A 288358-nucleotide genomic window follows, 5' to 3' on the forward strand; every position below is an offset into this window, starting at 1 on the left:
GATCTTTTTGGGGCCATCGTAGGCGTGGATTCGGCTTCTGACTTGCCTTTGTGGTCTACGAAATGACTTGCCTCGGAATGCAGCCTCCAGATCTTGCCCTTCTTCCTCATACGTACAAGATCCTTTTTGTAAGTACGGATCCTTGAAAAAGGAAATACCGGCTTGTGGGATTTGGCTTATGGAAGGCCTTTAGGGATTGGAACTCGGGCTTTTTGCAGAAGAGCTGTGGAAAAAAATGAAACTTAATAAATGCTTGCGAAAATTGGGGCTTTCTCGAGCAAGCTTGTGGGAAATTAAGCTTGTTATGGGAAGGAGCTCTTGCGAATGGGCCTTGCAAGAATGGGGCTTTAGAGATCTTCTTCTCCTTCCCAAAAATCCTAGGCCCAGCCCTGTGGGTGATTGGTGGGAAGGCCTTATAGGCTTCCTCTTCGAAACTCGAGGGGAAAAATTGGGCTTTTGGAGGATCTAGTGGGACGGGGCTTTAAATCCGAGCCTAGAAGGCTTATGGGTGATCGGTGAGAAGGAACTTGTGTTGGGAATCCTCGAGAAGGGGGGGAACTTACACCGGCTAATATGGGTTGTGTGGGAATACAATGGGAAAGGGGGATTGAATCCCGGGGTAAAAATGGGCTTATAAAGGGACTCCCACGGGAAGGGGGCTTAGAGAAGCCCCCTTAGAAGCTTCCTAGAGAAGCTTCTAAGAGCTTCTGGCAGCACGTGGCCACGTCAAGGGAGGATCCAATGATCGTGGGAGGGAAGGGTGTGGTCGAGGCGAGGACGGCGGCGGCCTGGTGGTTTCCAGCGAGGTGGCGGCTCCCTGTCGGCGGCTCCCCAGCGGCCAGCGGCTCCCCACACAGTGGCCTCTCCTCCACGGCGACCTCCCTCCACATGGCGACCTTCTCTCCCCTTCACACGGCCCGTCCCCTCCTTCTCACAGCCCGTCCACCTCCCTCACGTCCGGCAACTCCCCCACGTCCGACACCTCCCTCACGGCATTCTTTCCTCTCATGGCGACGGCCTTCACACGACATCCTTCTGCCCCTTTGTTCCCCCTCTTCCCCCCCCCAAGAGGGGGTTCTTATAGGCCTTGGGAAAGGAGGCCTCCACACACGTGGAGGACTCCTCCTCATGCATATCCATCCTTCTCCTTCCTTGGCCATTCCTCCCCACACTCCCTCTCCTCCAGCCATGCATCGGCTGGGGGAAGGGATAATAATTAAAAAAATTTGCCTTGATTTATCCAAATTGACCCTTAAAAAAAAGGTGTTCCCTTGCGGCTTTTCCGGTTTTCAATCTCAGCCTCGTATTTACAATGTGGCGGCCTTATTTTTGAGTATACACGGTATGGATAATGCTACCAATAATACGATGTAGGTGATACCCTTGCACAGGATTTACACGGCGTGCGGGAAGTCAATATTTACGGCACGCAGTGTGCGGAGATATTACAATTCAAGTCACAACCATAGGCCTACTTTGTCCTTAGGCTACCTTGCAGACTTCCATTCTCTTGCAGTAATTCCTTCACTCACTTTTAAATCTTTTTGTGCAAGTGCTCTCGTAGTTGAGCTTTGTGTTCTTAGTCTTACAAGCCGGTGTCCACACACTCCCATGTCTTAAAAATCCAATTCATCATCATGGCTTCGTATGGGATCCCATAAGGAAGAAATAGCCGTGAGATAAAAGATAGGGAGGAAGTAGAGGGAGTGAAGGAGTAAGAGTGGGGAAAAGGTAAGAGAAAAGGAAGGAGAAGATGGTGGAATTCCAAGAAAAGGAAGGAGAAGATGGTGGAATTTCAAGAAAAGGTAAGGCTATCTCACATTCGAACTACGATGCCGCCGAAGAAAGTCCAAGGTGTAGCTGCGGGAGGGTCATCTCACGGTATCCATGTGGATATCTCACCTCAAAGCCAGGTTTTTCTTCTTGGTGTTAATTCGGTTTTAAGTCGATCATGCAAAGAAAAATTGTTAAGGACAGGATATATTTGTTCCAGTTATTTTTTTTAACAAAGGAGTTAGCTTATGAATGACAATGTATACAAATTAGCTTTCTTCAAATTGCGTCAAGCATTATAAAATTATAGGTAAGATTAAACATTTACTATAAGTGTAGAAATCATATCTTGCACCATTAGTCTTATTCTTTTCGCAACGAATCATGGTAAAATGACTAAATTCATGAAAAGTTTCTTTCGATGCTTAAAATTACTAGGGAGTTATCTTTGCTAGTTGCACATCTTAGCAAGACAACTGTTGTTATTTGGCACGAGCTCATCTTTAAAGAAAACGGAGGTTAAATGTTAGGAATTAACAAGTATAAAAATTAGATATACGAACTCATTTGGAAATAAAATGTAATGGGGAATTGCTGGATGACACTCTATTAACACTTTTCCCCTGCTATTTGAGGACTTGGGACTAATAAAGTGTGTATACACTAATTTCTCAGCTAGGCCTTTTGTCCCAAGGAGTATTGTCGCCTTTGTATCATATTGGCATTATGCTATATGCCAAATTAAACTGTATTGATTGGGAAAGTTAATGTTCACAAGGATAGTAAAACCGTGACAAGACAAGTAAGATTACCTTCCACAAGCTAACCGAACCAATCTAAACATAGAAACATTCATACCCTAACACTTGACTACTTTCCTTACCGTAAAGACAATAATTTCATAAAGATAAGAAACTAGGGTTTGTCCCTAAATGAAGAAACCCTAGGCCTGACATACGTCAACTTAAAGAATCTAAACAGATTATTCCATCGTAGGACTTGCGCAACATGTATGAAATCATTTTGTGATTGATTCACAAGGAAAAAAAGGAAAGAACACTTCCTTAGCAGTTTGCCATACAACTAGGTTGATTAATGGAAATGTTTGTGCTTGCTAGAGATTTTTAGGGCTTTGTTTGAATTATGAATTACAAATTTTTTTTAAAAACCTATACTTCAGGATAAAGGCCTGAAGGGAGAGGCAGCTTCAGTTACCCCCGACTACCTGCCTAACCCTAACCAAGGGGGTTGTTGACCGCACTGGGAATGTGGACCGAACCCGCCGCGAGAGGTTTTTCCATTAAGCTCTACTTGGAGTAGGAGGACACTTGGGTGCCAGGGGGGGCTCTGGCCATAAATCCCTTGCCTTCCGGGTCCTACACAAGAGGCTAACGTGACCTGGGATTGGATCTGGAGGCCCGCATACTAGTTGACGGGCGGAAGCTTGGAATAGTGATCCCTGGAGATTACTGGTTAGCCTTCGGGCAGATTATGGACAAGCCTACGGGCAGAACTTCTTGTAATTCAGAGATAAAATGATGAGATGTTAAAAGAACTTGCTTGATATTGTTTTTATATGTCACGTGATAAGATTACGTGAAGGAACCAGTGCTTAACGAGATTAATTAAAGAAGATGATTGTTATATGTCAAATTAATGTGTTAGATAATTACATAACTAAAACAAACCAAGGAAAGTGCAGAGGATGGGCCATGGGTCTGTCCTACGGTGTAAATTGTGCAAGGAATTCTTTTTGTCTAGGGTGCATATATTTTTCTTTAGCTTGAAGTTCATTCACCCAAATTAGATAAGATTTACTACTTTTACGTATTGCACGTTTAGCTTGAGTATGAGTAAGTAGTGAAAATTTATTAGATGCGTGCATACCATACAATGTAATATGTTTTCCTTGAAAATGAATTTTAATTGAATGCGTAGAATAATCTATGTCAGGATTATGCTGATGATGCCAAGGCATACCTAGGATAATATCACTGGACTGTAAATGTACAATTAGAAAATTCCTTTTTTCAGTGTATTTACCAATTTGAATTTCTAAATCACGCACCTCTTGTGTTCCATTATACCTTGTGCCTAAGAATGTTGCTTTAATGCGATAATGCGTAGGAACAGTTTGTAATTTCAATTCTTTCACTTACTTTGCAGAAATAAAATCATGTGTACTACCATCATCATGCAAAATAATCTTTTCTTTTCCATGCACTAAACATTTCATTATCAACAAAGAATGTGGAGTTGGCATACATGGTAAAGTATCCAAAGGAGTAGTAATGTCATCCTCATCTTCTGTAAAGTCAGGCATTTCCACATGTTCTTCATCTTCCATTGCTCCAAGATAATTGATATGGACAGGTGGCTTCTTCAATTGGCAATTGGATACTAAGTGTCCAGGTTGATGGCATTTGTAACAGACTATAGGTTTGGCTTTAGACACATTGTTGGCAATGGCAGGAAATCTAGGAATATTAGGATTTGGATGTGAGGATGGCTTAGGGTTTTGATTGATATTTGATGGCAAAGCAGGTGGTTTTGTCCAAGAATTACAGAAAGATGATGAAGGAAATCAACTTTGATTGAATCTTCTAAAATTTGAATTGAATTCCTTAGAACCATAGTTACCATTTGCTTGAAATTGTTGTGGACGCTTGTCTCTTCCTCGAATCTTGTCTTCAATATCATAAGCCAAATAAATTGCATCTTCAAGGATTGCAGGCTTGAACATATTGACTTCAGCGTAGTAATGCCCAAGTAATCCAGGCATAAACTTGCACTTTGTGAGTCGCTTCAAGTACATCTTCAAGCATGCATAGTTGTAGTAAGGCATTCCAAAAGCGTTCGGTGTAGTGGAAAATAGGCTCACGATCTCTTTGCTGAAGAAGATCCCATTGCTTTATGGCTGTTTCATGGAATTGTGGAGAAAGGAAATTCTGCATAAACTTCTTTTTGAAACTCTCCCAGGTAGTGGGACAATCTATGCTCTTACGAACCACGGTCCACCAGAGAGATGCTTGATCGACTAAGTGATTAGTGACACATTTAATTTTATATTTTTCAGCGTATGTCTCTTCATGAAAGTAATCATCAAACTAACTGATGAATGCAAGAACAATCTTTCCATTTCTAGTTCCATTGAAAATACGGAATTTGAAATTTCTTTTACTTATCTTTGTTTCTTTGCGGATGGATTGAGCTTCGAGAGTCGTATCTATGGTATGTCGGATAAGATCTTCGGGTTGTGGACCATCTTTGTCGGTAGTCGATCGTTGTAAATTGGCCAATTGAACTTGCAAAGCTTGTGGGGCTCTTCGTTCTTCATCAAGCTACATCATAATTAGCCATTAAATCGTTCATATTTTGTTCCGTCATCCTGTAAAAATCCAAAAGACCTCACACTCTCAAAATCCAATTAGCGGGATGAGCATAGCTCAAAGTCAGGTATACAGGGCTTATAAATTTTTGTTTAGCTTTCACGGTCTTCAACTTTTGCAGTTGCGGGATTTGAAGTCTTCATAAAATCTGCGTATGACCTTCTGCATGTGTTGAAATTGGTTCAACAAGTCTACGTATGCGAACAAAGTCTTCCAGGGAACAACTTTGCAGTTCTGTGCTTCTGCGCAGGAACATACCTTATGGGACTTTTTGGAATAAGTCAGTTTTGACTTCTGGAAACTTGATTGACCTTCGTGACTTGCAAAGTGATAAAACTTGCAGGATTTAAGTGATTGAGCCGGAAGGTTCCCAAGAACAAAAGAACTCTACTTTTTGCACAAAACTCAAGGTAGAAAGCATGCATGACATGAACAAGAAACCAATTGGGTGTAGTCTCCCCCCATGCCTTGTGTGAGCACTCCACAAAGCATGTATTTTATGTATTAATCATCTTCAAGCTCAAATAATAGCCCAAATTACAAAATAGCACACTTTTGGCTTTTGAGTTTGCTTTAGTGCCAAATAGAAATAAAGCTAATGGGTGGGCGCCCAAAGAGTCAAGCATACCCAATACAATGTCCAAATACAAATATCATAATCGTGCGCCCATGCGCATACAAAATAATAAATAAATATCCAACGCCTTAATAAATAGGCCCGACAAAATATAGGCACCATGCCTAAGGTATGTGCCCATCAAAATATAAGTGATAACTCAAATACACGCTGTCGTAGAGTTGGTGCAAGAGTTGCAAAACACGGGGTTCAAGTTGTAGCAAGGGAAGAGCTAACAAGAAGATTTCAAATTTTTGATGCCAAAGTTCACTATATTGCTTGTCAAGTAAATTACAAGAGGTCCATGTTCAGAAAAATCTGTAGTATCTCATAACTTGCTTCGCATTCAGGTGTTCGAGGACAGCTCTGCCATTGGCTCATAGGCTTGATGAGTTCTCCTGAATAGAAAGAAAGGGCCAGCTTTCTAGGTTTGGGACATATGTCTTCACCATCTCAAGCATCAGCCTGAAAACCTGATCTAATCATCTCTGACCTATTGTCTTTTGTAGTGAAAGCAGCAATGTGCTACACAAAACTTAGGTTTCTCATGCAAGTATCCGGCTTGACAGTATTGTGTCACCCAACAAAGGGATCTATACAACACTTGGACTTATTGAATGTATCATATTCACAAGTTCAGCAGCAACCGCTCTACCAGTCTGTTCTTAAAAAGTGCCTCATTCAGACAAATTATAACTATTAATTGAGGCTTAACGTCCACCGAGGAGTACTGATGGATCTGCAGAGAGCTTGATTGCCTTTTCTTGAATGACAAAACTCACACCTCATCTCCAAGGACTATATTACTCCATAATTCTCACACGGTTTTCAAGATCTACTCTTCTAACAAAGTACTCCATACTACCTAATGGTAGAGACGGAAGCCAATCCGTCGAGAGGGAGCGAAAAATGGTGTTGTTGTCGTCATCTTCTTCTTCTTGTTCATTTGTTGCAGCAGCAGGCATTGAACTCCTTCTACCTCAGTCACATCCGGTGGATTAGCTGACATTTTCTTCTCTCCATCGATTCAGAGGTCATAATAAGATCCAGCTTGGGGAGCTAAAAGAGCAGCAATCTTAAACTTCCTCGGAAGAAATTGAGTCCCATATATTGGCTCAAGCAAACCCTCAAAATTTGTGCCATGAGAATTATCATTATGAGCCTCAATCACTTTTGTCAACTATTTTTTTTTCTTCGGCATCCTCGGAATGTCAATCTTTTCATCGGTGAGTGAAAGCCGCTTGAAGTTCATGACTCCACGCACCATGTCTGGGGTGTCAACTAGAGCCGTGTTCTGGTCGATGACATTAACAATGACCACCAGCTTTCCATAGCATGGACCCTAATTCCATAGCAATGCGCCCCAATCTCAACATAGCGTCGGAAAGGCTGTATTGAGGATGCAAAGCTTTGATCTTTTCCTCCAACTTACTGCTTGGTGGATCTCAATGTTGGAACAATTTTATGTTCCTTTGGGCAGTTTTTCGTAACAAGAAGCCTACCCCAAAGCAATCTGGTTCAAATCCTTTTGTCACTACACCAAAGCAATCGAAAAGCTTATTTGATAGCAGACCATTGCAACCTGGTTTTGGTTCTTCTCTAAAAGATGAGGAGTTTGTTATGTCCCAAAGCAAAAAAGGCGAACGAGCGAGAAAAAACTCCCCCTTTGACCAGAATAGGCTAGCCTCCCAAAAAGGCCCAACAAATTTAGTTGCTCCTATTAGCAAGGACTAAAACCTCAGTTGGTAACTTCTCCGACAACCTTCTCTAAAGCATCCAGTATCTCTGAGTGACCACGTGGAGGAGCCCCTATGGCTATTAGACCAACCCTGCAAATGACATCTTTGTAACAACAGCATCATTTATCTTGCCTTTGACTTAAACTTTCAATTTTGTGCCATTCTTATGATTCCTTAAACTTACATAACCCATGGCTATGTTCTTCTTCAAGAATGCTTTATCCCGCATGTCACATTGGCCTTGTTCATGTGCAACCTTTATCTTCATAGGTTAAATGTAAGCTTCCTTTGATTCCACGGTATCCTGCACTTTTCTTGGAGTTCATCATTGAAATTAATAGCTTGATAATATTCTTTGACATCAATTTTTTATATTTTTCTGACACACACACAACATGCACACAAATAAAAACACACACAAACACAAACACACAAGTGGAGTATGTACATTGGATGCGGGTACTGAAAAGGACAGAAAGATAATGCAGCAATGAAACACAATGAAACACACGCGAAAAGATAACACAGATGCACAATAAAAATGGAGGTGTTTATGGCTCGGATGCGTAGCAACATGACATCCACACCCTCTAAACGTGCGTATCCTCCGGATGAGCCAACTATCCAGGATCATCCAAGTCCACAAACAGGTCCAGTCCTTCATCAATTTCCAGTAGAGCTATTTCTCCATCAGCTTCATCATCCATATTCTCTGCTTCTTCTGCTAGAATTTCTTCTGATTGCTCTTCTTCTGCCAATGCTTCAAGTGTATACTCTTCATCTTCTCTTCTCTTGAAAATCTTGATTCGTTTTCCAGCAATGGGCACCCTCAATACCGTCCCATCCAATTCAGCTAACTCATAGGTAGCATTGTCAAAAACCTGTTTCACCTCATATGGTCTAAACCATCTTTGAACCATTTTTCTCATGCTACTATGCTGATTCTCTAGGCTACTGTTGTAGACTAGAACCTAATCTCCCTCTTTTATGGCTCTAGGCCGCAAGCAATGCCTCAAATCAAACCTGTCCTTGTTTCTGAGTCGGGCTGCCTTCAAACGGTCAACTGCTAGCTGCACATCTTCTGTCCTTCTCTCTAGTTGACAAATCCGAAGAGCTAGAAGCTCCTCCCTTGATAAATTATCTTGCCATGGAAGAGCACTCCACGTGAGAGCACAGATTTCAGTAGGCATAACAGGTTTTTGCCCATACATCAACTCTATAGGCATATATCCAATAGTCACGCTATGTGTAGAGCGGTCTGCCCACAATGCAAAAGGTAGTAATCTTGGCCAATCTCCAATCCGACCTCTACAAGCTTTTGCCAATGCCTTAACTATCGGCAGATGTCCTCTTTTGCTCTTGCCATTCCCCTCTGGATTATAGGTAGTAGTAAGAGCCAACTTAATCCCAAGCCGTGAGAAAAATTCTCTAGCTTCGTCTACATCTAGCTCTCCACGATTAGCTGTAATTTTGCCTATACATCCATATCTGCAAAATATTTCTTCCAACAAGAATTTACATACTGTAGTGGTGGTCTTCGTCCGCAAAGATCTGCCTTCAACATGTTTATACGATCCTCCTTGGCCAAGACAAGATATCTCATTTGCCAAAGTCCCACTAGCAAAGTAACCAAGTCAACCACCCATTTATAATGCATACATAGCGGATAGGTCGGATGCAACTCATCACGATGCCGCACTAAAGAGTAAAGCTGACATTCCCTGCAAGTCTCCACAAAGTGGAAAATATCCTTATACATCCCTTTCCACCAATATCTTTCTTTGATTTTCTCATAGGTAGCCCACACATCTCTATGTCTAGCCCAAGAACTCTCATGAAACTCTCACATAATCTATATCTGCATCAGTGCCTCACAAACTACTCTCAAGAGTAGACCACTTCTCTTCTTTGGGTGCTTTCAAAGAAAACCATCTTTTAAGAAATACCCATAAGCCTTTCTTCTGATTTTCTTGAATATATCATCTGTCCAATCAGCTCTTCGAGTCAATGAACTTAGATATTGACCAATTTGTAGCCACTCGCCAACATAGAGTTCTTTAGTAAAGGCTTCAACAGTAGATACATGACAATCATGAACAAGGACAGAAGCTACAAACTCTATCTCATCATCTTCTATAAGCATTAACTCCTCATCCTCATATCTCGATCTAGATAGCATGTCAGCAATTGGATTATCTTTTCCTGCTATGTGTCGAAATTCTGGATTCAATGATTTGATGTAGGCAATCCACCGAAGAATCGCTATATCTGGAGTCGAACAACTAGTAATCATGCCAAGCAAAGGCAAACAATCTGTTTCCACAACAACTGAAGCACCAATAAAATACCCTTTATCACACTTTAGTGTAGTGACTACTCCCCACAACTCTCTTTTAATCTGCGGATATCTCCTCTGTCGCTCATTAAGAACTTTAGCTCCAAAGCGGATTGCATATGTGTTTCCATCAGCATCATCTTGTCCCACTGCTCATCCGATGCCAATAGGGCTGGTATCAACTGTCAACATGATTGGCCGTCCACACTGATAATCCACCTTGCGAAGAGTAGAAGCTGACTGCAACAGCTTCTTGAGTTTACGCATGGCTTTCGAATGCTTCTCATCCCAATGAAATTTATGCCCCTTTCGAAGCAGTTGATAGAGAACATCTGCTATGTGAGCAAAATGAGGAATCCTAATAATGTAAAATACACAAGCTCCCACAAATCTCCGCACCTCTGAAGTAGTCAAGCAATACTCTGCAATCTTGCTTATGGCATCCACCTTTGCAGGTGAAGGCTTCCTGCCATAATAACCAACCATATGCCCAACTATGATGACTTCATTAACACCAAAGAGAGATTTCAGCCCTGAAAGAGTCAAATGTACCTCCTCTAATCGTGTCAATATTTGCTCACAAGCAACCAAGTGTTCAGCCACAAACTGTCTACATCCTCGCAAATCAAGACTCTCATTCTTTTCTTCTTCTACACAACCCTTAATAGGCACATCATGTAAGAAAGGCATGGTATATTGCGGAATATAGTCTCGCAGAACTCTATGCATAGCATTCATCATATGAGCAACTGAGTTGGTGGCACCTTGAGGCAAGGTACAGATCCTGACAAGACCAATAGGTATCCGCATAGTGGTAATATCCTTGCTTTCTAAGGCAAGCTGAAACTGGTCATAACAAGAATACAAGTCACCTAGGGAATAGATGGCTTGTCCTGCAAAAGCCTCGGCAAATTCATCCACAACTGGACCTGTTCGCACATTCCTGATTGTCACTTTATTCAAGGGCTGCATATCCTAAATAAATCTCAAGGTTCCAAAATCCCCATCTTAATCTTCTCATTCAGTAACTCTATCAGCTTTGGCAAGTGTGCTCTAGGCACAGGTATAGGACGTATATTCCATGGCACATGAGGAACAATGAAGATGACCATAGGCACAACCCATTCGGGACTAATGCAGCCAATTTCATGAGGAAAGAAAGCAAATGCCTTACCATGTCGTCCAAGCATCTCTCTAAAACATTCTTTTTCCACTGGAAGCAAGAAATCATCATTTCCAATCTTCAATTCTGCAAGAGTTTCAGCTATAAATTTATGTCCAATATTTGCAGGATCTCTCAACATAGGCTGCTTCATAGCTTTCTCTATCTGCTCATCACTATCAGGAGGAAGCTGCCCTGCAACCGGTTTAACCTTGTTATCAACTATTTTATACTTCGTGTCAACCTTGGCATCAGTTAGGCACTCTTTTCTTTACTACAATTTCTGCAATTTCTCAGCAACTCTCAACTCTGTTGGCTGAAAGATTTCAACCCTTTTCTCTATGGACTGCATGGGTGCAGCCTGAAACTCTATATGCTGAAAATTTTCAGCATTAAACTCTGTTGGCTGAATGGTTTCAATCCTTTGCTGTGTGGACTGCCATGATGCAGCCTCATACTCTATATGCTAAATTTTTCCAGCATTTAACTCTTCTGGCTGAAAGGTTTTAGCCCTCTACAACTCTGAAAGCTGATCAAGTTCAGCAATAGATTCGATTTGCTGAGTTTTCTCAACCTCTAACTCTGTTTTCAGCATAAAATCAGAAATTTCTTGATACATATCCAAGGTTTGCATAGGTATGATCCTTGAACCCTTAAATACATAAGTTTTCAGCATATTTTCCATCTCTGACAATGTATCTGCATAAGACATTCCTTCATATAGCCCATCCACATGCTCTTCTGCTTGCAAAATACCTGCAGTCTTCAACTCTTTCTCGTTACGACCAATGTACTGCGTGGCAGCTCTAGACAAATTTGAAATTTTTTGATAACTCACTGAACTATTTGAAGAAAAACCAACAAAATTAGTGGAGAAAGACTGGCTGCGAGGAGGCGAGATCTCCTCTTTTCTCCACTCCGTACCACTGGCGTCTCACAAGACAGCGGTACCTAATGAAAATCCAACTCCTTCGTAGGTAGTGGTGCCTCACGCAAGGAATCCCTGTTTCTCGGATGATTTACTCCATCAGTCATAAACTGAACAGTTCGCATACCATCCTTACTGCGTATCCGTGCATAGGCTAAGCCATCATCCATCACTTTTGTCTCCATTCTTGCTTTTGTAATGAAAGGCTGTCCAAGAGTAATCGGATAAGAGCAAGAATCCTAAACAAAGCAATGATAATCCTCTTCAACATTACCAATAGAAATTCTGATGCTCGGACAAGCAGCATACATATCACCAGAAGTATTATTGGCTGCTCTCATGCGCCAGCCATGCTCTACATCCATAGGCCACTTGCCACTCTCATAAACACCTCGAGCCATAATATTAATCTTAGAACCATGATCAACTAAAGCAACCAAAGGAATTTGTTTCTCTCCAATCCTTACCACCGTCTCAGTGGTTGCTTTAGCCCAATGACTACGTGAAAAATGAATGCAAAGGAATGAGGATAGGGGTATCTTCATACTGCATAGGCTAAACTATTTTCTCCAACTGTGGATTGATAGAAGCATTCTCAACCATCACTGCATCATCATGCTCTTCCCCAAAAGCTCCATGCCATAACCCCTGTAAAGCAGGTCCTTCCATTGCATGTCGTTTCCTCCGCAAAAGATCCTGGATCTGATCGTGTATTTCTCTTCTAGAAATCCCAAGAGCTTCTCCAACAGTAAAAGTGACTTCACTATTTAAAATTCTTTCATGAAAAATCTTACTCATATCTGTCTGCATATCAAGGTCTGATAAGAGCTTGAATCCTGGCTCCTTTCTTGGTTGTCTCTTTTATTTCATCTGCTTGTCTACCATAGGTTGTTGAGGACCTAATTGAGCTGGAGAACTCGTCATAGGTGGAGCTGTAACAGGTGGTGAGACAAATTCATCCCCTCTAGTCTTTTTGGAGGTGCTTAGACCCACCTCATCTCTTCTTCTCTTTTCCTCAACCATGGCTTCTAAACCCTGTGTTTTCGCCATAGAAGCAAAAATTGAATACTGTCAACAGGAGAATCCCATCCTGTTTCTCCTCGGATGCTGGAGCCCACACAAGTCATAGTGGATGTCTGAACTTTCCCTCTTCTCGCTATCTCCAAGGCAGAGGACCATAAGACAGAGTCTCCATCTGATTTCTGCTCAAGCTGGACTCCATAAGCTGAAGCATCTCCTCTAACACTCACATAAGCTGATTGCGCAGCCATATCATCAACAAGCTTCTTCATGCCTCCCTTACCAAAGTTCGTGTCAAGAGGAGCACCAGTTTCTATCAGCCATATCTTCCCATCTTGTCCCCAAAACACTACATTCTTCTTACACGCTTCCTGAAAAGCATCACAATCTCTGCAATGTTGGTGCTCTGTACTATCGCACCAAATACATCGTCTCCCTTTTCTTTGGCCAGCTGGAAAAGCAGTCACTGGAGCAGGTGCTATAGCAGGTATTGACATAAGTTGCTCTTTTAACTTCCCAACTTCAGCTTTGACTGCCTCTATCGTCAAATCTGTCAAGCCTTTAATAACATCATCTACTGATAAGGGCACTAGAGCAGCAAGAACTGGTGGATTTACAACAGGAGGAGTAGGCTAAGGCATAGAACTTGCAACAGGGGTAGAAGTAAAGGTCTCCAAGGATTTTTCAGAAGCTGATCTTGTATTACGATGCAATCGTACCCTTCTGCGCTGCTTCTTAACAAGCGCATTCACATCATCAATGACATGTCTCCACTCTGTCTTTAAACATGAATTGGTAGCTTGATCTTCCAAAAGATCATCCAACTTTTCCTATAAATCAGCATCAACAACTTGTAAAAATAATTCCACTTTCTGCATCTCCAAAGCTTGTTGCTCAGTTCCATCCAACTGATCATAGCGGCTCTCAAACTCTCGCAGAAGGGCGCTAATTGAAAGTCCAAAAGGAACATAGGCATAGAAACCCATGCTAAGAAATTCCTGCGGTTCATAAGACCTGTATCCTCTAGGAAATATTCATCTTTTAATGCCTTCTTAAACTCTATCCAACCAGCATGTGTTCCTTGAATTTCTGAAATTCGAACTTCAAGCTCGCAAACCACGATCCGCAAGAAGTAGCAGCTCCAAACGTCTTGAGAAACCCCAAAAAACTTCATCTTTTCTTCATACAAATGTAGGTAAGTTGAAACTTGTTGACTGTTGAACTGCTTCATCTCCTATTGGATAGCTTTCAAGGCATCCATGGCATCACTATCGCGTTCCGCGTGTGCTTCCTGCTGCATAAAGGATGTAAATGACTGAAACAGATGCTTCATGACATTCTCGTCCATCATCTCTTCTTGCGAGTCTCCCATCTTGCTGAAAATGGATGCAGCACTTTCACGTTGGGTTCACCAGAAATGTCATAGAGTTCGTGCAAGAGCTGCAGAACACGGGGTTCAAGTTGTAGCAAGGGAAGAGCTAACAAGAAGAACTCAAAATTTTTATTCCAAAGTTCACTATATTGCTTGTCAAGTAAATTACAAGAGGTCCATGTTCAGAAAAATCTGTAGTATCTCATAACCAGCTTCGCATTCAGGTGTTCGAGGACAGCTCTGCCATTGGCTCATAGGCTTGATGAGTTCTACTGAATAGAAAGAAAGGGCCAGCTTTCTAGGTTTGGGACATATGACTTCACCATCTCAAGCATCAGCTTGAAACCCTGATCTAATCATCTCTGATCTATTGTATTTCGTAGTGAAAGCAGCAATGTGCTGCACCAAACTCAGGTTTCTCACGCAAGTATCCAACTTGACACTATTGTGTCACCCAACAAAGGGATCTATACAAGACTTGGACTTATTGAATGTATCATATTCAAAAGTTCAGCGACAACCGCTCTACCAGTCTGTTCTTAAAAAGCGCCTCATTCGAACAAATTACAACTATTAATCAAGGCTTAACGTCCACCGAGGAGTACCGATGGATCTGCAGAGAGCTTGATTGCCTTTTCTTGAATGACAAAACTCACACCTCATCTCCAAGGACTATATTACTCCATAATTCTCACACAGTTTTCAAGATCTGCTCTTCTAACAAAGTACTCCATACTACCTAATGGTAGAGACGGAAGCCGATCCGTCGAGAGGGAGTGAAAAATGGCGTTGTTGTCATCGTCTTCTTCTTTTTGTTTGTCTGTTGCAGTAGCAGGCATCGAACTCCTTTTGCCTCAGTCACATCCGGTGGATCAGCTGACATTATCTTCTCTCCATTGACTCAGAGGTCATAGTAAGATCCAGCTTGGGGAGCTCAAAGAGCAGCAATCTTGAACTTCCTCGGAAGAAATTGAGTCCCATATATTGGCTCAGGCAAACCCTCAAAATTTGTGCCATGAGAATTATCATTACGAGCCTCAATCACTTCTGTCAACTTTTTTTTTTTCTTCGGCATCCTCGGAATGTCAATCTTCTCATCGGTGAGAGTGAAAGCCGCTTGAAGTTCATGACTCCACGCATCATGTTTGGGGTGTCAACTAGAGCCCTGTTTTGGTCGATGACATCAACAATGACCACCAGCTTTCCATAGCTTGGACCCTAATTCCATAGCAATGCGCCCCAATCTCAACATAGTGTCGGAAAGGCTATATTGAGGATGCGAAGCTTTGATCTTTTCCTCCAACTTACTGCCTGCTGGATCTCAATGTTGGAACAATTTTATGTTCCTTAGGGCAGTTTTTCAAAACACGAAGCCTACCCCAAAGGAATCTGGCTCACATCCTATTGTCACTACACCAAAGCAATAGAAAAGCTTATCTGATAGCAAACTATTGCAACATGGTTCTGGTTCTTCTCTAAAAGATGAGGAGCTTGTTATGTCACAAAGAAAAAAAGGCGAACGAGCGAGAAAAAACTCCCCCTTTGACCAGAATAGGCTAGCCTCCCAAAAAGGCCCAACAAATTTAGTTGCTCCTATTAGCAAGGACTAAAACCTCCGCTGGTAACTTCTCCGACAACCTTCTCTGAAGCATCCAGTATCTCTGAGTGACCACGTGGAGGAGCCCCTGTGGCTATTAGACCAACCTTGCAAATGACATCTTTGTAACAACAGCATTATTTATCTTGCCTCTGACTGAAACTTTCAATTTTGTGCCATTCTTATGATTCCCTGAACTTACATAACCCATGGCTATGTTCTTCTTCAAGAATGCTTTATCCGGCATGTTACGTTGGCCTTGTTCACGTGCAACCCTTATCTTCATAGCTTAAATGTAAGCTTCCTTTGATTCCATGGTATTCTGCACTTTTCTTGGAGTTCATCATTGAAATTAACAGCTTGATAATATTCTTTGACATCAGTTTTTCATATTTTTTTGACACACACACAACATGCACACAAACAAAAACACACACAAACACAAACACACAAGTGGAGTATGTACATTGGATGCGGGTACTGATAAGGACGGAAAGATAATGCAGCAATCAAACACAATGAAACACACACGAAAAAATAACATAGATGCACAACAAAAATGGAGGTGTTTACGGCTCGGATGCGCAGTAGCACGACAACGCTATCCTCCAATGCTTTCCTCCAGCACTGCTACTATCTCTACACATCAACTAAAGCATTCACAATCGTTAGTAAAATAATACAATTAAACCAACAAAAGTGAATACCTAACAGTCTTCAGCTACATAAATAAATCAATTCGTTAGAAATCAATCCTAGCCTTAATTTATCACGAGTGTGCACTCTAAACTCATAAATGTTTATTAATTTAATATGTATTTTGTGGAATCACCCGCTATGGAATCACCCATGTACACACTAAATTAACAAAATGATCGAAAAGAATAGGCGTCCCCATCGACTTCTCGCACAAAGAATCCACTTTGTGTATGAGCCCCGCTCAACAAAGTTTACGGAATCCACCGTAAAACCTCACGGAATCCACCATGGCACGGAATCCACCGTGAAATATGCCTCCTGGCATCAAAACCGGTCCATGAAATATTTCCATCCAGTGATTTCTTGGCTTTCTTAAGAGGTTGTTCCCACCGTCTTCTTTATTTCAAACCTCCAAATGTACAAAAAATCAACAAAATGTTAGACAAATATTTTTTTGTGATTTTCTCGGATCACTTGCCACTTACTCCTGATCCATAAGGAGATCCAAATTCATGACACCATACTCAAACCAAGGATCCACCATCTAGATCTTCTATGGTAAGCTCAAACTTATCATCTCTTGGTGGATTGAGCTCCCTCAACTTCTTGCGATCTCACATTGGGCTAGCCAACTTTCACGTGTAGAATTTAAAAGCAACGTGCTCTTGAGCTTATTTATAGCTTCCTTTGGGTTATCAACTAGATTGTGCATAGCTTTATCGCTTGCTTTCAAGCCTGAAACTTCTACAGTATCACTCAAGTCCTTACATATCCACTTTGTGGGCCGATCCTCATCCCCAATCTTGTCTATTATGATTGAATCCCTCCTTATAGTGATAAATTTGACATTTTCTACAAGCCAACATTCTTCGTGTATTGGGTTTAGTGCACAACATCCACTTTTTTCATATTCATCTTCAATCATAAATTTAAGCAAACCATAAATAAGCCCATCTTGTATTATCTCTTGTTGTATTGCACCATATGTGGAATCAGCAACTCGAACATATCCCAAAAGCACTTTCTCACTAGATTTATGTTAAAAAACTTTCATGCAAGTCTTTGAAGCCATGAGTTGTCGGTCTTGTATCTAGGTACATGATAGAGAAAGAGTTGATGTTAATTAATATCTTCTTAGGGGTAGGAAACATGCACTCACATCAAGGTAAAAGTTCACAAATGACTATATTATATAAAAGCAGGTGTATAACAAGTAATTGTACCATGTAACGTAGATATGATTTGCGGTTCCACTACTTGGTACAAGCACTACTTCTTACTCGATGTAACAAATATACTTTATTTTTTAATGTTACATTTACAATAGACATCCAAGGATAAATGCATATGTTATCCAGAAAAAAGATACAATTCACCATATTGAAGCCATGTGAAAACAATACATGCCTCTATGCAAGACATTCCATTGTTCAATAGAAAAAACAACAATAGAAAAGAGATACCCTAAGATAGTGTGAAGTGAGTGATTAACTAGTTTTTTATCATGATTTACATGGTGCCACAAATTATTCACATGGAAGTTGGCTCCATTTCCTCAAAGGGATGCATAGCCAACTCCCCATTCATGCTAGGATGTTTGCAAACAAGCTCGTTCATCTCTTCAAAGGAAACCCTTCACCAACAAAATCCAAAACAATATTTCTTAGATGCAAATCTATGTTCATCCACCTCGCTTTCTGTAGCTGACACATTTCCAAAATTAAAGCATGCATAATAGACAAGAAAAATTTGCAAAATATAATGATTCATCCTATTTGATCACTTGTTAATTGAGTATCTTCATCATGCCTTCTCTTGCCAATGCATGGGTGAAAAAATATTGTGAATCATCCACGCGATGAAGGCAGTTGGGTCATGAAGTTCCCAAGGCTACCTCCATTAAAGTACAGTGTAACCATAGGGGCTCTTTAGCAGTGGGGCTACAATGACACGCACCAGTACTTGGTGTCTAATTTGCATTATGATCTCCCTTCGTTGCTATGCTTGCCTTCTATAATTCTTCCCTTTATAACACTTTCCACTATAAATTCTATTGGGATCAAACCCAACTACACCTATAATTTTCACTTTGAATATTGTATCATATGTACCTTTTCCTGATTCTTTGTTGATAAATGACTAATGATGTATGCTCTAGGAAGAGATGTCCTAAATCCCACATGCATAGTGAGGAGACTGGAGAAAGGTCAGAGACTATATAGTGATGTACATAGTTCACTTTTCAATGCATATTACTTTTTCCCTTCAATCAAGTATCTATGTTATTATCTTACACACGAGATTGTGTTTATGAGTCCAAGTCTCAATCTTGGAACCTAATTCACTTGTGTGACAGTTGATCTTCTGTGTGTCTATGTCTACATGAGTCCTACCTACATCTTCCATCCTCCATAACTCATGCCATGCTCTAGATCCATGACTTTTGACATTCTTCTCTGTGGACTATCTCATTTTTACTCAGATTTGTGGTTATATATACATTGGGCATATGAGCATAAAGAATATGGAGATCTTGTGCTTTAGATCCAGTCTTTGGAATGGATAGGAGAGTTTGCACATTTTCGGAGGGGTTTTAATAGGAAGGCTAGATGTTGACATCCATGGAGGGTGAATCTTCTCTCTTCAAATCTTGGGTTTTCTATTAAAAAAATGGGTAGTGGGGGATTAAAAAAGGGAGAATGAATAGTACACAAAATTTGAGTTTCTCTCGCCTCGTATTTTTTCCCTTGTTTTAGAGAATTTTCAATTTCCATTTTTTTTGCTCTCACGAGATCAGTTTGACCCAAAAGTTGAGCAACATATCACTTTCCCTCTCTTCTCTATACTCGTGAATTTTTGTCTCCATTCAACCTCCCTGCTGAGACTAATTAAGGTATTGAGCGTTTTGCTTACCTTTGCACTTTCTTCTCCACGTAGCTCCAGATTTTGGGCAAAACACAGGTGCCCATCTCTCTTTGCATTTTCTCTTGTTTGCTATTTTTTCAATAGGGTTTGATATCATTTCTTACTGTTGTTGTTGTTTTATTGCAGAGGTTGTTTGGGGCAGGAGACAGAGGTGCTCGTCTCTCTCTCCTTTCTTTCCCCCCTCTCTGTATGTGTTGTTTCTCTTTTATATTGTGTTTTGAATAGAATTTGATATTGGTTCTAATTTTTGTTTTCTTGCAGAGTTTATTTGGAGCAGAGGCAAAGGTGTTAATCTCTCTCTCTCTATTTGTTTTTTTTTTTTGCTGATATCTTTTCAATACAACATAATGTTAGTTCTAACCCTTGTTGTTGTTTTGTTGCAAAGATCATTTTGGGTGACATTGCATAAGTGCTTATCTCTCTCTCCCTCTCTCTTTCTCAGTCTACGTTTTCTCTTTTCTACTGTTTTTTCAGTATACCTTCATGTAAATAGTAACTCTTATAAAATTGTCTTTTGCAGAGATCAATTTGGGCAAGATTGCCTAGGTTCTCATTTTTTAATCTCTCCAGCATACTCACACAAAATCTCTCTTTCTTCCTCTCTGCATTATCCTTTTTCTACTATCTTTACAATAGGGTTTGATGCTAGCTCTAACTTAAGGATCAATTGTTGTTGTAGCACTTAACACAAGGTAGAGCAGAGATTCTGTAGCTCAATTTATAGGTAAATCTACCATATTTTGTGGTGTCAAAATTTATTCATTTAATTAGTGACTTTTATATTTGATGGGATTGATGTTTTCTTATGTCCATCATTTGCAATGGGTTTTGATTAGCAATGATTCAATCTTATCTTCAGCAAATCAACTTATAGGTAAATTGGCCCTATTTTGTATTGCTTCTATTCATGTAGTTCTCTAGATATTTTTTGCTAAAAGGGATTCGTGCAAGTATTTTTGTTAAAAGGGATTCATGCAAGTGTTTTTTTGTACATGCAGGTATTGTACAAGGTTTAGGTAAAGCATATAATTCTCCATCAACTATTTTGATGTGGTGAGTGATTCCTTTGTGTTGGATGATATGGATCTGCTGAAAGTCGATGGTTCAAAAATCCTCTGCTTTATTGGTCGTATGTGTCCATTTGGATCTCCATGCCAATTGGCAATGATCCATGAAACTCTTGTATCATATCATCCATATAACACACAATGTGTTGAGTCTTAGAATATCTCAGGTGTCAATTCAATGTGCCTATTAAGATTTGCATGCTATAACAACTTGTCTATAATACCCACATTTCATACAATGTATTGAGTCAAATCAAACTCCTCTTCATTATAATAAAATTTATTTTGAAAGAATTCTCTGAGTATTCTTGTGCTATTCTTTTCATTATATTTCATGTAAATGGTATGATTAAAGTGATGTCTTGAAATTAAATCTATACTTTGAGTTGATGTATATATCCACATGCATTTCGATATCGATGTTTATGTATGTTTACAAAAGTGTAAATATCTCTTAATGCCATGTTGAATTGTATGGCATATTGGTGATTACTGGACATACTTAAAATGCTTATTATTTAGGGGTTAATACATACTTCTCGATAGAAGTACGTAACAGAAAAGATGAAGAAGGGAATTGGATCACTAATACGTATCATTGCTCGTCTTGGGTATATATGCGTCCAAGTATGAAGGGAGCTTTCAGGGTGAAAGCATTTGCAATTGTAGATGTATCAAAGCACTGGAAGGGTAACATTTTAGCTCTCAGACAAAGGAATGTTGATTCTCACCTTGCAACAGAGGCGTTTATACAACATGTATTCATGCAAAAACAAATACACATTGCGTCCACTATGCCCTTTCAACGAAACATTGCAAACAGTAAGTATTTGCAACTCATTGAGAATGAGAACTCTCATTATATCTATGTAACAACTTGTCTTGTATTTATAGAAGTATACCCTCTGGATTGTTGTGAGTGGCAAAATGTTGAGAGTTTCATTGGTTCTTTTAAGTGTTACCACCTCAAAATTGGTAGATTGCTCTTTGAGGGGCGTACAGCTAAGCAACTCTCAGAGGACCTTGTTTTTTTCTATGACTCCAAGTACATATTACCCAAGGGGATTTGAGAATATGGAACCCTTGAGTATATGCACATATCGAATCTCAATAACATAGAATGGCCATTGTGTAGTAGCGACATTTTTCACATGTATAGCACAAAAATTTTAACAGACATATTGAATTCTATGAAGCCAAGCACTGGCTCAAAGAATGTACATCTAAGCTAGTTCATACCGATTGTAATTTTTGCACACATGTTCAAGGAATGTAAGGGTTTAAGACGTACCAAAAGCACGTACGTCATAAAAAATACATCAAAGGATTATGTAACAAGGATTCTAGGCAAAACTTGGACATAAAAAATAACTTATAGTCTTGACACAATGGAGTGTTGAGTCACAACAAGGGACATGGCTTTCAGGTAAAAATTTTCTCTCTTAGTTCACTTTTATCTTACTTTGGGATGAATCGGCTAACTTTTTTTTCCAATTATAGGTACTTTGTCACATGACAAACTTTAGGCCTAGTGTTCAAGTATCGTAGATGGAGGATACTCAAGGGTAAATGGTTGTGCCTTGATTAAGACATACTTGAAAGTGCAACTGTGGATGTTAGTGTCATTTGTGAGGGCCGCGAGCCCCAAGTATTACAAATGGAGGATGATTGGCCCTTGAGTATAATGCGCCAGGAAATTACAATGTTAATGCAGAATCCACATGTTAGCTTCTATTTTAAACTAGATGGTAGGAAAATTTGAAGCCGAGTTGAGGATACTGTTACCAGCGGAAAGTGTGTGGCTCCACATATTTTAGACATTGTAGAGTCTCCCTAAAAATCCCAACACCACAAGTTGTAATATCCAACACTTATAAAATTTTGGATTTTTTTGGCCAATAGAATATTGTTGCTTACAAATTTGCAATATTAAAAAATTATAGTATTTATGAAAAATCATATACTTGTTATACACTTTTCACATCAACACATTTACATATGCATGTAAACTTTACAAAGATGTAAGTAAAGCCATAACTAAATATCGTATGTGAACAACCCTCAATGGTTTAAAACTTAAGGCTTTCAAGGTAGAACTAGTTTAGTTCTTATTTCATTGTTTCATTTCACACTTTCTCTCTTCATCTCTTTATATCCACCACATCCCTCCTACCTACTACGATGGATGCTCGTGCACACTTTGATGAATGGATCCACGAGACTATCTTTGCCAACCAGGGTGAAGAGATATTCTAGGTTTTCTCTAAGAACTTCAACCTTAAAAGTGTACTCTCATCGCTAGATCCCCCCCTTCACGTTTTGGAAGACTTTGTGAGACCTATTGCTACATGCATATACTCCATCAAGGGAACTGACATGACTTGGGTGCCTGTGGAATAGCTCATGGTATTTCAAGCATGAAAGAATCACCAAAAAGTAGTGAGTAGGTGTCTGGTCCATGTGGATCCTTCGCATAGAGTATGCACTTTTCCCATGGGAAGTCCACCAGGTACATTACCTTTGGATCTCGTGGAGTATGATTGTGCATTGGCAATTTACCTCCTTGCATTGGATACGCCCCTAGAGGAGGAGAGCAATGAAGATACAACTCCATAGGTTGTTTCTATCATATACACGGGAGAAGAACCGATTGAAGAGCTCATAAATGTTGAAGAGCAACATCGAGTGGTGACAGAGCAAGGGTTGGCTCTCATGGTGCCATCTTCTTTAGAATAGCCACAAGTTGACAAACCCAACCTTGCCTCCTTGACACCCATTGAAGTAGATGGTGTACAATAATTACTTCTAGCAGATGTAGTGTAATACTTGGAAATGAAGGAAGAAGAGTTGTTTTCTATCCTAGTCAGGGATTCAATGGAAGACCTGATCGATTATGATTACATGGATGTGCATCCAACAATGGTAGAGATTAGAAGATATGATGGCACAAGCTTGGATACTATAAGTGTGATCATAGCAGCACATGAGTATATAATCTCAGTTGAAGAAGATTACATTGTGCTTCATGTTGAATTTGAAGCACTATAGCATGATTTGTTTGGACCAAGGCCCGAGCTTCCTACCAAGGAGTTTGTAGATCCCTCTGTCCAAAGAGGTGCTTCCTTGACACACGAGGAAATGAAGATACAAGATGATCTGGAGAAGGTGAGATTTCTAGCTACAATATATTTTTATGCAATAAAACTTGATGGTAGGGTGCATCGGGTCCCCTAGAGTCCACCAATGAAATCTTGGCAAAAAATGATGCCTACAACTGCCTCGTCCGAAGTCTGGCATCATCTGGGACCACTTTCTGGCCCAAAAAGCAGCCCTAGAAGCCAGACTTCAGACAGGGCAGTTACAGGCTTGTCTGGTGTCTAGAAGTGGCCCCAGACGCCAAACTTTGGATAGTGTAGCTGCAGGCATCATTTTTTGCCAAGATTTCACCGGTGGACTCTGGGGGACCCGACACACCCTACCATCAAGTTTTATCACTTTTTTATAACTCTAGGTTAGTTGCTAAATATATTATTTGATTTGACTTTGTCATTCAAGACATACTATATATAGATGACTTTTCATCAAGGCAAGGAGGAGCTGGACATGTGGATCGATGCAAGGATTCAGCTCTTAAAGAGTATATCGGTAACCTTGTTACAAATTTAGTGGTCTTCCATAAGAAGTGCTCACCAGGAGGGCAAGAAATAATTATGAAAATTTGAGCTTTGACCAAGTTTCGAGTGATACCTACCTGTGACATATAGCTTAGAGAAGGTGGTGCTAATCAAGCGGTCAAAGCTTCTTTATTTGTTTGATCAAACGCGGGGTGGAGCTATGTGTGTGCTTGCAACATTAGGCGACCTCGCTAAAGTATCGGATCTGCTTCTCCTAGAGAAAGAGCTGAAGGGGGAGCGCATCATTTTTGAAGCAAAGAATGAACTTATATTTTCATCGGAAGCTGGCCCCTCCTCTCCACTGAAGAAAAAGCCAAGGAACATTTGAGAGTTCTTGTTGGCTATCGGCTTTTTGTATCTACCATCACTAACAACCATCACATGTATTTTTCTTGATGAATATAAGATACTTTACTTTGTCCCTACAAATAAATATTTATTAAATAAATATGTAGTTCATATAAGTGTGATGATAATGTGTGGTACGTGAATGAGGCATTCGCATACGTTAACATAATTCAATGCGTAGTACTACACTTGTGATTGTGTAAGTGCGACGATAATGTGTGTTACATGAATGACGCATCTGCATATATTAACATGATTCAACACTTAGTACTGTACTTGTGATTGTGCATAAGCAATAACGTAACTTGTATCCATACTTATTACTAATTTTGATGTGTTCGTAAGTTAAACAAAAATTGAGAGTCATGCGTTTCAAGAAACAAAACAAAACATTCTTACTCAATTATTATAATTCAGTACACATCGCACGAGATACTATGTATATATAAATAAATATTACAATGTGGCAGAGTAAAAAAAAAATTGGGCTTCCAAGATGTTATGGTGCTGTAACACTTATTACAAACCTTGCACCACAATAGAAACGAGGCATAGATGTGCATGTTACGCGCGCAAAGTTGGGCGCGTCTATCATTGCGTCTATATGTTCGTGTAAAAGAGCGTGTAAATAGACGCGGATTTTGTGTCTATATATCCGCGCATATAGATGCAAATATAGATGCATAATTATTTAACCACCTAAAATTGGACTTAATATAATTAAAAAAACCAGAGTTAATAATTATTTTTGCATTGCTCTCTAATGAATGGCAGTTCCTCTAGTTGACAAGCCTGATATAAGTAATTAGCGGCAAGCGACACAAACCTTATTATACAATTAGTAGCAAGAATTGCATGTATCTCCTAATTTCTCTACTTGAAGATGATAAAAAATACTTTCTTTTTATTATGGAAAATTCAATTTAGCTTTGAACTTGACTATTAATTCTTGAGTATGCACATGTGCGCATTATATTTTCCATAGAATTAAGAATACACATTGAATCATTAAGCGAATTAAGTATGTTACAGTGAATGATCCATCTCATCTTCAATGAGATCAGCCCTTGCTAAACTATCTACTTCTAGGTCTATGTTACCAAGAGGTAACAAAAAAAATAAGTCTATCCCACTATCAGATGTGTTGCTATATTGCTCAATAACTTCATCATCATCAACCACATTATTGTCCTCTTCTGTGTTTCCTTGAACATCCTCGCGAGGTTCATCTTGTACTATATCACGCATATCATCCATTATGGTGTCATCATGTACATCATCATTAATTGTTGGATTGTCATCTGCTATCTCTATGTCGGTAATATTACCATATATTGATTTTGAACGATTAGATATAGGGATGACATACCACCATCGGTTATTGTTTACCATTGGATGATACACAACCTGTATTTGAAAAACAAAAGCAAGAAACTTAAATACTTATTATATTGTGTATATATATCACATGTATACATACAAAAAAAATAACTTTTATATATATACCTGCTTGCATTGTTGAGGTAGTACTAATGTGTCATTCTTGTTTTGGTGAAATTTTGTAGAGTCAATGATTATAAAACCACTTGGATGACATCTGATTGTGCAATGCTCACCATTTGTTACCACTTCTTTAAACCACTTCACATCTAGTACCTATATAAAGACTCGTCTGAAGTCAAGCTTCAGAATATCTTGGATCAAGCCACAATAACCTTCCATGGTACCATTGGCATCCTCAAAGTGAGCAAGGACCCCATAATCTTGGGTATTTATCTTTTCATCTATTTGTTGAGTTCGTAGATGTTTATCCTCACACCAAATAGCATTGAATAATGTACACTAGTAGTAAAAGATTAAGATCAAACATATCAATTTATTATATAAAATATAACTATAAACAAATTAATTGATAGTATGTCTCACCTTTGATAAGCAACCTCGTGTATATTCCCACTCTTCTTGAGATATATTAATTTCCTCCTCTTTTTCCATTCTCTCCATTTTCTCATGTAACCAATCTATATCAATATGACGTGAGAGTGCATTTAGATGATCTAGAAATGAGACATTATGTCCATATCTGGTGTAAAATGCTTGTCTTTTACTTTTTCTTCTTGCTCTTGCTTCATTATATAGTGTCACCCATTTGCTCATTACATCACTATTGAGCACACAAAAACTATTTAACTTACGAAGTGCTTCTTTTGTTAGCATTTCACTCATTCCTTTTCCTTGAGATATTATAGAGGTCATCCTCAAGTCTTCATCGTCTTTTCATAGTCGTGGTTAAGAGGGGTCCACCTCAGCAAGATATTCAAAGATATAAATAAGGGATGATTGCACTAACCAACCCTCAGCCATACTTCCCTCAGGCTGTGCTTTTTGCCTCACAAAATCTTTCAAGGTTTTCATGAAGTGCTCAAGAAAAAACATCCACCTTGCATGAACTGCCCCACAAAGTGCGATCTCATTAATCAAATGTACGAGTAAATGTAAGTGAGTAGTCAAAATGAATTGAGAAAAAATTTCCTCCACCAAACAAACCACCTCAACAGATAATACTTGAGCATCTTGCAATGTGTTTGGATCAATTTCCTTCGAGCTCACGTATCTGTCAGGATGTATTTGACAATTGTTTATTTTTGTGTAGAAATTTAAATATATATAATGAAAAAATACAATATATACACACCTCACAAGCTCTCCCATCTTGTAAATGATATCATGTACATCTTTGGATACACAATGGGATATGCTAGTAGGAAGTACGAACTGAATGTAAATAATATTCATAGATCAAATGATTAGTTGAAAAAAAAGTCATCATACCCTAAAGTTTACACATAGTTACTCCACTAATTACTATATTCATGGTTAGAGATACCCTTACTTGAATCATTTTTTAATATGTAGATGGGGTCCAACAAGTGATTGATCTTGAGTTCAGTCCAATACGAAAGATAAAAAATATAGAGAACCTAACAAACAAACAATTTATTATGTAAACAATTCAGCATGCTAAATACTTTAAAGTCAATTGAGAGAAATATACTTCTTACCGACTCATGCCGCGACTCATGCCGAGTGGAGGGTGGTTGTCGGTATTAATCCATCTCTCCTTCAAATCTTGAATGGTTAGAGATTGTGGAGTCATTCCATTAGTAGGGAGAACATATTTGGGATGGTCAATAGGAAGAAATCGATGATGATTGTCATAGATAACCTTCTTCAAACGTGCTAGCCTAGAGGAAACTAGAGAAGGACCACAAATAGGGCATGCATGATATCGTGATGTGGTTAAACCTGAACAAACAAGTGAATTAATAACATGCAATTGATTCAAGTTTTGAATTTCAAATATAGAGTTATATACATATACCTAAACACTCTCCATATCTTGGAAAGTCATGCATGGTCCACAACAACATGGCTTTCAACGTGAAATCTCTAGAGGATGTAGATGCGCTTGTATCTTGTACCTCAATACCTTTCCATAATATATCTAACTCTTTAATCAAAGGCTCTAAGTAAATGTCCATGTTTTTTACCTTGTGCTTTCTAGGAATCAGAAGGGGCAACATTACATGTTCCTTTTTAATTGCTATGGATGGAGGAATATTATAGTTCGCCAATACCATTGGCCATACACTGTATGATGTGCTTTTGATGCCAAATGGATTGATTCCATCCATACCTAAACCAAATCTCAAATTTCTTGGTTCTCCTTTGAAAATGGGCCACAAATTGTCTATATGTTGCCATGCCGGTGTGTTTGCAAGGATCCTCTGTTTTCCATCACTTGAACGATGACTAGCATGCCATGACATGAGCTTTCCAATAGACTTACACTTGAATATAAGTTGAATACGTGGAACAATCGAAAAATGTCGCAAAACCTTACGAGGCACGTCCATTGACTTCATCTCCACTTCGTATCTTGATTCGCCACAAACACGACACTCTCGTGCAAACTCATGAATCCCACAAAATAAGACACAATCATTGACACATGTATGGATCTTGACATAATCGAGGCCTCCCAGATATGTCAAGTAATGTCTTGCTTGCTCTCTCTTAGTTGGCAATTTGTTTCCTTTTGGAAGAATTTGTGATAATAACCTAAATATATTTTTAAAAGTGAGTTAGAAAACCACCAACATATATTTGTGTCTGATTTCAAAATAGAACAATTACTATTATGATTCATAAGCCAAACTGAATTGATACCTGCTTCAATAACGTATTCAAACTGACATTACTCCATCCATAAATTGTTTGCAAGTTATCTTGAGGGACGCACGAAGAACGGAGTACGTACAACCTTTATACAATGGAGTAGATGACGCTACGTATAGTGGGTCATCTGGCTTCGCAGAGTGACCTTCTCCCCGAACAAGTTGCGAAAATAGATTGTGTACCATATTGTCCAAAATCTCATCCTCTACAACTTGATGGGGCATTTCATGAGGGCTACTATCATGGTCGTCAGTCTCCACTCTTCTTGAAGACTCTGCCTCCTCACATCGACGTTTTGCAGCCTCTCGACGCCCGGGAGGGAGCATCTGAGGATGTGGCACTACATCCTGCTCAACCACAAAAGGGAGTTTCATGTACGTTGATATATATTGAGTAACATAGAATAGCAATCTTAGTGTTAAAAACAATGAATATCGGTGATTTTTCTCGGTCGATGGCAGTTGTTGGATTAAAAGCAGCCGACTGAGCGTGTTTGAGAGCACGTGTAGATTTCAGTACAGATGTAGACATAGACGCGCAGCTATGTTTACTGTCATCGCGTCTGCAGTCGCATCTCCCAGCGCATGTATTCAGAGTCACCAGCACAGAAGCTTTGACTTCAGAGTCGCGTCTCGAGGCATGTGTATTCTGCATCTTAGATGCAAGAATACATGCACTCTACCTAGAAGCTTTGACTTCAGAATCGCGTCTCCAGGCGTGTGTATTCTGCATTCTAGACCCGAGAATACACGTGCTTTGCCCAGAAGCTTTGACTTTAGAGACACATCTGAGAGCACATCTATGCTGCATCTCAGATGCAAATATACACGCGCTCTGACCAGGGGGTTTGAGCTTAGGGAAGCGTCTAAGAGTGCGTCTATTTAGCATCTCAGACACGATTATACATGCGACAGCTCTGATAAAAAATAATTTTTTATTTCTAAAATTGTACAAATTTATCTTATTCCTGTGTTTTGTTTGCAGATATCGCATCCTGGTTCATCTAGCAATGACCCAGATTTGGATCGCATGAATGATACATTGGGCTGGTTCGACAGAGGGGTCAATGCTTTTTTTGGAGGTTTTCCTAGTAAGGAAGACGTCATGGGAGAGATGACTAGACACCTTGGCCACTCTCCCACAGCAGACGAGGTGTTCAGCGTCATGTCTAGAACGCCTTTGACATCTTTACATGGCACTACTTCCCAAACACCAAATGTCCAAACTCCAATTGTAGATACTCCACATGCAGCACCTGTACATGCATCGGCTGAAGCACAAGCGTCAGCTGACGCACATGCATTTACAGAAGTGCATCTAACGAGGCAGAGGGTAGTCGACAGGGAGGGAGAAGGGAGAGTTGAGGGGGAGGATGAGGCTTGTGTGGAGGTTGCCTAGGAGGTGGTGAGCGATCACCCTCACCAGAAGATCATGTAGAGAAGCCAGTACGCCAGTACTATAGAGTTACAGATACTAGTGGCATCTTCCATGATGATGAAGAAAGGGATGTAATGGCATACATGAGGAGCGTCAAGCATACAACATATAAAGATTGTTTCATTTACTTCATGAATCAAAAAAGCGGCTTGTGGCAGGAGGTGTTGAGGGCAGTCCCTAGGAGGTACCCAAATCTTGAGGGTCAACGATTCTCAGATGATTGGGGATGCACAAAAGTGAGGGATTTGCTTCACAACAAAAGATCTCACCTCATGACACGCACTAGGGAGTCACTGCGGAGATAGGAGGAGGGGTCTGGAGCCTATAGCCAACCACCTATGTGCCACCGCATAGAGTGGAAAAAAGGCAAGAAGAAAGCAACAGAGAAAGTGAAGAGTTGTCAGCACGTAGAGGCACGACGCATCCAAATGGAAACCATGGGATCGTCGCATTACGGACCGGGCGGCAAAGAGTCGTGAGAGGCAGAGCTTGTAAGTATATTTTGATTTCTAGTTTTTTAAAAATTATATTTCTTTCAATTATTTATATAATTTGTTCTAATACATTGTGTCTCATAATTGTTTGTATATATCATAATTGTTTTGCAGACTACTATCGTTGGTAGGATACCTACTCCTAGAGAGGTAGGTTACCATCGAGGACATAATTGCGTAGCCACATGGCTTCACTTCTATGAGGAGGGTCTCATCACTGAGGAGCAATACAACCGGGTTATGAGGATTCGACAACAAAAGGAGGTATGTTTTTCTTACTTTCCTATTAAAAGTATAGCTAATTATAACTTTTTCGTTGCAATTGTACGTAAGCAACCTTGATCTTTTGTGTGTGTAGGTAAACCCTGATGTGGAGCATAGCAAGGAGGGGGATAGCGATGCTAATAGCCATGGTGGTGCTAGCGAAGTAACCACATGCTCTCTGGTTTTTTTTTCCAGTTCTAAATTGCTGAAAACGTGCGTCTATACTCACGTCTAAAATGCAGGGTACATGTGCTCATACATGCGCTATATAATTCAAATTAATAAAAAGAAATTAAATATCTTTTTTAAAAAAAGAAGATTTTTGGTTTTGCGTTCGTGTCTAATTGGCACTTGTAAAAGCGCATCTATGAACGTGTCTATATGCCCATCTAATTTTCTTGTAGACGCGCTTGTAGATGCACAAAAGAAATTAAATAAACAACAATTCTGGTTTTTGTATGCGCTTGTATTCATGCGTGTATATGTGCCTCTACAACGCGTCTATTGGTGCGTGTAAATTTCTTCATACATGCGACTATAGACGCGCAAATAGACGGGCTGGTAGACGCACCCGTAAGATTTTCTCTCAATTCAAAAATCACGTCTAAAAGTGCATCTAAGAGGCCTTTTTGTTATAGTGTTGCATCATTAATCTAGTAAACTATGGTGGGGTCCCCTTGCCGTGTCGAAGCCAAATGATAAAGTTTATGTCTTTGTCTGTGATTGTAACATGCTTTGCATGGATGGCTGCAAGCTGTGTATCATCGAACAAGCTGATGAGAAACCTCTCTATAGTGGTTTGTAGAGCCTCCATGCCTGCAGCAATCCACCTTCCTACTGGTGGGCCATCCCGCACTCGTGTCCAAAATCTTCCCATCCCTTCTCAAACAACTTTATGAAAAGAAATTTTTGGGATGAGAAGCTCGTATCCGTGTTGGATTCTCCTTATCTCTCGAAGAGCGATAGTGTCTGGTTTCCATCTCCTCTTCTTCTGTGGTGGTCCTTGTGCTCTACGGGGAGCACCTATTGTTGCACTAGAGGAGGCTCCACCTTGTGCTCTAGGTGGCGGGCCTTGGCGTGATGTCCTCACAGGGCCAAAATGGTGACATGCTTGCTTGATCCGTGCCATGCAAGGAGGGCAAGACGGAGAATAGACAGAGGTTAATGGGGATGTGAAAATGGAGGAAGTAAAGAGATCAAGATGTGAAAACAAGAAGAAGAATGAACTTTTAACCCATTTAAATCCCAAAATCGGGTTAATGGAGGTTCATATGCACTGTCCATCATGTGATCGTAAATCCATAACCTTGTATCGAAATGTGACAAAATTTCACACGCCAGACTTCGGACAAGGGGTCTATAGGCACTTTTTTTCAAAAAAAAATTGGACTCTTGGCCACCCAATGAGTGTGCGTGTGAAGTTTTGTCACATTCCGATACAATTTAGTATTTTAAAATTTATCCCATAACAAAATTATGGATGGATTGATAATTGAGAAAACAGCACCGCGACTACTTGCCCTTAGAAACTTTGCACTACATAAAGTATACAGAGGCATTAGGAGTAAAGTCTACAATAGATCTCTATCAAGGAGTAGAATCAAAAGTTACAAGCTAAGTATCAGGAATTTTCCATTGATAATGGACTTGTCTACTACAGAACAAGGCTGTGTATACCAACAAGCCAATCACTTAAGCAGAAGATAATGTGGGAAGCTCATGATTCTGCTTTCGTAGGACATCCTAGCTATGCTAAGACTCTTAATGCAATTAGGAAGAGCTACCATTAGGAGAGGCTCAAAGGTGACATTCTCAAATATGTCACTGAGTGTTTGTCTTGCCAACGTATCAAAGCCGAACATGTCATGATGCCAAGGAAACTGCAACCGCTTGACATCCCCCAAATGAAATGGGAATTCATCGGTATGGATTTTGTTGTAGGCCTACCCCAAGTCCAAGGAGGATACAACTCCATCATGGTTGTGGTTGACATGCTTACTAAGGTTGTACACCTTATTCCAGTAAAGACAAACTATAAAGCCTCAGACATTGCAAGATTGTTTATCAAGGAGATATTCAAGCTACATGGTTTACCCAGAAGAATCATTAGTGATCGTGATTCTCTCTTCACATCACACTTTTGGAGAGCTATCTTTGAAGCTATTGGGACTCAACATTGTTTTAGCACCGCTTACCATCCCCAAATGGATGGCCAAACAGAATGAGTAAATCAAGTCATCGAGGATATGCTTAGGGCATACTGCTGTCGAGAGCCAAAGAGGTGGATTCAATACTTACCTTTGGTAGAATTTTCATACAATGCTTCTTACCAGCAGAGAATTCAGATGACTCCTTTCCAATCATTGTATGGTCATGACTGTCGGAGTTCCCTAAACTTTTCTGATCCAACCTTAAGGGTTGAAGCTTCAAGACAGATGTTGGAAGAGATGGATGACCAAATAAAGTCAATAATATAGGACATTCAAGCGGCCAAGGATAGACAGAAGGCATACGCGGATTTGAAGCGTCAAGAAAGGGTCTTCGAAGAAGGAGACATGGTCTTCATTCGCGTATGCCCTAAAAAAAATTCTCTATCCTTAGGAGATTGCAAGAAGCTAAGTCCAAGGTATTGTGGACCATACAAAATCCTCAAATACCTAGGACCTAATTCTTATAAACTGCAACTTCCTGAGAACCTAAAGGTTCACAATGTATTATTCCATATCAGGCTATTAAAGAAATATGTACCTAATCCTAACCATGTACTTAACGATCAACAAGTTGTAATGCCTAGTCAAAGAGTTGTTAAACTAAGGCCTAATAGAATCTTAGATGTTAGGGAGAGACAATTAAGATCCACAACCCTGAGAGAATGCCTCGTCCAATGGAAATATTACCCCGAAGAGGATGCCACCTGGATAGAGGAAGGCACACTCAACCATCAATATCCCCAGTTTATCTCGAGATGAGGACATCTCGATTCCTTTAAGGGGAAGAGAATGTGACAGCCCCGTAGTAGAAATAAGCATTTCACATGAAAAACCTCTTAGTAGGGATAATATTTTTCTTTTAAATTAGGAAATTATTATTATTATTATTCCCTCCTTCCCCCAGCGGACTGTCATGTTGGGGGAGAGGGAGGGAATGGTGGATGACTGAGCATCCTTGTTGGATGCTTTGGAGGGTGGAGGACCATGCGCAGTGACATGTTAGGGGAGGGAGGATCCCCCTTGCCTCCCCTATTTAAACAGAGGACGACGCTGTGATTGGGGAGGTGGGACGGCTCTTTGTAAGCATCATGAGGTAAGAGATGGGGGGTATTCTCAAATACAGCGCTATGAGAAGGGAAGGCCTTGAGAGGGGGAAAGATGTCCGCGAGCTACTGCAGGTGAACCAGCCGCCTGACTCTGCTGGTCCTCCCAGCACGCCGCCGAGTTGCATCATGGCCACCATTTGGCCCTGGACGCCAGTAGGCCACCGTCAAAATTATCCTCCCTCTCCTCCACGTGTGATAAATCCACTTACAGAAGCTTCCAAGAAGCTTCTTGGAAGCTTCTAAGGGGAGGGATCTAAGTCCCCCCTTCCTATACCTTTTATTAACCTTTCACCTCCTGGGTTAAATCCTTTTTAAGGGCCTTCTTAGCCCCCTTTTCCCCTTGTTCAAATCCACCTTAAACCCCCCCCCCCCCACCCCGCGTGTTTAATCTATAAACCCCTTGTGTTATCCTTCATCTTTCCCCCCCTTGGGTTTGAAACCCCTAAGTCCTTTCACTCCCGTGTCCAAAGATCTCCCAAGGCCCCCTTCATATGCTTTTGGAACCACACACGTACACACACCTTTTTTTTTCTATGTATATACCCCTATAGGGCTTTTTTTAAAGGTTTTGTAGACCTTTCCCTCCCAAAGAAACTAAGACCTTAAAGGTCTTATTACCCCTCTTCGTGGATAAACCCTTATTTGTTCCTTGCCTTTCCAAAATACCCTTTGGACTTGATTTTTCCCCTACTCGGAAAAAGAGAAGAAGAGTATTGACGTGCAAGGGAGCGATGGTGGAATTCCAAAAAGGAGTGTCAAGATGCTTCCACGTTCGAAGGACTACAACTGCGATGTCGCCTAAGAAAGTCCAAGGAGTAGCTGCGGGAGGGTCATCTCCTGGTATCCATGTGGATATCTCACCCCAAACCCAAGTTTTTCCTTCTTAATTTTATATCGGTTTTAATTCAATCGTGCAAGATGAATTGTTAAGGATAAGATATATTTTGTCCTAGTTATTTATGACAAAGGAACTTAGTTTAATTAAACATGCAAAATAAATAAAGTATAAGCATAGTTTTCCTTCAAAAATCATTATGCATTGAAACGAATTATGAGCAAGATTATTTACCCACTAAAGCATTATACTTCAATTAAGTCTAGAAGGTATAAAACTGCATCTTGCACTATTAACCCCTATTCTTTTTACAACGAATCATCATGGAAGGTGCGAATCATGAAAGGTTTCTTACGATGCTTAAACTCTAGGAAGTTATCATTGCTAACTGCATAACTTAGCAAGGGAAAGATTGCTTATTTGGCATGAGTTTTGTTTGCAAGGAAAAAGGAAGATTAATTGAATTTACCTAGCCTCATATCAATAAAGTTTAGGATTGAAAAAAATCAATTGACACATAGATAACAAATTGTGCGGAGGTGATCTTGATATTACCTTCTAAAAGTTAACCAAATTAATATAAACTTAGAAATACCTATGCTGTGAAATATTCATTGGGAATGAATTAAAATCCAAGAAACATTTATACCTTAAATATTTGCCCACATTCCTTGATTGTAGGATCAGTAAATTGTAAACGTAAAAGAACTAGGGTTTGTCCCTGAGTTTCTTAAAAGAAAATAATAAAGCTAGGAAACCCTAGGTCTAACAAACGTCAGCTTAAAAAAACTGAAACAAATTGTTTCGTAACTCCATTATCACATAGTACGACGCAGGACTTGCGCGGCAAGTACGAAATCATATGGTCTTGTGATTGATTCACAAGAAGAAAGGCTAAATTCCCGCAACAAGGATGGCGGATCCTTATGCAAGTTATCTTGCAAGAGAATGTATACTTTGATATCCTTCTAAGTAAAGAAGATTAAAAATCAGAAACTAAAGTATCTAATGAACTTTAGGGTTTGACCAAGTTGGGTTAATAGGGTACGCCCTAACCTAGAATATAAGGGATCTTGCCAAGTTGCAAGACACCCCGGATCGAGTGATGGATGCATTCGAAAGGAAAGATTCCTTCCTTAGCAGTTTGCCAACAACAAAAATCGATCAATGGAAATGTTTGTTCTTACTAGAGATTTTAGAGCACTTTTTCACTTGTTTGACCAATGAATTACAAAGTAAAAAAGTATCTATACTTCAGGTTGAAGGCCTGAAGGGAGTGGCAGCTTTAGTTACCCCCGACTACCTGCCTAACCCTAACCAATAGGGTTGTTGACCGCGCGGGGAACGTGGACCAAACCCGCCGCGAGAGGTCTCTCGGTTGAGTGCTACTTGGAGCAGGAGGACGCTTCGGTGCCAGGGGGTTTCTAGCCGTAAATCCCTTGCCTTTTGGGTCTTGCACAAGAGGCTAACGTGACTCGGGATTGGATCTCGAGGCCCGCATACTAGTCTACGAGCAGAAACTTGGAGTAATGATCCATGTGGATTGCTGGATAGCCTTCGAGCGGATTATGGACAAGCCTACGGGCGGAAATCCTTGTATTTCAAAGATAAATATGATGATATGTTACTAAAGAACTTGTTTGATATTGTTTTTCTATGTCACGTGATAAGATTACGTGAAGGAACCAGTGCTTAACGGATTAATTAAAGAAGCTGATTGTTACATGTCCAATTAATGTGTTAGATAATTACATAACTAAAACAAACCGAGGAAAGTGCGAAGGATGGGCCATGGGTCCGTCCTACGGTTGGGTGGTCCCGGTTGGTCGGGAACTTTTCTCAAATCTTGAAGAACAGTGGGATGATCATCAAAAGACACGAACAACGAAAGCGTTGACCTAGAGTTATGTCTTACCCGATTTACGTCGTTTTAGGGGAACAGAATGGGACTATGCCTTATGGCAAAGAGGTTGATCTTTGCATCCCTCTCATTTCCCATTCTCCTTGAACCAAGTGCAGCGTGAATCCACTTCAAACCTGGCGTTTCTGCGTAAAGTAGTTTGCTTGGGTCCGATGCTAGTTGCTGTTAGGAAATGACCAATCAAGAAAACCCTAATTCCGGCCGATCCTAAGTGGGAACGGCCAGAATACTTCCGCTACATGGCAGACACGAAAAGCCCTAGATCGCAAATCCTGTAACATTCCATGGGAGTGATGGGTGGAGCTTTCTAGACATTCTTTCCGATGGACTGCTAAGACGTATCCTGGATGATACTAGTGGACACGTTACAAAAGGCACATATCACACATGAGTAAAACTATGCTCAATAGTTTATACAATTCATAAAATTTTAAAATATAAACTTAGTACGCACCATATAATGTGTGATAGAGCTTTTGCCCCATGCTTCCACCATGTTTTCGTAGAAGCTATGCACAACATTGATAAATTCTTGCTCATCTTCATTGTTAAACACCATCTTACGAAGTAAGGGAGCCAATTTGTTAAGACTTATCCAAACCTTATCTTTGGCCAATCTTGTTCTTCCTCCATTACTTCGATCAAGAACTGCAAAATGTAACTTTTTCCACCCATCGTAGTCCTGTGGCCTACGAAACATGGCATTTCCTTCCTCATTGATGGGTACTGAGAGAAACTTCCTAGCCTTTGCTCCTCCAAAGCAAGGCTTTTTTGGCAAGTTACCAGATTTTCCTCATCTCTTCTTATCTTTTTCACTCGTCAATTGATATGTAACGTGTCCACCTGTTCACTTGTAGGACACGTCTTAGTAGCCCATCGGAAAGAGAGTCTAGAAAGCGCCACCCGATACTCCCACGGAATGTCACTGTGTTTGCGATCTAGGTCTTTCCAACTCTGCCACGAAGCAGAAGCATTCCGTCCGTTCCCACGTAGGACCAACATGAATCAGGGTTTTCCTAATGGTCAAATTCCTAGAATGATAGCTAGCGTCGAACCCCAGGTGAACTACTTTACGCAGAAACGTCAGAGTCGAAGTGGATCCATGCTGCACTTGGTTCAAAGAGAATGGGAAACGAGAGGGATGCAAAGCTCGACCTCTCTGCCCATAAGGCATAGTCCCATTCCGTTCCCCTAAAATAGCATAAATCGGGCTTCTAGTTTCCTAGATTCTAGGTCATCGTTCCTTGCTATCATCTCCATTGAGAAAAGTTCCCGGCCAATCGGGACCACCCATCCGTAGGACGGACCCATGGCCACATCCACCGCACTTTCCTCAAGGTTTCTTTAGTTTTCTAATTACCTACCACATTTTTTTTGACACGCAAATACAACTTCCTTAATTAGCAAACCGATTTCTTCATGTAACTTAGCACTGACATAGAAAAACAATGTCAAGCAAGTTCCTTTTCAACAATTGATCTTATTTATCTTTGGAATACATAATCTAATCCAGCTTGAAGGCAATCCATAATCCGCCCAAAGGCAATCCAGCAATCCTTAGGGATTACTAATCCAAGTTTTCGCCCGTAGACTAGTATGCGGGCCTCGAGATCCAATCTCGAGTCACGTTGGCCTCTTGTGTAGGATCTGGAGGCCAGGGATTTATGGGCAGAGCCCCCCTTGCACCCAAGCGTCCTCCTGCTCCAAGTAGCACCCACGGAGGGACCTTTCGTGGTGCGTTCGGTCCACGTTTTGGGTGCGGCTAACAACCCCCTTGGTTAGGGTGAGGCAAACAATCGGGGTAACTGATGCTGCCTCTCCCTCCAAGACTTCAAACTGAAGCATTAATTATTTTTCCATGTTTAATTCTTTGAGCAAAGCAATACAAACAGTGCTCCTAAACTGTACAAACACAATCAATCCAGTGGTCGGTTGTTTGGCCAACTGCTAATAAGGAGTGAATCCTTCTCTCCAAATGCATCCAACATTCGATCCGGCATCAATTGCGACTTGCCAAGATCCTCAAGGGTTTGTTTTTTTACCATTTTATCCTTGGGTTAGGGTTTATACCCTATCAACTCAAATTAGTAAACATCTTAGGTTCCTTAACTAAGACAGTAAATCCTGGCGACTTTGTCATTGCTCATTACCCTAATTTGGCAACTCAGTAGTAGCAGGATGACTACTCATCCTCTTGCAATTTAATCTTGTACTTGGAACCTGCCAACCTTGTTTCAAGGAGTGGCAAATCTATCTTGTGATTTAAACACAAAGCAATGCGACATTGCAACTTGTTACACATGTGTCGCACCTAACTCATGGGATCATTTCTCCCATAACGGTTGATTAATATTTCAGGCAAAAATATTACATTTTCTCCCCCTTAGAGGAATCGAGATGCCCTCATCTTGAGAAGAAGTGGGGGTACTATTGGTTGAGAGTACTTTCATTCATCCAAGTGGCATCCTCTTCAGGATAATCTTTCCACTGGACGAGACATTCTCTCAAGGTTCTAGATCTCAAATGCCTCTCCCTAACATCTAAGATCCTGTCGGGCCATAGCTCAAGGGCTCCTTGGCTAGGTATTACAACTTGTTGATCATCAAGCACATGACTAGGGTTAGGTACATACTTCTTTAGTAGATTGATATGGAATTATGAACTTTCAGCTTCTTAGGGAGTTGTGACCTCTAAGCATTAGGCCATAGGCACTTTACAATCTTGTAAGGTCCACAATATCTTGGACTTAGCATAGGGAAATCTTCTTGGGATGTACATGAATGAAGACCATATCTCCTTCAGTGAAGGATCTATCTTGACGTTTTAGGTCCGCGTAAGCCTTCTCTCTATCCTTGGTGGCTTTGATGTCCTGTCTTATTGACTTGATTTGGTCATCCATATCTTCCAGCATCTGCTTTGAAGCTTCAACCCTTAAGGTTGGATCCGAAAAGTTTAAGGGACTTCGACAATCGTGCCCATACAATGCTTGAAAAGGGGTCATCTGAATGTTTTGTTGGTAGGAAGCATTATAGGCAAACTTAACCAATGGTAAATATTGAATCCACTTCTTGGGTTTGCGACAACAATGTGCCCTTAGCATATCCTCAATAACTTGGTTGACTCACTCTGTTTGGCCATCAGTTTGGGGATGGTAAGCTGTACTGAAACAGAGTTGAGTCCCAATGGCTTTGAAGATAGCCCTCCAGAAGTGTGATGTGAAGAGAGAGTCACAATCACTAATGATTCTTCTGGGTAACCCATGTAGTTTGAATATCTCCTTGATGAATAACCTTGCGATGTCTAAGGCGTTATAGTTTGTCTTAAGAGGAATAAGATGTGCAACCTTGGTGAGCATATCCACCACAACCATAATGGATTTGTATCCTCCTTGAACTTGGGACAGTGGGACAGGCTAACAAGAAAATTCATACTGATGAATTCCCATTTCATTTGGGGAATGTCAAGTGGTTGCAATTTCCCTAGCATTTTGACATGTTCGATCTTAATAATGCATTGACAAGACAAATATTCAGTGACATATTTGAGAACATCACCTTTAAGCCTCTCCCAATAATAACTCTTCCTAAGTGCATTGAGGGTCTTGGCATAGCCAAGATGTCCTGAAAAAGGGGAGTCATGAGCCTCCCAAAGTATCTTCTACTTGAGTGACTGGCTCGCCGGTATACATAATCTCGTTCTATAGTAGAGAAGTCCATTATTGATAGAGAATTCTAGACACTTTGCCTGTAGCTTCGGGTCTTGATCCTTGATAGGGATTTCCCTTACATCTTTTGATAGGTTGGATCATGGCATGCCTCTTATTTAGCTAGCTCAAGTATTGGGTTGTTTGACATGGATACCTTTGTGGTTAGAGATCTGGCTGTTGATGGTTCTTGCAAGATTAGAGAATTTAGAAAAGCCTTGCGATTGAGTGTATCAGTAACTACATTCTCCTTTCCAGGCTAGTATTTGATTTTAAAATCATACTTCTCTAGCAGTGTAATCCATCGACGTTGCCTCATATTGAGCTCATTTTGGGTAAAAATCCATTTGAGAGTTTTATGATCCGTCACTAAGGTAAACTTATTACCCAGCAAGTAGTGTCTCCAAAGCTTGAGAGCTTGGATGACAACTAATAGCTCCAGATCGTGAGTAGCATAGTTTCTCTCATAGCTCTTCAGTTTCCTCGAAACGTATGCTACAGGATGACCTTCTTGCATAAGCACACATCCTAAGGCAAGTGTGCTAGCATCAGTTATTACTTCAAACTCCTCACTAAGGTTCGAAAGTTTTAGGATAGGTGCTAATACCAAGCTTTGCTTTAATTTGTCAAAACTAGATTGTTCCAATAGGTGACCATACAATTGATGTTTGCTTCTTTAGTGGATCCATCAGAGGCGCTGCAATCAGAGCAAAGTTTTTTATAAAGACCCTGTACCACCCTGTCAATCCAAGAAAAATATGTATTTCTTTGACAGTTGTAGGTGTTGGCCATTCTAGAACGTCTCTGACCTTGGCCGGATCTACTAAAATTCCTTCAGCTAAAACAATGAATCCTAGATATTCAATCTGTTGCTTGAAGAATACACACTTCTTCTTTTTGGCATAAAGCTTGTGTATCCTCATTGTTTCAAGAACAATGCGAAGCTGGGGTTCATGATCTTCTTCCTGTTTGGAGTAAACTAAGGTATCGTCGAAGAAGACGGGTACGAAGTCATCAAGATATGGTCTAAAGATATCCTACATTGACCTATTCAAGGTGGCATGTGCATTTGTCAGCCGGAATGACATGACCAGGAACTCAAAATACCCATATATTGTACTGAATGCTGTCTTTGGGATATCCTCTTTCTTGATCCTTATCTGATAGTATCCAGACCTGAGATCCATCTTGGAGAAGATCTTCGCACCTTGAAGACGGTCAAGAAGTTCATCTATTCTTGGAATAGGATATTTGTTCTTAATGGTTGATTGATTCAACCCTCTATAATCAATACATAGCCCAACCGTTTCATCCTTCTTCTTATGGAACAGCACTGGAGCTCCCCATGGAAAATTGCTAGGATGAATGTAGCCTTGATCTAACAGTTGCTTGAGTTGCTCCTTTAGCTCAATCTCTTCTGAAATGGACATTCTATATGGTCTCTTTGCAATTAGCACAGCTCCTGGAACTAGCTTGATTTCATGATCAACTTCCCTTTAAGGCGGAAGTTTTGTCAATTCTTTAGGAAATACGTCTATGTACTCCTTTAGCCATGAAGATTCTTCACTAGACTCCTAATTCTGATCTAGCTTATTAAGCTTAATCAAATTGACAGGTAGCCCCTTTCTAACTCCTTTTATTATCCGAGATGCTTTGGCTAATTGAATTTTTAGCTTCCCAGCCTCTCCTTGTTGAGTTGTGATCAATTCCCTTTCAGAAATTTGAAAGGAGACTCGGCCCTTTCCACAATGAATGTGGGCATCATTAGGTTTAAGTCAATACATTCCAAGCAAACACTCATGGATAGCTAGGTTCATAACCCTAAATCTTGACTAAAGTCGACTTTCCACCTAGCAAGAATTCCACCTTAGTAGTTTGGCTGGTGCAACTGACCTCATGACCATTTGCTAATTCCACAAGTAAGGTAGGTGCATCTATTGTGGCTATTCCTAGTCTTCTTGCATAAGCTAGTGAAATAAAGAAATGCATACTGCCACAATCAATCAAGGTTTTGAAGCATTTACCTTGATAATCCAATGGTGTCTGAATGCTCGAAGGTTGGGTGTGGTTGAAAAGGTGGCCATCACACCTTATAAAATATATGTTGCCGAGGATGGACACACCAAGGCAAGAACAATCACTGGTGAGCAAATTCTCCGTATAGCAAAGTTGGTGGGTTCCAAAAAGAAACACTCTCGGAAAAATCCTTCATAATTCCAGAAAGTGCATTTCCTCTACTCCCTTAAGTAGTCTCCACTCATGAATAATAATAATGGCCCAAATTTCTACACCTTCCACTCTGTACAAAACATCCGAGTTAATGTATGCATCAATAGGAAGATCTTCTTCTAGCAGCGTCTTGTCATATACTTTGGGGCTGAAAGATTAAGGGAGATTCTTGTATCACCAGAATCTATAATCTTCCCAATGCTAGACTACAATGCATCCTTCAATGTACATGTATTTATCCTATTATAATAGTTTCTCATGAATTAGAACGAGTTGTATGGACCTATCCGTCCAATGCTATGCAAACTGTGCATACTGTAGCTAGCACAAAGCTTAAATTTCAAGGCATTATTAGAAGCATACTAGGGTCTAGACGTTTTGCTGAAATCAATGCATCTGTGAATCCATTCATCCTTCCCCTTATAAAATACAACTTAAGTCTAGACGTTTTCATCTTCATACTCTACTAAGGCAACATGGCATTTCCAAGATTTTTTGGGCACAAAGGGGAGAAAGCTCTAGACTTTTTGGATGACTTAGAAATGGCCTTCCTAGTCACAGGCCGGGATGATGAAGCAACCAAAGTACGGGCCTTATCTTTAGTTCTAAAGGGTGATGCTCGAGTGTGGTATCAAGCTCTCCCGGAGGCTACAAGGGGTAATTGGGAGGATCTCAAGACCGCATTCATGCACAAGTACCAAGATATAGAGCCATCTGAAGATATTTGGAGACAACTCTTAGATCTTCGCCAAACCTTACCAGGGGAGTACCAAGCATATGAAGGCATGTTTATAAAATTGTAGGATAAATGGATAGCCTCTTTAGCCGAGGGAGAAAGAGTACCTGATTGCCTTAAGAAAGATTGTTTTCTAGCTGGACTCCATCCTCTACTAAGGGAGAAGGTCAAAGGAAAGTTTTCCACATCCTATGAAGAATCAGTCACTTATGCGAGGGAGAAAGATAGAAAATTGAAGTATCAAGCCCAGTTGAAGGGGGGAGTTGAGCGCATGTAGGTTTTACCAACCATGCCAAGGCCTAGAGAAATAGCAGAGGCCCCACTTAAACCGGAGATACCACAGCAAGAGCTCCAACGCATTACTAAAATCAACTTGAAAGCCTTTCGTTAAATTTGGTGCAAGGAGTACGACCTCCTCCCCTCATAAATGAAGGCAATCGAGGTCCAGGAAGAGAAGAAAGAGAGTATGTTTGCTATAATTGTGGGGAGATTGGCCATGGTATGTACTTTTTCCCTCATCCCAGGTGTTTTCTAGGAAATGGGTTCCAACCAAGAAGGAGGGGACAACAAGTGACACCACCTAGGGAAAGGTTTGTTCCACCGAATCCAGGGCCTCCACCACCAGTTCAAGTTCTCCAGGATCCTCGACCACTTGCAGAGGTGCCGCCCTTGCCTGTCCAACCGCCAGAGAATAATGATGTTAGGATAATTAGTTTAGATGAGAGTGATGTCAAAGGGAAGGCCAAAGTAGTAGCGGTTGATCTCAGGTCAGGTTGATCTTCTTCTTCAAGATTGATCTCAGGTGAGGTTACTATCAAATAAGGATCAAGGAAGAAGATATCCCAAAGAAGGCCTTCAATACAAGATATGGGCACTTTGAGTTCCTGATTATGTCATTCGGGCTTACGAATGCACTTGCCACCTTCAACAGGTTAATGCAAGATATCTTTAGGCCATACCTTGATGATTTCGTGCTTGTCTTCTTTGACAACACTTTAGTCTTTTCTAAACATGAAGAAGATCATGAATCCCATTGTCCTAGAGACAATGAGGTCGCATAAGATGTATGCTAAGATGAAGAAGTGTGCATTCTTCAAATGCCAAATCGAATATCTGGGATTCATAGTATCAACAGAAGGAATCTCAGTGGACCCAACCAAGGTCAGGGATGTGCTTGAATGGCCAATACCAACATCTGTCAAGGAAATACGTAGCTTTCTTGGATTGATAGGGTGGTATAGGGTCTTCATAAAAAACTATGCCTTGATTGCAGCACCTCTGACGGACTTAATAAAGAAGAAAAATTCCATTGCATGGCCAACTCTCGAACAAAATAGCTTTGACAGATTGAAGCAAAGTTTGGTATCAGCACCTATTCTAAAACTTCTAGACCTCAATAAGGAGTTCGAGGTAGTAACTGATGCTAGCATACTTGCCTTGGGGTGTATACTCATGCAGGAAGGCCATCCTGTAGCCTACTCTTCAAGGAAATTGAAGAGTCATGAGAAGAATTATGCTACGCATGATCTAGAATTTCTACCTATTGATCCGGGGTTTTTACAACCCGGGATTATTACCACAAAATTTGGCCAAAGCCCTTATCAAGAGCTTACCATATCACTTTGGGTTTACTCTTTAAGCACTAGGTATGCTACATTGCATCTCGATTATGATAACTCTAGCAAATGGGGGAAACAAGTTCTTAGGAGGCATGTCAATGTAAAGGGTAAAAGGGATGGTTATCTTAGTGAAGATGGAAATGGATTACATCTAGGAGTTGAGTGAATGCATAGATTTTTCAAAGAACTAGCCTCCAACTACACATGGGACCCATCTGCATCACTAAGATTTGGCATCTGTCACCATCATTAGAGGACACCTCACCCTAGCACACAAGTCAATATCCACATCATGGTGTCGTTTGGATCTTGCACAAAAGCTTACAAGCATGGACCCCTTTTTTCACATGCTTATATGTATTTATATACATATGGGGGACTAAAGTCAAAGCAGCTTTTAGAAGCCATTTTTTATAATCTCAATAACTCCCAAGAAAAAGAGAATTTCAAGAAAATTCTTGCGATGCCCGATCGATTTCGACCTGGTCTACAAAGTTGCAGAAGAAACTTTTTTCAAATTCGTCACAGATTTGAAGTTACGAAAACGCAGACTGCTGGCTACATGCAATTTTCTTCTCTCTTTCACCACGCCAACTTTCCACTCTGTCCTTCTTGTAAATATATTATAATAATATGCTTTGGGCACCCACCTCTTGTAATCTAGCTCTATTTTCTCTATTTTGTCTACCACCACCGTTGGCTTCTTGCATGATGACCAAGGTGGGGACTTGTCCCATCCACTATGCTCCATATTTTCAAAGATTCCATACATCATCTAGGATTATGTTAATTAAGAAGATTAGCTTAATCTAATCCCTCATGGAGGCTATATAAAGAGCCCATGGAGAATGAAGAAGGGGGAGGAAGGACAATGACAAGCCCACGAGAGCACTCTAGAATATCCTCATCACTTTGAGGTAAGCTATGAGTGAGTTCTTTTATTATGTAGCATAATGGCAAGCTTCCTCTACCTCTTCTCCTATTATCTCCCTCTCCTCTCATCTTCTCATTCCATGTAGTATAATGGCAAGCTTCCTCTACCTCTTCTTCTATTATCTCCCTCTCCTCTCATCTTCTCATTCCATGTAGCATAATGGCAAGCTTCTTCTACCTCTTCTCCTCTTCTCTCCCTCTCCTCTCATCTCTCTCTCTTATATTCCAATATGGTGTCTAGTACATATATTCTCTCTTGTAAATTTGTGTCTTGGTTCTCTTGATTCTCTTTGAGAAAAGGGGGAGGAAGGAGACTGACAAGTCCATGAGAGCACTCTAGATATCCTCATCTCTTTGAGGTAAGCTATGAGTGAGTTCTTTTTTTTATGTAGCATAATGGCAAGCTTCCTCTACCTCTTCTCCTATTATCTCCCTCTCTTCTCATCTTCTCATTCCATGTAGCATAATGGCAAGCTTCTTCTACCTCTTCTTCTCTTCTCTCCCTCTCCTCTCATCTCTCTCTCTTATATTCCAATATGGTGTCTAGTATATATATTCTCTCTTGTAAATTTGTGTCTTGGTTCTCTTGATTCTCTTTGAGAAAAGGGGGAGGAAGGACAATGACAAGCCCGTGAGAGCACTCTAGAATACCCTCATCTCTTTCAGGTGAGCTATGAGTGAGTTCTTTTATTATGTAGCATAATGGCAAGCTTCCTCTACCTCTTCTTCTATTATCTCCCTCTCTGTAATATTCCCACCCGTGAATATTGACTTCCCGCACACTGCGTAAACCTTGTACAAAGGTTATCCCACATATTGGATTTACCGGCAGTATAATGTGTAACCTGCACGTGAGAAATCGAGACCATTCGCATTGGCAAAAGCAAGCCGAGGTTCAAAAATCGAAATTCCCGCGTAAACACCCTCTTGGGAGGGGCAAAATAGTTATTATTAAAGCAATTTTTTTTTCTTTTATCCCTTTTCCCCAGCCGATGCATGGCTGGAGAAGAGGGAGTGTGGGGGGGATGGGATATGAAAGTCGTGGCCTGTATGGGAGGGGGGGGGAACCCATGCAAGGGGGCCACGTGGTGGAGGCCTTCTCCCCCCCCCCCCATGCCTATATAAACACCCCCTAGGAAGAGGCTAGGAAGGAGGTCACCGTGCTGAGAGGAGGTCGCCGTGCTGAGAGGAGGTCGCCGTGCTGAGGGGAAGCCGCCGCGCTGACGAAACGCCGCCAAGGGCTGCCGTGGCCACCGTCTGCTGCCGCGACCAGGAACGCCGCCCACCCTCGCCGTGACTACGACCCCCCCCCCCCCGACGTGGCTGTTGTTGCCCAGAAGCTTCTTTAAAGAAGCTTCTAAGGTTAAGGCCATAGGCCTTGATCCTATGCGGGCTTCTCAGTTCTAAAAACCGGGTTCGGGAAGCTCCTATTCCTACGTGAGGAGAAGGTATCGACCTCCTAGCCGTCTCAAAAAGCAAGAGTAAAGGATAGAGGGAATCTGCGGAGTCCGTAACCACGACTACAATGGCTCCCAAAAAGTTGCAAGGCGCGCCTGCGGGAGGTTCATCTCCAAGCATTCAAGTGGATATCTCCCCGAGCCCACAGACCCAGGTTTTTATGATTTTGATTCTACGCAAAAATAATGCATTAGGTATGATAACTCTCACGGGATAGGAAGCACCTATGCATGTTCAAATTTACCAAGCCAAATTAAAAGGAAATGGAAGAAAATTTGTCTATTCGATTGATTACTAGAATTATCTCATGACATGAAATGGAGTTATTAACATGATGAACGTGAGTTGTCTATCCATCTTACGACCTTAGTATTATGTTGTCTTATCATGCATTTTAAAGTGACGAGCCTAGAACACCTACCGCCTATCATTATAAGGCTGAAGTTATTAAGCGTATTGTTGACTAGACATGGAAAGAATAAGCTTATGTCGCAATTTAGGAAAAATCTTTATTGTAATGGTTCATGGGAAAAAGTTGTTAACACCCGTAGGAGGTTATCCGAAAAGTAATGATGGCGTATCAAAAATTGAATCTAGAGATTGGCATGTGGCATGTGCTTGCAAGAAAGAATATACCAACACTAACTCTACAATAATCTCATTTAACTACGTTGTAGTTATGTAAGGGTTGCATGTTGCACTTTCATCATGCATAAAAATTCATTCATCAAGTGTTGCCGTTAGGAAAGGTTGCAAGATTTAAACAAGCATGAGATTCTAAAGTGAAGATAACAAGGTAGTAGACATGATTGTTTGAAGTAAGGCCTAGTAGGTCCTAAGAAAGTTGGTATCCAACTTATCATGTATTTTTACTTACCAATAAAAGATAGAGTGAGTCACATGTTTACATGTATTGTGGTAGTCGAAGCCATTTTTCTTCTTTAGATCTAGTTTATTATCTCTAGGAAGGATTCATCCTTGTCGCGAGACAAGCATAGTGAATTACCCAAATCACCTAGCCGCAAAGGATTCGTATGGGCATGGTTCAGTCAATACGATAGATACCCCAAACACTAACTAGGGATTAGCGCGTTAAGGATTCGGCCAAGTTTTCCAATTGTCGCTAAGTCGAAACCTTCAAGCCCAATAGTTCTAACCACATTCCCAAAATGTTGAGTTAATTGGATGCTCATGTAAACAATAATCTAGGATTCCTACCTTAAGGACCAAGCGTTCAAAATGATGAAACTCGAATTGAGTTGGAACCCTAGGACTAAACGTTGTCGATTTAGTGAAATTAGGGATGGGTTGGGTAAAAAGACACCCTAAACCCTGCTTCTCGTCTGAAGTTAATTTCGTGACCAGAATACGCCATTCATTAGGTGAAATGATCTCTTGGAATGGAGGCGACGCTTGTGCAACTAGTTGCAACCTCCCCTAGCCTTGTGGTTGGATCGTAAGAAAGTTTTGCCATTCCTTGGAATGAGGTTGGCAGGTTCTTGCGCAAGTTTAACTTGAAAAGGGATGGGTAGTCATCCTGTTACATCGCTCTCAATAGGAAAAAATTTGCCAAGTTAAGGGAGGTTAAGTAATTGTTCGGCGCAAATGATTAGTCAATAAATTAAAGCGACATGGTTGCCGGAATCTATTATTAATAAAACCTAACGTATTGGTTAAGTTGGGTATGATCCTAACCCAAGGACGATAGGAATCTTGCCAAGTTGCAATTGATTCCGGATCGAATGCGAGACGCATTCGGAGAGAAGGAGTCACTCCTTAACAGTTGGCCAACTAAACGTCCACTGGAATTGATTGTGCTTGTAACAGTTTAGAAAGCACTGTTTGCATTGTTTGTTCAAGGAACTAAAGGATGAAGATATATAAATGCTTCAGGTTGAATGCCTGAAGGGAGTGGCAGCTCAGTTACCCCCGACTGCCTGCCTGACCCTAACCAAGGGGGTTGTTGACCGCGCCGGGAACGTGGACCGAACCCGCCGCGTGAGATCTTTCCGTTGAGATCTACTTGGAGCAGGAGGACGCTTGGGTGCCAGGGGGGGCTCTGGCCATAAATCCCTCGCCTTCCGGGTCCTGCACAAGAGGCTAACGTGACTCGGGATTGGATCTCGAGGCCCGCATACTAGTCTACGGGCAGAAGCTTGGAATAGTGATCCCTGGTGGATTACTGGATAGCCTTCCGGCGGATTATGAACAAGCCTACGAGCGGAACTCCTTGTATTTCAAAGATAAAAGGATAAAATGATAATAAAGAAGTTGTTTGACATTGTTTTTCTCTATGTCCTGTGATAAGATTACGTGAAGGAACCAGTGCTTAATAGGGTTAATCAAAGAAGCTGTTTGTTATATGTCAAATTAATGTGGTAGGTAATTACATAACTAAAATAAACCGAGGAAAGTGCGGAGGATGGACCATGGGTCTGTCCTATGGATGGGTGGTTCCGGTTAGCCGGGAACTTTTCTCAAAAATCCTCGACGAACAGAGGGATGATCATCATCACCAAAACAAATAACGAGAACGATGACTTAGAATTACTTGTTACCTGATTCACGCTGTTTTAGGGGAACAGAATGGGACTATGCCTTATGGCAGAGAGGTTGAGCCTTGCATCCCTCTCGTTTCCCATTCTCCTTGAACCAAGTGCAGCGTGAATCCGATTCGGACCTGGCGTTTCTGCGTAAAGTAGTTCGCTCGGGTCTGATGCTAGTTGCTGCTAGTTAATGACCAAACAGGAAAAACCTTAATTCCGCTCGATCCTAAGTGGGAAACGGCCAGGACACTTTCGCTACGTGGCAGACGCGGGGAGACCTAGATTGCAAAACCCGTAACATTCCATGGGAGTGCCGGGTGGAGTTCTCTAGACAGCCTTTCCGATGGACTGCCAAGACGTGTCCTAGAGGATTCTAGTGGACACGTTACACTCTCCTCTCATCTTCTCATTCCATGTAGTATAATGGCAAGCTTCTTCTACCTCTTCTCCTCTTGTCTCCCTCTCCTCTCATCTCTCTCTCTTATATTCCAATATGGTGTCTAGTACATATATTCTCTCTTGTAAATTTGTGTCTTGGTTCTCTTGATTTTCTTTGAGAAAAGGGGGAGGAAGAACAATGACAAGCCCATGAGAGCACTCTAGAATACCCTCATCTCTTTGAGGTGAGCTATGAGTGAGTTATTTTATTATGTAGCATAATGGCAAGATTCCTCTACCTCTTCTTCTATTATCTCCCTCTCCTCTCATCTTCTCATTCCATGTAGCATAATGGCAAGCTTCTTCTACCTCTTCTCTTCTCTCCCTCTCCTCTCATCTCTCTCTCTCTTATATTCCAATATGGTGTCTAGTACATATGTTCTCTCTTGTAAATTTGTGTCTTGGTTCTCTTGATTCTCTTTGAGAAAAGGGATGTCCTAGCCCATCCTCCCTTTGGCTAGGGGGTACCCCTCTTTAGTTCTCTTAGTGAGGATTGGAGGTTGGATGGGTAAGAGGCAACCCCTTCATCATTTCAGCCTTCACCTATCATCCATGCTCTAAAGCTTTGGAGACACTACCTGTTGGGTAACAAGTTTACTCTAGTAACTGACCATAAGAGTCTCAAATGGATCTTTACCCAGAATGAGCTCAACATGAGGCAACGTTAGTGGATTGAAGTGTTGGAGGAGTATGACTTTGAAATCAAGTACCGACCAGGAAAAGAGAATGAAGTTGCCGATGCACTTAGTCGCAAGGCATTCCTTAATTCCCTAATCCTGTAGAACCCATCAACAACTAGATCTCTAGCTACAAAAGTATCTATGCCAAACAATCCAATACTTGAGTTAGCTAGAGAGGATGCATGCCATGATCCGGCCTACCAAACAATGCCAAGGGAGATCTCTATCAAGGATCAGAACCAAAAGTTGCAGGCAAAGTATCATGAATTCTCTATTAATAATGGACTTGTCTATTATAGAACAAGGCTGTGTGTACCAGCAAGTCATTCACTTAAGCAGAAGATATTGTGGGAAGCTCATGATTCCCCTTTTTCAGGACATCTTGGCTATGCCAAAAATCTCAATGCAGTTAGGAAGAGCTACCATTGGGAGAGGCTTAAAGGTGACGTTCTCAAATATGTCACCGAGTGTTTGTCTTGTCAACGTATCAAAGTCGAACATGTCAAGATGCCAGGGAAACTACAATCGCTTGACATTTTCCAAATGAAATGGGAATTCATCAGCATGGATTTTGTTGTAGGCCTATCCCAAGTTCAGGGAGGATACAACTCCATCATGGTTGTGGTTGACATGCTTACTAAGGTTGCACACCTTATTCCAGTAAAGACAAACTATAAAGCCTCAGACATTGCAAGATTGTTTATCAAGGAGATATTCAAGCTACATGGTTTACCCAGAAGAATCATTAGTGATCGTGATTCTCTCTTCACGTCACACTTCTGGAGAGCTATCTTTGAAGCTATTGGGACTCAACTCTATTTTAGCACCACTTACCATCCCCAAACAGATGGCTAAACAGAGTGAGTAAATCAAATCATCGAGGATATGCTTAGGGCATACTGCTCTTGAGAGCCGAAGAGGTGGATTCAATACTTGCCTTTGGTTGAATTTGCCTACAATGCTTCTTACCAACAAAGCATTCAGATGACCCCTTTCCAAGAATTGTATGGTCATGACTGTCAAATTCCCCTAAACTTTTCAAATCCAACCTTTAGGGTTGAAGCTTCAAGGCAGATGTTGGAAGAGATGGATGACCAAATAAAGTCAATAAGACAGAATATCCAAGTGGCCAAGGATAGACAGAAGGCATATGCGGATTTAAAGCATCAAGATAGAGTCTTTGAAGAGGGAGACATGGTCTTCATCCACGTACACCCTAAAAAGAGTTCCCTATCCTTAGGAGATTGCAAGAAGCTAAGTCCAAGGTATTGTGGACCATACAAGATCCTCAAGTGCCTATGACCTAATGCTTATAAATTGCAACTCCCTGAGAATCTAAAGGTTCATAATGTATTCCATATCAGCCTATTGAAAAAGTATGTACCTAATCCTAACCATGTAGTCGATGACCAACAAGTTGTAATGCCTAGTCAAGGAGTCCTTGAACTAAGGCCTAATAGGATCTTAGATGTTAGGCAGAGACAATTAAGATCCAGAAGCTTGAGAGAATGTCTCGTCTCGTGGAAAAATTATCCCAAAGAGGATGCCACTTGGATAGATGAAGGCACACTCAACCATCAATATCCCTAGTTTTTCTCGAGATGAGGACATCTCGATTCCTCTAAGGGGGAGAGAATGTAATATATCAAATATTTCATGCGAAATTTTTTTCTCCCTTGCGGCGACGGTTCGTGCTGGAGGGGGAGAGGGATTTAGAAAGGCCAGCAAGCTCCTCGCTGGAGCTTGCTTAGCCTCAATGGCCATGCCTCGTGACATGAAGGGAGAGGGAGGATCCCCCTCCCTCCCCTATTTAACAAAAGGGGCTGCTGCCAAGGAGGGACGAAAGGAGAGAGGAAAGGAGGTGCTGCCGTGAGAGCTGATGAGGGAGTGTAGTGTGGGCCCTATCTTGCCGCTGTGGTCATGAGAAAAGGAGGGAGTGAAGGACGTCAGACTACAGCGCTGTTGTGGGCTAGGAATCACTGCCTCAGTCTGGAGATGCCGCTACCTGTAGCCGCAAGCCATCGTCGCCGTTAGAGTCTCCCCCTCACACCACCCCCCCGCGTAATATTCTGGAAGCATAGAAGCTTCTAAAGGGGGGGCCATCTTAGCCCCCATTCCCCTTGACCTTTAAACATTTTATTAACCCCCCCAGTTTTAATCCTCTTAAGGCCTTTCACCCCCTTATTGCGTCTTTCAAAAACCTTATTATTACCCCCGTGTCGTAAAAAAAACCCAAGGCCCCCTTCTTATGTTTTTTGGAACCTCATCCCCCCCTCGTGTTTTAAAGGATCATAAGCCCCTTTTCCCCCTATAAAGAGTGGGCTTAGAGGTCCTATTATTACTCCCCCCCCCCCGTGCTTTTAAAATTCACTTATCCCCCTTTTTCGTATTTTATAAATCCTCAACCACACCCCCTGCGTATTAACCCTTAAACCCTTTCCTTGGGCATCCTGAAACCACACCCCCCGTGTTAATCCCTTAAACCCCTATCCTTGGTTTTGGAACCACCCCTCTTTCCTTCGTGTTTAAACCTTCCCTAGCCCCTCCCCTTGTGGTGTATTGACACACCCTTTCCTCCAAGTTTGACCTAAGGGTCCTTCGACCTTACTTATAACCTTTATGGTTACTATATTCCCTTGGAGTTCTCTCCCGCACCTTGTGTCTTTTCCATCCCTTTTCATTTCTCGTTTGAATGAGTCATTAAAAGGCCATTAAGACTTTCCCATGGCTTCAATGGATCTTAGGCGTAAAAGATTCTGAAACACCCTTTCGAATTCCCCGACTTCAAGGAGGGAGCCTTCCAAAAACTACTTTCTACAGGTGGTGCAAGGGAGTGACGGTGGAATTCCTAAGAGGAGTTGTAAAGCTGCTTCCACGTCCGAAAAACTACAATTGCAATGCCTCCTAAGAAAGTCCAGGGTGTAGCTGCAGGAGGGTCATCTTCCGGTATCCATGTGGATATCTTACCCCAAACCAAAGTTTTCCTTCTAAATTTTTATTTGATACCGTTGTAATTCAATCATGCAAGGTTAATTGCTAGAAATAGGATATATTTTTGTCCTAGTTGTTCACGATGAAGAAACTTAGTCATTAATACATTTAATGGAACATGCAAAATAAATAAAGCATAAAGGTATTTCTAGCGACTCGCTTTATGCATTCAAATGAATTATGAGCTAATCATTACCCATTAAAATAGTATACTTCGATTAAGCCTAAAAGTATAAAATTGCATCTCGCACTATTAACCCCTATTCTTTTTGCAATGAATCATCATGAAAAGTGCAAATCATGAAATGATTCTTACGATGCATAATCTCTATCAAATTATCATTGTCAACTACATAAATTAGCAAGAGAAAGGTTGCTTATTTAGCATGAATTTTGTTCGCAAAGAAAAGGGAAGATTAGTTGAAATTAACCTTGCCTCCGATAAGTTAAGGATTGAAAATCAATTTACGCATAGTCAACGAATCATGTGAAAGTAATCTCAAAATTATCTTCTAGAGTTAACCAAATTGGCATAAAACCTAAACACCTAAGCCGCGGAATACTCGTTTCGAATAAGTTAAATTCCAAGAAACGCCTATACCTTAAATACTTGTCCACATTCACTGAATGTAGGGACAATGAATTGTAATTGTAAAGTGAACTAGGGTTTGTCCGTAGGAATCTTACAAAGATGAAACTTGGAAACCCTAGGTCTAATGACGTCAGTCTAAAGAACGTGAAACAGATTGTTTCGTGACTCCATTGTCGCATAGTACGATGTGATACTTGCGTAGCAAGTACAAAGTCATATGGTCTTGTGATTGGATCACAAGAAAAAGACCAAATTCTCACAATGAAGATGGCGGATCTGTAATGTGTCCACTAGAATCATCCAGGACACGTCTTAGCAGTCCATCGGAAAGGATGTCTAGAAAACTCCGCCCGGCACTCCCATGGAATGTTACGGGTTTTGCAATCTAGGTTTTCCCGTGTCTGCCACGTAGCGGAAGTATCCTGGCCATTCCCACTTAGGATCGACTAGAATTTGGGTTTTCCTGTTGGTCATTAGCTAACAGCAACTAGCGTCAAACCCAAGCGAACTACTTTACGCAGAAATGCCAGGTCCGAAGCGGATTCACGCTGCACTTGGTTCAAGGAGAATGGGAAACGAGAGGGATGCAAAACTCAACCTCTCAGCCATAAGGCATAGTCCCATTCCGTTCCCCTAAAACAACGTAAATTGGGTAAGATGTAACTCTAGGTCATCGTTCTCGTTATTCGTTTTGATGATGATGATCATCCCGCTGTTCTTCGAGATTTTTGAGAAAAGTTCCCAGCTAACCGGGACCACCCATCCGTAGGACGGACCCATGGTCCATCCTCCGCACTTTCCTCGGTTTGTTTTAGTTATGTAATTATCTAACACATTAATTTGACGTATAACAAACAGCTTCTTTAATTAACCCTGTTAAGCACTGGTTCCTTCACGTAATCTTATCACGTGACATAGAAAAACAATATCAAACAACTTCTTTATTATCATTTCATCATTTTATCTTTGAAATACAAGGAGTTCCGCCCGTAGGCTTGTCCATAATCCGCCCGAAGGCTTATCCAGTAATCCGCTAGGGATCACTATTCCAAGCTTCTGCCCGTAGACTAGTATGCGGGCCTCGAGATCCAATCCCGAGTCACGTTAGCCTCTTGTGCAGGACCCGAAAGGCGAGGGATTTACGGCCAGAGCCCCCCCTGGCACCCAAGCGTCCTCGTGCTCCAAGTAGAGCTCAACGGAAAGACCTCTCGCGGTGGATTCGGTCCATGTTCCCGGCGCGGTCAACAACCCCCTTGGTTAGGGTCAGGCAGGCAGTCGGGGGTAACTGAAGCTGCCTCTCCCTTCAGGCCTTCAACCTGAAGCATTTAGATATCTTTTCATCCTTTAGTTCCTTGAGCAAACAATGCAAACAGTGCTTTCTAAACTATTACAAGCACAATCAATTTCCAGTGGTCGTTTATTTGGCCAACTGTTAAGGAGTGAATCCTTCTCTCCAAATGCATCCAGCATTCGATCTGGGATCAATTGCGACTTGGCAAGAACCTCAAGGGTTTGTTCGTTCACCCTTTCTGTCCCTGAGTTAGGGCCATACCTTATTAACCCAACTTAACCAATACCTTAGGTTTTATTAATAGTAAATCCTAGCGACCATGTCGCGTTAATTTATTGATTGATCATCTGCTTCCAAGCAAATACCTAACTTCCCTTAACTTGGCAAATTTTCCCAATAAGGGTGATGTAACAGGATGACTACTCATCCTCTTGCAAGTTAAACCTGCGCAAGAACTTGCCAACCTCATTTCAAGAAATGGCAAAACTCTCTTGTGAACTAACCCCAAGTCTGTGCAATGTTGCAACTTTTTTGCACAAGTGTCGCCTCTATTCCAAGGGATCATTTCACCCATTGAACGGTGTTTTCTGGTCAAGGAATTATGATTAGGCTAGAAGTAGGGTTTAGAGTGTCTTCTTACTCAACCCAATCCTAATCGCACTAGGCCGACAACGTTCGGTCCTAGGGATCCCAACTCAATCCAAGTTCTAGCATTAGGTCGAATGATCCTTAGGGTAGAAACCCTAGATCATTATTTGCGTGAGCGTCCAATTGACTCGACATTCCGGAAAGGTGGGTAGGACCTTTGGGTTTGAGGACTTCGACTTGGCGTCTAAGTACGATACTTGGCTGCATTTCTAACGTGCCAAGCCCTAGCTAGTACTTGAGGTTTTTATTGAATCGGCTAGTTATGCCTATACGAAACCCTAACAGTCATGATACCACAAATGACTTGGGTAAATTGACCTACTTGTCTTATGACAAGGACAATTCTTTCCTAGAGATGATAAACTTGACCTAAAGTAGAAAAATAGTTGCAAAATGTTACAATATATATAAACATGTAATTCATTACTTCTACGCACCATAAGATCCGCAATAGCCCTATCCCTTTTGCTAAAGTCAAAAGGCATGATAATTTGAAGAATAACTTACATAGGGCCTACTAGGATTTACATCAAGGAATAACGCCTACAACCTTTTGTCTAAGTATTTGAATTTCATGATTTTATAAGCCATGCAATCATTCCTAAATGCAACTTGATGAAATGAAATTTGTGAAAATATAAGTGCGACCCTTAGATACAACAACATCGTGAATGAAGTTCATGCAATACTAAGGCAAGTGTCGATTTAATCCATTTGCAAGCATCTTTTCCCATGCAACTTATAAGATCGGTGTTCTTTTTCATGCCGTGCAACAGAAATTAACAATTCCCTCATGCGAATCATAACGAAGGGACTTATTGCAAACATACTCCTTTCCTTCATGACCAATGCACTTAACAATTTCCTCTTTAACCCTATTAAGGCAATTTACTATTAAGGTCATAAGATGGATGGACAATTAGCTTTCCTTTGAAAATGCACGACAAGGCAATTTACTATTAAGGTCATAAGATGGATGGACAATTAGCGTTTATATTGAAAATACCAATTTTTCCCAATTGCATTTAACTAGGCTAGGTGAATTTGAACATGCACGGGTGCTTCCTAATCCATGGAGTTGTCATGCTTAATGCATTACTTTAGTATGAAATCACAATAGTAAAAACCTGGGTCTGTGGGCTCGGGGAGATGTCCACGTGAATGCTAGGAGAAGAACCTCTCGCAGGCGCGCCTTGCGACTTCTTGGGAGCCATCGTTAGCGTGCTTACGGACTTCCGGTTTGCCTTTACCCTTACGCGATCGGTGAGTCTTCTCCAACCGTTGTGAGCAGCTTCAAGATCTTTCCCCTTTTCCCTCGTACGTCGGAGATCCCTTCCAAAGTGCTGATCCTTGAGAGTACCGGGCTTGCGGGTTTTGGGCTTCTGGAAGGCCCGGTTTTAAAAACGAAAAGGGCGCGTAGGACCAAGGCTTATGGGCTTATCCTTAGAAGCTTCTTAAAGAAGCTTCTAGGAAGCTTCTGAAGATCAGCAACGACGTCGTGGGAGGCCCAATGATTGGGAAGGAAAAGGCGTCGAAGACAAGGGAAAGGACTTGATGACGATGGCGGGGATGGGCGGCGGCCTGGTTGTCTCCAGCAAGGCGGCGGCGTCCTTCCCACAGCACGGCAGCGAGTACATCGGCAGCCTTCTTCTCTCCCAGCGTTGACAGCAACTCCCCTTCCTCTCTCCACGTTGCCTCTGCCCTCCAACACGGCGATGGCAGCAGCCGTCTGTCCTCCCTCTCCCCTCTTCAACACCTTAGCTGGTGTTTATATAGGACAAGGGGGGGGAGAGAAGAGCTCCACCACGTGGCCCCCTGCATGGGTTCCCCCCTCCCCATGTAGCCCACGACTCCACCAAGCCCATCCCCCCACACTCCCTCTCCTCCAGCCGTGCATCGGCTGGGGAAAAGGGGTAAATTAAAAAAAAAATTGCCTTGATAATATTCAATTTGCCCCTCCCAAGAGGGTGTTTACGTGCGATTTGTGGGTTTGAACCCTTGGGTTTGCTTTGCCAATGCGGAGGTCCCGATTTCTCGCATGCAGATCACAGATTACACTGTCGGCAATTCCAATATGACAGATAACCTTTGCACGAGGTTTACGCAGTGTACGGGAAGTCAATTTTCATGAGTGGGAATATTACATTCTCTCCCCCTTAGAAGAATCGAGATGTCCTCATCTCGAGATAAACTGGGGATATTGAAGGTTGAGAGAGCTTTCATCCATCCAGGTAGCATCCTCTTCAGGATAATCTTTCCACTGGACGAGGCATTCTTTCAAGGTTCTAGATCTTAACTGTCTCTCCCTAACATCTAAAATCTTATCCGGTCTTAGTTCAAGGACTCCTTGACTAGGCATTACAATTTGTTGGTCATCAAGTACATGATTAGGGTTGGGTACATATTTTTTTAAGAGACTAATATGGAATACATTGTGAACTTTTGGGTTATCAGGAAGTTGCAATTTATAAGCATTGGGTCCCAGGCATTTGAGGATTTTATACGGCCCACAATACCTTGGACTTAGCTTCTTGCATTCTCCTAGAGATAGAGAACTCCTTTTAGGGCGTACACCAATGAAGACCATGTCTCCTTCTCCGAAGACCCTCTCTTGGCGTTTCAAATCCGCATATGCCTTTTGTCTATCTTTGGCTGCTTGTATGTCTTGTCTTATTGACCTTATTTGGTCATCCATGTCCTCCAACATTTGTCTTGAAGCTTCAACTCTTAGGGTTGGATCAGAAAAGTTTAGGGGACTTCGACAATCATGACCATACAATGCCTGGAAAGGGGTCATTTGAATGCTCTGTTGGTAAGAAGCATTGTAGGCAAATTCTACTAACGGCAAGTACTGAATCCACCTCTTCGGCTCTCGACAACAGTATGCCCTAAGCATATCCTCAATGATTTGATTTACTCGCTCTGTTTGTCCATCCGTTTGGGGATGGTAGGCAGTGATAAAACAGAGTTGAGTCCCAATAGCTTCAAAGATAGCTCTCCAGAAGTGTGAAGTGAAGAGAGAATCTCGATCGCTAATGATCCTTCTAGGTAACCTATGTAGCTTGAATATCTCCTTGATAAACAATCTTGCAATGTCGGAGGCTTTATAGTTTGTCTTTACTGGAATCAGGTGTGCAACCTTAGTAAGCATGTCAACTACAACCATAATGGAGTTGTATCCTCCTTGGACTTGGGGTAAGCCCACCACAAAATCCATACTGATGAATTCCCATTTCATTTGGGGAATGTCAAGTGGTTGCAATTTTCCTGGCATCATGACATGTTCAGCCTTGATACGTTGGCAAGACAAACATTCAATGACATATTTGAGAACGTCACCTTTGAGCCTCTCCCAATGGTAGCTCTTCCTAACTGCATTAAGAGTTTTTGCATAGCCAGGATGTCCTGCGAAAGGGGAATCATGAGCTTCCCATAATATCTTCTGCTTAAGTGACTGGCTTGTTGGTATACACAGCCTTGTTCTGTAGTAGACAAGTCCATTATCAATGGAAAATTCCTGATACTTAGCTTGTGACTTCAGATTCTGCTCCTTGGTAGATATTTCTTTTATCATGGTTTGGTAGGCCAAATCATGGCATGCTTCCTCTCTAGCTATTTCGAGTATAGGGTTGCTTGGCATAGATACCTTTGTAGCCAGAGATCTGGCCGTTGATGGATTCTGCAAGATTAGGGAATTTAGGAATGCTTTGCGACTGAGTGCATCGGCAACTACATTCTCTTTCCCTGGTCGATACTTGATTTCAAAATCATACTCCTCCAATACTTCAATCCATCGACGTTGACTCATGTTGAGCTCGTTCTGGGTAAAAATCCATTTGAGACTCTTATGATCGGTTACTAGAGTAAACTTGTTACCCAATAGGTAGTGTCTCCAAAGCTTTAGAGCATGGATGACAGCTAATAATTCTAGATCATGCGTGGCATAATTCTTTTCATGACTCTTCAATTTCCTTGAAGAATATGCTACTGGATGACTTTCCTGCATAAGTACACACCCCAAGGCAAGAATGCTGGCATCAGTTACTACCTCGAACTCCTTATTGAGGTCTGGAAGTTTTAGAATAGGTGCTGATACCAAACATTGCTTCAATTGGTCGAAGCTGTTTTGTTCGGGAGTTGACCATGTAATAGAAGTCTGCTTCTTTAGTAAGTCGGTAAGAGGTGCTGCAATCAAAGCATAGTTTTTTATAAAGACCCTATACCATCCTGTCAAGCCAAGAAAACTACGTATTTCTTTGACGGATACTGGTATTGGCCATTCAAGCACATCTCTGACTTTGGCTGGGTCTACTGATATTCCTTTTGATGATACTATGAATCCTAGATATTCAATCTGACGTTTGAAGAATGCACACTTCTTCATTTTTGCATACAGCTTATGAGACCTCATTGTCTCAAGGACAATCTGAAGTTGAGGTTCATGATCTTCTTCCTGTTTAGAATAAACTAAAGTGTCATCGAAGAAGACAAGCATGAAATCATCAAGATATAGTCTAAAAATATCCTGCATTAATCTATTGAAGGTGGCAGGTGCATTTGTAAGCCCGAATGACATAACCAAGAACTCAAAGTGCCCATATCTTGTATTGAAGGCCGTTTTTGGAATATCTTCATCATTGATCCTTATTTGATAGTAACCTGACCTAAGATCAATTTTGGAGAAGATCTTTGCACCTTGAAGGCGATCAAGAAGCTCATCTATTCTAGGGATAGGATACTTGTTCTTGACTGTTGATTGATTCAACCCACGGTAATCAATACATAGTCGAAGTGTCCCATCTTTCTTTTTCTGGAATAGTACTGGAGCTCCCCATGGTGAGTTGCTAGGCCGGATGTAACCTTGATCTAACAGTTGCTTGAGTTGTTCCTTCAACTCAATAGCTTCTGGTATGGACATTCTATAAGGTCTCTTTGCAATTGGCGCAGCTCCAAGCATTAGCCTTATTTCATGATCAACTTCTCTTGGAGGTGGAAGTTCAGTCAATTCCTCAGGGAATACGTCAGCATATTCCTTTAGCCAAGAGGGTCCCTCATGAGACTCTTGCTTTTGATCTAACTTGTTGAGTTTGATCAGGTAAACAGGTAATCCTTTTCTAACCCCTTTTATGATCCGCGATACTTTGGCTAACTGGATTCTTGGCACTCCTGCCTCACCTTAAGTTGAAACAAACTCTCTTTCAGAGTTTCGAAAGGAAACTTGACCCTTTCCACAGTGGATGTGGGCGTCATTAGGCTTAAGCCAATCCATCCCGAGTAGACACTCATGGATACCTAAATTCATGACTCTGAATTTGACTGAGGTTTTCTTTCCTCCCAGAAAGAACTCTTCCTTAGCAGTTTGCCTGGTACAAGTCACCTCACGACCGTTTGCCAATTCCACAAGTAGGGTAGGTGCTTCTACTGTGGCTATTCCTAATCTTTTAGCACACGCTGGTGAGATAAAGGAATGTGTACTACCACAATCAATCAAGGTTTTGAAGCCTTTACCTTGATAGTCCGACGGTGTTTGAATCACCGAGAACTGGCGATTCGGCCCCTTCTTGTGTAAAGCGGCATGGACTGTCGCTCTTTCGAATTCCGCTTCCATAGTCGGATCTTCCTCTTCTTCTGCTTCACATCTTTGCCTATTGGTAATGCAGGCAGTTCTTCCTCTTCCACGGGTGGCGGCTCCTTGACCGCGGCCTGCACCTTGAAGATGTCCCTCGCTGAGCTTGGGACATTGCCTTTTGAAGTGACCGAGTTCGTTGCAGTGGAAACATCGAAGGTTTCGGCCATTACTGTGAGTAGGAACAAAGTTGTTGACATTATTTGTCCTTGCTTTCTTCCTTTGTCCCTGATTGAGACCTTGAACTCTCTTCACTTGGGGTCTGAATGCTCCTCTGTTTGGGTCGCTATAAGACCAATTCTTAATACCCCTTGGTCTAGCTTGCACTTCATGAATTATAGGTGCCGCTCGAATGAGTGCATCCTGAAGATCTGATGGTCGCATAGATTCGAGACGGGTATTTACAGGTGGATTTAGGCCCGCGCAAAATTTGGACACCTGCTGCGTCGTGTCCATTTGTGGCGCATATTTTAAGAGTGAGACAAATTTAGAGTAGTATGCGTCAAGGGTGAGTCCTAGCTGTTTTAGCTCATAGAACTCGTTCATTTTCTGTGTACGATATGCAGGTGGCAAATATCTCCCCTGCACGGCTTGCTTTAACTTCTCCCAGGTAACGGACCCCTCTGAAGTCCCTTGATCCCTGCACCATTGTTTCCACCATAGTCTAGCTTCACCGGTGAGTTTTAATTTGGCGAGCATGGCCTGATTGGTAGGTGCAATACCAGCTGCTTCAAAGTAATCCTCCATAGATTCAATCCAAATTTCAGCATCAGACTGGACGAATCTGCCTCTCCCGTCAAACTCGGGTGGTTTTATCTGTTTGAGGAGGAACTTCTTCTCCTGGATCACAGCAGTACTTGATGTAGGGGGCGAATTTGGAACCTGTACCTGGGGTTGTGCCTGGGTAAAAGTTTTCTTAACGTTATTGTATGATAATTGACATTAGCTTATCTTTAGTTCAGCTATCTCGTAAATCATGAAGCTACTTAACTTTTTATAACAATCCTGATGCACAGTCGGATATTGATAAAAGAAGTCCTTATTTATATTTACATGGGCGTAGCCTTATACAACATCTCGTGTGATGATAATCCAATCATTACATTTAGTTTGGGGAGAACAACGTTGTATTGCATTTGTCTACAGGAACTGTGTAATATTAGGGTTTTGGGTCATGGATCTTTAGGAATCGATAATTCATTGGAAGTTCAGGATATCCTTTCCGCCGGAATCCATACTTCTCATGGCGGCCCAACACCTTAATCCTGTCGGCTGGGATTACACGGGTTACTTCCTTATATACATATGAGTTCAATTCAACCCTCCGACCTTGAATATGCAAAGTCGAATTTACGTGAGCTTCCACAAAAATGAACAGCTTCACGACTTTCAAGTCTTCCAACCACTTGATCCTCTTTAGCTTGGTTTGTAGATAAGTGAACCGGTGGGCAGCTATGTAGTAGATTCCTGAAGACCCAGTCCATCTTCGTTCTATATATAAAGGTGATGGATTATAAATCTGCTCCAGGATGTTCATCATTTCAACTCTCTGCCTATAATGCGGAGAATGCATTGAAGTCATAAACATGATCCGGAACACCAAAAACTTGTTCCACGCTTCATAGTTCTGCAAGACAGTAATGAAGATGAGGAAATGTTTGGATAGCAACAATTTTTTTTACTTCCTTTTATTGAGATCTCATAAAAACAATTCCGTTGTTGGTCGGCTCTGATACCAACTGTAACGTGTCCACTAGAATCATCCAGGACACGTCTTAGCAGTCCATCGGAAAGGATGTCTAGAAAACTCCGCCCGGCACTCCCATGGAATGTTACGGGTTTTGCAATCTAGGTCTTCCCGTGTCTGCCACATAGCGGAAGTATCCTGGCCGTTCCCACTTAGGATCGACCGGAATTTGGGTTTTCCTGTTTGGTCATTAGCTAACAGCAACTAGCGTCAGACCCAAGCAAACTACTTTACGCAGAAACGCCAGGTCCGAAGCGGATTCACGCTGCACTTGGTTCAAGGAGAATGAGAAACAAGAGGGATGCAAAACTCAACCTCTCAGCCATAAGGCATAGTCCCATTCCGTTCCTCTAAAACAACATAAATTGGGTAAGATGTAACTCTAGGTCATCGTTCTCGTTATTCGTTTTGATGATGATGATCATCCCGCTGTTCTTCGAGATTTTTGAGAAAAGTTCCCAGCTAACCGGGACCACCCATCCATAGGACGGACCCATGGTCCCTCCTCCGCACTTTCCTCGGTTTGTTTTAGTTATGTAATTATCTAACACATTAATTTGACGTATAACAAACAGCTTCTTTAATTAACCCTGTTAAGCACTGGTTCCTTCACGTAATCTTATCACGTGACATAGAAAAACAATATCAAACAACTTCTTTATTATCATTTCATCATTTTATCTTTGAAATACAAGGAGTTCCGCCCATAGGCTTGTCCATAATCCGCCCGAAGGCTTATCCAGTAATCCGCTAGGGATCACTATTCCAAGCTTCTGCCCGTAGACTAGTATGCGGGCCTCGAGATCCAATCCCGAGTCACGTTAGCCTCTTGTGCAGGACCCGAAAGGCGAGGGATTTACGGCCAGAGTCCCCCCCTGGCACCCAAGCGTCCTCCTGCTCCAAGTAGAGCTCAACGGAAAGACCTCTCGCGGCGGGTTCGGTCCACGTTCCCGGCGCGGTCAACAACCCCCTTGGTTAGGGTTAGGCACGCAGTCGGGGGTAACTGAAGCTGCCTCTCCCTTCAGGCCTTCAACCTGAAGCATTTAGATATCTTTTCATCCTTTAGTTCCTTGAGCAAACAATGCAAACAGTGCTTTCTAAACTATTACAAGCACAATCAATTTCCAGTGGTCGTTTATTTGGCCAACTGTTAAGGAGTGAATCCTTCTCTCCGAATGCATCCAGCATTCGATCTGGGATCAATTGCGACTTGGCAAGAACCTCAAGGGTTTTTTCGTTCACCCTTTTTGTCCTTGAGTTAGGGCCATACCTTGTTAACCCAACTTTACCAATACCTTAGGTTTTATTAATAGTAAATCCTAGCGACCATGTCGCGTTAATTTATTGATTGATCATCTGCTTCCAAGCAAATACCTAACTTCCCTTAACTTGGCAAATTTTCCCAATAAGGGTGATGTAACAGGATGACTACTCATCCTCTTGCAAGTTAAACTTGCGCAAGAGCTTGCCAACCTCATTTCAAGAAATAGCAAAACTCTCTTGTGAACTAACCCCAAGTCTATGCGACGTTGCAACTTGTTTGCACAAGTGTCACCTCTATTCCAAGGGATCATTTCACCCATTGAACGGTGTTTTCTGGTCAAGGAATTATGATTAGGCTAGAAGTAGGGTTTAGGGTGTCTTCTTACTCAACCCAATCCTAATTGCACTAGGCCGACAACGTTCGGTCCTAGGGATCCCAACTCAATCCAAGTTCTAGCATTAGGTCGAATGATCCTTAGGGTAGAAACCCTAGATCATTATTTGCGTGAGCGTCCAATTGACTCGACATTCTAGAAAGGTGGGTAGGACCTTTGGGTTTGAGGACTTCGACTTGGCGTCTAAGTACGATACTTGGCTGCATTTCTAACGTGCCAAGCCCTAGCTAGTACTTGAGGTTTTTATTGAATCGGCTAGTTATGCCTATACGAAACCCTAATAGTCATGATACCACAAATGACTTGGGTAAATTGACCTACTTGTCTTATGACAAGGACAATTCTTTCCTAGAGATGTTAAACTTGACCTAAAGTAGAAAAATAGTTGCAAAATGTTACAATATATATAAACATGTAATTCATTACTTCTACGCACCATAAGATCCGCAATAGCCCTATCCCTTTTTGCTAAAGTCAAAAGGCATGATAATTTGAAGAATAACTTACATAGGGCCTACTAGGATTTACATCAAGGAATAACGCCTACAACCTTTTGTCTAAGTATTTGAATTTCATGCTTTTATAAGCCATGCAATCATTCCTAAATGCAACTTGATGGAATGAAATTTGCGAAAATATAAGTGCGACCCTTAGATACAACAACATCGTGAATGAAGTTCATGCAATACTAAGGCAAGTAACGATTTAATCCATTTGCAAGCATCTTTTCCCATGCAACTTATAAGATCGGTGTTCTTTTTCATGCCGTGCAACAGAAATTAACAATTCCCTCATGCGAATCATAACGAAGGGAGTTATTGCAAAAATACTCCTTTCCTTCATGACCAATGCACTTAACAATTTCCTCTTTAACCCTAGGCAATATGTGGCTTTCCTTTGAAAATGCACGACAAGGCAATTTACTATTAAGGTCGTAAGATGGATGGACAATTAGCGTTTATATTGAAAATACCAATTTTTCCCAATTGCATTTAACTAGGCTAGGTGAATTTGAACATGCACGGGTGCTTCCTAATCCATGGAGTTGTCATGCTTAATGCATTACTTTAGTATGAAATCACAATAGTAAAAACCTGGGTCTGTGGGCTCGAGGAGATGTCCACGTGAATGCTAAGAGAAGAACCTCCCACAGGCGCGCCTTGCGACTTCTTGGGAGCCATCATTAGCGTGCTTACGGACTTCCAGTTTGCCTTTACCCTTACGCGATCGGTGAGTCTTCTCCAACTGTTGTGAGCAGCTTCAAGATCTTTCCCCTTTTCCCTCGTACGCCGGAGATCCCTTCCAAAGTGCGGATCCTTGAGAGTACCAGGCTTGCGGGTTTTGGGCTTATGGAAGGCCCCGTTTTAAAACCGAAAAGGGTGCGTAGGACCAAGGCTTATGGGCTTATCCTTAGAAGCTTCTTAAAGAAGCTTCTAGGAAGCTTCTGAAGATCAGCAACGACGTCGTGGGAGGCCCAATGATTGGGAAGGAAAAGGCATCGAAGACAAGGGAGGCCTGGTGGTCTCCAGCAAGGTGGCGGCGTCCTTCCCACAGCACGGCAGCGAGTAAGCGGCGGCCTTCTTCTCTCCCAGCGTCAACAGCAACTCCCCTTCCTCTCTCCACGCAGCCTCTGCCCTCCAACACGGCGATGGCAACAGCCATCTGTCCTCCCTCTCCCCTCTTCAACACCTTAGCGGGTGTTTATATAGGACAAGGGGGGGGAGAGAAGAGCTCCACCACGTGGCCCCCTGCATGGGTTCCCCCCTCCCCATGCAGCCCACCACTCCACCAAGCCCATCCCCCCACACTCCCTCTCCTCCAGCCGTGCATCGGCTGGGGAAAAGGGGTAAAAATTAAAAAAATTTGCCTTGATAATATTCAATTTGCCCCTCCCAAGAGGGTGTTTACGTGCGATTTGTGGGTTTGAACCCTTGGGTTTGCTTTGCCAATGTGGAGGTCCCGATTTCTCGCGTGCAGGTCACAGATTACACTGCCGGTAATTCCAATATGACAGATAACCTTTGCATGAGGTTTACGCAGTGTGCGGGAAGTCAATTTTCATGAGTGGGAATATTACAGGATCCTTACGCAAGTTATCTTGCAAGAGGATGAATACTTTGGTATTCTTCTTGAGTAAGGAAGATTAATTGGAAATTAAAGACCAGAAACTTAAGTACCTAATGAGCTTAAGGTTTGACCAAGTTGGGCTAATAGGGGACACCCTAACCCAAGATATAGGGAATCTTGCCAAGTTGCAAGCCATCCAGGATTGAGTGTTGGATGCATTCGAAAGGAAGGATTCATTCCTTAGCAGTTTGCCAACAACAAAAACAATCAATGGAAATGTTTGTGCTTGCTACAGATTTTAGAGCATTGTTTGGCTTTGTTTGATCAATGAATTAAAAGATAAATGGATATCTATACTTCAGGTTGAAGTCCTGAAGGGAGAGGCAGCTTCAATTACCCCGAACTGCCTGCCTGACCCTAACCAAGGGGGTTGTTGTGACCGCGCCGAGAAAATGGACCGAACCCACCGCGAGAGGTCTCTCGGTTGAGCACTATTGGAGCAGGAGGACGTTTGGGTGCCACGGGGGGCACTGGCCATAAATCCCTCACGTTCCGGGTCTTGCACAAGAGGCTAACGTGACTCCGAATTGGATCTCAAGGCCCGCATACTAGTCTACGGGCGGAAACCTGGAATAGTAATCCCTGTGGATTGCTGGATAGCCTTCGGGCAGATTGTGGATAAGCCTACGGGCTGGCTGGACTCTTTGTATTTCAAAGATAAATATGATGACCTGTTAATAAGGAACTTGTATGATATTGTTTTTCTATGTCAAGTGATAAGATTACGTGAAAGAACCAGTACCTAACGGGTTAATTAAGGAAGCTGGTTATTACATGTCCAACTAATGTGCTAGGTAATTAAATAACTAAAACAACTCGAGGAAAGTGCCGAGGATGGGCCATAGGTCCGTCCTACGGATGGGTGATCCCGGTTGGCTAGGAACTTTTCTCAAATCACGATGGATAGCAGGAGGATTGTCAAAGAACACGAACAACAAAAGTGTTGACCTAGAGTTATGATTAAACCCGATTCACATTGTTTTAGGGGAACGGAATGGGACTATGCCTTATGGCAGAGAGGTTGAGCTTCCATCCCTCTCGTTTTCCATTCTCCTTAAACCAAGTGTAGCGTGAATCCGCTTCACACCTGGCATTTCTACGTAAAGTAGTTTGCTTGGGTGGGACGCTAGTTGCTGTTAGGAAATGACCAATCAGGAAAACCCTAATTCAGGTCGATCCTAAGTGGAAACGGCCAGAATATTTCCGTTACGTGGCAGATGCAGAAAGCCCTAGATCGCAAACCCCTTAACATTTTATGGGAGTGCTGGGCAGAGCTTTTTAGACTTCCTTTCCCATAGACTGCTAAGATGTGTCCTGGATTACACTAGTGGACACATTACACATTCTGTTTGGATGCGACTCCATGAGGACCATTTTCAGCTCGTACCAGCTTTGGGCATTCTTACGTGGTAGAGGTCATTCAAGAAAACCTTCCTTGAGTTCATGACCCTCTCTCAAGAAAGTGGAGTATCCTTGATATACCATCTTCTTCATGGTTTGTGACCTTTGGAAGTGTAACTACGGCCCACACAATGGACATGCATGATAACCCGAGGTAACCAGACCTATCCCAACACCTCTATCCTCCAATAAATACAAACTTGAATGAGCTATGATAGATATTACCTATGAGAACGGAAGCCTACTTACCCGAGAACTTTCCAAATCTCGAAAATTCATGCATCATCCAAATGACAATGGCTCGAATATTGGTGGACCGTCGATCATCATGCTTACTCATATCTTGCACGGTGACCCTCTCCTCCCACAAAGTCTTAAGCTCATCGACTAATGGACGAACATACACGTTCATATTTTTGACTCTGTAGCAGCAAGGAATGAGCAAGCTAAGGATGAGATGTCCTTTCTTTGTAGAAAGCCACGGAGGGATATTATAGTTTACAAGGACTATAGGCCACATACTGTAAGAAGTTAAGCGCAGATCCAATGGGTTCACGCCATCCATAGCATGATTGAGCCAAAGATTCCTGTACTCTCGGGCAAAGCCTTGGAAGGTAGAGTCAATGTGGCTCCATGCGAGTAAATCAATTGATATTCATTGAACTCCATCTGTGGACCTATTCTACGCATGCCCCATTGTCAAGCTCACCATGTTGGATGCACGAAACATGTGGTTTATGCAGGAAATAAACGAAAAGTGTCTAAGAACTTTTTGAGACATGGTTTGCCCTTGCAAGTTCTATCAATACCTGTGAGCACTACACTTTGTACATGTCTCCATAGTATCGTATTCTCCTCGAAATAGTATGCAATTGTTGATACATGCATGGATGTTGTTGTAGTCTGTGCCAAGCTTTCATAAACCATGTCGCACATCATCACAGGACTCAGGTATCGTATTTACAAGTTGTAATATGTGATACTTCAGTAACCTGAAAAAATATCATAAACCACCTCGAAAAAGCACAAATGCTTTTTATGATTGGTGCGCAGATCGGTCGCAGATAGCTCACGTGGTGAACCCCAGAAGGTCCCCAAGAACAAAGAACTCTACCTTTTTGCACAAATAACAATGTAAAAGCATGTACGACAAGAGGCAAGAGACAAATTGGGTTCAATCTCCCCCATGCCTTGTGTGAGCGCTTCACAAAGCATGTATTTAATGTATATTTCCAATCTTCATGCTCAATAATAGCCCAATTACAAAAATATGACAAGCTTTTAGCTTTTGAGTTTGCTTTCTACAAAATTAGGAAAATAAAGCTAATGGACAGTGCCCATAGAGTCTGGCATGCCCAATCTCAATGTCCAAATAGAAATAACATATCCGGGCGCATAAGCGCATACAAAATAATAATCAATAATCAATGTCTCTATAGACATAACAAAATATAGGCGTGGCGCCTATCAAAATATAGTCCAAATGTCGAATACCCGCTAAACTCCAATGCTTTCCTCCGCCACTGCTGCTATCTCTACACATCAACTGAAGCATTCACAATCGTTAGTAAAATAATACAATTAAACCGACAAAAGTGAATACCTAGCAGTCTTCAGCTACATAAATAAATCAAATGGTTAGAAATAAATCCTAACCTTAATTTATTATGAGTGCGCACTCTAAACTCATAAACGTTTATTAATTTAATATGCATTTTGCGGAATCACCCGCTATGGAATCACCCATGTACACACTAAATTAATGAAACGCCCGAAAAGGACAGGCGTCCCCATCAACTTCTCGCACAAAGAATCCTCTTTGTGTATGAGCCCCGGTTATCTAAGTTTACAGAATCCACCGTAAACCCTCACGGAATCCACCGTGGCACGGAATCCACCATGGAATATGCCTCCTGGCATTATACCCCCGGGGTGGGATAGCAATTGACCTCAATTGCTATTAGCTCAATGTGGAGGTAACAGAGTGGGGAAAGCATTTAAGTCTCTAGCGTGCATCCATTGTGCTTCCTCTACAAGATGGTTCTTAAATTTCACTAGATATCTAGAATACCTTCGGCCAGTTCTAGTGGTCATGTAGTCAGTGTCTATGATGGCTTCTGGTTCAAGTATTTCAGTCTCTTCTTCTAGTAAAGGTGGATTTTCATAGACAGGGTGGATAGGTAATTGACCTCTAAATGGTCTCAATAAACTAATATGAAATGTATTATGAATTTTCCAATGAGATGGCAATTCTAACTTGAATGCATTATCATTAATCTTATGAATGATTCTAAATGGTCCATAGAATCTAGGAGCTAACTTGACAACTGGGTGTCTATCTACACTTTGCAGTCTACGCTTTTCTATTCTAAGCCAAACATAATCATCAACTTTGAAATTCATATTTGTCTTTTCTTGTTGGCTTGTTTGGTATATGATTGTTGGGCTTTAGCAATCATATCCTTAACCTCATCAAAAATACTATTATGCATAACAGCAATATCATCAGCACTCTGAATTCTGTTAGACAAAGATGCAACAGGTGTAGATAATCTATATCCATAAATAACTTCAAAAGGTGCTTTCTTTGTAGATGTGTGCGGTGTATTGTTGTATGCAAACTGTAATAAATGTAAATGAGTATCCCATGTCTGAGGTTTAGAGATAGTGTATGCACGTAAAAGATCTAAAATGGTGCTATTTGTGGCTTCTGTTTCTCCATTTGTTTCTGGATGAAATGCAGATGAGAAATCAATCTTTGTGCCTAGATTTGCAAACAGTATAATCCAAAAATTATTACAAAATCTAGAATCTCGATCTGAAATAATCACTTTTGGCAATCCATGGTTAGTAAAAACAGTTTTCAAAAATAACTGTGTTGCTTGTGATGCTGTTAAAGTTTTCTTACATGCAATGAAATATGCTTGCTTACTAAATCTATCTACAATTGTCCAAATCATGTCATGGTTAGATTTAGTATTTGGTAAACCAGTAATGAAATCCATAGAAATATGTTCCCAAGGTTTAGATGGAATAGATAAAGGCATTAATAATCCATACTGTTTACCATGATGTCTCTTTATTCTTTGACAAATCAAACATTCAGAAACGAAATTAGATACATCTGCATCCATATGCGGCCAATAAAAATCTTCAGTTAACATGCGTAATGTAGATATGATACCTCTATGACCTTGATATGGGGGACAATGAATTTCATTCAAAACAAAAGATCGGAATGGAATAGCAACACACAGTCTTTTTTCAAAGAACATAAATCCATCATTATATGATAATGAATCAGCAAGAATGAAATTATTTTGAACTAATTTTTGCCAATCGAAATGAAAAATAATATCCTGGTGATATGTGTCTTTCATAGCAATCAAAGAATCAAAAGATATAATAGAAATATTATGAATTGCAGGTCTTCTACTCAATGCATCAGCAACTACATTTTCTTTTCCAGGTTGGTATTGAATGATAGGATGAAAACTTTGAATGAAGGAAGCCCATTTGATATGACAGTCAGAAATTTGGGGTTGGCTAAGTAGATGTCTAATGCTTTGCTGGTCGGTCTTTATCATGAATTCTGAACCCATTAAATAATGCTTCCATTGTTTTAATGCTTGTACAACTGCTAATAGTTCTTTGTCATAAGTGGAATATTTAAGCTCAGAGGGTTTTAGCTTAGAACTAGAATATGCTATTGGATGGTTGTCTTGCATTAATACGGTTCCTATTCCTGATCCGCTAGCATCGGTCACAACTAGAAAGAATGGTCTATTAAAGTCAGGCAATTGTAAAACAGGGGCATTGGTTAATGCATGTTTTAGTAAATCAAAGGATTTCTGCTGAGTTTCAGTCCATTGATAAACAATTCCTTTCTTAAGAAGTTTGGTTATTGGTAAAGCAAGTAATGAGAAATTACGTACAAACTTCCTATAGAAACTAGCAAGACCAAGGAATGAGCGTATTTCAGGTACATTTTTAGGAACAGGCCAATGCAATATTGCATCAATTTTCTTAGGATCAACTTTAATTCCTTCTTTTGATACAATATGACCTAAATATTCTATTTCTGTCTTAAAGAATTCACTCTTTTCAGGATTTGCAAACAATTGATCTTCTTTCAGTAATTGAAAAACTAATGATAAATGCTCATAATGGTTTTTTTCACTTTGACTGAACACCAAAATATCATCAAAGAAAACAATAATATTGATATTTCAGAAAAATACGGTTCATCATTCTACTGAAAGTAGCAGGTGCATTAGTTAATCCGAATGGCTTGACTAAGAATTCGTAATGGCCAAACTGTGTCCTGAATGCAGTCTTAAATATGTTAGATCTATCTAGCCTCACCTGATGATATCCAGACTTAAGGTCAATTTTACTAAATATAGAAGATCCTTGCAGTTTGTCCATAAGGTCATCAACTCTAGGTATAGGATACCTATTCTTAACAGTGATCTTATTTAATGCTCGGTAGTCAATACACATACGATAGGTATTATTCTTTTTCTTGACTAAGAGCACGGGTGCACCGAATGGAGAACTACTAGGTCGAATTAGGCCTCTATTTAGTAATTCTTCAACTTGACTCTGGATTTCTTTTTGCTCTATTTGATTGTGCCTATATGGTGCTTTGCAAGGTGGTTGTGTGCCAGGTATTAGATCAATCTTATGGTCTTCTGGACGTGATGGTGGTAAACCTGGTGGTAGGTCTTCTGCAAAACAGTCCTTAAAATATGCAAGAAATTCCTTATGCCTAGGGTGCATATGATTTTCCTTTGCTTGCAATTCATTCACCCAAATGAGATATGATTTAGTATTCTTGCGTAGTGCATGTTTTGCTTGAGTATGCGAAAGCAGTGGAAAAATATGAGATGCATGCATACCATATAATGTAATAGATTTTCCTTGAAAATTAATATTCATTGTGTGCGTAGAATAATCTATATTTGGATTATACTGGTGTCTCCATGGCATTCCTAGAATAATGTCGCTTGACTGTAATGGGACAACTAAGAAATTTCTTCTTTCAATATATGGACCAATTTGAATTTCTAAATCTTGTACTTCTTGTGTGCCATTGTACCTAGTGCCTAAAAATGTAGCTTTTATGCGATAATGCGTAGATACTATATGCAATTTCAATTCCTTTACCAATTTTGCTGAAATAAAGTCATGGGTACTACCGTCATCATGCAATATAGTTCTTTCTTTTCCATGCACCATACATTTCATAGTCAACAATGAATGTGAAGTAGGCATACATGGTAAAGTGTCGGAAGTAGTAGTAATATCATCCTCTTCTTCAGTGAAATCCGGCATATCCTCATGCTCGTCTTCGTCCATAGCTCCAAGGTAGTTGATATGTGCTGATGGCTTCTTTGAATGACAATTTGCTGCGAGATGCTCTGGTTGGTGACACTTGTAGCATACTATTGGCTTGGCTTTAGTCACATTATTTGCAATGGCTGGGAGTCTGGGTACATTTGGATTTGCTTGTGGAATAGGCTTTGGATTTGGATTGACAGTGGATGGTAATGCAGGTGGTTTAGGCCAATTCTTGAGGAAAGATGGTGATGAGGAACGACCTGGATTAAACCTTCTAAAATTGGAATTGAATTGTTTAGATCCATAATTACCGTTAGCTTGGAATGGTTGTGGTCGTCGATCTCTTCCGCGTAACTTATCTTCAGTGTCATGAGCTAAGGAGATGGCGTCTTCAAGGGTAGCAGGCTTGAACATGTTCACTTCAGCGTAGTAATACCCAAGAAGTCCAGACATATACTTCCGCTTATGTGTCGTCTCTGGTATGTCTTGAAGCATGCGTAGCTGTAGGAGTGCATTCCAAAAACACTCTGTATACTGTGGAATAGGCTCACGATCTCGCTGTTGAAGTAAATCCCATTGCTTGATAGCCTTCTCATGAAATTGCGGTGGAAGGAAAATTTGCATGAACTTCTTCTTAAAATCTTCCAAAGTAGCAAGACATTCTATGCTCTTGAGGACTACAGTCCACCAAAGTGATGCTCTGTCTATCAGATGATTAGTAACACACTTGATTTTATCTTTTTCGGGATAAGTTTCCTCATGGAAATAGTCATCAAACTGGCTAATGAATGATAAAACAGTCTTTCCTTCTCTTATGCCATTGAAAGTGCGAAACTTGAAACTCCGTTTACTTATCTTGGATTCCTTGCGAATGGTTTGTGCTTCAAGAGTGGCATCGATGGTACGTCGAATCAAATCTTCAGCTTGTGGTTCTTCTTTGTCGGTGGATGCTCTTTGAAGTTTTGTCAATTGCGCTTGCAATGCTTGCCTAGCCCTTCGCTCTTCTTCCAATTGTAGCATGATTAGATCCAGCTTTTGTTCCATGGTAGGCTCAGGTAGGTCGTCTTCAGTCAGAGGATCATCCATGTGTGGGGTAGTCATCCTGTAAAACTCAACAAACCTTTCTCACTCAAAATCAGGTTAGCGGGATGAGCGTAGCTCAAATTTGGGGTTACAAGGCTATGTATTTTTGGGTATTTCTTTGTATATTTTCTGAAAATCTGCAATATTTCTGTCTCCGTTTGCTGAAAGTACTTCAACGAACTTGTAGATAGGTAGAACAGCTTGCTGCGAACAACTTTCCAGTTCACAGTTTTTGCATACGAACAAGTCTTCTAGGAGTTTTAAGCACTAGTCAGTTCTGATTTAGTCTGACTTGCAGAGTTGCAGACTTAGCAGACTTGCAGAGTTGTTGACTTGCTGAACTTAAGCCGACTTGCAGAACTTACAGAACTTGACTACTGTCGACTTGCGGAACTTTACTTCAGAAGTGCGAGACCCGGAGTTTGCCGACTTGTCTGACCTGTGTAACTTGCAGAAAGCCTTAAACTTAAGTGATTAAGCTTAAGCTTATGAAGCTTAAGAAAGGACTAACAGGCCGTCGTCAGATTTCGTGAGGGGGGGGTCTGTTTTTTTCTTCACGCGGAAATTTCGGGCCACTCTCTGACACGTCGAGATGATTTGAAGGAGTCTTAAGCTTCCTTTAAGCTTTTAAAGCTTTGTAATTAAGCTTTTAATTGAGAAGATTAAGAATTTTCTCACTGGTTTTCAACGACTTGTTGATGGAAGTGTATGCGTGGTCCTCTGCCTGCAGAGCTTGGTCCTTCGCGATCTGACAGTGGAAACAGAGGTTCTTGATCGCCAGAAGTCTGCCTGTATCGACGGTTCGCAACGAGATTGACTGTAGAGCCCATTTGTTCCTGAAGCTCCGCCTTCGCCCGAGATTGGTAGCGATTGGAAGCTCTTGATCTCTGCTCCGCTCTGATACCACTGGTGCGCAGATGGGTCGTAGATAGCTCACGTGGTGAATCCCGAAAGGTCCCCAAGAACAAAGAACTCTACCTTTTTGCACAAATAACAATGTAAAAGCATGCACGGCAAGAGACAAGAGACAAATTGGGTTCAATCTCCCCCATGCCTTGTGTGAGCGCTTCACAAAGCATGTATTTAATATATATTTCCAATCTTCATGCTCAATAATAGCCCAATTACAAAAATATGACAAGCTTTTAGCTTTTGAGTTTGCTTTCTACAAAATTAGGAAAATAAAGCTAATGGACGGTGCCCATAGAGTCTGGCACGCCCAATCTCAATGTCCAAATAGAAATAACATATCCGGGCGCATAAGCGCATACAAAATAATAATCAATAATCAATGTCTCTATAGACATAACAAAATATAGGCGTGGCGCCTATCAAAATATAGTCCAAATATCGAATACCCGCTAAACTCCAATGCTTTCCTCCGCCACTACTGCTATCTCTACACATCAATTGAAGCATTCACAATCGTTAGTAAAATAATACAATTAAACCGACAAAAGTGAATACCTAGCAGTCTTCAGCTACATAAATAAATCAAATGGTTAGAAATAAATCCTAACCTTAATTTATTACGAGTGCGTACTCTAAACTCATAAACGTTTATTAATTTAATATGCATTTTGCGGAATCACCCGCTATGGAATCACCCATGTACACACTGAATTAATGAAATGCCCGAAAAGGATAGGCGTCCCCATCAACTTCTCGCACAATGAATCCTCTTTGTGTATGAGCCCCGGTCATCTAAGTTTACGGAATCCACCGTAAACCCTCACGGAATCCACCGTGGCACGGAATCCACCGTGGAATATGCCTCCTGGCATCAATGATAGTGCCAAAAAGTCCCATCGTATAATGGTATGGATGCTTCCTCTCTAAGCGGATTATATGTCTCAATATCCATGGGCATCAATGCAGATTCAATTATCTTGCATATACAATGCATGATTGATATGCACTTTTCTTACCATTCTCTCAAAATCTAAGATCACATGATCAATGATCTCTGATAGAAACTTGACAAAGCATCGTACGTTGTCGTATTGCTGCGCATCCGAGGTATGTAAACCACCCAAAAGTTGTGCATGAGATTTGTTACTTTGTACATACTTAGTTGTTATGTTTGCTCTTTCATTCTATGCCGAAGATGGAGAAGAATAAGGTTTTTGATAGATTGGAAACTCGAGATGCAATCTCATGGGCTACACTTATTTCAAGATATGCCGAATATGGACTTTGTGAGGAAGTACTAAACTAATTCCAAGAGATGCAAGTCGAAGTACATTGGTGGATATGATTGCCAAATGTGAGAGCTTGCTTGATGTTTAGCACACCTCAGAATGGTGCAATATAACTAGTAGGAGCATCAAGACAGGCTTGATTATGAGTGTCATTGTATCACAGTGGACTTGGGCAGCTACTATTTTGCAAAGCTCTAATGTTACATAGGAGCACGGTGGCCATGGTCATGAGCACACACAGGTGCATGCATATGTGACTACACACGCATCGGAGGAGAAGGAAGAAGCTAAAACTCCTACAAGTTCTAGAATAGATGGTTTAAAATTGAACCAAGAATAATAATATGGGAGTTACAAAGGCTAAAGAGGGGATTTTGAATGGTTAAAGAAGATGTGGATCAGGCTGGAAAAAGAAAAGCTTTTGATCTATTTTTGAAAGAGGAGCTTTTTGAATCGGGAGAGAGAGGGAAAATAGAAAAAGGAGGAAAGAAAGATGGGAGAAAGAGGCAGAAACAGAGGAGGGAGAGAGCGGAAATAGATGAGGGAAGAAGAGGAGCCTATTTTGGAGCAAGGAGATGACATCGGAGCTCACCAGTTTTTAGAGGGACACGGAAGAAGAAGACGCAGATAAAACGGAAACGGAGGAACGATGATGTAGAAGAAGAGGCGTCGACTCAGTCCTGACACATTCAGAGGTAAAAGAAGATCTTGGAGAACAGAGGCGCACACTATTTAGATGATGTTTTAGGTTTTTGTAAGTGGCTTCTGGCTTACGAGCAGAAAGAAGTTGGAAGCAGGCTAAATACCCTCTTGAGCTTGCGAAATCATATATACATGTCGAATGCTTTCCTTTTCTCTGCACAAGGGCATGGCTGGCCATATCCATTGCTCAGAGCGCTCTCTTTTCTTTGCGCTCCAATTTCCTGAACAGCAGCACAAAATATGTTGTGCACGACTATGGCGTTGACCGAATTTGCCCATGGATTACGAACTTTGTTAAATTTACACTCCATTATATTTCTGTTCTTTATTAAAAAAGATGATCCTTGGCAGCCTGTCCTTCGATCTCGCTGTGTGCTAAGAGGCAAGCTTTGTCAGTGAGAGATGGCCCTGTCGGAGGCCTCCTTCCTATCGCTTCATCCAGAAGGCGCTTCACCATTCCTTTATCCAGTAGAAACTCTATGGCATTCCGCTCAATCATAATCATGACAGAGAGAGAAAGAGACGTATTGTTGGCCAGAGCTGATGACCCAGGAGTTCGATCTGGTTACGCAGGTTTATGTGTTTAATGCAAGGTGACCAGAGCATTATAAGGCCGCGTTATAATGTGTGAAGAATAGGTGGTGTGATGAAACGGCAATTTTCTCCTCGGACGAGAGCATACGCAGGACGAATCGTGACGATGAGGCTGGAACTCCGAGGCGATGGCTTCATATACCCAGAGTGGTCAAAGAATCTTAGGATGGTTGGGTGCCCTTGCACATGGAATCAAAGCTCTACCATGACTGTAAGCCAGTAACATTGCAAATCTCAGTTTCGGTCACTTCTCCTCATATCTCTCCTGTTCTACTTCATATATGTCCGGATGCTTCTATACGTGAGGAAGAAAGCAACGACTTAAGCGGCTGGCAAAATGTTTGTTTGACAAGGACTGTAGTTGATCACATGAGGAGAGTAGCTTTTTTATGTACGTGTAAGGTGGTTGCAGCACGATGAATTCGTTTCTCCATCTCTGATTGAAGTTTTTCATGACACATCTTTATCTTCCATGGCTCCAAATATGAACAATGACTACGAATTCAGAAGATATTGATAATCTTGGTGGATAGTAAAGATTCTATTACAGTTCATGCCTCTTGTTTGTAAACTCACTGATGGCAGTTTCCTGCACATTATTGATATCAGAATCCAAGAAGTTCGCAATAATGTTGTATGTTGAAATCTGAATTTCTGAACATAAGACTTGAGGTCAAGGATCTCAAAGCCTAAAATCAGTGAACTGAACTGATTTGAATTCACCCTGTATTTTGCAAACTTCAAGGCAGAAATATGAATACTATTTGATATCATTTTTCTCAGTCACTTGTTTGATCTTCCATCTTGATATTTATCAAGGTCTTCTGTAGACACGACTCTGCTTTCATAAACCCTTCGACAACGTGTTCTATAGACAATTGACATTTTCGTCTAATTGCTAGCTTACATTGTCGATATGGGACACGCTGATTAAGATACACCTCGCAATCTTGAACATCACGACCTTCATCGTTTTCCATTTGGTCTACGTTATGACAAAAAATTTGTTGTTATCATTCTTATTTTCTTTCTGAAATTGTCTGAGAATGGGTTTCTTCTCTTGTAACTCAACAAAATTAACGTATGTAAAGTCTCCACCCACCCACAAATTAACATATATCGAAGTGTTTCCTATCTCGTGGTATTGTATCGGACCTCACTGGATCTCGCCACCACCACCACCACCACCACCACCACCACCACCACCATCACCACCACCACCACCACCACCACTACTACTACTACTACTACTACAAATAAGAAAAGAAGATGTTAAAGAACAATATCTTACCCTCTCTTTGTTTTTTATCCATTCATTCCCTTCTCTCCTTCCTTCTCTCTCTCTTTTTCTCTTTCTTTATTATGTTGCATGTTTATTCCATCTCTCTTATTCCTTCTTTCTTTTTCTCTTCCTCTCCCTCTCTTATTTCCTTTAACAAAACATCTCTCTCTCTCTCTACTACCAATTTCCTTTAACAAAATATATATCTCTCTCTACTACCACTACCACTACCACTACAATAAACAAGAAAATAAGAAAAAAAAAAAACAACAACTACTACAATAACAACAACAATAATAACAACAACAACTACTACTACTACTACTACTACTACTACTGCTACTCCTACTGCTACTGCTACTGCTACTGCTACTGCTGTTGCTGCTGCTACTGCCACTGCTATTGCTACTGCTACTACTGCTGCTACAATAACAAACAAGAAAACTAAACAACAATAAACAAGAAAATTAAAAAAATACTACTACTACTACAATAACAATAACAAACAAGAAAACTACTACTACTATTGCTGCTGCGCTACTACAACTACGACTACGACGACTACGACTACGACTACCACAACAACAAACCACTACCACTACAATAAACAAGAAAAGAAGAAAAAACAACAACTACTACTACTACTAAAACAACAACAACAAATAATAAGAGAAGAAAAAACTACTACTACTACTACAACAAACAAGAAAAATACTACTACTACTACTACCATGACTACGACGACTACGACAACAACCACGACTATGACCACGATCACGACTAGGACTACCACAACAACAACAAACAAGAAATAAGAAATTAAACAAAAAAACTACCAGTACCACTACCACCACCACCACTACTACTACTACTATGACTACCACAACAACAACAAACAAGAAAAAAAGAAAAGAAGAAATAAAATAACAACAATAATAACTAATACTACTACCACTACTACTACTATATTAAATAAGAAAATAAGAAATTAAAGAACTACTACTACTACCAACACTACTACTACTATCACTACAAACAAGAAAAAAATATATTAAAGAACAACAACAACAACTACTACTACTACAAACAAGAAAAGAAGAAATTAAAAAAACATAATCTTACCCTCTCTTTGTTTTTTATTCATTCATTCTCCTCTCTCCCTCCCTTCCTCTCTCTTTCTCTATTATATTTAATATTTTCTCCCTCTCTCTCTCGTTCTTTCTTTTCTTTTCTCTCTTCCTCTCCCTCTCTCATTTCCTCTCTTTCACTATAACAAAAAGGCTCCATAGACGCACTTGTAGATGTAATATTTGAAGTGTGTTAAAAAATGTCGGACGCATTTATTACCGCGTCTACTGTGGCGTTTAAAAGCATGCTTATAGTGAAACTTACATGTGCATATTGACGCGCTCCGTAAATATATAATAATATTTATAAAAAATTAGATATATTCATATTCTCCATCTATACACGCATGTAACTGTGCGTCTAAAAAGGCATGTGCTCTGTCAAATTTTTACGATAATAGATGCACATTTTTCCTGCAATTTAGATGCGCTGATAGATGCATAAAACATAGGTATGAAAAAAAAACCAAAGCCACATGCTCTCTGGTTTTTTTCCCCCCATCAACATCAAATTGTATGCTTAGGAAAAACAGAGAAAGATTATTTTGAGGATTTTTGTACTGAAAACAAAACAATGTATGTAGAACATGAAATTTCATATATATAGATGAAACGTTTTTACATGATGAGTTCTAGTGCTTGTGACCTCAAGCATGGTCATGGTAGCAAGCATTAGCTGAAAGTAATACATATCAAAAATGAAAACTACAAGCCAAGGGAAGGCATGCATGCATAGGGCTCCTCTACATCTTCTCAAAAGAGGCATCATCGTCGCTACCACCACCGCTGCTGGTGCTGCTGCCGCCACCGCTACTGCTAGTCCCCCCTTCGCTATCCTCAACTGCATCAAGGTTCGCCTACACAAAGGATTAAGGTATATAAATACCATTACAAATAATAAATTAGAGTTACCTATACTTTTTATGTAAAAAATAAAGCATACCTCTTCTGGTCGTGGAATCCTCATGGCACGATTATATTGCTCCTTCATGATGAGTCCCTCCTCGTAGAAATGCTGCCAAGTGGATGCCCGGTATGCTGGAGATGCTGCAACACTTGAATCACTTAAAGAACAGTGAACATTAGATTTCATAAAATAATAGCCCCAAAACTCACAAAAGAAAAGCTTAATGTAATGCACAAAAAATTTCAAATCACTAACATTTGATGCTAGAAACATGATGTCACCACATTTCAATCAAGACTTACTAATGCATATCCACACGTCATTCTCATAGGTATCATGGTAACTAGTAAAGGCCGGTTATGACCTCGATGGTAGCCTACCTCTCTAGGAGTAGGCATCCTACCAACGATATGATACTACAAAACAATTTGAACATACAATATATTAGAACACACTACACAATGAATTTAATTATAAATTTTAATTTAAAAAAAGAAATCAAATAATACTTACACACTCAGCCTCCCGTGACTTCCTGCCACCCGATCCATAATACGACGATCCCATCGTTGCCATCTGAATATGTCGCATCTCTGCATGCTGGTGAATTGTCATTTTCTCTGCTGCTCTCTTCTTGGCCTCTTTCCACTCCCTGAGGTGGCAATTGGATGGTTGGCCATATCCAGGGCACCCCTGCTCTTGTCTCCGCAGTGACTCCTTGGCGCGTGTCATAAGGTGACACATCTTGTTATGAAGCGTGTCTCTCACCTTTGACCGTTCCCAATCATCTGAGAATCATGAATTCTCGGGATTAGGGTACCTTCTATGTACTGCCCGTAGCACCTCTTGCCATAAACCATTTTTTTGGTGCTTGAAGGGAATCATACAATCTTTATATGTGGAATGCACGACACTCCTCAAGTAGGCTATCACTTCCCTCCCCTCAAGGTTATGCAAGATACCATCAACATCAGTGACAGAGTAGTACATTTGTGGAGGCTCACCTCTCTCATTTCCCAGTGAGGGTGATCGAGAGTCACCTCCTAGGCAACCCCCATAAAGCCCTCGACCTCCTCGTCCTTCCACACAACTATCCCTCCTTCCTCGACGGGCACTACCCTCTACCTCACTTGATGGTGCTTCGGTTGATCCATGTACTTCAGCTGATCCCTGTGCATCAGCTGATCTGTGTGTATGAATAGTGCGTGGAGTACCTGTTAGTAGAGGTGTACCAAGGTTTAGTGTGCCAAGGTTTGGTGTTTGTGTGGCAGTGCTAGGCAAAGATGTGATAGGTCTCCCAGACATGACACTAAAAACCTCCTTTGCAGTGGGAGGGCGACCAAGATAATTGGTCATCTTCCCCATGAATTGCTCCTTGTTTGGAAAACCTCCAAAAAAGCTACTAACACCTCTAGAAAACTCTGCTAAGGTGTTGTTCATGCATTCCAACTCAGGATTTGTGCTAGAAGATCCAGGATTCGGCCACATATACAAGCAAAAATCCATTACTATCCTGTGCAGATAAAATATATTACATGCTGCGTCTATATCTGCATCTATACCCGCGTCTATCAGCATGTCTATTCCTGCGTCTATACATGCGTCTACACTGTCATCTAGATGCGCTGATAGACGTACACAGTTGGACCATATTTTGCAAACTGTTATAAAAAATGCGTAAAAAAATCTCCATAGATGACAATCTATAGCATGTAAAGAGAGAGAGAGAGAGACAAACAGACAGAGAAAGCAAACAAGATTGAGAGAGAGAAGAAGAACTCACCTTCTTTGCTTGTTCCGACGACGGGTGGTGGCTCGGTTGCAAGCTCCTTGTCCTCCTTCTCCCTTCCCTTGATAAGTTGCTTGAATCCTCTTCTCGTCCTTGATGTTTGGCTCTTGTTCTTTACTCTTTGGCTCTTCCTTTCTCCTGTTCTCTTTTTACTTTTATTTCCTTTCCTCACTGTCTTCATGAAGTGAGATAGACATGATTAGTGATGTCGAGCTCGAACTGCAAAAAATGTGTAAAAAACGCAGGAAAGCACTGGTTTGAAAAGAAAGTCACAACTTTTTATAATTTTTTTTAATATTTTCATGGCGCATCTGTAAGTGCGTGTAATTGCGTATGTATATACGCAGATAAGACATATTACATGTGCTGATAGACGTGCAATTACAATTAAGTTGATTAGATGCTACCTTTTGGTTGTTTTTGGATCAACATGACTTTACTAGTCTTTCAATATCAAAATGTTTGCCTCCATGTTGTAAGTATCAATGCATTTAGGGAATACGACATATATACCAAATGAAATCATATATATCCTTATGATTCAAGTGTAATTATGTCGTCATCTTCTACTAGTATGGGACATGTTGAGTCAACAAACAGTACATCCTCCAATGAGGATGAGACATTGCATCTTCACAATTGAGACGCTTGGCTATGACGGAAAATCAAATGTATGTGTGATCGTTGTCGATGATGTTTTTTTCGAGCACGTCGAATCACAATGTCACACCTCAGTGTGTACGGAGAGTGGGACCAAGAAAAAGACCCAGTAATTTTTATCGCTTCATTTGTACAAATATTATTAGTCTACGTTGTGTCTTCACCATTAAACAAAACCTCATTTTTTTAATTAAGTCGGATGCGGTACCACATCCTCAAATGGTCCCTCCAGGGCATCGAGAGGCTGCAAAGCCTCGATGCGAGGAGGCAGAGTCCTCAAGAAGAGTAGAGATTGATGACGAGGATAGCAGCCCTCTTCAAATGCCCCATCAAGTTTTGGAGGAAGATATTTTGGACAATATGGTGCACGATTTATTTTTCCATGAGGTTCGGGGGGAGGGCGCTACCAGAGAGACAGATGACCCGCTACATATAGCATCGAAAACTCCATTGTATGAAGGTTGCACCTACTTCGTTCTACGTGCATCTCTCGAGATACTGAACTTACAAACCATTTATGGATGGAGTAATGCTAGCTTGAATACATTATTGAAGTATGTATCATTTGATATTAATTCATAAATTCTTCTAGACAATATTTGCAGTTTGTTAACTCTGTTTGCACAATATATACAGGTTATTGTTACAAATGCTTCCAAATGAAAATAAATTACCAACTAGAAGGGAGCAAGCAAGGCGTTTCTTGACATCTCTTAGAGGTCTCCATTACGTTAAAATCCATGCATGTGTCAATGATTGCATCTTGTTTCCTAGGGATCATGCATCTGCACGACAGTGTTCTATTTGTGGTGAACCAAGATACAACCAGGAGATGAAATCTATAACGTGTCCGCTTGTATCATCCAGGACACATCTTAGCAGTCCATCGAAAAGGATGTCTAGAAAGCTCTGCCCGGCACTCCCATGGGATGTTACGGGGTTTGCGATCTAGGGCTTTCTGCATATGCCATGCAGTGGAAGTATTCCGACCGTTCCCACTTAGGATCAACCTGAATTATGGTTTTCCTGATTGGTCATTTCCTAACAGCAACTAGCGTCGCACCCAAGCAAACTACTTTACATAGAAATGTCAGGTCCGAAGTGGATTCACGTTGCACTTGGTTCAAGGAGAATGGTAAACGAGAGGAATGCAAAGCTCAACCTCTCTGCCATAAGGCATAGTCCCATTCCGTTCCCCTAAAACAGCGTAAATCGGGTTTAATCATAACTCTAGGTCAACGCTTTTGTTGTTCATGTTCTTTGACGATCCTCTTGTTTTCCATCAAGATTTGAGAAAAGTTCCCGGCCAACCAGGACCACCCATCCGTAGGACAGACCTATGGCCCATCCTCTGCACTTTCCTCGGGTTGTTTTAGTTATTTAATTACCTAACACATTAGTTGGACATGTAACAACCAGCTTCTTTAATTAACCCGTTAGGCACTAGTTCGTTCACGTAATCTTATCACTTGACATAGAAAAACAATATCAAACAAGTTCCTTATTAACAGGTTATTATATTTATCTTTGAAATACAAAGAGTCGAGCACATAGGCTTATCCACAATCTGCCCGAAGACTATCCAACAATCCACAGGGATCACTAATTCAAGTTTCCGCTCGTAGACTAGTATGCGGGCCTCGAGATCCAATCCTGAGTCACGTTAGCCTCTTATGCAGGACCCGAAAGGCAAGGGATTTACGGCCAAAGCCCCCCTAGTACCCAAGCGTCCTCCTGCTCCAAGTAGCACTCAACGGAGAGACCTCTCACGGCGGGTTCGATCCACTTTCCTGACGCGGTCAACAACCCCCTTGGTTAGGGTTAGGTAGGCAGTCGGGGGTAACTGAAGGTGCCTCTCCCTTCAGGCCTTCAACCTGAAGTATAGATATTTATTTATCTTTTAATTCATTGGTCAAACAAAGTGAAACAATGCTCTAAAATCTATAGCAAGCACAAATATTTTCATTGATCGTTTTTGTTGGAAAACTGCTAAGGAATGAATCCTTCCTTTCGAATGCATCCAGCACTCGATCGGGGATAACTTGCAACTTAGCAAAATCCCCTATATCGTGGGTTAGGGCATACCCTATTAACCCGACTTTGTCAAACCCTAAGTTTATCGGTTGGTCTTTAGTTTCCAAACAATCTTCCTTACTCAAGAAGGATACTAAATTAGGATGATTACTCGTCCTCTTGCAAGATAACTTGCGTAAGGGCAAGCCAACTTCATTGCCAGAACTTGGCCATTCCCTTGTGATCCAATCACAAGATCATAAGACTCCGCACTTGTTGCGCAAGTGCTGCATCGAACTATTAGACTATGGAGTCACGAAAAAATCTGTTTCAGGTTCTTTAAGCTGACGTCGTTAGACCTAGGGTTTCCAAGCTTCATCTTTGTAAGATTCTCAAGGACAAACCCTAGTTCCTTTTACGATTACAATTGAGTGTCCCTACATTCAGTGAATGTGAGCAAGTATTTAAGGTATAGGCATTTCTTGGAATTTAACTCATTCCCAACGAGTATTTCGCAACTTAGGTGTTTTAAGTTTATGTCAAATTGGTTAACTCTAGAAGATAATTTCGAGATTACTTCCACATGATTCGTTGTCTATGCGTAAATTTATTTTTCAATCCTAAACTTTATCGATTTGAGGTTAGGTTAATTCCAAATAATCTTCCTACACTTTGCGAACAAAATTCATGCTAAATAAGCAACCTTTTTCTTGCTAATTTATGCAGTTGACAATGATAATTCCATAAAGTTATGCATCGTAAGAGTCGTTTCATGCTTTGCACTTTCCATGATGATTCATTGCGATATGGATTAATAGTGCGAGATGTAGTTTATACTTCTAGGCTTAACCGAAGTATACTATTTCAATGGATAATAATCTAATCTTATAATTCATTTCAATGCATATGCTATTTGCTAGAAATGCGTTTATACTTTCTAATTTGCATGTTTCATTTAAAAGTATTGATGACTGAGTTCCTTCGTCATGAACAACTAGGACAAAAATATATTCTATTTCTAACAATTAACCTTGCAAGATTGAATTACAACAATATCAAATAATAATTTAGGAAGGAAAACCTAGGTTTGGGGTGAGATATTCACGTGGATGCCAGGAGACGACCCTCCCGCAGTTGTGCTTTGGACTTTCTTAGGAGGCATTTCCACCGTGGAAGCACCTTTACAACTCCTCCTTGGAATTCAACCGTTGCTCCCTTGCACCGTTCGTCAAAAGTAGTTTTTGGAAGGATCCCTCCTTGAAGTCAGGAATTCGAAAGGGTATTTCAGAATCCTTTATGACTAAGACCCATTTAAGCCATGGAGAAGGCTAAATGGCCTTTGTACTCGCACAAACGGGAATAGAAAGGTGTGGAAAAAACACAAGGTGCGGGAGAGCTCCAAGGGAAAATAATAACCGTAAAGGTACCCTTAGGCAATTTAGGAGAAAAGCGGCTTATGAGGGTTTACCCACGGAGGGGGAAATATGATTCCGAGGCCATTGAGGAAGGGGCTAAAGGAAAATTAAAAACACGCGGGTTGGGTTCCAACTATGGGAAGGGCATATAATGCTTTAAACATGGGGGGGTGATAAGACCTTTAAAGCCTAAAGGTTTAAGAGATAAACACAGGGGTGTTTAGGCTTAAGGGATAAGAGGGGTGATAAGACACGGGGGGGGTGAAAAGGTTTTTCAAGCCCATAAGAAAGGGCTTAAAGGTTAAATCACGGGGGCGGGGGGGGGGGGTATGGAAGGGTTTTGAAAAGGCACGAGAAGAGGGGGTGAAAGGGCCTTAAGAGGATTAAAATCGAGGGGGGGGGGTAATAAGACCTTTGAAGGCCTTAGATCTTTTGAGGGGGGAAATAGGGGCCTAAAAAGTGTAAAACACGGGGGGGGGGGGGGGGGGGGGGGGGTAGGGGGTTATGGGGGTAATAAAGCCAGGGGGAAAGGGGCTTAAGAAGCTCCTTTTTAGAAGCTTCTAGGAGCTTCCATGTGGGGGGGGGGCGGCGATTGATAGATGGGCACAGCAACTCTATGTACGTGACAGGCGACAATCTCCCTTCATCCTTCTTCTTCACTCTCTCGTTGACTGCACTGGCGATCCTTACTTCCACCTTCGTCCTCATGACAGCAGCATAGGATATATTTCGGTAGCCCTCACTCCTCTCTACCTCCCGTCGACTACATCAACATGGGGACAGTGCTACCTTTCACCTCCTCCAAGTGTCACTGCTACTCTATGGCAATGGCCTCCTATTTAAATAGTGGAGGGGAGGGGGATCCTCCCTCTCCTATGTGTTGCATCACATGGCCTCCCACGCCTGCGAGCTCCCACCGAGGAGCTTCCGCTTTGTTGCTATTCCCCTCCCCTTCCAGCACATCAATCGGCTGGGGAGGGGAATATTTTTAAAAAAATTGTATTATCCTTAAGAAAAATGTTTATGCGAATGTTACAAAATCAATGGATGTGCCTCATAAGGTTTTGCAACATTATTCTATTATTCCACATATTCAACTTATGTTTAAGTGTAAATCTATTGCGAGACTCATGTCATGGCATGCTAGTCACCATTCAAGTGATGGAAAGTGGAGAATTCCTTTAGACACACTAGCTTGGCAACACGTAGACAATTTGTGGCCTACTTTCAAAGAAGAGCCCAAAAATTTGAGATTTGGTCTAGGATTAGATGGAATAAATCCATTTGGCATCAAAAGCACCTCATATAGTGTATGGCTAGTGGTATTAGTGAACTATAATATCCCTCCATCCATGCCAATTAAAAAAGGACATGTAACATTGTCCCTTTTGATTCCTAGAAAACACAAAGTAAAAAACATGGACGTTTACTTAGAGCCTTTAATCCAGGAGCTAGAAATGCTATGGAGAGGTATTGAGGTGCAAGATGTGAGTGCATCATTGTCCTCTAGAGATTTCAATTTAAAGGGCATGTTGTTGTGGACCATGCATGACTTTCTAGGCTATGGAGAGTGTTCAAGTAGTTGCATACTCTATTTTATTCATTCTTACCCTGAATCAAATATATGTCATCATTAACCCACTTTTTTTTACAGGTTTAATAACATTAGGATATCATGCATGTCCAATTTGCAGTCCCTCTCTGGTTTCTTTTAGACCGACACACTTGAAGAAGGTTATCTATGACAATCATCATCGTTTTCTTCCTATTGACCACCCTAAATATGCACCCCCCACTAATGGAAGAACTCCACAATCTCTGACCATTCAAGATTAGAAGGACACTTGGACACACACCAATGATTATCCTCCACTTAGCATGAGTTGGTAACTAGTTTACTTCTTTTGTTTGTCTTTAAAGTACACTCCATTATGAGAATAATAAATAATATATTGTTTGTGCCTTAGATTCTCCATATTTTTTCGTCTCCCATATTGGACTGAACTCAAGATCAATCACCTATTGGACCCCATGCATATATTCAGAAGTGTTGCCTCTACATTATGGGATCACTTAATCGGGGCTCGTGATTCTGTCAATGTAAGGAAGGATTTATGTAGCATTGGACGTATGAGACGAGATTAGCCATGCATTAGACCCAAAGGAAAGATCGAGTTATCGCGCGTACACCTTGGATGTTGTCGAAGACTGAAGAAAAGATGGTGAAGCAGTAGATATGTAACTTTCGAACTCCCACAGGATATATGAGATGCCTCAAGGGAGCCTTCATAAAGAAAAAGAAAAGAGGTGTGGAGCAACTATCTGGTTTAAAGTCTCACGATTGGCACAAAATGATTCAGGTAAGGATTTTCATAGCCATAAATATATTAATTAGTGGAGTAACTATATAGACTAATTAACAATGTATGAATATTTACATACAGTTCATCCTTCCTACTAGCATATCCCATTGTGTTTGGAAAGATGTGTGTGATATCATTTACAAGATGGGTGAGCTCACGAGGTATGTATACTTTATACTTAGTTTTTATTTTACATATTACATACATCACATAGTAAACTTGCTTGCATTTATGGACAAAACTAATCATTGTTCTCAATTGCATGTTGGTGGATTTGTGAGTTTTAAGGAAATCGATCCAAATACATTGCAAGAGGCTCGAGTATTGTCCATTGAGGTGATTTGTTTGGTGGAGGAAACTTTTCCTCGCTCCATTTTGACTATTCAAGTACACTTACTCATACATCTGATTGATGAGATCGCAATTTATGGGGTAGTTCATGTAAGATTGATATTTTTTCTAGAGAACTTTATGAAAACCCTGAAAGATTTTGTAAGGCAAAATGCACGGCTCGAGGAAAGCATAGCTGAGAGTTGGTTAGTGCAATCATCCCTTGTGCAAATCTCTGAATATCTTACTAAAGTGTACCCCTCTTTACCACGACTATGGAAAGATGATATTTGAGGATGACCTCTATAATATCTCAAGGAAAAGGAAGGAGCAACGTGCTAATGAAAGAGGAACTTCGTAAGTTAAATATATTTTGTGTGCTTAATAGCCAAGTAATGAGCAAATGGGTGACACTATATAAAGAAGCAAGGGCAAGAAGAGTAAGCGAAAGGCAAGCATTTTGTGCTAGACATGGACGTAATGTCCCATATCTAGAATATTAAAGTACGCTTCCACATCATATTGATATAGATCGACTTTATGAAGAAATGGAGAAGATGGAAAAAGAGGAGGCGATGGATATATCGCAAGAGGAGTGGGAATACGCACGAGGTTGCTTATCAAAGGTGAGACATACTTATAATTAAATTATCTTTAGTTATATATGATATAATAATTTCACATGTTTCATCTTTAACTAAATCATTAATATGATCTCAACAATGTACTACTAGTGCACATTGTTCAATGCTATTTGGTGTGAAGGCAAATATTTTCGAACTCAATGTATAGATGATAAGAGAAATACCCAGAATTGTGGTATCTTTGCAAAATTCCTGGATACCAATGGCACTATGGAAGGTTATTGTAGCTTGATCCAAGATATTTTGAAGCTTGAATTTAGGCGATTTTTTCTATATATACTAGATGTAAAGTGGTTTAAAGAAGTAGTAACAACGGGTGAGCATTGCACAATTAGACGTCATCCAAGTGGTTTTGTAGTGATTGACTCTACAAAATTTCACCAAGGTAAGAATGACACATTCGTACTACCTCAACAATGCGAGCAGGTATATTAGAAGGTATTTATTTTCATATATATTACTTCTTGATACATTCTCAAAATACAATAAATATCTAAGTTGCTTACTTTTTGTTTTTTAAATGCAAGTTGTGTATCACCCAATGGTAATCAATAACCGATGGTGGCATGCCATCCCCATATCTAATCTTTTAAAACCAATATATGGCAATGCTACCAACATAGAGATAGTTGATGACAATCCAACAATCAATGATTATGCACATGATGATGCCATGATCGATGATATACATGATGCAGTGCAGGATGATCCATGTGAGGATGTTCAAGGAAGCGCAGAAGAGGATAACAATATGGTTGCAGATGATGATGATAAAGAAATTGAGCAAAGCAATACATCTGACAGTGGGATAGACTTATTTGTTTCATTGCAGCCTATTGGTAACATAGAGCTAGAGGTAGATAGTCTAGCAAGGGCTGATCTCATTGAAGATGAGATTGATCATTCATTGTAGCATATATAATTCGCTTTGAATGATTGGATGTATATTTGTAATACTCAGAAAGAAGTAAAGTTGGTAATGTATTCAAAAAAATACCAACTGTTAAGATGTTTGGTCATATTTGGGGACTTTATGAGAAATAAAAAATATATACATTTATTTTCTCATCTATAGATGCGTTTAAAAACACGAGTATATAGATGCATTCTATATACTAGCATGAATAGACGCGCTGATAGACGTGCCCGCTATTTCGCGTGTACAATGCGTGTCTATAGGGCCTTTCTCTTGTGGTGTTTGTCTCTCAAAACACATGATTTTTAACAAAAACAAGCAAAAGAAAAGGAGAAAAACAAAAACAAAGCAAGAGGAAACAATGCACTCACCGCAAAGGCCTGAGGATGGATTCAGCGGCTCCTCTTTGCCCTTCGTACACTTCCTCCTTTTCTTCGCAAATGGCAGTGACTGCGGTGAGAAAATTTTCTTCTCCCTCTCAAATGCATGATGCAGTTCCCTCTCCCTTTTGCTCTCTCTTTTATTCACTTGCGCAAAATGATGCACTCGGGTTTCGGCCCATGTTTTTTTGCCTAAGTACCATCGCTATTTGCATTGCATAATGTGTATTTGTGTCGCACTTGCAATGCAAATAGCGATGCCGCTAATTTATGTCGAAAACTACCGTTGCTATGCGCATGTATCCTTGTAGTGATGATCATGGCTGGTCTAGAGAAGATATAGATATTTTAAGAGAATTTCTTGGTTCTTGAGGATCCAACTCAGCTCCATTAGAGCATGTTACAGGTATAAACTCTTTTCAACTTTCCTTTTCTTCATGTATTTATGATATTTGTATTTAAATTGAATAATGTAGATTTTTAATATCAATTCTAGGTTTTGAAGAGTTCTTGGATGATATTCTTTATCACAATAGCCATGATGCTTTTTGGTGCTACGTATATGAACGAATAGTCTCAACATATGTTAATATCAAAACAAACAACAAAGACAATGAAATTTTCTATGCAAAATATCAAAGGCGGAGTTTCTTTACATAGGTACTCATTCATAAAACAAAAGAATAGCTTGAAAAACTTATGCCACAACAAAGGATGATAAGACAATTTCAAAAATCTCTCTTGCCACCTAATGGATACTTAGTGGATCTTGATAGCTGTGATGAATGTCCAAAATGACATGCATTAGGTCTTATGCAAGTATCATGTGTTGATAGATCAAAAGACTTATGGAGCTTTTGTACGAAAGCTAATTATTGTACATGCAAAATAGCAACAATAATAAAGGAAATAGTTATAGGAGGGAAGAGGTTGAGATACAGGAATTGTAACGTGTCCACTTGTATCTTCAGGACACGTCTTAGCAGTCCATCGGAAAGGATGTCTAGAAAGTTTCGCCCGGCACTCCCATGGAATGTTACGGGGTTTGCGATCTAGGGCTTTCAGCGTCTGCCAGGTAGCGAAAGTATTCTAGTCGTTCCCACTTAGGATCGACCTGAATTAGGGTTTTCCTTATCGGTCATTTCCTAACGGCAACTAGCGTCGGACCCAAGCAAACTACAGATGCGCCAGGTCCGAGGCAGATTTACGGTGCACTTGGTTCAAGGAGAATGGAAAACAAGAGGGATGCAAAGCTCAACCTCTCTGCCATAAGGCATAGTCCCATTCTGTTCCCCTAAAACAACATAAATCGAGATCAATCATAACTCTAGGTCAAAGCTTTTGTTGTTCGTATTCTTTGACGATCCTCCTGCTATCCATCGTGATTTGAGAAAAGTTCGCAGCCAATCGGGACCACTCCTTCGTAGGACGAACCTATGGCCCATCCTTCGCACTTTCCTCGGGTTGTTTTAGTTGTGTAATTACCCAACACATTTAGTTGAACATGTAACAATCAGCTTCTTTAATTAGCCCATTAGGCATTGGTTCTTTCAAGTAATTATATCACTTGATATAGAAAAACAATGTCAAACAAATTCCTTATTAATAGGTTATCATATTTATCTTTGAAATACAAAAAGTCCAGGCGGTAGGCTTATCCACATTCCGCCCGAAGGCTATCCAGCAATCCACAGGGATTACCAATCCATGTTTCCGCTTGTACACTAGTATGCAAGCCTCAAGATCCAATCTCGAGTCACGTTAGCCTCTTATGCAGGGCCCAGAAGGTGATGGATTTACGATCGGAGCCCCCCTGGCACCCAAGCATCCTCCTACTCCAAGTAGCGCTCAACGGAGAGACCTCTCATGGGGGATTCGGTCCACTTGCCTAGCGCGGTTAACAACCCCCTTGGTTAGGATCATGTAGGTAGTCGAGGGTAACTAAAGCTGCCTCTCCCTTTAGGCCTTCAACCTGAAGTATTAGATATCCATTTATCTTTTAATTCATTGATCAAACAAAGCCAAACAGTGATCTTCAATCTGTAACAAGTACAAACAATTCCATTGATCATTTTTGTTGGCAAACTGCTAAGGAATGAATCTTTCCTTTCGAATGCTCCTAGTACTCAATCCAGCATGACTTGCAACTTGGAAAGATCCCCTCTATCCTAGATTAGGGCGTACTCTACTAACCCGACTTGGTCAAACCTTAAGTTCATAGATTATTTCAGTTTATCGACTGGTCTTTTGCTTCCAAACAATTATCTTTACTCAAGAAGATACTATATTAGGATGATTATTCATCCTCTTGCAAGATAACTTGTGTAAGGACTTGCCAACCTCATTGCGAGAATTGGCCATTCCCTTGTGATCCAATCACAAGACCATACGACTCCGCACTTGTTGCACAAGCATCTCATCGAACTATGAGACTATTCTACTCATCAAATGGAGTCACGAAACAATTTGTTCTTAACTACATTAGGCTGATGTCAACAGTCCTAGGGTTCCAAGTTCCATCTCGTAAGATTCTTAGGGACAAACCCTAGATCATTTTCCAAATATGTTTCACTCTCCCTACATTCAGTGAATGTGGGCAAGTATTTAGAGTATAGGAGTTTCAGTTTAGCAATACGTACGATTAGGTCACGTATTAATTCCTAGTGAATTTCTTGGAATTTAACTCATTCTAAATGAGTACTCCAAGGTTTAGGTGTTTAGGTTTGTGCCAATTTGTTTAACTCTTGGAGATAAACACATGACTCGTTGTCTACGCGTAAATTGATTTTTCAACCCTAACTTATCGATTCAAGGTTAGGAATAGGTTAAGTTAATTCCAACTAATCTTCCTATAACTTGCAAACAAAATTCATGCTTAACAAGCAACCTTTTACTTGATAATTTATACAGTTGACAAATGATAATTGCCTAGAGTTGTACATCGTGAGAATCATTTCATGCCTTGCACTTTCCTAAGGATTCCTAGCACTTCCCATGATGACTTATTGAGAAGAAGATATGGCTTAATAATATGACATGTAGTTTATACTTCCATGTTTAAACGAAGTACGCTATCTTAATTCCGTTTTTGTAAATATAGAATAAATGCATATCAATTTTCTAAAGCATTTAAGACAAAAAATACATCCTTATTTCCAACAATTATCCTTGTATGATTATAACAATACTAAATAAAAATTAGGAATGAAAACCTGGACTTGGGGTGAGATGTCCACGTGGATGCTAGGAGATGACCCTCCTGCGGCTGTGCCTTGGGCTTTCTTAGGAGGCATCGCGAATGCAGTATTTTCGTTGTGGATGCAGCTTTACAACTCCTTTTTGGAATTCCACCGTGGATTCCTTTTGCGATAACTTGCACCGTCCGTCGAAAGCATTTTTCGAAGGCTTCCTCCTTGAAGTAGGGATTTTGAAAAGGGGGTGTTTCAAAATATTTCGCGAATAAGGCCCATTAAAGCCATGGGAAAGGCTTAATGGCCTTATAAAGACTCACACAAATGGGGAATAAAAGGTGTAAAACAAAAGGGAGTATAAGGGTCCTTAGGGAGGAAATTTCATGGATGGGGTTTTATATGCAAGGGCACATGAAGGCTTTGAAATTCCCGGGGGGGTAGGGGTTGTTTTGACAATCCCCCACGAACCATGGCTAGGAGGGAAAAGAAAAAAAAGACATGAAAGGCCTAAGGGAACCCTTAGGGAGGGATTTTGAGGGGATGGGAGAAAAAAAAACTTAGGGAGGTCTTAGGAGGAAATGCAGGGGGGGTAGTCTTAAGGCAATAGGAAAGGGCCTAAGGGGGATTTAAAATATGGGGGAGGAAAAGGCCTTTAGGGTAACCTTTTATGGGGGGGAAAGACCCTAAGGAAGCCTTAGAGAAGAATTTTAAAGGGGGGGTTTCAAGAGGCCATAGGAAAGGGGGCCTAAGGAGGGTTTTAAGACACGGAGGGGGGGGGAATAAGACCTTTAAGGTCCAAATTCTTTTGGGAGCAAAGGGGGCTTATGAAGCCCTTAGAAGCTTCTAGAAGCTTCAGTGCTTCTACATGTGGAATGGGAGGGAAAAAAACAGCCGATTGGCAGCATGCTGACGAGGTGGGGCGCGGACTGCGATGGCAAAGGTCGATGATGTCCTCGCATACGGCGACAATCAGTGCCTCCACTCCTTCTTATTAGCAGTGGCATGCAGCGTGAGTAGCTGCACACAACATAACTCCTGGCAGCCCTTCCTGGCTCATCACTTCCTCTCTAGCTCTATGGTAATGGCCATATTCAATCTCTCTCCTCACAACAATAGCAGGCGGCAACACTCCCCTTATGCATTAATGGCAATGCCTCAATCTTTTTTTGTTCTGCTGGCATCCCTCCTCCCATTTATATAGGTAGGGGGAGGGGGATCCTCCCTCCCCTGCGTGGTCGTGCCATGGCGACTTGTCGCCAATGACCTCCACCGAGGAGCTTTTACATGCATTCTATTCCCCTCCCCCTCCACCACGACAGCTAGCTGGGGGGGATATAAGGAAAAAAAAATTCCATATCCTACTAGATTATCAATAATTTGCCATATCCTACTAGATTATCAAAAATGCAATATTATTATCCCCACTACCTATAAAAAGGGGGGGTTCACGCATGATTTGTATTGTTTGGTATGTTACATTCTCTCCCCCTTGGAGGAATCGAGATGTCCTCATCTCGAGATAAGCTAGGGATATTGATGGTTGAGAGTGCCTTCATCTATCCAAGTGGTATCCTCTTCGAGATAATCTTTCCACTGGACAAGGCATTCTCTCAAGGTTCTGGATCTTAGTTGTCTCTTCCTAACATCTAAGATCGTGTTAGGCCTTAGTTCAAGGACTCCTTAATTAGGCATTACAATTTGTTAGTCATCAAGTACATGGTTAGGATTAGGTACATACTTCTTCAATAGGTTGATATGGAATACATTGTGAACCTTTAGGTTCTCAGGGAGTTGCAGTTTATAAGCATTAGGTCCTAGGCATTTGAGGATCTTCTACGGTCCACAATACCTTGGACTTAGCTTCTTGTAATCTCCTAAGGATAGGGAACTCTTCTTAGGGCATATGCGAATGAAGACCATGTCTTCTTATTTGAAGACTCTATCTTGACGCTTCAAATCCGCATAGGCCTTCTGTCTATCCTTGGCAGCTTGGATGTCCTGTCTTATTGACTTTATTTGGTCATCCATCTCTTCCAACATTTGCCTTGAAGCCTCAACCCTCAAGGTTGGATCTGAGAAGTTTAGGGGACTTCGACAGTCATGACCATATAATGCTTGGAAAGGGGTCATCTGAATGCTTTGTTGGTAAGAAGCATTGTAGGCAAATTCAACCAATGGTAAGTATTGAATCCACCTTTTTGGCTTACAACAATAGTATTCCCTAAGCATATCCTTGATGATTTGATTGACTCGCTGTGTTTGGCCATCCGTTTGGGGATGGTAAGCTGTGCTAAAATAGATTTGGGTCTAATGGCTTCAAAGATGGCTCTCCAGATGTAACGTGTCCACAAGTATCATCCAGGACATGTCTTAGCAGTCCATCGAAAAGGATGTCTAGAAAGCTCCGCACGGCACTCCCATGGAATGTTACGGGATTTGTGATCTAAAGCTTTCCGCGTCTGCCATGTAGCCGAAGTATTCTGGCCATTCCCACTTAGGATCGATCGGAATTAGGGTTTTCCTGTTTGGTCATTTCCTAAGCAACTAGCGTCGGACCCAAGCGAACTACTTTACGCAGAAACGTCAGGTCCGAAGCAAATTCACGTTGCACTTGGTTCAAGGAGAATGGGAAACGAGAGGGATGCAAAGCTCAACCTCTCTACCATAAGGCATAATCCCATTCCATTCCCCTAAAACAGCGTAAATCGGGTAAGACATAACTCTAATTCAACGCTTTCGTTATTCGTGTCCTTTGACGATCATTCCGCTATTCTTCAAGATTTGGGAAAAGTTCGCGGCCAACCGGGACCACCCAACCGTAGGACGGACCCATGGCCCATCCTTCGCACTTTTCTCAGTTTGTTTTAGTTACGTAATTATCTAACACATTAGTTGGACATGTAACAACTAGCTTCTTTAATTAATCCGTTAAGTACTGGTTCCTTCACGTAATCTTATCACGTGACATAGAAAAACAATATCAGACAAGTTCTTTATTAACATATCATCATATTTATCTTTGAAATACAAAAGTTCTGCCTGTAGGCTTATCCACAATCCACCCGAAGGCTATCCAGCAATCCACAGGGATCATTATTCCAAGTTTTTGCCCACAGACTAGTATGCAGGCGTTGAGATCCAATCCCGAGTCACGTTAGCCTCTTGTGCAGGACCCGAAAGGCGAGGGATTTATGGCCAGAGGCCCCCCTGGTACCCAAGCATCCTCCTGCTCCAAGTAGCACTCAACGGAGAGACCTCTCACAGCGGGTTCGGTCCACATTCCCGGCGCGGTCAACAACCCCCTTGGTTAGGGTCAGGTAGGCAGTCGGGGGTAACTGAAGCTGCCACTTCCTTCAAGCCTTCAACTTGAAGTATAGATACTTATTTACTTTGTAATTCATTGGTCAAACAAGTCAAATAGTGCTCTAAAATCTCTAGCAAGGACAAACATCTCCATTGTGATCGATTTTTGTTGTTGGCAAACTTCTAAGGAAGGAATCTTTCCTTTCGAATGCATCCAGCACTCGATCCAAGGTTTCTTGCAACTTGGCAAGATCCCTTATATTCTAGGTTAGGGCGTACCCTATTAACCCAACTTAGTCAAACCTTAAAGCTCATTGGATACTTCAGTTTCCGGTTTTTAACCTTCCTTACTTAGAAGGATATCAAAGTATACATCCTTTTGCAAGATAACTTGCATAAGGAATCGCCATCCTTGTTGCGGGAATTTAGCCTTTCTTCTTGTGAATCAATCACAAGACCATATGACTTCATACATGCCGCACAAGTCCTGCATCGTACTATGCAATAATGGAGTTACGAAACAATCCGTTTCACTTTCTTTAAGCTGACATTTGTCAGACCTAGGGTTTCCTAGCTTTTATTGTTTTCTTTAAGAAACTCAGGGACAAACCCTAGTTCTTTTACGTTTACGATTTACTGACCCTACGATCAGGGAATGTGGGCAAGTATTTAAGATATAAACATTTCTTGGATTTTAAATCATTCCCAATGAATATTTCGCAGCATAGGTATTTCTAAGTTTATATTAATTTGGTTAACTTTTAGAAGGTAATATCGAGATCACCTCCGCACGATTTGTTATCCATGTGTCAATTGATTTTTCAATCCTACACTTTATTGATTTGAGGTTAGGTAAATTCAATTAATCTTCATTTTTCCTTGCAAACAAAACTCATGCCAAATAAGCAATCTTTTCCTTGCTAAGTTATGCAGGTAGCAATGATAACTTCCTAGAGTTTAAGCATCATAAGAAACCTTTCATGATTTGCACCTTCCATGATGATTCTTTGTAAAAAGAATAGAGGATTAATAGTGCAAGATTCAGTTTTATACCTTCTAGACTTAACCGAAGTATACTACTTTAGTGGGTAAATAATCTTGCTCATAATTTGTTTCAATGGATAATGATTTTTGAAGGAAAACTATGTTTATACTTTATTTATTTTGCATGTTTAATTAAACTAAATTCCTTCATCATAAATAACTAGGACAAAATATATCTTTTCCCTAACAATTCATCTTGCACGATTGAATTAAAATTGATATAAAATTAATAAGGAAAAACCTGGGTTTGGGGTGAGATATCCACATGGATACTGGGAGATGGCCCTCCCGTAGCTACTCCTTGGACTTTCTTAGGAGGCATCGCCATTGTAGTCCTTCGAATGTGGAAGCAGCTTTACACTCCTTTTCAGAATTCCACCATCGCTCCCTTGCACGTCAATACTCTTCTGCTTTTTTTCGAGTAGGGGAGAAACCAAGTCCAAGGGGTATTTTGGAAAGGCATGGAACAATTAAGGGTCTAGCCACGAGGAGGGGTAATAAGACCTTTAAGGTCTTAGTTTCTTTGGGAGGGAAAGGTTTGCAAAGCCTAAAGAAAAGGCCCTATAGGGGTATATACACGGGAAAAAGGGTGTGTGTGAGTGTGTGGTTCCAAAAGGGCATAAGAAGAGGCCTTGGGAAAACTTTGGACACGGGAGTGAAAAGGACTTTAAGGGTTTTAAAACCCGGGGGGGAAAAGATAAAAGGCAACACAGGGGGGAAAAAAGGGGGTGATTAGTTTTAAAGCCCAAATAAAAGGGGCTTATAGAGCGTTACATTCGGGGAGGAAAAGGGTCTTTAAGGCCTAAGGAAAAGGCTTAATGATTTTTAACACGGGGGGGTAAGTTCTAAGCCAAGTGGAAAGGTGAAGGGTGAAAGGGGGCTTATAGCACGGGGGGGGAAGGATGAAGGGTAACACAAGGAGGAGGTGAAAAGGCCTTAGGAGGATTTAAGAAAAAAAACCCAGGGGGTGAGCTGTTAAAAGGGAATACAAGGGGAGTGAAAGGGGGCTTAATTAGCCCCCCTTAAGAAGCTTCACGTGGCAGGGGGTACAGTCAATAGCCCACCCTCAGAGCTGGCGTAGGACCTCGATGGCAGGGCGAACGCCTATCTACGTTGCCGCATCAACTCCTGGTCTCCTCTCGTGCGAAGATCGCCTCACTCTCGCATGCCCAGCGTCACAGCAGCCAGTACTCGTCAACCCAAACTCCTCCTCCGTCCACCCTCACGACAGCGCACTCTCTCTGGCTAAATAGGGGAGGGGAGGGGGGATCCTCCCTCTCTATCGTGTCAATATGCATGGCACTCACACTCCCTCGAGCTCCCACCGAGGAGCTTCCCCATGGTTTCTATTCCCCTTCCCTTCCAGCACGACTGTCGGCTAGGGGGGAATTTAAAAAATTTGCATTATTCTCAAGAAATTTCCATATCGATATCCCCCTTTCCTATAAGGGTAATTCACGTGAAAAAAGGAAATTTGAAATATTACATTCACTCTCCCTTAGAGGAATCGAGATGTCCTCATCTCGAGATAAACTGGGATATTGATGGTTGAGAGTGCCTTCATCTACCCAAGTGGAATCCTCTTCGGGATAATCTTTCCACTGGACGAGGCATTCTCTCAAGGTTCTGGATCTTTATTGTCTCTCCCTAACATCTGAGATTCTATCAGGCCTTAGTTCAAGGACTCCGTAACTAGGCATTACAATTTGTTGGTCATCAAGTACATGGTTAGGATTAGGTACATACTTTTTCAATAGGCTGATATGGAATACATTATGAACTTTAAGGTTCTCAGGGAGTTGCAGTTTATAAGCATTAGGTCGTAGGCATTTGAGGATTTTGTATGGCCCACAATACCTTGGACTTAGCTTCTTGCAATCTCCTAAGGATAGAGAACTCTTTTTAGGGCGTACGTGAATGAAGACCATGTCTCCTTCTTTGAAGACCCTTTCTTGATGCTTCAAATCCGCGTATGCCTTTTGTCTATCCTTAGCTGGTTGTATGTCCTATCTTATTGACTTTACTTGGTTATCCATGTCTTCCAACATTAGCCTTGAAGCTTCAACCCTTAGGGTTGGATCAGAAACGTTTAGGGGACTTCGACAGTCATGTCCATACAATGCTTGGAAAGGGGTCATTTGAATGCTCTGCTGGTAAGAAGCATTGTATGCAAATTCTACCAAAGGTAAGTATTGAATCCACCTCTTCGATTCTCGACAGCAGTATGCCCTAAGCATATCCTCGATGACTTGATTTACTCACTTTGTTTGGCCATCCGTTTGGGGATGGTAAGCGGTGCTAAAACCGAGTTGAGTCCCAATAGCTTCAAAGATAGCTCTCCAGAAGTGTGATGTGAAGAGAGAATCACGGTCACTAATGATTCTTCTGGGTAAACCATGTAGCTTGAATACCTCCTTGATAAACAATCTTGCAATGTCTGAGGCTTTATAGTTTGTCTTTACTAGAATAAGGTGTGCAACTTTAGTAAGCATGTCAACCACAACCATGATGGAGTTGTATCCTCCCTGGACTTGGGGTAGGGCTACAACAAAATCCATACTGATGAATTACCATTTCATTTGGGAAATGTCAAGCGGTTGCAGTTACCCTGGCATCATGACATGTTCGGCTTTGATACGTTGGCAAGACAAACACTCAGTGACATATTTGAGAACGTCACCTTTGAGCCTCTCCCAATGGTAGCTCTTCCTAACTGCATTAAGAGTCTTAGCATAGCCAGGATGTCCTACGAAAGGAGAATCGTGAGCTTCCCACAATGTATTCTGCTTAAATGACTGGCTTGCGAGTATACACAGCCTTGTTCTATAGTAGAAAGTCCACTATTAATGGAAAATTCTTGATACTTAGCCTGCAACTTTTGATTCTGATCCTTCATAGAGATCTCCTTTAGCATTGATTGGTAGGCCAAATCATGGCATGCTTCCTCTCTAGCTAACTCAAGTATAGGGTTTCTTGGCATAAATACTTTTGTAGCTAGAGATCTGGCTGTTGATGGATTCTGCAAGATTAGGGAATTTAGGAATGCCTTGCGACTAAGTGCATCAGCAACTACATTCTCTTTCCCTGGTCAGTACTTGATTTCAAAGTCATATTCCTGCAACACTTCAATCCACCGACATTGCCTCATGTTGAGCTCGTTCTGGGTAAAGATCCATTTGAGACTCTTATGGTCGGTTACTAGAGTAACCTTGTTACCCAACAGGTAGTGTCTCTAGAGTTTTAGAGCATGGATGACAGCTAGTAATTCCAGATCATGCGTGGCATAATTCCTTTCATGACTCTTCAATTTTCTTGAAGAGTATGCTACTGAATGACCTTCCTGCATAAGTACACACCTCAAGGCAAGAATTCTAACATCAGTTACTACCTTGAACTCCTTATTGAGGTTTGGAAGTTTTAGAATAGGTGTTGAAACCAAACTTTGCTTCAATCTGTCAAAGCTATTTTGTTTGGAAGTTCACCATGCAATGGAAGTTTTCTTCTTCAGTAAGTCCATCAGAGGTGCTACAATCAAAGCATAGTTTTTGATGAAGACCCTATACCATCCTATCAATCCAAGAAAGCTACGTATCTCTTTGACGGATACTAGTATTGGCCACTCAAGCACATCTCTAACCTTGGCTGGGTCCACTGATATTCCTTCTGCTGATACTATGAATCCCAGATATTCAATCTTACGCTTGAAGAATGCACACTTCTTCATTTTAGCATACAGCTTATGCGACCTCATTGTCTCAAGGACAATCCAAAGTTGAGGCTCATGATCTTCTTCCCATTTAGAATAGACTAAAGTGTCATCAAAGAATACAAGCACGAAATCATCAAGATATGGCCTAAAGATGTCCTGCATTAACCTATTGAAGGTGGTAGGTGCATTCATAAGCTCGAATGACATAACTAGGAACTCAAAGTGCACATATCTTGTATTGAAGGCCGTCTTTGGGATAACTTCTTCCTTGATCCTTATCTGATAGTAACGTGACCTGAGATCAATCTTGGAGAAGATCTTTGCACCCTGAAGACGATCAAGAAGCTCATCTATTCTAGGAATAGGATACTTTTCTTGACTATTGATTGATTCAACCCTGGGTAATCAATACATAGTCGAAGTGTCCCATCTTTCTTTTTCTTGAGTTATAAAGAAAGTCAAGGTAAAGGTGTGTAGAGTGCAATTGGAGCTTGACATGTATGTGATGCCAGTGAAGGGGGACGGCTATCCACTCATTCTTGGGTGACCATGGTTAATCGGAATGAAAGCCAGACAAGATTGGGAGACAGGGGCTTTAGAGCTAAGGCCACAAAAGGGGCTGCATAAAAAATGGAAGAGCACTATCTACAACATGAAGGAGAGCCGACAGGAGGATCTTGTGTTAGAGACCACCGCTGATGAATGGAGTTCCAACGAGGGTTGGTCTTCTATGATAGAGGGAGAGTTTTCCAATGAGCAGGAAGAAAGCTCGATAGAAGTGATGGGCATTACATTAAAAGGGTCTTCTAGTAGTGAAATTCCACAGCAGCTTCCAAAGGTTAAGAAGGAGGGGTTAGAAAAAATGTTGGCTAAGGATCTATCAGTTGAGGAGAAGGCAGCCTACATCGAAGTGGTGATAAAACACTCTACACTTTTTATTTCTGATTATGAACACATCACAGGTGTGACAGCAGTACAACATCAAATTAATCTAAAAGAGGGAGCATGGCCACTGGTGCAGCGACTAGGACGATTGGGAGTAGTTCAACAAAACGCTCTACTCACTGAGGTGCAACGACTTTTAAAGGCAGGATTCATCTATCCAATAGGGGATTCAGAGTGGGTTTCACCTGTGGTGGTGATACCCAAGAAGAATGGAAAATGGAGGATTTGTGTGGATTACAAGCTGCTAAATGCTGCAACTAAGAGAGATCACTTTCCTCTTCCCTTTCAGGATGAAATACTCAACGAGGTGGCCGGGCATGAGAGATACACTATTTGTGATGGGTATTCAGGTTATTTCCAGATCCGAATAGCTGAGGAGGATCAACAGAAGAGCACCTTCATTACACCTTGGGGTTGTTTTACTTACAAAGTAATGCCATTTGATTAACAAATGCCCCAGCTACCTTCCAGCGATTCATGAATTATGTCTTCCAACCATATTTTGGGAAATCCATCAGGGTCTTTATTGATGAGTTTTTTATTCATAGTTCTAAGGCTTTACATCTAGGAAAGGTGGATGAAGCTTTCAACTGCCTTGCATAAATGGGGGGCAATTAAACCATGAGAAGTGTCACATAGGCGAAAGTAATGTAACTTTGTTAGGTCATGTTGTAAGTGAGAGGGGCATTGAAGCAGATCCAAACAAAGTTAAGGCCCTATTGGCGGTGCCATCACCATCTTCTATGAAGCAACTAACCTCTTTCATTCAAAAGGTGCGATATATGGGGCGGTTCATTCATCTCCTCTCCCAATTAATATTTCCACTACAACAGTTAACCCACTCTGAGGAGCTCTTGTGGAGTGACGACAGTGAAAGGTGCTTTCACAAGGTGAAGAAGGCTCTTAGCACCCTTCCTATAATTTTACAGCCGCGTTGGGATCAGGAGTTTTTTGTCAATCCGAGTTTTGGGAAAGATGCTCTAGGGACAGCACTAATACAAAAGGATGCTAAAACTGGCCTAATGAGACTGGTTTACTTTTCTAGTAGAGTAATGACAGCGTCAGAACGAGGGTACAAGATGGTCGAGGTGATGGTTTTGTCTCTAATGTTTACTGTAAGAAATTTTCGTCCTTATCTTCTCCCTAGGCCATTCACAGTGATCACGACAGAAGAGCATTTTCCCTATGCCTTACAACACATGGATGTTTCAGCTAGAATCGCTAAGTGGGTGATACAACTCCAAGAGTTTGACTACACCTTCAAGTTGGAGGATTCTACTCGAGCTTGCCTAGCTGATTTGTTGACCCATAGATGCCATCAAAAGAAGGAAAAGGAGAAGGGAAAGGTAAAAGAGGAGACACCTCCTCTTGAGGAGCCGCCACAGGTGGAGAATGCCCATGCCCTCTACTTCGATGGGGCCTACAAGCATATTAAAGACAGAGCGGCAGCAGGAATAGTGGTGTTCAGTCCCAAAGGTGACAAAATTTATGAAGAAGGTATTAGCTTGGAGGATGTCCATTCTAATAATGAGGCAGAATATCAAGCCTTGTTTTTAGGTTTGAGGTGGTGTCATTCACATGGTGTCACTCGACTTAATGTTTTTGGGGATTCTATGCTAATTGTTAAGAAAATGAAAGGAATCTGGGCTTGTAAAAATGATAACTTAGAAGTGAAAATGAGGGAAGCTAAAACTCTCATGAGAAAGGTACAGAAAGCTCAAATCTATTTTGTGCCAAGGCGCACAAATGGTGACGCAGATGCTCTAGCAGCTGAAAATTTGCAAGAGGTAATGGTGGGAATCATTATAGTAAAGCTTTCCTTGTTTCAGGGTAAGTTTCAACTACAAGATGTGCTTTATTTTCTTGAGCAAGGTGATGCACCTATACGTATGAGTAAAAGTGAGAAAAGGTGGCTAGCTACTAAGGCCACTAAATACCGCTTGATAAATGATGTGTTGTATTGCAAAGGAAAGGATGCAGTGCTTAGAAGGGTGCCAACAGCAAAGGAGATTATAGATGTGATTAAGAGCTACCATGAGGGGGTTTATGGCTGACATTTTGCTCAAGAAATAACCAGCAGGAAGATTCTCCAAGCCGGTTTTGTGTGGCTTAGTCTACATTGAGATGTGTAACATTGAAGGTCGGACCAAGGAAGCTAGTGCATGAGGAACAAAATCCCATAACTACATATGGCCCATTTGAGAAATGGGGGATTGATGCAATAGGGCCACTCCCACGAACTCAATCTAGCAAGGAATACATCATAATGGGGTGGACCACATGACTAGGTGGGCAGAGGCTTCAGCAACTAGTAGGATCACTGCCCAAGAAGTGGAAAATTTTGTGTTTGAAAATATTTGTTGCAGGTTTGGCACACCTTTGGAAATTATCTCTGATCGGGGTCGTGGTTTTAGGGCGAACCTAGTAGGGGAGCTAATGGAAAGGCTAAAAATCAAGCACAGGCATTCTACTCCCTACTATCCACAATGTAATGGTTTGGTCAAAAAAGTAAATGGGCTGATTTGTAAGATAATTACCAAGCAGGTACACATGCACCCCAAGCACTGGGATAAAAAATTGAATGTAGCTCTTTGGGCCTACAGGACTTCATTTAGAACCTCACTTGGCTATACTCCATTTCACCTTGTCTATGGCCAAGAAGCTTTGCTTCCTATAGAGGTGGAACTAGCCAGTTTGCATGTTTTAGTAGCCAGTCAAGAGAAGAATCAAGATAAGAAGTTAGAGGAAAGAATCTTGGATCTAGAGAGCCTGGAGTTAGATAGAGAAGTAGCAGTCCAACACTATTCCATGCAGGCTGAAGAGAGGAGGAAGACCTTTAATAAGAAGCTGGCTAGCAAACATATAAGGGAAGGATCACTTGTGCTACGCTATGATAACCGCTTTGATAATAGAAAGGATGCTAAACTTGCGTTCAAGTGGGAAGGGCCATTCATGGTCATAAGGAGATATCCAAATGGAAGCTATAAGCTAGGTGACATGGATGGGAAGGTTCACAAGACAAGGATAAATGGATGGCGATTGAAGCCTTATTTTCAAAGAAATATGAACACTTTGGAGCAGTCATTCAATGAAGAGCCACCAATGAGGGGGTGCATTCCTCCTTGCTCTATTGGACCATCATTATCAAGCTAGAGGCATGAATACCTCTAGCCTAAGGGGAGGACTAATGATCCGGGTTTTTTACAACCCGGATGATTACCACAAAATTTGGCTAAAGCCCCTATCAAGAGCTTACCATATCACTTTGGAATTACTCTTCAAGCACTAGGTATGCTACATTGCTTCTCGATTATGATAACTCCAGCAAATGGGGGGAACAAGTTCTTAGAAGGCATGTCAATGTAAAGGGTAAAAGGGATGGTTATCTTAGTGAATATGAAAATGGATTACACCTAGGAGTTGAGTGAATGCATAGATTTTTCAAAGGACTAGCCTCCAACTACACATGGGCCCCGTCTGCATCACTAAGATTTGGAATCTATCACCATCATTCGAGGACACGTCACCCTTGCACACAAGTCAATATCCACATCATGGTGTCATTTGGATCTTGCACAAAAGCTTACAAGCATGGACCCCTTTTGTCACATGCTTATATGTATTTATATACATATAGGGGACTAAAGTCAAAGAAACTTTTAGAAGCCGTTTTTTAAAATCTCAATAACTCCCAAGAAAAAGAGAATTTCAAGAAAATTCTTGCGTTACCTGATTGGTTTCGATCTGATCTACAAAGTTGCAGAAGAAACTTTTTTCAAATTCCTCACAGATTTGAAGTTACGGAGGTGCAGACTACTAGCTACATGCAATTTTCTTCTCTCTTTCACCACACCAACTTTCCACTCTGTCCTTCTTGTAAATATATGATAATAATGTGCTTTGGACACCCACCTCTTGTAATCTATCTCCATTTCTCTATTTTGTCTACCACCACCCTTGGCTTCTTGCATGATGACCAAGGTGGGGACTTGTCCCTTCCACAATGCTCCATATTTTCAAAGATGCCATACATCATCTAGAATTATGTTAATCAAGAAGATTAGCTTAATCTAATCCCTCATGGAGACTATATAAAGAGCCCATGGAGAATGAAGAAGGAGGGAAGGACAATGACAACTCCATGAGAGCACTCTAGAATATCCTCATCTCTTTGAGGTGAGCTATGAGTGAGTTCTTTTATTATGTAGCATAATGGCAAGCTTCCTCTACCTCTTCTCCTATTATCTCCCTCTCTTCTCATCTTCTCATTCCATGTAGCATAATGGCAAGCTTCTTCTACCTCTTATCTCCCTCTCCTCTCATTTCTCTCTCTTATATTCCAATATGGTGTCTAGTACATATATTCGCTCTTGTAAATTTGTGTCTTGGTTCTCTTGATTCTCTTTGAGAAAAGGGGGGATGGAAGGACAATGATAAGTCCATGAGAGCACTCTAGAATATCTTCATCTCTTTGAGGTGAGCTATGAGTGAGTTCTTTTATTATGTAGCATAATGGCAAGCTTCCTCTACCTCTTCTCCTATTATCTCCCTCTCTTCTCATCTTCTCATTCCATGTAGCATAATGGCAAGCTTCTTCTACCTCTTATCTCCCTCTCCTCTCATTTCTCTCTCTTATATTCCAATATGGTGTCTAGTACATATATTCGCTCTTGTAAATTTGTGTCTTGGTTCTCTTGATTCTCTTTGAGAAAAGGGGGGATGGAAGGACAATGATAAGTCCATGAGAGCACTCTAGAATATCTTCATCTCTTTGAGGTGAGCTATGAGTGAGTTCTTTTATTATGTAGCATAATGGCAAGCTTCCTCTACCTCTTCTCCTATTATCTCCCTCTCTTCTCATCTTCTCATTCCATGTAGCATAATGGCAATCTTCTTCTACCTCTTCTCCTCTTATCTCCCTCTCCTCTCATATCTCTCTCTTATATTCCAATATGGTGTCTAGTACATATATTCTCTCTTGTAAATTTGTGTTTTGGTTCTCTTGATTCTCTTTGAGAAAAGGGATGTCCTAGCCCATCATCCCTTTGGCTAGGTGGTGCCCCTCTTTAGTTCTCTTAGTGAGGATTGGAGGTTGGATGGGTAAGAGGCAACCCATTCATCATTTCAGCCCTTACTGCAATGGTAAAGCTACACAAATTGCTTGATGATGATTCAAATAACCATCTCAAATCGAGTAAGGTGTAATCGACAAATCTGAGTTTAAGCTAATCCCATATGGTTGAGAGGTCAAAATCAGTTGCATGCATTTTGGGTAAATCCATGAAATTGTTATGGCAAATAGTTGTAATTGCATTCACTTGAGGTCACCATGATAGAGTATCTACTATACATTCTTAGTTCCAGATGTGTGAAGGATTTGAAAATGAAACATAGATAAGAAGATTTTCCAAAGCATCTGTTTCTCTAAGAGCTTCTTCTGAGTGAGGAAGTATCTTAGACTTTGGTGATCTGTTTTAATAACAAAATTTGCACAAAGTAAATAGTGTTTCCATACTTGAAGAGCATGTACCACCGCCATAAGCTCTTTCTCATGTAGTGGAGCATGTAGCTCATGGTCCTTGAGGCGCCAGCTCTCAAATGCTACTACATGATGCTCTTGGTTAAGTAGATCTCCAATGCAATCCCCAAAAGCATCACAGTGAACTTCAAAAGGTTTTTGAAGATCCAGAACTATGAGAACTGGTTCTTGAGTCACAAGAAACTTAATTCTTTCAAAGGCTTGTAGTTGCCTTAATCCCTAGCAAAAATGAATTCTCTTCTTAATTAGGTCATACAGAGGAAATGCAACACACGCAAAACCTCGTATGAACCTCCTATAGTATGAACATAGGCCCAAGAAACTTCTAACTTTATGTATAGAAGTAGGTGTAGGCCATTCAACAATGGCTCGAATCTTCTCAGGATCCATTCTCACCAAATTGTGAGAAACAATATGGCCTAAATAATGAATTTTTGAAAGGAAAAATTCACTTTTCTTAGCATTAATATGTATTCTATGCTTGTGAAAATCTTAAAAAACAATAGATATATGTTTCTATGCTCTTTTTCAGACCGTGAAAATGTTAGAATGTCATCAAAGAAGAAACTTATGAGCTTTGAGTGAGGTCTGAAAATTCTCTCCATTTTTTCAATTGAATGTGGTGGGTGAATTAGTCAAACCAAATGGCATGACTAAGAACTCATATAGTCCAAATGTCATATGAAAGTTGTCTTATGAACATCTTCAGGTGCTATCCGTATCTGGTGATAGCCGCTCTTGATATCAATGCGACTAAAGATACTAGCCCCTTGCAACCTATCCAAGATATCATCTATCCTTGGGATAGGAAAACGATTCTTGATTGTGATCTTGTTCAAAGATCTCTAGTCTATGCACATATGAAAAGAATCATCTTTCTTTTGAACAAGTAAGACTGGAGAGCAGTATGGAGAAGAGCTAGGTTGAACTAACCTTTTTTCCAACAATTCCTTTACTTGCGTTAGGATCTCCTCTTGCTGACTTGCACTTACTCGATAAGGCGGTTGGTTAGGTGGTGAACTGCTTGGGATAATATCAATTGTGTGATTTTTCGAGCACTTAGGAGGTAACTCTCATGGGAATGAATCACTAAAACAATCTTCATATTGTTTAACAAAATCATGTCTAGCTTGATCAATTAAAGAGAGGGGTTCTTTTAAAGTTTGAGTCTTAGAAGTATTATTTGGTATTGTGTATTCATTAGAGGCACCATGTGCCCTTGAATCATTAGTTTCTTTTGACTCTCTCACAAAAATCATGTACGTAGAAATAGCTTTCTTCATTTCTTTAGACATGCTAACATGACTAACCATTGGCATATACCAATCCTCCAGCATCAGCAATTCATACTATGTTCCGACCCTTGAATTGAAATGTAAAGGTCTTCTTAACAAAATTGGGAAGAGGTCTAATCTTATAATGCCAAGGCATGCCTAAGATAACATCATAGTTACCTATGGGTGCAAGTGGAAAAGATTCTTGGTCGTGGTAATCCCCAATTCTAAGATTCAACTTCCCTTGAATAGGAGTAGAATTGGTTCTAAGTCCTTCAAATGCCAAATTTGATGCAATTGGTATTCCCAATCGATCCAGTGGAATTTGTAGACTTTCAACAGTATTTGCTAACACAAAATTATATGTGAACCCTGGATCAAAGAGTATCAAAACTCGTTGATTGTTGAGTGTCCCCCAACCCTTTAAGAGTTGTATTTTCTTCTCATTTGAATGAGTGTTAGCTTGCATATCCGGAATAGAATTTGAGGATGGTGGAGGAGAATCTTTAACCACACTTTATTCCTTCCTTTTGTGAGGACAATCAGGCTTCATATGCCCTACTCACCACAAAGAAAGCACCTTCATTCCTCTTTGTACTTTTGTATCTCAGAGGGTGAGAGATACTTCCGCTTCTTCCTGTGACCCTCTGGCTTTGAATATTGGTCATGGGTAAAGGTAGGTCCTCTTCAATTAGTCCTGTCTCTTGGTTGATCACAGAGTTTCTCTTGTCTAGCTCTATAAGAGCTCATCTCCAATGTACAAGGTGTATGCAAACTTTTAGCTATGATGGCAGACTCCATCATGTGAGATAAGGTTTCATGTGGATACACCTTCATGGTTCTATGTAAATGAGGGAGTAGGCCAGCTTCAAACTTCCTTTTCTTCTCTTCATCGCTGATCTCCATGAAAGGAGAAACCTTGAGAAGAGTAGACCAAAACTTGTCCACATAACTAGTGACCTTTTCATGCTCTTTCTGGCCTAGCCATTCCCACTCCTTCTTGATATCATTCTCAAAATCAGGAGACAAGAAATGAGCATAAAACTTTTTCTTGAACTTTTCCCAAGTCATAGGTTTCCTTCCCTTCAAAATGAGAGTCAACCACCAATTGCAAGTGATGTCTTTCAAGTGCATACCTACATGCCTTAGATTGGACTTTTCTGAGAAATTACCATCAGAAAAAGCAACTTCAAATTGCCTGGCAAAGGCTAACGCCTTAGTAGAATCTCTCTTACCGAAGTAAGAGTCAAACTTTATATCCTTATCCCTAGACTTGAAAGTCTTAATCTTCTTAAGCTTGCTTCTCTTATGGTCCCTCTTTATCCATTTGCAGATTGCATGAGACTTAGAACCAAGAGAGTAGAAATTAGAAGATGATGAGGAGGAGGATGAACTTGAGTAATTAGGGGAGTAGCTGGTTGTTGAGGGAGATGACTTCCTCCTTATCTGCCTCACTCGAGGTGAGGTCTTTTTACTCTTCTTGACCCAAGAATTCTTCTTCCTTCTAGGAAGCTTCTCAACAATCGGATGCTTTGGATCTTCACCATCAATTGGTGCAATGGTAGTTCCTCCAGTATCATCATCTTTTGGAGAATTCGGTCCTTCATAAGTAGCTTCTATCCTTGCCCTTAAGCTACCAATCAATTGACGTACTTTAGGAATCTACACCAAGTTATGATACTCTATCAATTGAGCCTATAATTGCTCACTTGTAGGTGCTTCATTAGTTGCCATCTTTACCTTCTTCTTGCAAGGATCGCCTTTGCTTTGAGAAAAGCAAAGAGACCTACTCTGATATCACTATTATAGAATCCCAGATACACACTGAACTTCCTTATATTCTTAAAATATATATAGAAAATATTATGTTGGCATAGAGGGAGAATAGATGAGAGAAAATAAAGATGTAGAGAGAGAGGTAGAGAAATTGGCAACACACTAGGAACTGGGAAGATGGGCCAATCCGCCCCTTGTGGAGTTATATTATTGACAAGGAGAAAGCTCCTCCATTACACATAAGACAATTCTTACTTGTAGATCTTGAAAACAAGATCACCGTTCCTTGCATGGTATACAACCGGCTAACACTTGCACAACTTGGAAGTTGGCACGTTTTGATCCTTCTTGAGTCTCCTTCTCTCCTACACAATATGTGCAGGGCTCTTCTCTTGGTGCTTGATTTCAACATAGCTTCTGCAGCACTTGCACATTCTCTTCTCCTCTTGGAACTTGATTTCAGTAGAGCTTCCGCAACACTTGATTTTTAGCAGGACTTCGTGCAGCACTTGTACCTTCTCTTCTCCTCTTGGATACATGCAAAGTGATGCTTCCTTCACCACCCCCTTACACCCAAGGAGAGCCTCCTCTTTTATAGGCTTTCAAGAGCTTCTCTCCTTGGAGAGAGAGTTGAGTTGATCTTCATGCAAGATGTGGCTGTTCCACTCTGTAGCACTAATTTCAAGATATCTCTTTGTGCGTTGTTTGGATGAAAAAACGTCCAACATGAAAGTTGTAGATCTCATTGTTTTTGATAACCCACACGGCTTGTTTTTAGATATTGTTTTTTGATTGTGAGATATTTTAAAAATATATTTTTTTAAAATAAATTTTTAAACTGTACTCTTAACTTGTGGTCCATGCAATGACCTTGAGTCATAGATAAGGAGAGTTCATTATATTTCATTGGGCCTCAACCTCAAGATTGAATTCCACACAAAATCTTGTGTCATTTTAGACCTTAAAAAGAGAAAATCACTTCTCTCCTCACTTTCACAGGATCACGTCTCTCTTCTTTCTTAGTGAGAGAATTCCCTCTCTCGTCTTTCTGAATGAAAGAAAAGACCTTAAACCTTGACCTATAGGAGAGAGGATGACCCCAAATGAATGCAATGCTCATTACACACAAGTAAACATTCCCAGGTGTCATTGGATGCACACATAGATACATATACACAATGCTGATGCACTTCCTCTTCTTAGAACTCAATCTATCTTCATTTATGTGTAACTCCTTGGTTCTTGTGTACACTCTTACACTTAGCAAACACTTCTTTCCCCCTTCACAACTTGTACTACCTATACCAGATATGCCCGTCACAGTGCTCTGATCACCCCCATTAAGTGATGCACTAGGAATACTGGTTTCTAAATGGTCTCATGGCCATGCTAGATCATCATCAACACTTAAAGAAAATTGAGTCATTACTTTATTAACATGAATTTATCAAATAAAGAATGAGTAATAAGCAATCAATTTAGTGACATGGTCAATAGCTTTACATAAGAAATATCATGGTAATTATAAAGTGATTGGAGATCGATGTAAAAATGAAGTATCCTTTCTTCATGGTTTCAAGCCAAGAACAATGTCATAGCTATCCACTCAAAGTCATATATAGGCTAGATAAGATGGGAGTAGAAGCAATGTTCAAGCCTTTGAAGTATATATGGGATCAATACGGAGATGCTTGTTAGCATACCAAGACGATTCTCAATAGATGACAAAACTTACAAAGGATGCCCAAATCCTATTGAGAACTACATTTATCCAAAAAAGCATTTGATATTGATCATAGAGACTCTATCTTGATCAAAGAACTTCTACGATACTTGAGTTACTTAAGAAAATGCCATGATGCATGTGAAGTCATCAAGTTTGGTTGATGGACAGGAGCTAGTTAATATGGACATGAATTATATGCAGAATTCAAGGCTATCATTGATTAATGGACTAGAGTAGAGAATTATTGCATTTCATCTTCATCATCAACACCACACAAGACCATGATTTATAAAGACAAAGGATATATTCAAACTTCAATCACTTCTTACTTCAAGAGACCATCTATTATATAAGCATCTTCAATAAATGTCTCACATCATCCATCTCTTACATTGAATAGCTCACAATTATCCATGTTGAAGAAAACTCATTTTATCTCTACTTTGAAAGATATGGAAGCAATGCAACTTGCTTATGAGTTAGAATATCACAAACATTTCATAAATGGTAGTCCAGGTAAACGTTTTATACAAAATATACAAAGCTGTATTTTTCCAATATCATGATATAACAAGGCAATGGCTCTATATGGACTACTTTTGACTCCCATAATAAATCTATCTCTTATATTAAGGGCTTTTGCATGTTTATGAAATATATGCTTGTTAAAAATTTAAAGTGTTGTTTATAGTTACCTTAGTGTTTTTAAACACCACCAATATCAATGAGAGAATCTACTTAATGTGTTTAATTCTTTCAATAACATTATTTAATTGTGTTGAAATGTAACAATCTAATTCTATCACGCGGGATAATTCATTTTAATTAGAAAAATGTATTTTTTTTAAATTCCCTCCTTCCCCCAGTCGACTGTCTAGCTGGGGGAGAGGGAGGGAAGAATGGGACACTAAGCTCCTTACTGGAGCTTGATGCAAGGGGGAATCATGCCTCTCGACATGTAGAGAGGGAGGATCTCCCTTCTCTCCCCTATTTATACAAAGGGGGGTTGCTGCCATGAAAGATGAGGGAGGAAGGGAAAAAAGGGACTGCGCCTGCTGCTACTATGAGAGGATCGTGAGGGAGATAGAGAGGCTGTCACCGCCGTTGCGAGAGGGGAGAGGTGGAGATGCCACGTACCACCATCGTTGACCTCTGTCATCACAGTTGTGACCACTTCGTCAGTACGCGTCCACATTTCCACTGTTTTTTTTTCTTTCTCCCTCCTGCCACACGTGAAGGCCCTAGAAGCTTCCAAAAAGAAGCTTTATAAGCCCCTATTCCCCCCGAAGATCTAAGGCCTTGAAGGTCTTATTAACCCCTCCTCCCCCCCCGGTTTTATCCTCTTAAGGGCCCTTCACCCCCTTATTGTATCTTTCAAAAGCCTTATTATTACCCCCGTGTCCTAAAAATCCCCAAGGCCCCCTTCCTATGTTTTTTGGAATCTGACTCCCCCTCGTGTTTAAAGGATCATAAGCCCCCTTTTTCCCCTATAAAGAGTGGGCTTAGAAGTCCTATTATTACACACCCTTGTGCTTTTAAAAGTCACTTAGTCCCTTTCCTCAAGCCCCCTTTTTCTTGGAACCACACCCCCTGTGTATTAACCCTTAAACCCTTTCCTTCGGCATCCTAAAACCACACCCCCTATGTTAATCCCTTAAACCCCTATCGCTTGGCTTTGGAACTACCCCTCTTCCTTCGTGTTTAAACCTTCCCTTGCCCCTCCCCTTGTGGCATATTGAAACCCCCTTTCCTCCAAGTTTGACCCAAGGGTCCTTCGACCTTACTTATAACCTTTAGAGTTACTATACCCCCTTAAAGTTCTCTCCCGCACCTTGTGTTTTCTCCATCCCTTTTCGTTTCTCATTTGAACAAGTCATTAAACGGCCATTAAGCCTTTCCCATGGCTTCAATGGGTCTTAGTCGTAGAAGACCCTAAAACACCCTTTCGAATTTCCCTGACTTCCAAGGAGGGAGCCTTCCAAAAACTACTTTCGACCGGCAGTGCAAGGGAGCGATGGTGGAATTCCTAGGAGGAGTTGTAAAGCTGCTTCCACGTCCAGAAAACCACAATTGCGATGCCTCCTAAGAAAGTCCAAGGCGCAGCCGTGGGAGGGTCATCTCTCGGCATCCATGTGGATATCTCATCCCAAACCCACGTTTTCCTTCCTAATTTTTATTTTATATCGTTGTAATTCAATCATGCAAGGTTAATTGTTAGAAATAGGATATATTTTATCATAGTTGTTCACGACAAAGGAACTTAGTCATTAATACATTTAATGGAACATGCAAAATAAATAAAGCATAAAACATTGATCCGGGTTTTTTACAACCCGGATTATTACCACAAAATTTGGCCAAAGCCCCTATTAAGAGCTTAACATATCACTTTGGGTTTACTCTTCAAGCACTAGGTATGCTACATTGCTTCTCGATTATGATAACTCTAGCAAATGGGGGGAACAAGTTCTTAGAAGGCATGTCAATGTAAAGGGTAAAAGGGATGGTTATCTTAGTGAAGATGAAAATGGATTACACCTAGGAGTTGAGTGAATGCATAGATTTTTCAAAGGACTAGCCTCCAACTACACATGGGACCCCGTCTGCATCACTAAGATTTGGAATCTATCACCATCATTAGAGGACATCTCACCCTTGCACACAAGTCAATATCCACATCATGGTGTCATTTGGATCTTGCACAAAATCTTACAAGCATGGATCCCTTTTGTCACATGCTTATATGTATTTATATACATATGGGGGACTTAAGTGAAAGCAACTTTTAGAAGACATTTTTTTAAATCTCAATAACTCCCAAGAAGAGCGAATTTCAAGAAAATTCCCACAAAGCCCGATCGGTTTCGACCTGGTCTACAAAGTTGCAGAAGAAACTTTTTTCAAGTTCCTTACGAATTTGAAGTTACAAAGGCGCAGACTGCTGGCTACATGCAATTTTCTTCTCTCTTTCACCACACCAACTTTCCACTCTATCCTTCTTGTAAATATATTATAATACTGTGCTTTGGGCACCCATCTCTTGTAATCTAGCTTCATTTCTCTATGTTGTCTACCACCACCCTTGGCTTCTTGCATGATGACCAAGGTGGGGACTTGTCCCTTCCACAATGCTCCATATTTTCAAAGATGCTATACATCATCTAGGATTATGTTAATTAAGAAGATTAGCTTAATCTAATCCCTCATGGAGGCTATATAAAGATCCCATGAAGAATGAAGAGGAGGAAAGGACAATGACAAGCCCATGAGAGCACTCTAGAATACCCTCATCTCTTTGAGGTGAGCTATGAGTGAGTTCTTTTATTATGTAGCATAATGGCAAGCTTCCTCTACCTCTTTTCCTATTATCTCCCTCTCTTCTCATCTTTTCATTCCATATAGCATAATGGCAAGCTTCTTCTACCTCTTCTCCTCTTGTCTCCCTCTCCTCTCATCTCTCTCTCTTATATTCCAATATGGTGTCTAATACATATATTCTCTCTTGTAAATTTGTGTCTTGGTTCTCTTGATTCTCTTTGAGAAAAGGGGAGGGAGGACAATGAAAAGTCCATGAGAGCATTCTAGAATGCCCTCATCTCTTTGAGGTAAGCTATGAGTGAGTTATTTTATTATGTAGCATAATGTCAAGCTTTTTCTACCTCTTCTCCTCTTGTCTCCCTCTCCTCTCATCTATCTCTCTTATATTCCAATATGGTGTCTAGTACATATATTCTCTCTTGTAAATTTGTGTCTTGGTTCTCTTGATTCTCTTTGAGAAAAGGGATGTCCTAGCCCATCCTCCCTTTGGCTAGGTGGTGCCCCTCTTTAGTTCTCTTAGTGAGGATTGGAGGTTGGATGGGTAAGAGGCAACCCGTTCATCATTTCAGCCCTCATTTTTTGTGCCCCCCGTCGCTGAGGACATTCTCAACCACAATTCTCTACCTCCTTATATGGAATGATACAACACATGGTGGTGCATCCTCTACAATAAGTTCCCCAAGTGGCTCTTCCTCAAACGCCTCCACCAACTATTTTTGAAGCTGGTCGAAGTCCACGACTCCCAAAATTGTCTCCTAAAGAAGCTCAAGAAAGAAAGTATGCCTATCGGATGACGGCATGCATGCGGGTAAAAGGTGTTCACTTTAGAAATTCCATTATCTCACAATGGAAAAAATTATGTTGCCATCAATTTCTAGGTTCTCATAATTGTGGTGAGTGTTTTGCAAACAAAGTGAAGGCCCTTCCGAGAGGTCCTTGTCTCCAAATCATCAAATCTCTCTCTCTCTCTGGCCTAATCCACATCAAAGGAGGACAACTATGCATGAACAATATTGAGTTTTGTAGAAGTGCAAAGTATGGAGACTACCTTCAACTGTTGTTAGCTCGAAGGTTGGGTGTGGTTGAAAAGCAAGGCCATCACACCATATGAAATATATGTCACAGAGAATGGACACACCAAGGCAAGAACAATCACTGGTGAGCAAATTCTCCGTATAGCAAAGTTGGTGGGTTCCAAAAAGAAACACTCTGAAAAAAATCATTCCTAATTCAAGAAAGTGCATTCCCTCTACTCCCTTAAGTAGTCTCCACTCATGAATAATAATAATGGCCCGAATTGCTATACCTTCCACTCTATACAAAACATCCGAGTTAATGTATGCATCAGTAGGAAGATTTTCTTCCAGCAGTATCTTGTCATGTACTTTGGGGCTGAAAGATTAAGGGAGATTCTTATATCACCAAAACCTATAATCTTCCCAATGCTAGACTACAATGCATCCTTCAATGTACATGTTTTTATCCTATTATAATAGTTTCTCATGAATTAGAACGAGTTGTATGGACCTATCCATCCACTTGCTATGCAAACTGTGCATATTGTAGCTAGTACAAAGCTTAGATTCCAAGGCATTATTAGAAGCATACTGGGGCCTAGACGTCTTGCTGAAATCAATGCATCTATGAACCCATTCATCCTTCCCCTTATAAAATACAACTTAAGTCTAGACGTTTTCATCTTCATACTTTACTAAGGCAACATGGCATTTTCAAGTTTTTTTGGGCACAAAGGGGAGAAAGCTCTAGATTTTTTGGATGACTTAGAAATGGCCTTCCTAGTCACAGGCCGAGATAATGAAGCAACCAAAGTACGGGCCTTCTCTTTAGTTCTAAAGGGTGATGCTTGAGTGTGGTATCAAGCTCTCCGAGAGGCTACAAGGGGTAATTGGGAGGATCTCAAGACCGCATTCATACACAAGTATCAAGATACAGAGCCATCTAAAGATATTTGGAGACAACTCTTAGATCTTCCCCAAACCTTACCAGGGGAGTACCAAGCATATGAAGACATGTTTATAAAATTGTGGGATAAATGGACAGCCTCTTTAGCCGAGGGAGAAAGAGTACCTGATTGCCTTAAGAAAGATTGTTTTCTAGCCGGACTCCATCCTCTACTAAGGGAGAAGGTCAAAAGAAAGTTTCCCACATCCTATGAAGAATCAGTCACTTATGCGAGGGAGAAAGATAGAAAATTGAAATATCAAGCCCAATTGAAGGGGGGAGTTGAGCCCATGCAGGTTTTACCAACCATGCCAAGGCCTAGAGAAATAGCAGAGGCCCCACCTAAACCGGAGATACCACAGCAAGAGCTCCTACAACGCATTACTAATCAACTTGAAAACCTTTCGTTAAATTTGGTGCAAGGAGTACGACCCCCTCCCCTCATAAATGAAGGCAATCGAGGTCCAAGGAGGCAAGAAAGAGAGTATGTTTGCTATAATTGTGGGGAGACTAGCCATGGTATGTGCATTTGCCCTCATCCTAGGCGTTTTCCAGGAAATGGGCTCCAACCAAGAAGGAGGGGACAACAAGTGACACCACCTAGGGAAAGGTTTGTTTCACCAAATCCAGGGCCTCCACCACCGGTTCAAGTTCTCCAGTATCCTCGACCACTTGCAGAGGTGCCGCTCTTGCCTGTCCAGCCGCCAGAGAATCATGATGTTAGGATAATTAGTTTAGATGAGAGTGATGTCAAATGGAAGGCCAAAGTAATAGAGGTTGAAGCAATGCCGGTGAAGAAAGCCTGGAGAATTGAGAAAATGGAGCCTACACCACCAAACGAGGTTGAAAATATGGAAGAGGAAGCAGAGTCATCAATGGCTGCAAAGACACGCAACAATAAAAAGAGGAGGGCTCGCTCATGCCGACACATTGAGCCAGATGATTTTTCCCTCGGTAAAGGTACTAGAGCTTATGATTTGCTTGTTGATGTGAGGAATCAAGGACCAAAAATTTCATTGCCCCAATTACTACATCTATCTCCAACAGTGCGGTGACAATGGTCAAAGATGGTAAGCATTAGACCCATGAAGAATAGACATGTGAATGCAATCCAGGCTACAAAGATGAAAGATATTGTGCCTCTAGTGGAAGCCAAAATCAATGGGCAGAGAGTGTCAAAGACATATGTGGATGGAGGTGCAGAGATTTGTGTCATGACAAAAAAGTTGATGCATCATTTGGGATTAGAGGTAAATGAAACTACTAAATTTGGGGCCAAAATGGCTAACAATGTAGTAGTAAATTGTTTGGGAGTTATAAAGAAAGTCAAGGTAAAGGTGTGTGGAGTGCAATTGGAGCTTGACATGTATGTGATGCCAGTGAAGGGGGACGGCTATCCGCTCATTCTTGGGTGACCATGGCTAATGGAAATGAAAGCCAGACAAGATTGGGAGACAGGGGCTTTAGAGCTAAGGCCACAAAAGGGGTTGCATAAAAATGGAAGAGCACTATCTACAACATGAAGGAGGGCCGACAAGAGGATCTTGTGTTAGAGACCACCGCTGATGAATGGAGTTCTAGCGAGGGTTGGCCATCTATGACAGAGGGAGAGTCTTATAATGACGAGGAAGAAAGCTCTCTAGAAGTGATGGGGATTACATTAAAAGGGTCTTCTAGTAGTGAAATTCCACAGCAGCTTCCAAAGTTCGAGAAGGAGGGGTTAGAAAAAATGTTGGCTAAGGATCTATCAGTTGAGGAGAAGGCATCCTACATGGAAGTGGTGATAAAACACTCTACACTTTTTATTTTTGATTATGAACACATCACAGGTGTGACAGTAGTACAACATCACATTAATCTAAAAGAGGGAGCATGGCCAATGGTGCAGCAACTACGAGGATTGGGAGTAGTTCAATAAAACGCTCTACTCATTGAGATGCAACGACTTTTAAAGGCAGGCTTCATCTATCCAATAGGGGACTCAGAGTGGGTTTCACCTGTGGTGGTGATACCCAAGAAGAATGGAAAATTGAGGATTTGTGTGGACTACAAGCCGCTAAATGCTGCAACAAAGAGAGATCACTTTCCTCTTCCCTTTCAGGATGAAATACTTAATGAGGTGGCCGGGCATGAGAGATATACTATTTGTGATGGGTATTCAAGTTATTTCTAGATCCGAATAGCTGAGGAGGATCAACAGAAGACCACCTTCATTACACCATGGGGTTGTTTTGCTTACAAAGTAATGCCATTTGGATTAACAAATGCCCCAGCTACCTTCCAGTGATTCATGAATTATTTCTTCCAACCATATTTTGGAAAATCCATTAGGGTCTGTATTGATGATTTTTGTATTTATAGTTCTAAGGCTTTACATCTAGGAAAGGTGGATGAAGCTTTCAACCGCCTTGCACAAATGGGGGGGCAATTAAACCATGAGAAGTGTCGCATTGGCGAAAGCAGTGTAACTTTGTTAGGGCATGTCAGAAGTGAGAGGGGCATTGAAGCAGATCCAAACAAAGTTAAGGCCCTATTGGCAGTGCCATCACTATCTTCTGTGAAGCACCTAACCTCTTTCATTCAGAAGGTGCGATATATGGGGCGGTTCATTCATCTCCTCTCCCAATTAATATTTCCACTGCAACAGTTAACCCACTCTGAGGAGCTCCTGTGGAGTGATGATAGCGAAAGGTGCTTTCACGAGGTGAAGAAGGCTCTTAGCACCCTTCCTATAATTTTACAGCCGTGTTGGGATCAGGATTTTTTTGTCAATCTGAGTTTTGGGGAAGATGCTCTAGGGGCAGCACTAATAAAAAGGATGCTAAAACTGGCCTAATAAGACCGGTTTACTTTTCTAGTAGAGTAATGAGAGCGTTAGAACGAGGGTACAAGATGGTCAAGGTGATGGTTTTTTCTCTAATAATTGCTGTAAGAAAGTTTCATCCTTATCTTCTCCCTAGGCCATTCACAGTGATCACGACAAAAGATCATTTTCCCTATGCCTTACAACACATGGTTGTTTCCGCTAGAATCGCTAAGTGGGTGATACAACTCCAAGAGTTTGACTACACCTTCAAGGTGGAGGATTCTACTCGAGCTTGCCTAGGTGATTTGTTGACCCATAGATGCCATCAAAAGAAGGAAAAGGAGAAGGGAAATGTAAAAGAGGAGACATCTCCTCTTGAGGAGCCGCCACGGGTGGAGAATGCCCATGCCCTCTACTTCGATGGGGCCTACAAGCATATCAAAGACAGAGCGGCAGCAGGAATAGTGGTGTTCAGTCCCAAAGGTGACAAAATTTATGGAGAAGGTATTAGCTTGGAGGATGTCCATTCTAATAATGAGGCAGAATATCAAGCCTTTCTTTTAGGTTTGAGGTGGTGTCTCTCACATGGTATCACTTAGCTTAATGTTTTTGGTGATTCTATGCTAATTGTTAAGCAAATGAAAGGAATCTGGACTTGTAAAAATGATAACTTAGCAGTGAAAATGAGGGAAGCTAAAACTCTCATGAGAAAGCTACAGAAATCTCAAATCTATTTTGTGCCAAGGCGCACAAATGGCGACGTAGATGCTCTAGCAGCTGAAAAATTGAAAGAGGTAATGGTGGGCATCATTACAGTAAAGCTTCCCTTGTTTCAGGGTAAGTTTCAACTACAAGATGTGCTTTATTTTCTCGAGCAAAGTGAGGCACCTACACATATGAGTAAAAGTGAGAAAATGTAGCTAGCTACTAAGGCCACTAAATACCACTTGATAAATGATGTGTTGTATTGCAAAGGAAAGGATGCAGTGCTTAGAAGGGTGCCAACAGCAAAGGAGATTATAGATGTGATTAAGAGCTGCCATGAAGGGGTTTGTGGCGGACATTTTGCTCAAGAAATAACCAGTAGGAAGATTCTCCAAGCCAGTTTTGTGTGGCCTAGTCTACATCAAGATGTGCAACATTGGTGCCACACTTGTGACAATTGCCAAAAGGCCGGACCAAGGAAGCTAGTGCATGAGGAACAAAATCCCATAACTACATATGGTCCATTTGAGAAATGGGGGATTGATGCAATAGGGCCACTCCCACGAACTCAAACTGGCAAGGAATACATCATAATGGTGTGGACTACATGACGAGGTGGGCAGAGGCTTTAGCAACTAGTAGGATCACAGCCCAAGAAGTGGAAAAATTTGTGTTTGAAAATATTTATTGCAGGTTTGACACACCTTTGGAAATTATCTCTGATCGGGGTCCTGGTTTTAGAGCGAACCTAGTAGGGGATCTAATGGAAAGGCTAAAAATCAAGCACAGGCATTCTACTCCCTACTATCCACAGTGTAATGGTTTGGTCAAAAAAGTGAATGGGCTGATTTGTAAGATAATTACCAAGCAGGTACACATGCACCCCAAGCACTGGGATAAAAAATTGAATGCAGCTCTTTGGGCCTACAGAACTTCATTTAGAACCTCACTTGGCTATACTCCATTTCACCTCGTCTATGGCCAAGAAGCTTTGCTTCCTATAGAGGTGGAACTGGCGAATTTGTGTATTTTAGTAGCCAGTCAAGAGAAGAATGAAGATAAGAAGTTAGAGGAAAGGATCTTGGATCTAGAAAGGCTAGAGTTAGACAAAGAAGCAACAGTCCAACACTACTCCATGCAAGCTGAAGAGAGGAGGAAGACATTTAATAAGAAGCTGGCTAGCAAACACATAAGGGAAAGATCACTTGTGCTACGCTATGCTAACCGCTTTGATAATAGAAAGGATGCTAAACTTGTGTTCAAGTGGGAAGGGCCATTCATGGTCATAAGGAGATATCCAAATGGCAACTATAAGCTAGGTGACATGGATGGGAAGGTTCACAAGAAAAGGGTAAATGGATAGTGACTAAAGCCTTATTTTCAAAGAAATATGAACACTTTGGAGCAATCATTCAATGAAGAGCCACCAATGAGGGGGTGCAGTCCTCCTTGCTCTATTGGACCATCATTATAAAGCTAGAGGCATGAATACCTCTAGCCTAAGGGTAGGACTAATGATCCGGGTTTTTTACAACCCAGATTATTACCACAAAATTTGGCCAAAGCCCCTATCAAGAGCTTACCATATCACTTTGGGTTTACTCTTCAAGCACTAGGTATGCTACATTGCTTCACGATTATGATAACTCTATCAAATGGAGGGAACAAGTTCTTAGAAGGCATGTCAATGTAAAGGGTAAAAGGGATGGTTATCTTAGTGAAGATGAAAATGGATTACACCTAGGAGTTGAGTGAATGCATAGATTTTTCAAAGGACTTGCCTCCAAGTACACATGGGCCCCGTCTGCATCACTAAGATTTGGAATCTATCACCATCATTAGAGGACACCTCACCCTTGTACACAAGTCAATATCCACATCATGGTGTCATTTGGATCTTGCACAAAAGCTTACAAGCATGGACCCCTTTTGTCACATGCTTATATGTATTTATATACATATGGGGACTAAAGTCAAAGCAGCTTTTAGATGCCATTTTTTTAAAATCTCAATAACTCCTAAGAAAAAGTGAATTTCAAGAAAATTCCCACGAAGCCCAATCGGTTTCGACCTGGTCTACAAAGTTGCAGAATAAACTTTTTTCAAGTTCCTTACGGATTTGAAGTTACAAAGGCGCAAACTGCTGTCTACATGCAATTTTCTTCTCTCTTTCACCACACCAACTTTCCACTCTATCCTTCTTGTAAATATATTATAATAATGTGCTTCGGGCACCCACCTCTTGTAATCTAGCTCCATTTCTCTATGTTGTCTACCACCACCCTTAGCTTCTTGCATGATGACCAAGGTGGGGATTTGTCCCATTCACTATGCTCCATATTTTCAAAGATGCCATACATCATCTAAGATTATGTTAATCAAGAAGATTAGCTTAATCTAATCCCTCATGGAGGCTATATAAAAAGCCCATGGAGAATGAAGAGGAGAGAAGGAAAATGACAAGCCATGAGAGCACTCTAGAATACCCTCATCTCTTTGAGGTGAGCTATGAGTGAGTTCTTTTATTATGTAGCATAATGGCAAGCTTCCTCTACCTCTTCTCCTATTATCTCCCTCTCTTCTCATCTTCTCATTCCATATATCATAATGGCAAGCTTCTTCTACCTCTTCTCCTCTTGTCTCCCTCTCCTCTCATCTCTCTCTCTTATATTCCAACATGGTGTCTAGTACATATATTCTCTCTTGTAAATTTGTGTCTTGGTTCTCTTGATTCTCTTTGAGAAAAGGGGAGGGAGGACAATGACAAGTCCATGAGAGCATTCTAGAATACCCTCATCTCTTTGAGGTAAGCTATGAGTGAGTTATTTTATTATGTAGCATAATGTCAAGCTTCTTCTACCTCTTCTCCTCTTATCTCCCTCTCCTCTCATCTATCTCTCTTATATTCCAATATGGTGTCTAGTACATATATTCTCTCTTGTAAATTTGTGTCTTGGTTCTCTTGATTCTCTTTGAGAAAAGGGATATCCTAGCCCATCTTCCCTTTGGCTAGGTGGTGCCCCTCTTTAGTTCTCTTAGTGAGGATTGAAGGTTGGATGGGTAAGAGGCAACCCGTTGATCATTTCAGCCCTCAACATATTTCTAGCAAATAGCTTTATACATTGAAATGAATTATGAGCTAGATTATTACCCATTAAAATAGTATACTTTGGTTAAGCCTAAAAGTATAAAACTGCATCTCGCACTATTAACCCCTATTCTTTTTGCAATGAATCATCATGGAAAGTGCAAATCATGAAATGACTCTTACGATGCATAAACTCTATGAAATTATCGTTGTTAACTGATAGATTAGCAAGAAAAAGATTGCTTATTTAGCATGAGTTTTGTTCGCAAAGAAAATGAGAAGATTAGTTGAAATTAACCTAGCCTATGCCTGACCTCAAATCGATAAATTAGGGTTACGCATAGACAACGAATCATGTGGAAGTAATCTCAAAATTATCTTCTAGAGTTAACCAAATTGATATAAACTTAAAAATACCTATGCTCTGAGATACCCATTGGGAATAAGTTAAATTCCAAGAAACGCATATACCTTAAATACTTGCCCACATTCCATGAATGTAGGGTCAGTGAATCGTAATCGTAAAAGGAACTAGGATTTGTCCCTGAGATTCTAATAAAAATGAAGCTAGGAAACCCTAGGTCTAACGACATCAGCTTAAAGAACTTAAAACTGATTGTTTCGTGACTTCATTATCGCATAGTACGATGCGACACTTGCGCAGCAAGTACAAAGTCATATGGTCTTGTGATTGAATCACAAGAAGAAAGGCCAAATTCTCCTAATGAGGATGGCAGATCCTTACGCAAGTTATCTTGCAAGAGGATGTATACTTTGATATCCTTCTTGAGTAAGGAAGATTAATTAGAGATTAAAGACCAGAAACTAAAGTACCCAAGGAAGTTTAAGGTTGGAACAAGTTGGGTTAATAGGGTACGCCCTAACTCAGGATATAGGGAATCTTGCCAAGTTGCAAGTCATCCCGGATCGAGTGCTAGATGCATTCGAAAGGAAGGATTCATTCCTTAGCAGTTTGCCAAAAAAAAAAAAACGACCAATGGAAATTTTTGTGCTTGCTACAAATTTTAGAGCACTGTTTGGCTTTGTTTGATCAATGAATTAAAAAATAAATAAATATCTATACTTCAAGTTGAAGGCCTGAAGGGAGAGGCAGTTTTAGTTACCCCTGACTGCCTACCTGACCCTAACCAAGGGGGTTGTTGACGGAGTCCAGAAAGTGGACCAAACCCGCCGCAAGAGGTCTCTCTGTTAAGCGCTACTTGAAGCAAGATGATGCTTGGGTGCCAGGGGGGGCTCTGGCCGTAAATCCCTCACCTTCTAGGTCCTGCACAAGAGACTAACATGACTCAGGAATGGATCTCGAGGCCCGCATACTAGTCTACGGGCGGAAACTTGGATTAGTGATCCCTGTGGATTGCTGGATAGCCTTTGGGTGGATTGTGGATAAGCCTACGCGCGAGACTCTTTGTACTTCAAAGATAAATATGATAACCTATTAATAAGGAATCTGTCTGACATTGTTTTTCTATGTCAAGTGATAAGATTACGTAAAAGAACGAGTGCCTGACTGGTTAATTAAAGAAGCTGGTTGTTACATGTCCAACTAATGTGTTAGGTAATTAAGTAACTAAAACAACCCGAGGAAAGTGCGGAGGATGGGCCATGGGTCTATCCTATGGATGGGTGGTCCCGATTGGCTGGGAACTTTTCTCAAATCATGAGGAATAGCAGGATGATTGTCAAAGGACACGAACACCAAAAGCGTTGATCTAGAGTTATGATTAAACCCGATTTACATTGTTTTAGGGTAACAGAATGGGACTATGCCTTATGGTGATAGAGAGGTTGAGCTTTTTTCTCCCTCTCGTTTCCCATTCTCCTTGAACCAAGTGCAGCGTGAATCCGCTTCGGACCTGGCATTTGTGCGTAAAGTAGTTCGCTTGGGTCCGACGCTAGTTGCTGTTAGGAAAATTACCAATCAGGAAAACCCTATTTCAAATCGATCCTAAGTGGGAACGGCCCGAATACTTCCACTACATGGCAGACGCGGAAAGCCCTAGCTCGCAAACCCCGTAACATTCCATGGGAGTGCTAGGTGGAGCTTTCTAGACATCCTTTCCAATGGACTGCTAAGACGTGTCCTGGATGATACTAGTGGACACGTTACAGTTGGTATCAGAGCCGACCAAAAACAGAATTGTTTTTATGAAATATTAATAAGATGAAGTAAAGCAAATGTTGCTGTCCAAACATTTCCTTACCTTCAAAGCTGTCTTGCAGAATTACGAAGCGTGGAACAAGTTCTTGGTATTTCGAGTCATGTTTATGACTGCAATGCATTCTCTGCTTTATAGAGAAAGGGTTGGGATGATGAACATCCTTGAGCAGATCTATAATCCATCACCTTTGTACATGGAACAAAGATGGACGGGTGATTCAGGAATCTACTATATAGCCGTCCATCGGTTTACTTATTTACAAACCAACCTAAAGAGGATCAAGTGGTTGGAAGACATGAAAGTCGTGAAGCTGTTCATTTTTGTATAAGCTCACATAAACTTAACTTTACATAATCGAGGTCAGAGGGTTGAGATGAACTCATATGTATATGAGGAAGTAACCCGTATAATCCCCGTCGACAGGATTAATGTTGGGCCGCCATGAGAAGTATGGATTCCAACGGAAAGGATATCCTAAACTTCCAATGACTTACCGATTCCTGAAGATCCATGACCCAAAACCTTACTGTTATACAGTTCCTCTAGATAAATGTAATAAAATGTTGTTCTCCCCAAGCTAAATGTAACAGTTGGCTCATCATCACAAGAAATGTTGTATTCGAAAGGGTTATGGCCATATAAATACAAATAAAGACTTCTTTTTATCAATGTCTAAATTGTGCATAAGAGTTGATAAAAAGTTAAGTAGCTGCATTGTTTACATGATAGCTGAATTAAAGATGTAATATAAATCAATGATGATTATCGTATAGTACCATTAAGAAAATATTTATTCAGGCACAACCCTAAGTACAGGTTCCTAATTTGCCTCCTACATCAAGTACTGCTGTGATCTAGGAGAAGAAGTTCCTTCTCAAGCAAATTAAGCCACCCAAGTTTGACGGGAGAGGGAGATTCATCCAAGCTGATGCTGAAATTTGGATTGAATCCATGGAGGATTACTTTGAAGCAGTCAGTACTGTACGTGCCAATCCAGCTATGCTCGCCAAACTAAAGCTCAGTAGCGAAGCCAGGCTTTGGTGGAAGCAATGGTGCAGGGATCAAGGGATCACAAAGGGATCCGTTACCTGGGAGAAGCTGAAGAAAGCTGTGCAAGGAAGATATCTACCACTTGCTTATTGCACACAGAAAATGAATGAGTTCTACAAACTAAAACAGTTGGGGCTCACACTTGATGCATACTTCTCTAAATTTGTCTCACTTCTTAAGTATGAACTGCAGATGGACATGACACAACAGGTGTCTAAATTTTATGTAGGATTAAATCCACCAGTCAATACCCGTCTCGAATCTATGTGTCCATCAGATCTTCAGGACGCACTCATTCGAGCGGCGCCTATAATTCAGGAGGTGCAAGCTAGACCAAGGGGTAACAAAACTTGGTCTTATAATGATCCGAACAGAGGAGCACTTAGACCTCAAATGAAGAGAGTTTAAGGTCATAATCAGGGAAAAAGAAAGAAAGCAAGGATGAATAACGTCAACAACTTTGTTCCTACTCAAAGTAATGGCCAAAACCTCCGTTGTTTCCACTGCAACGAACTCGGTCACTTCAAGAGGCAATGTCCCAAGCTTGGTGGAAGACATCGCCAAGCGCCTTTCCAAGGAACAAACCGTGGTCAAGGAGCCGCTTGAAAGGTGAGAAGGATCGAAGCTTGCACGTGAGCTATGGTGGGAGAGCAAGGGCAAGAAAAGAGAGAGACAAGAAATGGGAACTCCAACAATCACAATGTGTGACCGGGCCTTCCTTTATTCAAACTATCACTAAAAGAATAAAGAATAAAGTGACGTGATGGGCGCCCGCAACCTACAATGTGTAGTGGCGGGTACTGTCAGTGTAGTAATATACGGGGTGGCACAGTGGAGGCGCCTTTACCCCCAACAACCTCCCACTTAAAGGTGAATCTGCCCTAGTGAGAGAGAAAAGAAAAAGAAAAGACAGTACAAATGTACATAGGTACAAGGGATGAGGAAAGGCGACATCTCATCCAACGCCCATCAACCTCCAGAGGAAGGCAAAGCGCTCAGTAGTGAGGCTCTTCGTGAGCAGATCTGCAGGATTCTCGTCAGTGGAGATTTTGACAAGGTCAACAGACATGTCTTCCACGACACCACGTATGAAGTGATACCTCACCTCAATGTGTTTCATCTTCGCATGGAATACTGGATTCTTAGCCAACTGAATGGCACTCATAGAATCCGAATGCAGTGTAGGTGTAGCATCAATCCCAAGGTCAGCAACTAGACGGCCTAACCATATGGCCTCCTTGCAAGCCTCAGTGGGGCTGCAACATACTCATCCTCAGTGGTAGACAAAACCGTACACTTCTGAACCCTGGACATCCAAGAGATAGCCCCTCCAACATAGGTGAATACATAGCCAGAAGTGGACTTCCTACTATTTGCATGTCCTGCATAATCGGAGTCAGTGTACCCCACGACCCCTGTATCCTGGCTGCCATAGCAAATACACATATCTGCTGTGCCCTTCAGGTACCTCATGATACCCTTCACGGCATCCCAATGTCTGCTGCCAGGTGTAGCCATATAGCGTGCCACAACACCAACTGCATGCGCAATATCTGGACGAGTGGCTATCATGGCATACATCAAACTGCCCACGGCTGAAGCATAAGGGATCTTGGCCATCTCGGCCCTCTGCTCATGTGTCTACGGACAATCGGCCTGTGATACCTTCACATAAGAAGGTAATGGACAGCCAATAGGCTTTACGTCCTGCATGCGGAAGCGCTCAAGGACTTTATGAATGTACTCCCGCTGTGAGAGATACAAAAGCCCCTGATGCCTATCGCGCTTAATGCGCATCCCAAGTATATGTGAGGCTTGTCCCAAATCCTTCATCTCAAAGCTCATCTTCAGTTGAGATTTAAGAGCATCTAGCTCATCATGAGCTTTCCCTGCTATCAGCATATCATCAACATAGAGTACCAAGATAAGCAAACTGCCATCACGGGCTTTCTTTGTGTAAAGACACGGATCCATAGCACTCCTGCTATAGCCTTGTGACTGCATAAAGGCATCAAACTTATGATACCATTCCCTAGGTGCCTACTTCAAGCCATACAAGCTCTTCTTCAACTTGCACACTAGGTGCTCCTTGCCAGGTTCTGCAAAGCCCTTAGGCTGATCCATATAGATCTCATCATGCAAGTCCCCATGTAGAAAAGCCGTCTTGACATCCATCTGATATATATATCTAAGTCAAGCTATGCAACCAAAGCCAAGACTAAGCGCAGGGTGGTCATCTTAACCATAGGAGAGAAGACCTCATCAAAGTCCACACCATGTTCTTGCTTAGAACCCTTTGCTACCAATCTAGACTTGTATGCCGGCTTGGGGTATCCAGGGGTACTTTTCAACTTGTACACCCACTTGCATAGCAAAGCCTTCTTGCCCTTAGGCAAGGCAACCAGATCCCAAGTCTCATTCTTATGCAGGGAGTCTATCTCAGACTGCATAGCCTTCTCCCAGGAGTGACTGTCACCCCTGCACATAGCCTCATCATAAGTGAAAGGCTCTCTTGCATCTGTAACCAAAATATAATGCATAGAGGGCTGAAATCTGTCAGGTGAATGTCTGTCTCTAGTAGACCGTCTCACCGCAGGCTCTGGTGCCTGTCTAACTGCCTGTCCAACACCCTGGCCCTGTGGAGGAACTGCTGCAGGCTGTACTACTGGCTGTGCTGGAGCTCTAGGCTCCTCTTGAAAGATCACTCTGCGGATCTCAACCACCTTCTCAGGCTGCTTGTGCATCTTGTCTTCATGGAAGTCGACATCATGGTTGCGTACTATTTTCGGCGCCTGCGGATCCCATAGGCGATAGCCCATCTCTCTTGACTCACCATAGCCAAGGAATATGCATTTAATGCTCTTTGGATCCAATTTACTCCTCTTGTCCTTGGGCACATGGCAGAATGCCTCACATCCAAAGACACGGAGATGCGCATAAGAGGGTGGCTTACCAGCCCAAACTTCCTCTCCAACCTGGAAATCCAATCCACTGGAAGGCGATCGGTTTATGACATGCACTGCCGTACTAACTGCCTCAGCCCAAAAACTCTGGGGTAGGCCTGCATGGCTAAGCATAGAGTGCACACGCTCCTGAATATTCATGTTCATGCACTCAGCCAAACCATTCTGGGGTGGGGTGTAAGGGGCGGTCAACTGACGCTTAATACCCCTGTCATCACAAAACTGCTCAAAAGCACGTGAGACATATTCTCCCCCATTGTCAGTCCTAAGGCATTTAAGCCTATACCCAGTCTGGTTCTCAACAAGAGCAAGCCATATCTGAAAAATTACCAAGACATCAAACTTCTGCTTTATGGGATAAGCCCACACTTTCCTAGAAAAATCATCAATGAAGGTAACGAAGTACTTCGCGCCACCCATAGACATGCAAGGCATAGGCCCACAAACATCGGAATGCACCAATGCGAAGGGCTCACTCTCGAACAAACTAGCTTCAATAGGTTGAAGCAGAGTTTGATATCAACACCTATCCTGAACCTTCCAGACCTTAGTAAGGAGTTCGAGGTAGTAACAGATGCTAGCATACTTGCCTTAGGTTGTGTACTCATATAGTAAGGTCATCCTACAGCTTACTCTTCAAGGAAACTGAAGAGTCATGAGAAGAATTATGCTACGCATGATCTGGAATTGTTATCTATCATCCATGCTCTAAAGCTTTGGAGACACTACCTATTGGGTAACAAGTTTACCCTAGTGACTGATCATAAGAGTTTCAAGTGGATCTTTACCCAGAACGAGCTCAACATGAGGCAACGTCGGTGGATTGAAGTGCTGGAAGAGTACGACTTCGAAATCAAGTACCGACCAGGAAAATAGAATTTAGTTACCGATGCACTCAGTCGCAAGGCATTCCTAAATTCTTTAATCTTGCAAAATCCATCAACAGATAGATCTCTAGCTACAAAGGTATCTATTCCAAACAATCCAATACATGAGTTAGCTGGAGAGGAAGCATGCCATGATCCAACCTATCAAAAGATGCTAAGGGTGATCTCTATCAAGGATTAGGATCAAAAGCTACAGGCTAAATATCATGAATTCTTTGTCCATAGTGGACTTGTCTACTATAGAACGAGACTATGCATACCGGCAAGCTAGTCACTTAAGTAGAAGATATTTTGTGAAGCTCATGATTCCCCTTTTTCAGGACATCGTGGCTATGACAAGACTCTGAATGCAGTTAGGAAGAGCTACCATTGGGAGAGGCTTAAAGGTGATGTTCTCAAATATGTCACCGAGTGTTTGTCTTATCAACGTATCAAAGCCAAACATGTCAAGATGCCAAGGAAGTTGCAACCGCTTGATATTCCCCAAATGAAATGGGAATTCATCAGTATGGATTTTGTTGTCAGCCTACCCCAAGTTCAAGGAGGATACAACTCCATCATGGTTGTGGTTGACATGCTAACTAAGGTTGCACACCTTATTTCAGTGAAGACAAACTATAAAGCCTCAGACATTGCAAGATTGTTCATCAAGGAGATATTCAAGAGACATGGGCTACCCAAAAGGATCATTAGTGATCGTGATTCTCTCTTCACATCACACTTTTTGAGAGCTATCTTTGAAGCCATTGGGACTCAACTCTGTTTTAGCACAACTTACCATCCCTAAATGGATGGCCAAACAGAGCGAGTCAATCAAATCATCGAGGATATGGTGAGGGCATATTGTTGTCGTGAGCCGAAAAGGTGGATTCAATACTTGCCTTTGGTTGAATTTGTCTACAAGGCTCCTTACCAAAAAAAAATTCAAATGACCCCTTTCTAAGTATTGTATGGTCATGATTGTCGAAGTCCCCTAAACTTCTTAGATCCAACCTTAAGGGTTGAAGCTTCAAGGCAGATGTTGGAAGAGATGGATGACCAAATAAAGGCAATAAGACAGGACATCCAAGCTATCAAGGATAGACAGAAGGCATACACAGATTTGAATCGTCAAGATAGAGTCTTCGGAGAAGGAGACATGGTCTTCATTCATGTACGCCCAAAGAAGAGTTCCCTATCCTTAGGAGATTTCAAGAAGCTAAGTCCAAGGTATTGTGGACCATACAAGATCCTCAAGTGCCTAGGACCTAATGCTTATAGATTGCAACTCCCTGAGTACCTAAAAGTTCATAATGTATTCCATATCAACCTATTGAAGAAGTATGTACCCAATCCTAACCATGTACTTGATGACCAACAAGTGGTAATGCCTAGTCAAGGAGTCCTTGAACTAAGGCTTGACAAGATCTTAGATGTTAGGGAGAGACAACTAAGATCCAGAACCTTGAGAGAATGCCTCGTCCAGTGGAAATATTATCCCAAAGAGGATTCCACTTGGATAGATGAAAGCACTCTCAACCATCAATATCCCCAGCTTATCGCGAGATGAGGACATCTCGATTCCTCCAAGGGGAAGAGAATGTAACATTCTGATTTAGCACACGTGAAATCTCTTATATAGTCATGGGGATAGTAATAATATTGGATTTGGATAATTTAGTAGGATAATGGCAATTTTTTTTTACTATTCCCTCCTTCCCCCAGCTGACTATCATGCTGGGGGAGAGGGAGGGAATGGTGGATGACTAAGCATCCTTGTTGGATGCTCTGGAGGGAGGAGGCTCATGCGTGATGCCATGCAGGGGAGGGAGGATCCCCCTCCCCTCACCTATAAAATCTGAAGGTGTGCTTGATGAGGGGGGCATGTTGTGTAAGAACTCGTGAGGGAGAGTGAGATTCAGAGCGTGGCTGCTGCCTTAAGAGGGCTGTTGTGGAGTGAGAAAGCTTGATGCCGCTACTTAGAGGGAGAGGAGGACAAAGGCACTGGTTGTTGCCGTGAGGGAGTACAATCGTCAAGGGGGGGAGAAGTTTGTCAATGCCACCAATCAGCAGCCCCCATTCAGCTTCCATCCGTCGCCAGTTCACCACGAAACGTCCTTTCCCCTCCATGTGGAAATCTGAGTCCCCCTTTCTCCCCCCCCCCCCCCATGCTCTCTAGAAGCTTCCAAAGCTTCTAAGGGGGAGGGCTCTATAAGCCCCCTTTCCCTCCCTCCCAAAAAGGTTTACCTTAAAGGCCCTTTTTCTCCCCATATTTTAAATTCCCCCAAGGGTCCCCTTAGGCCCCTTTCCTATAACCTTTAAGACTCCCCCCCCCCAACAAGTTTCCTCCCAAGGGCTCCAGAAGCCCCTTCCCCCCCCCCCGGAAATTTGACTTGAAGGGGCCTTCATGTAACCCTTAAGTTTTTTTCTTTCCTCATACTAAAGGTCCTTCTTAAAGCCCCTTCATACCCTTTTGTCCCCCCCCACAAAAATCCACTCTTAAGGGTCTTCTACACCCATTTTCCCCCTTTCCGAGGTTCTTTTGGAAACCCTAGCTATAAGAGTTGGTATTTCCTCCCCCCTCGAGATTCAAGAAAAAGCCTTCTTTCCGTGGCCTTAAAGAAGCCTTACCTTCGAAAGACCGTTTAAAACCCTCCCAAAGTTTAAGCACCCCCTTTTTCGTGAGATCCCTACTTCAAGGAGGAAGCCTTCTAAAACCGCTTCCGAGGGATGGTGCAAGTTATCACAAAGGGAGCTACGGTGGAATTTCAAAAAGGAGTTCGTAAAGCCGCATCTAAGATAGAAAGGCTACCTTCGCGATGGCTCCTAAGAAAGCCCAAGGCGCAGCCACAGGTGCATCGTCCCCTAGCATCCACGTGGACATCTCACCACAAGTCCAAGTTTTCCTTTCTAATTTTTGTTTGGTATTGTTATAATCGTCTGAGGATAATTGTTGGAAATAGGATGCATTTTTCGTCTTAAATGCTTTAGAAAATTGATATGCATTTAGTCCATAAATGGAATTAAGATAGTGCACTCCGTTTAGGCATGGAAGTATAAAATTGCATGTCACATTATTAGGCCATATCTTCTTCGCAATGAGTCATCATGGGAAGTGCTAATAACCCATAGAAAATTGCAAAGCACGAAATGATTCTTACATTGCATAACTCTAGTCAATTATCATTTTTCAATTGCATGATTATTAGCAAAAGGTTACCTGTTTTAGCATGAATCTTGTTCGCAAGTCCTCGCAAAAGAAATTATCAAATATTTCAGTTTCGATGATAAATTGGAATTAGGTTTTAACCTAACCTATGCTTGATCTTAAATCGATAAGTTAGGGTTGAAAATCAATTTACGCGTAGATAATGAGTCATGTGTTTATGGAAATGATAGCGTAATTATCTTCAAGAATTAAACAAATTGGCATAACCCTAAACACCTAAACTCGCGGGCATAGCATGGAGATCTATTTCTTCTAGCCTCCAATGGCTACCACTGAGTGCAACATTCATTCAATTTTTCAACAGATCAGGACCAAAGACTTAAGGAGCTCTGAGGTCAGATTTGTAGTTTCTATCATCATAGCATGGAGATCTATTTCTTCCGGCCTCCACTGGCTACCACTGATGAGTGCAACTGAAGAGAAGAGGAGGCAATGCCTTCTCTTCAATCATCACTTGAGATTAAAGTCAAACAATATTAGGACAATTATTCATCCTCTTGCAAGATAACTTGCGTAAGAATCTGCCAACCTCATTCCAAGAATTGGCCATTCCCTTATGATCCCATCATAAGATCATACGACTCTACACTTATTGCACAAGTGTCGCATCGAACTATGGGACTATTCTACCCATCAAATGGAGTCACAAAACAATCCGTTCCCAATTACATTAGGTTGATGTTGTCAATTTTAGGGTTCCAAGTTCCATCTTTTTAAGGGAAAGATTATTAGGGACAAACCCTAGATCACTTCTCAAGTATGTTCCGCTCTCCCTACATTCGGTGAATGTGGGCAAGTATTTAGGGTATAGGAGTTTCAGTTTTAGCAATACGTGCCATTAGGTCACGTATTAAATCCTAGTGAGTTCTTTGGAATTGAATAATTCGAAAAGAAGGATTCACTCCTTAGCAGTTGGCCAACAATAACGACCAATGGGAATGATTGTGCTTGTTACAGATTTAAGAGCACTATTTCTACTTTGTTTGATCAATGAATTAAAGGATAAATGGATATCTAATGCTTCAGGTTGAAGGCCTAAAGGGAGAGGCAGCTTCAGTTACCCCGACTGCCTGCCTGACCCTAACTAAGGGGGTTGTTAACCATGCCAGGAAAGTGGACTGAACCCGCCACGAGAGGTCTCTCCATTGAGTGCTACTTGGAGCAGGAGGACACTTGGGTGCCAGGGGGGCTCTGGCCATAAATCCCTCGCCTTCCGGGCCCTGCACAAGAGGCTAACGTGACTTGAGATTGGATCTCGAGGCGTGCATACTAGTCTACGGGTGGAATCTTGGATTAGTGATCCCTATGGATTGTTGGATAGCCTTCGGGCGGATTGTGGATAAGCCTACAGGCTGGACTTTATGTATTTCAAATTTAAATATGATAACCTGTTAAAAGGGAACTTGTTTGACATTGCTTTTCTATGTCAAGTGATATGATTACGTGAAGGAACTAGTGCCCAATGGGCTAATTAAGGAAGCTGATTGATACATGTCAAACTAAATGTGTTAGGTAATTCAATAACTAAAACAACCTGAGGAAATTGCGGTGGATGTGGCCACAGGTCCGTCCTATGGATGGGTGGTCTCGGTTGGCCACGAAATTTTCTCAAATCATGATGGACAATCAGGAGATCATCAAAGAACACGATCAACAAAAGCATTGACTTAGAGTTATAATTGATCCCGATTTACACTGTTTTAGGGGATCGGAATAGGACTATTCCTTATGGTAGAGAGGTTGAGCTTCGCATCCCTCTCGTTTCCCATTCTCCTTAAACCAACTGCAGCGTGAATCCGCTTTGGACCTAGCGTTTTTGCATAAAGTAGTTCGCTTGGGTTCAACGCTAGTTGCCGTTAGGAAATGACCAATTAGAAAAACCCTAATTCAGGTTGGTCCTAAGTGGGAACGGCCAGAATACTTCTACTACGTGGCAGACGTGGAAAGACCTAGATCAAAAACCCCATAACATTCCATGGGAGTGTGGGGCGGAGCTTTCTAGACATCCTTTCCAATGGACTTCCAAGACGTGTCTTGAAGATACGAGTGGACACGTTACATCTAGTCACTCTAGCTTTTGATCAATCATCCGCAGGTGGCATCCCTATGGTTGCTACTCCGAGAGTTACTACCCCCGTAGGTACACCATATGTACAGGGGTCTCCTGGATATTCCCAAGAGTATGGTTGTAGGTGGGAGAGGACACATCTTAGGCATATCCTAGAGGGTTATGGATACCTTGTAGATGGTGGGACAGGAGCCATCATCATGAATGATGAGGGGAGGAGGGCAATGGCTCGTATGAGAGAGTTGTGTCAACAAGTTTTTCAACACAACATCTTGAATCATTGGAAGAACATAATGGAGGGGAGCAAGGACTACATAGTAGCATCCTTGCATGAGGAGTTTCCGGTACTAGTCACAGCAGATAGATTTTCCATGGGTTAGATGATGGAGTGCATACATGTGTACATGTCACACAAATGATCGGATGCACGCAAGGTACTTAAGAGTGGGGCGTCAAAGCATGAGTGGCTAGACACGGACGACTGGCACCACCAACTCAAGGTGGAGGCTACAGATTTTCTAGAGGATGTTGGAGACAGCAGCCCGAGGTGGCGAGGGCACAACTAGAGAGGCAGGAGTTGTCCATTAACTTAGGAGTGGCAGCCAAATGACATATCTAGAGGACTTTGTAAAATTTTCTTTTGTTCTGCTTTCTTATTTTTTTGCAATATCCTTCTACTGACAATTGTTTTTCTAATAGTTTTATTTTATTTTCTTTACAACACTCCATTACAAATCACAATCCCACCAGCCTAGAGACTCAATATATGATCTCACTGCATTGACTGACTGATTGTATGGATGCGGCGGCCCTCTAAGTCACTCATCTTTCTTGTCCGTAGTTACTAAGTTTAATTAAAATGCATTATTGTATGGTGGATTGATGTGTAGTTGTTTCTTTTTTTGCAGACTCCGTTTGATACTCCTTTGTGGCGGGACGAGGTTTTGAATGGTGAGAATCTATAGCTTTCCCTTGGATCCCTAGAGTTCACATTCTCTTCTTTTTTTATCACATGATTTGTGCAGGCATTTTCTATGTACTAGTATCATCTTGCCATGATTGTACTAGTCACTTTCATTACGTGATCATGTATTTATTTCATGTATCAATGTTATGATTCAAGTACACTGCCTTTATTTACACGAGCATTGTACACATTACTAAAACTATTTTGTATGGCCCAAATAAAGCCCATAGTGCTATTTGTGGTAGGGCAGCTTGCTGCCTTGCCACAATTTTTTTTCTCTCTATTACCATTGCTATTAGCATCGCAAATTTACTACACGCGTCGCTATTAGTGATGCCAGGAGGCATATTACTGGTGCGCAGATCGGACGCAGGTAGCTCACGTAGTGAATTCCCAAAGGTCCCCAAGAAGAAAGCACTCTACTTTTTAGCACAAAAACCAATGTAAAAACAAGCACGACATGAGACAAGAGACAAATTGGGTTGAATCTCCCCCATGCCTTCTGTGAGCACTTCACAAAGCATGTATTTAATATATATTTCCAATCTTTTTTCTCAAAAATAGCCCAATTACAAAAATATGACAAGCTTTTAGCTTTTGAGTTTGCTTTCTACCAAAAATAAGAAAATAAAGCTAATGGACGGTGCCCATAGTGTCTGGCACGCCCAATCTCAATGTCCAAATAAAAATAACATATCCAGGCGCATAAGCGCATACAAAATAATAATAAATAATCGATGTCTCTATAGACATAATCAAAATATAGGCGTGGCGCCTATCAAAATATAGTCGAAAAACCCGCTAGACTCCAATGCTTTCCTCCGCCACTACTGCTATCTCTACACATCAACTGAAGCATTCACAATCGTTAGTAAAATAACACAATTAAACCGACAAAAGTGAATACCTAGCAGTCTTCAGCTACATAAATAAATCAACTGGTTAGAAATAAATCCTAACCTTAATTTATTACGAGTGCGCACTCTAAACTCATAAACGTTTATTAATTTAATATGCATTTTACGAAATCACCCGCTATGGAATCACCCATGTACACACTAAATTAATGAAACGCCCGAAAAGGACAGGCGCACTTCTCGCACAAAGAATCCTCTTTGCGTATGAGCCCCGGTCATCTAAGTTTACGGAATCCACCGTAAAACCTCACGGAATCCACCGTGGAATATGCCTCCTGGCATCAATTAGTGTTGCAACATGCATCGCAAAGCATCATTATCAACATCGTTATTTGTGTCGGTATGATACTGACCCAAATACCGACGCTGATAATGACACTAATACCGATTATTCTATGACATCGCTAATACTTATATTTTTTGCAACAATGGGGGCAAATTTCTTTATGAACATTTTCGTTGCTTTAAACGTCGGTATAAGCCCTTTATCTTGTAGTGCATGAGTATAGTTATAAAAATCTTGAAGAATGTCTACAAGTCTTAATCACGAGTCATAAAAGACATTCAGAATACCTTCAACCTCAGACAATACATATGGCAAACACCATTATACCCACTTCTGATTTTCTTCAGCCTTGTAGCTTTCACTGTATCTACTAGGATACATTGGCCAATGATCATATAATATAGAGTATGGAGTTACTTTTGTAACATGATGTGTTGTCTCATAAATTTTTGTTTTCACTTTATTTTCCAGAGTCCTTATTAGAGTATATCTATACTATGAAAACTAATTTAGAGAAAAAATATGCATGCAATCATATACAAGATCCAAGGACAAATGAAAGCTGTAGAGATCATATAATCTCCACAAGTATGATCTACCAAAAATTCCTGCTTCTTTTTAAAGTTCATCCCTATTTGCTTGAGTAAGGATTCTCTCTACCATAATCAAAGAAGTAAGTGTTTCATCATTTGATTTTTTAATTGGTCTATGTCTCAATTGAAACTTGTTTTAATCATATAAGTAATGTCCTCATCCCTCACTTTCCAAGAGGTAGCTATTTCTTTGTGTCTATGATAAAAAGATTGACCACCCTGTTTAAAATATCCAATCTTGCACTGAGCTAGATGGTCACCAATTATCATCATTGGCATGGCACGTGCAATGAATCTTCTATTAAGAGAGTTTCTATGTTTAGTAATGTGTGTGATTGAATAGTTGAAATCTACTTTAACTCCATCAACAAAAATACTTTTGAAACTCATTAAACTAATGGCTGCATGAAGACATGAAAAATCTTGCTAGAGCTCCCAATGACCTTTTTACAGCTAAATGGGATAAGTAAAATTGGTATAACTCCAATAAAAGAGTTCTTTCCAACATTGAGAACCTTGACCTCAACAACTCCATAACTCTTTTGGGTTGTCTTTGAAGCTTGAAACCTATCCTAGTGTAATAATGAAGAAAAATTTCATGGATCTCCCTATTTATTAAAACAAAAAAATATGTATTTTAATAATCTATATCAAATAATATTCATGGGATTTTAAAAATTTTTACATAGCAATAAAGTGTACCTTGTAGAGCCTTTTGTCTTTGTATGTGAGTCTGATATGATTTACAAATAGGCTGGTAGGTTTTTTATGTCTCATCCCAACCACCTACAAGCATTGATGACCTTTGGGAAGGAGACCATGCTTTATATAATTTCTTGCAATGTATACTATTATATATCACTAAATTAAGCTCAATGTATGATTCTTGATCCTAGAAATCTATTACACTCTTGCAATTTGTGCAATCCCAAAACTCATTTATCCATGAAGTACCAATTGCATTATCATCTATTACCATTTTTTAAATTTCTCTACATTTCCAACAATTCATGATAGAGGGTTCTACTTTTGGTTAGTAATTGTTATTTTTCACTAATGGAGATATAATCAAAAGAAAGTATATGTTTCCTAGGTAGTGAATAGTTGGAATACTTTTCACAAGATTGTGGCCAAGCACACTTTCACTTCTTCCTTCCCATGGCATTGAAGTTACATGTCAACATTCAAGAGTGTATTGAGTATAGTTCTCTTCCTTGCTTGGTTGGTATAGCAACGGTATATGAGAAGAACTCTCACGTCCTTGTCATATTCCACATCATTGAGAGTTAATTATACCAAGTTGTGTTAACATGAGATTGAGTTGCCCCTGACAAGTAGGAATACTTATGCCACCTAAGTTTCCATTCCATGTGTTGGGTAGCTACACTAGTATTTTGCCTCTTGGAGCAAACATATTATTTGTACAAGTTTGAGAAGGCTTCCTCCCAATAATATCACCAAACAAAATATGAAGCATCTTGTCCTAAAACTCAATGGAAGCTTGATATTCATCCACTACAACAAAAAGGCCTCTTAGACGCACTTTTAGACGTGACTTTTGAATTGAGAGAAAATCTTATGAGCATATCTATAAGCCTGTTTATTTGTGTGTGTACCATTTCATGTCTATAGTTGCATGTATAAGGAAATCCACACGAACCAATAGACACGCTTTAGATGCGCATATACACGCAGCAATAAATGCGCATACAAAAACTAAATTTATTATTTATTTAATCTTTTTTGCGTCTTCAAGCGCGTCTACATGGAAAATTAGACGAGCACATAGACACGTATATATACACGCTTTTACATGCGGCAGTAGACGTGAACACAAAACCAAAAATCTCTTTTTTTTTTAAATATATTTAATTTTTTTAATTAATTTGAAAAATATAGCACATTTATTTTGCATTTTAGACGCGAGTATAGACACGCGTTTTCTGCAATTTAGACGTGCAAATAGATGCGAAGCGCAGAATTAGAAAAAAAAACCAGAGAGCATGTGGTTGCTTTGCAACCACATGCTCTCTGGTTTTTTCCCCCCCCCTCCCATACATGAAATTGTACATTTGCAAAAAACATAATGGATTTGAAGGCAGGAGAATTGAAAACAAAAATCCATGTATTCATTATATATAAAACGCATTTACATGGGGAGTTTAAGTACTTGCGACCTAAAGTGTGGCTGCCAGTAGTAGGCTCAAAGATGGATAATAGATATACAAGAAAATAAGGCCATAGAGGAGGTATGGTGCTCCTGCACGAATATGAAGAAGAAACATCTTCGCTAGCACCACCATCGCTACTAGCGTGGCTATTCCCCTCCTCACTATGCTCCACATCGGGGTTTGCCTACACACACAAAAGATCAAGGTTGCTTAAGTACAATTGCAAATAAAAAGTTATAATTAGATATACTTTTAATAGGAAAGTAATAAAAACAACCTAATTTTTTTATATGTATACATGTGATACATATACACAATATAATAAGTATTTAAGTTTTTTGCTTTTGTTTTTCAAATACAGGTTGTGTATCATCCAATGGTAAACAATAGCGGATGGTGGTGTGTCATCCCTATATCTAATCATTCAAAACCAATATATGGTAATATTACCGACATAGAGATAGCAGATGACAATCCAACAATTAATGTTGATGTACATGATGACACCATAATGGATGATATGCGTGATATAGTACAAGATGAACCTCGCAAGGATGTTCAAGAAAGCGCAGAAGAGGACAATAATGTAATTGATGATGATGAAGTTATTGAGCTATATAGCAACACATTTGATAGTGGGATAAACTTATTTGTTTCGTTACCTCTTGGTAACATAGACCTAGAAGTAGATAGTTTAGCAAGGGCTAATTTCATTGAAGATGAGATGGATCATTCACTGCAACATACTTAAATCGCTTAATGATTCAATGTGTATTTTTAATTCTATGGAAAATATCATACGCACATGTGCATACTCAAGAATCAATAGTCAAGTTTAAAACTAAATTGAATTTTCCATAATAAAAACGAAGTATTTTTTATCATCTTCAAGTAGAGAAATTACGAGATACATGCAATGATTGCTACTAATTGTATAATAAGGTTTGTTTCGCTTGCCGCTAACTACTTATATCAGGCTTTTCAACTAGAGGAACTGCCATTCATTAGAGAGCAATGCAAAAATAATTATTAACTCTAGTTTTTTTATTATATTAAGTCCAATTTCAGGTGGTTAAATAATTACGCGTCTGAAAATGCGTCTATATTCATGTCTATCTATGCGGATATATAGACACAAATTTTTTGTCTATTTACATGCTCTTTTACACGCGCATATAGACGCAATGATAGACATGCCCGACTTTGCGTGTTTAACATGCACGTCTATGCCTCGTTTCTGTTGTGCTGATCCCAAAAATCTTGCATTCGAATTAGTCTTTGAATGATTTTATAAAAAAAAGATGGTTCAATATCATCCATCTCAACCTCATCATCTTTATGTTCATCCAGGCTATCAATCTCATATGAGGACTCATTTTGGGATTCATTATCCAAATCAATGTGACACCCTTCTAGAATGTCATCCAATAATAAATCATGAGAGTCATATAGAGCTAGATGGGTTGTAAGACTCTCGAATCTGATCTCCTCAATTTTTTGGAGTTATGCATAAGCTAAAGGAGGAAACAAACTTCCACCACCACAATATGTTTTTCATTTGCACCATGTACATCTACATCTAGGCAATGATTGAGATGATACATGACTTGCAACAGGGTTGTCATCACTCGTAGTAGCATTATCTGTCAAAGAGTTTTGACTAGTTTCATAAGCCATAGCTTTGATGGATGTATATTTCCATTCATATCATGACGACTCTGTGCATTATAAGTTGGTCTTGTAACATCTTGATAATGAAGAGATGAATGTCTGCACTTGTAATGGGATTGACACCTCATGATACAATTCATTATAACTACCTGAAATATACAAATTAATGAAAGCAAATCAGTCCATATATTCAAACTTTATGTCAAAGAAAGAAGCTTTGTAACATAAGGAAAGCATCTTCATGAACACCTACATAAAAAAGACCAACACAATATTCAATCATTATTGTTGCTACATAAATATAAGTTATCAGTAATATTTCCAACTCCTCCCGGGTTCAATTTCCAATTCCTCCCATGTTCTTCATAAGAATCCCCTCTTGGGAAGAGGTCATTGTTAGAATTATGGAAATTTATTTTAAAAAATCCCTCCTTCTCCCAACCGACTGTCGTGCTAGGGGAGAGGGAGGGAAGGCAAGATGACTAAGCATCCCTGCTGGATGCCATAGAGGGGGCGAAAGCATGCATGATGCCATGTGGGGGAGGGAGGATCCCCTCCCCTCACCTATATAAACCGTGTGGGGGGACGTGAGGGGAGGAGGAGGATAGTGGGAGTCTTCACTCTGACGATTGACTGAGAGGAGGAGGCGATAATCTTTGTGACAGACGCCCCATTGAGAATGGAGGGAAGAAGACGTTGAAGGTCGCCATCTCTGTCGAGCAGGAAGCCGTCGTTGCCATTTGCCAGTTCGCCCTGCTGCCATCTCTTATCCCAAACACCACGTGTTTTTTTCTAGAAGCTTTAGAATCTTCTAAGGGGGGGCTCTTTAAGCCCCATTTCCACCTTTTTTATCCACCGTGAGCATTTTTAAACCTTCCCCTTCCCACGATTTAAACCCCATTCCCGTGGGTTTCTCCCCTCCCCCACAAAAATCCCTTTAGAAGGTCTTTTATGCCCCTTGCTTCCCCCTCTTTCGAATCCATTAAAGATCATTTAGTATCCCCCCTCTTTTTTTTCCTTTTTTTCTTTTTTCCCCGTGGGGTCCCATCTGAGCTTGTAAAAGGCCATTAAGTTCCCCCCCCCCCCCCCGGTGTACTTACACAAGGTTCATTTTAACCCCGGGGTACCTTAGAATCCCCTTTCTGTTGGCCTTCGATAAACAACCTCTTTCCCCCATTTTTCACACCACAAAGCTACTTTCTTTTTTCCCTTTTCTGTGAAGACAATTTGCACCGCCGGAGCTTCTATGAAAGGAAGGGGCAATTCATAAGTTCCATTTCTAAGGTTTGATTCTGAAGGACGGTGGAATCACAAAGGGAGTTTCACATGCAAAGGAGACAACCAACATCATAAACCTATGTCCAAGGTGGAAAGGCCAAATTTGCGATGGCTCCTAAGAAAGCACAAGGCGCAACTGTAGGAGGATTGTCTCCTAACATCCATCTAGACATTTCACCACAAGTCCAGGTTCCTTTTCAATTTGATTAACGTCGTAATATTTCAATTATGCATGGATCATTTTAGGAATAAGGATGTATGTTTTTTCAATTGAAAATACTGTGACTAATAGATCACAATTGAGGGATTCAGACATTAGTATTTTTTTTTCAATAAAACAAACAAAGTAAAGCGAGCATAAGATTCCTATGCATTTCTAGCAAGTGGTTTTTATGCATTGCAAAGAAATGAAATTAGATAAATTAATGTCAATTTTTACAAAAAGAAATTATGATAGTACACTTCGATTAAGCATGGAAGAAATAAACCGCATATCACATTATTGAATACTTTTTTCGAAATGATTCTTAAAGAAAGTTACTAGCAACCGTAGGAAATTGCTAGGGCTGCATGAAGAAGATTTAACTCTAGGTAAGTGGCCTAAAAACTCAAATCAATGAAAGGTTGTGTAAGTTCTGCATACAACAAATTCATTCGAAAATGAAAGTAGAAAAAGGTTGCGTGTTTAAACATAGAATCCTAAAGCCCAGTAGCATGAATCTTTTTTGCATGTTATAGGATGATCAATTGGAATTATGCTATAACTTAACCTTTGATCTTAACCCGAAAATTTAGGGCTTGTAAATCAACTTATACGTAGGCAATGAACCATGTGGTTACGAAAATGGTAGCGTAATTATCTTCAAGAATAAACAAATTAAATTGATTTAAACCTAAACACCTAGAAACTGCAAGAGATTTGTTTACGAAGGGTTAATTCAATGCAACATATCCCAAAGATCTAACTAGGGTTAGCACGTTGAGGACATTACCTAATCGCTCTTATTGCTAAAGCTGAAACTCTTAAACCTAAAGACTTGCCCACATTCACGGAATGTAGGGACAATAGGACATACTTGGGAGAAATGATCGAGGGTTTTTGCCCTAAGAATCTCTTGCTAAAAAGATGAAACTCGGTTTGAACTTGGAACCCTAGCACTCTCAATGTCGTCCTAATGAAATCAGAAACGGATTGTTATATCTAATCATGATTTCGTGATTATAAGACTCCATTCAATGGGTAAATAGTCCCATAGTTTTGATGCGACACTTGTGCAACAAGTTGCAGAGTCACATGATCTTGTGATTTGATCACAAGGAAATGGCCAATTCCTCAGAATGAGATTGGCAGATTCTTACGCAAGTTATCTTACAAGAGAATGAATAATCGTCCTGATATAGTACATTTCTTGGATAAAGTAACCAAGAATATAGGGATTAGATATTTTCTTGGAAGCTAAAGACCATTCAGTAAATTGGAACAACATATTTACTACTAATAGAACTTAAGCTATTGGTTAAGTTGGGTTAATAGGATACGGCGCTAACCCAAGGATATAAGGGTTAGTAAACAAACCCTTGGGGATCTTGCCAAGTCGCAATTGACCGCTAATCGAATGCTGGATGCATTCGGAAAGAAGGATTCACTCCTTAGTAGTTGTCCAAAAATTAACGACCAATGGAAATGATTGTGCTTGTAACAGTTTTAAGAGCACTGTTTTGCTTTGTTTGCTCAAATAATTAAAAGATGAAAAGATATGTAATGCTTTAGGTTGAAGGCCGGAAGGGAGAGGCAGCTTTAGTTACCCCTGACTGCATGCCTGACCCTAACCAAGGGGGTTGTTAACGGCGCTGAGAAGGTGGACCGAACCCGCCACGAGAGGTCTCTCTGTTGAGCGCTAGTTGGAGCAAGAGGATGCTTGGGTGCCAGAGGGGGCTCTGGCCGTAAATCCCTCGCCTTCCGGGCCCTGCAGAAGAGGCCAATGTGACTCAGGATTGGATCTCGAGGCCCGCATACTAGTCTACGGGCAGATTCTTGGATTAGTAATCCTTGTGGACTGCTGGATAGCCTTCGGGCGGATTATGGATAAGCCTACAAGCTGGAGTTTATGTATTTCAAAGATAAATATGATAACCTATTGAAAAGGAACTTGTTTGACATTGCTTTTCTATGTCAGGTGCTATGATTACGTGAAGGAACCAGTGCTTAACAGGCTAATTAAAGAAACTGATTGATACATGTCCAACTAAATGTGTTAGGTAATTAAATAACTATAACAACCTGAGGAAAGTACGGAGGATGTGGCCATAGATCCGTCCTACGGATGGGTCTCGGTTGGCCATGAACTTTTCTCAATTGTGATGGATAGCAAGAAGATCGTTCAAAGGACACGAACAACAAGGGCGATGACCTAGAATCTAAGTCATAATAATCTTGATTTACGTTGTTTTAGGGAAATGGAATGGGACTATGACTTATGGCAGAGAGGTGGAGCCTTGAATCCCTCTTGTTTCCCATTCTTCTTGAACCAAGTGCAACGTGAATCCACTGCGGATCTAGCATTTCTGCGTAAAGTAGTTTACTTGGGTTACGACGCTAGTTGTCGTTTAGGAAATGACCATTAGGGAAAAACCCTGATTCAGGTCAGTCCTAAGTGGAAACGGCCAAAATGCTTCCGCTATGTGGCAGACATAGAAAGGCCTAGATCGCAAACCCCGTGACATTCCATGGGGGTGCCGGGCGGAGCTTTCTAGACATCCTTTCCGATGGACTGCTAAGACGTGTCCTGAAGATTATAGGTGGACACGTTAGAGTTGGTATCAGAGCGAACCAATGAAGGATTTGTTTTTTATGAAATCTTAATAAGATGAAGTAAAGCAAATGTTGCTGCTCTGAACATTTCCTTACTTTCAATGCTGTCTTGCAGAATTATGAAACATGGAATAGGTTCTTAGTGTTTCGAGTCATGTTTTTGATTGCGATACATTCTCCGGATTATCGACAAAGGGTTGAGATGATGAACATCCAAGAGCGTATCTATAATCCATTACCTTTGTACATGGAATGAAGATGGACGGGTGCCTCAGGAATCTACTATATATCTGCCCATCGGTTTGCATATCTTCAGACCAACCTAAAGAGGATCAAGTGGTTGGAAGACCTGAAAGTCATGAAGCTATTCATTTTTGTGGAGGCTCACGTAAACTCAACTTTACATATTTGAGGTCGGAGGGTTGAATACAAATCATATGTATATGAGGAAGTGACTCGTGTAATCCCCATCGACAGGATCAAGGTGTTGGGGCGCCATGAGAAAAATGGGTTCCAAAGGAAAGGATACCCTGATGTTCCAATGACTTACCGATTCTTGAAGATCCATGACCTGAAACCATACTATTATCCAATTCGTGTAGATAAATGTAATACAACATTATTCTCCCCAAACTAAATGTAAACCCATTTGGCTTATCATCACAAGAAATGTTGTATTCCAAAAGGGCTATGCCCATATAAATACAATAAGACTTATTTTTATCAATGTCTGTTTAATTGATAAGAGGTTAAGTGGTTAGATTGCTTGGTTGATAGCTAAAATGGAGATGAAATATAAATCATTATGATTAACGAGTAATAACGTTAAGAAACCTTTATCCAAGCACAACCCCAAGTAGTACAGATTCCCAGTTCACCTCCCACATCAAGTATTGTTGTAATCCAGGAGAAGAAGTTTTTTCTCAAGCAGATTAAGCCGCCCGAATTTGACGGGAGAGGCAGGTCTGTCCAAGAAAATGCTGAAATTTGGATTGAATCCATGGAGGATTACTTTGAAGCAGTCGGTACTGCACCCGCCAACCAGGCTATGCTCGCCAAGTTGAAGCTCACTGGCGAAGCCAGGATTTGGTGGAAGCAATGGTGTAGAGATCAAGGGATCGCGGAAGGATCCGTTACCTGGGAGAAGCTAAAGAAAGCCGTGCAGGAAAGATACTTACCACCTGCGTATTGCACGCAGAAAATGAATGAGTTCTATGAGCTAAAATAGCTGGGACTCACTCTTGACACATACTATTCTAAATTTATCTCACTTCTTAAGTATGCGCCATAGATGGACATGACACAGCAGGTGTCAAAATTTTGTGTTGGTTTAAATCCACCAATTAATACCCATTTCGAATCGATGTGCCCATCAGAACTTTAGGACACACTCATTCAAGCTACCCCTATAATTTAGGAGGTGCAGGCTAGACCAAGAGGTAACAAAACTTGGTCTTATAATGACCTAAACAAAGGAACATTTAGGCCTCAAATGAAGAGAGTTCAAGGTCAGAATCAAGGACAAAGAAAGAAAGAAAGGTTTAATAATGTCAACAACTTTGTCCCTACCCAAAGCAATGGCCGGAACTTTTGTTGTTTCCACTGCAACGAGCTAGAACATTTCAAGAGTCAATATCCTAAGCTTCGAGGAGGACATCACCAAGAACCTTTCCAAGGAACTGGCTGTGGACAGGGAGCCGCTACCTGAGGTAGAGGAAGAACCACCTGCATTGCCAATATGCAAATGTGCAAAGAAGAAGAAGATCCGACCATGGAAGCAGAGTTTGAAAGGGTGACAATCCATGCCGCTCTTCACAAGAAAGGGCTGAATCGCCAGTTCTTGGTGCTTCAGACACCGTCGGACTATCAAGGAAAATGTTTCAAGACCTTGATTGATTGTGGTAGTACAGATTCCTTTATCTCACCATCTTGTGCAAAAAGATTAGGAAAAGCCATAGTAGAAGCACCTATCTTGCTTGTGGAATTGGCAAATGGTCGTGAGGTTACTTGTACGAGGCAAATTGCTAAGGTGGAATTCTTTCTGGGAAGAAAGACGACTTCGGTCAAATTCAGATTCATAAGCCTAGGTATCCATGAGTGTCTACTCGGAATGGATTGGCTTAAACCTAATGATGCCTACATTCATTGTGGAAAGGGCCAAATTTCCTTTCGAAACTCTGAAGGGGATTTGGTCACAACTCAAGGTGAGGCTGGAAAGCCAAAAATTCAGTTGGCCAAGGCATCTCGGATTATAAAGGGAGTCAGAAAATGACTACCTATCTACTTGATTAAGCTCAACAAGTTAGATCAGAAGCAAGAGTCTAGTGAAGAACCTTCATAGCTAAAGGAATATGCGGATGTATTTCGTGAAGAGTTGATAGAACTCCCACCTCAACGAGAAGTGGATCATGAGATCAAGCTAGTACCAGGAGATGCGCCAATTGCAAAGAGACCTTATAGAATGTCCATATCGCAAGCAATTGAGATGAAGGAACAACTCAAGCAACTGCTAGATTAGGGCTATATCCGTCCTAGCAGTTCACCATGGGGAGCTCCAGTACTGTTCCAGAAAAAGAAAGACAGAACGCTTGAAATGTGTATTGATTACAGAGGGTTGAATTAATCAACTATCAAGAACAAGTACCCTATTCCTAGAATAGATGAGCTTCTTGATCACCTTCAGGGTGCGAAGATCTTTTCCCAGATTGACCTCATATCTGGCTACTATTAGATAAGGATCAAGGAAGAAGATATCCCAAAGACGGCCTTCAATAGAAGATATGGACACTTTGAGTTCCTAGTTATGTCATTCGAGCTTACGAATGTGCCTGCCGCCTTCAACAGGTTAATGCAGGATATCTTTAGGCCATATCTTGATGACTTCGTACTCGTCTTTTTCAATGACACTTTAGTCTATTCCAAATAGGAGGGAGATCATGAGACCCAACTTCGGATTGTCCTTGAGACAATGAGATCACATAAGCTGTATGCTAAGATGAAGAAGTATGCATTCTTTAAACGTCAGATTGAATATCTGGGATTCATCGTATCAGCGGAAGGAATCTCAGTGGACCCAGCCAAGGTCATAGATGTGCTAGAATGGCCAATACCAACAACTGTCAAAGAAATATGCAGTTTTCTTGGATTGACAGGATGGTATAGGGTCTTCATAAAAAACTATGCTTTGATTGCAGCACCTCTGTTGAACTTACAGAAGAAGCAAACTTCCATTGCATGGTCAACTCCCAAACAAACTAGCTTCGACAGATTGAAGCAAAGTTTGGTATCAACAACTATCCTAAAACTTCCAGACCTCATTAAGAAGTTCGAGGTAGTAACTGATGCTAGCACACTTGCCTTAGGATGGTATAGGGTCTTTATAAAAAACTTTGCTTTGATTGCAGCACCTCTGTTGAACTTACAAAAGAAGCAAACTTCCATTGCATCGTTAACTCCCAAACAAACTAGCTTCGACAAATTGAAGCAAAGTTTGGTATCAACAACTATCCTAAAACTTCCAGACCTCATTAAGAAGTTCGAGGTAGTAACTGATGCTAGCTCACTTACCTTAGGATGTGTACTCATGTTGCAGGAAGGTCATCTTGTAGCATACTATTCAAGGAAACTGAAGAGTCATGATAAGAGTTATGCTACCCATGACGTGGAATTGTTAGCTGTCATCCATGCTCTAAAGATTTGGAGACACTACCTGTTGGGTAATAAGTTTACACTAGTAACTGATCATAAAAGTCTCAAGTGGATCTTTACCCAGAATGAGCTCAACATGAGGCAATGTCAATGGATTGAAGTGCTAGAGGAGTATGACTTTGAAATCAAGTACCGACCAGGAAAGGAGAATGTAGTTGCTGATGCACTCAGTTGCAGGGCATTCCTTAATTCTCTAATTTTGCAAAACCCATCAATAGCTAGATCTCTAGCTACAAAGGTATCCATGTTGAATAACCCAATACTTGAGCTAGCTAAAGAGGAAGCATGCCATGATCCACCCTATCAAAAGATGCTAAGGGAGATCTCTATCAAGGATCAAGACCAAAAGCTGCAAGCTAAGTATCATGAATTCTCTATCAATAGTGGACTTGTCCACGATACAACGAGAGTATGTAAAATCGGCAAGCCAAACACTTAAACATAAGATATTGTGGGAAGCTCATGATTCCCCTTTTTCAGGACATCCTGGCTATGCCAAGACTCTCAATGCAGTTAGAAAGAGCTACTATTGGGAGAGGCTTAAAGGTGATTTGCTCAAATATGTCACTAAGTGTTTGTCTTGTCAACATATCAAAGCCGAACATGTCAAGATGCCAGGGAAGTTGCAATCACTTGACATTCCCCAAATAAAATGGGAATTCATCAGTATGGACTTTGTTTTTGCCCTACCCCAAGTTCAAGGAGGATACAACTCCATCATGGTTGTGGTTGACATGCTTACTAAGGTTGCACACCTTATTCGAGTAAAGAAAAACTATAAAGCCTCAAACATTGCAAGATTACTTATCAAGGAGATATTGAAGCTACATGGGCTACCCAAAAGAATCGTTAGTGATTGTGATTCTCTCTTCACATCACACTTTTGGAGAGCCATCTTTGAAGCCATTGGGACTCAACTCTGTTTTAGCACAACTTACTATCCCCAAACGGATGGCCAAACAGAGCGAGTCAATCAAGTCATCGAGGATATGCTTAGGACATACTGCTATCGTGAACCAAAAAGGTGGATTCAATACTTTCCTTTGGTTGAATTTTCCTACAATGCTTCTTACCAACATAGCATTCAGATGACCCCTTCTCAAGCATTATATGGTCATGATTGTCGAAGTCCCCTAAACTTCTCAGATCCAACCTTGAGGGTTGAAGCTTCAAGGCAGATGTTGGAAGAGATGGATGACCAAATAACGTCAATAAGACAGGACATCCAAACCGCCAAGGATAGACAGAAGGCATACGCGGATTTGAAGCATCAAGATAAAATCTTCGAGGAAGGAGATATGGTCTTCATTTGTGTACGTCCAAAGAAGAGTTCTCTATCCTTAGGTAATTGCAAGAAGCTAAGTCCAAGGTATTGTGGACCATAGAAGATTCTCAAGTACCTAGGACCTAATGCTTATAAACTACAACTCCCTAAGAACCTAAAGGTTCATAATGTGTTCCATATCAGCCTATTAAAGAAGTATGTACCTAATCCTAGCTATGTACTCGATGACCAACACGTTGTAATGCCTAGTCAAGGAGTCCTTGAACTAAGGCCTGACAGGATCTTAGATGTTAGGGAGAGACAACTGAGACCTTTCCGGGATTTAAACCCAATTCCCGTGGGTTTCTCCCCTCCCCCACAAAAATCTCTTTGAAAGGTCTTTTACACCCCTTGCTTTCCCCTCTTTCCAATCCATTAAAGACCATTTAGTATCCCCTTTTTTTTTCTTTTTTTCTTTTTTTCCCGTGGGGTCCCATTCGAGCTTGTAAAGGGCCATTAAGTTTCCCCCCCCTCCCATGTTCTTACACAAGGTTCATTTTAACCCCGGGGTACCTTAGAATCCCCTTTCTATTGGCCTTTGCAAAAAACCCTCTTTTCCCCCTTTTTCACACCACAAAGCTATTTTCTTTTTTCAATTTTCCGTGAAGACAATTTGCATCCCCGGAGCTTCTATGAAAGGAAGGGACAATTCATAAGTTCTATTTCTAAGGTTTGATTCTGAAGGACGGTGGAATCACAAAGGGAGTTTTGCGTGCAAAGGAGACAGCCAACATCATAAACCTATGTCCAAGGCGGAAAGGCTGAATTTGTGATGGCTCTTAAGAAAGCACAAGGCACAACCGCAGGAGGATCGTCTCCTAACATCCATGTGGACATTTCACAACAAGTCCAAGTTCTTCAATTTGATTAATGTCGTAATATTTCAATCATGCATGGATCATTTTAGGAATAATGATGCATTTTTTTTAATTGAAAATACTTTGGCTAATAGATCACAATTGAGGGATTCAGTCATTAGTATTTTTTTTCAATAAAACAACAAAATAAAGCGAGCATAAGATTCCTATGCATTTCTAGCAATTGGTTTTTATGCATTGCAAAGAAATTAAATTAGATTAATTAATGTTCATTTTTACAAAACGGAATTATGATAGTACACTTCAATTAAGCATGGAAGAAATAAACCGCATATCGCATTATTGAACATCTTTTTCAAAATGATTCTTAAAGAAAGTTACTAGCAACCGTAGGAAATTGCTAGGGCTGCATGAAGAAGATTTAACTCTAGGCAAGTGGACTAAAAACTCAAATCAACAAAAGGTTGTGTAAGTTCTCCATACGACAAATTCATTCGAAAATGAAAATACAAAAAGGCTGCATGTTTAAACATAAAATCCTAAAGCCTACTAGCATGAATCTTTTTTACATGTTATAGGATGATCAATTGGAATTATGCTATAACTTAACCTTTGATCTTAACCCAAAAAGTTAGGGTTTGTAAATCAACTCATACGTAGGCAATGAATCATGTGGTTTTAGAAATGGTAGCATAATTATCTTCAAGAATAAATAAGTTAAATTGGTTTAAACCTAAACACCTAAAAATCATGAGAGATTCGTTTAGGAAGGGTTAATTCAATGTAACATATCCCAAAGAGCTCACTAGGGTTAGCATGTTGAGGACATTACCCAATCGCTCTTATTGCTAAAGCTGAAACTCTTAAAGCTAAAGACTTGCCCACATTCACGGAATGTAGGGACAACAGGACATACTTGCGAGAAATGATCTAGGGTTTTTACCCTAAGAATCTCTCGCTAAAAAGATGAAACTCGGTTTGAACTTGGAACCCTAGGACTGACAATGTTAGCCTAATGCAATCAAAAACGGATTGTTATATCTAATCATGATTTTGTGATTATAAGACTCCATTCGATGGGTAAATAGTCCCATAGTTTTGATGCAACACTTGTGCAACAAGTTGCAGAGTCGCATGATCTTGTCATTTGATTACAAGGGAATGGCCAATTTCTAGGAATGAGATTGGCAGATTCTTAGGCAAGTTATCTTGCAAGAGGATGAATAATCATCCTGATATAGTACCTTTCTTGAATAAAGTGACCAAGAATATGGAGATTAGATATTTTCTTGGAAGCAAAAGACCAATCAGTAAATTGGAATAACATATTTACTACTAATAGAACTTAAGTTATTAGTTAAGTTCGGTTAATAGGGTACGGCCCTAACCCAAGGATATAAGGGTTAGTAAACAAACCCTTGGGGATCTTGCCAAGTTGCAATTGACCCCGAATCGAGTACTGGATGCATTCGGAAAGAAGGATTCACTCCTTAGCAGTTAGCCAAAAATTAACGACTAATGGAAATGATTGTGCTTGTAACAGTTTTTAGAGCACTGTTTTGCTTTGTTTGCTGAAAGAATTAAAGAATGAAAATATATCTAATGCTTCAGGTTGAAGGCCTAAAGAGAGAGGCAACTTCAGTTACCCCCGACTGCCTGCCTGACCCTAACCAAGGGGGTTGTTAACGGCGCAAGAAAGGTGGACCAAACCTACCGCGAGAGGTCTCTCTGTTGAGCGCTACTTGGAGTAGAAGGACACTTAGGTGCCAGAGGGGGCCTTGGCCGTAAATCCCTCGCCTTCCGAGCCCTGCACAAGAGGCCAACATGACTCGGGATTGGATCTCGAGGCCCGCATACTAGTCTACGGGCGGAATCTTGGATTAGTAATCCTTGTGGATTGCTGGATAGCCTTCGGGCGGATTATGGATAAGCCTACAAGCTGAAGTTTATGTATTTCAAAGATAAATATGATAATCTTTTGAAAATGAACTTGTTTGACATTGCTTTTCTATGTTAAGTGCTATGATTATGTGAAGGAACCAGTGCTTAACAGGCTAATTAAAGAAAATGATTGATACATGTCCAACTAAATGTGTTAGGTAATTAAATAACTAAAACAACCTGAGGAAAGTGCGGAGGATGTGGCCATAGATCCGTCCTACAGATGGGTCCCGGTTGGTAGAGAACTTTTCTCAATCATGATGGAAAACAAGAAGATCGTTCAAAGGACACGAACAGCAAGGGCGGTGACCTAGAATCTAAGTCATAATAATCTTGATTTACGTTGTTTTAGGGGAACGGAATGGGACTATGCCTTATGGCAGAGAGGTCGAGCCTTGCATCCCTCTCGTTTCCCATTCTCCTTGAACCAAGCGCAATGTAAATCCGCTTCGGACCTGGCATTTCTGCATAAAGTAGTTTGCTTGGGGTACGACGCTAGTTGCCATTTAGGAAATGACCATTAGGGAAAAACCTGATTCAGGTTGGTCCTAAGTGGGAATGGTCAGAATACTTCCGCTACGTGGTAGACGCGGGAAGGCCTAGATCGCAAACCCCGTAACATTCCATGGGGGTGCCGGGCGGAGCTTTCTAGACATCCTTTCCAATGGACTGCTAAGATGTGTCTTGAAGATTACAGGTGGACATGTTACATTATCCTAATACTAGAGACACAAAATCAAATTTGCATACTAGATGATTTGAGATGCTAAACCAAATACAAAAAGGAAGGTCATGTCCTTGGAACTTAGTACTTTCTCACAATAATTATCCCTTCTAATGTGGTTTAACATCATCTTGTATGATGATAGTATAATTTCTATTGCACGATTCTTTCAAAGCGTCAAATCATTATTGTATTCATGGATGTTACTACACATGCAATATGAGATTTTCTACAAACTCTCTTATTTACATAAAAGCATAGCCATAGCCAACATGTGAGCTTAAGTTTGAAACCCTAGCTTGAGTTTGATTAACTGGTGGTCAAGCTTATCTCAATGTTCTAGTGTAACTCCACAAATACAAGAAGAAGATTCATTCAAAACCTTACCTTTGATTGCAAGGCCTAACAAATATACTATGGTTTTTAAGCTTTAAAATGCTTTAATCATGCATCAATATATAAATGCTTTAGAATATTATCAAAGTTATTTAAAAATGTGTAACTCTTTTTCTTCTTAAAATGAGGCACACCTCTTTGTTTGTAACCCAACCTAGGAGTGTTCTTAATATTTCACATCTATTTAACACTTTAATAAAGTAGATAATGATTTGACACCTTAATATGTCACATCAGTTTATATAAGGCATATAAGATGCCGCATACAAGGACCAAGTACTTCATGAAAATATACTTAGCAATCAAATTTAAAAACATTTAGTTCTATCTAAAGTGAGTGGTCTAAAAAGCTTCAAATCCTTGAACATGCTTGCATATTAATATTTATTAAGCCTTAACATATATATTAGATTTAGGGCTATTTGAAGAGCCATAGCACAACTCAATGTTTAGGGACTTCCCTTGATTTTTCTTGTATGATATCACAAATTCAAGAAGAAAATTTATTCACAACATCATATATGACATGAGAATAAGTCTCAGTGGTAACATATGTTTTGGTGTGTGAAAGGGTTAATGACAACAACATAAGAAATGTATAGGAAGGAAAATATAACCAACTATATGAAAGCATGCTTAGAATAAATTAATAATTTATTCTTTGCATAAGTGATTATGTTAATTGGTTGGTTTTTAAAATCATATCATTTTAACTAACATGTGATTTTTTTGCATGAGAGTATAGAGAGAGGGCTGCTATTAAGAAGAGAGGAGCAAGGAACACAGGAGGAGAAAGACAATTAGATTATCTTAGTGGTGAAGAGCTACAAAACATCAAAATTGAGACCAAGAGAAAGTTGAAAGAGGCCAAGAGGGAGCTATGGTGGTTGTGAGCAAGAGTTGTGCTTTTTGTGAGGATCAAGTCCTTAAAAGAAGCTTGAAATTTTGAAAGCCTAAATAGGAAGGACATGCAACGCTTTTATAATCACATCACTGAGGCCCATCGACAAAGTAAATTCAGAGGTAAATCAGATTTGTGGGACTTTTTTCAAGACATAACAAGGAATGTAGTGCAAGCCGAGCATGCATAAAGATTTAGCGAGTCTACAAATACCATGTTTGAGCTCAATAAACATTGGGGTAGGCCACGCTTGCATGACTTTTCGAGTGCTAACCTTGGAGGGTCATCCATGTCTACTAAAAAAAGACAAGAAAAGAAAGTAATTCACTTCATACTTGAAGAACATGAATACATATTAGAGGCGGTGGGTAAGATATATATGGATGCAAAAATAAAACATAGGGTAACATCAATGATTCTGATCATCATCGTTGAAGATAAGACAACCATCAAATGTCGCATAAGGTTATAAGCACCTGGATAGCTCTTACATGTTGTGCCTTACATATTTCCTTACTTTCCATTGTGTATAGAAGGTAGAAAAGTAGTAAAAATCTAAAGAAGACATCATTTTGTGTACGTGGAATGCAAAGGATGACACTCTTATTGGGTTTTGTGGGAGTAAGGGTGAACATAATCAATGCTATTGCAATGATACAATTGTTGTGGGAGAGGGATCACAAGGTTATGAGAGGATAATTAATGCCTTTCAAAAACATGTGGTAGGGAGCTATGCAAGACTTTTGATAGTAAACCCTCTCCATGAGAGCCTTCCATGACTAGCTTTGGTGGCACAAGCCACATGTAATCGATTTGATAGTTTTTTTGTTAGAAATCAATGGAGTCTTGAGGAATGTTTGTGGGATGCAAAGCTAAGGGATACAATAGGACCTTTGATAGTCGGGCATGCTTCAGATAGGGACAGTAAATGGTGCAAGCTTATGCTTAAAGATGTGGATGGAAATTAAAAGGGAGAATTGTGCAAGGACATGTGTATGCTTTACATGATCAAGACTTTATACATTGTGGAAAAAGACTCATGGGTCCATTCGATAGCCCTACTTGGGCAACTTGCAATTGGTAATGTTTGAATTACACTCAATCATGTTACAATGGTCTACAACTCATTTTCGATCAATCAACACAAGCTATGAGAGGGAGATACACAAAGAGATAACAATCAGTAGTATACAAGAAGAGAAAAACTTCTTTGTCCAAGATAATTTCTCATATGTAGTGATTTTGGGATTGCCCTATATTACAAGAGTGTATATGGAAACAAAGGTGCTTGATGATGGTTCTGTTTATGAAAGAGTTAGAAGCAAGGATGGGAGGAAAGCAATCCAATTTCTTGCTGTTTGTGTTAATCATCCTAGAAATTGTGATACACTTCGAGAGTCTCCTTTGGCTCCAAATGCAAGGGAATTCAAAAGACCTATATTCTCATTAAGCACTATTGTAATGCGGGGCTACAGTAGTGCTGTTCAGAGGATGTACTTGCCTCTTGATGGAATGAAGTATGCATTTACTATTGGTTTTTCTCATTTTATAGCAAACAGTTCATGTTGGTTTAAGCCTATGGAAGCTATCTACAAGGATGAATGCATATCTATGAAACGGGCTACTAAGGAACTGAGAGCATTGGGACTATTAGCTGAAAATAAAGGCATTTCAGGCATCTTTTATGGGCTAAATATTAATGACACTATCACTGAAATTTCAACAACTATACATGTAGAAAATGAGGCTAAAACAGAGTTTGTTAGTATGTTCTTTGGATATGTATGATGTTATAGCATTGTTTCACCAAAATAGAAATGACGCATAGACGTGCAAAGTCAGGCGCATCTATCATTGCATCTATATGCGCATGTAAAAGAGCGTGTAAATAGATGCAAATTTTACGTCTATATATCCGCATAAATAGACGCGAATATAGACGCATCTTCAGACGCGTAATTATTTAACCACCTGAAATTGGACTTAATATAATAAAAAAACAAGAGTTAATAATTATTTGTGCATTGCTCTCTAATGAATGGCAGTTCCTTCAGTTGACAAGCCTGATATAAGTAATTAGTGGCAAGTGATAGAAACCTTATTATACAAGTAGTAGCAAGCATTGTATGTATCTCATAATTTCTCTACTTGAAGATGATAAAAAAATACTTCATTTTTATTATGGAAAATTCAATTTAGATTTAAACTTGACTATTGATTCTTGAGTATGCACGTGTGCGCATGATATTTTCCATAGAATTAAGAATACACATTGAATCATTAAGCAAATTACGTATGTTACAGTGAATGATCCATCTCATCTTCAATGAGATTAGCCCTTGCTACACTATCTACTTCTAGGCCTATGTTACCAAGAGGTAACGAAACAAATAAGTCTATCCCACTATCAGATGTGTTGCTATATTGCTCAATAACTTCACTAATATCATTAATCACATTATTGTCCTCTTCTGCGTTTCCTTGAACATCCTCATGAGGTTCATCTCGTACTATATCACACATATCATCCATTACGGTGTCATCATGTACATCATCATTAATTGTTGGATTGTCATCTACTATCTCTATATCGGTAATATTACCATATATTGGTTTTGAACGATTAGATATAGGGATGACATACCACCATTGGTTATTGTTTACCATTGGATGATACATAACCTGTATTTGAAAAACAAAATCAAGAAACTTAAATACTTATTATATTTTGTATATGTGTCACATGTATACATATAAAAAAATTAGCTTTTGCATATATACATGCTCGCATTGTTGAGATAGTACTAATGTGTCATTCTTGTTTTGGTGAAATTTTGTAGAGTCAATGATTACAAAACCACTTAGATGACGTCTGATTGTGCAATGCTCACCATTTGTTACCACTTCTTTAAACCACTTCACATCCAATACATATATAAAGAATCGTCTGAAGTCAAGCTTCAGAATATCTTGGATCAAGCCACAATAACCTTCCATGGTACCATTGGCATCCTCGAAGTGAGCAAAGACACCGCAATCTTGGGTATTTCTCTTTTCATCTATACGTTGAGTTCGAAGGTGTTTACCCTCACACCAAATAGCATTGAATAATGTGCACTAGTAGTAAACAATTAAGATCAAACATGTCAATTTTTTATATAAAATATAACTTATAGAAACAAATTAATTGATAGTATGTCTCACCTTTGATAAGCAACCTCGTGTGTATTCCCACTCTTCTTCCGATATATTAATTTCCTCCTCTTTTTCCATTCTCTCCATTTCCTCATGTAACCAATCTATATCAATATGATGTGGGAGCGCATTTAGATGATCTAGAAATGAGACATTACGTCCATATCTGGTGCGAAATGCTTGTCTTTTGCTTTTTCTTCTTGCCCTTGCTTCATTATATAGTGTCACCCATTTTCTCATTACATCACTATTGAGCACACAAAAACTATTTAACTTACGAAGTTCTTCTTTTGTTAGCACTTTACTCATTCCTTTTCCTTAAGGTATTATAGAGGTCATCCTCAATTCTTCATCATCTTTCCATAGTCGTAGTTGAGAGGGGTCCACTTGAGCAAGATATTCAGAGATGTAAAAAAGGGATGATTGCACTAACCAACCCTCAGCCATGCTTCCCTCAGGCCGTGCTTTTTGCCTCACAAAATCTTTCAAGGTTTTCATGAAGCGCTCAAGAAAAAACATCCATCTTACATGAAGTGCCCCACAAAGTGCGATCTCATCAATCAAATGTATGAGTAAATGTAATTGAGTAGTCAAAATGGATCGAGGAAAAGTTTCCTCCACCAAACAAACCACCTCAATAGATAATACTCGAGCATCTTGCAATGTGTTTGGATCAATTTCCTTTGAGCTCGTGTATCTGTCAGGACGTATTTGACAATTGTTTATTTTTGTCTAGTAATTCAAAGATATATAATGAAAAAATACAATGTATACACACCTCACAAGCTCTCCCATCTTGTAAATGATATCACGTACATCTTTGGATACACAATGGGATATGCTAGTAGGAAGTACGAACTGAATGTAAACAATATTCATAGATCAAATGATTAGTTGAGGAAAAATTCATCATACCGCAAAGTTTACACATAGTTACTCCACTCATTACTATATTCATGGTTAGAGATACCCTTACTTGAATCATTTTGTGCCAATCGTGGGACTTCAAACCAGATAGTTGCTCCACACCTCTTTTCTTTTTCTTTATGAAGGCTCCCTTGAGATATCTCATACATCCTGTGGGTGTTCGAAAGCTACATATTTGTTCCTTCACTATTTTTTCATCGTTCTTTGACAACATCTTTCCTCTGGGTCCAATGCGTGGCCAGGCTCGTCTCATGCGACCAATGTTATGTAAATCCTCCCTTACTATCAAAACTTATCTTAAAAACAAAAATTCATGATAAAATCTAAATATGCGTCTATATATGTGTTTACCTACGCGTCTAAATCTATGTCTATTTGCGTGTTTAACTTCGCGTCTATACGCGCGTTTACGTAAACTTAGATGTGCATATACACGCAAAAATAGACGCAAACGTCAAAATTCAAAAGATACTTGAATCAATTCTTTTCAAACTGTGTCTTTCCTTTCCTGCATTTTTTGCGCATTCTGAAGCTCGAGTTTAGCCAACATGCAGTCTCTTCATGCCTCACCTCCTCATGACTCACCTCTCCTTTCACTTCAAAGAGACAAGAGGGGAAAAAGGAAAGCCAAGGAGAGGAAGAAAGAGAGAACAAGAGGAAGAAGAAGCAAAGGGAGGAGACAACAAGCAGCAAGTAAGCATCAAGGGAGAGTAACTCACCAAGGAGAGGAAGAAGGAGAAGGAAGAAGCGCCACCACCCGCCACACCAAACACCCAAGGTGAGTCCTCTCTCTCTCTCTCTCTCTCTCTCTCTCTCTCTCTCTCTCTCTCTCTCTCTATGTCTTAGGATCTATGATTGAACTTTTTATAGCACAAATAAATCATGAATGGCGGTTGTTGGATTGAAATCAGTCGACTCAGCGCGTTTGCTAGCGCGTCTACATTTTAGTACAGACGTAGCGATAGACGCGAAGCTATGTTTGCTATCATTGCGTCTGCGGCCGCATCTCATAGCACGTGTATTTTGCATCTGAGACGCGAGAATACAGGCGCTCTCCACGGAAGAAGCTTTGAATTTAGAGTCGCGTCTCCAGGCGCTTGTATCTTGCATGTGAGATGCGGGAATACATGTGCCCTGCTGAGAAGCTTTGACTTCAGAGTCGCATCTCCAAGCACATGTATTCTGCATTTCACACGTGAGGATACATACGCGCCTAGAAGCTTTGACTCTAGAATCGCGTATGATAGCGCATCTACGCTGCATCTCAGATGCGGATATACACGCGCTCTGACCAGAGGGTTGACTTGAGGAATGTGTCTAAGAGCGCGTCTATCCTGCATTTTAGACGCGATTATACACGCGCTAGCTAGCTTTGATAAAAAATAAATTTTTATTTTTGGAATTGTACGAATTTGTCTTTTTCTTGTGTTTTTTTTGCAGATGTTGCATCCTGGTTCATCTAGCAATGGCCCAGATTTGGATCGCATGAATGATACATTGGGCTTGTTTGATAGAGGGGTCAATGCATTTTTTGGAGGTTTTCCTAGTAAGGAAGACTTCATGGGAGAGATGACTAGACACCTTGGCTTCTCTCCTACAGATGAGATGTTCAACGTTATGTCTGGAACGCCTCTGACGTCTTTGCGTGGTACTTATTTCTAAACACCAAATGTCCAAACTCCAATTGTAGGTACTCCACGTGCAGCACCTGTACATGCATCGGCTTAAGCACAAGCGTCAGCCAGCACGTACATTTGTAGAAGCACGTGCATCCAGCGAGGCAAAGGGTAGTCGACAGAGAGGGAGGAGGGAGAGTCGAGGGGGGGGACGAGGCTTGTGTGGGGGTTGCCTAGGAGGTTGCAAGCAATCACCCTCACTAGAAGATCACGTAGAGGAGCCTATATGTCAGTACTATAGAGTTATAGATACTAGTGGCATCTTCCATGATGATGAAGAAAGGGATGTAATTGCGTATATGAGGAGCGTCGTGCATACGGCATATAAAGATTGTTTTGTTTACTTCAAGAATCAAAAAAGCGGCTTGTGGTAGGAGGTGTTGAGGGCAATCCATAGGAGGTACCCAAATCCTGAGGGCCAGCGATTCTGGAATGATTGGGGATGCACAAAAGTGAGAGATTGATTTACAACAAAAGATCCCACCTCATGACACGCGCCATGGAGTCACTGCGGAGACAGGAGGAGGGGCGTGGAGCCTATAGCCAACCACCTATGTGCCACCGCATAGAGTGGAAGAAAGCTAAGAAGAAAGCAGTAGAGAAAGTGAAGAGTCGCCAACACGCAGAGGCGCGACGCATTCAAATGAAAACCATGGGATCGTCGCATTACGGATCAGGCGGCAGAGAGTCGTGGGAGGCAAAGTTTGTAAGTATATTTTGATTTCTAGTTTTTTAACATTTATATTTCTTTCAATTCTTTATATAATTTGTTCTAATACATTGTGTCTCATAATTGTTTGTATATATCATAATTGTTTTACAGACTACAATTGTTGGTAAGATACCTACTCCTAGCGAGGTAGGTTACCATCGAGGCCATAACCGCGTAGTCACATGGCTTCACTTCTATGAGGAGGGTCTCATCATTGAGGAGCAATATAACCGGGCTATGAGGATTCGACAGCCAGAGGAGGTATGTTTTTCTTACTTTCCTATTAAAAGTATAGCTAATTATAACTTTTTCTTTGTAATTCTATGTAAGCAACCTTGATCTTTTGTGTGTGTAGGCGAACCTCGATGTGGAGTATAGCGAGGAGGGGGATAGCGATGCTAGTAGCCATGGTGGTGCTAGCGAAGATGTTTCTTCTTCAGATTCGAAAAAGGAACACCATACCTCCTCTATGGCCTTGTTTTCTTGTATATCTATTATCCATCTTTGAGCCTACTGCTTGCGGCCACGCTTTAGGTCGCAAGCACTTAAACTCCCCATATAAATGCATTTTATCTATAATGAATACATGGATTTTTGTTTTCAATTCTCGTGCTTTCAGATCCATTGTGTTTTTTCCAAATGTACAATTTGATGTATGGGAGGAGAAAGAAAAAACCAGAGAGCAACCATATGCTCTCTGTTTTTTTTTTCCAATTCTGTTTTGCGCGTCTATCTACGCATCTAAATTGCAGAAAACGCGAGTTTATAAGCGCGTCAAAAATGCAGAGTACATGCGCTCATACACGCACTACATAATTCAAGTTTTAAAAAAACAAATTAAATATCTCTTTTTTTAATGAGATTTTTTGCTTTGTGTTCGCGTCTATCACCGCTTGTAAAAGCACGTCTATGGGCGTGTCTATATGCTCGTCTAATTTTCCATCTAGACGCGCTGATAGACGCACAAAAGAAATTAAATAAATAACAATTTTGGTTTTTTTTGCGCTTGTATTCACGCATGTATATGCGCGTCTATTTCTACGTGTAAATTTCTTCATACATGCGACTATAGATGCAAGTTTGTAGACACGCAAATAGATGGGCAAGTAGACGCGCCTGTAAGATTTTCTCTCAATTCAAAAATCGCATCTAAAAGTGCATCTAAGAGGCCTTTTTGTTGTAATGTTTGCTCAATAGGAAGGATTACAATGGGCTGAAGCACTTATGGAGACAAAGTATAAGATAGTTGACAGAAAGGTGAAACCAATTGCTTTGCCACTTCCACCAGAGAGTGAGGGTTTGTATGAAAAAGTGTCAAGGCAGCCAAGCTTATGGGATCCTAAAGATATAGGTCATCAGTTTACATCCAAACATTAGAGGAATTGCAAGTTGGTGCAGAAGGGTTTCTTTTACCTGCTGAGAGAGATTGTTTTATGCGGATGTTGGCTAGGCATGGAAAGACATTTGCATTTCAGCCAAGTGAAATAAGTTGTGTGGATCCAAATGTTGTCTCTCCTATGGTCATATTTACTGTGCCACATATACCATGGAGCTTGAGGCCTATTCTAGTGCCTAAGGCTTACTTGCCAAAGCTTATGGATTTGCTAAATGAAAAGATTCACATGAAGATATTGGATCCCTCTTCAGTCTTGTACTTAAATCATTGGTTTGCTGTGCCCAAAAAGAATGGGGCTTTGAGATTTATTCAAGACATGCAACTAGTCAATAAAGTGACCATAAGAAATGTGGGTGCAGGTCCTGTGGTTGATGAATTTGCTGAGGCTTTTGTAGGCAGAGCAATCTATTCTTTGGGTGATCTTTACTCACGGTATGATCACTTTCAACTTGCAATTGAAAGCATGGATATCACAACCATGAAGACTCCCTTGGGGTTAGTACGGATATGTACTCTCCCACAGGGTGCAACAAACTCAGTGGCACACATGACAAATGCTATGAATAGGGTATTCACGGATTTTATACCACAATTGACAATGCCTTTCTTGGATGATGTTCCAATAAAAGGGTGTGCAATGGATGAAAATAATGAAGAGTTGGATGCTAATGGAATAACACATCTAGAGGAAGTGCATTTAACTCTTTCTAGATAAAAGTCTCTCTTTGGAGTTGAAGAGGTTTTGATTGTTGGGCATATGTGTGGGCCCTATGGGCGAATACCATCACCAGCAAAAATATATGGGATTGATAAAATGCAAGGTGTATGTACGAATATATTAGAGGTGCTTAGATTCTTGGGTGCATGTGTGTTCTATTTGATATGGATTCCTCACTTTGCACATGTAGCTGATGCTCTATATCAGCTTCTGAGGAAAGGTCAGAGATTTCATTGGGAAAGGAAGTATCAGAAAGCAATGAAGAAATTGAAGCAACTCTTAAAATATGCTCCTACATTGAGAAAGGCTGACTATTGACATGGAAAGCCTATTATTATTATTGTTGATACAAGCCCAATCGGGATTGGATGGGCCATCGGGCAAGATGATGAGGAAGGGCAAAGATATACAATACACTTTGGTGCTTAAGTATTGAATGAATGACATAGAAGGTATCCACTGGTTAAAAGAGAATTATGGGGAATTGTGACAGCCCTTAAATGTGATAAGGAGTATTTTATGGGTGCTCATGTAGTCATTGAGAGTGATTGTTTGCCAATATTGGGTATGATTACTAGTTGGGATACCTTGGACATTGCTATGCTCCGCTCGATTGCATACATTAAATCTTTGAACCCTGAATTTCAACATATTGTAGGAAGAGATAAGCCAGTGGCAAACATATTACCTCAAGCACTCCATGAGATTGAAGATGGGATGATGGATGAGGAGAAAGAAGATGACTTTCTTGGCTGAAAATGATGTTGCAAGAGTGAATTTAGCAATGTAAGGTTTTGCTACATCATTAACAAAAGCTTGGACAACAAAGAGAAGACACTTTAGATGTTTTGCATCTTTTGTAGAAATGTTTCTGGAAGACAAATATGCAGGAGAATGGCTGAGAATTGGTCAATACCTCAGTACATTAACAAAGAGATTTGAATGGTTAGATGATGATTTTAAAAAGATTAAGAGAAAAGCTTATGGATTTTTCTTAAAAGATAGATACTTATGGAAACATGCTAAAAAGAAATAGGGTATGCCATTGCGAGTTTTGGGTGACAGAGCTTCACAAGTAAATGTTATGCAAGATTTTCATGAAAGCTTGTGGGCTGGTCATAGAGGTGTTTGAGGTACTTTTGCAAAGATCAAAGAAAGATATTGGTGGTAGGGTATGTATAAGGATGTTGCTCACTTTGTGGAAACATGTATGACATGTCAAATGTATTCATTTGTGAGACATCGGGACGGATTGTAGCCCACATATCCATTGTCTTTTCATTTTAAGTGGGTGGTGGATTTAGTCACGATGCCTATAGGTCTTTGGAAAATGAGGTATCTTGTACTTGCCTGTGAGGACTTGACTAATCAAGTAGAAGGGAGAGCTCTATGTACTAACACAACCAATGCCGTGTGTACTTTTCTCTTAGAAGAGATCTTTTGTCAATATGGTTGTGTGGAAAAATTTACAGCAAATAGGGGTGAGATGGATGTAAATGAAGCTCATGATTTCTTTGCATGGTTGGGAATAAATATTGCTTTAACTTTAGCCTATAACCCTTAAGGAAATGGAAAAAGTGAAAGAGGTCATCCACCTATTGTGAAGGCATTGGCAAAAGTATGTGGAGAGAAGTTAAAAGTGTAATGTGTCCGCTCCTTTTCTTGTGGGACACGTTTTAGCATCCCATCAGGAGGAGGGTCTAGAAGGCTCCGCTTGGCACTCGCAAGGAATGACACAGGGTTTGCGATCTAGGTCTTCCCCAGTATGCTCTGAGCGAAAGTGTCTAGCTGTTCCCACTTGGGATCCACCTGAGGTCAGGGTTCCTTTCCTATCAGCAAGTCTCTAGGAAGAAGCTAGTGTCGAGCTCCAGATATACCACTTTGCATAGGAACAACAGAGTCAAAGCAGATTCATGCTGCACTTGGTTCATGGATAATGGGAAAGGAGAGGGATGCGAAGCTCGACCTCTCTACCATGCGGCATAGTCCCATTCCTTTCCCCTAAAAAAGAATAAACCAGGACTCTAAATCTACTAACACCAGGTCTTCATAGTCTTATTATCTCATCATTTAAGGAAAGTTTCTAGCTAACCAAGACCACCCTTCCATAGGACGGGGACCTAAGTCACATCCACTGCAGTTTTCTCAGTTTTCTTTAGTTATTTAATTACCTACCACATTACGTTTTGAGATGTAAAAGTAGATTCCTTAATTTAATCAAATTAATCACGTGTTCCTTTAGGTAACTTAGGCACTTAAACAAAAACAATATCAAGCAAGTTTCTTTTTCTCCAATAACTACTCTGTATTTATTAAAATCCTAGAGTACATCCAATATCATGCCTGAAGGCTATCCCAAAAATCTATAGGATTGTTGCTCCAAGTTCTGCCCGTTGACTAGTACACGGGCCTCGAGATCCCATCTTGAGTCACATCGGCCTCTTGTGCGGGATTCGGAGGCAAGGGATTTATAGCGAGAGCCTCCCCTGGCACCCAAGCGTCCTCCCGCTCCAAGCAGCATCCACAGAGAGACCTCTCACGCCGTGTTAGGTCCATATACCTGGCGTGGCTAACAACCCCCTTGGATAGGGCTAGGCACACAATCGAAGGTAACTGTTCCAGCCTCTCCCTCTAGGCTTTCAACTTGAAGCATTAAGTTTTTTCCTTGAATTAGTTCCTTGAGCAAAGAGATCAAATAATATACCTAAGTACAAGCACGAACATTTCGGAGGTCATTTGTACGACCGGCTGCTAGGAAGAGCGGGAGAGAGAAGAGAAGAAGAGGGAGAGAAGGAGAAGAAGAAGGAGAAGGGGAAGGAGAGAAGGAGAAGGAGAGGGAGAGAGAAGAGAAGAAGAGGAAGAGAAGGTGAAGGAGAGAAGAAGAAGGAGTGTGAGAGAGAAGAGAAGAAGAGGGAGAGAAGGAGAAGGAGATGAGGAGGAGAGAAGAAGAAGGAGTGGGAGAGAGAAGGGAAGAAGAGGGAGAGAAGAAGAAGGAGAGGGAGAGAGAAGAGAAGAAGAGGGAGAGAAGAAGGAGTGGGAGAGAGAAGAGAAGAAGAGGGAGAGAAGAGAAGGAGAGAGAGAAGTAGTAGAAGAAGAAGAAGAGGAAGGAGAATAAGAGAAAAGAAGAAGAAGAGGGAGAGAAAGAGGAGAGAGAAAGAAGGAGAAAAAGGGAAGAAGAAGTAGAAGAAGGAGGGAAGAGAGAAGTAGCAAAAAGAAGAAGAAGAGGAAGGAGAGAGAGAGAAGGAGAAGAGAAGAGGAAGAAGAGAGGGAGAGAGAGAACGAGAAAGAGAAAGGAAGAGAGTTGGAGACAAGTTATCCCCTCATCGACAAAGGATTCCCTTCCCGCGAGCTTTCCCTCCCGAATCGATCATCCTGAAGGCCGCTAAGGACCGGACTAACCAAACCCCAAGTAGAAATGGCTCCCAAGAAGAAAATCGTGGGAAGCGTAGGTGCCAAAGCTATCGTTGGTATCGGTAATGCGGGAGAGGTGAGCGATGCGACCAATGCAATAAAAGCCCCTATGAACACGAATCAAACCCAAGTTCTTTAAGTGATATAAGTAATTATGTATTATTTCTCGTGGAAGAAATGAAAGGGTTTGCTACGTGCATGGAACAAGAACGAGTCTTAGGGCTTTTGTTACTCTAAGCACTAGGTTGCATGTGTGAAATGGTAGAGAATGGAATTTGCATAAGTTTACATGCATGATAGCTTTTACATGCATAAAATGATGAGGTTATCGCCTTCATATAAAATGATAGCTTTTTAACAAGTTCATTGCATGAATAGTCATTTAGAATTCATATTTTGCAATCATGATTAAAAGAAACACATGAAATGTTAGTTTCCATTCATGAGATACACTTGCACCATTGGAAAAAAACCTAGACTTTCAAATATGCAAGTCGCATGTGATCTGGTGCATTAGGAATAAGTACTCGTTACTAGGAATGAAGAGAGATAAAGTTCGTTTAGGATGTTCAACTTTACTAAGTGCACCATGTACATGATGGATAAGGTTGATTGGAAAATTTTGCATAGAACCGCACTAAGAGAAATGGAAGAAAATCATGCATCTAGACTATAACTTGAAGGCCTAAATAAAGAGTCATGCGTTGCCAAGTGTACTAACCGAACTTGGTTAGAACTAGAAGAATAAAAGACCTTTGGTTGGGTTTCGAATGAAGGCATGTCCATTGCCTTGATTGTCTAGTTAATGCTTGGGTTAGGTTAAGATACCATAAGGAAGAACCCAAGGGAAGAGCTTAACTTACATTTTCTTGCGTAATCTTGTTTGAGATTATTGGGGTTTCGCCAAGTCGTGAACGATCCAACATAGGATGCTAGGAGCATTCGAGAAAAAGACCTAGGATCGAATGCTCTCGATGGGCTGCTAAGACGTGTCCCACAAGCGGATGAGCAGACACGTTACAAAAAGAGTGGCCATGATTGCTCCCTTAGGCTTTGTGGGCTGGCATAACAACTCATAGTGCCTGATAGGATATATACGTGTAGAATTTATGTATGGTCAAAAACCTATCATGCCGATAGAAGTGATGACAATCACATGGAGTGTTCTACCTTGGGAGGAGGAGTTAAATCAAGAGGAGTTACTGGCCAAACACATTAGACAGTTGGAAAGAATGTCATAAGACATAGAGGCAGCAATTACAAAGTTAAGAGTAGTAAGGATACAAAACAAGAAATGTTTGACAAAAGACATAAACTAAGACCAAGAACCATACAAGATGGGGATTGGGTATTGGTTTATGATAGTAGTTTAGACAACCAGCATAGTGCCATGTGTAAAGTTTCCAAAAGATGGATTGGACCGTATGTGGTAGGACATGTAATTGATAATGCTACTTATGCATTAAATGAGGTGGATGGGATAGCCATAAAACTTCTGTTAGCAGGGAAAAGAATCAAATTATTCAAGAGGCGGGAATTTACTGCCTATGAGTTGCCATAATTAGAAGAAAATTGTGGCCATGATATAGAGGCTAGCCAATAAGATATGGAAGATGAAGAAGCAAAGGATATGCTTACAGAGGATGAGGAGGACTCAGAATCTAGTGACAACTAGGATTTTGGCACATACTGAAGGATGTGTAGGTTCAGAAGGGGTGGATATCATGATGCTATGCGAACACAGTGTGAAAAAGCATGGAATGCATCATCGTTTGACTTTCTTATTAATTAAGAGAGTCAATGTGATCTGAGACATTAGTTTAGTGTATGTGGCATGGATAATCCAAAAATACTAGATTTTTGGATAATTGTAGCCTATTTTTATATTTTTTTTGTAAAAATCCAAAAAAGTTAGAAAAGCTTCTAGATTAGGATGGCATGCAAAAAGGAAGTTGCTTTTTTAGTCAGTTGTCGAATTTTCATTAAAAATGACACATTGGCAAAATCGTGTACTTTGCAATCATTGTTGACAAGCTGAAAATAGTAGTTTGAACTAGAAGAGGAAGACAGAGTGATCTGAGAGATCCGTGATCAGTCATCCTCGAGTTTTACCCCCCCTTCTGAAGCCAACCGAGCCATCAGATTTGTGTTTCGAGCAACAGAGAAGGAGCTGTTATTTTTTATCCATGTTTTTGTTCTACGAGGGAGTTACAAGAGATCTAATGCCTAGAGAGTACTTCTGAGTAGTGCCAGACAAAGGATTTCAAGTTCTATCAATATATATTGATTTGATTCATTGTTCTTTATCATTATTTTGTTTACCTCGTGTGTATTCTTTATCTTCTCTTTCATCTCCTATCTCTACTTCCTTCTACCTTTGATTCCCGCTGGATTCAACCTTTCGACAGAAACCCCTCCAACAATTCCCTTTCACATACGAGTTGTCCATTGAAGATGAAGATATATTTTCTTATTCCCATATGATCAATCCTACATGATGATTCAAACTTCTTGTAAACATAGTTTTGTGTGGACTTGAAATTGCAATTCCCAAAAGTATTTATGTAATTGTTGCATTTCTTCTCTATCAACAAACTAACAACACTTTGGTAGAAATCAATCGTGGAATACGATATTTTCAGAACATAATTTGATTTTTTTGCAAAAATAGAATTTTCATTGGCATCTTCTATGTTTATTGAACAAGCATTTGTAGAGATAAATTGCATGTATGATTTTGGTTGTAGCAACAATATTCCCTCATCAAAGGTCACCTATTTAATAAGCCATCTTTCCAAAGTGATATAGTGGAGGTTGTCACCTATATATGTTCCTGTGGTTTGATCAAGGGCTTTATCTACTACTACACAAATATTCTATTCTCCTAATAACTCAAAGTTTATCATATCATATGAAAGCCAATAATATAACCCATGTCCCAATACACATCGTGTTGCCTTTTGTCCATAGCATCACTCTACATTCTCTCCAACTTTCACAAATGCTAAGCATATCAATATCCTAAAAAGGTAGAACATGGTTTGATTCCTAATCATCTCCTTCATCATGAATTGTTATTGAGTTTGAGACAACCACTAGATCTTTCTTTTCCCATTTTGCAAACCACTTACAACTTCATGAATCTTCATTGCATCAATTGTTGGGAATGACAACTATGTTGCTACATTTAAACATTTATCAATAGCCACTGAAATATATCCATTTTGAAGTGTTTCTCCATTGCATGTCTCATTTGGATGTATTGCATGTACTCTCCCAAGTGCAACAATCTTATTATCAATTAGCAAATTTACAATTTCTTCAAGATAAAATTCATTATTCATTATACTTACACAAGTGAGAAAATGGAGATTTTATCATTTCTATACTTTCACCTCTCATAAATAAGAAAATAGTAATAAAATTGCTCAATACAATGAAATATCAAGTTTTGTCGAAAAGAAAACAACACCGAAACATTAGATAGAATGAGTCCAACATCGATAATAGAAAGTAATAATGGAAACGTAAAATAGAAAGGGGATAGATTTGACATATGGCCAAAAATAAAAATTCTTATGAGCTATGTCCCAAACTAGAGAAGAAAAGATTCTTCTATTATTTTTAGTTGCCCTTGATTTTACTTTATTGTATTAGCTACTCTTTGTATAAGCAAAAACTTCTTTGTGTGTTCTCATTGGGGAAAGATATATAGTAGATGGTCAAAACTTGTAATATATCTATTTAACACAATAAAAATGACTCACTACAAGGATATAGTAGAATAGCAATGGCCACTTTCGACGCAAATTAGCAGCATTGCTATTTGCATCACAAATGTGACGCAAATAGCAATGCAAATAGCAATGGTACTCAAACGAAAGAAAGCGAGATAAAACCCGACTGTGGCATTTTGCACAAAAGAGCGAAAGATAGAGCAAACTACATCGTCTATTTGAGAGGGAGAGGGAGAGAAAGAGAGAAAGAGAGAAAGAGGGGAAGGGGAGCTTCTCACCATCGTCACCATCGTTTGCAAAGAAGAGGAGGAAGTGCACGAAGGGCGAAGAGGAGTTGCCATTGTGAAGAGGAGCCTCCGAATCCATCCTCGTGCCTTTTCAATGAGTACATTTCTGCGTCTTGGTTTTTTTTATTTTTTTGTCCTTTTCTTTTGCTTGTTTTTGTTAAAAATGATGTGTACTGAGAGAGAAAGAGAGGAAATGAGAGAGGGAGAGGAAGAGAGAAAAAGAAAGAAGGAACGAGAGAGAGAGGGAGGGAGAGAGGAGAATGAATGGATAAAAAACAAAGAGAGGGTAAGATCTTGTTCTTTAATTTCTTCTTTTCTTGGTAGTAGTAGTAGTAGTATTAGTAGTAGTAGTTCTTTAATTTCTTCGTTTCTTGTTTGTAGTGGTAGTAGTAGTGGTGGTGGTGGTAGTAGTAGTAGTAAGTATACTCTATGATAACCTTGATACAACTCTCTCCCAAGTGATCAAAATGTATAGCATTATCTGGATGTGCAAATAGTATAACACCTTTTTGGCATTTGTGAATCTTACTCTCATCCAAAAGAAGATGCTTCCACTACCATCAACAACTCTGACATATTGTTCTAAGGAATTTGTTTCCATAGTGGATTTTCTTTGTAAAAACCCTTGCCAAAGATGTAAAGTCTCAAGCTTTAACTTGACTAGGTTGCCTATAAGTTAGTCTCCCGAGCCATGTTATCATGTAGGGGAGAAAAAGCCAGCAAGTGTAGGAACCGTTTTTTTTTTAAAGTAGTAGTTATAGTAGTAGTAGTAGTAGTAGAGAGAGAGAGAGAGAGAGAGAGAGAGAGAGAGGTTTTGTTAAAGGTGCATCTTGGGTGTGTTTGACACTTCGGGAAGGTGAGTACTAGTAGTAGGAGTGGTAGTAGTAGAGAGAGAGAGAAAGAGGTTTTGTTAAAGGTGTACCTTGGGTGTATTTGACGCTTCAGGAAGGCGAGTACTCGTACTGGTGGCGGTAGTAGTAGTAGTAGTAGACATACACACACACACACACACACACACACACACACATATACATACATACGTACATACATACATACATATATATATATATATATATATAGTTAAGGGTGTACCTTAGGTGTATTCAACGCTTCCGAACGGCACGAAAGGCTTTTGTATCGACGCCTAATAAAGCAAAAGAGTAAACTTGGAGGTGAACGGATGGTTTTATTGACATGCTTTGCGCTACCTCCTCCTATTCTCTACATATCAAGTCGCACACAAAGGAAAAAAGGTGGCAAGGTCTAGTGCAATACAACGGGATGGGAAACACTCCGACATAGGGTAGCTACTCCCTCGTCCCCATGCATAGCATATTAGACTTTACATACTATAGACGCGCCGTAGGTGGGTGGAGACTTTACATATGTTACAAGAGAAGAAATCCCTTCTCAAACAATTTAAGAAAGAAAGAAAAAAAGAATGATAACAAAAATAAAATTTTTGTGGTAACGTAAACCAAATGGAAAACAATGAAGGCCGTGATGTTCAAGATGGCGAGGCCTATCTTAATCACTATGTTCCATGTCCTTGCTCTCTATGTAAGCTGGAAATTAGACGAAAATGTCAATTTTCTATGGAATACATATGATGCTTTGGCAAGTTTCAATCAGAAATCATTGATCAGGCGATCTCATAGTTTGAGCAAATGGTAAGAAAAGTGTATATCAATCATTCATTGTATTCGCAAACTAATTGAAGAGCATATACAAAAACGTTAGATGTGGTCATAAAATTTATTACAGGGAGGTGATGTCTCATCCTAAGGAGGAGTGTACCGTTTGCAGCCAGTTAAAAGAGTTCGTGGGTGTGTGATGGATGGAGTGCCTGAGCCAATCCACTTGGAATTCAAGTATCTTGCCATGATTGTAACGTCTCTTTCATTACGTGATCTTGTATTTATTCTATGTATAAGTCTTATGGATTCAATTACACTTTGCCCTGCCACAAATTTTTTTTCCCTGTAACCGTCGCTATTAGTGTCGCGAATTTACTACACGCGTCACTATTAGCATCACAGTTAGCATCAAAAATCATCGCTATTGATGCACATAGTGATGCATATAGCAATGATGATAGCGATTGTTCTATGGCATCACTAATATACTGACATTTTCTGCGATGATGGGGGCAACCAAAATTTTTAATGAACATTTTCGTCACTTTGAACGTTAGTATGAGGCCTGTATCTTGTAGTGATTAAAATTATTTATAATATACATAGGAAAATATTTAGTGTTTGTGGATTTTGCTAAGCTATTAAATTGAGGATAATCGAGTGATCACTTCTTCTACACAATGAGGAAAAATGAAGTTAGTTCCTTGATGACCTTATTAACAAAATGTGTACCTTGATCACAAATCAATTCAATGGGCGTATCGTATTGGGGGAAGAAGTCTTTCAATAAGCATTTGGAAACCAATTTGGTGATGTTGTTTGGGAGAGCCCATGCTTCTACCCATTTGGTAAAATATTATGTTGCTATCAAGATACACTTGCTTTTAGTATATGTGGCTACAGGGGAGATGGAACCTCGCACTATATGCAAAATCAGGCTCTTGGCTTTTTAGTGCAGTTCAAGTGATAAAATAAATGTGGGATGCGAATGCATAATAGAAAATGAAACTCACTCTATTTCTCTTTTTATTTGCAGCCTAATGTGGCTCTAGGCACGTTTTCTGGCTACTCTTAAGGCTTGTCTAGAGTCTCTACTGCTCCTCTCTATTGAGTCAGGGTGGAATTGGGGTCTATGAGTTGGTTTCAACTCTAAGTAGGACTGGACTCTTGACTAGGGCACTAGAGGCTACCTCTAGGCCATAGGTCACAATTTTCCATGTTCTCCGCTTCTGTAAAAGCCGAGTCGCTTATCTCAAGGGATTTTGGGGTCTGGTTGAGCTGGTACTAGTTAAGTTGTGATGTGCAAATTTTGATTCGTATTTGGGTATTGTAACAAAAACTACTTGCATCTTCAAATTAGAAATCTCTCTCCAAGGGTTCAGTAAATGATCGCCAATCCACAATGTATTTGTTCTACTTCACAAGTGTTTTTTATTACATTCTGAATATCATAAATTTCTTTAGTGTTCTATACCAATTTATAGCTCAAACATTAAGTAGAATGATGAGGAAGGAATGGATCTAACATGCTTCTTTTTCTTCTTTATGACTTCAACTAAGATATCTATGGTTGGATATCTAATAGATTCAATAATAATAGAGCATGATGATGTGTCCTTGATAAGAAATGCAACATAATTATGTATAATACTTGATCCCAATGATCTTCTTTTACAAATTATGATGCTTTACTAAGTTTAAAAATTTTCAAAGTTTTCAAATGGGAAAGTAATGGCTTGTTCTTTGACTACTTTGACTAGGATGTATGGAGTTTCTTGAAGCCTTATTTGCAAGATTCCAAGTGGGAGTTTCGACTGTTATAGAATCCAAGACACACGCTCGACTTTCTTATATACTTAAAATATACATGGCGAATATTATGTTGGCAGAGGGAGAATAGATGAGAGAAAATAAAGATGTAGAGAGAGAGGTAGAGAAATTGGCAACACACTAGGGATTGGAAAATGGGTCAGCAATCCCCCCCTTGTGGAGTTATGTTATTGAAAAGAAGCAAGTTCCTCTGTTACACATAAGACAATTCTTACTTGTAGATCTTGGAAACAAGATCACGGTTCCTTGCATGATATAAAACCAGCTAACACTTTCACAACTTGGAAGTTGGCACCTTTTGATCCTTTTTGAGTCTCCTTCTCTCCTACACAATATGTGTAGGGCTCTCCTCTTGACGCTTGATTTCAGCAGAGCTTCCATAGCGCTTGCACCTTCTCTTTTCCTCTTGGAACTTGATTTCAACAAAGCTTCTGTAGTACTTGATTTTTAGTAGGGCTTCTACAACACTTGCACCTTCTCTTCTCCTCTTGGATACATGCAAAGTGATGCTTCTTTCACCTCCCCCTTACACCAAAGGAGAGCCTCTTCTTTTATAGGATTTCAAGAGCTTCTCTTCTTGGAGAGAGAGTTGAGTTGATCTTAATGAAAGATGTGGTTGTTCCACTCTGCAGCATTAGTTTCGAGATATCTCTTTGTGCGTTTTTTGGATGAAAAAATGTCCAACACGAAAGTTGTAGATCTTGTTGTTTTCTATAATCCACGTGGCCCATTTTTAAAGGTAATTTTTCTATTGCAAGATATTGTAAAAATGGATTTTTCAAAAAATCGCTTTTTAAACTGTACTCTTAACTTGTGGTCCATGCAACCACCATGAGCCATAGATAAGGAGAGTTCATTAGATTGCCATGGGCCTCAACCTTAAGATTAAATTCCACACAAAATCTTGTGTCATTTTAGACCTTAGAAAGAGAAAATCACTTCTCTCCTCACTTCCAAAGGATCACGTCTCTCATCTTTCTTAATGAAAGAAAAGACCTTAAACCTTGACTTGTAGGGGAGAGGATGGCCCCAAATGAATGCAATGCTCATTACACACAAGTAAACATTCCCAGGAGTCCCTGGATGCACACATAAATACATATACACAATGCTAATGCACTTCCTCTTCTTAGAACTAAATCCATATTCATTTATGTGTAACTCCTTGGTTCTTGTGTACACTCTTGCACTTGGCAAACACTTCTTTCCTCCTTCATAACTTGTATTGTCTGTACCAGATATCCCCGTCATAGTGCTCTGATCACCCCATTAAGTGATACACTAGGAATACTGGTCTCTTAATGGTCTCATAGCCATGCTAGATCATCATCAACACTTAAAGAAAAGTGAGTCATTAATTTATTGACACAAATTTATTAAATAGAGAATGCGTGATAAGCAATCAATTTAGTGACATGGTCAATAGCTTTACATAAGAATATCATGGTAATTATAAAGTGCTTGGAGATCGATGTAAAAAGGAAGTATCCTTTCTTCATGGTTTCAGGCCAAGAACAATGTCATATATATCAACTCAAAGTCATATATAGGCTAGATAAGATGGGAGTAGAAGCAATGTTCAAGTCTTTGAAGTATATATGGGATCAATACGGAGATGTTTGTTAGCATACCAAGACGATTCTCAATAGATGACAATCCTTACAAAGGATGCCCAAATCCTATTGAGAACTATATTTATCCAAAAGCATTTGATATTGATCATGGAGACTCTATCTTGATCAAAGAACTTCTACTATACTTGACTTACTTGAGCAAATGCCATGATGCATGTGAAGTCATCAAGTTTGGTCGATGGACATGAGCTAGTTTAATATGGACATGAATTATATGCAGAATTCAAGGCTATCACTGATTAATGGACTGGAGTAGAGAATGATGGCATTTCATCTTCATCATCAATACCACACAATACCATTATTTATAAAGAGAATGGATATATTCAATCTTCAAGCACTTCTTGCTTAAAGAGACCATCTATTATATAAGCATCCTCAATAAATGTCTTACATCATCCATCTCCTACATTGAATAGCTCACAATTATCCATGTTGAGGCAAACTCATTTAGTCTCTACTTTGAAAGATATGGAAGCAATGCAACTTGCTTATGAGTTAGAATATCACAAACATTTCATAAATGGTGGTGCAGCTAAATGTTTTATACAAAATATACCAAGATGTATTTTTTCAATATACGTGATATAACAAAGCAATGACTCTATATGGACTAATTTTGACTCCCATAATAAATATATCTCTTATATTAAGGTCTTTTGCATGGTTATGAAATATATGCTTGTTAGAAATTTAAAGTGTTGTATATAGTTACCTTAGTGTTTTTAAACACCACCAGTATTAATGAGAGAATCTACTAAATGTTTTTAATTCTTTCAATAACATTAGTTAATTGTGTTGAAATTTCTTATAAAGTGGCTTAATTCTAATTTTGCACTTTATATCTTAGCTAACAAATAAGTCTTAATTAATAATAAAATTTATGTGTATTTTTTGAAAACACAAACCATTGGCCAATTCACAAAAATAAGACATTCATTAAAAGTGGGACTTGGAAAATTCCCAAAATCTCCCATATGCTGTTTAATGGAGAAGCTTGCAAGAAATTCCTACAAAATAGTAATTTAGATAGCCTAAACTACTCAAATTGCAGGAATAACTTGAATATCATGGGCTAAATACTTGCTATTTCATCACTGAAAACTTAAGAGGTTGGCTAGAAAAAAAGTAGATCCTTTTCAAACTCCAGTCATGTGTCATCATGGGTAAATCATCTCCAAAGTATTACTTGATATCGATCAAAAATTATAGAAGGCATATCCACTCACTTTCATGTCTATTTTCAAATTCTTGAATCTTTTGATCTTTAGGTTGATAGTGCATTTGTTTATTTTGAGGTTGTTGTAGTACTTCTTACTACATCTCAATACTTTTCATTAATGTTGCTACAAGAACTCAAGTGGTTATTTTAATAATTCATGTTTTTGCAATCCATGCTATAATTTTGGCACTATAGCAAACATGATCACTTCTAAATTGCTGAAATCTATTACAAACCTAAGCATGCTAGCAAATTTAAAAAATTAATATTATGGGTGAAGAACTTAAGTGCTTCTCGATAGAAAAGAATGCAATACACTTCTGCCATCACCATCTAGCTCATTCAAAATCCTTATTGGCATGCTCAACAACTGATCAACATGAACAATATCAACCAATCCTACTATAGCATGATATATAGATATCTACTTTAGACATTGTTATAATTCTATTTGTCAATCATTCCCAAAGCGATTAAAGTTATGAAAAACTTCAAAAATACTTGGGGAAGTTACTATATGTATATCATCTACATCACTTGCATTCAAGGCCTACTTATAAATATCCTTATATGTGAATTTTTTGTAAATAAAATATAATCCTTTTCTATTCAATCTATAAATAATCCCTTTATATTGCACCCTTCTGTATGTAAAAAATGTATAAAAATGGTATTTTAAAATTACCTTATTTTGAACCCACATGATGCACACATATATTCATGAGTAATTTGCCCAAGCAAAAATATCAGTCTGTATTGAAACATCAACCACCTATTCCTTCAATGAATATAGATTCTCAAGAGTAAAGTCATAACTTCTCAATAATAAGAAACTTTTAGATCCATTGCATTCTTGATATAAGAAACCTCTTATTATTGCAATGCTTTCTCTTCTTGAAGTAGATTGATAATAACAGACAGAGCTTTGACTACTACAATTTTAGCTTGCTATTGTAAACTTGAATATTGTGGAAAATTGATATTTTACTATCTTGAAACTTGTTGTCTTGAAATACATTCATATGGGTAAGCATCTTGAATATTCAAAACAGTGAAAACTTATCAAATTTCTTTAGGTTGAATTGTATAATGACATGCAATAATACCCTATACACTGAAAATATGAGTATCTTGAATGTATAGAGAAAAAAATGATCAATTATTTACTATACATAATGACATTTCAAGTACTTTGAGAACCGTTTCATTGAAATCCAACTTATGAGTTGCATTATCCTCCTCAACAACAATAAGAGAGCCAAGAAAATTATCAACAATGACATCCTCATTGAGAAAACTATCATCTTCATGATTTCCATACATGATGACATCATCCTTTTGATTACATAGATGATCTTTTTTATCGCCAGAGTGCTTAACTTCTGTGATGATAACTTCATTGCTTCTTCCTTCTTAAGTAAAGGTAAATTGAGATTGATTATTAGGACATTTTAAAGACAATGAGATATGGAAAATACCTTCAACTATCTGATGCTCCACTCTCCCACATTGATAAGCTCTTGTCTTGGGCTTAGGGCACTTGAGGATCCTTGGCTCTTTGGCTCTTATCCTATCTCTCTCCCTCTTCCTTAATTTTTGACAAAACCACATGTTAAGGGAAACAATCATCATGATCTCTTGAGCTAGAATCCCAATTTAAATATAAAACATCTTCATATTTCTCTTTGAGCTTCTCAAACACTCTAAGAAATCTTCAAACATGCTTCAAGCTTGAATAAGAATTAACTTGCCAGCCTTCATGGTCATTATGCCACTCATAAGCATCATCAAGTACATTCTCAAAAGAACTCAACCTTTTCCATGATTTATTCATCCTTGAACCTAAACTCATGAATATATGGATAACATGTAGAGATATGTTGAGGCTCCAAACAAATTTTGCACATCCTTTAGACATAGATGTAGATCTATATTGTTTTCTTTTGCAAGTGTTCTTTGATTATCTTGCATATTTCTTCAGTGATACAATTTTCTATTTAAGCTCTAGATTGTGTGGTGCATTTCTATGTATTTCTTATGATGCAAATGCTCAAGCATCATTGACATATTTCTTGATCAATGAAACTGTTCTGTCAATGGAGTAGTGACCTACTTATTCAATCATGGTTCAGTATCTTCATTCTCTATGATATTCTATGGATATCATTTTACTTGATGGGTTTCAAACCATGTCATGTTGTCTTGAAATGGTTGTATTTTATTTCAATTTTGGATGAAGGGATACGTTGGTGTAGGTCATGGCTACTATGGAGCCATCCATCAAGTTGTGCTAGGTCATGTGACTTGAATTAGCACTTTTGAAAGTCGCCAGCATGTAGAGGTGCGACGTATCTAGATGGCAACCATGGGATCGTCGCATTATGGATCGGGTGGCAGTGAGTCATGGGAAGCTGAGTTTGTAAGTATTATTTGATTTCTTTTTTTAATTAAGTTTTGTAATTTGTTTCACTTCATTATGTAGTGTGTTCTAATACGTTGTATAATCAAATTGTTTTGTAGTATCATATTGTTAGTAGGATGCCTACTCCTAGAGAGGTAGGCTACCATGGAGGTCATAACCGAGCGTCCATTTGGCAGCATTTCTACGAGGAGGAACTCATCACAGAGGAGCAATATAATCGTGCCATGAGGATTCCACAACCAGAAGAGGTATGTTTTATTTTTTACATGAAAAGTATATGTGACTCTAATTTATTGTTTGTAATTGTATTTATATACCTTAGTCCTTTGTGTAGGCGACCCCTAATGCAATTGAGGATAGCGAAGGGGGGACTAGCAGTAGCGGTGGCGGCAACGGCGGCAGCACAGGCAGCGGTGGTGGTAGCGATGATGATGCCTCTTCTGAGGAGATGTAGAGGAGCCCCATGCATCCATGCCTCCCCTTGGCTTGTAGTTTTCATTTTTGATATGTATTACTTTCAGCTAGTGCTTGTGACCATGACCATACTTGAGGTCACAAGCACTAGAACTCATCATGTAAAAAGGTTTCATCTATATATATGAAATTTCGTGTTCTACATACATTGTTTTGTTTTCAGTACAAAAATCTTCGAAATAATCTTTCTCTATTTTCCCTAAGCATACAATTTGATGTTGATGGGGGGAAAAAAACCAGAGAGCATGTGGCTTGCATGCTCTCTAGTTTTTTTTTCACACCTCTGTTTTGGGCGTTTATCAGCGTGTCTAAATTGCAGGATAAATGCATGTCTATTCTCGTCAAAAACTTGCAGAGTAAACGTTTTTTTATACGTGCAGATACACGCGTGTACAGACACACATTATGAATATATTCACTTTTTTATAAATATGATTATATATTTGCGTAGCGCATCAATATGCGCGTCTATATGGGCGTTTAACTCTGACTATAAGCGTGCTTTTAGATGCGAAATTTTAGACGGAGCAGTAGACGCGGTAATAAACGCGCCTGACATTTTTTAACACAGTTCAAATATTCCATCTACAAGTGCGTCTATGGAGCCTTTTTGTTGTAGTGATAGACTATAGTTTGTATATTTTTGTGTATTTAGATGAGACTTTAGTGTTGGTTGCTATTCTTGCTTATGCTATGATAGAATATGCCAACACACACCCAGACACACATACATTCTCTCTCTCTCTCTCTCTCTCTCTCTCTCTCTCTCTCTCTCTCTCTCTCTCTCTCTCTCTCTCTCTCTCTCTCTCTCTCTCTCTCTCTCTCTCTCTCTCTCTCTCTCTCTCTCTCTCTCTCTCTCGTGACACACAGAGATAGTAATAAGTGAAAGGAGAAACAAAAAATTTAATAAGAAATAATTCAATTTATGGAAGGTTATCCCTTCTCACAATAGCTCAATACGATGATGGCACATGTCCTTCACGCATGGATTGCTCATAGAGACAAAGAAGGTGGATAAATAATAAGATACATTAAATTTCCAATCCCAAGAATAGTCATTTTGATTAATTTTCCCATTTAAGTATGGACTTGACCTTTTACATGTGGATAAGAACATCTACATTGGGGCATGATCACTCCATCACATACACTTGTTGGAATATGAAGGCATCTTATGTGTTTAGCTTCAACCTTACCAATTTACACACACATAGTGCCTTCTCATATATGATATACCTCTATAATGATATATTGAAATTTTTTGTAATGTGTCTCTAAATAGTTTTTAAGTCACTTTTAATGTGTCGAAAAGTTTTAATGATGCCTCAATTTTAAGAAATTTATATAAATAAATGTTTGACCCCTATTTATTTATATGCTTTAAATAGAGTCGAGATTTTCAAACAAAATGCTAGAAAAGATTGGTGAAGAGTTTGTTAAGCTTAAGTGACACATTAAACAATCTCAAAATGAAGATAAATGAGTTCCAATCTTATTGATGTTTTGAGGTAAACCTATTGCATTAAACATGATTCGAATGTTTATCTTTCATTTCTTGGCCAACATGTCACATTTCATACATTGCTAGAGGATGTGTTTTGAGATGAACTTTGCAAATGGTTGTGTAAAATGCAAAATAGGTTACTTGTTCGTTTCTATAGCTGCATTATTTTGCATTTTGTATGTTTTTAGGTTAAAGTTTGATTGATATAGTGTGAAACATAATTCTAATAGATATCTACTTATTGTAGGATATTGGTTTTGTGTTTTATATATCAATGTGAATATGAATTGATTGTTTTGTCACATCTTCCTTTTGCAACTGTGAGTTAACCTATGGCTAGAATAAAATCTACTACAAGGAAGGAGATGATTGATTCCATGAATATTTCTCAAAAAATTCATTAGTCCTCCTAGCCATCCAAACCACCAAAATAAGCATAATAGGAGATTTTCATAAGCTATGAGATATCTTAGAGAGATAAGAAAGGTAATGTGGCCTCTTTATAATGTAGTACCAATGCTTTCATTCCAAAGGATAGTTAGAGAGATATGTAATAGACATAGTCTTAATAGTTTTAGGTGGACAAGGAGCACTCTCAATTGCATCCAAGAGGGTACAAAGGATTAGGATTAATTTTCTTGATTGAGTTTTTCTAGGATGTATATATCGATGATAGCCATGCACATAGGATGACACTTATGGATAAGGATATGATTATTTGAAGAAGGTTGAGATATAGATTCTTCAAGGTTTTGGAGCCAATTCCCCTTATAGATGAGAAGACATAAAATATTCTAAATGTGTCACCATATACAAAGAAAAAGGACAATATAGGTCCTAAAGTGGTGGATACCACACATGAGAGAGACGCAAGACTGGATGAGAAGGAGAAAGCAGTTACATAGGAACAAGTAAAGAAATAGAGGGAGCATAAGAGGAAGAAAGTAGAAGAGAAAGAAATAGACCAACTAGAAGCACTAGAGGATTAGCTTTTTGACATATTTCAGGGAATTAACCTATATTTAATGTGTATTGCGCCTTGCATGGTGACATAGACAAGAGAAATGGTATTATTGATGTGGACTAAGAATGTATTTAGATTATCAAGAATAAAATGAGAGAAGTAAATGACTCTATTATTTTTTTCCCATTAAGATATAATATACCCAAATTGATTTATCTTAAGAATGATGTTTTTCTAGTAATAATTTTATTAATATATACTAAATATCTTATTGCTTTTACTAGGTATGTGATGCATGAATTTCCTTTTGATATACAACAAACCATTGAGATTCTTGATCCTTTAATCTCCCATTACATGAGGCTAAGTAGGCTTGAAGCAAATAGACTTGACCATTAACTCAATCAAATAAATTTTGATACTTTAGATATTGTTTTCATTATATACAATGAAAAATAAGTAGTTTAGTATTTTATTTAGTTTGAAAAGAGTTTATTATACTAAACTATTCTATGATTATTTCTAGATCTCATTGGAGCCTAATTGCCATTAACTATATTGATAAGTCGAGTTTATTAAATTATTGTTTTAAAAAATATTTGCAAATGCTAAGATATAAACTACTACAAATAAGTTACATAATTTTGCTTTGTGTTGCTAGTTGTAAATCTCTCATCAAGATGATATTGATTCTTATACTTGAAATATAATTGTACATGTCAAGAGATTCCTTAAATTTATTTATCTTAATGATGACAAACATATAAATATAATATGAATTTTTTTAACTTTAACATAATGTTTAATTCAAAAGATAGTACATTTACAAATAGCACTAGACTAACATTTTTTTCTTTCAAATCTGTGAGAGTTTTACAAGAATTGTTGTACTACTAAGCATGTTTGATATATACTAGCAAAGCTTTTCAAGTACATAATTATCAATTGCATACAAGAAGGAAAAAGAGACAAGGAGGGGATAGATAAGGAGAATATAGAGAGTATGGAAATAAAGAACTAAGAAGAGAATATGTGCTTAATACCTAAGGCAACCAAAACATCGAAGAAAGGTAAAATAACTACTAAAAAGGATATTGTTTACACAAAGAAATAACTTTTGTAGATTGTCTTGTGCCATGCATAATATCAATAACATCAATAATAGACTCAATGGACTACCATTCCTCAAAATTATTATCATAACTTAATACCTAGTTTAAATTTTAAAATTTATTAAGAATAAAATATTTACAATTCCATCTATGCAATGAAAGATTTGAAGCTCCAGGCTTTAAGTGCAACTCTCCATGCATAAATATATATTGTACGAAAACCTCTTTTGTCCTATTCTTGTTTGGTCCAAATTTGAAATTTGTGATTTTACCCTTCAAAGGAAAGATGAAAGAGCTCTCATATTTGTGTCTTTTTTTACATTTTACTTGTTGCATAGTAATTTTTATATGTTTGCTAATAAAGTAGAAATCCATCTTCCATATGTTTAGAGTAAATTAAATATGAATTTATGTATCCATAGCAAAGAGAGAGGGGAGAGAGAGAAACAAGCTACCCCTAAGAAGAAGGAATGAGATGAGAAGAACAAAACAAGGGAGTGATAAAATATGAACACTAAGCTATTTGGTCAAATAGATTCAATTTTCATTATTATATAATCCTAGATATATCATTAATGTAAAGTAGTCCGAGAGCCCTATGTCATTAATGTAAAGGATACCATAATCAAAATTTTGAAATGTTGAATGTAGATATTCATAATAAAATTTTTACTAATATTCTAAAAATTTTTACACAATGTGCTCCCATTGGTCTAGAGTACTCTCTCTCTATACCTTAAAATACATTTTTGAGACATCAAAACTCTCCTAGTGTGAGAGCATCGATACGAGAAAACAAGTGTCTATTTACATTGTAAAGTAATGGAAACATATCAAGCTCCACTCTTTATGAAGCTTTCATAAACTCTAATGCTCTATATTTAGAATAACATGGAAGCTACACCACATGTATACATATATATGTCTGAATTGGAATTGTAGCTCTTATAGCCTCAAAGCTACATAAATTGATGCACACTTAGTTAACTATCTTGACATGTAAGCACTACTCTCATCCATGTAGTAGTAAGAAGACTACATCAAGGATAGACACTTATTTATGTTCACCACAAGGATGCTATGGTATCAAGATAGAGGTATGGAAATCCCATAGGTGGTCATCATAATAATAGCAAAGCATCGTTGCTTGCATGCAGGCTAGTGAAAGTAGGCTTCCACTATAGTTATATATAATTAAGGAGTGAAGCTACTTGAGTTGACATGATAGTAGTACATATAAAAAAAGATAATACATACAAAAAAAGGTTTTTTTTGTAGATAAAGATGATTATGATGAATAGAGAAAGAGAAAGATTTCAAGAAGAGGAAGAGGATAATACGTTTACAGCCAAAAAATTCTAAGAATATGAGAAAATAAAGTTAACAAAGTAAAAGGCTGATTTCAATGACAAGCAATAGATATATACAAGTGTTCTACTTTTGTGGACATGCGCACTATATAAGTCTAAATAGCCCACTGCAACTATAGGAGGCTACTCAAAGCAACTCTTTATTATGTTCATATAGAGTTAAGAAATCAAGACACTACATTTGAAATGACAAGAATATGTAGAAATGGAGACAGTAGACACAAAGAAAACATCTTGTTTTTTGTAGATGATGATAATGATGAATAGAGAAATAGAAAAAGATAAAGCAATAGGATGGCAACAAATTGCAACAAATGATAACAACAACAAAATAAAACAACTATTTGATTTCTATAGCAAGGCTTAGTAGAAGCATACTAGTGTATTTTTCTTCATGTGGATGTTCTTCGTTTTGTACAAAGTAAAACTACAAACCATAACACAAATTGAAAAAAACTCAAAATTATAGGAACCACAGTAGACAAAAGCAAATGATACACACTTGACAAACAATGATAATGAAGTTGACTTTGGATGCATGATGAACATATGCAAAGCATGATAACACTAACAGGGTAGCATTGACTAAATGACTTAACCTTCCTAATTATGGAAAAAAATATGATAAAATTGACTAGGCAACGACAATTCATACTACTTTGGGAGCAATTTGTTCGCATTCATTTCTACTTAGAAAGTTGTAAAATAATGACGTAACAACTCTACACAAGGAAATGTGGCAGTAGTTGGACACTTTTCCCTAGTTAGTATGGATTTTTCCAAAACAACCAATGAAGTTCCTTAATTTATTATGTTACTCAAAATATCTCAACCCCCACCATAATGAAATGCTATAGCATCCATGAGATCTTACCAAAGGCCTTCAAGAACACGTCCATGCACGAAAATTTGTCCTTAGTACTACTAATGATGATGATATGAAAAATGGTAGAGTTGTCTTTTTTATATAATACATCTTACCGATGGTTCTGCTTGGGCTTGCCCAAGTGGTTACAATGTGTGGGTGAACGATTGGCCGCACTGCACAAGGGTGCCATAGATGGACGCATATTGATAGACGTCAGACGATGGAGCTAGTACTTGACCAAATCTCCGACAATCATCCGCTGAGAGCTTATCTTCAACTTGCGATCACTCGTCAACGCATAATCAAGTCCATTTACTACAACTCGTAGAGATCTCGATCATGGATTCAGTACTTGCTCATGACGAATCAACGCTCGGTTCAGCCAACATGCAGCCTGCAGCGCCTAATAGTACTGGCGAAGCCTCGCAACCGCTAGGAGGTGGAAGTGATTCGGAGACGTCATCGTCGTCGTCCCTATACGGGCAGAGCTATATCGGATCGGCGGTAATTACTTGTAGCATATGCCTAGACGAGAAGCAGGCCAACACAACAGCTGGTGATGAAAACGTGATGCAAATCGAAGGCTACCTTCACTCTTTCTGTTCATCCTGCCTGTGCAGGCACACCAGCCTTGCAATCAAGGAGCGACGGAAGATGCCAGGTCTCCTCGCATGCCCGGCCTGCAACATTGATGCTCGTGCGGGCCCTAGTATTGCTGGCAGCTTGACGCTCTCACAGTGTGCAGACATCCTTTCACGGGAGTCGTACGAGCTGCTTTTGGACCTGCTCGCATTGGCGCACGTCCCAGAGGTCGCTCTATTCTACTGTCCATTCCCTGACTGATCGGCGCTCCTGGACGCCGCCGCCACCGACGTGAGGTTGGACTTCCCTCACCAGCAGGCGCAGGCGACGGCGCTATCGACCAGACGAGCGGTGACGCCACGTCTGCACGTGCCACGCAATCCACGGATGGACAACTTCTCTGCGTGTCGACCCGACGTGTCAATCTCGAGATCGAGCCGATTATCGTCGTCGTCAACAACGGCGACATGGGTGCCGAGTGCCCAGCGTGTCACCGCTTCTTCTGCACCAGGTGGCGCGTACCATGGCACGCTGGGATGTCCTGTGTCACGTACCAGCAGAAGGTCAATGTTATCGTGCGGCGGCCAGGTCTGCCAGCAACAGCAGCTCATCCGCGTCGTGCAATCAATTATAATGCTGCCGCGCCGGCAAGTACGACATCTGCTACGTCGCAGGAGCTGCAGCTGGCCGACGAGCGCAGGCTGCAATGTTTGGGTCGGCGCAAAGGATGGAGGGGGTGCCCCAAGTGCCGGAACCTCATCGAGCTGGCCCATGGCTGCAACCACATGAAGTGTCGGTGCGGCTACGAGTTCTGCTACTCCTGCGGGGCTCCTTGGAGCCACACCCGTCGCGCCTGCTCCTGTAAGCTGTGGGACGAGCGCAACATCATCCTCAACGCAAGACTCAGGGCTGGATTCCTTCCACGGGAGTCGTACGAGCTGCTAATAGTACTAGCGAAAACATTTATGATAGCACATACGACAGCCTTTAACTCAAAATTTTGAAGGGGTATTTAAATTAACTTTTGTATAACTAGAACTACTCACATCATATTTAGATTCTTCAAACACTTTGCATTGGTGTTCTCTTGGTAGCATTGGTATACTTTGTTGCTTCGTATTGAGATTTGAAGGCATGTTTCAATTGGCAAGAGGGTCCATGTGGATGCTTACATCACATAGAAACCAATTGTGAGAGACTCCACATTTCGTTAAAAGGATGAGGATTTCTTTGTATTCCCGTGTTACTTTGCATGGGTGCTATGTCAATACTTCACGCTAACTTTAGTTCGGTGCTTTGAGTATCTTTTATTTTGTCTTCAAATTTTTATATATATTCTCTCTCTCTATGTTTCCTTCTTCCTTGTCTCTTAAAATTTTGGGGGTATTTCCTCAATTATATCTAGAGCCTATTAGATGCCTTCTCTATACGAGTGCTTTTCAATTGGTAATCTAGTTTAATTGGTGATTATATGTGATGGCAGCTAATGACATCACATCAAATGTCAAATATCAAAGCTAGTCTTATAAGTAGCTAAAAAAGTGGCACAAGTGCCCCTTAACTGCTTTCATTATAGTTGAAGTAACATAAGACTACATATTGAGATCTGACATGTTGAACCCAATGCAATTTGGGAACATTGGAAAGAACTTTGTGACTGAACAACTAATACGGCTAGTGATCGAATGATAGAAAACAAATGTTGGAAGTAGTTGATAGAGCTTGATAACATTATGAGACTCATGAGGCAAATTGAAAACATTGTGAGCTATTCTTTAGACTTTAATAGAGCAATTAAAAAGGATTGTAAATGCCTATAGATTCTACAGTTTATTGTAGTCCTCACAATCTTTTCTCTTATACACAACTATTAAGGCATGATGCATACTTTAATGACAATGATGTACCATTATTAATACTGAATACTAAAGGCATGGATAAGTCCCACTAGTAAGCAAAAATATGTTATTTTAGAATCACAAGACATGGTGATGCTATCGCAATGCTGAGCGTCTACTCGTAGAAAACCGTAGGTTGTTGATCAACTCACATAATCTAGAGATCTAGATGTATGCAAATGTGCTTGGTGTTTGTTCTGTCTACCCTTAACTTGAAAGCTAAGACTATTGATGCCTTTAGGAGACTATTTTGAGCCATAAAGATGGAGGAAAAGAAAGGCTATTATTAGTTTTTGTGAGAGAGCTTTATGGGGGGCCTCAAGGAGCGGGGTGGCCATTTATGGTTTCTTTTTCTCATCATACATTGAAAGGCAATCATGGAGAAAAAAAAGAAGGGGTATGCTTATCGTAGTGGGAGAAAGGGAGGTTTCTGGTGTATGGCAAATTGTCATGAGCATGAAGGATAGGTTAATGACACGCCTTCCTTGAGGATGACTATGCTAGAACATTGGACAAAGGAGTATTGGAGTTACTTGATAATAAGAATAATTGGCTATTCTTCATACTTCCTGGTTCCTTAATCATCGTGGGATGAGCATGATTCATGCAGTCTCATGCTGATGAAAGAGAATATGTATCAATCACATGATAAGGCTTTTTGATCTATCGTATGAAGGCTCTAGAGAGAACAAAATGGCATAGGCCTGGGGTAAGATGGACCTAGAAGCCATAGGTGCAATGTCAGGAGAGCACATTGTAGTCACCACAAAGTATGTAATCCTCTTGAATGCTTTGAATCATCATCGGGATGCCACCCTAAGTAGTTGCAACTCCTATGAGATTCTTGGCTAGGCAATGAACACCACTGGTACTAGTGTTATGCCACTTGCATATGCTATCAACAATCATAGCTTGGAGTCACACACCAACTCCAAGAAGGGACCTCCATTTTGCAAACTCTAACAAGCTTGACATCATCCAATACTGAAGTTGATACATAAGGCTACAGACAATGTGCTCAGAGGCAATAGGTTGCTGCTCATGAGCCCACCTAATCTTTCTTCCTTCCCAACTCTCCTACCGGTCACCATAGTGGTTTCGTAGGATCCCCTCCCCTGCATTCCAAGCGGTGATGCTACGGCTATAATTTGGCCATGAAGACATTAGTGAAGCAATAGGGAGCTTGAGCTTGCCACTCAAGGTCATTAAAAGCCAATCAAGAGGGTGGAAACTTAGTATTATGCTTAGAAGAGATCTACCTTGAGTTTGGGAGGTTAAAAGAGAACATGGTATAAGTGGCTTAGGATGTTTCTCATAATGTCATACAAATCTATACTTTATGAGAAAGCTCCACATGAGGACAACATAGCTATGTAGCCCTATCTGATTGCGGAAGCCTAATTTAGTTATGCATACTCGTGGTCATTACATCTTGTTAGGGAGCAAGAAGTTTGATCTTCAAAAACCTCTTAAATATAAATTAATTCCATAACATATAGTTAGCAATTACGTAGCTTCTTTCTATCATGTTCCATGTCTTCTCAAACCAAGAGCTTGATCTCTTTTGTTTGACCTAGAAGATACTATATATGTAATTTGAATTAAGCCTCTAGAAGGGTAAAAGATTCCTACTTATGTTACCTTGAGCTTGAGGCAAAGATAGATCCTTTAGATATTCTTGATGGATTTGTTCTCATGCAATAGTGTGATCAATGTTTGAAGTGAGTTGAGGGCTAATTGCCAAAAGTTATCATTTGAGTTTGTGTTTTGAGTCCATAGGTTCTATTGGAGATTGAACTCCAAAGTTACCTTAGGTTCTCTTCCTTCTACTATTAAACCTTATTCTCTAGACTCCCTGTCTTTCTGGCAATCCATGCAACTCCTTTCGAACATGTGCAAGGTGAATAAAGAAACACTCTCTATTGTTGGGTGTAAAGGCATCTCTGGCTAGCCGCTCGTGTATTACAACACTGACAATCACCGCCACTGCACATTGCAGGTGGTGGGCGCCCGTCACCGTCACTTTATTCTTTATTCTTTTAGTGACAGTTTGAATAAAGGAAGGCCTAGTCACACATTGTGACTGTTGGAGTTACCATTTCTAGTCTCTCCCTTTCTTGCTCTTGCTCTCCCGCAATAGCTCTCGAGTCCAACCTTCGATCCTTCGCTCCCTTTCAACTGGTATCAGAGCTTTGCTTTCCAACTCTTGAGCTTGGTTCATGGCATTTTCAGCATCCCATCGACTCCCTACTTGCATTGGGTGTTGAGATATCGAGCTCCACTCGTGATAAGCCAGGGTGACCGTTGTGTATTTATGTCACCAACTTGTCAGTTGCAGACGCGGTTGGTACACCGCCCATGAATAATAGCTACATGATAGCTATCCTTATCTACTCTAGTTCGTGGCTCAGTTAGTATGCCACCTTAGTTAGTTGAGTTTGGTTTGAGACCCATATATAGGGTTCTTCTATTTCTTTGTACTTGAGTTCTTTTGGCTTACACAACTAAGAAGAGGAAAACTATTTTCAGCCTCCACCCTTGTGTGTATTCCCCCATTGTGCAAGCAAGAAATCTTCAAGTGAGACTCCTTCCTTCTCTCCCACAATCTTGACATTGGGTCTTCTTCCCGGTAGCCATATCTGACTCCTTCAAGCTCCTGTCACTCCCCGACTTCTTGATCACCTTCACGGCATTGCATCAGAGGTATTTGATCATTTTCTTCACGTTTTACTTCAGTTCTCTAGTCATACATGCTGTGAGCAGTATGGGGTAGCCACCATTGAAGCTCCAGTGCTTCACATCTTCATTGCCCCTGCTCAAGAACCCTTGAGGCTTGATGTGTCCCTCCTTGGGCACCTACTTGAGTCCCTAATCCACCCCAGGTATGCCACATGGGCTGCAGGCCCCCCAAGACAGCAACACGCTGTTTGTGCCTGTTTCAGGCTGATCCCTATCTGCTCCATACCGGTCCTCCTCAAGCTCGAGGCCATTGGGCACTTCCACAAGCTTCATCTGAGGCATTTGCTCATGCTTGATGCTTGGTCTTGCAGGCCTGAGCATTGGACATTGATTTGGGGCTGATTCAAACACAGTTTGGTATTGTTTACAGCAGTTCACAATCATGTTATGCTGATGCTACACTGACACTAAATGGTATGCTTGTCTAGGCATACATAGTCAATTGGTTTGATGCCGATTGACTTGGGGATGGATTGCACATGTTATGCCATCATTTTGGCACTAATTTGGGGCTGAAATTTCTCAGTTTTTACAGTCATTTAATGCTGAAATAAAAGCAGGCTAAAGCTATTCTACATGCTTTGGGTTATGCCTATTGGTTCCGGTCTATATCTTGGATATCTACCATGAAGTGTTGATCTTGGAGGTATGACTTTGAACTTGGATTTAATTCCGAATGCTTTTGGAAGAGCTTTGACATTACGCACTCATTGACATGGTTCGCGCTTGATAGTGGTATATGCTTTGATAGTGATGCTCCTTAGGTTTATGCATACTCGTTGCCTACGGCTTGATGCTCATGTGACGGTTGATTACCCTATGCATATGTTGAGCTTGAGTGCTCATTGAAGCTCCACCTTGGATGCATTTTGGATTATCTAGAGTAGTCTTGGATGTTACTTGGCTTATCAAATTTTGGATTGGGATATATTTGATATCTTACATGCTTATGGATGCTACATACGGATGCTCTACCGCCTACATGTTCGGTATGTACTATTGATGTACTGTCTTGGGCTTATGTCATTGGCACTGTGTATTGCCTTGGTTTGAGTTCTTGAGCTTGTACATACAGCTTTTGTGCGAGTGGAAGCATTCTTGAATGCTTATCATACATTGAGTAGGTGGTACTTTTATGCATTGAGCTGTTACATGCTATTGAGCAGTTACAGACACTTGAGACTTTGGGACTTCTTACCTTTTGGGATGATACATCATATGTCTTGGTTCACTGTATGCTTATGAGCTAAGTCTCAGCTCTTAATCCGTATCTTTGTGAACTAACACCTACTTGTGTCAAGTTTTGGTAGTGGCAAGACACTTTGCCCCGTTGACTGGGGGGCGTGCCTACTCACTGGCAGATGTTTGTATGACATGTGTGTTGGATTCATGCTTATCGACTGTCATATGATGCTATGCCTGCATGATGCCGGCTTTGGTCTTGGCAGTATCTGACTGCCTTGGGACCCGATTTTGGCATTGTTAGCTCTCTTTTACTGAAATTTGAAATTTATTACAGTAAGCATATATGTATGGACTGACATGGACTTTTCATGCTGAAATACTCTTAAAAGATGTAGTTTCACTAGTACTTGGTGGGCAGCAGCTTTGGTTCCACTTTCCTCGCCATTTTCCCTCGATTTTGGTGATTTTTTGGTAATCTTCTACAGTAAACAACAAGCAATTTTGAACTGTCTACAGTCTTCTAGCCTGCATTATGGTGAGTTTGTCCACTGATCATGCTATTTTCAACATTAATAAGCTTGATGGTATGAATTACTCTTATTGGAAGAGCCAGATTTGATAGGTGTTGGTGCAGAAATCGCAGATCAAACCTTTGAGGTTAAGCAGGCATCCACCTACAACAATGCCAGATGAGGAATCGCTTGAGCTTGATGAGTTATGCAAGTCCACTATTGTATTGTCTCTCATAGAACAAGTTCACTATAATGTCTTTGAGGAAGAATAGAGTGCATGGCAGTTTTGGGATAAGATCAAAAATCTCTATGGCAAGAAAAGTCCAGCGAATCAAATGTATTGGCTAAAGTAGCTTATGGATCTACGAATGAAGGAGAATGTGACTACGTCTGCTCACTTGATCCAGTTACATGCTATACTCAAGAACTTGACTTCACAGGACATTACTTTTGTAGAGGATGTCACTCCTTTTTTCTTGCTTGGTACTCTTAATGAGTCATGGGTGTAAGAATTTGGATGCCTCTCATATGTCTCATGCTATGACAGTTAGAGGCAGGAATGATGGATATGGAAAGCATAGCATTGGTAGTGACCGTGGATGGGATTCTCAGAAATCTCGGTCCAAGTCTCGTGGGAAGTCACATAGCAAATCCCGTGGTAGGAATGCAGATGTTACTTGTCACCATTGTGGAAAAAAGGGCCATATTAGGCCACAATGCCATGAATTGCGCAATGAAAGGCACAAAGATAAGGGAAAAGATAAAGTGCAGGATAAGTCTTCTGATTTTAGTATAATGTCTGCAAAGTCCAATGGTAAAATTGAAGAGATCAATGTTATGCAACCTGAGGATGTTGATGATGATGATTATATCCTTGTAGCTTCTTCTAGTGCTTCGCAGATGATATAGATACACTCTATGTATGCACAGTATTGTCTCTTGGACTCAGGTGCATCCTTTCATGTGACACCTTGTCGAGAGTGGTTTCATTCATACCGTACTGTTTCGGGTTCTGTGCGCTTGGGTGATGACAGCTCTCTTGATATTGTGGGCATTGGTGATGTTAGGCTGTAGTTTCCTTCTAGCACCAATTTTGTTATGCACGATGTACGTCATGTACTTGCTTTGACACGCAGTCTCATGTCAGTTGGATAGCTTGATGATGCAGGATATCATGTATGTTTTGGAGACTCTGCATGGAAGATCACTCGTGGCAGACTTGTGATTGCGAGAGGTGCCAAGATGGCAGTCTCTACCCCTTGATTGTATCAGCTTCTTCCCTTGATCATGTTTTGTCTGTGGGTTCTATTCCACATGTATCTCTTTGGGATGCCCGTTTGGGCCATATGTCTTTCAAGGGAATGAAAATTCTTTTTGGTTTGCAGTACTTACCACCCCTTGATTATGCATGTTTTGATTCATGTGAGCATTGTCTTTATGGCAGGCAGACTAGGTGATCTATGCATAAGAAGTCTAGTAGGCCACGCATGAGTGAGCCCTTGGCATTGGTACATTCGGATGTCTGTGGGCCCATGCCTTGTCAGTCTATGGGTGGTGCAAAGTATTTTGTTATGTTCATAGATGATTTTTCACAGAAATTTTGGGCTTATTCCATTAAGTTGAAATCCGATGTCTTGGCGGTGTTTTAGAGATGGCTTGCATTGGTTGAGAACCAATCTCGGTATAGGCTAAAATGCCTAAGGAAAGATAATGGGGGTGAGTATGTATCACGTGCTTTTGAGCACTTATGTTATGAGAGGGGTATTAAGCGTCAGTTGGCCGCCCCCTACATCCCTCCCTAGAATGGTTTGGCTGAGTGGATGAATAGAACCATCCAAGAGTGTGTATGCAGTATGCTTAGCCATGCAGGCCTACCACAGAGCTTTTGGGCTGAGGCAGTTAGTACAGTTGTGCATGTTATAAATAGATCACCCTCTAGTGGTTTGGATTTCCAGGTTGTAGAGGAGGTATGGACTAGAAAATCTTCCTCTTATGCACATCTCCATGTCTTTGGATGTGAGGCATTTTGCCATGTGACTAGGGACAAGAGAAGTAAGCTGGATCCCAAGAGTATCAAATGCATTTTCCTTGGTTATGGGGATACAAGCGAGATGCGTTACCTTCTCTAGGATCTGCAGGCACGGAAAGTTATCTGCAGTCATGATGTAGTCTTCCATGAAGACAATATGCATAGGCAGCCTGAGAGAGTTGTTGAGATCCATAGGGTCATATTTTAGGAGGAGCCGAGAGCTCCCGCACAGCCTGTTGGACACCCCGAGCTGACATACAAGGCTAGATTGGTAGCAAAGGGTTTTAAGCAGGAACATGGTGCAGACTTTGATGAGGTCTTTTCTCCTATGGTTAAGATGACCATCCTGCGCTTAGTCTTGGCTTTGGTTGCTCAACTTGACTTGGATTTATACCAGATGGATGTCAAGACGGCTTTCTTACATGGGGACTTGCATGATGAGATTTATATGGAGCAACTTAAGGGCTTTGCAGAACCTGGCAGGTAGCACCTAGTGTGAAAATTGAAGAAAAGTCTTTATGGCTTGAAACAGGCACCTAAGGGGTGGTATCATAAGTTTGATGTTGTTATGTAGTCATAGGGCTACAGCTAGAGTGCTATGGATCCGTGTCTTTACACAAAGAAAGCCCATGATGGTTCTTTATTGATTTTGGTACTCTATGTGGATAATATGCTGATAGCAGGGAAAGCTCATGACGAGCTAAATGCTCTTAAGGCTCAGCTCAAGAAGAGCTTTGAGATGAAAGATCTGGGACAGGCTGCTCACATACTTGGTATGCGCATTAGATGTGACAGGCATCGGGGAATCCTCTACTTGTCACAGAGGAAGTACATTTATAAAGTCCTTGAGCACTTTTGCATGCAGGACGTAAAGCCTATTAGCTGTCCATTGCCTTCTTACGTGAAGGTATCACAGGCTGATTGTCCGCGGACAGATGAGCATGAGCAGAGGGCTGACATGGCCAAGATTCCCTATGCATCTACAATAGACAGTCTTATGCATGCCACGATAGCCACTCGTCCAGATATTGCCTTTGGAGTTGGTGTTGTGGCATGCTATATGGCTATACTTGGCAAGAAGCATTGGGATGTTGTGAAGGGTATCATGAGGTACCTGAAGGGCACTGCAGATATGTGCATATGCTATGGCACCTAGGATAAAGGAGTCGTGGGGTATACTGACTCTGATTATGCAAGACATGCAGATAGTAGGAAGTCCACTTCCGACTATGTATTCATGTATGCTAGAGGTGTTGTTTCTTAGATGTCTAGGGTGCATAAATGCATGGCCCTTTCTACTACAGAGGCCGAGTATGTTGCAGCCCTGAGGCTTTCAAGGAGGCCATTTGGTTGGGTCGTTTAGTTGCTGACCTTGGTATTGATGCTATCCCTACACTACATTTGAATTCTATGAGTGCTATTTAGTTAGCCAAGAATCCGGTCTTCCATGCAAAGACGAAACACATTGAGGTGAGGTATCAATTCATATGTGGGGTCATTGAGGACAAGTCTGTTGATCTTGTCAAGATCTCGACTGACCACAATCCTGTAGATCTGCTCACAAAAAGCCTCTCTATAGAGAGCTTTTCCTTCCTCAAGAGGTTGATGGGCATGGGATGAGATGATGTCTTTCCTCATCATGTTCTACATGTGTACATCCTTTACTGTCTTTTCGTTTTTTCTTTTCACTCCTCACTAGGGCATATTCGCCTTTAAGTCGAAGGTTGTTGGGGGTAAAGGCATCTCTGCCTAGTCGCCCGTGTATTACTACACTAGTAATCACCGCCACTACACACTGTGCAGGTGGCTGGCCCCTGTCACCGTCACGTTATTCTTTATTATTTTAGTGATAGTTTGAATAAAGGAAGGCCCGGTCACACATTGTGACTATTGGAGTTCCCATTTCTAGTCTCTCCCTTTCTTGCTCTTGCTCTCCCGCCATAGCTCTTGAGTCCAACCTTCGATCCTTCGCTCCCTTTCATCTATTGTACATGGTCAAGATACAAAAGAGTACTAGCTCATGACCTAGGAACTATCTCACACAACTTGGGGACATAAAAAACTCTCTATCTTCAACTTGAAAAACATCTAACTAAGCTCTAGAATCTCTCTAAGTCCCTCAAAGCAACCTAACATGCCCACATAGGTAGGCTTATTTATCTATACACAATCCAAATGATTTCCCTCTAACTAGGTCCAAATAGTTGTTTGAATGTTCTAACACCCATATTGAACCATTTTCAAGGAAAAATTAGGACTTAGAAAGGTAAGACTAGAAATCCTAGTACAAATAGGGATGTTGCTACTAGTATTATTTGTTTCTTAGTACAAGATGTAGTCTATAATCCCAGTCAACAATCTTGCCTTCAAAGTATTCTCAATGGTGTGTCTTGTTAATTTTGATCCCTTCTAGAAATATTCCTAGCCAAGAGTTTGCTACTATTTTTCAAATAATTCAATTTATTTAAAATTCAAATGCCTAAATCAAACGAATGTGGCTATTCTTGCAAGTGTGAGTCAAGTTCAATCCTCTTGGACACAACATCACAATACTTTTCTAACTCTTCATAGCCTCTTAGCCTTTCACCCAATAGTAGAGTCTGAATAGTATACCTTTCTTCTCTCTCAAACCCCCACTCTATGTTAACTATTCCTCAATAGCAACCACACAAGACCACAAACATGTACTCTTGAACTCACTTCAAGAACTTGGTCACAAACCCCTACTTTCAAGTGATATTGGTTCCCCCTTTAAATCACAAGTTTACAATGCTTTTAAGGTTAACTCAAAGCCTAAAGGGTTTCTCTCTTCCCTCCTTTATGGTTAGTGAGTTGTCTTTACCAATATGTAAAGCTAGTAGATCCAAAACAAATTTATTCTATTGAAACCAAGAGAAAAGTTGAACCCTTCTATCAATTGTCAAGGGTTGTTCAAGGGCAAATAGCTCACCATTTGACTCTAAAAACTGTTATATTATATAGTTCAACTAAATGAATCTCCAAATTTCCAGAAAAACAAGCAAGAGGCCATGCATTCATACGACAAGCCATTGCAATAATTAAGATCCACATTTCATATCACCAAACTCACAATGAGAGAAAATAAATATCATACCCTTGAGATCAAGCAACAAAGAAATTAGCTAGAAGTTTGGAGAATCTAATTGCTAGAAGTCAAGGACTAGTAGCTACTAGCTGCTAGTCTTGGACTATGAGCTACTAAGTAGTCCACTAAGACTCTTAGCTTACCTTCTTTTTTCAAATATCAAAATTATTTCTAAATGGCTCACCATTAAATGTCTCATTTTCTTAGTACCATGTATCTGGGTTAAAAGGTATATTAGACAAGAAATTTTAAGGATTCTCTAAATGAACAAATTAATTCGAAAGGCCACCCGTAATGATGTTGGGAGGGGCTCATCAAACGTAGATATATTTAATCTAGATATTTCCACCATGTTTATCACCTTGCTATTATTCCAAGCTTCTTAACTACTCGGACATTAGTCATCTCTCTTAGGCCATTTTTTCATGCTTTCTACTCTCACCCACAAGCTCACTTTGAAAGCAATCTCCCTTCTTCCATGCTACCTACAGCCTTGTATAGTGATCTTCTTTTATCTCCATCATATTGTGGGTTTCCTTTTATACACCATTAGCCTCTACCTTTTTCGCTTAATTTGTCACCTTGATGCTACCATCACACAAGCCTTTGAATGTGGATGCCTCCTACAATTAGCACTTGGCTTCTCAAGTGGATGCCTCCTTCAAGGCGCTCACTTCTCCCCCTTCATGTTGTTGATCCCCCTCTTGTCATTGCATTGCTACCTCTCATACTAATGTCTTCCCAATCTTCTCTTCTCCACTCTAACATCCCTCCTCAAAAGAGGATACACTCAGTCTCCTAAATGTGGCTAACCTCCCAGTATGTATGCTTAATGTATCTGCCAACCATTCTCAACCATGCTCCCCTCTTAGCTCTTCTTTTTTCATTTTGTATCCTTCTATCTATATCTTTTTCTACATGTTCCACTTTGAATTGCATGCATTTTGCATTGAAACATTGCAAATATGTTTATATTGAGAATGTTTTTGTTTCAAATACAAAAAACCATATGTATAAGGAATACTATGAAATCAAATTTAAAGGTGTAGACATGCATAAGCTCATATGAGCTACACATATCAAAACATAGAAGTTTCCTATCAAGAGAAAAGGAGACTTATGGTGATAAGGGTCTTTTCCGTATGCATGTGCCATAGAGAAATCAATAGATGTAACTTTTGAACTATGTTTTCTCATATCTAGTTAGATTTTTGTAGATAAAATCATGTGCACTTAACTTGTTAATTCTCTATAGCCTCTCATGCTACAAATTATTGATGTCTACATTATCTCACTAACGTAGCCTAACCAAAGATTCTATTTCGCGATCAATCTTGACTATAGATATTGATGAAAAAAAAAAAACGATTTGGGGACAATAGAAACACATTGAGTTGTACTCTACATTATCATTATGACTAAAGATTTCATTAATTTTGAGCGTGTCTCCTTGTGGCTCCATTCTTCTTGATCCTATGAGCTCATGCATAAAAGAACAAATTCCTTTTCCTATTTCTCCAAGCATATGCAAGCTCACTATCCCTCTGTCTTGCTCTCTATCCCTCATGTATAAGAGAACAAATTCCTTTTCATATTTCTCCAAGCAGATGCAAGCTCACTATCCCTCAGTCTTTCTCTCTATCAAACCTCTTTGATAACACCTCCCTCATTTTGAGGCTTGAATCACTTTAGAATCTTAGACTTTTTGCTTATGTATTTTCTAATGTAAAAGAGTCTATAGACTTTAATAAAAAGGTGGTTTTCATGATGTACAAGTGGTGAATCATCCTTTTTGGAGCTCTCATGTATTAGAATATTTAGGGTGATGATTGTTCTTGGTTGACTATGATGTGATGTAAATTCTTATACCATTTTCCTAAAAAATGTGTTCTTTTCTATCAATTTCTTGTTTCACGAATGATGTAGATTGTAGTGTGTATCTTTATGTGTATTTAGAGGAGATTTCTCTACTAGCTTTTATTATTGTTTGTTTTATGATAGAATAGGCCAATAAACTTTGGTGATTGTGCCATGGGGATCCAATGGAAGTGTTGGCTCAAGAACCAGTGTTGTAAAAGATTCCTATCTATTTAGAGAATATCATAACCATATTCTTAAGGGAGATTGTTTAGTTTTTAAGCTCTTGCTGTAAACTCAATTATGAGTATATAATTTTAAGATTTGTATAATGAAAGCAATGCAATACAAGCTTGGAAGTAAGAAATTCTCAGGGTGGCATGTGAATGGACATGATAGTACTAATAGTCTATTGAAGAGAGAAAGGTGACCTTTTTCTAGGAAGGTGCAATAGATATGATTTCGTTGTTTTTTCTTTCATGAAGAAAGCTTTAAGAGGTTTTAATAATTCAAGGTACTTTTAAATCTTCAAAAATTATCATTCATTTTTATAAATGGAGAGCATTAGATTATCCCTTCATTAAAACATCTATCATTTAGGATATTTTAAAGCAAATAGAGATTTAGATGGTTTCAAGTAGATGGGCACTCACATAGGTTCTTCTTGCAACTCAAGAAATTGCATATAGAAGTTTAGTTCAATTGATTCCCTAAAAAATAGATGTTAAAGAGATGGTGATATAGAATACAATGAAGAGTAGCAAAAAATTGCTACCAACAAAGAAGGGGATAAAAGAAGCTCCAAGAAAATGCAATAATGAGAAACGGGTTGGTAGAAAATGCTCCCAAGGCTAAGATCATGAATAGAAATATGTAGAAGAAGATAAGATAAAGAAGAGAGAGAGGAAAGGATTTTGCTTTACCAAAATCAATTCTAAGGGAATAATTGAAAGTGGAAAAGTATCAAGGATTTGTAAAAATAACAGGAGTAACCAGAATTATGAGAACGTAATAGAGAAAAGCTCATAACGTGAGGAATCTAACTAACGGAGAAGTTTTCAAGCAGTCCCTTCAAAATAGTAATTCAAGAAACTTGAATTGCTCAAATTGCAAGAATAATTGGAATATCGTTGGCTAAATACTTGCTGCTTCATCACTACAAAAACTTAAGATATTGGCTCAAAGAAAAGTAGGTAATTTTCAACTTGTAGGCATATTTCATCATAGGAAATCTAAGAAGAAGAAAAAGATGTGCAATTTTTTTTTGAGCATGGACATATCTCAAAATGCTATCCATATATTCATGAGTCTATGTTCAAGGATGAATAAAGCATGGGAAAAGGTGAGTTATTTTGAGAATGTACTTGTTGATGATGCTTATGAGTGGCATGATGACCATGAAGGGTTGAAGGTAAAGTCTTGTTCAAGTTTTGGAGATTACTTAGAGTATTTGAGAGGCTCATAAAGAAGTATGAAGATGTTTTGGATTTTGATTAGGATTCTAGCTTAAGTGATGATGATGATTGCTACCATTTACCTATGGTTTTGCCAAAATTTGAGACTAAGGGAATGAGAGAGGATAAGAGCCAAAGCAACCAAGGATTGTCGAGTATCCCAAGCTCAAGAAAGGATCTTATCAATGTGAGAGTGGAGCGTCACGCACTTGAAGGTATCTTTCATATTTGGTTGTCTTGCAATCTACCATAATCAACCTCCAAACTGATTAGCTTTACTCAAGAAGGAAGAGGTAATGAGGTTATCATTACAAAAGTTAATCACTTTGGTGATAAAAAAGATAATCTATGCAATCAAAAAGATGATGTCGTCGTGTGTGACAATCATGAAGATGATAGTTTTCTCAATGAGGATGTCATTGTTGATTATTTTCTTGGATCTCTTACTATTATTAAAGAGGATAATGCAACTCATAAGTTGGATTTCAATGAAAAGGTTTTCAAAGTACTTAAAATGTCACTACATATAGTGGAAAATGGATCATTTTTTGCTCTATCTATTCAAGCGACCTATATTTTCAATATACAAGGTATTATTTTAGGTCATTACACTCTTCAACCTAAAGAAATTGAGCAAGTTTTCAGAGTTGTGAATATTTAGGATGATTACCAATGTGAGCAGTTTTCAAGACACCAAGTTTTAAGACAATAAATGATCAATTTCAACAATGTTCAAATCTATAATAGTATGTTGAAAGTCAAGAATTACGAAAGCTAGTCAATTCATATGGTTTTCTTGAAGATTTGCATGATGCATACTCTATGGATCTATTTTCACTTGATATGGTTCAATGGCTTTCTTCTAAGTTGGAAAAGGAAACGAATGAATTTTAGAAATTATAGTAAGCTTTATCTGTTATCAATTAGCTTCAATAAGAGAAAGCATTGCTTCAACAATAGGTTTCTCATGTCAAGAATGCAATGGGCTTATAAGTTTCTTATTATTTGGAGGTTATTAATGCTCTTGAGGAAGTTGTTCTATATAAGGATAATGAAATTATTGATTTGCATGCTCATTTCACTTGTTCTCATATTCAAAGAGTCAAGGTGTTATTCTTGAGGATGTATATGCATTGAATGATCAGGTGGTTGATGTTTTAGTTCAATCTGATATTTTTTAAGTTTTTGAAAACTCTAATCATTTTTTAATGAATTTGCAACAAATAGAATTATGAAAATATTTGAAGTAGATATTTTTTCAATTTATGCTATAACATAAATGGTTAATATTGTCCATGTTGATCTTTTTTTTTGGCATGCCAATAATGATTTTGAATGAGTTGGATGATAATCATAGATGTGTATTGAATTTTTATGTATCACTTAAGTCCTTCACCTATAGTATTGTTTTTTGAGTTTGCTAAAAATTTCAAGTTTGCAATAGGTTTTAGTGATTCAAAAGTGTTCATGTTTACTAGTAGTGTCAAAATTACATCATTGGCTTTTAACGAATGTTTAGATAGGAAGAAAAAAATATTTACCACCTAATTTACTAGACAAAAATACATATATCTAGGGATTTTTAAATATACTAGAAAAAAACTACTCAAATTACCTTTTACTAGAAAAAACTACTATCAACTACTCAAATTACTAGAAAAAAACTTATCTTTTACATAGGAATGAGAGCCTAATTTGCACCGCTTTCATGACATATATCATTAAGAGCCTTTAAAAAAAGTAAAATTCAATATCTTCATGAAGTCATTTATTTTCATTGAAAAATATAACTATATTTATTATTTTTAACAGAAAAATAATTCAAAGCATGCCTTGAACTTCTTTAATTTTCCATTTACAAAAATCAATTGTAACAAACACTACTCCATCTTTATAGTTATTTGAAATGTATCTTGTGTCTTTATGCATATCAAATATATTTTACTATAAATATTAAAAATGAGATACTTACTTTTTGTGGTCACTTTTAAAAAAACGCATTATCTATATTCACTCTTATATTTACCTTGGAGCTTGCACAAACCTAAGATACAAAATAATATTATGTATGAAGTTTTTTAAAAATTAAAAAAAACTAATGTATTGCTATAAAAATAGGTATAAAATTAAACATAATTTTTCATTTGCACTACAAGATATAGGCCTTATACCGACGTTAAACGCAACGAAAATGTAACAAAAATTTTCCCCGTCGTCGAAAAACGCATTGTTATTGGCGACACCATAGAACAATAGGTATTAGCGTCGTTATCAGCGTCGCTATTTGCGTCGATATCAATTGACACAAATAGCGACGCTGATAACGATGCTCTGCGATGCTAATAACAACGCCAATAACAACACGTGCAGGTAATTTTGAGACACTAATAGCGATGGTAACAGGGGAAAAAAATTTGTGGCAAGGCAGGCAGCAAGCTACCGTGCCATATATAGAATTGTGTGCTTTATTTGGGCCATATAAAATAGTTTCTGTGCTGTGTACAATGCTCATGTAAACAAAAACAAAGAGTACTTAAATCATAACACTGATACATGAAATAAATACATGATCGCATAATGAAAGTGACTAGTACAATCATGGCAAGATATCACTACTACATAGAAAATGTCTACACAGATCATGCGACTAAAAAAGAAGGGTGTGTGAGCTTGAGGAATCCAAGGGCGAGCTATACATCCTCACCATTTGAAAGCTCGTCCCGCTGTAAAGGAGCATTGAACGGACTCTGCAAAAAAAAGAAAATACACATCAGTCCACCATACAATATGTAATATTCCCGCGATAATATTTCTAAATCCCATGATACTCACACAGTCTCCACGAGCCAAACTGAGACTTATAACTATGAATTATTGAAAACCTGTGCTCTTCATATGAACCGCCTCTTAGGAGGCCAAAAGGATAATTTTTTTAGAAATAAGACAGATTTTTTTTTGAATTATCCCTCTCTCCCCCAGCCGATAGTCAAGCTGGAGGAGAGGGATATAGCAAGGATGATTGAGCATCCTTGCTGGATGCTAGAGGGGGGGTAAATCCCATGCATTGAGCCGCGTGGGGGAGTGAGAATCCCCTCCCCTCACCTATATAACCCTTGTGGGGAGGAGGTGAAGCTAGGCAGAAGCCGTCATGCTGCCATTAAGGACGGGAGAAGGTCATGTTGTTGACGTCGTGGAAGGGGGAGAAGAGAGCGGCTAGCTGCTGCTGCCGCCTGCCAACACGTCGCCTGTGGACCAAGCCGCCGCTGCCAGTTATCAGCTCACCTTGCCACCATTTTCATTCCCTCGCCACGTGTGAAGCTCCTTAGAAGCTTCTAAGGGTGTTGTCATAAGCCTCCTTTCATATTGCAAGCCCACAAATTCTTTTTTGTGGGTTCTCCTCATAGCCCTTTTTCATGTGGGTTTAATAACCCGACCCCCCGGGATCCAAAAAAACCCCTTTCCTGTGGATCCCCTCCAACTTTTTAAAAAAGCCCCTTAAGCCTTTCTTTTCCCCCCCCCTTGCGTTCTTACTCAAAGGTTCATTTTAAACCTCGAGGTACCTTAGAACCCCCTTTCTAGTGGCCTTCACAAGACACCCTCTTTCCCCCCCCCCCCCTTTTCCATTTCACCCAAGGCCCTTTAAAAGATCATTTAACCCGGGAGTGAAGGCCTTCTTCCCCCCTTTGGGTTCCCCACAAGGTTCCACTAGTCCGAGTTTAAGGAGGAAACCAATAAAGCCTTCTAAAGCCGGTTCCAAAAGATGGAGAAATTAATAAAGGAAGCCGAATCACAAAGGAAGTTCCACGTGCGAAGAAGAAGGCCAAGATCATAAATCTGCATCCAAGACGAAAAGGCCGCATTCGCGATGGCTCCTAAGAAAGCACAAGGCGCAACCGCAGGAGGATCGTGTCCTAATATCCATGTGGACATTTCACCACAAGTCCAGGTTCTTCTTCCTAAATTTGGTTAATGTCGTAATATTTCAATTATGCATGGATCATTTGAGAAATAAGGATGCATGTTTTTTCAATTGAAAATACTTTGGCTAATAGATCACAATTGAGGGATTCGGTCAAAAGTATTTTTCGATAAAACGAACAAAATAAAGTGAGCATAAGATTTCTATGCATTTCTAGCAAGTGGGTTTTATGCATTGCAAAGTAATGAAATTAGATTAATTAATGTCCATTTTTACAAAACGGAATTATGATAGTATACTTCGATTAAGCATGGAAGGAATAAACCGCATATCACATTATTGAACATCCTTTCTTCAAAATGATTCTTAAAGAAAGTGCTAGCAACCGTAGGAAATTGCTAGGGTTGTATGAAGAAAATTTAACTCTAGGAAAGTAGCCTAAAAACTCAAATCAACGAAAGGTTGTGTAAGTTCAGCATACGACTAATTCATTCGGAAATGAAAGTAGAAAAAGACTGCATGTTTAAACATAAAATCCTAAAGCTTACTAGCATGAATCTTGTTTGCATGTTATGGGATGATCAATTGGATTTATGCCATAACTTAGCATATGCTTTGATCTTAACCCGAAAAGTTAGGGCTTGTAAATCAACTTATACGTAGGCAATGAATCATGTGGTTACGGAAATGGTAGCCTAATTATCTTCAAGAATAGGCAAGTTAAGTTGGTTTAAACCTAAACACCTAAAAACCGCGAGGGACTCGTTTAGGAAGGGTTAATTCAATGCAACATATCCCAAAGAGCTAACTAGGATTTAACACGTTGAGGACATGACCTAGTCGCTCTTATTGCCAAAGCTGAAACTCCTATACCCGAAAGACTTGCCCACATTCACGGAATGTAGGGACAGTAGGACATACTTGCGAGAAATGATGTAGGGTTTTTACCCTAAGGATCTCTCGCTAAAAAGATGAAACTCGGTTTGAACTTGAAACCCTAGAACTGACAATGTCCGCCTAATGCAATCATGAATGGATTGTTATATCTAATCATGATTTTGTGATTATAAGACTCCATTCGATGGGTAAATAGTCCTATAGATTTGATGCGACACTTGTGCAACAAGTTGCAGATTCACATGACCTTGTGATTTGATCACAAGGGAATGGCCAATTCCTCGGAATGAGATTGGTAGATTCTTACGCAAGTTATCTTGCAAGAGAATGAATAATCATCTTGATATATTACCTTTCTTCGGTAAAGTGACCAAGATATGGGGATTAGATATTTGCTTGGAAGCAAAGGACCAATCAGTATAGTGGAATAACATATGTACTGTCAATTGAACTTAAGGTATTGATTAAGTCGCGTTAATAGGGTATGGCCCTAACCCAAGGATATAGGGTTAACAAACAAACCCTTGGGGATCTTTCCAAGTTGCAATTGATCCCGGATCGAGTGCTCGATGCATTCGGGAAGAAGGATTTGCTTCTTAGTAGTTGGCCAAATAATGACTAATGGAAATGATTGTGCTTGTAACAGTTTTAAGAGCACTGTTTTGCTTTGTTTGTTCAAAGAATTAAAGGATGAAAAGATATCTAATGCTTCAAGTTGAATGCTTGAAGGGAGAGACAGCTTCAGTTACCCCTGACTGCCTGCCTGACCCTAACCAAGGGGGTTGTTAACCGCGCCAAGAAGGTGGACCGAACCCGTCGCGAGAGGTCTCTCCGTTGTGCGCTACTTGGAGCAGGAGGACGCTTGGGTACCAAAGGGGGCTCTGGCCATAAATCCCTCACCTTCCGAGCCCTGCACAAGAGTCCAACGTGACTTCGAATTGAATCTAGAGACCCACATACTAGTCTACGGGCGGAATCTTGGATTAGTAATCCCTGTGGATTGCTAGATAGCCTTCGGGCGGATTATGGATGAGCCTATGGGCTGGACTTTATAAATGTATTTCAAAGATAATTTGATAAGCTACTGAAAAGGAACTTGTTCAACATTTCTTTTCTATGTCAAGTGCTATGATTACGTGAAGGAACTAGTGCCTAACGGGTTAATTAAGGAAGCTGACTGATACATGTCCAACTAAATGTGGTAGGTAATTAAATAACTAAAAATACGTGAGGAAAGTGCGGTGGATGTGGCCATGGGTCCGTCCTACGGATGGGTCGTCTCGGTTGGCAAGGAACTTTTCTCAATCATGATGGTTAGCAAGAAGATCGTTCAAAGGACACGAACAGCAAAGGCACTGACCTAGAAGTCTAAGTTATAATAATCCCGATTTACATTGTTTTAGGGGAACGAAATGGGACTATGCCTTATGGCAAAGAGGTCAAGCCTTGCATCCCTCTTGTTTCCCATTCTCCTTGAACCAAGTACAGCGTGAATTGGCTTCAGACCTGGTGTTTCTGCGTAAAGTAGTTCGCTCGGGTTCGATGCTAGTTGTTGTTTAGGAAATGACCAATAGGGAAAACCCTGATTCAGGTCGGTCCTAAGTGGGAACATCCAGAATACTTCCACTACGTGGCAGATGCGGAAAGTCCTAGATCTCAAACCCCGTAACATTCCATGGGAGTGCCGAGAAAAGCTTTCTAGACATCCTTTCCGATGGACTGATAAGACATATCGTGAAGACAACAGGTGGACATGTTACACAATAATGCATTCTAATTAAACATGGTAACTACGAAAAAAAAAGATGAGTGACTTACAGGGCCGCTGCGTCTATACAATCGGTCGATCAATGCAATGAGACCGTACCTCTCTGCATATTGAGTCTCAAGGCCGGTCGGAACATGATTTGTAATGGAGTGCTGCAAAGAAAACAAAATACTAACTTTAGAAACATCATTGTCAGTACAAAGGATATTGCAAAAAAATAAGCAAGCAAAACAAAAGAAAAACTTACAAAGTCCTCTAGATATGTCCTGTGGCTGCCACTCCCAAAATGATGGACCACTCCGGCCTCTAGTCGTGCCCTTACCGCCTCGCTTTGCTGACTCCAACATCCTCGAGAATCTGTAGCCTCCTCCCTCAGTGGGCGCCAGTCGTCCACTTCTAGCCACTTGGGCTTTGCAGACCCACTCTTGAGTGCCTTGCGTGCGTTCGATCATCTATGTGACATATATGCACGTATACAGTCCATCATCCAGCCCGTAGAAAATCTATCTGCTATGGCTAGAACTAGAAACTCCTTATGCAAGGATGCTACTATGTAGTCCTTGCTCCCCTCTAGTATGCTTTTCCAATTATCTAAGACGTTGTACCAAAAAACTTATTGGCACAACTCTCTCATGTGAGCCATCACCCTCCTCCCCTCATCATTCATGATGATGGCTCCAGACCTATCATCGACAAGATAGGCATATTCCTCTTGGGTATGCCTAAGATGGGTCCTCTCCCACTTGCGACCACGCTCCTAGGCATATCCACGAAACCCCTGTACATCTGGTGTACCGACCGGGGTAGTATCTATCAGTATAGCACCCATAGGGGTACTACATGCAGATGGCTGAGCAAAAGTCGGAGTAACTAGAGTAGATATCCCCACAGGTGTGACAAATCCTGGAGGTGACGCAACTCCAGTAGAATGACGAGATGAAAACACCGCGTTCGTGCCACCACAGTAATCACCTGAGCCATGCTCCCTGGAACCCCTACAAGAGCAAGGAGTAGCACATGTATCGCATGTCGACCGCGGGCTCACTGCCTTCGTATCTCTACAACATCCCCTTGACTTTGAAGCACTCCCTCCCTCTGGCCCAAGTTTGGAGTGTCGACCTCGTCTGCTCGAAGCTTAAGCATCTAATCGCGCCGAAGTACATCTAATAGAGCAACTTGATGATGTCCGAGATAGCTCCTGGTCTACCATGTCTCTGAATCTTGCCATTTGATCTAGAGACATGCACGTGAAGATATCCTTCAACTCCTCATCGCTCATCCCTCGACTCATCCTGATGATCTAAGTATCCAAAAAGGTCACCTGCACAAACAAAAAATGATGTTAGCATAATCAATTTAAATCATACAAAGCACGGTAATATAAATCCTAAAAAATGATCTCACTTAAAATGTATATCTTATGTACTCTTATAAGTGAACATCCATGCTCAGAAAATTAATTTGATCATATACTCTCACACTTCGGGGAGTTGAAGGTATAATATACCACCATCGAGGTTGTTGGGGCTTGAATAGAAGATTACATATTCACAAGCACGTACAAGAGAGATTAAACTATTGTCACATGTACCATGTCATAATACAATTAACAAACAAATGAGTTCATACACCTGTTCACAATGGGCCGGCAACATAAAGGTATCGCATAAATCCGTCCAATTTTTTTCAAAATCTATTTCGAGAAATCTAGGGACCTCGTGGAGTTGTTGCTCTAGCTCCTTCAAGTACCACTTTGAACCACTGCACATTGAATAGTATCATGGAGAAGCTATGGTAATCCGTTGTAACAATACTTTGCAAGTTTCCAAAATACTCCATCTCATCTATAGTCATGTTTGGATCCATTGCTCATCGTTGACTCTCTTGCTCGAACCTTGCCATGATACCACAGTCCATTGTGGAGCGCATTTTGTCAATACGCACCATGCAAAAATGCCATCCGCGTGACCATGCTGCACTATATATTTTGTAATGTACATTGAAACACTCAAATTATTTTTCGCATATAAAATATAGATACAAAAAATCCTAAATACATCATCACCTTTGGACTACATCCCCTTGAGAATTCCCACTCCTCAATTGAGACCTCCGCTCCTTCGGGAGACGTTGTAGTCAAACCTCTATGCAACCATCGCGTTGACATGAACCGTGGCATCTCCTCCATGCCCTCGAGATAGCAAATCGATCAATGGCGCATACTACGTCAAAATTCAGATTGCGCTTCCTCTCGATCTTGCGTAGCTTGCTAGTACCTGGTGAGCCACGTCTTCATAGAGGCATGATGCAACATACAAAAGCGATTCACCTTCTCCTCCATTGCAACATCCATTCTTTTTTCTACCCCATTTTAAACCACCATATCTCCGGTCAGTCTATCATTGTCCTTCAGCAACCATAGCATTTTTTTGTTCGGATCCACTATTGGTAGCCATTGTGAAATATGCACTAGCACCTCAGACACCAACCAACCTTCAGTCATGCTACCTTCTGGCCAAGCTCGTTGTCGCACAAATCCTTTCTTAGGGTTTTCATGAAGCGCTCCAAGAAGAACATCCATCACGTATGGACAGTCCAGCAATATTCACTTCATCTACGAGATACACAAGAAGGTGGATTTGTATCGTGAGCATGCTGGTAGGCAGGTTTATCTCAAAGAGAAAGACCGTCCCCACTTCTCTCTGCCTCGCGGATTCAATAGAGGATGTCTTAATCTCCTTCTGTGAGATCCATTGCACTAAAGTTGACAACCTGTAAATGGCCCCACATATTTCTGAATTAAGGCATCCTGCAATCGCGATCAGTAGTACAAATTGCCACAAATGAGAAAGCATTATAGACAATGACTACACTCCAAAAAGCAAAATGCACATGCCAATTATAATCCATTCATAGTATAAACCTAACATATCTTATGCAAGTTATGGGATTTTAGTCCTAATAATTGGTCATCTTTAGAAAATATAGACCTAACAGAATGCATCATACTGATCGGAGTGCAGATAGACTTGACTGTTTGCTTCACAATGCGCTCTTCTTTAGTGGACAAAACCTAAGGAGCGCAAGGTAGCTGCACGCGACCATTAGTACTCAACTGCGGCCAAAGCGCCTCCATCTTGTTTACTGCCTTCAAATCCATTTGTGCCCCTATAGTGTCTCTCTTCCCTGTGATGTGGTCCCATAGCAAGCTGCCCACATTCTTGAAAATATGCGTGGGATCCAACAAGTGGTTAATCTGTAAGTGGGTCCAATATGGCAACTCGTAGAAAATTGAGAACCGTCGCACTCCATTTGGATGTGACTCCACATGGACCATTTTCAGCTCGTACCAGCTCGTGGCATTCATACTTGTTGGAGGTCATCCAAGAAAAGCTTCCCTGAGTTCATGACCCTCTGTGGCATGTTCTTGATATACCATCTTCTTCATGGTTGGTGACCTTCGGGAGTCTAACTATGGCCCGCATAATGGACATGCATGATAACATGAGGTAACCAGACTTGTTCCAACACCTCTATCTATTGAATATAAAATTGAACGAGATAAAATATAGATATTACCAATGAGAATGGAAGCCTATTTACCTAAGCACTCTTCAAATCCCGGAAAGTAATACATCATCCACATGAGAATGGCTCGAATATTGACAGACCGTCGACCATCGCGCTTGTTCATATCTTGCATGATGACCCCCTCCTCCCACAAAATCTTAAGCTCATCGACTAATGGATGAAGATACACATCCATATATTTGACTTTGTAGCGGCGAGGGATGAGTAAGCTAAGAATGAGATATCCTTTCTTCGTAGGAAGCCATGGAGGGATATTGTAGTTGACAAAGACTATAGGCCACACATTGTAAGAAGTTGAGCGTAGACCGAATGGTTTCACGCCATCCATTGCAAGACCGAGTCGAAAATTCATTGGCTCTCGAGCAAAGCTTGGGAAGGTAGAGTCAATGTGTATCCATGCGTGTGAATCCGTTGATATTCTTTGAGCTCCATCTGTCGATCTATTCTACGCATGCCACATTGTCAAGCTCACCATTCCGGACGTATGAAACATGTGGTTTATGTAGGGGATAAGCGGAAAGTGTCTTAGAGCTTATTTAGGGATGGTTTGCCCTTGCAAGTCCTGTTGATACCTATGAGCACCACACTTTGGACATGTCTCCATAGTCTCATATTCTCCTTGAAACAGTATGCAATCGTTGATACATGCATGGATTCTGTTGTAGTCCATGCCAAGCTTTCGTAAAACATGTTGTGCATCATCATGAGACTCAGGCATGGTATTTGCAGGTGATAATATATTAGATTTCATTAACTTTAAAAAAATCATAAAATACCTTAAAAAGCACCAATGTTTTTAATGATAGTGCCAAAAAGAAATCAACGAACCATATGTACAAGGTACCTGAATAACTCAGTCACACTAGTATCACTCCACCCGTATTTAGCTTGCACACTTAGGAGTGCAATCAGTGTCTTCAGGTGAGATACTCAGCACCCATCATATAATGGTATGGATGCTTCCTCTCTAAGTGGATCAGAAGTCTCGATATCCATGGGAATCAATGCATCGATCATTGCCTCCATCTTGGGCTCCAAGATTGTAGGTAGGTCTGGAAGGTTGTCTGTCTTCTCTGGTATTGATAGTATAGATTGGGTAGTATCTTCCAAGTGGTGGATTGGCTCAAGCACTCCATCCATCGCACACCCATGAACTCTTCTAATTGGCCGCAAAGAGTGCACTCCTCCTTGGAACGAGACATCATCTCCCTGGATAGAAAATTTTCCAGCCACACCTAATCTCATTTTCTTTAACGATCACGACTATGACCACGACCATGACCACCATTACCACTACCACTACCACTATCACTACCGGTATAATAAAGCGTTGAAAAGAAGAAAAAACAACGACCATGACCACAACCACGACTACCACTACCACTACCATTATAATAAACAAGAAAATAAGAAAAAAATACTACTACTACTACTATAATAATAAAAAACAAGGAAACTAAACAACAATAAATAAGAAAAGAAAAGAAAAACTACTACTACTACAACTGTAACAAACAACAACAATTAATTTCCTTTTCTCTCTTCCTCTCCCTCTCTCATTTTCTCTCCCTCCCTCACCCTCTCCCTCTCTTTTTCTCTTTCCCTATCAAGTTTATTGTTTTTTCTCTCTTTTTCTCTCTCCTCTCGCTCTCTCATTTTTCCCTCTCCTCTCCCTCTCTCATTCTCTCTCCGTCTCATTTCCTCTCCCTCCCTCACCCTCTCCCTCTATTTCTCTCTTTCCCTATTATGTTTAATGTTTTTTCTCTCTCCTCTTCCTCTCTCGTTTCCTTTTCTCTCTTCCTCTCCCTCTCTCATTTTCTCTCCCTACCTCATCCTCTCCCTCTCTTTCTCTCTTTCCCTATTATGTTTAATATTTTTTCTCTCTTTTTCTCTCTCCTCTCCCTCTCTCATTTTTTCTCTCTCCTCCCCCTCTCCCTCCCTCCCCTTCTCCCTCTCTTTCTCTCTTTCCCTATTAAGTTTAATGTTTTTTCTCTCTCCTCTCTCTCTCTCAATATTTTCTCTCTCCTCTCCTTCTCTCATTTCCTTTTCTCTCTTTCTCTCCCTCTCTCATTTCCTCTCCCTCCCTCACCTTCTCGCTCTCTTTCTCTCTTTCCCTATCAAATTTAATGTTTTTTCTGTCTTTTTCTCTCTCCTCTCCCTCCCTCACCCTGACCCTCTCTTTCTCTCTTTCTCTATTATGTTTAATGTTTTTTCTCTCTCTTATCCCTCTCCCATTTCCTCTCCCTCCCTCTCCCGCTCCCTCTCTTTCTCTCTTTCCCTATTAGGTTTAATGTTTTTCTCTTTTTTTCTCTCTCCTCTCCCTCTCTCATTTCCTTTTCTCTCTTTCTCTTCCTCTCTCATTTCCTCTCCCTCCCTCACCCTCTCCCTCTCTTTCTCTATTAGCTTTAATATTTTTTCTCTCTCCTCTCCTCCCTCTCTCATTTCTTTTTCTCTTTCCTCTCCCCCTCTCATTTCCTCTCCCTCCCTCACCCTCACCCTCACCCTCACCCTCTGTTTCTCTCTTTCCCTATTATGTTTAATGTCTTTTTTCTCTTTTTCTCTCTCCTCTCATTCTCTCATTTCCTTTTGCTCTCTTCCTCTCCTCTCATTTCCTCTCCCTCCCTCACCCTCTCCCTCTCTTTCTCTCTTTTCCTATTATGTTTGATGTTTTTTCTCTCTCCTCTCCCTCTCACTTCCTTTCTCTCTTCCTCTTCCTCTCTCATTTCCTCTCCCTCTCTTTGCCTATTATGTTTAATGTTTTTTCTCTCTTTTTTCTCTCTCCTCCCCTCTCTCATTTCTTTTTCTCTCTACTCTCCCTCTCTCATTTCCTCTCCCTCCCTCATTTCTTCTCCCTTCCTTACCCTCTCTTTCTCTCTTTCCCTATTATGTTTAATGTTTTTTCTCTCTTCTCTCCCTCTCTCATTTCCTCTCCCTCCCTTTCTCTCTTTCCCTATTATGTTTAATGTTTTTTCTCTCTTCCTCTCCCTCTCTCTTTCCCTATTATGTTGAATGTATCCCGGTCTTTCCTCTCCCTCCCTCTCCCACTCCCTCTCCCTCTCTTTCTCTCTTCCCCTATTATGTTTAATGTTTTTCCTCTCTTCCTCTCCCTCTATCATTTCCTCTCCCTCCCCCTCTCTTTCTCTCTCCCTCCCTCTCCCTCTCCCTCTCTTTCTCCCCTTCCCTATTATGTTTAATGTTCCCCTCTCCCTCCCTCTCCCTCTCTTTCTCCCCTTCCCTATTATGTTTAATGTTCCCCTCTCCCTCCCTCTCCCTCCCTCATTTCCCTATTATGCTTAATGTCTCCATCCCTCTTCCTCTCCCTCTCTTTCTCCCCTTCCCTATTATGTTTAATGTTTCCCTCTCCCTCCCTCTCCCTCTCCCTCCCCCTCTCTTTCTCTCTCCCTCCCTCTCCCTCTCCCTCTCTTTCTCTTTTTCCCTATTATGTTTAATGTTGTTTCCCTCTCTCCCTCTCCCTCCCCCTGTCCCTCTCCCTTCATTTCTCTCCCTCTCCCTCTCCCTCTCTCATTTCCTCTCCCTCCCTCTCCCTCTCTTTCTCTCTCATTTCCTCTCCCTCTCTCAATACACACAAAGTATACCAAAAACAAGTAAAAGAGAGAGAAAACACAAAAGCAAAGCAAGAATGGACAATGCACTTACCATAAAGGCTCGAAGAAGAGTCTGGCGGCTCCTCTTTGCCCTCCGTACACCTCCTCCTCTTCTTCGCGAACGGCGGCGGTGGTGACGATGAGAAGCCTTCTTTCTCCCTCTTTCTCTCTTTCTCTCCCTCTCAAATGCAAGATGTTCGCTCTCCCTCTCGCTCTCCATTTCACTCTCTCTTTCATGAATGCGTGCAAAATAACGCACTCGGGTCTCAGCCCAAGTTTTTTTTGTCTGAGTACAGTCACTATTTGTGTCGCTATTTATGTTGCATTTGCGACGCTAATAGTGACACAAATAGCGATGCCGCTATTTCTCGTCACAAATGGCCGTCGCTATACTCTCATATCCTTGTAGTGTTTAACAATGTATATTTTTCTTATAGAGACAATCCGAAAGCACCTTACTATTTTTTTCAACCTTGAAAATACACCAAATCATGATCTTAAGAATAATAACTATTTTACTTGATAATGTCACCTTAAGATGCATGTATTGATATAAACTTTAAAAAATTTACTTACATTCAATTCTATTCTGCTATTTCACTCTCTAAAAGACTTTTCCTTACAAATTTTGTACACATTGTGTATGCATCATTCTCCAAAAGTTAAGTGGTTGCAACAAAAGTAAATCAAGTGCAATGAATATTATATGCTAAATAAATAACATTATTTCTAGAAAAGCTAAATTACAAAAAGAGAAATGAAGTTAAATCTATATATAAAATATAAATATCTCATTATTATCACATGAAATTGGTTGAGGTGTATAAATCCCTAATTCTGCATCCTAATAATACAAGAATTTATTGTTAATAGTTTTTCCAAGATACAAGTATTCTAATACTTATCTTAGAATTATATTTACATGTATATCATTACATGCTTTCAATGGTGATTGAAGAGAAAAAGCATCAACATTGCATTTCTATACCAAAAGAAAAATGCAAGTCATTTGTATCAATGTGTGAATTTTAAAAAAATTAAGTCTTGAATATTATCTCATCTAGCTCGTGCATATTCTCCTCTTGATTGTAAACCTAATTGTTTATAAAAAACACAATTATTATCATACAAAATCATTAATTAAAAATATTATATAAAGTATTAGTCCAATGAAGGAAATGATTTGCTTGTTCTCAATAATCTTTTAGGTCTGTCTATTTCTTACATTGTAAAGAAAAATTACTTGTAATGTCAATTACTCTTGAGTAGATAATATAAATTTTTCTAGTAGCATTTGACATTAAATAATGATATTAGAATATAAAATTAATATTTACTTCTTATCGTAATTAAGAGACTTGAGGTTGAGGTGGTATCTTTCTCCTTCTTTGTAAGGTGCTTTCTTTTTCCTTGAGCAGACCCCACATACCAATCATAAATATCATCTTGAGTCCACATCAAGCTTGTGGCTTTGAAAACAAGACGCTTTATTTCATTATAGTGCTCATGATGACTGATCTAACCCTTTCTTGTGCTTTCTTATTGCTTATAAAGAGCTATTTCACATTTCTATCCCTAAAGTGACTATTAACTGTGATAGTTGGTATTCAAGACAAGCTTCTGATCTAGAAAGAAACTTTTAAAAAATGATGCATCATACTTTTAATTTTTGTCATGTCTAGTTAGTGGAGGTGGATGAAAAATTAGATCATATGAAAGAGTCTCTCTAAGTGTTGACTTTTTTCCTTTACTCTATGGGATGGTGATCACTTGACAACCTTTGTTTTGCTAAATTGCAAGGCTTGAATCCTCCTCTTTAGAGCTCAATATGGATCTTGATGAGGAACCATCTTCACAAGATCCTCATTGAGAATAGCCTTCACTGTTTTCATTACCTCTGGACCTTTCTTCATCATAGCCTCATAAAAATGATATAGTTCTTGGTGAATTAGGGGTTCTATACTATGCCCAAGGAAAATTTTAAGATACTCTTAATAGTACAAGTTAAACTCATTAACAAAACTTTGAGATTCCAAAGAGAAAAGATGCTATGTAATGCAAAGTAAAAAAAAATCCAAGACATACATTTTTTTTACTTACTTGTTATAAGAAACTTGGATGGCTCAAAAGTTATGAACACTGTATTAGGGAATTTGAAAATTCTCATATAGTTTGGGGATTCCCAATATATTTAATATTTCGTCAAATGATCAAATCTTATCCCCTTACTTGAAAGTGCAGTCTACCCTAATTATTATATAAGTTTTATTTCCAAGTTTCACTTTGAAGCATGGGTTAAGATTTAGCCATATGGCCAAATCTTTACCCCTTATTTGAAAGTGGGACTTGAGAGATTCCCAAATTCTCTAATATGGCTCTATGTACTAACACAACAAATGCCGTGTGTACTTTTCTCTTAGAAGAGATCTTTTGTTAGTATGGTTGTGTGGGAAAAATTACAGCAGATAGGGGTGAGATGGATGCAAATGAAGCTCATGATTTCTTTGCACGGTTAGGAATAAATATTGCTTTAACTTTAGCCTATAACCCTGAAGGAAATGGAAAAAGTATAAGAGGTCATCCACCTATTGTGAAGGCATTGGAAAAAGTGTGTGGAGAGAAAGTAAAAGTGTAATGTGTCCGCTCGTCTGCTTGTGGGACACGTCTTAGCATCCCATCAGGAGGAGGGCCTAGAAGGCTCCGCTTGGCACTCGCAAGGAATGACACAAGGTTTGCGATCTAGGTCTTCCCCAGTATGCTCTGAGCAAAAGTGTCTAGCTGTTCCCACTTGGGATCCACCTGAGGTCAGGGTTTCTTTCCTATCATCAAGTCTCTAGGAAGAAGCTAGCGTCGAGTTCCAGATATACCACTTTGCATAGGAACAATAGAGTCGAAGCAGATTCATGCTGCACTTGGTTCATGGATAATGGGAAAGGAGAGGGATGCGAAGCTCGACCTCTCTACCATACCGCATAGTCCCATTCCTTTCCCCTAAAAAAGAATAAACTGGGACTCTAAATCTACTAACACTAGGTCTTCATAGTCTTATTATCTCATCATTTAAGGAAAGTTTCTAGCTAACCGGGACCACCCTTCCATAGGATGGACCTAAGTCACATCCACCGCACTTTTCTCAATTTTCTTTAGTTTTCTAATTACTTACCACATTACGTTTTGACATGCAAAAGTAGATTCCTTAATTTAATCAAATTAATCACGTGTTCCTTCATGTAACTTAGGCACTTACACAAAAACAATGTCAAGCAAGTTTCTTTTTCTCCAATAACTGCTCTTGATTTATCAAAATCCTGGAGTACATCCAATATCAGCCCGAAGGCTATCCCATAAATCTATAGGATTGCTGCTCCAAGTTCTTCCCGTTGACAAGTACACGGGCCTGGAGATCCCATCTTGAGTCACATCGGCCTCTTGTGCGGGATTCGGAGGCAAGGGATTTATAGCCAGAGCCTCCCCTAGCACCCAAGCGTCCTCCCGCTCCAAGCAACATCCACGGAGAGACCTCTCGCGGTGGGTTAGGTCCATATACCTGGCGCGGCTAACAACCCCCTTAGATAGGGCTAGGCACACAATCGAAGGTAACTGTTCTTGCCTCTTCCTCTAGGCTTTCAACATGAAGCATTAAGTGTTTTCCTTGAATTGGTTCCTTGAGCAAAGAGATCAAATAATGTACCTAAGTACAAGCACGAACATTTCGGAGGTCATTTGTACGACCGATTGCTAAGAAGAGTGGGAAAGAGAAGAGAAGGAGAGGGAGAGAAGGAGAAGGAGAAGGAGAGAAGGAGAAGGCGAGAAGAAGAAGGAGAGGGAAAGAGAAGAGAAGAGAAGGGAGAGAAGATGAAGGAGAGAAGAATAAGGAGTGGGAGAGAGAAGAGAAGAAGAGGGAGAGAAGGAGAAGGAAAGGAGGAGGAGAGAAGAAGGAGTGGGAGAGAGAAGGGAAGAAGAGGGAGAGAAGAAGAAGGAGAGGGAGAGAGAAGAGAAGAAGAGGGAGAGAAGAAGGAGTGGGAGAGAGAAGAGAAGAAGAGGGAGAGAAGGAGAGGGAGAGAAGAGAAGGAGAGAGAGAAGTAGTAGAAGAAGAAGAAGAGGAAGGAGAATAAGAGAAAAGAAGAAGAAGAGGGAGAGAAAGAGGAGAGAGAAAGAAGGAGAAGAAGTGAAGAAGAAGTAGAAGGAGGGAAGAGAGAAGTAGCAAAAAGAAGAAGAAGAGGAAGGAGAGAGAGAAAGAGGGAGAAGAGAAGAGGAAGAAGAGAGGGAGAGAGAGAGAAGGAGAAAGAGAAAGGAAGAGAGTTGGAGACAAGTTACCCCTCATCGACAAAGAGTTTTCTTCCCGCGAGCTTTCCCTCCCGAACCGATCATCCTAAAGGCCGCTAAGGACCGGACTTCCCAAACCCCGAGTAGAAATGGCTTCCAAGAAGAAAATCGCGGGAAGCATAGGTGCCAAAGCTATCATTGGTAACGGTACTGCAAGAGAGGCGAGCGATGGGACCAATGCAATAAAAGCCCCTACGAACACGAATTAAACCCAAGTTCTTTAAGTAATATAACTAATTATTTATTATTTCTCGTGGAAGAAATGAAAGGGTTAGCTATGTGCATGGAACAAGAATGAGTCTTAGGGTTTTTGTTACTCTAAGCACTAGGTTGCATGTGTGAAATGGTAGAGAATGGAATTTGCATAAGTTTACATGCATGATAGCTTTTATACGCATAAAATGATGAGGTTATCGCCTTCACATAAAATGATAGCTTTTTAACAAGTTCAGTGCATGAATAGTCATTTAGAATTCATGTTTCGCAATCATGATTAAAAGAAACACATGAAATGTTAGTTTCCGTTCATGAGATATACTTGCACCATTGGAAAAAAACCTAGACTTTCATATACGCAAGTCACATGTGATCTGGTGCATTAGGAATAAGTACTCGTTACCAGGAATGAAGAGAGATAAAGGTCATTTAGGATGTTCAACTTTACTAAGCACACCATGTACACGATGGATAAGGTTGATTGGAAAATTTTGCATAGAACCGCACTAAGAGAAATGGAAAAAACGCATGCATCTAGACTATAACTTGAAGGCCTAAATAAAGAGTCCTGTGTTGCCAAGTGTACTAACCAAACTTGGTTAGAACTAGAAGAATAAAAGACCTTTGGTTGGGTTTTGAATGAAGGCATGTCTGTTGCCTTGATTGTCCAGTTAATGCTTGGGTTAGGTTAAGATACCATAAGGAAGAACCCAAGGGAAGAGCTTAACTTACATTTTCTTGCGTAATCTTGTTTGAGATTATTGGGGTTTCTCCAAGTCGTGAATGATCCAGCATAGGATGCTGGGAGCATTCGAGAAAAAGACCCAGGATCGAATGCTCCCGATGGGCTGCTAAGACATGTCCCACAAGCGGACGAGCAGACACGTTACAAAAAGAGTGGCCATGAATGCTCCCTTAGGCTTTGTGGGCTGGCATAACAACTCATACTGCCTGATAGGATATATACCTGCAAAATTTATGTATGGTCAAAAACCTATCATGCCGATAGAAGCGATGACAATCACATGGAGTGTTCTACCTTGGGAGGAGGAGTTGAATCAAGAGGAGTTATTGGCCAAACACATTAGACAGTTGGAAATAAAGTCAGAAGACATAGAGGTAGCAATTACAAAGTTAAGAGCACTAAGGATACAAAACAAGAAATGTTTGACAAAAGACATAAGTTGAGACCAAGAACCATACAAGATGGGGATTGGGTATTGGTTTATGATAGTAGTTTAGACAACCAGCATAGTGCCATGTGTAAAGTTTCCAAAAGATGGTTTGGACCGTATGTGGTAAGACATGTAATTGATAATGCTACTTATGCATTAAATGAGGTGGATGGGATAGCCATAAAACTTCTGTTAGCAGGGAAAAGAATCAAATTATTCAAGAGGTGGGAATCTACTGCCTATGAGTTGTCAGAATTAGAAGAAAATAGTGGCCATGATATAGGGGCTAGCCAATAAGATATGGAAGATGAAGAAGCAAAGGATATGCTTGCAGAGGATGAGGAGGACTCAGAATCAAGTGACAACTAGGATTTTGGCACATACTGAAGGATGTATAGGTTCAGAGGGGGTGGATATCATGATGCTATTTGGACACAGTGTGAAAAAGCATGGAATGCATCATCGTCCGACTTTCTTATTAATTAAGAGAGTCAATGTGATCTGAGACATTAGTTTAGTGTATGTGGCATGGATAATCCAAAAATACTAGATTTTTGGATAATTTTAGCCTATTTTTATTTTTATTTTTGTAAAAATCCAAAAAGTTAGAAAAGCTTCTAGATTAGGATGGCATGCAAAAAGGAAGTTGCTTTTTCAGCCAGTTATCAAATTTTCATAAAAAATGACACATTGGCAAAATCGTGTACTTTGCAATCATTGTTGGCAAGCAAAAAATAGTAGTTTGAACTAGAAGAGGAAGGCAGAGTGATCTGGGAGATCTGTGATCAATCATCCTCACGTTTTACCCGCCCTTTTGAAGCCAACCGAGCCATCAGATTTGTGTTTCGAACAAGATGTTATTTTTTATCCATGTTTTTGTTCTACGAGGGAGCTCCAGGAGATCTAATGCCTGGAGAGTATTTCTGAGTAGTGCCAGACAAAGGATTTCAGGTTCTATCAATATATATTGATTTGATTCATTGTTCTTTATCATTATTTTGTTTACCTCGTGTGTATTCTTTATCTTCTCTTCCATCTCCTATCTCTACTTCCTTCTACCTTTGATTCCCACTGGATTCGACCTTTCGACAGAAACCCCTCCAACAACGCCCTTTCACATACAAGTTGTCCATTGAAGATGAAGATATATTTTCTTATTCCCATATGATCAATCCTACATGATGATTCAAACTTCTTGTAAACATAGTTTTGTGTGGACTTCAAATTGCAATTCCCAAAAGTATTTATGTAATTGTTGCATTTCTTCTCTATCAGCAAACTAACAACACTTTGGTAGAAATCAATCGTGGAATACGATATTTTCAGAACATAATTTGATTTTTTTGCAAAAACAAAATTTTCATTGGTATCTTCTATGTTTTTTGAACAAGCATTTGTAGAGATAAATTGCATGTATGATTTTGGTTGTAGCAACAATATTCCATCATCAAAGGTCACCTATTTAATAAGCCATCTTTCCAAAGTGATACAGTGGAGGTTGTCACCTATATATGTTCTTGTGATTTGGTCAAGGGCTTTATCTACCACCACACAAATATTCTCTTCTCCTAATAACTCAAAGTTTATCATATCATATGAAAGCCAATAATATAACCCCTATCTCAATACACATCGTGTTGCCTTCTATACATAGCATCACTCTACATTCTCTCCAACTTTCACAAATGCTAAGCACATCAATATCCTGAAAAGGTAGAACATGGTTTGATTCCTAATCATCTCCTTCGTCATGAATTGTTATTGAGTTTGAGACAACCACTAGATCTTTCTTTTCCCATTTTGCAAAACCACTTACAACTTCATGAATCTTCATTGCATCAATTGTTGGGAATGACAACTCTGCTGCTACATTTAAACATTTATCAATAGCCACTGAAATATATCCATCTTGAAGTATTTCTCCATTGCATGTCTCATTTGGTTGTATTGCATGTACTCTCCCAAGTGCAACAATCTTATTATCAATTAGTAAATTTACAATTTCTTCAAGATAAAATTCATTATTCATTATACTTACACAAGTGAGAAAATGGAGATTTTATCATTTTTATACTTTCACCTCTCATAAATAAGAAAATAGTAATAAAGTTGCTAAATACAATGAAATATCAAGTTTCGTCGAAAAGAAAACAACACTGAAACATTAGATAGAATGAGTCCAACATCAATAATAGAAAGTAATAATGGAAACGTAATATAGAAAGGGGATAGATTTGACATATGGCCAAAAATAAAAATTCTTAAGAGCTATGTCCCAAACTAGAGAAGAAAAGATTTTTCTATTATTTTTACTTGCCCTTGATTTTACTTTATTGTATTAGCTACTCTTTGTATAAGCAAAAACTTCTTTGTGTGTTCTCATTGGGGAAAGATATATAGTATATGATCAAAACTTGTAATATATCTATTTAACACAATAAAAATGACTCACTACAAGGATATAGTAGAATAGCGATGGCCACTTTCGACGCAAATTAGCAGCGTTGCTATTTGCATCACAAATGTGACGCAAATAGCAATCCAAATAGCAATGGTACTCAAACGAAAGAAAGTGAGTTAAAACCTGATTGTGGCATTTTGCACAAAAGAGCAAAAGATAGAGCGAACTACATCGTCCGTTTGAGAGGGAGAGGGAGAGGGAGAGAAGGAGAGAAAGAGGGAGAAGGGGAGCTTCTCACCATCGTCGCCACCGTTTGCAAAGAAGAGGAGGAAGTGCACGAAGGGTGAAGAGGAGTCGCCATTGTGAAGAGGAGCCTCCGAATCCATCCTCGTGCCTTTTCAATGAGTGCGTTGCTCCCTCTTGGTTTTTTTAAAAATTTTGTCCTTTTATTTTGCTTGTTTTTGTAAAAAATGATGTGTACTGAGAGAGAAAGAGAGGAAATGAGAGAGGGAGAGGAAGAGAGAAAAAGAAAGAAGGAACGAGAGAGAGAGGGAGGGAGAGAGGAGAATGAATGGATAAAAAACAAAGAGAGGGTAAGATCTTGTTCTTTAATTTCTTCTTTTCTTGGTAGTAGTAGTTCTTTAATTTCTTCGTTTCTTGTTTGTAGTGGTAGTAGTAGTGGTGGTGGTGGTAGTTGTAGTAGTAGTAAGTATACTCTATGATAACCTTGATACAACTCTCTCCCAAGTGATCAAAATGTATAGCATTATCTAGATGCGCAAATAATATAACACCTTCGTGGCATTTGTGAATCCTACTCTCATCCAAAAGAATATGCTTCCACTACCATCAACAACTCTGACATATTGTTCTAAGGAATTTGTTTCCATAGTGGATTTTCTTTGTAAAAACCCTTGCCAAAGATGTAAAGTCTCAGGCTTTAACTTGACTAGGCTGCCTATGAGCTAGTCTTCCGAGCCATGTTATCATGTAGGGGAGAAAAAGCTAGCAAGTGTAAGGATCGTTTTTTTTTTAAGTAGTAGTTATAGTAGTAGTAGTAATAGTAGTAGTAGAGAGAGAGAGAGAGAGAGAGAGAGAGAGAGAGAGAGAAAGAGAGAGGTTTTGTTAAAGGTGCATCTTGGGTGTGTTTGACACTTCGGGAAGGCGAGTACTAGTAGTAGGAGTGGTAGTAGTAGAGAGAGAGAAAGAGGTTTTGTTAAAGGTGTACCTTGGGTGTATTTGACACTTTAGGAAGGCGAGTAGTAGTATTGGTGGCGGTAGTAGTAGTAGTAGTAGACATACACACACACACACACACACACACATATAAATACATACATACATACATATGTATATATATATATATATATATACATACATATATGTATATATATATATATAGTTAAGGGTGTACCTTAGGTGTATTCAACACTTCGGAAAGGCGCGAAAGGCTTGTCTATCTAGGCCCGATAAAGCAAAAGAGTGGACTTGGAGGTAAACGGATGGTTTTACTGACATGCTTTGTGCTACCTCTTCCTATGCTCTACATATCGAGTCGCACACAAAGGAAAAAAGGTGGCAAGGTCTAGTGCAATACAACGGGATGGGAAACACTCCGACATAGGGTAGCTACTCCCTCGTCCCCATGCATAGCATATTAGACTTTACATACTATAGACCCACCGTAGGTGGGTGGAGACTTTACATATGTTACAAGAGAAGAAATCCCTTCTCAAACAATTTAAAAAAAGAAAAAAAGAATGATAACAAAAACAATTTTTTTGTGGTAACGTAGACCAAATGGAAAACAATGAAGGCCGTGATGTTCAAGATGGCGAGGCGTATCTTAATCACTATGTTCCATGTCCTTGCTCTCTATGTAAGCTGGAAATTAGACGAAAATGTCGATTTTCTATGGAATACATACGATGCTTTGGCAAGTTTCAATCAGAAATCATTGATCAGGCGATCTCATAGTTTGAGCAAATGGTAAGAAAAGTGTATATCAATCATTCATTGTATTCCCAAACTAATTGAAGAGCATATACAAAAACGTTAGATGTGGTCGTAAAATTTATCACAAGGAGGTGATGTCTCATCCTAAGGAGGAGTGTACCCTTTGCGGCCAGTTAAAAGAGTTTGTGGGTGTGCGATGGATGGAGTACCTGAGCCAATCCACTTGGAATTCAAGTACACTTGGAATTCAAGTATCTTGCCATGATTGTAACGTCGCTTTCATTACGTGATCTTGTATTTATTCTATGTATTAGTCTTATGGATTCAAGTACACTTTGCCCTGCCACAATTTTTTTTCCCTGTAACCGTCGCTATTAGTGTTGCAAATTTACTACGCGCGTCACTATTAGCATCACAGTTAGCATCACAAATCATCGCTATTGACGCACATAGTGATGCATATAGCAACGATGATAGCGATTGTTCTATGGCATCACTAATACACCGACGTTTTTTGCGATGATGGGGGCAACCAAATTTTTTAATGAACATTTTCGTCACTTTGAACGTCAGTATGAGGCCTGTATCTTGTAGTGATTAAAATTATTTATAATATACATAGGAAAATATTTAGTGTTTGTGGATTTTTCTAAGCTATTAGTTTGAGGATAATAGGGTGATCACTTCTTCTACACAATGAGGAAAAATGAAGTTAGTTCCTTGATGACCTTATTAACAAAATATGTACCTTGATCACAAATCAATTCAATGGACGTATCATATTGGGTGAAGAAGTCTTTGAATAAGCATTTGGAAACCAATTTGGTGATGTTGTTTGGGAGAGCCCATGCTTCTACCCATTTGGTAAAATATTATGTTGCTATCAAGATACACTTGCTTTAAGTATATGTGGCTATAGGGGAGATGAGACCTTGCACTATATGCAAAATCAGGCTCTTGGCTTTTTAGTGCAATTCAAGTGATAAAATAAATGTGGGGTGCAAATGCATAATGGAAAATGAAACTCACTCTATTTCCCTTTTTATTCACAGCCTAATGTGGCTCTAGGCACGTTTTTTGGCTACTCTTAAGGCTTGTCTAGAGTCTCTATTGCTCCTCTCTATTGAGTCAAGGTGGAATTGGGGTCTATGAGTTGGTTTCAACTCTAAGTAGGATTGGACTCTTGACTAGGGCACTAGAGGTTGCCTCTAGGCCATAGGTCACAATTTTCCATGTTCTCAGCTTCTGTAAAAGCCGAGTCGCTTATCTCAAGGGATTTTGGGGTCTGGTTGAGCTGGTACTAGTTAAGTTGTGATGTGCAAATTTTGATTCGTATTTGGGTATTGTGACAAAAACTACTTGCATCTTCAAATTAGAAATCTTTCTCCAAGGGTTCAGTAAATGATCACCAATCCACAATGTATTTGCTCTACTTCATAAGTGTTTTTTATTACATTCCGAATATCACAAATTTCTTTAGTGTTCTATAACAATTTATAGCTCAAACATTAAGTAGAATGATGAGGAAGGAAATGGATCTAACATGCTTCTTTTTCTTCTTTATAACTTCAACTAAGATATCTATGGTTGGATATCTAATAGATTCAATAATAGTAGAGCATGATGATGTGTCCTTGATAAGAAATGCAACATAATTATGTATAATACTTGATCCCAATGATCTTCTTTTACAAATTATGATGCTTTACTAAGTTTAAAAAATTTCAAAGTTTTCAAATGGGAAAGTAATGGCTTGTTCTTTGACTACTTTGACTAGGATGTATGGAGTTTCTTGAAGCCTTATTTGCAAGATTCCAAGTGGGAGTTCTGACTGTTATAGAATCCAAGACACACGCTCGACTTTCTTATATACTTAAAATATATATGGAAAATATTATGTTGGTAGAGGGAGAATAGATGAGAGAAAATAAAGATGTAGAGAGAGAGGTAGAAAAATTGGCAACACACTAGGGATTGGAAAATGGGTCAGTCCCCCCCTTGTGGAGTTGTGTTATTGACAAGGAGCAAGTTCCTCTATTACACATAGGACAATTCTTACTTGTAGATCTTGGAAACAAGATCACAGTTCCTTGCATGGTATAAAACTCGCTAACACTTTCACAACTTGGAAGTTGGCACCTTTTGATCCTTCTTGAGTCTCCTTCTCTCCTACACAATACGTGTAGGGATCTCCTCTTGACGCTTGATTTCAACAGAGCTTCCATAGCACTTGCACCTTCTCTTCTCCTCTTGGAACTTGATTTCAACAAAGCTTCTATAGCACTTGATTTTTAGTGGGGCTTCTACAGCACTTGCATCTTCTCTTCTCCTCCTAGATATATGCAAAGTGATGCTTCCTTCACCTCCCCCTTACACTGAAGGAGAGCCTCTTCTTTTATAGGATTTCAAGAGCTTCTCTTCTTGGAGAGAGAGTTGAGTTGATCTTCATGCAAGATGTGGGTGTTCCACTTTGCAGCATTAATTTCGAGATATCTCTTTGTGCGTTTTTTGGATGAAAAAATGTCCAACACGAAAGTTGTAGATCTTGTTGTTTTTTATAACCCAGGTGGCCCATTTTTAAAGGTAATTTTTCTATTGAAAGATATTGTAAAAATGGATTTTTCAAAAAATAGCTTTTTAAACTGTACTCTTAACTTGCGGTCCATGCAACCACCATGAGCCATAGATAAGGAGAGTTCATTAGATTGCCATGGGCCTCAACCTTAAGATTAGATTCCACACAAAAGCTTGTGTCATTTTAAGACCTTAGAAAGAGAAAATCACTTCTCTCCTCACTTCCAGAGGATCACGTCTCTCGTCTTTCTTAATGAAAGAAAAGACCTTAAACCTTGACTTGTAGGGAAGAGGATGACTCCAAATGAATGCAATGCTCATTACACACAAGTAAACATTCTCAGGTGTCTCTAGATGCACACATAAATACATATACACAATGCTAATGCACTTCCTCTTATTAGAACTCAATCCATCTTCATTTATGTATAACTCCTTGGTTCTTGTGTACACTCTTACACTTGGCAGACACTTCTTTGCCCTTCATAACTTGTACTGCATGTACCCCATTAAGTGATGCACTAGGAATACTGGTCTCTAAATGGTCTCATGGCCATGCTAGATCATTATCAACACTTAAAGAAAAGTGAGTCATTAATTTATTCACATGAATTTATTAAATAGAGAATGTGTAATAGGCTATCAATTTAGTGACATCCCTCTGGCTTCTAAACAGTTGACCTGAACTGTAGAGGGGATACATAGTCCTTAAGAAGATCTAGAAAGTCTCGTAGTTCTCTTTCAGTCAAATTGATTGTCCAATGGGGGATAATTCTTAAACTTAACCAGATACTTACATAATACCTTACGTGACCTTAGAGTATTGTCTTGATGGTGTAAAATTCTTTCTTTCAAGGAACTCTTCTGTTTCTTCTATGTTAGGTAACTCTTCCTTGATTGGTTCCATTGGAGGTTCTCCAATATAGGGACGTAGCAAACTTATATGGAAAGTATTATGAATGTTCCAATGACTTGGTAGATCCAAATAAAAAGTCACATCGTTTATCTTATCTTTGATCTTGAAAAGGCCATAATACCGATTAGAAAGCTTAACCACTTTACCCTTTTGACCTTTCTACTTCTTCAAGCCATCCTTCTCAAACTTAAGAAGAACATACTGTCCCAACTTGAGATCTAACTTACTACGATACCTATCTGCTTCGAGTTTATGCTTCTCCTGTGTCCTTTGGATAGTAGCTTTTACTTGAGTGAATGTTGTATCAATGTCTCTAACAAAATCATATGCTACAAAGATCTTATCCTTCGTAAGAAGAATGGGTGGTAAATGAGTCTTACCATAGATGATCTCAAAGGGTGCCTTAATAGTACTAGAGTGCATTGTATTATTGTATACAAACTCTACTAAATGAAAATACTTTTCCCATTCTCCTTGATTATCAGAGACATAGGATTTCAAAAGGTCCAAAACAGTAGAATTAGCAGTTTACCTCTACCCATCCATTTGAGGATGATAAGAGGATGAAAACTTTAACTTTGTCCCAATGTTCTCAAAGAGAGCTTGCCAAAAGGGGCTGGTCATGTGGGGATGTCAATCACTTATAATGGACTTAGGTATGCCATGATGCTTGAAAATATGAGCAATGAATAGCTTAGCCATATGATCGGATTTGATTGTCTTTCGCATAGATATAAAGTGAGCTTGCTTACTGAATCTATCAATGATAGTCCAAATTGTATCATTGCATGCTTATTTGCGAGGAAGCTCCATGATGAAGTCCATGGCTATACTTTTCCAAGGCTCATTGGGAATAGGTAATGGCTTTAGTAGACCAGGTGGTTTATGCCTGTCATACTTTACTTTTTGGCATATCTTGCACTCGTGGACATATCTTTCAATGTCAGCTCTAAGAGTGGGTCAAAATAAATATATTTCAAATGCTTGAGTAGTGGGTAGAATATCCCTATGTCCAGCATATGGAGATGCATGTGCTTCATCCATTACCTTGTGTCGCAATGGTAATGCTACAAAAATTGCTTGATGATGATTCAAATAACCATCTCAAATCAAGTAAGGTGTAATCGACTGACCTGAGTTAAGTTGATCCCATATGGTTGAAAGGTCAGAATTAGTTGCATACATTTTGGGTAAATCCATGAACTCATTATGGTAAACAGTTGTGATTTCATTCACTCGAGGTCACCATGATAAAACATCTACTACCACATTCTTCGTTCCAAATGTGTGAAGGATTTGAAAATGAAACATAGATAAAAAATTTGCCCGACGCATCCGTTTCTCTAAGAGCTTCTTCTGAGTGAGGAAGTATCTTAGACTTTGGTGATCTGGAGCCCCGAGAGGAACACCAAGGAAAAGGGAATTCTCTTGCAAGAAAATCTATCTTGTAACATCAACAAGCTTGTTTATCATGTTTCATATCATCACAATGAAGAAAAGAACACCAGGCACAACAAATCTTCATGCAGCATCATGTAAATCTCCCACGGTTTTTAATAGAATCAACCATATTCTTCAACATCTTCACAAAATCCATCAATATCACAAAGAAAACAAAGAAGTACACCATCTTTGAATGGAAATACATCACATAGTATCCATCTTCAATATCTTCATAGTCTTCTCTCTCAATCTCTCATATACAATCACTTTGTTTCAGTAGAATTGGCTATCTCTGACTCTCTCTCACACACTCCATCAATAATACATCATATCCTCACTACAATCTCTCAAAATTACTCTCAATAATCACTTTTAGGTCGTGGATACCCCTCCCAAGAGGTATGTCTGATATGAAAGGTCACCAGAGCCACTACAGTGTCTCTTCATAGCTCACTACTGTCACTTCACTCTAGTCTTCTCTTGAGTCTTCAGCAGCTACTTCTTCCACTTCCTTCAGCTCTTTTGCACTTGTATTCACCTCTTTCCAAGGCTAGAAAACTTTCCCAAAAATCACACATACATTCCACAGAACACTTACAGAACAGTCTACAGAACAGTACCAGAACAGTTACAGTACAGAGACAGAACAGAAACAGAACAGAAGCAGAAGACCTACAGAAGGTTACAGAAGGTCATCAAAACTTCATAACTCACTCTCAAACCATTCCAAACTCTCACAAACCATTCAATAAGCTTTCACAATATCTCATTCTTCATCAATCTATACTCCATCCCTCCTTACAGAAGACAATCAGAACAAAAACAGACCAAAACAGAACAAAACAGAAGGTATACAGAACCATTCAGAACCTATCAAAACATCATAAAAACATCAACAAACATCATGATCTTCCAAAACACAATCAATATCATCCAAAACACTCTCAATCCACTTCCAAACCAATCAATCATCCCTTAAAATCAACCATTCAGCTCTCAAAAACAACAAAAATCATCCAAAAAACAAGTCATTTCAACACTCAACATATCCCCACACTTAATAAGGAAGCGTCCTCGCGACCCAGGAAAAAGGTAATACAAGTTCATTGAAAAGCTTCACTGTGATCTTCAATATCTTCTTACCAAGAATCCATCCACCACGACCCCAACTTATAACCTGTTTCTGATATAAAAATACAAAGAAAGGAAAACTCTTTTATACATTAACACTTCTTATCAAACTAAAAATCACCACAAATTTGTAAAGGATATAAGAGTTTGATTCTTCTTCTTCTGCATCAGCTTCAACTCTCCAACCACGACCCCAACTTTTCAAATCTCCAAAACATAGCTCGTACACAAAATCCACCACGTTCGTTTGACATAAATGAACTCACAACACAAACACTAATACACAACACAACCATCTGAATGACTTCTTCAAAAAGAGAGTTTGGCATTAAAAAGCTTGCACCATACATTGGAAAGGTATCAATGAAGATGATCCCTCTTAAAAGATTGATGTTGTCTGAATCGATCCATAGATAAGGATTCATCTACAAAGTTTTTAGGAGGATTTTGAAAAAATTGGAGACAGCACATCCTTTCCAATAGGACCAAGTATCTGCTAGGCAAACAAAGGGCATGAAAATACAATATCTCCAGCTGTTGAGAATCAATGCTAACATTGACATTCATGCACAACTTTGGGATAGGCTTTGAATCAGTATGGGAGTGCCTATGCATATACGCCAGATACCAAGCAAAGTGAGCAGTTAATCTCACTGAGGGATCTGCAGACTGTGAATATTGTTGGGCAAAATGAACATAGTTTTGATAAGCTTGACTTGAAACTGTCCATTCCCCTGGAATTACTGGCCAATTAATCTGCGGTCCTGTAAGGCAATCATCCGAACTCCATCCCCTTCTTCTGGAAATCTGAGTATCAAAACCGGCACAGTCACTAACCAACTGAGGTGGTTGAGATATGGAAGTGCTAGGAGAGGGTAATGGAATAAGGGAAAGTGGATGTAGGGAAGGATAGGAAAAATCATAAAAGGAAGAAAAGGTTAAAGAAGGAGTGGCAGAAATTTGGAAGGAATCACTAAGGAATGGTGTTAATTGATAAATAGGAAATGTGGAGGGTACGTTAATGAGGGGTGAAGGACAGGGTGGAGAAGGGGAAAATACCCTATCCTCAATAAAGGAACAGTAAGTGAAAATAGGAATTTGAGGGGAATTTGAAGGTTGGAAAAGAAGTGGTAAAATTACTGTGGAATGAGTTTGACAAAGGGAGAAATATATAGCATAACGGTGAGCCAATTGTTGGTAATAAAGGAGGGTAGGAACAGAAGGTCCCAAAAGAGATCGTCTCTGATAGGCATCAAAGAAAATAGCATCAAATGGATTATGTTTGGAAAGATAGGTTAAGAGATCCATCCTCAGTTGGTTAGTACTCTGTACAAAGGAAGGAGCTGTGTTTTGTCTTTGATTTAGGACCACTGACTCAATCATAGGATGCCACGAACTATCCTGACAATCAGCCACTTTGGAGGAATAACTCTGAAACATATCAGCTATGCGCAACTCCAAATGATTGACATAGAGAACAGCCTGTAAGACCACATCCCCCACATACCATGCCATATCTACCTCATCTGGAATTAACAAATCTCCTCGGAGATACATGTATGACATCAGCATGGTGTCTGGCGTGACAGAATCTTCAAAGAGCATTCTGACTACCTCTGTCAACAACTCAGCAGACCAAGCCCCACTCCAGCCATCCTCTGGAAAAGGTAAATCCATCGTGGAAAGCTTCATATAGAAGACCAGCTTCTGTAAATGGTAGTGGACAAAGAAAGAATGGTCAGGTAAGACATATTCCTGAAATTGTTCAAAGGTAGACCATAATAAGTCCATTCTGGACTGCAATCTTTCCACTTTGTCTTGGAATAGAGGGCACAAAGTAGCCTGTCTCTGTAAGGCAGCCAAATCCTGCTGTGAAAGAGAGGGAATGAATGGAACAGGAGGGCTTGGAGGAACAGAGCGAGACTTCGCAAGCTGATCCTGCAACTGCTGGATTTGGGAGGCTTGGTTGGCCACTGTGTCATGAGCCATTTGTAAAGCTGAAAGCTTGTCATCTAATTGAACTTGGAATTCTTTCGCTTCGGTGGACATCCTCTCCTTCTCCGCTGAAAGGCTAGTAACCTGTGACTGAGCCTCGAATAACTGGGTTTTCAATGAAGAAATCTCATCACTTTGGGTGGCAACCAGTTGGGTTTGCTGTTCCATTTGCTTAAATAGATCTGCTAGGGTATCCTTAGTAGAAGCTAATTCAGATGTTGCCTTATGCAACTGGTCTTTGGACTGCATGAGCTCCTCATAGAAAGATGCGTACAGCTGTTGAACACAGGCTGTCACTGACAACTCAATGGAACTTTGAATATCCTTGCAGAGGAAAGGAATGGCATCTCCTGAAACGAGACTGTTCAGGGAAGGAACTGAGATCTCCAGGGATCCTTCTCTATGTGCCCTGAATAGGTTATTGCAAGTGAGAAACCCAGGGAGGTCACTGCCAGAAGTAGCAGGGATAGGCACTGAGGGAAGTACAGCAGGGGCTTTGTCCGCTACCCTCTTCAAGCGTTTGCGCTGTATCACCAGGGGAGGCGGAGAATCATCATCCTCAATGTCAATAGGTGCTGACTCTTCTGAAGGTGGAGGAGGAGGTACTAGATCTGATGGAGGAGGTGGAGGCACAGTCTTCTGTAAACCTGAATAGGTCAAGAAGGCAGACAAATAGGATCCATAGGTAACATTGGTAACAGTACCCCTCGTGACTTTAACAAAATGCTGATCCATCTTAGTAAGGAGGTATGTGCTCCAATCAATGGCAACTCCTTTTAGCACCATCCTGGAAGCTGTGAAAAGCTCTTTGGACAAATAATGGGATGGCGTTTTGGCAGGCATGAACCTGTCCTGAAGGAACTGGCACATCGTCTTCCAGACGGGATCAGTGATCATCGAAAACGAAACTCCTGAAGAGTTTATCACTTTCTTAACATCAAGGACTTCCCTTGTCTGCTTCTGCAACAGTTTCAGAATCTCTTCATTAGAGAAGAGCTGTCGAGTGGTCACAAAAGGTTCCCCTTTGGAGGGTAAGGACAGAGCCTTCCCTAAGCCTCGAGACGTCAATGTCATAGACATGCCTTGGACTACTCCTGTCTTCTTGCTGTAAGAGGCCAGGAACTCATCACATACGGACGGATCCTCTGGAAGTAATGGAAAAGGAGTGGCCACAAAAGCAGCAAGTCCTGCCTTCGTGAGGGGCTCAAAAGTAAGTAGGGACGAGTAATCCCTACTAACTAATGGGACATACTGGATAGGGGGAGGAGCATGAGAAGGCGCCATTCAGATGGTTACACACACACCACAAACACAGACAATCAAGGTGAATGCCTGCAACCACCAGACAAAAAACCAAGGATAAGAGAATTACCAAATAAAACGTGACACGACCTACTAACCCCAAGCAAACCACATTCTAGAAAAAATTTGACATGACCTTGAGACAAATGCGACCGAAAGCTTCATGCGATGCATCAAACAAACACCCTGAACCCCGTATCAGGCAATAAAAGAAAAAAAAAAAACTACATACCGTACCCGTAATCGTAACTAAGGCATGAAATCAAAACCATACCATATCCGACACATATCAATACGACATCTGTGATAGAACCAAGATTGGACCATGGAAAACAACACTAAGAACTGCGTATACCCATCCGACGAAACGGTTCATTAAAAAAGGGGATTAAGTGCAGTGAGGGGGGAGTTAATTTAATGAAGGATTGATTTTAATCAATTATTAAAAATGGGTGAATGTTTATTAGGTGATAAACCTTAATAAGAAAACGGCGGTTCCTTATTACAAATTTAATTACCAATTATTAGGTTAAACGGTGCAGTTATGCGAGTCCCGGACTTCGATTCCCGACTGGGTCTCTAAATGCAATTCATTGATTATAAATTAAGGTGATGTGGAGCGCTTTTTTGCCAGCGCGTGCTCATGTGACGGCTGGTTCTTTTTAATTTTAAAATTTTAGAGTGCCTCTGTAGCGCACGTAGCGCGTGCTAAGTGAACGGCTGGTTTATTTTAATTTAAAAAAATGTGTATTTAGCGCGAATGCGCGTGGAAACGGTGGGTGGATTAAAGGGTTTATTTTAACAATTAATTGGTGATTAAGGGGGAAAAATAAATAAATAAATAACAGAAAATAAATACCTGGCAGGGTGTGTATGAAATGCAGGAATGCGCACGGAAGAGTCCCAGGAAAGGAAAAGCAAAAAGCACTGATGAAACAACAAACAACACCTTAGCAGATGTGTTAATTTGATTTATGTTGGTTTTTTATTTTTATTTATTTAATTTGATTTTTAGGTGTGATTTTTTTATGTTGGAATAAATGGAAAATGAGTAAGGGAGGTGAGAGAAATTTTTTAGAATGTTTTTAGAAAGTTTTAGAATTTTGTTACAATTTTTAAATGATTTGTCCTGTTTTTTTGGCAATTTATGGGTAATTTAGGAAAGATGGATTTTTCTAAAATTATAGGAAAGGCAATTCCTAGCAGACAAAGGTCCAAAAATTAACCAAAGACAGAAGGAATTTTTAGAAATTTTTAGAAATTTTTTTATGAAAAAAAATGAATATTGTGATTAATTAAGTCACATTAATCACATAAGTCACATTAGTCACAAGTCACATTAGTCAGGTTAGTCTACCTAGGTTAGTCGGGTAAGTCTACCTAGGTTAGGCTGGTAAGTCAAGTGTGATTAGGTAGGTTCTAACTAACCTAGTCAGGTAAATCAAGTGTGATTTGGTAGGTTCTAACTAACCTAGTCAGGTAAATCAAGTGTGATTTGGTAGGTTAGTGTTAATGATTAATGTGACTTAGGTTAGTTGATTAGTTAGACCAAGGAAGGTTAGAAGCTAACCTTAGGTAGGGGTGGTGGGGAAGAAGGGAGGAGGGAGTGGTGCAGGCGGCGAGGAGGCGGCTTCTGGCGGCGTGGCGGCGGCAGTGGCGGGCCAGGCGGTAGCGACGGCGTACAACGCCAGGGCGGGGCGGCGACGCGAGCGGCAGAAGGCGCTGGCCACGAGGGCCACCGGCGGTGGGGTAGGCGACGTCGCTTGGCGGCAGGGGCTTTACGAGGCGGCACCCGGCGGCGGCTGGAGGCGCAGGGCGAGGAGATGGCTCATCAGGCGACGAAGGCGGGACAGCAGGACGTCACGGAGCCCGTCGTCCACAGAGGCGACACGGGGGGAACGCAGAGGGCGGCTCTGGCGGGCAGAGGCACTGTCGAGGGCGGGTGGCCTGTGGCGTGGAGGAGGTAGGGGAGGAGGGGAGAAAGAGGAGGAGGAGGGTAGGCGGGAGAGAAGGAGGAGGAGGGAGGGGAGAAGGTGGAGATGGAGGGAGGAGAGGGAGGAGAAGAAGTTACGCAGACAGAGAGAGAGAGAGAGAGAGAGAGAGAGAGAGTGGGGGAAGACGGTTGGGGGGAAGGGACGGGCAGTTGGGGGGGAAGGGTGGGGGGGCCACGGGGTGGGCAAGTGGGGGGGAAGGGTGGGGGACAGGGGGTGGGCAGTGGGTGGTGGGCAGGGGCAATGGGCGGGTGGGTAGTGGAAATAGGGGTGGGCAAGGGCAATGGCGGACGTATCCCCGTCCCGCGCACGTGCGCGGGGCGGGGTAAAAAAATTTGCCGTGACGGGATTGAAACGACGCTGGGATGACGGTACGGGTTACGCGGACACGACTGGGGCGCGTGGAGACGCGTTAAATCGAAAACGGGCGCGTTCACGCGCACAACGAGCGCGAGAAAAAACACAAAAATACAGAAAAATTAATAACTCCCAATCCGGATGTCAAAACGAAATACCGTAAAAACGAAAAGTGGACAGGACGACAGGGGGGAAACAAGAAAAATATGGGACGGGGGTTCCGGGAGGGGTAAAGGGCGTTTACGTGCAAAAAACCCAAAAAACGAACCAAAAACGCAATTTAAAAATTAATATCGAAAGATCCGTGCATCGGAATGAGGTGCGGAAAAAAGGAAAACTGGGCAAAAAGATGTGCCCGACAATCCTATCCTGTAAAAACAGAATTCCGACTAAGATAAGACGCGTTCACATGGGAAAAACCCAAAAAATAAACCCAAAAATGGGTTTGGAAATTAATATCGGACGAACCGTTTACCGGAATGACATGCAGTAAGAAGAAAAAATGTCCGCAGGAAGGGGTGGCACAGGGTTATTACATTAAAACGCAGTTCCGGCGGGAATAGGAGGGGTTCACATGTGAAAAACTCCAAAAAGACTCCCGAAAAGTCATTTAAAATTAATAAGTAAAAATCCAGAAGTCGAAAAAGGGTGGAGGAAAAAGGAAAAAGGTGGGGGAAGGCACAGCGGACACGGCTGTCAAGTCAAATTGGAATTTCGATGCCAATAGGGCAAGTTCACATGGAAAAATATCAAAAATACGCACGAGAAAGGCTTAAAAACCCGGAAAATTAATAACGGACAAACCATGTATCGGAAAGATGCGGAATAAAAAGGAAAAATGTCAGGGGAAAAGCGTTGGTCAGGGCTATGACGTCAGATCACGGTTTCGAAGCAAGAAAAGCGTGTTCACATGGAAAACCGTCTAAATTGCGTAAAATGCTTCAAAAATTAATAACTCAAAAACCGTGCACCGGAACAGGGGTAGGTAAAAAGGAAAAATGGACCGTTCAAGGGGAGGAACAGGGCTATAAGGTTGGATGTGGATTGAAGTGAACGTAGGGTGCATTCACATGGAAAAACCTCAAAATCAGGGAATGAAGGAAAACTGCAAGGAAACAGCCCCAAGGGTGAGTGAAACATAACCGGGTGGGTGGGAAGGGACCCCAGGAGGGTAAAAGCAAGTCATGGTATACATGCATGAGCAAGATAAGGCATATATAGATGAGTATGCAATGTAGACGCGCAGGGACGCGTCCCCACACTTAAGACCTTAACGGATAGGGTTAACCGCTCAACAAGGACCTAGGACCATGCCACAGACCATCCACTAACTTCCCCACACTTAAAACATGACCATCACTAAGAAACAGAAGTTGTAGGGTTAGAAAAACGTGGCCCGTTTCGTCAAGAATCAAGGTTGAGTGTCGATGGCACGTCGAGTGTTGTTGTCGGCGCTGGAGGGACCAAGGCATCTTCTTGGCACACGTTCGTCATGGCAGGGACCACGCAGCAGCACCCAGGGAGGTAACTAATGGAAGGAATCGTAGGAAATTCGTTGTCGATGAGGGATATTGCACTCAACTCACAGTCACTCAAACGAAATGAAAGAACAGTCACTCGCCCCATGATTAATATCACTCGAGAAAGAATGATTAAAACCCATATCGCATACCCGGTTGAGGCATCAACAAGGGGGGAATGGTGTAGAAGGAGTATGCCAGGGTGCACAGTTGATGGTGCATTAGTGCGTCCAACCCATCTGGCATAAGTGCAAGGAGGAAGGCAAGGGAGCCTTACAGTGCAGTGTACAGAACAAGGTGATGTGTCTTGTGTTGACAGTAAAGACCCATACCGTGGGTGCATAGGGAAACGGGAACATACCTGACTCCAAGTGTCGTAACGTCCCTCAATCTCACCTCTCGGTAAATGATTGAAGAAACTCCAGTCACACTCAACCCACCCTCTGTCTCACTCTCTGTTGATAGATATAAGAGGGCAGCCTTTTCCTGAAACCCGTTGATGTAATCCTCACAATCACTTGTGCAAAAGTGTATGCCTTGTGCGCATTTGATGGTGCAACTGTGCATCCCGCCCGGTGCCGGCATACGGTGCGAGAATGAAGGCCAGGGAGCCTTATGGTGCAGTGCACAGAAACAAATTGTGCTTTGTGCTTTGAGAGGCCCATCCCGTGCGTGCAACACTTCATTCATACTTCGCACCTCTCATTTGATTTGAAGGGAAAAGACTGGTCTCTCGCCCCACCCTCTGTCTCACTCTCTGTTGATAGTTACAGAGGGCAACCATACTCACGTCCCCATCCGGTTAGGATGAAAGCTCACATCACTCAAGGGGTTGTCGATGAAGATCGCGTCATCAGTTGTTGAAGAGGCGTACCCAGGGAGGTAGCCATCAAATCGAATATTGTGTTGGATAGGAACATGTCGTCTAGTAGAGGACAGGTAGTCACTTTGCAGAAAGACCCAGGACACAGCGTACCAAGGGAGGCAACTTCGGAATTGGATCCTAGGGATATCAATTAATGAATCCGCTTTCTGGACTGCTGGGTGTTACCACCTTTTCCACAGCCAGCTTCTCGCCCAAGGGTGTGTATCACCTTTTCTCGAAACGAGGCCTGCTATGACAGGGAATTGCTTCCTTTTCTCGCATAACAGATTTGTTTTGTTTTTTTTTTTTCTCTTTGATTTTTTTTTTTTTTTTTTTTTTTTCCCCTATTCCCGAGGGTGTTTCCACCTTTTCTCGAAGAATAGGTCGGCATGACAGGGACCTAAGTCCTTTTCTCCCATGACCGATATGTTTTGTTTTTTTTTTTTCCGTTGTTTTTTTCTTTCTTTCTTTTTCTCTTTTCTTCAAATTGAACAAGGGAATGGTAGAAAGACCATGTGTCAGAACCCACCTCGCCACTGTCGCTGGTGGAAAATAGAGGATAAGAGATCAAGGCTAGAAGGGGGTTTTGAGGGGACAGAGGGTTGCGTCCACTTCATCAGGATTGATTGAAGAACGACTAACAGAAGTGTCAACATAAGAAGTACAGTGCTGCGCCAACGAGGGAAAGGATCAAGTGTCCAGAATTGTCAAGATCCCCAAGGAGGGAAGTACTTCTTCAAGCGATAACCATTGATCAGAAAGGGATCATCAGAGGCATCCAGGGTCTGTATTTGGACAGAACCATTAGGGTTGACTACAAGTACCTTATAGGGGCCCATCCACCGCTGTTGGAGCTTGCCAGGAAACTTGCCAAATCGTGAATCATAGGCTAGGACCAAATCACCTTCTTTGAACTCTTTATGCTTGATGAAGCTATCATGGTAAGCCTTACGTCGAGCTTGCGTGGCTTCCATGCACTGTAGAGCCATCCGACGAATTTCGTCCAAACATTCCAAGTGCAGGAGACGGCGTTGCAGTGAATCATCATCCCCCAAACGCTCTTTGATAGCCACTCTCAAAGAGGGTAGTTCCAGTTCAACAGGAAAAACTGCTTCTGTACCATACACCAACTGGAAAGGTGTCTGTCCCGTTGCTGCTTTATGGGAGGTTCTGTACGCCCAGAGGGCCTCTGTAAGTCGATCATCCCAATCACGACGATGTGCGGCAATTGTTCTTGTCAGAATCGAGCAGAGGATGCGATTGGTAACTTCGACTTGGCCGTTGGCTCTGGGGTAATAAGGAGTGGACTTGCGATGGCGGATCTTATACAACTCTGTCAACTCTTCCATGACTTTGTTAAGGAAATGAGTGCCTCTATCACTTACCAGCTCTAAGGGACTGCCAAAACGGGTGATGATATTCTCGTACATGAACAGGGCCACGCTGTTACCATCGTCCCGCTTGAGGGCTTTAGCTTCACACCACTTTGTGACATAATCCGTACATACGAGGATGTATCGGTTCTGTTTCCTTCTGGTAGGAGGATCAATTGGACCTACGAAGTCAATGCCCCACTTCTCAAACGGCTTCAACGGAAGGATAGGTTGCAGCGGCATGGCACTTGTCTTGGTGGGTTTCCCCATTCTTTGACAAGCATCACATCTTTTACAGTAATCATAGGAATCTTTGTGGATGGTAGGCCACCAATATCCTGCTAGCAGAGCCTTCCTGGCTGTAGCTTCTCCTGCAAAGTGACCTCCACATGGCTCGTCGTGGCAAGCCTTCAGAACAATCCCAATCTCGTCTCCTGCAACACATCTTCGGAGCACTTCATCTTTGCCTTTCTTGTACAGTGCACCACCTAGCAGGGTGTATGGGGCTGATTCTAGCATGAGCTTCTTCCTTTCCCGACTAGAAATACCAGGAGGGTATTGTTGGGTTGCCAGCAGATTGGCCATGTCCGCATACCAAGGAGTTACAGTTTCCACCAAGAATAGGGAAGCATCAGGGAGGTCTGGATCATCCTGCTCCTCGTTTGCAGTTTGTGGGATACGCGACAGATGATCAGCCAGAACATGGGAACGACCAGGCTTAGTAACCACCTCAAAGTCGAACTCCTGGAATAAAAGGAGCCATCTCATCAATCGTCCTTTCACATCTGCTTTGTTCATCAAGAAGGAGAGGGCCTCATGATCCACATAAAATTTAAAGTGGGTAGATAGGAGGTAATGGCGAAACTTCTCCAGGGCAAACACCATTGCCAAGCACTCCAGCTCTGTCACTGTATAGTTCCGTTCCCTATCAGTGACCTTTCGGCTTGCATAATAGATCGGTTGATCCAACTTCGAGGAGCCCTTTTGGCAGAGGACAGCACCTAAGCCTTCAATTGATGCATCAGTGTGTACATGGAACTCTTTCGTCCAATCAGGAGGTTGCAAGATGGGTGCCTCTATCAGACACTGCTTCAGAGTGTGGAAGGCTCTGTCACATTCTTCCGTCCAAGTAAACTCTGCATCTTTCCTCAGAAGCTTGTGCAAGGAGGTTGCCTTTGTTGCAAAGTGAGCTATGAACCTTCTGTAGTAACCCACATGGCCTAGGAATCCCCTCAACTGTTTGAGGTTGGTGGGTGCTTGCAGAGCTGAGATCTTTTCGATCTTTGCAGGGTCTGTTGATATCCCTTGTGCAGAGACAATGTGGCCCAACAAGACTCCAGAAGAGACCCCAAAGATGCATTTATCGGGGTTGAGGGAAATCCCATACTCCCGGCATCGGTCAAAGCATTGTTCCAAATGTCCCCAGTGTTCACTGATCAAACTATAAACACAGAAGTCATCCAAATATACTTCGATAAAGTCATGCAGATGATTTTGAAATGCGGCCATCATGACTCGTTGGAAAGTAGCAGGGGCATTGCAGAGCCCAAATGGCATCACGCGGTAAGCGTAGGTCCCCCATTCTGTAGTGAAGGTTGTTTTGGACTGGTCTTCTTCTGCGATCTGGACTTGATTGTATCCACTGAATCCATCCAGAAGGGAATAAAGCTCATGTCCTGCCACTGTGTCCAACAGTTGGTCTGTGAAAGGGATTGGAAAGTGATCCTTCTTTGTCTTGGAATTAAGCTTTCGAAAATCCACACATATTCGCAATTTGCCATTCTTCTTGGGTACAACCACGATGGGTGAAACCCATTCACTATTTGCCACTGGATAGATGAACTCGGCTTCTAGAAGCTTCAGCAGCTCCGCTTTCACCAATGTGGAATAATTCGGGTTCATTCGCCTCTGTCGTTGCCGTACTGGCTTGGCATCAGGATCCAAGTCAATATGATGCTGACATATTGTGGGATCAATCCCCTTTAGGTCTTTGTAAGACCATGCAAACACGTCCAAATTTTCTTTCAACAAGTTGTACAAAGTTGACAACTCCTCTTCTGGGAGACTGCTACCCACCTTCAAGTGGCGTTCAGTGCCTTCTGCATCCACAAAGGTTAACTGCCTTTCACCTTCTACTTCACGAATGAAGGTCCCGCGGACCGCTTCTGGATACAGATCCGACTCCTTCAAGGGAGTGGTGTCCTCTTCTGATGTCCCACTAGAACTGATTTCTTCTTTTGGTGGAGACTTAGGTTGCTCCTTAAGATGTTGAAATGGAATTAGAGCCGTTCCGGGTTTGGTTTTAAAATTAATTACCTCCTGGCTTGAAGACTCATCTTCTGAAGATACATCCAGGAACGTCACATAACAGGGACCCTCTGATGCCTGTTGGGTTTGTTGGATTGGTGCTTGTTGGCACGGTGCATCATCATCATCTTTCTTTGGCAAGGATGGATTAGGACGGCAGGAGCCACACTTGAAAGACGGCTTGTTCTTCTTCATCCATTTCTTATAAAGGTTTTGCATATGAGATGATCCATTTACCAGACCAAATGGTACCATTGCCATTCTGTCCCATAGCATGAGCTCATCGGCTTCTGATGCTTCTGGAACTTCTTCCCCAAATGTATCCTCTTCAGGTGGGATAGAGCCCTCTGGCTCGCTTTCATCATTCTCTTCGTCCATATCATATTCATCCTCTTCTGTCTCTGTCTCTGCTTCTGTGTCTGCTTCTGTCTCTGCTTCTGTCTCTGCTTCTGCTTCTGCTTCTGTCTCTGCTTCTGCTTCTGTAGGAGCTCTGTAACAGAAGAACAGATTCTCTGGTTCCTCTCCTGCCTCTGTCTCTGGCTCTGCTTCGGCTTCTGTCTCTGCTGTGGCCATATAACAGGGAGAGCAGTACATCCATGCTTCTATCTCACTGTCAGAAGTGATTTCAGAAGTCATGCCTGGTTCAGGCAGGAAGTATTCACCCATTGATAATGGCTTTGCATCTTTTGGAAGTCGACTTATTGTATCCACTGTTAAGGAATGTGCCACTGTTTTCTTAGGAAGGATTTGTTTGACAGCATCTTCGTCTGCTGATGTTCCATCTGTAGCCTCATTAAGGGAATCAGAAGATAATTCCAAGGAGGTGGATCCATGTCCTTTTTGAGAACCATACAGTTTCAGCACCACTTTGTTGGGTCCTCTGCCCAAGGTCAAAGTTCCTTTAAACCAATCCGTCCTTGCTCGGGCTTCAAAAAGCCATGGTCTGCCCAGTAACAGAGGATAGGATGTACCATAAGAGTTTGGCTTCACCACCAAATAGGTTAGCCAATAATCTTTTCCAGCCACTGTAGTCTTCACATATGGGAGAATGCCCAAAGGCTTGATTCTGCTCTGATCCGCCAGTCTGATGAGCCATTGGGTTGGTTGCACACCTTGTAAGCCTAAATCCTTCATCGTCACATCCGTCATAATGTTCACTGATGAACCACCATCAATCAGTGCATTTGCAATGAAGCAGCCTTCTATCCACACGCCAGTCTCTGGAGTACCCGGATCTAGAAAAGCATTAGCCACATCCACTTCTTTTACAGGCTCTGGAGCCTTGTTGGACTTTGTCACTGTTGAGGGAGCAATCCTTAAACCACGTCTTTTTGTCAGTATGCTTTTGAATCTTTTCCGGCAACTGGGAGACAACATCAATAATTGTCGGAATGTGAGGTTTGGTTTAAAGGTATCTAGATCTCTGACCAGATCGTATTCCTTAATAGGATCCACTGGCTTCTCTAACCGGTTAGGAAATGGGGCAACACCCATTTTCATTTTCCCTCTTTCTTCCAACAGAGGCATTACAGAAACTTCTTCTGCCACTTGTGGCACTTCCTCCTCTTCTGCCTCCTGGACCTCTGGTCCTGCCTCTGTAACTGTCTCTGTAACTCTCTGTGGCACTGTAGGGCTCTGTACGGCACTGTTAGGCTCTGTTCTGTTCTGTTCTTCTGGTGGAAGATTAAACTTCACTGTTCTGGCAGGAGGATTATTTTCTTTCCGGGTAGGTGGTTCCTTCTGCTTTGCACGCGTGATGGCAGCAACTTCCAATTCTACCAAATTGGAGGTAGGCTCTTGGGCCTTGGACGGACTATCAGTAGCACTGTTTTTCACTGGGGCTGGGCTTGGACAGTCTTTTGCAGTGTGGCCTTCTCCTTTGCATCGACTGCATAAGGGCTTGTAATCCACTGACCTTCGAGGATTTGGACAATTTGGTGAGATGTGTCCCTTTTCTCCGCATCTGTAACACTCCACTTCTGATCTCTGACCACCGCCAGACTGTCTTCCTCTGTAACTTTGTGAGGGAAATCTTCTGGGTCCGAAATTAGGACCAAACTCTCTAGGCTTGGGTCCAATATCTTGTGTTGTCATTTTGGATTCCAGCAAGTTAAATCTTGCGTCTTCTTCCTTTCTTCTCCTATCATGCATCTCTTTTAGGGAGCAAATGTCCTCTGTATGATTCTTCCGCAAACAGTAGGAACAGAAGGCTCCAGGGATTGTTGGTTTCCGTGTACATTCAGTGGCTAAATGGCCTGCTTGATGACACTTACCACACCAAGTATTTGACCGCATCACATCTCTTCCTGCTCCTGCAACATTGGATATGCTCGCTGTGTTCACTTTCAACGTCTGTAGTTGCTCTGTAATCACATCCATCAACTCCTTTTTGATGTTTGCAACTGAGTTGGATAAATAATCCTTCAAGCTTTCTCCTCCGGACGTACTGGCAGGAGGGTTTTGAGGAGTCTCTGTAATCACTGCATAAACTGGTTGGGCTGGTACAGAGGGGTCTCTGTTCTGGTTCTGATTCAGGGCTCCTGTTTGAACTGTTGACTGTTGACTCCAGTTGGTAGGGTTCCACTGTTGCTGTTGATTTTGCATTGAGGAGATTGGTTGGGACCATTGTTGTTGTGGTTGAGCCATCATTTGAGGCATGGATTGTAGCCACTGTGGATTTGGTGCACTGTACTGTGATACCGGGGGCATCTGTTGGTAGGGATAGGAAACAGTCCCAGGGACTGCATTAGGTGGGTACATCATTCCTGGCACCAGAGGAGGTAGGACTCCTCTTCCTGTATTCATTGCTAATCTAGCTTCCACTTCATCGTACAGTCTTGCACCTTCTGTTGCAGCTTGCAGGGTGGCTGGTCTTTGTAGCTCCACAAACTTACGGACTTCTGGTTGTAATCCTCTGAGAAACACTCCCTTCTGAATGCCATCATCTAGATTATGGTTAGTCCATCTCTTCAGGATGGATTCCATTCGTGAGACATAGGCTTCTACTCTTTCTCCAGAGGACTGACTTAGGTTCATGAATTCCTCTCTCATCCGCTCTTCAAAACCTTCACGCCTGAATTTAGTGAGGAAGGCCAACTTCAGGTCGTCCCATGTGCCAAAAGTTCCTGCTGCTTGTCTCTCATACCACTGAAACGCCGCGCCCTTGAAAGTGGCGGGGAATATTGCTAACCAATGCTCAGGGGTTCTGGCATTGTTAGCCACACATGCTACCATAAACTCTGCTACATGAAGATCGGGGTCTTCATTGTACTCTCCCTTAAAAACTGGCAATGGGACTACATTCGCTGGTCTGTCATCAATATTTCCAGGACGGATCTGGCTTGGAAGTGGACCTCCAACAGGAGGAGGAAGGGCTTGATGTGCCATTGGGACTTCTGTAAAGAGTTCCGCAAGGGCGTCAAAGGCGGCTTCTGCTGCGAGCTCGCTCTCGGCTCTGATTCTTGCTTTCTCTCTTCTTACGTACCTCTGGACTCGTTCTAACGCTTGCCTTTTTATCGCATCATTCATCAGGGGGTTGGCTCCACTATGTTATTAGTGCTCCACAGAGGGTTAACAGAAGGCTTCAGTCTCTGGAGGACTCTCTTGCCAACATTTCTTCTACTTCTTTCTTTTCAACGTCCCTAAATTCTGCTTTCATGCCACTGCACAGAGGAAGGTATTCGGTTCTGAAGGTGTCATAATGCATACGTCTGAGCATTGTAGTGGTGCCATCATCATAATAATGCCAGCTTCTGATGGTTTCAATAGTGTATGTTGTGAAAAACACTCTGTCTACCAACTTCCAGTGGGTTGCTAATTGAACAAACAGAAGATTATCAGTACACCAAGCATCCCATGTATCTTGCTGTTGAGCATCCACGAACAAATTCCAACTCTTTTCCTTCTTGTCCCTGTGAACCTCTACAGACCAAGACTCCTGAAGCTTCTTCACAATCTCCCACTTGATGTTGTCTGGAAACTTCTCAATGAATGCCAAATCTTCCATGGATGTTCATTCTCTCTGTTTCTGTTCTTCAGTTTGTTCCCAAACAGTTTGCCACCAAGATGCAAGTTTCTGCTGCTTCAATAGAAAGAGGAAACTGTCCACCACATAGAGCATGCATCATGATGGTGATATGTTTCCGCCATTGTGGGATGAACTTCTTGTGAAAAGTGGCTTTTATTATGAGAAATTCCAACTCTTCAGTGGAAGAAGGAATTTTACAAACATCCATTGAATTCTTCTCTTCTTGGCAATGCCAATTCCTTCATTTTCAGCCTCTTTTGGTGCTTGTTGATGGCAAGTTTCCCCGGCTGCGCACCAAAAACATGGAGCCCCGAGAGGAACACCAAGGAAAAGGGAATTCTCTTGCAAGAAAATCTATCTTGTAACATCAACAAGCTTGTTTATCATGTTTCATATCATCACAATGAAGAAAAGAACACCAGGCACAACAAATCTTCATGCAGCATCATGTAAATCTCCCACGGTTTTTAATAGAATCAACCATATTCTTCAACATCTTCACAAAATCCATCAATATCACAAAGAAAACAAAGAAGTACACCATCTTTGAATGGAAATACATCACATAGTATCCATCTTCAATATCTTCATAGTCTTCTCTCTCAATCTCTCATATACAATCACTTTGTTTCAGTAGAATTGGCTATCTCTGACTCTCTCTCACACACTCCATCAATAATACATCATATCCTCACTACAATCTCTCAAAATTACTCTCAATAATCACTTTTAGGTCGTGGATACCCCTCCCAAGAGGTATGTCTGATATGAAAGGTCACCAGAGCCACTACAGTGTCTCTTCATAGCTCACTACTGTCACTTCACTCTAGTCTTCTCTTGAGTCTTCAGCAGCTACTTCTTCCACTTCCTTCAGCTCTTTTGCACTTGTATTCACCTCTTTCCAAGGCTAGAAAACTTTCCCAAAAATCACACATACATTCCACAGAACACTTACAGAACAGTCTACAGAACAGTACCAGAACAGTTACAGTACAGAGACAGAACAGAAACAGAACAGAAGCAGAAGACCTACAGAAGGTTACAGAAGGTCATCAAAACTTCATAACTCACTCTCAAACCATTCCAAACTCTCACAAACCATTCAATAAGCTTTCACAATATCTCATTCTTCATCAATCTATACTCCATCCCTCCTTACAGAAGACAATCAGAACAAAAACAGACCAAAACAGAACAAAACAGAAGGTATACAGAACCATTCAGAACCTATCAAAACATCATAAAAACATCAACAAACATCATGATCTTCCAAAACACAATCAATATCATCCAAAACACTCTCAATCCACTTCCAAACCAATCAATCATCCCTTAAAATCAACCATTCAGCTCTCAAAAACAACAAAAATCATCCAAAAAACAAGTCATTTCAACACTCAACATGATCTGTTTTAATAACAAAATCTGCACCAAGTAAATAGTGTTTCCATACTTAAAGAGCACGTACCATTGCCATAAGCTCTTTCTCATATACTGGAGCATGCAACTCATGGTCCTTGAGGCATCGGCTCTCAAATGCTACTGCATGATGCTCTTGGTTAAGCACAGCTCCAATGCAATCCCTAGAAGCATTGTAGTGAGCTTCAAAAGGTTTTTGAAGATCTAAAACTATGAGAACTCGTTCTTGAGTCACATGAAACTTAATTCTTTCAAAGTCTTGTAGTTGCCTTGATCCCTAGCAAAAAGGCATTCTCTTCTTAGTAAGGTCATGTAGAGGAGATGCAACATATACAAAACCTCGTATAAACCTCCTATAATATGAATATAGGCTCAAGAAACTTCTAACTTTATGTATAGAAGTAGGTGTAGGCCATCCAACAATGGCTCGAATCTTCTCAAGACCCATTCTCATCAAATTGTGAGACACAATATGGCCTAAGTAATGAATTTCCAAAAGGAAAAATTCACTCTTCTTAGCATTGACTTGTAGTCTATGCTTGCAAAGATATTGAAAAATAATAGATATATATTTTCTATGCTCTTTTTTAGACCATGAAAATATTAGAATGTCATCAAAGAAGACACCTATGAACTTTGAGTGAGGTCTGAAAATTCTCTCCATTTTTTAGATTGAATGTGGTGGGTGCATTAGTCAAACCAAATGGCATGACTAAGAACTCGTATGGTCCAAATGTCGTACGAAAAGTTGTCTTATGAACATCTTCACGAGTTATCCATATCTGGTGATAGACGCTCTTGAGATCAATGCGATTGAAGATACTAGCCCCTTGCAACTTATCCAATATATTATATATCCTTGGGATAGGAAAACAATTCTTGATTGTGATCTTGTTCAAAGATCTATAGTCTATGCACATACGGAAAGAACCGCCTTTCTTTTAAACAAGTAAGACTAGAGAGCAGTATGGAGAAGAGCTAGGTTGAACTAACCCTTTTTCCAACAATTTGTTTACTTGTGTTAGGATCTCCTCTTGCTGACTTTCACTTACTCGATACGGCGGTTGGTTAGGTGGTGAATTGCTTGGGATAAGATCAATTGTGTGACCTTTCTGGCGCTTAGGAGGTAACTCTCCTGGGAGTGAATCACTAAAACAATCTTCATATTGTTTAACAAAATCATGTCTAGCTTGATCAATTAAAGAGAGATGTTCTTTTAAAGTTTGATACTTAGAAGCATTAGTTGGTATTGTGTGTTCATTAGAGGCACCAAGTTTGACTCTCTCACAAAAATGCTAGCATGAAATAATGTACACAAAAATGCTAGCTTGATCAATTAAAGAGAGATGTTCTTTTAAAGTTTGACTCTCTCACAAAAATAATGTACACAGAAATAGCTTTATTCATTTCTTTAGAAATGCTAGCATGACTAACCATTGGCATAGACCAATCTCCAGGATCAGCAACACATACTATGTTTCGACCCTTGAATTGAAATGCAAGGGTCTTCTTAACAAAATCGGGAAGAGGTCTAATCTTGTAATGCGAAGACATGCCTAAGATAACATCACAGTTACCTATGGGTGCAAGTGGAAATGATTGTTGGTCGCAGTAATCCCCAATTCTAAGATTCAACTTCCCTTGAATAGGAGTAGAATTGGTTGTAAGTCCTTCAAATGCCGAACTTGATGCAATCGTTGTTTCCAATCGATCCAGTGAAATTTTTAGCCTTTCAACCGTATCTACTAACACAAATTATATGTGGACCCTGGATCAAAGAGTATCAAAACTCATTGATTGTTGAGTTTCCCCCAACCCTTTAAGAGTTGTCTTTTCTTCTCATTTGAATGAGTGTTAGCTTGCACATCTGGAACATAATTTGAGGATGGTGGAGGAGGATCTTTAACCACATTTGCTTCCTTCCTTTTGTGAGGACAATCAGGCTTCATATGTCCTACTCACCACAAAGAAAGCACCTTCCTTTTTCTTTGTACTTTTGTATCTCAGAGTGTGAGAGATACTTGCGCTTCTTCTTGTTACCCTCTGGCTTTGAATATTGGTATGGGTAAAGGTGGGTATTCTTCAATTAGTCCTGTATCTTGGTTGATCACAGAGTTGGTCTTGTCTATCTCTATAAGAACTCATCTCCAACTTTCGAGATGTACAAAATGTATGCAAACTTTAGCTATGACAGCAAACTCCATCATGTGAGATAAGGTTTCATATGGATACACCTTCATGGTTCTGTGTAAATGAGGGAGTAGGCCAGCTTCAAACTTCCTTTTCTTCTCTTGATCGTTGATCTCCATGAAAAGTATGACCTTGAGAAGAGTAGAACATAACTTGTCCACATAACTAGACTTGACCTTTTCATGCTCTTTCTGGCCTAGCCAATCCCACTCCTTCTTGACATCATTCTTAAAATTAGGAGACAAGAAATGAGCATAAAACTTTTTCTTGAACTTTTCCCAAGTCGTAGGTTTCCTTCCCTTGAAAATGAGAGTCGACCACCAATTGCTAGCGATGTTTTTCAAGTGCATACCTACATGCCTTAGCTTGGACTTTTCTAAGAAATTACCATCCAAAAAAGCAACTTCAAATTGCTTGACAAAGGCTAACGCCTTAGCAGGATCTCTCTTACTGGAGTAAGAGTCAAACTTTATGTCCTTATCCACAGGCTTGAAAGTCTTAGTCTTCTTAAGCTTGCTCCTCGTATGGTCCGTCTTTGTCTGTTTGTTGCAGATCGCATGAGACTTAGAACCAAGAGAGTAGAAACTAGATGATGATGAGGAGGAGGATGAACTTGAGTAATTAGGGAGTAGCTTATTGCTGACGGAGATGACTTCCTCCTTATCTGCCTCACTCGAGGTGAGGTCTTTTTACTCTTCTTGACCTGAGAATCCTTCTTTCTTCTAGGAAGCTTCTCAGAAATTGGATGCTTTGCATCTTCACCATCAATTGGGGCAATGATATTTCCTCTAGTATCACCATATTTTCGAGGATTCGGTCCTTCATAAGTAGCTTCTTCCCTTACCCTTAAGCTGCCAATCAATTGCCCTACTTTGGAAATCTCCAACAAGCTAGGATACTCTGTCAATTGAGCCTATAATTTCTCACTTGTAGGTGCTTCATCAGGTTCCATCTTTACATTCTTCTTGCAAGGATCGCCTTAACTTTGAGAAAAGTAAAGAGACCTGCTCTGATACCACTGTTATAGAATCTGAGATACACACTCGAATTTCTTATATACTTAAAATATATATGGCGAATATTATGTTGGCACAGAGGGAGAATAGATGAGAGAAAATAAAGATGTAGAGAGAGAGGTAGAGAAATTGGCAACACAATAGCAATTGGAAGATGGGCCAATCCCCCCTGTTACAACTATGTATATCATCTCTCACTTGACTTGGGTCTCACCTATATATACTAACTCTACATCAATATGAATCATTCTTTGGGAGCATGTCTTGTGTATCTCTCTCATACTCTCTCTCTCTCTCAACATGGTATCAGAGCTATGGATGTGTAGCAACAACAAGGAAGATAAGTTGTTTCATTATTTATACTTGATTGAATTCTTTGCACAAGTGATGATTTGATACATGAACTTGTTCAAATTAGAAGTATTAGTTAATTTTGTGTAGCTTTCGTCGTGCTCTCAAATCCTGTCAAAACCGCTTGTCAATCGGAGTTCTGGATCAAAAGTTATGAGAGTTCATGATTCAAGACAGCAATTCTGCTCGAATATGTGATTCTTTATTTTAAACTGTATTTCTAATTACAGTTCGTTAATCCCCAATTAGAGTTTATTAATCGCTCGTCTTTGTTAATGATGTTGATTACGACAAGCAAACATCTTGCTATTTTTAGCGATGTTTTATTATCGTTCACGTTCTTCGCTCGAGCGAAATAGCACTTTTCTCATATGCGTCATTTCGTCTTGCACATTACACCTCTCTATTTCAGGCTTTCTTTTTAGTCACTCAATACTTTTCTTTGTTCTTACGTGCATATCCCTATTTTGATTGTCATGCGTCTCAACTACGCTCGTCTTGATCATGGTTTGCAAATTCTGCGATCTCATCTTATTTGTTTTCTCTCGACATACAGACATGGCCAATTACGTAATTGTTAACGGATATCCGTCTGGCCAACGTTCGGTTCCCTTCTTCCAAGGACAAGGATTTCCTGGGTGGAAAGGAAAGATGATGCTAATTCTTGAAGGTGACGAATTATTTGATATTGTTTTGGGCGACCTGTCTTGCCCAGTTCAACCTATTGATGTGATGAATAACAATTCTCTGATTACTGATGGTCCATTATTTGAGCAATGGAAAATTGATCATATTGATTGGATTCGTCATGACAAAGCGGCTCATCGTTATATATTGTCTGCACTTCCTGACTCACTTATGTTGGATGCCTTTCATCTGGAAACCTCTCATGCTATTTGGGAGTATCTTATCTCAATGTTTGAGAAGAAATCGGTCACCGAAATTTTATATCTCCAAACTTGTTTGAAGAATCTTCAATATAAGGTTGGTACTTCTATGCACTCTCATATCAAGGCTTTTAAAGACATTATCAATCAGCTTGGTGCTGCCGGCGCTCCTATTGCTAAAAATCAGATTGTTACTCAACTTCTGCATACCATCAAAGATCCTTTATATGACAATATCATCACTATTTTGTCTAACAAGGATGATATCCACTTTGACAAAGCATGTATATCTCTTATTGAATATTCTCAACGTCATGAGCATCATTTGGAAAAATCTGATGCGGTTTTGGTCACTCGCGAACAAAGGGATTTTGATGCTGCTTTTGTTGCTCGCAAGCGTCCCGCTTCACGTTTTCAGCAGGGTGGACACCCTAATCAAGGTAGTAAATCTTCTTGTCTTGCTTATTCTAACAAACATTGTTCTTATTGTGATTAGAAAGGTCATGTGGCTTTTGATTGATGGGCACCTCAATATGATGAGGAGCATAGAGTTACTACAAAGCAACCTCGCTCGTCCAAAGGTTTTCCTCCTTGTGATTATTGTGCACATACAGATCATCCATCTCATCGTTGTTATAAACGCAGATATGATGAAGAACGTTCTCGAGCTTATATTGTGAAACAAACTACAACTGACGATGATCATACTCATCATGAGCTCAATTTCGTCCATTATGATATCTCTCCAGAAAAGGTACTTCATGTTCATGATGGTTCTCTATTAATCATTGATTCAGGTGCCACTGGAAACATGACATACCAATCGCAGTGGCTTCACAATTATCATTCTCTTCCTGTCAAGAAGTTTGTTTACCTTGCGGATGATACGATTTGTTAAGTCAAAGGAGTGGGTGATTTATATCTGGGGACTGTTTCATCTACTAGAATATTAAGAGGAGTTCTTCATGTTCCAGATTTGTAAAGAAATCTTCTTTCTGTTTCTCGTCTAGTTGATCTTGGTTTGTTTGTTGGCTTTGATCATAATCAATGTCGTATAGAGAAAGATGGGCATACTATAGCAGTGGCTCCTCGACATGGTAATCTATTTGAGCTATCATTGAACGATACAGTTGCAAATGTTGTTACTGCCCCTAGAGATGCAGATTGCAATTTATGGCATCAACAATTTGCACACTCCGATTTTGCCAAAATTCTTGATCTTCATCGTCATGGTCTTGTGCAAGGTATGGATCTTAAATCTCATCCACGTATGGGAATATGTGAGTACTATGCACTTGGAAAACACCATCGTTCGCCTTTCCACACTTCTACTTCATCACATTCCTGTGCTCTCTTGGATTTGGTTCATACCGATATTTGCAGTCCTTTTCCTGTCTCAAAGTCTCAATATCGATATTTTATAACTTTCATTGATGATTTCTCACGATACACACATGTCTATCTTCTTCGACATAAGTCTGAGGCTTTACCTATATTTAAACAATACAAGATAAGTGTGGAGCTTCAAACTGGATTCTCTATAAAGACGCTTCTCAGTGTTGACAATGGCGATGAATACGTATCAAATCTATTTGATGACTTCTGTAACAATCAAGGTATTCATCATGAGTTTACAATTCATTATTCTCCTCAGCAAAATGGTGTTGCTGAGTGAAAAAATCGCACGATTCTTAATACTATACGTTGCATGCTTATACACTCTGGTTTGTCTCGAAAGTTTTGGACTGAAGCACTTCTAATAGCTGTTTTTATTCAAAATCATCTTCTAACTACTGCACCTGCTGGTAAAATTCCTATAACAATTTGGACAGGGAAGACACCTTCAGTCTCTCACTTTCGCGCATTTGGTTGCATTGCTTATATTCATGTGCCCAAGGATACTCGACACAAGTTGGATCCTCCAGGTTTGTAGGTTATTTTTCTTGGTTATTGAGATCATTCCAAAGGTTACAAATTTTATGATCCTTCTTTTCAAAAGGTTATCATTAGTCGTGATGCTATATTTGATGAGAAGACTATGGGTGGCACATGGTCGTCAGATGTTTCAGATGATACACAGTCTTTGCTTAGTGCATTTCCTTACTTGCTTTGTGATTCTACTAATTTTGATGATCATAAACCTCCTTCACCTCCAAAGAAGATTAATGAAAATTTGGAGATCTATGTCGATCTTCCTATTGAGATAGAGCATGGATTCTATTCTATTGAATATGATGTCTTTGATTATGCTATGTCTGTCCAAGAGGATCCAATATCGTATATGGAAGCTATCAATTCATCTCAAAGGGATCAATGGCAAGAAGCTATGCAAGCTGAGTACGATTCTTTAATCTCCAAAGGTACATGGATTCTTACTGAACTCCCCCCAAATCGTGTTCCTATCAAATGTAAATGGGTTTATAAAACCAAGACCAAAGGTGATGGCTTGTTTGATAAGTTCAAAGCACGACTTGTTGCAAAAGGTTACTCACAAATTGCAGGAGTAGATTATCAAGAAACATTTTCTCCCGTTGTGCGCTCCACAACTGTTCGTATGATTTTGGCTTTTGCAACACTATTTGATTTAGAAATTCACCAAATGGATGTTAAAACGGCTTTTCTCAATGGAGATCTTGAAGAAGAAATCTGTATGGAGCAACCTGAAGGCCCAATTTAAATATAAAACATCTTCATATTTCTCTTTAAGCTTCTCAAATACTCTAAGAAATCTTCAAACATGCTTCAAAGTTGAATAAGAATTAGCTTTCCAGCCTTCATGGTCATTATGCCACTCATAAGCATCATCAAGTACATTCTCAAAAGAACTCAACCTTTTCCATGCTTTATTCATCCTTGAACCTAAACTCATGAATATATGGATAACATGTAGAGATATGTTGAGGCTCAAAACAAATTTTGCACATCCTTTAGACATAGACGTAGTTCTATATTGTTTTCTTTTGCAAGTGTTCTTTGATTATCTTGCATATTTCTTCGGTGACACAATTTCCTATTTAAGCTCTAGATTGTGTGGTGCATTTCTATGTATTTCTTATGATGCAAATGCTCAAGCATCATTGACATATTTCTTGATCAATGAAAGTGCCTGTCAATGGAGTAGTGACCTACTTATTCAATCATGGTTCAATATCTTCATTCTCTATGATATTCTATGGATATCATTTTACTTGATGGGTTTCAAACAATGTCATATTGCCTTGAAATGGTTGTATTGTATTTCAATTTGGATGAAGGGATACGTTGGTTTAGGTCATGGCTACTATGGAGCCATCCATCAAGTCGTGCTAGGTCATGTGACTTGAATTAGCACTTTAGAACCTTAGTCTTCATGGTTATGTATGGCCTGATCTAAAATAGACTATAGAATTTAGGAATAAGGAAAATTTCTCTATGTACAAGTGGTGAATCATTTTTTTTGGAATTTTCATATATTAGACTATTTAGGAGAACAACTATTCTTAGCTATTTATGATGTTACTTGAATTCTTCTACCATTTTCCTATAGATTAAATAGTGTTTTCTATCATTTTCTTGTTCCAAAGATATATACACTACAAGAGAAAGGCCCTACGGATGCGCACTGTATATGCAAAAAAGTGGGCGCATTTATAAGCGCGTGTATCAAAGCATATATTTACACTAGTATACAGAACGTGTTTATATATCCGTGTTTATAAACGTGCCTATAGATGCGAAAATAAAAGCACATATTTTTCATTTCTCATAAAGTCCCTAAATATGACCAAACCTCTTAACAGCTAGTATTTGTTTGAATACATTACCAACTTTACTTCTTTTTGAGTATTACAAATATACATCGAATCATTCAAAGCTAATTATATATATGTGATTTCATGCCCTATATACATCCAATCATGCCCTATACAAATGTGATTGGATAGGGAATGATTGGATGTATATACGACATAATTACACCTGGATCACATGTAGCCAATGTGCACATGTCCTCTTTTCATCATCTTTAGCCAATGTGTCCACTAGTTGGTGACTAAAATAGATCACTATTATGGGAACTTACTGAAGTCAATGCAGCATCCTAAAAATGAGGCATCCAAAAAATGAGAGAGAGAAAGGACGGAATCTATGTATACAATTCACGAACATAGAAATGGCATCATGTCTGCTATGTTAAGTTCAGAAATTGTTGACTATATATGAAAGGTAGGACGTTTTTAGTAGAGAGAGAAAGAAAGAAAGTTATATTAACGTCTTCTAAAGACCAAAACTGGCCTATGAGACAAACTGTGATACAACTGATGAGGTCCAGCTATCCAAAATAAAAGTGTTGAATGAAAAGCTAAAAACTGGAAACTGAAAATACGGTGCTGTGAGTGTGATAAGTGTTGTGTATATGTATGTGCATATGTAGCTCTGGTACTCCAGATAATGGCTACAAAAGGGGAACAAATGTCAGTTGTGATAGGGGAACAACTGTCGACTGTGATAAAGTGGTGCGATGTGTATATGTAACAGATGCAGGGAGATATACTATCCTGGGATGTAGTAGCAGTGGTCGAAGTCGCTAATAGCAGGTGATCCCTCCTGGATGCAAGATGTGGTACATCGGCAGTGCAGAAAGAGCAAACTAGAGGTCTGAGATCCAATGTGTCGAGTGTCGTCGGATCTCAGTCTACTGTCGATGTAGATCAAGATTCCTCCGGATCTCCTGTCGGTGTGGCTGTGGGGTCCGAAACCCATGGATCCTCGTGCGGCGTTGGGTACGCTGGTCCTCAGCCTGCTGTAGTGTAAGCCCGGAGGTCTGGCTGGAGGCTGGTATAGTAGTTCTCACTCTGTCTGTCTGAAAGAACTATGTAATATTCGTCTGGGTGGGCCCCTCTCTGATTGGGACCCGCTGTGTGCTCTGCTCTCTGATGTGCCATGCCTCTCCCAAAAAACGACCAAATGATCTCTGATCCATATCAGTCATACATCCCTGAAGTGAGCTGCTCAATGTGTATCTAGATCTCAACTCTAAGTATGCTGGGCATCTGAGAACAAAATGCTCCTCACTCTCCAACTCTAATCTGCAAAGGGGGTATATCCTCTCCTCCCGTGGGATGCCACTGGCTCAGCAAACTCAATCATAAGCTGATGTGATGATACCCTGAGCTGTCCAATAAGAACTCTCAATCAATATGGCATATAGATCTGCATATATCTCGGAATCTCTATGAATCCCTGCTCTGATATACTCAAGAACTGTGTATAATAATGTGCCATCTTCGATGGCATGGCTGTGCAGGGCTGACCCATGTCCTCTGTATATAAATATGCCATATCTCCTGTCTGATGACTCTGTTCCTCTCAGAGAGAGAGAGGGTGTAAGTGGGAGCCTGAGTATCATATAGAAGAGGTGGGAGTCTATCAATGTCCAGCCCATGTGTGTCAAACAAAGCTCTAGTCTGTGCATACCATGATGTGGTATCCTCTGCTCGAGCCATCTCTTGAGATGCCATGTATGCTCTGTATGCAATGCAATCTCTGTCCATATCCTGAAATCTGTGTACGAAGCAGAGTGTCTGAAATAATGCCTTGACTAGCATGGGCGGTGTGGCAAGCTGTACTCGCACAATGTCATGTGGGACTGAGGCCTTGCTGCGAATCAATCTAGATATCATGATCACCTGAGGTCTCTCCATCAATGTCCATACATAATCGGCAAGGCCTGGCCCCCATATAGCTGCTCCATACATCAGTGTTGGAGTGACTAGAGTATCAAAGAGCCACCCCTTGGTGTGGGGCTCCTGGAAATGTGCCTGATGACACTATCGCTTCATAAGAGCCAATGCTGAGTATCCTCTAGTGAGGCGGTCACAAGCTGCCTGTGTCATCGAGAAAATCCCTGAAGCTGCTGTAAAGGTGACTCCCAAATATACATATGATCCAGTGACCTCAATACTCCCTCTTGTTGCCATGAAAATACTCTGTCTGTGTATTTGAGCTGATGTATGGAATATAAGAACCTTGGTTTTACCAAGGTTCACTATCATGCCTCTCTGTATGCAAAAATCATCCAATGCTAATAAATGTTGTTGTAATCCTTGAGCTGAATCTGAGACCAACACAATGTCATCTGCATATAGTAAGATATGAACTCTGGCTCCACTGAGATCTATACCTCCACCGGCTCGCTGTTGAATAAACTCTGGTATCTCGAGAGAGAGGTAGAGGTTTTGTTAAAGGTGGTCGTGGGTGTGTTTGAGGCTTCGAGAGGGAAATGAAGACCTGTGTCACCATGGGAAGCTTGTGTGGAACCATGAAACAGCGCAAATAAGCTTAAAATGCACAGCGACTGTCAAAAGGTGAGATTCTTCCTAGTAGTTCTTACTTTTGAAGAGAGAGAGAGAGATGAGGGCTTTAATTCTTAGCATTTGGTTTGTACCCCAGTTGGCTTCCCAGCTTTTGTATAAACATCAACATGGATGTTTTACCTCAGTTTTCCCTTCTAAGATGCCAACTGTGACATGCTTTAGAAGTATCACAAGTCACGATGAGCATATTGAGCCATATAAAAAAGCGATTTCCTTCTTTCCAACAATCGAGCTGCGCTTGAAGGCCAAGAAGCAAAGGGATTGTGAGACTTTCAAACCAATCAGGTACACTCTGAGAGAGAGAGAGAGAGAGAGAGTGTGTGTGTGTGTGTGTTTTTTTTTTTTGTAGTGGAGTGCAGTTTTCCATCTAGTCTAATGAACCGATTGCTCCCATTTATGAATGATGGGATATTCATAGCCCTTAAAAATTTTTGAAATATTTTGTGCCACAATGTGAGTATTAGATTAGGTTAACCTCTACTAGATTGTTTTGAAGTCTTGAAACTAACAGGGACACATGATGGTACATTGCTCTACATATCTAGAAAGTGTAACTTGACACGACTGCTAATTAGTAGTATCAATATCTAAAATTAGCAAGGTTGCCAGAACCGAGTCTTCACAGTTCAAATTAGGCTTTAAATTTGATGCCCAAGGTTGGGCTTCAAGACAAAATCAATGACACTTTTATCCTTTTTGGTGAGCTTCATTTTGACACCTTTGCTCTAAATTTAGGCATCAACTTCCAAGTAGCTTACAAGAGAGCATTCTTAGATGTAACTTAAGAGATAACAATTTTTAATATAAGATGGTAAGGTCCCATAAGATGCGTGTAGTAAATTAGTGATGCTAACCTTCTAGCATCATGTGCTAAATAATGTTCCATAAAGCAATTATATATTGAATACACAATTGTCATTGAGAGACAGGTGCATCATGAGATGCTAGAAAAAAAGGATTATTGACTCAATATTCAAATAAGTACAAGACTAATGATGACAACTCATAAAACTATATGGAACAATAGAAAGGATACTCTAAAATAAATATTCAAATGTATCTATAAATATCGCTAAATGCAAGTCCATACAAAGAATGAGAAATATGTCTAATGAATACTACATGGAAAGAGCCTACATGAATCACGGGGCGAAAAAAAAAAGATGTGCACTTCATGAATCCAAGCGACTACTATAGCTCCTTGCCATCAGAGAGCTCATCCTGATATAATGGAGTGTCAAACAAACTCTGCAATATAAACTATTAGAGTTTAACTACAATATATAATGCCTGCAAATAAGAAAGAGGCTTGATTTGTTGGACCACTATGCACATACAATCTATCAATGAGTGTAGTGAGACCATGGCTCTCTGTACATCGAGTCATCTATAGGATCACGGTTTGTGATGGAGTGCTATAAAGAAAACAAAGTAGCATTGTTAGAAATAAGATTATTAGGACAAGTGATATTCCAAATAGGAAAATAAAAACTAAAAGAAAACATAAAAAATCCTCCAAATAAGTTCTATGGCCACCTTTTCCAAAGTGATGCATGTATAGGGCATGATTGGATGTATATACGACATAATTACACCTGGATCATAAGGACAAATGTGATTTCATTTGGTATATATGTCATATTCCATAAATGCATGCATTGATACTTACAACATGGAGGCAAACATTTTGATATTGAAAGACTAGGAAAGTCATGTCATGTTGATCCAAAAACAACCAAAAGCTAGCATCTAATCAGTTTAATTGTTATTGCGTGTCTGTCAGCACGTGTAATAAGTATTATCTGCGCATATACACGCGCAATTACACGTGCTTACAGATGCGCTATGCAAATATTACAAAAAATGTAAAAAAGTTGTAGCTTTCTTTTCAAACCAGTGCTTTCCTGTGTTTTTTGTGTGTTTTCTGTAGTTCGATCTCGACATCACTAATCATGTCTATCTTTCACTTCATGAAGACAATGAGGGAAGGAAATAAGAGTAAAAAGAGGACAGGAGGAAGGAAGAGCCAAAGAGTAAAGAACAAGAGCCAAAGAGCAAGAAAGAGAAGAAGATTCAAGCAAGTTACCAAGGGAAGGGAGAAGGAGGACAAGGAGCTTGCAACCTAGCCGCCACCTGTCGGAAGAAGTAAAGAATGTGAGTTCTTATTCTCTCTCTCAATCATGTTTGCTTTCTCTGTCTGTTTCTTTCTCTCTCTCTCTCTTTACATGCTATAGACTGTCATCTATGGAGGTTTTTTTGCGCGCTTGTTAACCAAGTTTGAAAAAAATGGTCAGACTCTACGCGTCTGTCAAAGCGCGTCTAGATGACAGTGTAGACGCACATATAGATGTGAAAATAGACGTGCTGACAGACGCACACAGAGACATAGATATAGACACAGTATGTAATATGTTTTATCTGCACAGGGTAATATGATTTTTCTTGTGTCGATGTGGAATCGTAGATCTTCTAGCACTGATCCTGAGTTGGAACACATGAACAACACCTTAGCAGAGTTTTCTAGAGGTGTTAGTAGCTTTTTTGGAGGTTTTTCAAACAAGGAGCAATTCATGGGCGAGATGACCAATTATCTTGGTCGCCCACCCACTACCGAGGAGGTTTTCAGTGTGATGTCTTGGACGCCTATCATATCTTTGCCTAGCACTGCCGTACAAACACCAAATCTTAGTACACCTCTACTAAGAGGTTCTCCACGCACTATGCGTACACACAGATCACTTGATGCACAGGTGTCGTAGATTTCATGTAAGGGCTGCTGAACACGGAGTTCAAGTTGCAACAAGTGAAGAGACTAACAGGAAGAAATCGAATTTTCGATGCCAAAGTTCACTATATTCCTTCTCGAGTTACATGAAGTTCATGTTTAGAAAAATCTGAAGTATCTCATAAACTGTTTTGCATTCAGGTGTATGATGACAGTTACATTGAACAGAATCATGGGCATTATCTAATAATCCAGTGAAGCATGTCCCTTAGTGCAGAGAACTAGCTGTTGTACAACACTTCTGATGTCTTATGCTCTTACAGGTTTCTATCAAATACGAAAAACCAGTAATTTAGGGGATCTCAAAGCAGTACAGTCCCGTTCTTAAACAGGTACCAGGAGGTTGGAAGAATCAATCAAGGGCCGTCAGCTGAGCAGTATCATCACAAAAATGATTAGATCTTATCAGTAGTACCTTAATAAGACTTCATCATCTCAAAAAAAAAAATTTACAAAAACTTTTTGCTCTTTGTAGATAGTAACAGGACTGTTCACTCCTTGCTTCTGAGGGAAAGAGATGAGTTTTGGCAGAGGGCACACTGACATTTAGATCTGGTACAACTGAAAGGGGTACATTAGAGCCTTGCAGAGCAATCGTGGGAGGACTGTAATATTTTCCGCTCAAAAATATTTTTTAACTTGACTCCCCACACGCCGTGTAAATCCTGTGCAAGGGTATCCCCTACATCATATTATTAGTAGCTTAATCCATACCATTCACGCTAAAAAATGAGGCCTCCACATTGTAAATTAGAGGCTGGGGTTGAGGACCGTAAAAGTCGTGAGGGAACACCCTTTTTGAAGGGGCAATTGGATAAATTTTAGGCAATTTTTTTTTAAATTATCCCTTCCCCCAGCCGATGCATGGCTGGAGGAGAGGGAGTGTGGGGAGGTATGGCCTAAGGAAGAGTGAGTAGGGAATGCATGAGGAGGGAAGGGCATGAGTCCTCCACGTGGTGGAGCTTCCCTTTCCCCCCCCTTGCCTATATGAACTCCCGTTAGGGAGAGAAGAGGGAAAAAAGGAAGGGACGGTGCTGTGAGAAGGAGGAGAGGACGCTGCTGCCCCGCCGTTGGGGAAAAGAGGAGACCAGGCTGTCGCCGTCGTGCAGGAAGCCGCCGCGCTGCAGCTGTAGTCCGCCATAGCCGCCGCCACGGCCCGCCAGACTGACACGGTCCGCCGCCCGCCTGGATCACGACCCCCCCCCCCCCCCCCCCCCCCCCCGACGTTGCTGCAAAAGCTTTGAAGCTTCTTAGAAGCTTCTTAAGCTTTCTTAAGCCCCCCTTCCCACTAGATTCCCCATAAATCCATTCATACCCCCCCCCCCCCCCCCCCCCCCCCCGGGACTTTGAAGAGAAGAGGAATAAGCTATAAAGCCCTCCCGCAAGATCCTTCGTAAGAGGCTTCCCGCAATTAGACTTCAAAGGCCACAAGCCATCCGTGAACCCATTCCTAGACACTCGGGTTTTCCCTAAAGAACTCATCCGCAAGCACCATTTATCCAAAGTCCCGCAAAGGAATCTCTTGCGTACGAGGGAAAAAGGCAAAGGTCTGGAGGCTGCATACCAAGGCAAGTCAATTCATAGACCGCAAAGGCAACCCAGAAGCCGAAACTACGCCTACGATGGCCCCTAAAAAGTCACAAGGTGCGCCTGCGGGAGGTTCATCTCCAAGCATTCAAGTGGATATCTCCCCGAGCCCACAAGTCCAGGTTTTTTTGAGTTTATTCTCGCATAAAGAAATATTTAGGCACGCTTAATTCCATAAGGGAAAAATGCATTTTACGCTTATTTTTAATGCATGTGGCAGCGTTAAAAATACATTTGATAAATTATCTCTTTAAACATTAGACAAGGTTGATGCATGTCATGAAATTGAAACGGTTGCATTTCCAGAGTTGTCCGCCTTAAAAGACTAGCTGCATGTTGCTATTTTGGAACATTATCAAAGTAATGAGTCTAAACATATAGGGCAAAGAAATGAAATTGATAAGTGCATTTGGTTACTAGACATGGTAGGAATAAGCGTGTGCCGCATTTTAGGCAACATCTTCCTTGTAATGATTCATGAGGAAAAGTTAACACCCATAAGATATTATCCGAAAAGAAATAGAAGAGTACGAAAATGATCTTATGGACTTGCAAGTAGCATGTAACATGGAATAAGTTAACACTAGCTTTAGTTTGGTATGAACTTCATTAACTACATTGTAGCTAGGGGAAAGCTGCGTGTTGCATAGTCATCATGCATAAATTTCATTCATCAGGAACCGTATTTAGGAAAGGTCGCATGGTTTATCAAAGCATGAGATTCTAAAGTGTAGACAACAAGGTTGTAGGCATGGTTATTTGATGTAAGTCCTAGTAGGTCCTAGGAAAGTTAGTATCCAGATTTATCATGCATTTTTACTAAACCGAGGAAAGTGCGGAGGATGGACCATGGGTCCGTCCTATGGATGGGTGGTCCCGGTTAGCCGGGAACTTTTCTCAAAATCTTGGACGAACAGAAGGATGATCATCACCACCGAAACAAATAACGAGAACAATGACTTAGAATTACCAATTACCCGATTCACGCTGTTTTAGGGGAACGGAATGGGACTATGCCTTATGGCAGAGAGGTCGAGCCTTGCATCCCTCTCGTTTCCCATTCTCCTTGAACCAAGTGCAGCATGAATCCGCTTCAGGCCGGGCGTTTCTGTGTAAAGTAGTTTGATCGGGCCTGACGCTAGTTACTGCTAGCTAATGACCAAACAAGAAAACCTAAATTCAGGTCGATCCTAAGTGGGAACGGCCAGGATACTTCCGCTACGTGGCAGACGCGGGAAGACCTAGATCACAAGTCCCGTAACATTCCATGGGAGTGCCGGGCGGAGCTTTCTAGACATCCTTTCCGATGGACTGCTAAGACGTGTCCGGGATGATTCTAGGGGACACGTTACAAGGACCCACATATTACCAAGCTTGACTTTGTAACTGTGGACCTCATCTTCAGAAATGTTCTCCCCTACCTTTGATGTTAGTGATCTCCTATTTAGCAAAGATTTGTCATTGCATTCAATGACCAATGCTTTCAGCTGATTGCTTCTTCGCAAGCCAGCAGATTCTTTTCCTTGGCCATCCAGCCGACATTCCTTCACATTGACTGGGGCATCATTTTGTTTTGCTCTGCACCTTAAATCAGATAACTCAATTTGCAGTTTATCACTGGACTTTTTGCTAGACTGTTTCTTCAGCCTCCTCCTCTACATGCAAGAAGAATCACCATCTTCATGGTTGACTGATAGTCTAAATGGCTTAGTCCTAATTTCAGTCTGTAAGAATTCACCAAACAGCTGCCTCTTTGTCCTTGAAGAGCCGCTTCTTTCAATTAGCTTCCTAATTGATGCGTTGTCGCTGCTATTGCTAGGCCTCTGTTCTACAATCTCCAAAGAATGTGATTCAGCCTCTGTCTTTCCACATTCTAAACGACTTTCATGATTTTCAAAATGTGGTTGGCTTTCTTGATTGCAGTGTGCCTCATGATGGTAAGCGCACCTATTGTTTCCACTCTCTGGCCCAACACAGGACTATCCTCATACAATTTCCTATGGTTCATGTACTCCCATAACTGGTTGGTGCTAGCAACTACAATCCGTTTACCAACAAGAGCGCCGATGAGGATAAACGAGACGTAGTCAGAGTTCCTTTTGGTGATAAGCCTGAAAGGAGCATCAAGAACACCTGGCTTCTACATCCTCTATTCATGCTCTTCTCAGTCGTAGCAGTGACTGAGTCTGCATCGAAACGAAGAGAAGTTGTAAGTGAAGAAATAATCTGAGAGACTGATCTGTTCAAATTGGTGTAGGTGGGTCTCTCAATTTCAAGTGACCTTCTGCAGATATCATAGATAGCTTCATTATCCAAAAGTACAACAACATCTGTATGCTCCAATCGGGAGTGAGTGGAGAGCACACTATTGTAAGGCTCCACTAGAAAGTGCAATCTTCCATTGCCTCGTCCTTCTGTTCCCTTCCGTTCAGCTCTCCGATCCTATCGCTGCACCAATATCGAATTGAAAGATCAGTAAACTCTGTTATTGTTTCGCTTCCTCTACCTCCATGACATATCTTCTCCTTTTTGTTTTCTCCTGGATGAACTCAATCATCCGTCCAAAAACAAACTGCTTTCTTGCAGAGGATGCTGATGATGGAAAATCCACGCCCTTTGATTCAATTATCGGCTTAGCTCATTGAAATTTCATCCAGCCATCCTGGGGTCTACAACAAAGCATGCCGTAAATTTTCAAAACAGTTCTCATCCTTAAGGTACAAGACGCTACTCAGTTTTTCCCCCCAAAAACGGTTCCGACCGAATTAGTCTCCCCTTCTCCTCTTTTAGCTGATTGGGAAAAAAAAAACTCCTCTTTGATAAGAATAACTCTAGTTTCTTTACACCCTTAGGAGATCTATGCACCAACTTTGATTTTGACCTTGAGGACTAACGTAGGGTATCTTTGGATTCATGAATTGCCCCATTAACAATCAGCTTTACGATGAGTAATCTGCGCACAAACTTCGACTTCGGCCTTGAGGATTGGGTGGAAAAATTCTCCCTCGATGCTTCATTAGTGCTGTCAATAGCCCCATTGAAGGATTCCTTTACTCGCTTAAGCAGGTTTTGAGAGACTTCCTTCAACTCTATTTCATTAGATGATCGGCTTCCACAAAGCTTCCTTTGATTCCACAATTCCTTGCACTTTTCTTAGAGATCATCATTGAAATTATGAACTTGATAATGTCCTTTGGCATTAGTTTTTCATATTTTTCTAACACACACACATCATGCATCCAATCAAAATCACACACACACACTAACGGAATATATACATTGGATGCGAGTTATCGTAATGCATCTCACACACAATGAATTACACGTGGAAAAATAACACAAATGCACAACAAAAAAATGGAGGTGTATACGGCTCGGATGCGCAGCAGCACGACATCCACCCCCTCTAAACCTGCGCATCCTCTGGATGAGCCAACTATCCAGGATCATTCAAGTCCACAAACAGATCGAGTCCTTCATCAGTTTCTAGTGGACTTGTTTCTGCATCAGCTTCATCATCCATATTCTCTGCTTCTTCTGCTTGACTTTCTTCTACTTGCTCTTCTTCTGCCAATGCTTCAAGTGAATATTCTTCATCTTCTCTTCTCTTGAAAATCTTGACCCATTTTCCAGCAATGGGCACCCTCAACACTATTCCATCTAATTTAGCCAATTCATAGGTTCCATTGCGAAAAACCTGTTTCACCTCATACGGTCCAAACCATCTTTGAACCATTTTTCTCATGCTACTATGCTGATTCTCTAAACTACTGTCGTAGACTAGAACCCAATCTCCTTCTTTTATGGCTCTAGGCCTCAAGCGATACCTCAAATCAAACATGTCCTTGTTTCTGAGTCGGGCTACCCTCAAACGATCAACTGCTAGCTGCACATCTTCTGTCCTTCTCTCTAATTGACGAATCCAAAGAGCTAGAACTTCCTCCCTTGATAAATTCTCATGTCATGGAAGAACACTCCACGTGAGAGCACAGATTTCTATAGGCATGACAGGTTTTTGCCCATGCATCAACTCTGCAGGCATATATCCAGTAGTCACGCTATTTGTAGAGCGGTCTACCCACAATGCAAAAGGTAGTAATCTCAACCAATCCCCAATCTGACCTCTACAAGATTTTGCCAATGCTTTAACTATTGGCAGATGTCCTCTTTCACTCTTCCCATTTCCCTCTGGATTATAGGCAGTAGTAAGAGCCAACTTAATCCCAAGCCGTGAGAAAAATTCTCTAGCTTCGTCTGCATCTAGCTCTCCACGATCAACTGTAATCTTGCCTATACATCCATACCTGCAAAATATTTCTTCCAACAAGAATTTACATACTGTAGTGATGGTCTTCATCCGCAAAGATCTGCCTTCAACATAGTTTGTAAGATCCTCCCTAGCCAAGTCAAGATATCTCATCTGCCAAAGTCCCACTGGCAAAGTAACCAAGTCTACCACCCACTTATAATGCATACATAGTGGATAGATCGGATGAAACTCATCACGATGCCGCATGAAAGAGTAAAGCTAGCAGTCCCTGCAAGTCTCCACAAAGTGGGAAACATCTTTATACATCCCTTTCCACCAATATCTTTCTTTGATTTTCTCATAGCTAGCCCACACACCTCTATGACCAGCCCATGAGCTCTCATGAAACTCTCGCATAGTCTATATCTGCATCGCTACCTCACAAACTACTCTCAAGGGTAAGCCACCTCTCTTCTTTGGATGCTTCCAAAGAAAATCATCTTTCAAGAAATACCCATAAGCCTTCCTTCTGATTTTTTTGAATTCATCATCTATCCAATCAGCTCTTTGAGTCAATGAACTTAGATACTGTCCAATTTGCAGCCACTCATCAATATAAAGTTCTTCAATAAAGGCTTCAACAGTAGATACATGACAATCATGAACAAGGACAGAAGCTGCAAACTCTGTCTCATTATCTTCTGCAAGCATTGACTCTTCATCCTCATATCTCGCTCTAGATAGCATGTCAGCAAACTGGATTATCTTTCCCTGCTATGTGTCGAAATTCTGGATTCAATGATTTGATATAGGCAATCCATCGAAGCATCGCTATATCTGGAGTCGAGCAGCTAGTAATCATGCCAAGCAAAGGCAAGCAATCTGTTTCCACAACAACTGAAGCACCAATAAAATACCCTTTATCACACTTCAGTGCAGTGACTACTCCCCACAACTCTCTTTTAATCTGTGGATATCTCCTCTGCTGCTCATTAAGAACTTTAGCTCCAGAGCGGATTGCATATCTGTTTGCATCAGCATCATCCTGTCCCACTACCCAACCTATGCCAATAGGGCTAGTATCAACTGTCAACATGATTGGCCGTCCACACTGATAATACGCCTTGCGAAGAGTAGGAGCTGACTGTAACAGCTTCTTGAGTTTACACATGGCTTTCGAATGCTTCTCATCCCAATGAAATTTCTGCCCCTTTCGAAGCAGCTGATAGAGAACATCTGCTATGTGAGCAAAATAAGGAATCCAAATCATGTAAAATACGCAAGCTCCCACAAATCTCCGCACCTCTGAAGTAGTCGAGCAATACTCTGCAATCCTACTTATGGCATCCACCTTTGCAAGTGAAGGCTTCCTACCATAATAACCAACCATATGCCCAACTATGATGACTTCATTAACACCAAAGACAGATTTCAGCCCTGAAAGAGTCAAGTTCACCTTCTCTAATCGTGTCAATATTTGCTCACAAGCAACCAAGTGTTCAGCCACAAACTTTCTACATCCTTGCAAATCAAGACTTTCATTCTTTTCTTCTTCTGCACAACCCTTAATAGGCACATCATCTAGGAAAGGCATGGTATACTGCGGAATATAGTCTCGTAGAACTCTATGCATAGCATTCATCATATGAGCAACTGAGTTGGTGGCACCTTGAGGCAAGGTACACATCCTCACAAGACCAATAGGTGTCCGCATAGTAGTAATATCCATGCTTTCCAAGGCAAGCTGAAACTGATCATAACAAGAATACAAGTCACCTAGAGAATAGATGGCTCGTCCTGCAAAAGCCTCAACAAATTCATCCACAACTAGAGCTGTTCCCACATTCCTGATTGTCACTTTGTTCACGGGCTACATATCCTGAATAAATCTCAAAGTACCATTCTTCTTTGGTACAGTAAACCACCTATTAGAATAGGGCGCAGAAGAGGGTTCCAAAATCCCCATCTTAATCTTCTCATTCAGCAACTCTATCAGCTTTGGCAAGTGTGCTTTAGGCACAGGTATAGGACGTATATTCCATGGTACATGAGGGATAGTGAAGATGACCATAGACGCAACCAATTCAGGACTAATGCAACCAATTTCATGAGGAAAGAAAGCAAATGCCTTACCATGACGTCCAAGCATCTCTCTAAAACATTCTTTTTCCACTGGAATCAAGAAATCATCATTTTCAATCTTCAATTCTGTAAGAGTTTCAGCTGTAAATTTATGTCCAATATTTGCAGGATCTCTCAACATAGGCTGCTTCATAGCTTTTTCTATCTGCTCATCACTATCAGGAGGAAGCAGCCCTGCAATAGGCTTAACCTTCTTATCAACTGTTTTATACTTCGTGTCAACCTTGGCATCAGTCAGTCACTCTTTTCTTTGCTGCAATTTCTGCAAATTTTCAGCAACTCTCAACTCTGTTGGCTGAAAGATTTCAGCCTTTTGCTCTATGGACTGCATGGGTGTAGCCTGAAACTCTGTATGCTTAAATTTTTCAGTATTAAACTCTGTTGGCTGAATGAATTCAGTCCTCGGCTCTATGGACTACATGGGTGCAGCCTCATACTCCATATGCTGAAATTTTCCAGCATTTAACTCTGTTGGCTGAAAGGTTTCAGTCCTCTGCGACTCTGTAAGTTGATCAAGTTCAGCCATAAATTCAGTTTGCTGAGTTTTCTCATCCTCTAACTCTGTTTTCAGCATAAAATCAGAAATTTCTTGAAACATATCCAAGTTTTGCACAAGTATGATCTTTGAACCCTTACATACATCAGTTTTCAGCATTGTTCCCATCTCAAACAATGTATATGCATAAGACATCCCTTTATACAGTCCATCTACATGCTCTTCTGCTCGCAAAATACCTGCAATCTTCAACTCTTTCTCCTTACGACCAATGTATTGCCTGGCAGCTCTAGGAAAATCTGAAAATTTATGATAACTCACTGAACTATCTAAAGAAAAACCAACAAAATTAGTGGAGAAAGACTGGCTGCCAGGAGGCGAGATCTGCTCTTTTCTCCGCTCCGTACCACTAGCGTCCGGCAAGACAACAGTACCTAATGAAAATCCAACTCCTTCGCAAGTAGTGGTGCCTCACGCAAGGAGTCCCTGTTTCTCAGATGATTTACCCCAACAGTCATAAACTGAATAGCTTGCATACCATCCTTACTGCGTATCCGTGCATAGGCTGAGCCGTCATCCATTACTTTCGTTTCCATTCTTGCTTCTGTAATGAAAGGCTATCCAAGAATACTCGGATAAGAGCAAGAATCCTGAACAAAGCAATGATAATCCTCTTCAACATTATCAATAGAGATTCTAATACTCGGACAAGCAGCATACATATCACCAGAAGTATTATTGGCGGCTCTCATGCGCCATCCATGCTCTGTATCCATAGGCCACTTGCCACTCTCATAAACACCTCGAGAAATAAGATTAATCTCAAAACCATGATCGACTAAAGCGACCAAAGAAATTTGTTTCTCTCCAATCCTTACCACCATCTCAGTGGTTGCTCTAGCCCAATGACTACGTGAAAAATGGCTGCGAGGAATGAGAATAGGGGTATCATCATCTTCATACTGCATAGACTGAACTATTTTCTCCAATTGCGGATTGATAGAAGCATTCTCAACCATCACTGCATCATCATGCTCTTCCCCAAGAGCTCATGCCATAATCCCTGTAAAGCAGGTCCTTCCATCGCATGTCGTTTCCTCCACAAAAGATCCTGCATCTGATCTTGTATTTCTCTTCTAGCAATCCCAAGAGCTTCTCCAACAGTAAAAGTGACTTCACTATTCAAAATTCTTTCATGAAAGATCTTATTTATATCCGTCTGCATATCAAGGTCTGACAAGAGCTTAAATCCTGGCTCCTTTCTTGGTTGCCTCTTCTCTTTCATCTACTTGTCTCCCATAGGTTGTTCAGGACTTGATTGAGCTGGAGAACTTGACATAGGTGGAGCTGTAACAGGTGGTGAAACAAAGTCACCCCCTCTAGTCTTTTTGGAGGTGCTGAGACCCTCCTCTTCTCTTCTTCTCTTTTCCTCAACCATGGCATCTAAACCCTGTGGTTTCGCCATATAAGCAAAAGTAGAATACCTGTCAATAGGAGAATCCCATCCCATTTCTCCTCGAATGCTGGAGCCCACACAAGTCATAGTAGATGCCTGAACTTTCCCTCTTCTCGTTATCTCCAAGGCAGAGGACCATAAAGCAGAGTCTCCATCTGATTTCTGCTCAAGCTGGACTCCATAAGCTGAAGCATCTCCTCTAACACTCACATAAGCTGATGGCGCAGCCATATCATCAACGAGCTTCTTCATGCCTCCCTTACCAAAGTTCGTGTCAAGAGGAGCACCAGTCTCTGTCAGCCATATCTTCCCATCTTGTCCCCAGAACACTACATTCTTATTACGCACTTCCTGAAAAGCATCACAATCTCTGCAGTGTTGGTGCTCTATACTATCGCACCAAATACATCGTCTCCCTTTTCTTTGGCCAGCTGGAAAAGCAGTCACTAGAGTAGGTGCTACAGCACGTACTGACATAAGTTGCTCCTTTAACTTACCAACTTCAGCTTTGACTGCTTCAATTGTCAAATCTGCCAAGCCTTTAATAACATCATCTACAGATAAGGGCACTGGAGCAGCAGGAACTTGAGGATTTACAACAGGAGGAGTAGGCTTAGGCATAGAACTTACAGCAAGGGTAGAAGAAGAAGTCTCCAAGAAATTTTCAGAAGCAAATCGTGTATTACGATGCAATCGTACTCTCCTGCGCTGCTTCTTAATAAGAGCATTCATAGCATCAATGACATGTCTCCACTCAGTCTTTAAACCTGAATCAGTAGCTTGATCTTCCAAAAGATCATCCAACTTTTCTTGTAAATCAGCATTAGCGGCTTGTAAAAGTAAATCCACCTTTTGCATCTCCAAATCTTGCTGTTTAGTTCCATCCAACTGATGATAGCGGCTCTCAAATTCTCGCAGAAGGGCGGTAACTGAAAGTCCCTTGTTAGGCATAGAAACCCATGCTAAGAAATTCCTGCGGTTCATAAGACCTGTATCCTCCAGGAAATATTCATATTTTAATGCCTTCTTAAACTCTGCCCAACCTGCATGTGTTTCTTAAATTTCTGAAATTCGGACATCAAGAGCACGCACCACGATCTGCAAGAAGTAGAGGCTCCAAACATCTTGAGAAACCCTAAAAAACTTCATCTTTTCTTCATACAAATGCAGGTAAGTTGACACTTGTTGGCCATTAAACTACTTCATCTCCTGTTGGACAGCTTTCAAGGCATCCATGGCATCACTATCACGTTTCGCGTGAGGTTGCTGCTGCATATAGGTTGTAAATGACTGAAACAGATTCTTCATGACATTGTCATCTGTCATCTCTTCTTGTGAGTCTCCCATCTTGCCAAAAAGTGATGAAGCACTTTCACGTCGGGTTCACCAGAAATGTCGTAGATTTCGTGTAAGGGCTGTTGAACACGAAGTTCAAGTTGCAACAAGTGAAGAGACTAACAAGAAGAAATCAAATTTTTGATGCCAAAGTTCACTATATTCCTTGTCAAGTGAGTTACATGAAGTTCATGTTCAGAAAAATCTGAAGTATCTCATAAATTGTTTTGCATTCAGGTGTATGATGACAGTTACATTGAACAGAATAATGGGCATTATCTAATAATCCAGTCAAGCATGTCCCTTAGTGTAGAGAACCAGCTGTTGTACAACACATCTGATTTCTGATGCTCTCAAAGGTTTCTATCAAGTACGAAAAACCAGTAATTTATGGGATCTCAAAGCAGTACAGTCCCATTCTTAAACAGGTACGAGGAGGTTGGAAGAATCAATCAAGGGCCGTCAGCTGAGCAGTATCATCACAAAAATGATTAGATCTTATCAGTAGTACCTTAATAAGACTTCATCATCTCAGAATTTTTTTTTTACAAAGACTTTCTACTCTTTGTAGATAGTAACAGGACTATTCACTCCTTGCTTCTAAGGGAAAGAGTTGAGTTCTGGTAGAGGGAAGACTGACATTTAGATCTGGTATAGCTGAAAGGGGTACATTAGAGCCTTGCAGAGCAATCGTGGGAGGACCCACATATTACCAAGATTGACTTTGTAACTGTGGACCTCATCTTCAGAAATGTTCTCCCTTACCTTTGATGTTAGTGATCTCCTATTTAGAAAAGAGTTGTCATTGCATTCAATGACCAATGCTTTCAGCCGATTGCTTCTTCGCAAGCCGGCAGATTCTTTTCCTTGGCCATCTAGCCAACATTCCTTCACACTGACTGGGGCATCATTTTGTTCTGCTCTGCGGCTTAAATTAGATAATTCAATTTGCAGTTTATCACTGGACTTTTTGCTAGACTATTTCTTCATCCTTCTCCTCTACATGCAAGCAGAATCACCATCTTCATGGTTGGCTGATAGTCTAAATGGCTTGTCCTGATTTCAATCTGTAAGAATTTACCAAACAGCTGCCTCTTTGTCCTTGAAGAGCCGTTTCTTTCAATTAGCTTCCTAATTTATGTGTTGTCGCTGCTATTGCTAGGCCTCTGTTCTGCAATCTCCAAAGAATGTGATTCAGCCTCTAGCTTTCCACATTCTAAACAACTTTCATGATTTTCAGAATCTGGTTGGCTTTCTTGATTGCAGTGTGCCTCATGATGGTAAGCGCACCTACTGTTTCCACTCTCTGGCCCAACACAGGACTATCGCCATACAATTTCCTACGGTTCATGTACTCCCATAAGTGGTTGGTGCCAGCAACTACAATCCGTTCACCAACAAGAGCGCCGATGAGGATAAATGAGATGTAGTCATAGTTCCTTTTGGTGATAAGCCTGAAAGCAGCATCAAGAATACCTGGCTTCTACATCCTCTATTCATGCTCTTCTCAATCGTAGCAGTGAGACTGAGCCTCCATTGAAACGAAGAGAAGTTGTAAGTGAAGAAATAATCTGAGAGACCAATCTGTTCCAATTGGTGTAGGTGGGTCTCTCAATTTCAAGTGACCTTCTGTAGATATCATAGATAGCTTCATTATCCAAAAGTACAGCAACATCTGTATGCTCCAATCGGGAGTGAGTGGAGAGCACACTATTGTAAGGCTCCACCAGAAAGTGCAATATTCTGTTGCCTCCTCCTTCTGTTCCCTTCCGTTCAGCTCTCCGATCCTGTCGCTGCACCAATATTGAATTGAAAGATCACTAAACTCTGTTATTGTTTCGCTTCCTCTACCTCCATGACGTATCTTCTCCTTTTCCTTTTCTCCTAAATGAACTCGACCATTCGTCCAAAAACAAACTGCTTTCTTGCAGAGGATGCTGATGATGGAAAATCCACGCCCTTTGATTCAATTATAGGCTTAGCTCATTGAAATTTCATCCAGCCATCTTGGGGTCTACAACAAAGCATGCCGTAAATTTTCAAAACACTTTTCATCCTCAAGGTACAGGACACTGCTCAGTTTTTCCCCCCAAAAACGGTTCCGACCAAATTAGTCTCCCCTTCTCCTCTTTTAGCTGAGCGGGAAGAAAAAAACTCCTCTTTGACAAGAATAACTCTAGTTTCTTTACACCCTTAGGAGATCTATGCACCAACTTTGATTTTGACCTTGAGGACTAACGTAGGGTATCCTTGGAGTCATGAATTGCCCCATTAATAGTCAGCTTTACGATGAGTAATCTGCGCACAAACTTCTGTTGAGATATCGAGCTCCACTCGTGATACGCCAGGGTGACCGTTGTGTATTTATGTCACTGACTTGTCAGTTGCAGACGCGGTTGGTACACCGCCCATGAATAATAGCTATATGATAGCTATCCTTATCTACTCTAGTTTGTGGCTCAGTTAGTATGCCACCTTAGCTAGTTGAGTTTGGTTTGAGACCCATATATAGGGTTCTTCTATTTCTTTGTATTTTGAGTTCTTTTTTGCTTACACAACTAAGAAGAGGAAAACTGTTTTTCAACCTCCACCCTTGTGTGTCTTCCCCCATTGTGCAAGCAAGAAAGCTTCAAGCGAGACTCCTTCCTTCTCTCCCACAATCTTGACATGGTATCAGAGCCTTGTTCGTGGTAAGGAGCTCAAGAAAGCAAGCCAAGATCGCGGTGTTCTGGTAAGAGGAGCAGTGTTGCTTTCATTTTCTATTTTGGGAGCAGATCTCTGCAGGTAGCACAGCCGGAAAGTGCAGGAATGCATTGTCTCAGGTTGAGACACCCTTCGCAGTGAAGCAAGAGGGCAGTATATGCTGCAGGTTAGGGCTTTAGCCCTTGGCGACCTTGTTTTTTTTATTTGAGGCCATTTCGGGGCCTGTTTTGGAGGCGAAAGTTTTCTGCACGCACTCAAGAAAAGGCCCAGTTTTATGCTGCGCAGCCACTGTTCTACAGGTCGGTGAAAAGTTACTATAGAAATTGCATCGTATGCTTGTGCGCAGAGACATTGGGAGTTACAAAATCATCCTTGCTTCCTGTTTATGCAAAATCGTCACTAGGAAGTGACTGTGTGGTCAAATACCACTTTCGCCAATTTTGCAGATTTTCCCTTGTGAGGGTGAAGCTGTGTTTTTTGTAGTGATAGAATTTTTTGCAATGTTCTGTAATGGCATCTGATTCTCTTTCACAGATTGTTACTGAAAAGCTTGACAAGAACAACTTCCAAGCATGGAGGTTTAGAATGACGAATTTCCTCATGATATTGGGAATTTGTTGCAGGAAATGAAGAAGAACCAGTTCTTCCTGATGTTCCCAATCAACAGCAAATGCAGGCATTTAAAGCATGGCATGAGAGAGCCAGGAAAGTTATGTATTGGCTGTCTATCAACATTTCAGACTCTATGATTGTGCATATTCAGGATGCAAGTACGCCAAAGGAGGCATGGGATACTTTGTCAAAAATGTATAGCACAAATACACAAGCCAGGAAAATGCAGCTCAAGCAAGAGTTGCATAATGTGCAAAGAGAAAATATGAGCATCAATGACTACCACATGAAGGTGAAGAAGATTGCAGATGCACTTGCTTCCATTGGGTCGCTAGTAGAAGATGATGATTTAGTTTCTGTGACCTTGAATGTTCTAGGAAAGGATTATGCACAGTTTCAGACATCCATTTCAGTTCGTGAAAGATTTCCTGATTTTGAGGAGCTGATTGCTCTTCTAATTTCTGAGGAGCAGAGAAATGGTGGTGCATCTTCTTCAGGAGGAACTTCAAAAGAAGCTGTCTTCTACTCAAATGCTGGAAGAGGTAGAGGCAGAGGTAGAGGAGGCCGTGGTAGAAATCAGAATATGCAGCAAACTCAAGAAAACCAGTCCTATGGAGGAGGATGTGGTAACTCTAGAGGTAGGGGGAGCCAAAGAGGTCGTGGTGGATGGCGAAGAGGTCAAAATGCAAACAGTAATGTCGAATGCTACTACTGTGGTAAAATGGGTCATATGGCTAAAGACTGCTATAAAAAGCAGAATGACATCATGAATGGAAAACTGCAACAAGGGAATTATGCATCTTCTAGCAGACAGGGTGATGACAGAAATGAGCATTTGTTCATGGTGCAGCACATAAACAATTCTGTGACAAGTGCAGAAGAAAGCAATGATGTATGGTATGTTGACTCAGGTGCATCAAACCACATGACAGGTCATGTAGAATGGATGGAGGATGCAAGGAAAATGGAAAAACCAGGATTTGTGGAGACTGGTGATGATACTGCACATCCTATTGTGCAGATTGGAAAAATTCCCTTGTCTATGCAGGATGGGAAAAAGAAATACCTGTCCGATGTATTTCATGTCCCGAATATCACCAAGAATCTGGTTTCTGTCGGTCAAATGGTTGAGCAGGGCTTCTAGGTTAGATTTAATCCTCATGGATGCTTTGTTGAGGATATGAAAAATAAAGGTCGCTTGATAGCAAAAGGAAATAAGAAGGGCAGAATGTTTACGTTGGATGCAGACATGTCTGAATTGAGTGCAGCAATGTTTGCACATGGGACCGGTGTAGTTGCAGATATTGATATCTGGCATAAACACATTGGTCATGTTAATGTACAACGACTTAAATCAATGCAGGCCTAAAATATTGTTGCAGGTTTGCCGAAATTCAAGGTTGCAGAAATGCATAAGGTATGTGAAGCCTGTCAGTTTGGAAAACAGGCAAGGAAACCATTTCCTAGACATGTTCAAGACAGTGAGAAGCCATTGGAATTAATCCACTCTGATGTGTGGACTACTAAAGCTGCATCTCTTGGAGGCTGTCATTATTTTGTCACTTTTATTGATGACTATAACAAAAAAGTTTGGGTGTATTTTATGAAAAAGAAAAGTGAAGTTTTTGGGCATTTCAAAACCCTTAAAGCTATGGTTGAAAAAGAAATAGGCCTGCAAATAAAATGCCTAAGGTCAGATGGAGGGGGAGAGTACCTCTCAAATGAGTTTGCAAAGTTCTTGCAAGAGCATGGCATAAAGCAGCAATATTCATGCAGTTATATCCCACAACAAAATGGAATTGCAGAAAGGAAAAACAGGCATATTGGAGAGGTATCTCGTGCCATGCTCAATGAAAAAGACTTGCCAGATTTTTATTGGACTGAAGCAGTTGCTACAGCAGTCTACATAATGAACAGGACTCCCACTGCAGTAATAAATGGAATGACTCCAGAGGAGAGGTATACTAGTAGGAAACCAGATATTTCTCATTTGAAAATTTTTGGTTGCATTGCCTATGTACATGTGCCAGATGAGTTGAGATCCAAAAGCTGAGAAGTGCATCTTTATTGGTTACTCTCTGCAGCAAAAAGGGTATAGATGCTATAACCCTTCTACTCGTAAGTTTACAGTGAGCAGAGATGTTGTTTTTTATGAGATGAGTAGCTGGTATAAACCAGTAAATGTGATTGATGATGTAGATGCACAAAATGGTAATGCTGCATAGAATTCACAGCAGCAGTCACAAAATATTAGTGGACCTGGAGCGTCCTCTAGCAGTGGTTCACATTCTTCGCTATGGACACGCAGATTGAGATCAGGAGAATCTTCTCAAAGCAATACAGATAGTGGTATGCAGGTATCACGAAAAGGAAAAGAGAAGGTTGATCAGCCCATGTTTGATGTGAATGCAGGTCACTCTTATGTGGATGGTGAATCCAGTGGTTCAGAATAGAGCATTGATGATGAGTTGGGTATCCCCTCTATTGTTACACCTGGAGTAAGGAAGACCAGGGATGTTTTGAGAGCACCTGGGAGTGAACCTACTTTGCGTAGATCTACGAGATCTAGGTATCCTGTGGATAGGCTGAAATATGATGGATTTACAGCCATTCACTATGCATATATGGTCAAAGTGATACACGAACCAGAACACACATCTTTTGAGCAAGCCATGGGAAAAGAAAAATGGGAGAAAGCCATGGATGAAGAAATGGATGCCTTGGAAGCAAATGCTACATGGGAATTGGTACCTTTGCCTAAAGGTAAAAAAGCAATTGGCTGTAAGTGGGTTTATAAGGTGAAGCACAATGCAGATGGTTCTGTGAACAGATACAAGGTAAGATTAGTAGTCAAGGGGTATGCACAAACATATGGCATTGACTATGAAGAAACTTTCAGTCCGGTTGCAAGGATGGCAACCGTAAGAGCAGTCATTGCTATGGCTGCATCAAAGGGATGGTCTTTACATCAGATGGATGTAAAGAATGCCTTCTTGCATGGTGATTTGCAAGAAGAGGTCTATATGGAGCAGCCACCAGGTTATGTGTATGCTGTTCATCCTGAGTTTGTTTGCAGGTTGAAGAAAGCCTTGTATGGCTTGAAGCAAGCACCTAGAGCATGGTCTGACAAGATAGGACAGTATCTTGTCACTATTAGCTTTCAGATTTCCAAGGCAGATTTCTCACTTTATGTGAGAAAAACAGAGAAAGGTATCATGCTACTTGTCATTTATGTTGATGATTTGATTATGACAGGTGACAGTGATGAAGATATCCTTCATGTGAAAATGCTATTAAAGCAGAAGTTTGAGATGAAGGATTTGGGAGAGTTGCGTTATTTCTTGGGCATTGAGGTGATTAGATCACCAAGTGGGATACAGCTCTTGCAAAGGCAGTATGGATTGGACATGCTGTCCAAATATGGGATGACAGGCTGTAAGCCTATTTCAGTTCCTTTGGAGCAGAATGTGAAGCTGAGCGCAGATGCAGGTGAGCTTCTAGAAGACCCTACTATGTACAGACGCATAGTAGGAAGTTTGATTTATATGACTATTACCACGCCAGATTTGATCTATGCTGTTGGATTGGTAAGTCAGTTTATGCAGGCTCCAAGGAAACCACATTTGGATGCGGCTAGATGCATACTCAGGTATGTGAAGTCCACATTGCAGTATGGACTATTTTATGAGATTGGGGTTCAGATACAGCTGCATGGATACACTGATGCTGATTGGGCTGGTAGTATTTCTGATAGACGATCTACCAGTGGATATGTGTTCTCTTTTGGGAGTGCTGTAGTCACTTGGAGCAGCAAGAAACAGCCTACAGTTGCCTTGTCGAGCACAGAGGCTGAGTACAGGGGTGCAGCAATGGCTGCATGTGAGGTAGCTTGGTTGCATAAGCTACTTTATGATATGCATCAGTCTACAGATGGACCAGTTGTCATTTATTGTGACAACATGAGTAGTATACACTTGGCAAATAACCCAGTCTATCATGCTAGAACAAAGCACATTGAGGTGCATTATCACTATGTGCGAGAGAGGGTTTTACTAGGTCTTATTGATCTAGTTTATGTCAGCACAGAGGATTAGGTAGCTGACATATTCACGAAGGCATTGGGCGCAGAGAAGCTGCGCAAGTTTAGAGACCTGCTTGGTGTGCAGGAATTGGGATTGAGCTCGAGGGGGAGTGTTGAGATATCGAGCTCCACTCGTGATACGCCAAGGTGACCGTTGTGTATTTATGTCACCGACTTGTCAGTTGCAGACGCGGTTGGTACACCGCCCATGAATAATAGCTATATGATAGCTATCCTTATCTACTCTAGTTCGTGGCTCAGTTAGTATGCCACCTTAGCTAGTTGAGTTTGGTTTGAGACCCATATATAGGGTTCTTCTATTTCTTTGTATTTTGAGTTCTTTTTGGCTTACACAACTAAGAAGAGGAAAACTGTTTTTCAGCCTCCACCCTTGTGTGTCTTCCCCCATTGTGCAAGCAAGAAAGCTTCAAGCGAGACTCCTTCATTCTCTCCCACAATCTTGACAACTTCGACTTCGGCCTTGAGGATTGGGTGGCAAAATTCTCCCTCGGTGCTTCACTAGTGCTGTCAATAGCCCCGTTGAAGGATACCTTTACTCGCTTAAGTAGCTTTTGAGAGACTTCCTTCAACTCTATTTCATTAGATGATCGACTTCCACAAAGCTTCCTTTGATTCCACAATTCCCTGCACTTTTCTTAGAGATCATCATTGAAATTATGAACTTGATAATGTCCTTTGGCATCAGTTTTTCATATTTTTCTAACACACACACATCATGCATCCAATCAGAATCACACATACACACTAACGGAATATATACATTGGATGCCGGTTATTGTAATGCATCTCACACACAATGAATCATACGTGGAAAAATAACACAAATGCACAACAAAAAAAATGGAGGTGTATACGGCTCGGATGCGCAGCTGCACGACATACGGATCAGTTGAAGTACATGGATCGGTCGAAGTACGTGCATCTGCAGAAGCACGCGCATCGAGTGAGGTAGAGGGTAGTGTCTGTCGAGGGAGGAGGGAGAGTCGTGCGGGAGGACGAGAAAGTCGAGAGCTTTGTGGGGGTTTCCTAGGAAGTGGCTCTCAATCACCCTCACCGGGAAATGAGAGAGGTGAGCTCCACAAATGTACTACTCTGTCAACACTGATGTTGGTGGTATCTTACATGACTCTGAGGGGAGGGAAGTGATAGCCTACTTGAGGAGTGTCGTGCATGCCACATACAAAGATTGCATAATTCCCTTCAAGTACCAAAAAAATGGTTTGTGGCAAGAGGTGCTACGGGCAATACATAGAAGGTACCCTAGTCCCGAGAATTCACGATTCTTAGATGATTGGGGACGGTCAAAGGAGAGAGACGCACTTCATAACAAGAGGTCTCACTTTATGACGCGCGCCAAGGAGTCACTACGGAGACAAGAGCAAGGGCGCCCTGGATATGACCAACCACCCAATTGCCACCGCAGGGAGTGGAAAGAGACCAAGAAGAGAGGAGCAGAGAAAATGACAAGTTGCTAACATGCAGAGGCACTGTGGAAGGGTTTGTGAAAGCAAAGTCGCGGCTTCAGAAGACCTTGATATATGTCAAGATGGAAGATCAATCAAATGAATAATCCAATGTCATAATAACCATACAACAATTCCAGAACTTAATCAATAAATTTTGTTTAGACTTCAGCATGTCCCTGTTCTGCAATTTTTCCTTTCAGACAAATTTTAGTTTATGTTCCAGGATAATAAGGAGGGAAAAGAGATTGGATACAAAGCATAGTTGTTATTAAGAAACTTCCCACGAGGTTATTATTTCACAAGTCTAGTTTGATGAGATTTAGGAGAATCTTCTCAAAAGATGAGGGAATGATTCCCTGCAAGTTATTAGCATGTAGATCCCATGATCTGAAATTCACTCTGCAGACAACGAATACATGCTCCTCTGCATTCCACTCTAGGGTTTGGGTACACCACATCAATTTCCTTAATGACAAGAGAGAGCTTATTCAAGACCAGGTGCAGCAGATCCCTTTCCAAGAAAGT

This window comes from Lygodium microphyllum, chromosome 17, assembly GCF_053477565.2.
Source record: "Lygodium microphyllum isolate KBCC chromosome 17, Lygodium_microphyllum_v1.1.10, whole genome shotgun sequence".
In the NCBI taxonomy this organism is placed as follows: Eukaryota; Viridiplantae; Streptophyta; class Polypodiopsida; order Schizaeales; family Lygodiaceae; genus Lygodium; species Lygodium microphyllum.